This window comes from Nipponia nippon, unplaced genomic scaffold (assembly GCF_047370975.1).
Source record: "Nipponia nippon isolate SJK-2023a ecotype South Korea unplaced genomic scaffold, ASM4737097v1 scaffold_9, whole genome shotgun sequence".
Classification (NCBI taxonomy): domain Eukaryota; kingdom Metazoa; phylum Chordata; class Aves; order Pelecaniformes; family Threskiornithidae; genus Nipponia; species Nipponia nippon.
Window position 1 is genome coordinate 4,054,789 of NW_028262413.1, and position 208,610 is coordinate 4,263,398.

Below are 208,610 nucleotides of genomic sequence, written 5' to 3' on the forward strand. Positions count from 1 at the left end.
TGTGAGTTCTCTTGATGCACTAGAACCATCATCCAGTTTCATGGAAAAGACCACAGAGCTGACAGAAGATTCTGACCTACTTGGTTTCCCAGGAAGAAACCTTGGTGTTCATCCGCTGTAAAGCCCATCCTCCTCCGTCAAAAAAGGGAGCTATAAGACTAAGACTTAATTCATTCTTCTCACGCATCACTCCTTTAAAGTACCAAACCACTGCTGTTCCCAGCTTGTCCTTAGAGCTGATGAAGCCACTTGTCCTGTAACTTGATAGTAAAATTCACCAATACAATGCACACGAGCTCCCAACTGGCTGCCAGATGGCAAGAAAGCCATGTGATTTCTATTATCTTTATTGGATTTGAACCTGGGAGTTGAAGAGCCCCATATCTCACAGCCAGTCCCTAGCTGAGTCCATTGCCTGCTGCTCTCCTTTCTTTGAAGATTCAGATTTCATTCAGACAATGAGACACCTGTCTAGCCAAATACCACCTCCAGTCTAGCTAAACTAAATGCAGCTATCCACATGAACGATGAGCCCAAACTTAACTATGTGAATCTCTGAAATACAGCGTCTGAGCAGACACTTGGAGGTGATCTCTCCTATGACAAGTATAACCAAGCCACCTGCACTGCAATGATATTTAAGCACCAGCACTATCTTCCAGAAAAAGCACTTTAAATATAGTAATGATTTTAGATTCACAGCTAAGTGTAACTGCTCACACCACTTTGCAGATTAAAAGCCCTGAGGCAAAGGTATATTAAGCAACCCAGATCTATGGCAAAGCTTGGAACAAAACCCACTCTCTCTGCTTTATAGTGTTAAGCTGTAACTAGAAACACAATCTTCCTTTATATTAACACCTCCTCTGCCCAGTGTCATTGAGATTAATGAGATAAAAATTGCAGCAACATAACTGGAATGGAAATTAGTTGGTAGTCCTTGATAAGATTGTCTTCATTGCAAGGTGATACTGCTTTGTTAGTTTCCAGCTGACACACACAGAACTGGCAATAGCCTTGTGGTCTTGCATGGAGCCCGAAATGGATGCATTCCCACTCTTTCAGTAGAACATTGAATGTCATGTATTGATTTTCTACTCAGCCCAAAGGTGTCCTTCACGACCTGGGGCCTCAGGCAGTTGGCCTGAGAGCTCACCCTAGAACTGGAGATTTTGACAGGGAAGTTCTGTTAGATGTTACACCATAACTTTGTTTGAAGGGTGTGGAGGAAATGCTGTCCAACCTGTTAACTGAGTAAAAGGTCCTTTGAACTGTAGTTACCTGTTGGCACAGAGTTCAGTTAGGCAATCTTAATTGTTTGCATTTGATTATACCTATAAAGAAAATGTGAAGCTATGTCACTTTGAACTAAGATATTTTCGAAAAGACGTGGATAAACAGCTCAGGAACACACTGCAGGAACACCTAGAGGTCTCTGCCAGGGGAAAAAACAGATGAGAGAGACCTCAGGACAACGCTTTACATTCATTCATCTGGTTGTTCATCCATTCATGCTGTCACCATCCTCCTCTTCAGTCCCAGTGGTTTTTGATAGAGCACAAAGAAGGAAAGTTTGAATGGACAAAACACAAAATCAGAATCCTCATATGGTGGCCAGTCCTCATATTTGGACTAGATTCTCCCACAGCACCTACATTTTGGGAGAGTGAAGGCTCGTATTGCACGCGGACCAGATCTGGACCCACACGCATACATGCAAAGAGTCACAGCAATGGGCAGTTATCAAGGGGCTTTATGGGACTGGTGGTAGCATAAAAACATACACAGGAGAACACAAAGTATTCTGGTTACCCAATATACAGGCATCCCACACTCCCTGTGGCCAGGATCTCAAAGGGTATTTATTACGTATTCTGAGGGTGTTGGTAACGGAGAGACTACCAGAGATATGGAAAGGCAGCTAGCTTGGTTCACAGAGGAAGCACTGTGGCTGTATTGTAGAGGCAAAATATAGTGATGACTAAGGGAGGGAAGACAGAAAAGGAAGAAGATATTTAATGTCAAAGGGCTCCAATGCACATCCTGATTTTTAGTATCAGCCCTTTTGGGTCTACCCACATTGATATGGAACAATTCCTGGGTGCTGAGAGAGAAAATAAATGTAGTTCTCTAGGCTATATGCCAGAATATTCGTGAGAGCTGTAGATGATTTATAACTTACCAAAGACACTGAGATCAGTGCTTGGACCACATTGGCTATTTTTCTATGACAAGGCACAGGTCTATATAACGCAGAGGGATTAGGACGTATCCATCCGTTGGAGTCACTCATGGAACATCAGGTTTCTGATGCCAGGGGAAAAAAGCTCCCATTTGCTGCCTCCTGGCTCTGCCCCATGAGCTGCAATGTGTCATGTACACCACTAGTGTTTCAGGCTCTTTGTTTGCTTACAAAGCAGATGTTTGACAGGCACAGAGATAATTCCTTCAAGATCTCTAACAGCTGTGGCCAGCATTCCGATAAGAGGCCCTATATTTCTACAGCCACCCAGCCAAGGCCTTATGCAACTTGGTTAAATTGCCCTTTGAGACACTGCCTTGCCAGCTCGAGTAAGTGGCAGACACCTCTCTACGGGAGAAGAAAGTCTTTTGTTAGACGTCAATTTGCTTTTCCTTTGGGCTCAAATTTTGAAACACTTTATTTTTCCCTCTGTATTGTTTTTGGGAGGTTTTCATAATGTGGAGTCTTTATGCATCCAAACATGGGCTGCTCCTGCCCCTGCCAGCCTTCAGTGCTTTGGTTTCAACATCACCAGGTGCTGCAGATTTGGCTCTTGCTGGCTTAAATACTTTTTTGCTATAGTCTGTATCTATGGTGTCATCACAACTTCTTGGTTCACTGAAATCCAGGCTTGGTACACCTGGCTCAGAATTTGGACACAGACCCTCTGTACACAAAATGCCAGGCAACCGAAAGTCTACCTGGCACATTTCACATGTGGTTTTGGGATCCTAGAAGTAATAGAATATGTGCAGATGACATGGAAGAGCTGACACCAAAGCAGCCAGAACTAATCCACTGATCTTTAAACTGGCAAGGCTTTGGAAGACATGCAAGTAGAAGGAAAACTTCCATATTCTCAGTGAGAAGCTGAGAATAAAACCGAGCTTCATCAGTCCAAACATGAATTTCCTCAGGGCTGATTCCTCAGGGAGTAGCCATCACAAAGGCAGATCTAGGAAACAGAACAAACATGAGTGAAGTTCAAAACAACAGCGCGTGATCACTCTTTGCAAAACAGGAGTCATAAAAAGTCAAAGGAACTATTAACACTTCACCCTTGTATTGCACCTCCCTTTGGAGGACTTCAATGCGCTTCACCAAAGACACGTGTCAGATCATGATACCTTTACTCATGCACCTTGCTATATACATGACCTCATTTGATTTTATCGTTCAAAGCAGTATCTTAAGTACAAAGGGATCAGACTCTCGCCCTAGCCAATGCAGTGTCAGTCATTTTAGGATTGTTTTTTATTGATGAAAATGTTGAGTCAGAAATTACTGCCACTTTCTCTTGTCATTAGTCTTTACACTCAGAGTCCAGTGTAACATCAGTTACAGAAGTCTGATGAGCAAGATGCTAGTCAAGGAAAAATGGAAAACTACTTGCGGTGTTAAGCACTGCTCTCAGTGGTTGCTACGCTGCATATGCAACATTATTTACTGCATTAAAAGGTATGAAGGGCTTTGGCGTACCCTTACACTTTCTCTTTCAGATTCCGATGGGAGATCATCTTATCTCCTCAAGGTCGCTGCAGACGGGCCCATTGAGGTGTGGGTAAGCTGAATCAGCAGTCTGTTCTGTGCTACATTTTGCCCTTGCTGAAAGAAAGGTCACCCACAATGGCAATTCCACAGTGGGTAAAATTTCATGATTGTCACAGCATATGTGGCATATTCCTATTGTTGTTATAGTGATCCTATTCACAAGGCTTCTCCTTGCTGTAGCTGTCATTAACAAGGATTTCCTCTTGCAACATACGGCAGTTCAGTTAAGTGATAATTCCACTAAGGCACAGTGTCCATATAGCGATGGTATGCATGACATGATCCTGCAGATGGTCATCATCTAAAAGAAGTAAAAATGGCTTAGATGTTTTTGTGGCCATTTCACTGTAGTGAGAAATGAAATTAGATTAGATGGGTTTGGATTAGATTAGATTACTTTTGTTCTGGCCTATATTCTGGGGGACTTCTGGGAGCTTGAAATCACATTGTGAATCCATTCTATCAATTGGAAAGAGCTGGAGCAGAATTTCCTAGAGCTTTTCTGCTGTTTTCCTCAACTGCCAGGTAAAAATTGTGTTGATTCTTCCCCTTTGGCCCCTTCCTCTGAATTTGCTTAAGGGAATGTTTCGGGAGAGTCCTGCTGAGCTCTGCCCAGGCTCACTAAGGCAGGGACTGCCTGCGTGTCCCCTGCCTATACATCGCCTTCACAGCCCAAGACTAGGGCTTCTCTGCTCTGCCATAATCCAACCAACATCACTGAATACTCACTAGACTCTTTCTGACTTTGTGTCATGTTCAGGTGTTGAAGCGACCACTAATACCAGAGATGCTTCAGTAGGTTGCTGTGGGAATCGGACCCAATTAAACACAGTACCTTCACGTTTCAGCCACTAGCCCACACTTTGAGTGGAAGAAAGCAGCTGAAATGCTGAGTGAGGGGAATTGGGTCCTCTCATTTATCTATGGCACAGAGCAGCTAAAACCATAGCTGCCCAAGAAGATGAGGAAGAATGCTTTGAAGCACCAGTGCAGCCCCGGAAGCTGTTTCACAGCAAATATCTTCATTAAAGTGTTGCTCCTTAATCAAGTATTTCCATTTCTGGTGGTTCTCATTGCTTGGTTTTTAGCTTACAGATGTTTTTCAGAATGGTTAAGTTTTTCCCTTCCCCTGTACAATTGCTCAATGTGGTCACAATTTTGAGACAAGCTGTATTAGTCGAGGGCAGAAATTAGACTGCCATGCCAGAATTTTGTATTCGCAACTTTTCTGCAAGCAGATTTCTTTGGTTTAACCCTCAGGTCAGACTCTAGCTGATATATATATAGAAATGACTTTCCATGGACGAATCTGAGTGTCCAGTAAGAGAATTATTGTTTGCGACTGATTGCACTCAGAGTTGCAACACAGGGGAGAGTGGTTTTTTGCTTTTTTGCCCCTTGTCGCCTTTGGAAATTTCACAACATTCAGTTAGCCAGACTCTGAGTCTGAGCTGAGGATCTTGCAACACTGGTTTATCAATGCCACTGAAAAACAAATCTGTACAGCGTCATAACTTTCATTGATCCACCGGGTTGGATCCAAGCTGATAGCAGCACAGATGAGATCTCAGGAAAATAAAAGTCAGACTTGTTGATTCAAACTGACATGGAATTGCACCCTGGCAGCACATAAGCCTTCTGGTTAGCAAACAGACTGCACGGCCCACGACTTCTCTCAGTACAAACTCGGACATGGTACAGCAAAGCAGACACCTTCTGGGGCAAGGCTTTTCTGGTCCAGGACTTCCTTTTCAAAGTCACACCAGAGTCCAGTGGCCGGACAACTGCTTGTTGACAGGAACCAGAGCATACCTCTGCACTGCCTGATTGATACAAGGGACTTGAACCTGGGGAGCAATTGCCTGATGTTGTTGCACGGGCAAGGGAGAACGTGCAGAAATGCTGCATACTGCAGTATACAAGTACATATATTTAAAACAAGCACACAAATATATCTCGCACTGAGCCTCATGGACCCATGAATCTGGTTGCTGCAGGATGTTATGAGTCCAAAGGCATAACTGTTCAAAAAGAGGATCAGCCCATGGCTGATCTCTGGTATTAACCTGAAGACCCACAAGGAACTTCTGGCTTAGAGGATCCCCAAGTTGCTGCTGGCTGCAACTAGAAGGACAGACTAGCCATACCCATTTCTTTTTCTCTTTATGCAAGTAACTACCCCTGGCCACTATCAGCAAGAGCTGCCAAGGCCCTAATCTCAGGCAATCTGGCTAATTCTAAGTTACAGTCTAGAATTTAGCTAGTGAATCAGAATTTCCTGAAATTACTGAGCTTCCACAGCAGGTGCTGTAGGTATTTACTCTGCTGCAGCCACAAGTTTTCTTTTCATAACGTAGCAACGTGCGCCAGATTTTATAGGCACCTGTTTTTTATAGTCAGTGTGCCTCAGGAATGAAGACCGTGCAGACGTTACTGATTTTCCTTATTGCTTCTCCAAATTTTGGATTTGCTCCATAATCCAACATTGATTTGCATTGGAATAGTCAATGGAGCCTAGAGCACCCACTGCTCTCACTTCATAGCAATAGAGCTGCAGCGTGTTCACTGCATATTTGTTGATATTTCCCCCCCCGCAGCTTCACCAATGACCCTTGCAATACTGACACAGCGCAACAGGACTTTGTGCAGGTGGCCGGTATGGATGTGTGAGTGGGTTGCACAAGTGGAGGATGCCTGGGGAATGCTCTAAACCCTCGGCTTGCTGCAGGCCTCCAGACAAACGTATTTTCCAGCAGATTTGTGCAGAAATAGAGTCTCGTTACAGGCTTGGTCCTACCTGGGGCTGAGCGTTTGAGTCTGGATCTAAGAAAGGGCTTAAACATGTGAGTCTTTTTGCAGGATTCTTGCTAAAACTTAAGCATGCTTGTACATGCTCTTGTTGGAGCTAGACCAGAAAACTCAGCACCTCAAAGCACAAAGACGCACAGCTGCAGGGCAAAAATCTAGACAATGGGAATTTTTGCTGTTGACCACAATGTTATCAGAACAAGATTCAATATCAGTCATCACCTAAGGGTTCTCCTGCTGCTGCCAGTAGGATCAGAGGGATGGAACCAGTGGCTGCAGCCTCTAGGAGAGGTTCAGCAGCAGCTCCCCAGGAATAGCCAGAGTCCCTCCCACCACGGCCTTCCCTCATAGCAGCAATAGCCAACATGGCCTTGTAGGGCAGGGCAGCCATCAGACAGCCACTGTAGGAAACTCTCTACCTTGCTCGTACCAAAAGCCAACCCTGTGAGCACTCTCTTCCAGTCTTCCATCGGATAGGTAACTAGAAGTTTCCGTTACGTTTTCTAGCATTTTGTTCCACCACACCCATCATCTTCTTTGCTGAACAAGGCATGTCAGCAGCAGGTTTCAGCCTTGCTCACCCTTCATACTCCATCTCATCCAGGGCCAGGAACACCTTGAAAGTGCCGGGAACCACGACTGCAGCATCTACAAAGGCAAAGTCCTTGAGGACTCCTTCTCTTTCACAAGGCCAAAATGGCCCCATCACAAGGAAAGAGATGCTAGGGGCACAGCCAGAAGAGGCACTGCAGACTTGCTGTAGTGCAGGGTCTTTGAAAGCTATAGCACAGGGCCAGGGACCCAGATGCCACCCATCCAGACAACCCCGTATAATCAAAGTTCATTAGTTCTGCTCTTGCCCAATGAGAAGAGCTTTAGAAATGCTCTTGTTGGTGCTCTTGGCATATGGGACCTGGAGGCTGTTGGTTTTGCTTGTGTTTTCCTCTTTATTTGTTTTCTGTTACTACGTTAATGCAGTCCTCCCTACATGTACTGTTGCCTGGATCTGTCCCATCATCTTGTTAGTGATGTCACAGGCAGGGTTATGACCGCTTGTGACAGCACACGCAAAAATAACCTTTCAGAAGGAAGCCACTGGAAGGACTGACATACCAGGAGGCAGGAATCCTGCTTCTGTGTGAAATGTCCCATGTCAGTAAACCATTAAAGAGGGAGGAAAATATGAGGAGTGTAAGGAACTCCGCATCAAGCATTAGATTTTCCTTTACATTTCATCCCAGAGTCAACAGAGAGACAAAGGATCAGGGACTTCACGTTGGCTTCATCTCCTCCATTCTGTGTTCATGACGGGAGCAAATGCGAACGTGAGGACTGACCTTTCCTAGAACCTCTTCCGCTTTTCCTGGAAATAAGTCTTCAGTCACATGATAGTGTTTTGCTGCTCTTTAGGAATTCCAGATCCTGAATGAGGCAGACTGTAAACAAGGAAACCTGATACCTCAAGGACAGAAGGAGAGAACAAGATGTCCGTAGACACACTGGAGTGTGTTCAAGCACTGCAATGTGTTCTGCGGTTTGTTTATAAATGTGCCTGTCTCTGGGTGTATACACACATATATGTACACTCCTACAGAGTACATACTATCTTTTTTTATCCCACACCACTAAAAGCAGCCCAGAGAGAGTCAGTCATAAAAACAGTGAAGTTCTCCAGGACAGGCACCGCTCTTTCAGCCCAGTGCTGACCACAGCCCTGCCTTTGTGTCTGCAGCTCTGTGGTTTCAAACCCAGTTATTTTCTGGCACAAGGCAGAGATTGCAGGGCCTTGTTTGTGGGTGCAAGCAGGTACATGAGCACCCACAAGCTGCCGCTCAATACCAGCCTCTCTTGGCTGGCTGGTTATTAAAACCCTGTCTGGCTGTAAAGGAACATAGCTGACTGTGGCTGCTGGCCATGAGACACGGGGTGGATGCTGGAGAGCAAAGGGAGGCTTTTTGAGCAAATAAGCAGCATGGTTACAAAAGAGACAGGACAGATTCCTCAAAAGGCACAAGGAGAAAAAAGGAACTTGGAGAATCAGGGGTAGCAGCTGGATTGGTATACCACACCACTGAGACCCTTGCCCAGAGGGAAAAAGATAACCACAGGAGAAGCCCGAACCTTTACACTCGAGCATGCTCCTTCTCCTCCCAGTCAGATGCAGTTTGCAGTCCTACGCCAAACACTCACATTAACTCCAAAGAGCTCCTTAATCCTAAGACATTTTTAGTCTTAATGTTAAACATTTACCTCTTATCAGAAAATTAGCCTTAAACCTAATACAGCTGGAACTCAGCCATAAATAGGGTCAAAAATAGCTTTTTCTCCCTCCATTTGTAATAGAAATCTTTCGGACAGTTGGAGACAAACCTTTGCTATCAAATCCTTCCCAAATGAGTTTATTTGTTGCCATTTGCAAAACGTTGATCAAGGAGCCCTGTTTGCTTAATTCTTTTTTGGAGGCACAACCCTCAGTGGTACTGCGAGAGGAACGTGCACAATCATAGCAACCAGGCCATTAGTTACAGCTTTATAAAACCCCAACTGAAGTTACTGGAAGGATTCCCATCGATCCATTAGATTTTGGGTAAGGCTTGAAATACAGCAATTGCACTGAAAAGTGCATAGAGACCTCTTCCCTCTCTTGGCAGATTTTTTCCTCTTATTGCTATTTTCATTTGTGTCCCCAATGCCAGAGGGATCAATGATCAAAACCTCTGCCAGAAAGAAAAGGTGGTTTGTTTTTTGTGTGGTCCCTGCAGCATTGGTGCTAGAGCTTGGTTCAAGCTGCCGGGTGTTGTCTCCCTGTCTTCCTAGCACTGTGGTATCTCCAAGGTCTCGCAGTACCAACACGGCTGTGACTAACAGTACTGCACAGTGACGTGGGTGTAGCACAATCTCACAGAGTAAGGAGGGAGCCTTACTGCAAATTTTGCCATACCCCAGGGAAATGGGCTGAGCTTTACTGGTCGATGTGGACAGCAACCTCAGGGTATTTAGCTGAACAACTTCTCATAACAAAACTGTTTTCTAATGCTGCACGTGGAGCCACTGTCCAGAGCCATCCACAGAATCTTTCCTCAGTCCTCTCCATTGTCAGACACTGGTTTAGCCCAGAAAGCACCGAGGCCAAAATAGCGGAGTGGCATAAACACTGAAACTACTGGAAAAAAGAAACCTCACTCATCGTGAGGACTATGGCAGTATAGCTTCTTGGTTAGAGAGCTGCTGGGGACTCATTTTATTCTAGCCCTGAGCTAAGCACCTGCCAGATCATTTTTCTGCTGCAGTGTTACTTTCTGTGAAGTGGAACTAATTATTATTATTATATGTCACTAATACGACTTGTACTGAGCCTACAAGGCCTAATAAATACTGGAAAATTCATGAGGAAATACACATAGAGTTGCAACACAATGTTAATACTCATCATATAATAGAAAACTTCAGCTCCCCTGCCAAATCAATGGGGCTATGACGTTCCTGCTGTTCCCTCCCGCCTGAGTAAAGCTACACAAACAACTCGCCGCGACTTTGCCATCCTGCACGGAGCTGCCTGTCTGCAGTTGGATATACCCTTGGATAAATGTCAGTGCGCTTCCTTGGCCATGAAAATATGGGAAGCTGCTTTCTACCCTCTGCAGTGTCGTAGTGGGCAGCTGGGCTGTTACTGGGGAGGAACACGCAAGCCAGAAATCAGCCCCAATTTATCTCGGGCCAACTCGTTCATGCAGCCATAGCCTGGAGCTGCTGCAAGACACTTCTGGGCCCAAGTTTTCATCTCTGGATCCTCTGGAGATAGTTCTAATGGGCTGAAACATCTCAGAGGAAGATTAAAAAAACAGCCAACAGTGATATCTTTTGCCAATCAGCAAATTTTTTTCCTGACAGTCCACCAGCGCGTGGATGCATGATGGTTTATATCCCTTCTGATATTTCCTCTCCTATCACTTATAACTGTGAATTCTCTCATTAGTCATACTGCACCACTTCCAGCACATCATTTAATCTTTCTTCATCAAAACACCATTCAAACAAAGATTAACCTATTTGAAATGTGGCTGCTGTCGTCACTTCCCTCTGCGCTGTATTTATTTGCTGCTCTATTCTTTTTTAAGGTAGTCGTGCCGGGTAGCTTTGGGTGAGTAACATATTGTTCACATGTTGCTGTCACGTAGCCAACAAAGCCCCAAAGACGCCATCAGAAGTAAAAATAAAGCCCATTGCACGATACTGAAATAAGCTTTTCTGCGTGTGTGCCCTACCCCGTCAGACAGCTCTTTTCCATACCGTTCTCTCAGCCCGTCTTTGGAAAACATCCTGCTCACTTGCGCAAAAAGAAAGCACAAATCCCCTAGATTTCACTTGAAGGAAGCATAATGTCTCACTCGGAGTCACTTTATGAATGATTAGAAACCTAATTGCAGATAAAAGTTGTTAGGGATTGTGCAGAATATTCCTGCTGTAGCTACAGCCACTGTAGAGAGGCAAATTGTCCCTATATAGGCTAGTGTGAGTGCATGCCCATTTCTTGGCTAAATAGTCATGCACGCACCACGGATGTTTGAAAGCAGAAGCTAACTTATGCTAACGTTGCAAATGTGTTTGCAAGCGTAAGTACTCGGCTTCAGAAATCTGTTCTGTTGTCTTGCTATGTAGAAGTGGCCAGCAGAATGCACTGTACGTGCAGCACAGATATCGTTTGGATCATTGCTCAATGCCCACAGGGTCAGGATTAATAAAGCAAAAGGGAACAGAGCACCAGAGCACTGTTGATAACTGTATGTGCACCAGAGACCATTTTATTGGCTTTCTGGAGGAGCTTTCTATCATCTAATTGCTCAAAGCAATACTTGATACTGCTTATCCAGAGATCTACAGTTCCAACCAGAAAAATATATAGACTGACAAAAAGGGCAGCGTTGGGAAAGTCACAGCAGGAGTTGCAATGAAAAAGCATCTAGCCAAAGAAAAAATTCAGTGATCAAACGCTATGAGATAAAGGTTGGTCTAGGATCTGTGATAAAACTCAAACTTTGCATAGCAAGGGTGTAATTCTGGAAGGAATTAAGAGGTCCCCACTCTAATTTGAAATGTCCTGCATATTATTCCCATCACAAAGGTAGGAATGAAGGTTAAGGGTCTGCCCAACGCCATAAGGCAGAGGACTAAGCAAATGTGGAGCCTAGTCATTCCTCCATATGATACCATTTCCTACCAGATCTAATCCTCTGTGGTGTTCAGCACCTCCTGTTTATACATCTCTGAGCATTCTCAAGTTCTTTGAGAAGGCTCTTGGAGCTGGTCTGGGATGGCCAGTAGTCATTACCAAACAGATAAGGACACTTTCTCCTTGCTTAGAACAGTAATTCAAACGTAATTTGTGAGGACACCAGCAGAGCAAGAACTTGTGATAAGGGGAAGATTTTAAACAGGAATACAACAAGGAAAAGGAGACCGAATACCTGCTGTGTTTTGCTCACGGAAGAAGTAGAGGGAGCAGCCTAAGAGAAGCATGGAGGTGGGGCTGCAGAACGAGACAAGACTGGAATGAGCAGGGCTGTCAAAACAATATCAACCATCTCTGAAGGGGAGGCCTGGGCGATCCCCACACCCCCTCCTTTACCACACAGGGAGGGATTTGGGGATCTGAACTAGAGGGGACGGGGGAAGGAGGAGGAAAGAGAGACACTTGCAAGCCAGATGTAGGCAGCATGTCCCCCAGAGTCAGGTCCAGCTGGGAGAAGGAGGGAACCTGGCCAGCCTGGGACCCAGCTGTAATTTTAACAACCAGATGGCAGGCTCGATGCCCAGCCCGAGGGCAGGAGCCTGTATGTCTTCCTCCAACAGCTAGGTCATCTTTTCATTTCTCACCCCGCACCGACAAGCTCCACTTCAGCATGATTTGCTGTCATGGAGGCATAGAGAAACCAAGCCAGACACTGCCAGGTCAGAGAGCTTTGGGATGGCCGCACAGTCACGCTCATGTTGATGGGGGAGCAGTTTGAGTTGGTCTTTTACAAAGTGGCCTTAAAATCCACAGGGCAGTGGCTGCTTTCTGAAGTCTCCCACTCTCGCTTCTCTCTAGTAGAAGCTCGCAGAGGGTCTCAGCTGGCCATCCTGGCTGGGCAGGCTTCCCCGAGGGAGGGAGGGGGCAGGACCGGACACAGTTTGTTTCGCACATGTTTTAATCAGCAGAGCAATGCTTCATGAGTACTCTTACACATGCCAGAAACAAGCCTCCTACACAGAGCTGTCAGTGATATTAAACAGAGTGAGAAGGCAAGAAGGCCCAACCTCATATGGGTTGGAGCTGCTATTTTCAGGGTCAGACCGAGAGCCTGAGGGCTGGACTCTGACTTAGGAGAAGGCTTTCCTCTCGATTCAGTTGGACACAGTGAACAGGCTCTGCCCTGGGGCAGAGGAGGGGAGAGGGTGACAGGAACCCCCTGCAGAAGCCATGGCTTTTTATGACAAGCAGTTAAAGGCTGGAGTTTTGCACAATTCCTTGAATGCACAAGTGCACATCTTTCCTCTGATGAGTTTGTAATTGTCCATTTGTCCAGTGCTAGATCTTTGTTCCACTGCAGCCCCATGACTGATGATAATAAGATAATGCTGAGTTTGGACAGCAATTACCTCTTTTTAAAGTCTGTACTGTATATATGAGTGTGCATATATATGTATGTCTATATATATATATGCAGATGAAGCTGTGGCTCGCCTATTGATAACCTGTACATCCTCTTTAACAAACAGGGAGAGGAAAATAATACTTAAAGACACTGAAGAGAGAGACACAGAGTGTAGGGGCTTAACCCTACTCATGTTGCCACCAACAACCAAAGTCCTGTTGCCTTCAGTGGGGTGGTAAGCCTGGTCGTGCTTTGGTACCGTGGTGATCTGTGCCTAAAACAGTCACAGATCGATAGATCCATGTCTGAGTTTGGTTTTTAAACTCTTTTGGGCAAGAAACTCTCTTTTTGGTGTGTCTGTAGTAATATGAAACCCCTCTGAGCATTATAATAAATCCATTACCACTGGTAGCAATTACTGTAATGATCAGTAGCAAACTCCTCTCACGACAAGAAATAGCTGCAGTCTCCCCTGAAATGGTGGCAGGGAATTGCCCAGAGATACACCTAGTCATATTCTCCTGTCATTTACCCCTTTGGAAGCAGGAAGAAATGCCAACAAAGCCAATGAACCACAGTCAAGTTGGTTGTTCCCCAAGACCTGTACCCACCACCAAATCTGACCGAGGTGTGCTGGTGCACAAATGGAGCCTGCCACAAGGAAAAGTCTTACTCCCAGCAGCTTCCCAGGACCTCTGTGGTGAGCGCAAGATTTCTCATCTGCGGGTCTGAGCCTGCCCAACACAAGCAGTTTAAGCACAGACTGCTAAAGATCCCCTCGCCTTGCATGGGCTCCTGATCAAGTTGTAATTGCTCGGCTATTGCATCTGTTTGTGTAATTAAAACCAGCTGTCTCTGCGCTAGCTTCCATCCAAGAAATAGCTGTGCAAATACATTTTTTACTGTTAATGTAAAGAACAATTTTGTGGCCTCTGCCCTAACTGGCCCTTCAAAAGTAGCATTGGTGTTTTAATTCCTTCCAAGTTCACACAAAAATGTAACCCCCCAAAACAGTCGGTTCCTGTCCTTTCCTATTATCCAGCACAAGACCTGAGATGTTTCCCACTTGTGTGGATTTATTGCGTAGTAATTATAGTTCATGAAATCCATTCACAGTGAAGTGTGTCCTGGATACTGCAGCTCTTCCTGGCAAACCAAATGTTTAACATCATGAGGGGTATAAAAATACAAGCAATCGTGTTTGAGTCACTTTTAGTACAACAGATTAGTTTGCAGGGTCTGGCAGTGTTTATAGCATAAATCACACTTTAGAGATGGGAAAATACTCCTAAATTATCTAGTTCAACTGTTTTTTGCAAGTATGTATTCTCTGCTGCCTTCATCCAAACCTAATTTGAGAAATATCTCTATGTATGAGATTTCCACCGCTTCCCTTTGGGATTATTCAACAACTTGACAGAAATCACTGTTAGGAAATATATCCTGACATTTAAACCTACAGTTTCCATTGCTCAGTTTAAGCCTTTTAGTCCTAATGCTCAAACTTGAGTTAGCATCCCATTCCCTTCCCTTCCTTCAGCGTTAACAGCCTCCAGATCTCTGCAGCTGGTTCAAACGTCCTGTCGTCGTTCACTGTTTCTCCCAGCTAACCTGCGTATTGGTACGGGCAAGGACACTTTTCCAGCTCTGCTTCCCTCCAGGTCAGGAATCACCCCGGAGCTCTGGAACATGGTTTTGCCAGCAGCAGAGAAGGGAAGAGAAAGGATTGCTAAGGACAGGTCAGCGGCCAAGGCAAACAGTCACTCTCACACAAGGGAGCCATTTCCAGTATTTTGAATTATTTCACTTTTAATAGGTGTTTTTTCCCCTCTGGTAATGGTTCAGTCACCTTTCCCTTAGCTAAACCACTCCTCCGGCAAGAAAACAGGAGCAACCAACCGAGACATGTTTGGAGCGAAAGGCTGCTGCTATTTACTTGCGTATTTTGCTTTCTCACAAAAGTGCTTGGTACGTTGTGGCCTTGACGCTGAGCAAGGAGAGACCGTGTGTATGGGGCACGTAAAGTACATATTCCCCTCCTTGGCCGGAGTCCCTTGGCAGCAGCAGCTCATGCACAGTTCAGCGCCCTGATCTCCTCCTCCCGACCCCCCTGCTTTATTTCGCGCTTGACACAGGCGAGCGCTCTCCCCTCCGCTCGCTCAGTGCCTTTGTGGGGACGTGAGAGGTGCAGCGGTGGCCCTGGCTGAAGTCAGTTCAAAATTCCCACCAGCTCCTCCGAGGCCAGGATTTCACTTTAAACGACCGTTCTTCACAAGCAGTGAAGGATTAAAACTGTGCCACATGAGTGCACTGGTTAAAATGGAAGACTTGCTAAGCAGTTACAGGGTCCAAAGAGAGTTACAGAGGGTCAAGTTTCCAGTTCAGTGAACCCTGTCAGCTGTCCCAGGGCACTGCCTCGCTCGGGAGAACAGACTCGCCATCCACACACACCAACGAGAATTAAAGGCCGAGATTTCCAAAGCTCGGGGCCTTGGAGGCACAAAATCTGTTTGCTTTTATGCTGATTGGGAATCAGATTCCCACCAGACCTCAGCCTAGGAAGGCACGCGCTCTCCTTCAGGTTCAGGGAAGTGAGGTTATCTGGATTTGGCGATGTCTGGCATTGCCATGACACCCGCAACAAATCCACTTGATGCCACCACCCACGTGGCTCCTAGAAGAAGTGCCAGGGCTGCCAAGAGCCCTGCGCTGCTCCCACCAGAGAGCCACGCCGGCAAGTGCAGTCTCTGCGTTGGTGGCCCATTTCTGCGCTGGGGCATCAGGCGCTGATGTGACGCCAGGCTGCATCGTTCCCTCTGCATCGCTGGGTTTTGGCACTGAGGAAGCTGGCAGTAAGGACATCAGGGAGGGACTGAGATTATTGGAAAGGGAAGCGGTGAAGGAAAGAATCCAAAGCAAAGAGAAAATTTTTCCTCTCCTTTTCAGTCTGTCTGACCTTTTAGGAGTTGAGTACCTACATGCTCATACCACTTGAATATAGAAAAGGCAACTTAGGGTGCACATCAGGTAGTTACCTGTGTTGCTGCAACATACCTATACATATGTAAAGCAAGCACTGAAGTTTGCCAACAATTTAGCCATATTTTACATTAATGCAGAACAAAGCATCTCTAAAAGTGTTTGAAACAAGCACCTAGGCCAAACTAGACAAGCCATGTCCCTCTTTTACTGAGGGCAAAGCTCCTGCACAATCATCTTCCAAGATGCTGTAACCTGCAGCTGGGAGGAGAACAAACCCTTTCTCCTAGAGATGAAGTGTTTATAAAACAGTGACCTGCAGTAATGGTAAGACCAACACATCAGAAAATATCAGGTTCGGCTACTTCTGTGTCCAGTTTCCATGTGGAAACATCACCAACTGGACGAGGCTGGAGCATAGCCAGAGAAGCATCTCAGCCCTTCCTACAAAGCCTTGTTCCTGAGGCAATTCCCTTCTCAGTCCCCAGGACACGTATCTCCAAGGAGGCGAAATGCTGCTTTCCCCACCTTAGTGCCTACGAAAGGGCCCAGGTGAGGCAGGGTGTAAGAAGCAGTACGATCACAGCATGCCACAGGCTCAATGTTCAGCTGAGCTCCTGCATGCACCTCTCCTGCTGACAGCCTGCTGCAGAGCCAGTCCTACCAGCGCAACAGAAGCATGGGCATGTGCCAACACCCCCATTTTGAATAAAGGAGACCTGGCCATACAAAGCTCTGCAGGGGGAAGAGGTCTTCCACGGTGCCAGCGAGCCAAATGCCCTCACGGTACCTCCACTCCTAATGCATGCTTGGCGCACCGATTGTTACTCTGAATGTACACCACAAAATGCCTCTGCAGCAGTGGGATCCCAAATTTATAGGATGGAAAGGTCTTACCATAAAAAATTCTAGGGCTTGACTGAACAACCGTTCTGGATGCAAACCTGAATTCAGTGCAAGCTCAGAGGAGTTTTTCTTGTTCAAAATATCAGATCATGACATAGTTCGTAGCATGAATGTATCGGTCAAAAAGTCTGAAGCTTTCTGGCAGACCCTGGCCCATTGCAATGTGCAGCTCTCTCCTGTGAGAGTGCAGGGTGAAGATCCACGCTGTGTCCTGTCATCTCTGCAAGGTATTTCATCAGTCACCAGGCTGTTCTGCAACGTGCTGAAGCGAAATTGTGAAAGTGAAGGCAAAGAGCAACTTTGGCAATCCCTTCCCAGGACAGTGAAGGTGATGAAGGCTGAGAATGGTCCTGCTGTTCAGTCACGTTACAGGTGTTGATTAGATATTTGCAGAGGGTTTTGCAGGTGTTTGCAGTCCTGAAACAAGGAAGCAAAGGCTCTGAAAAGAGATATACGTGAGCTCTTTTATTGCATCAAGCTGGTTGACTAAATGCAGCAAACAGCGTAAAGTTTCGTGTCTGTGGTTTCTCCCTTTGCTGAAGCTGATACCACAAGATAAAATTGTGGTTTATAATACCTTTATCAAAGAGAAGATAGTCGGCCCTAATCATAATCAATGCTCCTTTGCAAAACAACAGCCGAGGAAGGGAGCTGAGCCTGAGGGAATGGATTTAATCAGCTTCATTGACATTTGGCCTGATTAGTATAACTGGAACTAGTCTCCTATCTTGTTTAACACAAGAAAGTCTTGCCAAATCACCGCCAGTAAACCCCCAGACTGATGAGGAGAACTAGTCTTCACACTAGATGGGGGAGGTGGGGGGAACCAACCACCACCAAACCACATTTGTCTTGCACTTCCACAAAGCTGTCTCCTGTTCTGAGTGATACTGCAAGAGCTGACAGTGGCTTCCTCCTGTCCACAGTATTTCAGCTAAAAAAAATCCTTTGTGCTTCTCACTGAGCTGTCTGGAAATTGATAGATTATGTTAGTTCACACTAGAATGCGAGACAGGGCCATTGCATCCTCGATCTTCCTTTCATTCCCCCATGAAGGGTTTGGTTTTGTTTTTTGGTTTGGGTTTTTTTTTGATTCATGCTGCTCTTCTACTTTGAGGGATACACACCAAAAGCCATAGTTTCCAGGAGCTGAGTCATGCATCCAGACAGGAATTGCTACATGTAAGCAACCTGGGCAAAACATGCATGCTGCCCTGAACGGGAACTTGGGATGCATCTGGATTTTTTTTTCATATGTTAAATGCATGTGAGGATTGTTCCAATGAAAGGTGCTGAAGCAGCGGAGACTGAAGTCCTGTATTGATCTCCCTAACAGGCAACAGCAACGCAACGTGCCCTGGCCCTGACCCGCGTGCCCGGCTGCAGGGGCAGCCCCTCTCTCTCGAGCACTGGGCCTCCCCATTGAGAAAGCCAGCACCGAGGGCAGGTAATGTCACTAGTCTGATGACCAGGCAGAGGACGTTTGTCCACCAGGTATGTGCACTTTTTCCCATCAGGAGATAGTCGTGTTTAACACTGCTAAACATCTCTGAAGTATTTTTTATGGCTCGTAACCTGGCATTACAACCAACAGAGGAAATGCGCAGGGTGGGTGCTCTTTACAGAAGGGTGGTATTAGGGCCTGCCTCTGGCAATCCACACAGCAGCATCTTGCCTGCTCCAGGGATGCTGGAGAGAGCAATACCAGTTTTCTCATCACAGACAACGACGCAACTAGTCCACAGAAAACCTCACCTTCAATAAAGGTTAAAGCAATTAAAAGCTGACTCAAAAGTTCAGTGATGAGATACAAAGTCTTTTTTCCTCTAGATAACTGGTGCTCATTATATAGATTTTATTTTATGATGGTGTTGCAAAGTCATGATAGCTCAGGTAGCTCCCAGGTGAAATGAGCCCAGCTCTCCTCAGACAGGGCTTCAGGCAACGAAAGCCCAGAAGCAGTTGCCCTCAGCCAGGCCTCCGGCTTGTGATCTCAGCTTCAGGGCCAAGGCTTGGCAATGCTGGGACAAAGACTCACTTTCAAAGATGGCTCTTCCCTGTTGAGAAGCAAAGCATGTTTCTGCTATCCTCCCAACAGCACAGTGGTAAAAGGTGTTTTACAGGCAGTCTTGGAGACAAGATCCCCGTGACGATGGCTTGCAGTCAAAATAAAAAGCCAGAGAAATAAGAGAACAAAAAGGGAGGGGAAAAAAAAAAAATAAAGCAACTGAAGTGCAGTGATTAGGGCCCTTTGGGATGCTCTGCTGGAGTTGTCCTGGGGACTGACAGATAATCCAGGGCTTTGCTCTGACAACTTTTGCCAGCAGCATCCTTTGGTTCTAGTAACATAATAATCAAACACCTCAAAAGGGGCTGCCGGAGACATTTGGATTCCCTTGTGGCTAATTATAGATTTTAAAGCTGTGGAGGGAGTGGGTGTTTCCCCCATAAAACAAAAAAGTATAATTGTATAACTCCACACCCCTTGCTTTCTAATGCGACGCACATAGGGAATCTCGTACATCAACTACAAAGTGCGTATTGTTCTATGTCAGCAGATAAATAATTCACCATCTGAAGACTTGGAAGCTTTTCTCTTAGTTCAGGATTATTGTTCCACTTGATGCATGAAGTTGGCAGCTTTACTTTCTTCTTCTTCCCGAGAGAGCTGGATCACTCTGAGACTTGAGTAACTTCCAGGCTAATAGCTCACCAAGATATTTGTGTGTGTGTGCATGCACACACATTCCTATGGAAGAAGTTAGGTGAAGAGGTGATTTCATTTGTCTTTTATTGTCATTCATCCTTAACTATATGCTTTTTTAATATAATAATAAAAAAATAATGATGTTGCAACTGTTGCCTCTTGAATTTCTTCCAGCCATCTTTAAAATCTATGATGCTCTATCAGCCAAAAGTTTCAAGGGAGGAAGAAAGAGCTGTGCTGCTGATTGAGGGTTTGTTTTTGTTTTGCTTTAAAAAAAAAAAAAAAAGTACCAGAGTGAATTTGTATTAACACACATCTGACCAGGGTATGGCTATGTGGTTACAGCTGTCCTTTATGGCCGTCTATCCCTTGCTAGATTATTCCAGCAATCAAAGAAACATATGCTTTCCGGCAGGCATGAACTAGTCTCGTACCCCATTTTTCAAACCAAGGGGAAGTCCAGATCTTCATCCAATAGCCCCATTCCTATTTTTCATTAGTGCAGAAATAACAAAGAGATCAATACGGACCTCCATGAAAAGACCAAATTCCTAATGTGATTATGCTTTTATTCTGGTATTCTTAATAGTAATTAAAATTCTCTTGAAGAGGAATGTTTTTCATGGACTTCAGCAGGCTTTGGATGAGAAACAGTCTGGAGGCTTTTGACAAAATGTTATTTCGTCAGAAAATGCAGACTCACTGATATTGAAACAGTTTCTGGGAACAGCTTTCACAGTGACAGCTCAGTAAAAACGCCGTTCTCAGGTCCACGATGCACTTTTCAGATCCAGAGCAGGAAGAGAAAACATGAAGTAGCAAAGTACTGTGGGCCGGGCCATCCACCCTGGTACAGGAGACTCCGAGGCAGGGTCAGGCTGTGGATTTAAAAATGTCTCAGCTTCTCCAAGAGAATCCAAATTACTGGGGCTTTAGCTAGTTTCAATGGGCTGCTTCTGCAGTTTGGGAGCTGCCAGTCCATCTCAGCACAGAGAAGGACTATTTTTGAACGCGTCAAGTGTTCTTCAGGATAGGAAAAAACATTTCCTGCCAGCTGTACTTTAAATTGGGCCATAAAGCTTCGCGTTTAAAAACAATTGTGAAACATGACTCAAACAAGATGCCCTCAGGGCTGCACACTAAAGACAACAGCAGCTTTGCTGTCGGCTTTGATGAGCACTCAGCTATACGTCTGTAGCCCTCCATGTCATTAAAATATTCATACCTCTATAAGAGAGAGAGGGAGCATTCCAACTAGAAAGAAAAATGTGTCTCATCCTGGACCTCTGCTTGTATCAGAAATGGAGATGCAATTGTCTAGACGTAGAAAGCATTACTGTCCTTGAAAATTGGGGGGGGGGAGAAAACTAACAACAGTGTTAAGATTAACATTCAGAGAAGTGGACAGAACCGAGGAAGTTTCTACTGCTGCAAACACAACTGGCCAAAACTCGCCTGACATTAAATGGCATGCCTGCAGTGAATTCAATGAGGTGATATTGATTTACACCAGCTAAGAAGTCACCCCAGAAAGAGTTTGTAAAATAGGACTAGCATTCAGGGGAAATTTTGAATGCTTTAAGTCTGGGAGAGGTCCAAGAAGAAAGGACCTTCTGGCCAGAAGCTGTATTTGAAAGGGACAGAAAAGCAGCAGCCGAGACCTGGCACAGTGCTGTGCACAAGCACATGCTGGAAGGGGGCACAGATGAACGCTGCCCTTCCAAACGTCAGCTTATATCACACCTCAGAGGCTCCGCTGGTACGCAGCGCATCGGGGGCATGCACATTTATAGGCCAGAATTACATCGTGTACAATGATAACTCAGCAAGAGGAGCAGACGAGGCTGCCTTCTGAAAACACCATCACTGAGTGGCTTAGAGCATGTCAGAGGAGGGCACAAAATTTAAGGTTTGTTGGGGTTTATTTATTTTTTTTCTTTAACAGTGCGCAAAAGCCGATGGATTAGGATGAGGTTGCGCAAGGATTGCATTAAACCCTATGGTACATTTCCAAGCCTTGTTTGCCTGAACAATTGACTCTGAGCACAGACACTTATCAATAGAAGCCTAAGCAAATTTCAGGACACGCTTTTTTTTTTTTTTTTTTAATTTTTTTTTTGCTGACTTGAACATCAAGGTCTTCCAGGGCTGCAGTTGCTGTAGCAACAGGAAGGAGCTCATTAAATGATCAACCTGAAGGCCAAAGCTATCAGAGTTGAAATGACCAAAAGTTAATATTTAACCTAAATCCTCTTATTTGTTTAAAAACATGCAGCTCACTTTGTATTAGCAGTTGCCTTGTGGACCTACTTCAGAAATAGCTGTGGAACCATGAGAGTACTGAAATTTTCCTACACGTCCCAACTAACGTCCCATTCCTCAGCGGCGCAGGCTCCGACAGCTGCCTCCTACCAGAAATCACACAACAACGCACTTCGGTAGAGAGCTATTTCCTCTGATCTTGTGTGTCTGACAAGCACTTAATATGTACATGCCTAAGCATGTTGTTTTTAATGATTTCCACGATCTAGCGGCATTATACATTATTTTGTTTTAAAAGCTAAGGAGAACGAGCATAATCCATTTTTAGCCTCATTAGATTCTGTCCTTTGGACAACTGTTCCAGGGGTGAGCTGTGCCTTGGGCCCAGCGGGCAGAACCAAATAGAAATAGATTGCTGCGGCAAAATTAAGTGACCCATCCCCTACTATTGCTTAAGCATGTCTAGCCTCCCTCACTGCTGTTTCAAATGTCTGGCAGGCCACTCTTTCCGCAGCTTTCAATATTAACTGCTATTTTTCATCAATGAAATAGCATCTGTGGACAGCCAGGAGGGACCTATTAACTAGGGCTACTTTATGCTTGTCCACCAGTAGAATAAGGATACTCTAAGGAAAGACCTCATTTGGTCAGCTCCTACTTTACTAACATAAAGCAACACATCTTCGTCAGCACATGGATGCCAAAGGACCTCGGTAGACCATTGCTTTCAGTCATTTCCCGTGGCGATGATATGGTCAGAGACATGCGGGACCTAGTCTGGCAACACCCAGCCCAACCGAACCCAGCTTTTAATGAAAATACTAGGAGGAAAAACACCTCTCTACTTCCTATACCAGTCCTGACTCAAAGAAGGGTTTTGTCCACCCTGGAAATATTCCTCTGCCTACAGTTTCTTTTTGGGAGATTTCATTGCAGGTAGTAGCTGCTGACACAAAACATTTGGATCCAACCACAAACTACTAAGATAATACTTTGTCAAGTCTGTCCTGTCCTAACACAAAGGCAGCATAAACACGTTAGAGGAGCCAGGCCTAGGTGCAACTGCCTGTCATGGGCTCAGATCATTTTTACTGTGAACCTGACATCTCCTTTGCACCACCACAGCTGGAGGCAGTTAGATGGGAGGCTTTGTCTTAATCCAATGCAAGACTATTTGTTTAATTATAAAGAGGTCTCATCCTTAATTGAACTGTTGGGTCTCTTGCAGAGCTAGAAAACAGTGTAGAAAGACCTGAGACACCCACCCACACAGCCCCAGATTTGGCCACACATCTTAACATGTCCCAGTTAGACAGTACCTTGCTTGGGCTTTTTTTGTTATCCTTTTGCCCCTTGTTCAGCATGTTTCAGCTGACCCTGTGAGGGAGCAGAAATAGTAGCGTGGCTGGGAGAGCTGTACGCCACAGCTCGCAAACAGGAATGGGAAGGCAAGAAAAGGAGCCATCGCAATGGATGCATCCACTTGCAGGTTTTGTTTTTTTTTTTTTTTTTTTTTTTTTAAGTTACCCTCACCTCACAGCACACCAATGACACTTGTCATCAGGACACCCTGATCTTCCCTTCCCAGAGACCCTATGCCAGGCCCTGGGCACACTCTTCCACTCCTGGGCCTTCTTCGTCCTTTACCCCCATATTACAGCTCTGCCAGTGAACGGCCATGAATCCCATCAGGAAAGGTTTGCCTTGCATCACCTCTCCACTGATGCTGTGAAAGGACTGCACTGCAAGTCAGCAGAGATATTTCTGCAGGGGTAAGGATTAGAGCATGTGCTGAGCCATCCCAAGGAAGAAGCCTCCAGGCAGTAAACCCCAGGAAAAAAGACAAAAAAAAAAAAAAAATCCCACACCAAAGCTCAGCTTTGCTGTTGCGCTATCTCCTGGCTGCTTGCTGAAGCCAGACTCCAAGGAGGAAGTGCACTTGGACTTTACACGCGTACGGTCAGCATGGAGAGAGGCTGGGAAGGATGCCTGCATGTCCCTTCTCTCAAATGCTCCCCCCGTATGATCTAACTGCAGATCTGCAGCTGTCAGAGAGCCGGCTCGCTCTGTGCTTGGTAATCTGAAGCTCTGCAAGCGAGCGGTAGCTGCTCGCCTCGCCTGCCTTCCTAAGGCAACACTTGCTCAGCAAACACAAATATGTTTACTGTGGAAACTTTGTACTTGCCTTGCTGCCCTTGCTCTTTGCCAGGTGTTTTTCTTTTTATACCCGCAGGAGACGCAGAGCCATGTGCTAATATAGAAATATAGGTTCATGTGCATGTGTTTATTAATAAACAGGTGGGCAAATCTACTTGCTTACTGCCTCATTTGAGTGATTTATTTAGTTATTTTTAGACCTGTTAGACATACAGACTCAAAGCAGCAACATCAGGGACTGGCTATTGTAATGTAACGACACTACATTCACAGACTGATTTTTCCAGAGAGAATAAAAAGAGGATACATAGCTATCAGGGCCCCCAGCCCCAGTCTGCCCTTCCCCCCCCCCCCCCCCCCCCCCCAGTTTTAAGCCACTGTCATTACTGGCTTACATGATGTTGCCCTGGGGATAAGTCAGCAAGAAATTCAGTGTCCAAGTAGACCAGGACCCCCTCTAAGGGCTGCAGTACAGAATCGTGCCTAAGCATCCCAATAGCAGAAAAATATGCCGCTCTAAGCAATGCCATCTATGGGAATATATACACACATATGTAAGAAATCATGTTTTTATCTTCTAATATCAAAAAATGAGCTCGAGATACTGTTTTCATAGCCCGAGCTTCAGGGGAGATCAGAAACAGACTGCATAGCCCCATGAGTAAGGCAGACAACGCAGAAGGGAACGAGAAGTTGGTGCCAATGTAAGACAAGGGGCTACAGCCCCCAGCACCTCCCCTTCGTCCCCCAGGGGAAACCTGAGAGATGCTGGGCGCGCAGCCCAAACCAACCCTGACCCCACTGAGATCAGGCTGCTTAGGGATTCTCCCAGCCAAAAATCACCTTCAAAACCCACTAATATCATTCAGAAGTGAAAGATGATAAAATGCAAAACCTCCTTTCCTCAGGAGGAAGGTTTTTCGCTTCCTGAGGACGCAGTCCTACCCAGATCCACGAGGACACACCACAAGGAGGGGACCTAACACAGCACAGCCAGATGAGAGGTGGCTCACGAGACGGGCCACAAAGCAAGAGCTCCTGAAGAGTTACGGGTCAGTCAGGGTCTCCCCAAAAGCTTTTGCTCTGACAAGACTGGCCGTGCTGGTTCCCGGGCCCTGTGTCTCCCTCTGAAAAATTGCACAGGGCCTCCCCGAGGGGGATGCCACGGGTTTCATACCCCTCTTGGGATGCAGACACAGCTGAACAGGCACTTTTGCTGTTCCTAGCATCCTCCCGCTACCCTGTTGCAATAAGTAGAGTTGATTGTCAACTTCAGCCAAATAAGCAAGCATAAATGCCAGTAAAAGAAAACATTGCATACATCCCTCATCTGGAAATTATTTTTGTTTGTATTTATGTTCCCACATGTTGTCAGGGTGATGTCTGGGCTCAAGCCCGCATGTGGAAAAATCTGGACTGTGCCCTGTACTAGGAAACTCTCTAGCTCAGAGGCTAAATTGTGTTTGCTCCTCCTTGCCTCCCAAAAAACAGCCTGTATGCTTGCCTTCATGGTTCAGAGCACAGCCTCTTTTATCCAGGGAAGACAAAAATAAAGAATTGACAAGAGGTTTATTTTTACACTAGGACACTGGAGCAGGAGGAAGCCCTCTCTTCTGTGCCAGGAGAAGAAAAAGAACAACAGGTCCAGAAAGGAGCAGATCCCCTGAGTCACGCTTTGTGGCACAGCCTAGGCCCAGCCACCTGTACTGAACCAGGGACCTGTCCTACATCCCCCTGAGCAAGACCAAACACAACCAGGACCCTAAGCTCAGACACCTCAGTGAGGGAGCACCTCAGCTTCCTCCCAGCCAAGCACACTTCATCACCACCTGGGCTTAAATACCAACAAACAGTCTTTAGCCACCAGCCTCAAGCCTCTTTCACCCCTGAATGGACCCTCTTTCCTCAAAAAAAAAAAAAAAAAACCAAAACAAAAACCAAAACCAAAAACCCAAAAGATTCAACCGTGTCAATCACAGCCTCCCCAACACAGTACCTGCTGAAGGTTCATTCCTCAAAGGTTCTCACTACACAGGCCAGCCACTCCTCACTGTAGTCTCCCTCCTTGATCACTCCCCGGAGATGTCTGCACCCAAACCACCCTCCTGGCTAGCCATAAGCACCCCACCACCATCCCATCCACTCACCTGGGCTCCTCCCCTTATGGGAGCCTGGAGATGCCCTCAGCTGAGACCTCTGATGAGCCCCAGACCCAGGTGAGACTCCCAGCTCCCTCCCAGATCAGCCCAGTAAGCAGAGTCGTTAACCCTGAGTAGGAAGACTGCTTGAGTACAAACTGAGAGTGAAGCCATGGCTCTGACAAATTCAGTAAGACTTTAGCCTTCACTGACAGAGCTGAGACTTCACCTGGGCGAGAGCCCTGTTTTTGTCCTGGTCTCTGCACCCAGAGCCTGAACAGGAGAGGCTCCAAATCCACGTGCTGCTTATCAACCTGGCAGCCTCGGGCTCGCAGATTAAACATGAGGCAGGATGTCAAAAGTTGCAAATCATGTTTCCACCTCTGCCAAGGAAGTCCACCTCTGTCCTTGTGCCCGTCCAAAAAATTAGGGGAGCTAATACCTCTGCATTGCCTCACCAGTACCGCTGACCAGAGAAAGCAAAGCATGGTGAAGAATGACTGAGCTTAGGAATGACTGAGAATAGGACCTTGGAGATCTAAACATCTTCTCTGCTAGAGTTTTTCTCTTTTCCCTCATGATGGTTGCTATCACATTGCAACACTAATCAGAAATATCATTCCGTTGTTGCAGCCTCCACTTGAAGGCCCTAAAGACTTTAATTGAGTCTTCTCTTCAGTGTTGTACTTTCCCCAGAGAATGCAAATGGCCTTGAGGTGGTCTTCATGGGTGCAGTCTGTGTGCTCTTGGCCGGCAAGGGGAACAGCAAATGGCTTTTATCATATGGTTGCACTTAGAGGTTGCAGCTGTGGGACTCTGAGGTGGATATTTTCCAAAGACAAGCAGGAACCGATGGACATTGTCCCATGAAAATGTCTACGAACATGAAAGAAATCTGTTCCAGTGAGCTGTTCATGCTTTGGTCATAAAAATCACATTTCTGGGGTTGCTGAAAAGTGAAGGAAAAGTCAACTTCAAAGAGCACTGCTGAGGTTTGAATATGTAATTCTTGAAATTTGCATTTGGGGGGGAAAAAAAGCATAAAAATCTTTTACAAAAACTGAAAAAATCTGAAATTCATTTGACAGAAAAGTTTTGACTGGTGGAAGACCTTGAACTAGAAGGGAGAGGAGGTGCTGACAGCAGAGACAAGTGGGTTACAAAGAGCCCTCCACTGCCTTCGCATCCCGTTGTCCCAGGGCTCCTCTGTTAACATAGGCATAGATGTGGCCTCATGAGGGGTCATCAAGGCCAAACTAAGATTCCACTCCTCGTTCTCTCTGCATAGCTGTGTGACCGCAGCAAGGCCCCAGTCATCACTTGACTTAAACAAACCCCCAGCTGGCTGCGACGTTTTGCACTAGAAACTTAATATTTGTCTTTAACTTTAGCTCATCAATAGAGCCTTTCTGGTAAAATCACAACATCCTCAGTTCACAAGGGGAACCTCCGTGGAAAGAAAACGAGGAAACAGGAGCATCACTTCAAAACACCCAACACTGGCAGGTCCCGGCATCGCATAGCCATGGCGAGGGACCGATCCGGCAGCTCTGGGAACTGAACCAGCACAGCCAGCATCCCCAGTGACTGCCGGCCACCGCATTGGCAATTCTGCTGTCTCCCTTGCTCTCTCACATCTTCTGGTGAACGCTTTCAATTTTTTTCTAATGAAAAGGAATTCTTTTTTTCTGGGCAGCCCCAAATGTGCTTTATTTGTCCTGCGCATCTCTTTAGACTGCCAGCTGACTCAGGCTAGCTCTTGCTCTGCAAATGTACTGCATCCATGACACGGGACTCTATTTGCGAGGTTTCTCTGCGGGTTACATATACCCACTTAGTCACTACAAGGCAGGTAGAAATCTCTCTCTCAACAGCACATTGCTCTAGCTAGTGACTACTTATTTGTAGATCCAATAAACTGCCTTGAAATTAATAATTAGAACTTATCACAACAAAGAGTAGAGTTTATTAAATCCCACACAAATTATCTAGTTGCAGAAGTTGAATAAAAGAAGATCAGAATAAACAGCAGAGATTACATTGGACTAGCTCTTCTGTGCTCACTTTCAAAACGGGCACTCTTATGCAATCTAAAATGTTTGTGTTAATGGATAACAGCTAGTGCATCAGCAGCCGGTCATTTTCTTTAAAACAAATGTGTTTGAGAAGAGTAAGCACAAAGTATCAAAGTTAAGGAAGAAAAGATTGTAGGTAGATGTATAAGAAGGTACTGCAAGGAGCAAGTTGGATTTTAGTGCAAGGAAACCTCTGAGGGTGCTAATCAGCGTCCTGCTGATCACACCATAAGGGTGAAGCCTTAAGCAGCGTGGAAGTGCTTTATGGGGTGATAAAGTCAGGGGGAGAAAAAAAATCAAGTTGAACTTCTTGCTGCTTACTGTGGGAGCCAGCATGGTCCCCACAGAAGATGAAGAACATGAACCCATCTGCAGAGGTCACCGAGGGCCATTGCAAGGACTCAAAAAGTCAGAAGCAGATATAGCCAAGTTGTTCTCCCACTGCTCCCCGGGTCCTGCAGCAGCTGCGAGGGCCACAGCGCACCTGCGCCAACATCACCCATGCTACATCAGCAAAATGAACACATGTCATTCCTTGTGCTCAACCTCGTGCAGGTCGTAAGCCTATCCAGAGGGCTAAAAAGCATCCCCACTTCTCCCCCAGTGTGCTTCAATTAATTGCATCTATACATCAGCGTGTACACGTCCCAAAATCAAATGATTAAGCTGTGGTTAATGCCTGGGTCTGAGAAGGAATTGGCACATTTGAGTTTGCTCTACAGCTCTGCCACAGGCTCCCCAACAACTGTTGGTCAAATCATTTAAATCCTTTTTCTGACCTTGCACAATGAAGGTGACAACTACTCTTCAAGGGGCTTGAAAGACTTAATTCCCCACTGGGAAGCGTGTTCTGCTCCTCAACTGGAAGATGCTAGAGAAGTGCCAAATGTTATTATTAATTTAGCACGGCTAATTTTTTTGACTGAGATTAGCATGAAAATGCAGGAGGAAAGCAAGGAAGGTGGCTCCAGCTCTCCCTGGATTCACGGTCCTCCACCCACCAGGGATCTGCCTCAGGGTATCAGGTAACTCACACGAGGTCATCAGGACCAATTCTAATTTGCTAGTCATTCCTTTAGGCATGACACAGATTGATTCGCATTAAACTTTCGTGGGTGTCGCTGACCTCACGCACAAGCCTGGATTATCTACAAGGCAGTGCCAGGGATAGCGAGTGAGGGGCAAGCGCTCAGGCAACCAGACAGTGCTTGAGAAGGGCTGTTGTGAGCTTCGGTGCCAAAGAAAATCCACGCTTTCTTGAAGGCAAATGTGTTACTAATGTGTGTTTATCTATCAGTTGTTGGAATAGCCTGTGAGGAGACTAAAGGTCCCGGGTGGCAGGTAAATGAACACCCTCCAGTTGTGCCATTAATTTCTAGGGAGCAAGAGGGAGAGTTTACCAGCAAACTTGTCAGCTGTAACTAACTCAATTTTCTGAAGAGAGGACAGGTTGCTCGTCACCCTGCCCTCCCCTTCCAGCCAAAGCTGACCTTCCCCAGGAGCATCTGCCACTTCCAGAAGGGACGAGCCTGTACCAGAGGCCATTTCCGCATCAGCCAAGGCAGAGAGGTCTCATTTCCAGCAAGGGGCTCCCCACGTCAGCCCTGCCCCCGGACGCCCACATCCATGCCTTGGCTCTGCGGTGCCACGGTGTCCTAGTCAGACCCGAGAACTAGCACAGCGGAGCCGAGGTCCAGCACAGGCACTGGTCCATGAGACCACTTGCTACGGTGCCGCCATCAGCGCAGCCCGGGTGTTTTTCCAGCCGCTCTGGCTGCAGGACGCCCATTCTGACATAACAAAATTTCCAAGCCCTTTGCCCTCTCTGATGCATTATCTGCCACTGGGGACACCCGGTCTGAATGAATCTAGCTCCAGCCAACTCTCTAAGGTCCAGGACATGTTGTCCATGGAAAAACAACGCACATCAGAGAAACAAAAAGTGAGAGACTACCTGGCTGCCGTTTATAGACTTCTCAGAAAAAGTCAGCAGTCAACAGCCAAACTCGAACGTTCACGTCACTCCTTCACTTATGGAAGGCAAGTTTACTAAATGCCTGGATGCTTTTCAGCCCAATGGCCCAATCCCTGTATTTGCAACCATAATGTTGGAATAACTTGCAGGGCTTAGGCTGGTGCCCACTGGACTCAATAGGAGAGGCAGATGCCAGAGGCTTTTTTAGATACAGAACAGTAATTCTTTGTACCTTTCTTTCTGTGGGTTGCTGGACTCCACCCTCAGTCACATGCAAAACAATTCCTGGGCAGATGTTTCCACTAAAGATCTCAGAGTGCCTCGTAATTATTGAGGTTCCCAGTATGTGGGTCATATGGGTAAATAATATTTCTGCTTTGGGAAGTGCTAAGACTTACTCAAGGCCACCCCAAGAATCAGGTACAGAGTCAGGAGGAGAAAGGCAGTATCCTTATACAAGGAAGGGGACCTGAGGCACCGACAGCGAGCAATCCCAGCCCCTTCTCTTTATGACTGCCAACTGTCCAAGGCACAACCCTCTGGCTATCATTCGCTCAACCCCCTGCCATAAAGCTGCTGTTGCCCCGGAGCACGGTACACCGGCTGCTCTGGCGCTGGCTGCTAGCTCAGACAACCTTCCCCTTGTGCAACAAGCAGGGCCCTTTCTGCAAAAGAGCCTGTCACTCCATTTGTGCTGGAAAAGACAGGACAGGGCCTGTTATGCCATAATTTGCTTCAGTTTCTGTTTTCCTTCCTTCACTCCCTTCCAGATAACTATAGGCCACATTCACCTCAATTTTCTCTCCCTTCCAGGACGGTTATGAATCCAAGACGAGCAGGGGAAGAGTTACCAGCCGTGCACCAGCACGAGCAAGAGGTGAGCTGGCTTTCCCAACAGTTAATTGTCATTCATGTATTTCACTCCCATTTTACCTAACACCTCGGCTTGCTGCGCTCGGCAGAGATGCAAACACTGCCGTCTGCTCCTGATGGCCAGAGCCTCGTCAGGTGTTGCTCGAAACTGCAGGACGCGTGAAGAGCGAGCCGGTGCTCAGTGAGATGCTGGCCAAGGCATACATGCTCCGTAGGGCTGGATGGGTGAGCTGATGAAAGCTCTCTGCAACAGACTTCTCCAAGGGCTAAGAGGTTCATCCAGCCTTAGCTCTGTAGATCAGGTACTTACATGGGCTTTGAGTGAGCCTAACCACAAAACCATTAGAAAAGTGGTACTCGGGTAGGGAACGCGGCGAGAGAGGAAGGATGTGCTCCAGCTGGAGGAAGACCTGCACTGAGCTGGCAGAGCAGATCGAAGCTCAGACCTGTAAAATGCTGAGCACTGAGGAGCTACAAACCTCACGGTACAGGATCATTTGACCAGAAGAGTCATTAAGTCCTATCCCTCTAGCTGTATAAAAACACACATTAGATGTTAAGGCTAGAAGATTCTTCACAATATCTATTTTGCACACACCACACACCTTCAAACACACACCCCCCCCGAAAGAAAAAAAGCAAGAACAAAACTAAAACCTGTGGGATAAGAGATTAAAAGACACAAAAACCACAGATGTCCCAGAAGAAATGAGCAAGGGAAGCCAAGGACCCGCCAGGATCTGCAGTCCCTGCCTTAGCTGGGAAATTTTTTCCCCGGATAAGCCATGGCGGTCACTGTCCTTGGCTTGCGCCGAAGTCAGTGGGAGCTTAGCACAACTCATTCTTTAACAGCAATGTCTCTGAATAACAAGCAGGCGAAGCATGGCAATCGCTGAACTGAGTGAATAACTGGTTTCATAGGTGCTGTCAAAAGGGGAGAAGGAAAATCCCAGCTGGCTCCAAACAGCTTTCTATGTGTGTTGGCAGGTCCTTGGTATTTCTCCCAGACGGGGAGGGCAGGTCCGAGCCGCGAGCCCGTGGTACAGCACAGCCAGGCTTACATAACCCAAGGGGCCCAGGGTAATCATTAACGCTGGCTTATTGCCACTGGCTCTGTGCTGGAGTCACCTGGTTGTTTGGATTAAATGTATAGTGGCCATTTAGACAAGGAGAAGGCTCCCGGCACAGGGATTTAAGTGGAAACAAGCCCCCAGGGAGGGCAGGAAGCGGGTGACTGTTGCAAACATCGCAGGGTCTAAACCCAAGCACTCCTCCAGGGAGCCAGCTTTGCCACCTTCCGTCACACCACCCTGCTCGATGGGCTGGTTTGCTTCCCGTAGGGGTGCACTTCCCTGAGCTCCCCCCCAGACTGCCAGGGGGAAAAGCCCCCGCATAACACAGGGGAGCAGGACCCTGCTCAGGGAGTTTTACCTCGGTGACTCCCAAGTGCAACGCACCAGCAAGCGAGCTCTCCTTCCCCTCCTTGGCATCCTTTCCAAAAGTAGACATTATCAGTGCAGCCTGACTTTATCTCGTGCCCCGTCTTTACCTTTCTTTCCTTATCTGATGTCTCACTTACGTGTCCTATTACTCTTTGCCTTCCATAACCCGCTGTCTGTTATTGATGTGTGGTCTGTGCCGCTGTCTGGGGCAAAGGAGATTTGGGACTTCTTGGTTCTGTTCCCATCTCCCCTCTGTGTTGCCCCATCACTTCACTGCTCTGTCTTTAGCCGTGGGTCACAGAAGTCAGGTCACCTTACAGAAATATCACTTTACTCTTATTCCTTATGCTTAGTCCTTACCTCGAGTACAACCTTCCCGGTTGATGGCTTCTCACCTCTCATAACACTATTCCTTCACCACTAGCTCTGAGGAAGAGACTATGAACAGCCAGAAATTGCCAGTAAAACCTTTTAGAAACACAGAGAGATCTCACAAGTGTTAGGAAACAGATCATGATCATTATGTGAAGGCTCTAACACTGCACACATGTCCATTCACACCTCAGAAACCAAATTATAGATGTTTTAAGTCAATGAGACTTCGGTATATGTATAACGATGCCATGCTGTGCTTTGCCGTGCAGAGCTGCTGAAGCAGGGACATAATAAACTTATCTACAGCTGTAGGCATCAAAGCACTTAAATATCTATTTATCTTCAGGCAGGTAAAGAGTGATCAGGCTTAAAGCAAGGCCACATTTTTCTTGTGAATCAGCAAGGCCCAGGCAGGCCAGTAATTCCACATAAAACAAGCATCAAAATCTCTTTTGGAAATTTGTACCTTTTTGTGACAAACCTCTGATAACGTCATTAATTTTCATGCAGAACTAACTCTCCTTTCACAGCAAACATGGCCCTACTCTTGTGAGCAAAATGTTGCAGCTTTTACATAAACTTAAATTTCTTTACAGGTATTAACCAGAAAAACCCACACAATTCACACTCAGAAACCATACTTAAAACAGAAAAGAAAAAAAGAAAAAAGGAGAGAGAGAGACTAAGTGTTTCATGGAAAATATTCCAGGCTAAAACATAGCTTAGATCTTAGATTTCTGCACTGCTGTGCTCCAACAGCAGGTATTTTGCATTACTCCACTTCAGCTTTAAGTATTGCCTCTTGCAGAAAAAGAGCAACTTCTGCCCCGAGTGTCTTGCAGGGTGAATTGCCCAACGTTACAGCAATATCAGAACTCCAGATGAGATGGGGAGGAGACTGAGACGCTGGTTAAAATAAAGCAGCTGGTTTAATGCATGATGTCAACAGGGTGAGAACAGAAGGGAATCGGAGATCCTCCTGGTGCAGGCTTGCTAATTAAAATGTGTACGCGACTAGCGCTCTTAAAACAGCTGTCCTTAGGACTCTGGTCTTCAGACCACATCTCAGGAGGTAACAACAACCTGGAGTGCACAGAACTTAGTCTGACTCATCCCTCGGTCCTCTTGCCAGACTCACGGGGGTTCTCTGGGAAAAATAATCAGGGGTCTGGAGAGCCCTGGCTCATCAGCTGGCGTTTGTTGGTGGCTGTTCTTCAGGGAGAGACTTTAATCCCTAAGCGCCCATTAGCGTCAAGAGTGATTCTTGCTGGGAGAAGATCTGGACCCACTGCACCATTGCTCCCATGGAGACTCAGAAGTGACTTTAACACCAGAAACGTTGCTGGTTTCTTCTTCCAGTGGAGGCCGAGCGACCAAAAGCACAGTGCAAGAGATGTCCCGGCTTGCGGAGCATCACGTTCATGCCCCTGCTGTTAGGAATGGGAAGCAATGGTTGTTGCAGAACAGGGCGTCTTCTCCTCAGGCCTGAGGCATGCTTCATACCACAGATCCTTCACATCACTCTTTCAGACGTGGGATTTACAGAAGAGCCAACTGAAGCGCCTTGGCACCAAGACCTCCGCCGTGCCGAGCCTTTCTTTCACAATCTAATCCTGTGACTACTGTCCTTATTGCTTGCTCCTTGCATCCAAGGATCACACAAACGTAAATTAAGTCCAACAGTGTCACTGTGATGCATTATTATCCCCATTTTACAAGAAAGGGAACTGCGGCACATGGCAACTGAGTCCTTTGTCCTGGGTCACACAGTGAGTCACCGTCACAGTCTCAAGCAGCCTCTGAAGCCCTTCCTCCTTCACACTGACCACTGGAGCTTCAATTTCCTCAAAACCTGCTTGCTCTAATTTATTAACCACAGTTTTACTGCAGCTGCAGACCTGTTCCACAGCGGTCAGAAACCACAGAAGGCATTCGGGTCCCAGCGCGGCTGCCGGGCGAGGCGTGAGGGCTCCGGTGAAGGGAGAGCTGGAACATCTCGCGCCTCCCCGAAATTTTCTGAGATGAGGAAAAACTTCTGAAGACAACTTCAGATCTGTTCCGTCAGCTCCCTGTTACCCAGCACCTGAAAAGTTACATCCAGGTGAATCAAAATTTCAAGCGCTATTGTCCTGATTACGGAGCTGGCTACAAAGGAAATTAATGAATAATAATTTCAAGAAGGGATTTAAAATTTCCATTTTCATTTTATTGTCAAAGTAAATATATTTTTATGAAGAACAAAAGAAAATATACAGAATTGTAACTTATGTACACTGGCTTTATAGGTATTTTTGTTTCCAATTTACACAAATTTTGATATGTTATTAAAAGATATTTTATATAGATATGCATCTATGTACAGTTTTATTTACATACATTCATAGGATGTGATATAAACCAGTCAATAGATGATAGTTCATTTATATTAATTTCTAGAGGACAAAAGGAATGCATTTGCTTTAGCGAGACCTGCTGTTTTTGCACAGCGCAGGCTCCTGCTCTGCCTAGCGCTAGAATGGCAGTTTCCTATTTCCCATTTTGCCAACAAAAAGACAAACAGATGCCGTCTGCGAATCGAAATGCAACATCCATTATAAAATCGTTCCTAATTACTGAATTCTATTTTCTTCTAAAGCTTCTTACAATCGCCAGAGTTCAAAAGGAAAAACAAAACAAGAAGAAACACAAACAAAATCACTTGCCTGCTACCATCTGATTATTTGTTTAAATTCCCTTCTTAGCCAGCTACCACACAAATTTGTTTCTTTTGGCTACTGTTCTCACCCATTCACCCACCCCAGCTGCACGGAGCTCTGACATGGCTGTCGGTAAGGAGAGGATTAGCGCTGAAGATCACCCTTGGACAGAAGATCTCGCGGTGCCATCCCACCAGGCCACGATGCCTCCCACCCTCCCCTGGGTACAGGTACATCCTACAAGACCCTGCCGGCCAGCGGACGAACGGAGACTTAGCTCCAACCAGCGAGGCGCTGACTTGCAGTGGATGCTCGGGATGCCCGGTGCTCACCAGGGCCACCGGGCACCTCTGGGGCTGGAGCTCTGGTTTCTCCCCCAAGACCACAGAAGAGGACAGGGGCAGAGACAGGAACAGAGCTCAGCCGTTCTCACAAGAGGCTTCCTGCTGCTCTACGTGCTAGACAACAGCTCTTCTGCTAAAGACAGTGGATGCTGCAAACCAGAGTCAAAGGAAAGCAGCGGTTCCTTCGGCGCATGAGCATCCTTTCACTCCCACGGCAGCACAGGACAGGAGAAGCATGCACACAGGACGTGCTCAGCCACACCAAAAGGCTCCACTCCAAGCCATTTCATCCAGCCTGAGCTTCTGGGTTTGCTTGGGATATGCCTTTGCTTAAATATATATATATATATGTATGTATGAATATATATACATAAATATTTATATATAGCCCTAGCCAAGGAAAAGGTAAATGTGAGCCGGAGAAATCAGAGAGGCGCATTCCAGCGCTCTCCATGCCTTGCCTCCCCCTGTCCCCGACTCCCACTGTTCCTCCTCCTATGGCCAGTCCCTACAAATCCTTGGCTCAGGCGACCCAAAAACAAAGGAGTTGTTTTCATTTCAAAAGGAATTTGCTGTTTCCAAACTGGACAAATAGAGCAGCTTAATAAAAACTCACAATGAATGGCCTGTACATGAGCAAAGCCCTCAGGAATGCCAGGGCTATAATTAACTAGCAGCAAGCAACTCTTACATTTTCCTGTGCAGCAGAAAACAGCTAAAAATAAAACACTGTAATTTCCAAAAGAAGCAGCAGCAAAGGAGGGAAAGATAGAAGGAAAGGAAAATAACATCCTTAAAAAAAAAAACAAAACACAAAACAAAAAGGAAGAAGCACCCCCCTCCCCTGACCCAAAAAGAATTTCATTCTCAAATCATCTTTAAAGGACATGGGACACTCAGACATGGTGGTATCAAGTAACAGCATTGACTGTTCTGTGGAGACAAATAAATTATCACTAGAAATATAGTGAGCAAAGTGCTGTCATCGGCTGTTGTAGGATGGCTGGGCGGGAAGGGGAAAGCGGGACCCATCAGTTCACAGAGCGGACGGAGCGGTTGCTTCGTGGGAACCGATGCACCTTGACATGTTTGGACAAGTGGTCGCTTCGAGCAAACTTCTTCTCGCAGACGGGACACTGATAGGGTTTCACCCCCGAGTGGGAGCGCCTATGCCGGGACAGCTCGTCTGACCTGGAGAACCTGCAAGAGAAGAGAAGCCTTTTCATATAAATGTTTTTTTACATTGCTATGTCTCTCACAGCGGAAAAAAAACATCCCCTCAGGCCACTGGGAGACTGCGCTTGTGGCAAAGCCCAACCATGTGAACTGAAAGGGACACACAACAGGGCCGGCCTGGTCCCAACCGGCAGTCGGCAGCAGTGATGGAGACACACAACTATCAACCTCATCCCATGTCAACTCGGGACTCAGAGCAATGCATGGAGGCAATGTTTGTACCAGTCTTGCCCTAAACCCAGTAACCTGGGTACAGCTCAACAAAACCAGCGCTTGATCCCTCTGCCAGTCCCCTTCAAAGCCTGTCCCACAACCTCCCTCCTGCAAATCCAAGCACGGACCCTCCTCGAGCAGAGCTAACACCCAACGACCTGCAGGTGAGGTCTGCTCCAAGCTCTCACTGACACGAGCCCAACAGACATCCAGTAATTGCACCTACTTTGAAATGGACCCCAAATAACAGCCCAACATAGCTACCCACAAGCTACACAGCTTATCAGATCCAGCTGAAAAATCGGCTTTTGTACGGGCTCCTGCAGACTAAATAGAGTCATTAACATCTCAGTACCAGATATGCTCAACATCCTAACAGCTGAAATCCAGGTGGGCCCCAATGGCCGTTAGCATAGGTACTTCATGGGTAAATTGAAATCAAGATTGAGCCTTTAATCACCAAAACTGTCTCCCAGAGTCATCTCAATTTTAGATATTTCCCACCTTCTATCTCCAAAGAAAAATCCCCAAATAGCCACCGTGAATCCCACAGGCTTTACTGAACTCAAATCAGCTAATCCTTTGGTCTTAACAGCGGGGCTGGCTCTATTTCCAGCTCGGATGTGACTGGGAGCCACAGGGTTAATTAATAATGTCACACTACAACAGCCCTGTCCAGATGGGTACAAAAAATTTGCTGCCTGACAAAGGGCAATTAAGTGTTTTGTTGCCAGAGCAGTAACAAAGAGCGGCACAGAAAGAGAGCTTGCAAGAAATGGTATCAGCTGTTTATTTACAATAAATAAATGAAGTCATGGGCACTAGCTGAATAAATGGGGGAAAGAACATGTAGAAAAATGTGCCCTTCTGGAGCAAAATATCACATCACCAACAGAGTGAATACGCTATTTTTATGAAAGGGGGGAAAATAGGACCACTGGGCTCCAATGAATAAGTCCTTCATGCAAGAAAACTAAGTTTCCACATAAAGATTTTAATTAGCCCTGATCTCCTGCCGCCAGCTGAGGAACAGGACGCAGGCACTGGGAAAGCTGGGAATGGTTTCCTTAGTTCCCGCAGATCTTCAGTCCGGTGATGCTACCCAGAGAACGTTCAGCCAGCACAAAGCAGATGCAGATACTCGCCATGGGTACGGTAAGGTGTGGACACGTCTGTCCCAGGGGCATTTCTGGGGGAGATTCCTTCACCCATTCTCTTGCTCTTCTCCCTTTCCTTGCTTTGGTATCCCCACAGTGAAAGAGTCAAATTCACCATTAAGAGCAACAGGCAGATGCCCTAATGGAGCCATGAACCTGTTCCTTGTCTGGGACGCATCTTCTTCTTCATAAAGGCTACGACAGAGGTTTCTCTTCACCCCTAGTACTTGCACGCTTGCTTCTCTAGCACCCCTGCTCCTTCCAGCCCTGGCTTCCCAAAACCACAGTCCGGACCTGGGAGCAGCAGGGCCCGGCATTTCTCCCGAGTCCTTAGCAGTGAGCTAGTCCCAGTGCCACATCCCTGGAGGGATGCTCTTGTAGAGCTACGAATGAGTGGGACTAAGCATCTTTCTGGAGAGGGCAGGATGTTGCCTGGGCAGGCTGCCTCAGTGGGACTCAGTGCTGGACAAGGAACGGACCTGTTACCAGTGGTGGCAACCACGTCCAGGGAAAAGAGGGAGCAGAGAGGGAAAAGCACCTTTGCAAAGACCTGTCCTCTTATATACAGGCTTATCACCCAAAGGAGTAAAACCAGATGTGGCCGGGTTGCCTTGTTCCATGTTTTTGGCCATTAAGGTCGCCATCTGCAACAGAAGTGCAGTAGCACATGGCTAATCCTGCACAAGAGCCCCACAAGTGCATTTCGATGGGAATTGCATGGATGGTGGGGGAGAAAGAGGCACATGTCAGGAATGAACAGCTCTGCTCATACCCTGGGAGCTCGGATGAGTTCATCCGATAAAAATACACTCTGCCTCATAATGATGTCCTTAGCTGAAGAGGCGGGAATGTTGCAATACTGTTCCCCAGCCGTCATGGAAAGATCAACTTACAGAGCCCACAGAAATAAACCTCGAACTGTCGGTGTGTTTACAAAAAACAACGCAAAGGTTAGGACAAGGAAGCCAGGAGGATCTGGTGGCCTAGCTCTGCAGTGAAATGATATTTGCAGCACGTTCTGGCACTGAGATCACCCCAAGAAAACTGCAAATAATCCCCAGTGGAATGCCAAATTCAAACAAAGAAAAGGTGCCCCCAAAGAACACCTCAGTAACCCAAGTCACTGCCATTTCCAGAAGGATTCCTCCTTCAAAAGAAAGGTGGAGGGATCTGGGCAATTCCACAGCAACTAAAAGAGTTTCCTTCATCCTTCTATCTGGTGGGACCCCAAAGGACCTGTAACTACACCTCCCTTGAAGACAAATCCTAGAGCTCCCTGATGTGTAGGACGTGTCCTGTGTCTCCCAGCCACACGAGGACATTGCGACATGGCTCGCAGGGCAAGAAAGGTCAATAGCTTCAGCCTGGTACTCCACGGTCCCTGCCACGGCCACCAGCCATTGAGGCTGACTCAGGCTGCACCTCTCCTCCGCAGCGGAGGGGAGGCTCTGATTCATCCTGCCCATCCCCAAAGCACCGCTACGGCAAACTGGCGTGTGTCCTACGCACCTGCAAACCCCCTTGCACAGCACCAGCAAAAAAGGCCAATGCGAGACACCTGCCCTGACCTGTCCCACACGTCGTCCTCCCCACGCTCGCCTGGTCCCATCCACGCTCCCAGCCACGCGCATTACAAGCCTTTAAAACCAAACCAGGCAGAGCTTGTGTTGCATGCTGTCACCTGCAGAGCCGGCTGCGGGGAAGCACCTCCAGCCCAGCGATGTGGCAGGGCATTTAAACGCGGTTGCCTAATCCCCAAGGCCTTACAACAACGGCAGCTTTGTACGCCGCTGCGCCAGTGGAGGGAAAGCGAGAGCTTCTCCTACTCCATGCCACAACGCGGCTGCTGGGGACCGGCCCACGCTGCAGCTCAGCTTTTTGGTCAGGGCTGTCTCAGGAGCAGCGCTAACCAGAGGCTGCCGCGTGCCAAAGGTATAAGCTGGCACGACACGGATCAGTGCGCCGACCGGTACAGCGGGGTATCGAACGCAACGGGTCACCGGCCACTTATGAACGCCTCTCCGCAGCCTGCCGAAAACAGCTCTCGCCCCGTGCCGAGGAAGGGCGCAAGCAAGCAGGGTTCAACCTCCTCCAGGGAGGTGCTTGGGGTTGTCGTGCTGTCCTAGGGGTTCGCAAAAGGGGTTGCTGTGTGCACACCCCTACCTTGGTGCATTTAAAGCATGCAACTTCACCATAGCAGGGCTGCCCAGAGAGCTGGGACAGCTTTAACCCCCCTCAGCTCAGCCACTTTGTGCTAGGCAACACTTTGGTTTGTTTTTGAAATTACTATCTTCAGTGAGGTCAGACCTTAAGTGTCTTCGGTGAAAAAATAAATACGCAAGCACAAGAACGCAGGGAAAGGAGGGGGAAAGCAGAGCCCAGCAGTGTTCTAGCGCTTAAATTCATTTGAGATGATATAAAACTGGGAGTAAACAAAGACTCCAGATGCATTTCACTTAAGTCATGTGAGATCACAGCTCTCGCTGAACTTCTGGAAAAGGTAAACATGCTTTATGGATGAAAGGGGACTGAGTAATTCAGTGCTCCATTGGGTCTGGCCTTTGATGCGGGAGCAGCGTGTAGGGGATGTGCAGGAACCTCAGGCCGGTGCTAAGGGCTGCTGGGAGCGCAGGAAGCGGCTCCCCGAGCGCTGCCGCTCCTGCTGGCTCTAAACCTTCCCCCCTTGGAGCAGGGCCCTTCCAAAGTTTGGGGGTGTTGGGGACTGGGGTACCAGCCTGGACTGTGAAACGCAACAAGACAACCAGCAATAGAGTTTGAAAAGCCCTTGCAGCAGCTGCTCGTGGACAAGACACGTGTTCCTTGTAGCTAGGGTGATTAATTTCTCGTCCCTGTTGGGTTCCTCGTCTTTAAAAAGTTGTGGCTGGCTGAAAGTTCAGGGTGCTCCCGGCTGCGGGACCTGCGCTTCTCTTGGCCCACCTCACCCCTGCATCCTCCTTCTGATCCACGCCATTCGCTGTAACGCTGGGAGCAGGCAGGCACCCCAGTGTAAATTCAATCTATCTCCCGCCACTTAATATTTTTCCTAAATGTTCCCCTTTTGGTTTTGCAGCCTGGGAAACACCAGCTCTGTAATAAGACAGAGCTGGAAAAGGTCACCACAGGCAATACTTCAGGCTGCTCATCCTGAGCCACAAAAGTCACTGGGAGCGTTGGTATAAATCTCAGCGTGGCTCAGACAAGCCCTCACGTGCCACGTGCATTTGTCACAAAAATGAGAGTTTTGCTCGCATCCCAGCGCAAGGAAAGCCAAGATGACACCCACGGGCACGTTCACAGGCAGGAGGCACATCTGCTGCCTGCACGCACGGACTCTGGCAACCAAATAAAAAGGAGCCAGTGCCGCTACTGCAGGTCAGGGGCAAACCAGCCTGCGGCTTATGGGACCAATCAGCTAAATAACTAAATGAATTTCAGCGCATCCTGAGCAGCGAGCCACCGAGCCCGGCTCATGAGAAGTGCCACCCGTACAAAAGGAAAGAAAATCACCACCAGTTTGTAAAGCCACCATAAACTGAAACGGGAAGGAAAATCACCCAAATGAATTGCATTGATCTCCTCAGTCCTTCCGAGAGGCAAACTGCAAACTGGTCCAGCTGGGGAGCCAAGGATTCAGCCCCGCTCTGACCTTTTCCCCCAAACCAATCCAGCCATCCCTAACTGCTGCGTGTCTCACATACTTGCATTTTTACACAACCCTCTCCTGTTACTTTTTACCTTGTCTGTTCCCCACGATCACAACCCATTTCCTCATTAGACATTGCTCGCTGAAGCTCTGCAGGATATTCTCTGAAAGAAATCTGTTTAATTTAACAGAAGGGAGTTAAGATTTTGTTTTCTCCCGTCATGATTTGTGGTGCCGTATATTAACACTTGCCAGCAGGCAGGCTAGTAATACAGCTAATTGGACAGAGGGAGGAAGGCTTCCACCATTTCCTTAAAATAAAAAGTTGATTTTTCTAACAGAGTTTTAATTTTTCAACTAGTATTAAAAATAAAAAATTCAAAAAAAAAAAAAATCAAGAGATACCTCTGCGAAACGTTTTGCTCAATCAAACCTGCAATCTTTCATTCAAGCAATGCTTAACTCCACCTCAGCCTTCTGGTTATGTTGTTACATCTGACAGCTTTTTGCAACTCTGAGTGGCACCCACGCATTTTTCTGAATCAACGCAGAGAAGAAAACCCAGTGCATGCCAGCGTGTCGCTGCCAGCGTTTCCAGGAGTGGGATGGAGCGCATTTTCTCTGAAACGGCACAGAACACTGCTCTCCTTCACCGCACTCGCTTGTCACAGCCCTGCAGCGATCCCGTTTACCCCGTGCGGTCGGAGCCGCACGCAGCCACGCGCGGCGATTCTGCCCTAAGCCATCCAGCTCGCTTACAGCCCTCGGCTGGTACCAGCCCAGCATCTGCTGCAGCTGGCGTGCTGCAACCAGACCGACGTGAACGCAAGGTATTGCCTGCGGTAACAAGCTTATCTGACCCTCTTGGAATGAAATACAAATTACGATGGACTACTTCTATTTTTTTTAAGACACTTAAACAGCTGGTGCCAGCAGGTGATGCTCTCCTATTTAATTTATCAAAGCCCCTGGATTACCTAACAGGAAGAAAAAGGTCTTAATTCTCAAACCAACCAAACAAGTTTTGGGAACAGAAACAGTTTATAAATCAGAGTGCGAACCTACTTGCTCGGCAAGTTAGGTCAAGTGAGCAAAAAGGGGAAGGGGGATAGGACAACGCTGCACCCCAATACTAACCTCCATCCGCAACCCGGCCACGTGCATGCAAAAGGCTTTTCTCCCGTATGCCTCCTCAGGTGGGCTTTCAAATGGCTGCTTTTCGTGTACATCTTGGTACACCCAGGAAAAGAACATTTGTGCATTTTAATGAGTTCTGCTGCAGGGTTCTTTTGAAATTTCTGACCCATGATGATTCCCGTCTGACCCTGGATCATGCCTCCTGGCCCAATTGGCTTGGCAGCGATGGGGACGGGAGCAATGCGGACAAATTTAGAGGACAAGTTCAAATTGGACGACTGAACTATCTGAGGCACAAGGGCAAATGTCTGTCCTTGGATGTTGACTAGGAGCTGTGCAATTTTAATGTTCTCTTGTGCTGGTCCTTGGGAACTGGGGCTCGTGTTGGACTCCTGTTTGATCTGTACAGGCTGAATTTGGAGCATAACCGGTATCCCATTCTCCAGGGACATTCCTCCATTTGAAGCTTGGCCACCTTCCGTTGAGCTGCTCAACTGTTCATTTTTACTCTCTTTTAAACTAGCGCTGGGTAACATATGGTCTTTTTGCTGTAGCGAAGCAACAGAAACTTGGCTGCAAGCTCTCAAGTCCTTGGTCTCACATTTAGGTCTTTCTTTGAGCTCCAACTCCATGTTCTCCTCCAGAAATTCCTCAATTTCCTCAAGCGTGGGCTGAAATGGTCCTGAGTCTTCCATATCCACGGCAAATTCAGGCAACCTAAAGTACTCCTCTTTCACTATCGGCTGAAGCCTCCTTTTGTCCCACCATGACGCGGCGGCGTTCCCCAAAGACGCCTGGGACAATAAGTAGTCTAAGATACTGTCCTGACTTTCTGCGCTGGACGTGCTTCCATAGCTGGAGCTGAGAACCTGGGAGTCAGGGCTGGAACAAGAACAAAAGCTGGACGAGTCGCTGTCATCTTCTGACAGGGGAGAGGGCAGCATTTGGTAGGACCTCACCCCGGCTGTCATGTCCCCAAAGTATCCAAGAGAAGATCTTGTAGATGAAAAGGATTCATCAGTAGGCAGCAAGTGATCCACCATTCCTGGGCGATCTCTTATGGCTATCCCAACAGCATATACCAGGCGGCGAAAGTTCAGGTGAGAGCCTGAGTGTAGGAAAACAAAACAGCAACAGTCAGGAGCTGGTTTAATCATTTATCTCCATGAACTAAAGCTTGTAAAGCCCTCCAGCTCGCAGGAAAGTCCAAAGCATCCAGTCTCACTGAGTACACATGCTGCTACACGCTTTGATACGTCTGTACCACCCCCTAAGGACTGTCAGGGCCGGAGCATTCTGCAGGCTTGCACCACGTATTTGCAAAAGAATTCTTTCAGAAATCATTTCCCAACTGTGTGCGCTCTAGATTTACAGCTCCCTTCCAGAATATTACTGGCAAGAGAAAATAAATTATGGGCTTTCACTTAACAGTGAAACCTAGAGCCAAAGAAGGGAATGGGGAGAAAAAATAAAGTGTTGAAATTTTTACCACCCAAAAAAAACAAATAAAAAAAGAAGTTTATTGCTGGTGGCCATAAAACGCAAATCCTTTCCTTATCTTGTAGCTTCCACCAACCTTATTTTTAACTTCCTCGGTTCCACAAATATAGGCTAATCAGCATAATGCAAGGATCAATCTGTCAGGAGCCAAAAATATTTACTGTGCTTCAGCATTTACTAGGCGGATTTTCCCCTCCAGATGTAATGAATCAGTGTGCCAACGTCATCATCACCTGCACTGCCCTTAATAAGGCTGGCACCGCGCTGAGCTAATTACCATGGCCTGGCAAGCCAGCTGGTGGCTGGTTTCACCTCATCACCACTCCATACTCTCCGGCTACGGAGGTCGAGGCGATCTGAACCTCGTGCCAGTGGCTAAACTGGGAGGGCTCGCACGGACCCCCAGCATCTCAATCTGCTGTGACCCACGGCAGGCAGCCGCGCTCCCGCTTTCCCCCCGTGTCGAGGCGGCGAGCGGGCAGCATCCCGCAAGCCCCTACTCCCGTGAGCCATAAACCCGCTGCAACCCCATGGAGGCACAAGGGCAAAATCCATCCTTCCCAGCGCAGCCCACCGCAACGCTCGCCGACGGCGGCGACCGTCCTGCACTTTCCCAGTTAAGCCAAGCAAGCTTCCTAGAAAGGTTTCTGAGGAGGGGAAGGCAGGAGAGGCATCTGCATATTTGGTTTTTTCCACCCCCAGAGGAAAAAAAAAAAAACCAAAATAAATTGCTTACGGATGGAGACTATGCCTCTTAGAGAGCAAACGCAGAGACCTCCAGGCAGAGCAAACACCGGCCTGCAATCGCTCGCTCAAGGTGACTGATTGAAAACAGAGCTGTTATGTGCATAATAAAACAACTCTTTCTGTGGAAGGTATGTGGACTGCAGAGATAGAAGTCATTTGATCAGCCTATGAGGTTTTGTGTGTGTGTGAATTAGGAGGCATGTGACCCAGCGTGAAGGAAATGCCAGTCAATCTTGTTACACGCTGTCATTTTCCACAGGCTCTGCCGCTGCGCTTTGGACGCTTTGCCATGAATAGTCAATAGCTCCCAGTTTTGTACAGGGAAGGGGACGGTTGTTACTGCTATTGCAGAGCGTCCTTGCTGCCTGATCTCCGAAATTTGCCTTGTCTTTGCCTTCCCCGGAGAAAAATGAAAAGGCGTCTATGTGCTCAGTGCCGCAGCAAATGCGGAGCGAGAGATTTTACACAACACCCTTAAAGAGCTCCATCCCATCGGCAGCATCTATTAATATTTCACAGGAAACGGGGGAGAAAAACCCATATTTCTTAAAGACACAGCTTCCTCCTTCATACGCACAGGGAGGAAGCAGGGGCAGGTTGAAAGACGGACTTAAAAGTAAGATCGCACATTTTCCTGGTATGCGTGGCCTGTCAGTCAGCTATGCCTCTGAACCGATAATGAAATACCCACATGTGCCGAACACGAGGAAGTTCAAGCAGAGGTTAGTGGCTCTGTTTTGTGACCTTAGCCTATAATCATTTCTTATAGTAAAAGTGAAGAGTCAGAAGAGCCGAACTACTTCTAACACATAGGACTTTTTTTTTTTTTTTTTAAAAAATCTCTGCATTGATGGCAAGTTCCTCCAGAAGTTCCAGAGCTGAGCTATTCCCAGTTTTGAAACAGAAAATACAATCTGCTTCTGAGAGGTTTTTATTCCAGTAAGAATTCACCCAAGCAGCTTGGCTCTATCTTGCACCAAAAACTGGTGACTGCCCTGTGCAACGTGGGGCAGAGAGGAGGGCTTGCCCTCAGACGTTTCTGATCCTCCCGCCGATGCCTGCGCTGTTCCAGCTCGAACTCCTGAAGAACGGTGCTGTGGCCGAAATCTGGACGGCAACGTGGTTTGGTTTTTTTTTTCCCCCCTAAGAAAAGCCGGCTTGCTCTGTGCGTGCAGGGCAAGAGCCTGCACCAAAAGCAGTTGGAAAAGTTCTTTTAAAAAAAAAGAATAAAAAGTTCAAGTTTTCTTTAAATGCCTGTGAGAACTAGGAAGCCACACATCAAAATATCCTTGTATGTCACCGGGAATAGAACTAGACCCTAATTTGAATGAGGGCTGAAAACAGGGGGAAAAAATCCCCAACAAACTCCTAGCAACTGCTGCCAGCAACGTCCCCAGCAGAAAACAGCCAGCAGGCTCATTTCCCCGGCTCCCCCGACAAGGAGCAATGTCACTTGCTGTAACCAGAGTAGTTTTAAGAAGAGAGGGGACTGTCAGAGGCAGACAGAGCCGGGGCCAGATCTGCTTGCTGTGCACTCTCAAAACTCGCAGAGCAGCCAAGAAGATTTTGGGGAATGCCTGGAATGCAGGATCGGGCCCGGGCTATATTTTATCCTAAAGGCCAGCCTAACAACCGAAAGGCTTTCATCCCTGCTTTGCCTGAAGACACAGCCAAAACCAGAACACAGTAACAGGCAAAAAAAGGCAGGGCTACACAAGCTATGAAAACTAATGGTGCTGTTTACATAAAGCAAGTTCATCTCTAGGAGGCCTGAAAACGCGTTAGAAATGTAAGCCCCTATAGAGGGACCGGGGTGCCTGAGCCATGGAAAAGCAGCCGCTCGGGAGAGAAATACGGCAGCTGCTCACCAGCACACGGCTGCACGGCGGGCTCCAGCTTTTAAGAGTTCCCTGGGTTGTTGTGATGTCCTTTCTGCCAGAAACATGTTGTTCTGTTTAAAACCTGTCCATCTCATCGCCAGCCAAAAAAAAAAAAAAACAACAACCCCCCACGCACAAAAAAAACCCCAGAGAAGGCACATTCTGACTCAGAGTAACATTAAAACCTTAAGTCCTGGGAACTCGCTGAAACACAGGGACACATTCCCCAGCCTGTCATTTCTGGACGGTCAGTCCGGGCTCAGATACGCTGCCAGTCATTTCCCATGTATGCTGCCACAGCTTTTTCTAGTTTAGGACTAATCTCTTTAGGGTTTTCTCTTGTTCCCTAGAAGATTTTAAATCTGTTCAGGCTGACTCCTGCTCCACAGACGGAGCCATAAACCAAGCAGTGAACCGGGCCCAGTGCTTCTAAGAAATTAAAATAGAAATGGGGGGGGGTGTTAAAAAAAAAAAGGGGGAAGAAAAAAGAAAAGAAGCCAAGAGCCAGGAGGAAACCCATTCGCTCTTCTGCAAGGTGGCTGCGCTGCTCCCCGACGGGGGGAATGGGGGGGGGGGGGGGGGATTTAGGGTCTCCCCGTTTGTTTTCCCCCCCCCCCAACCCCACCACCTCTGGGAAACTGCAGAAACGTTCCCGAAGCCTTATTTTCTGGAGACTACCCCCCCTTTCCAGCCCCAAACTTTGGCTTCGAGAAGAGTAAACACTTTCTCCGCAGCGGGCGCTGCCCCGAAACCCGGCCGGGCCGGGCAGGCGGCGGGGGGACGCGGGACGGTTCCCACCCGCACCGGTACAGCGTTCCCGCGGCTGCAAACCATTTGCTTGTTTGTTTGGGGGTTTCTTGTTGTTGTTTGGGAGATTTTTATTATTTTTCGCGTTTTCTTGCTCCCTCCATCCCTTTTCAGGAGGTTTTGCCCCCCCCCGGCGTGGTCCCCTGGCCACGATGACCGGGAGTAGCCCCCCCGCCTGTCACGACACGACACGACTCCAGCCTGCAAACAGCCCCCAGCGCCGGCCGCAGCCCCGCACGGGGGATTTCAGCCTTCCAGCCCCCCGGGACCGGGCAGCAGCGGCACAAACGCCGCCGGCCCCGTGCCCCCCCGGCCCGGCCGCTGCGGCAGCGGGGCGCAGGGGCAGCGCTGGCGGGACGCGCACCCGCGCAAACCTCCGCGCCCCAAGCACGCCCTTACCTGAACTCCTCTGCAAGCCGGGGACGGGGGCAGAAAGTGCCAAGAATGCAACAACAACGAGGAAAATAAATTTAAAAAAAAAAATCACAAAAATAAGAGTAAAAAGCAAAAATAATAATAAAAAATAAAAAAAAGCACAAGACGCAGAAGACCCCACGAGAAGCAGACGGAGCCCCGGCGGCGAGCAGGGGAGCGCGGCGCGGCGGGCGCGGCTCCCGCGGGAGGCGGCAGGGCGGCTGCGGAGCGCGGCCCCGCTCCCGTAGTACTATATCCCCGCTCCGACCGGCGCCCGGCGGCGGCGGGGGAGGCCGGGGAGAGGCTCGACCGCGTCCGTCGCCCCCATTGGCCCCGCCGCGGCGGGGGCCGGGCCGCCACCGGCCTCAATGGGAGCCGCGGCACCGCCCGGCCCGGCCCGGCCCCCGGGGCGGCGCTCGGGAGGGCCCGCAGATGGGCGAGCCCCCCGGGGGCCTGCAGGAGCCTGGCCCGGGCAAACGGCTGGGGGTGTGCAGGGCCCCGGGGGTGTGCAGAGCCTTGGGGGTGTGCAAGGCAAGCCCCTGGGGGTGTGCAGGGCCCCGGGGGTGTGCAGGACCCCTGGGGGTGTGCAAGGCAAGCCCCTGGGGGTGTGCAAGCCCCTGGGGGTGTGCAGAGCCTTGGGGGTGTGCAAGGCAAGCCCCCGGGGGTGTGCAGGCCCCCGGGGGTGTGCAATGCCCCGGGGGTGTGCAAGGCCCTGGGGGTGTGCAAGGCAAACCCCTGGGGGCGTACAGGAGCCCTGGGGGTGTGCAAGCACCTGGGGGTGTGCAAGGCAAGCTCCTGGGGGTGTGCAGAGCCTTGGGGGTGTGCAGGTCCCCTGGGGGTGTGCAGGGCCCCTGGGGGTGTGCAAGGCCCTGGGGGTGTGCAAGGCAAGGCCCTGGGTACGTACAGGCGCCCGGAGGGGTGCAGGTCCGCGGAGATCAGCAGGTCCCCTGGAGGGGTGCGAGTCCCATGCCCTCGCTGTTGCCCCGTGGCCTCACGCCTGCCCCTTTCCTGCCCGCCTGCTGGAGCTCGGCGGGGTGGCTTCCAGCATGCTGGGGAGTACTGGCTTCGGGGGTACCCCCCCAGTGTTGTTACAGTCATTACTATTTTTTTATATAAACACATACCTTATTTTTATATATATATATTTATATATATACACACACACACTATATATATGCACACACACACTATAGTTACCCGATGTCAGCATGCATCAGGATCCGGCTTTAACTCCTGCAGAGGTGAAGCCCAGCCGAGGAAGCATGCGGGGGTCCCAGCTGCAGCAGCAGGGAGTTTTTTCTGCTAAGTCAGTGGGTTTTCAAATTCAGTTTTTCATTTTTCAGATTCTTGGGAAGGTGCAGTCTGGGATAGCAGATGGCAGTCTTGTGACACACAGGTCTGTGCACCTTTTTGAGGGCTACACGGGACAGAGCACCACCCCTGCTCTCCCACTGAGGGACTGTGAGCCTCAGGGCTGTAAATCGCTGTCCTGCAGGAAAAATTAAGTATTATCCTCATTTGATGATTTTATGGGGGGAAACTGAGGCACGGAGGGTCAAACCAAACATCTGTGGCAGAACCAAGGCGCACTATTTTTCCCTTTTCAACTCCAGCCCAGGGCCTTAAACTGGCAAAAATATCCTCCGCCCGTGTTGCTTCAGAATTGCCAGTAACATGTTTCGCCGTCTGGCAAACATAAACCAGTCTCTTCCCGAGCGGGCGTTCAGCCTCGACGCGGCACGGCGGCGCGGGGGTGACCCCGCAGGTGCCGCCTCACCCCGGCGGGCATCGCCAGGGGACCCGGGGTGCTCAGGGCTCCGCTCTCACCCACGGACCTCACTCTTCCTCCCCACCTTATCTCAATGAATAATGCATAAATACACGCTCATCAGGTTCCTCGATACTATATTTATACAAAAGCATCAGGGCCAAATTCTGCATTAGTGTAACTTCACTGATGTAAAAAGCATTACATCGGTAAAAACGCTGGCCTTAAATATTTTTACCCAAAATAGATTTTTGGCAAACCTTGCTTTACTCTTTTCTCTCGATTAAAAACCCTGTTCCCTGAGTAGGTGAAGTTTAGCTTGATGCAATGCAAAGGGCAAGAGATTTAGATACAGCTAAAATCCCAAGCCCTCAAGACTGGGTCTAAATGGAATTTGAATTGATGGCTATACAGATACGAAATTCCATTATGATTTTTATTACCATGAAAGCAACCCAAAATTACAATCTTAATTTTAACATTATTATGACCTACATATGCACTGGGACACACTAGAGGTTTCTCTAAATTTTGTTTTTCCACGTGCAAAAGACAGTTTCTTCATATTTTAGTTACAGTAGTTCCTGACTTTAAATTGCTGGAGAGGCGGTGAAATCCCATAGTTACGTTACACGGAAATAAACCGGTGCATCCCCCAGTTCTGCTTCTCAAGTTTCACCCATTTTACCTGGCCCACAACCTTTCCGCTTCCCTAAAAGTACCGCTCAAGGCTGGGTGCGTTGCCCGCTACCCAGCCACAGGACCGCGCCGTTAGCTGTTGCCGAAGCTCGCGATACAAAGATGTGACGTTTTCAGGGGGCTCAAACAGACCCAAACACGCGCTGCTGCCGGAGGAGATGCCCAGCCACCTTCCCCTGTGCCGGCGCCAGCCCTCGTGTGGCTGCGCACCGTGATGGAGGCGGGATCCGATGCTTCTTCACACCTGAAGAGCGCCACAGAGCACCTTACCCATTCAATATAAGGCCACAGCGATCATTGGGAGGTGAGATGCAATGGAAATAATCAGGCAAGTGTAACTAAGGCTTCTGTATTTCTCCCTGAGATTTCCCTGGAAAAAAAATATTAAAAATGCAGGCAGGCAGCACACAGCGCTGGGGACGTGAGCCCAGAGCATCCCGCCCCTGACCTCAGCCTGTCCACGCGCTATGTGACAAGTTCTGGATGCACCAAACTTTTTGTGTATGTCCCGATCCCCGTTGCCGTACCGTGCCCGTAGGATCAGCTGCGCTGGGGAACTTCGGCAAAGCCCTTGTGCCTGTGTTCAGTGACTGTGCCTTAGGCATTTCTGGGTGTCCAGCACTCTTGTAGAAATTACTGCCCTGACCAGGCTATTGGACATCAGGACACCCTGGACAAATATCCAAAGTCCTCTTATTCTGCCCAGACAAAATTTCTAGACAGAGACAAAGGACACGTTCAAACCAAACAAACGGGATATACCATAGCACAAGTTCTGATATTTCCCTGTAGCGTAAAGAATCTCACTTCTGCACCAACCCGTCATTGTACAACAGAGAATAATGAGAAAACAGGCAAACATCACTGGCGCTTGGAGCTCGGATCTGGGGTCATCCGTGGTGAAACATCTCCACAGGTTCATCCTCTACAGCATCTTTTCGGAGCAGAGATTTTATCTGCGAAATTTTCTTTCCCAGGATGATCACCCATGAGTCTGCTGGGAGGGCCTCCAACCACAGACCTGGTTTTGGGGTCCGCAGGAGCACTTTGGGGCTTAAATCCAAAATTGAGAATTACAACCTAGAGTGGCAGGTGCCAGCCGCTGGGCTGGCTCAGCCACTGCTCCATCCCTCGGGGGTACCTGAATGCACTCCTCAAGCTGCCAGCTGATTTACCGGTTAATTCTTCGGAGCCCCGTGATAGTGAAAGCAAAGCAACACACATCTAAGTTTTGCTCAAGGTTTTGGAAACACTACGAGCCTTTCTCAACAGTGAGAGAAATGCAGATCTAGACAAACGTAATGACTTCTGATCACTTCTGGCTGCCAACTTTTCGTGAGAACCGGGAATGACTGTTGGGCTGGGACAGGCTTTTGGGGATGAGTTTTTGTGCAGTGGTGACCGATGTCTCCCATCAGCATCCTTCAATTGGTGCTGCAGCAAAACTGAGCCCCCGCTCCCTGCTATAAAATACATTTGTCCTTTCCCCTGCCCCATCCTTTTTGTGCATCGCTAAGAGATTTCCTTCCCTCTGTTCATCTTTTCACCAAGTCCCTTTAAAATCTATCATTGCCTCTGTCCCTTGGTCCTGCTCGGGGATTTTCCATTCTCTCTTTTGCCACCTTTTGGGAGAGAATTTCAGTCAAACTGGTTCCTACAGCCCAGCCGAACACTGGGGCTAACGTAAAGTTAAGGTCTTTTTCATTGGCTTTCATCTGATGGCTGTGCGTTAAAGATCCAGTCAGGAAAAGCAAATAAACCTCGGCATTCAAGCCTTTTAAAATTTTCCTCGAGATAATAATAGTGCTGCATTATAAAGTTAAAAAGAAACCGTAGGCTGAAGTTCTTCCCGAGTTGTTATGCCACGTAGCACAGACCCGCTAAAGGTGGGAAAGGCAGCAAAAGGCTCGTCCGCTCCGGGCTCAGCAGCTTACACCTAAGGTTATTTGGCTCTGCCCACACTTTGCCTTTCCATACGTGGCTGTGCAGAGGCCGATTTTTCCTGCCTCAGGTTTTCCCATCGTCTGTACGTTGTTTGCGCTGCTCTCTGTTACAAATGGCTTCTCGGTTTTGAGGGGACTGGAAGGGAAAGCGTTTGAACTTCATGGATGGGCAAAAAGAGGGGTTGTGCTGCACAGGGTAAGCAAGCGCTTTGCTGTCTTTAGAGGTCACCTGTGCTATTTCTGCCCCAGCCCCTGCTATTCCCCATTCACTGCAGCAGCAAACTATTAGTAATCCAACCCACCACTTGGCAAAACAAGGGTTAGTCAGGCTGAATTGATTACTTGCACATTTCCATGCGATTTACGAATCAAGGCTGCTCTTTTCCAATGAGAGTAGCAAAAATAGTCAGGCAAAGAAAAAATTAAAAGGAAGTTCAAATTCTAGTTTGGGATTATTTTTTTTTAATTAGCCTCCTGCAGGCGGATCGCTTCCATGTGTCACAAAGCTGATGGCCGTGGCCGGCCGAGCTCCGCTGGCCTGCAGCTTTCAGCACCAGAACAGTTACATGGACACAGAGGGAATAAAAAAGCCCGTCAGACTCTCCAGTAATGTTATGATCGCTTTAACTCAGCAGTCCTTGACACTTGCAGATAAGGACTGCAAGTTCTCTCAGTACTACAGAAATATTGACACAATGAATATGTTTATCCCTGGCTGTGGTTCTGCAGGACAAGGTGGAAACGGCAACAGCAATCTCAGGACTTAATTTCTTTGGCCTTGCAAGGGCATCTGTGCTGCAGAGCCAACTGTTTATTGATATTTTTTTTCTTTCCTTCACTAGTTTGGAAATTATGTTGTCTTTTCAAGTTGGAGTCATAGGTCTAGGGGGAGATAAAATGGAAGGAACTCATTTTAGGAGTATTTTTTTGTTGTTAATGCCCTTTCGATTATTAAAGACAGCGGGGAGCTGGGGAGAGTTTCTGATTTTCTCCCAAACTTTCTGTTCATTAAGATACTGAGAAAGAAAATGTCAGCTGAGTTTCTGGCTGCTGTTTCTCCAGGCCATCTTTAACCAGGCTGAATTCCAAACTTGATTTTCCATGCACAACCCCCACATTTTAATCTATTGGCAAAAGCACCCACGAGCAGGGCTGCACCTGCTGATATTATGAACATCCGAGGAAATCAGACCACCTTCTGGAGGGATATGGGTGTGCTGAGTGTGTGACAGACTTGTCGTCCCATCACTGCCTCCCCTGGCTTGACGGTGAGGTGAAGCAGAAGAGCTGGGGCTCAGATGTTTAAACCCCATTCTCAAAGATGTACTGGAGCTGATGCCTTCAACGTGACACATGAGGCTCATCTGAGAGGTTCAAGAGCAAGAGGAGCAGCCTGGTCCAAGCTATCCCTCCTGAAGATGACTCAGGGACAGGCTGGTCTGTAAATGTGGCAAAGCCCACTGACTCACTTCGAGGAGATTCAGCACCTACCTCTGCTCATCCAAGTTTAGGAAAGCAAAATAGACTGGAAGACGTACAGGAGGATCAGGGACATGACGAATGTTGGCTCCAGTTCAGGAGTGGACCTGCAATAAACTGTATTCCCCTGCCCTCTCCTGGAAGGAATATGCCAGAGCTGGGTGTATTTGTGCAGGATCCTTGTGCTGAGCACTCCAGGGAAGGGGCTCAAGGTGGTGAGAGGAGATGGCGATTTTGAAGACAACGTTTACAGGAATAAATAACTATGACCATGTTGCGTCCATCGTGTGTTGCCAATACCGAGTCTGCTGGAAACTGGCACACCTCTCAAGAGAATTTGCATGTTTTCAAGGAAGAGCTGCCTGGCCATCTGGCCGTTTGCATTGAATTAGGAAATGGAGATGACGACCCAACTGATGGAATCCAGAGCCTCTCGCTCACCTGAAATGGTAAACACTGAGCCTACATGAAAACATGGGTAACCTTCGCTCAGGTCACAGTGGAACATTGCCAGGTCAGAAATGCAACACCGCGTCACTGACAGACAGTGCTCCTGGGGGTACCGGCGTAGAATGGGCAAGTGGGATCCCATCACTTGGCCAACGGTATGGTGAGAGCCCAGCAGGGAGGCTGACTCAATCTCTTTGCAGGTTATAGAGTAGAGACAGCGCCGAAGTACAAAGTCGTCAAAACTGGGAAGATCTAGGTCTGGGGGTCTGGTCCTGAACCTTCAGCTGTGATGTTACTGTTAACCCTCCAGACACACAGTTCAGTGAATATGACCCATTTACACAGATCCATACCCGAATATATTAGATGTTTTTGTGAAGCTTCCTTCTCCTCCAGAGTCACGCGAATTACATTCTTCTTTTTTCTAAACATCGAACATCCAAAGCAATACCAGTCCTCTTCTACAAAGAGGACTGATTAGCAAATTGCTGCTGTTGAGGTCATGATGGGAGCAATGAATGACAAAAGCTGAGTGTAGAAACTCTACAAGTAAGTCTACAGTTCAATAGTTACAGCATAGGACTATGAATCAGGAGCTCTGGAAGGGCAGGACCAACCACGTGTGCACTGTCTAACCTCAAAAGTGTCCCACATGCTTCGAGTTTTCTTTGCAGTTGTATTTCATCAAGTCTTTGTAAACCCAGCAATGAGGTATGCCAAGATGCTCCGACATGTTGGGTGGGTGAATCACCTCCTTGCAGCTGGGGTGCTGCTCAGCACAGAGGAAAATGGGACCGTGCTTTGTAGCTAGACCATGAGCAAATACTCATGTTGGGGCTGGGGGAAGGGGGACATTGTCTTTTAAACCTTGGCCGATTGCTCTGTCTTCATCATGGGGAATCACTGAAGACTACAACAGACACTACATAGTATCTCGACCAGCTCCGCAAGTGGGTTCTTTCCCTGCTCCACTGAAGCATAAGTCGTGTTTCCTGGCTTTGCAGTATGTTCAGCGCATTTCTTTACCCTCCCCTTCACCCTCTTATCAGAGATGAACTCCAGTAAAGCAGTTCCAGCTGCCTTAAAAAGAGAGAAGGTTCCTGTTTCCTGCTTCAGTACAGGGGTTAAGAACAACGTTTCTGTTCATCACAGAAATAAATGTTAAATGGAAGTTGAGTTATATCCCTCCTGTGACTAATGTTCTAGCTTGTTTTCTAAAGTTAATTCTTCATACACTTTTTTTCCCTCTTGTTCTGTCTTACATTTGTCCAGACTCCCATGTTCCTGAGGGACTAATTACCTACTCAGCAGTTACTCTGAAGTCCAGTTGTAATAGTTGGCAAAACGCTCTTCTTCCATGCAAGCTTTCAAAATAATTCCTCAATTTATTTCAAATAGCACCACTCTCTGGAGCTTCTTCCCAATTTGCGTTGCCCTGGACTGAGATTTATTTCGCTGCTGTTGAGAGATGACTGCTTTGCTTGTCTCAGGGCAGATATTCTCAGCAGAATGATTAAAAACAAATAAACAAACAAAAAACCCCAAACCAAATGGATTGCTCATTTTAAAAATGATCCATTGTGATGTAATCTTCTATTTTCCTCATCTAATGAATCCTTAGTAGCAATGTAAGCAATGAAGAAAACACTGATTCAGACCTGGATTATTCTTCCTCAAAACACAGACGTGATCAGAGCAAGTGTTTTCCTTCACACCAACCTTGGCCTTGTGAAAAAGTTTGGGGGAAATTTAGTCATACATCCTGTGATCTTTCTTATTCTGTAGGTGTTCGGGAGCAAAATGTTCACCCCTACTGGCATCACAAGAAATAATGGAGAGCTAAGGTCAGATTACTGGCATATATTTTTTTCCCATAAACACTACTTGAGAGGAAACCATGTCCTTTCCCAATTCTGCTACTAATTAATTGTCTATACGGCCGTAAGGAATGCACCTCATCTCCTTGCTCTTCAGTTTCTCCACTTGTTCCCCGCAGCTAATAATCTTCACACTGTATAATGCTGAACAAACTGATGTTCATAAAATGCACTTAGATTGGTGAAGAGTATATAGAAAAAAGACGACAACAAAGCCTGTTTTTCAGGATGCCTGAATTGTGCCAGTGGCACAGGGAATGTGGCAGCTCCTATGAGAAGAACCTGTAATCACTGAATGGGAGAGAACATCACATCTTATTTAATGATTTCATTCTTCCATAACCTCTCCTTAATGACATGTTAATTCATTTTTTCCTAGAGAAAAGATAGCTCTAAACCTCTGCACATCACCCAGTATTTGACCACGTGGACCTGGGATCTGTCTGCTGCAGAGGCACGGTGCAACAACCGCCCTTGGCTCTAAAGCCAATTTACCCCAATGCTCGGGCAACGTTTAGATCTAGACTTTTTTTTTTTTTCCCCCCTTAAGCTTGAATTTAATTGTGATCATCCTGTGAGCTAATGCAGGCAGTGGAGCTTCTCTAGATAGCACTACGGCTCCTGTCAATCAACAGGTATCAACTCTCTTACTACAGTTAAGCATTGATCGTGCAAACTTGTCAGGGTTAGCCAAAGTTACTATTGTAATTCTCTTTGGAATTCTTGTCTAAATATCACATCCCCTAACATAAATACTGGCTAATTTCTGCCCTGCAAAGAGCAAAGTATTGTAGTACCAGCTCTTCTTCTCACAACCTCACTGGGGCTACCAGTCAAGAAAAATAATTTTGCTTTTATGCCCAGAAATAAGACAGTTATTGCTATCAGAGAAGACAGAAAGGATGCTGGTTCCGAGATGTCAAATTTTTCACTTTTAGCATGCAAAATCAATTATAATCACAAGCGTAAGTTATTTGCTGGCGGGACCCACAGCAACACCAGTACCAGTCAGGATTTTCACTGGTGCGCTCAGCAGCAGCAAAGAAATCAACTGCGGACTCTGGGTCTTTATCAAAATTGATCCAGTAATTAAATATGTACTTTCAAGACTTGTTTCAGTCCTATTTCCAGCTCAAAATTACAGATTTTTTTTTACAAATACCTTACTTCTGCTCCTACATGTTAAATACCAATCTCTCACACTTTTTTTTTTTTAAACCTAGCAAGTTCTCGTTCTTTTTTTTTAAGACAGTTTTATACATCTTATATTTTTTTCATGTAATGAGCTATCGTAAACACTCCTGCTAACATTTCAGCTCATCTTTTTGCTGCCTGCCCGTTTCACGCTGTTACTGTCCCCCGAGCACTCGCCCCGAGCGGCAGCGCCCAGGGAGCAGCTACCGCCGACCAGCACCGAGCTGCCTGAAGGAGAGGACTCTGTGCACAGCCACAGGCACGCTGGAACTCCTCCTGCTGGATTTACAACTTGGAAAATCCCAGTATTTCCAAAATCAAAACTTGGGAGCTGTTCTTAATCTGTCAGCACCTTTTTAAGAAGAAGAACCTAAGAACTGCCTGGGCATTCGTATAAAAATTGAAACCGTCAAACACTCCTTCCTTCCCCCTGACCTATGTGCAGGGCTGTCAAAATGGACCATAGCTTGGGCCAGCACACAGCCGACCAAATCAGGAACATCATTTCACCCATCTAGGGCTGGAATCAGCCCGCTTCAAACTGTGCCTGGCAGATGTGAAACGTCAGCAGCCGCCTTACCAGAGGGTAGGTCCGGTGAAGGGCCGGCAAGGCGCAGGCAACGCTTGCGACGATGCCAAGAGGTCACAGTGAATCGCGTCCTGCGGAGCAGCACGAGGGCGTTTCACAGCCCTCCTGCCCTGCCGTAGCCTCTGGGGAGTGCAGCGGGCTGGGGTGCCGCGGGGAAGTCAGGCTGTGCTGCCCCAAGGACGGGCCGCTCTCTTCCTTCCCTGCAGCACCGGGAAACCTTCCCTGTTGCAAACCATCAGGTCTAGCAGTGTATCTGCCACCCTTATTTCACCAGGGCTGGTTGGGTGCAAGCTGAGGCTGCTGCTTTCACGGTTGCTGTTGCCTTCAGCAGACCTCTGCAGCAAGCGTTCAAAATAGCTGCCTATAGATAACATACTCCTATTCTCCTAACCCTCTCCCTCCTGCCGCGGAGATGAGCGCCAAACCACAGCCAGTGATTTACTGGCACGCTCTGTCGCGCTGCCTGCTGCAGCTCTGTGATAAATGGCATTTGCTTGTGCCAGCCTGAGTCCCAAGCACGGGAAAGGCTGCGAGTTTGCTGGAGTTTTATCTGCTCATGGGTTCAACACCAGAGGATGCTCCTTTTAAAAGCAGATTCCATTTGCTTTCAGTCAGAGGTTTCTGGAGCAGCAGGAATTTGCAGGGAAGAGCCAGGCACGTAAGCAGATCTCCACCGTGCTGCCATTTGGTAACCTATTAATTGCGCTGCACAGGTCGAACCGGCAGCAGCCACACGGCTTCAAGCGCAGCTGCAGCCGCTGCAGCGGCACATCGCCAGGCCGCGCTCTGCCAGCGCCGGGAAGAGGTACAATATTGCAACCTTTGACGTCATTCCAGCGGGATCAAGCTCAGACGTCTGTCCCGATCACAGATTGCGCACGGCCCCCCCGGAGAAGAGACGTGTTGTGCAATGCCGAAACAGACTTTGCTGAGGAATCGGACATAACCGTGCCTCACAGCAAATTGGCTCAGCACCGCCAGGATCAGGCCTTCAGTGTGTAGAAACGGCAAGAGTTCGGCAATGAAATCGGTGCAAGCCTGCTCAAAAAGCTGTTTAATAACTTGCTTTCAGGCAAAGACATTTTAAAATAGAGAGGACATCACTGCGCAGCAGCAAAATGATGGACAAAAGACCTGTTTGCCCTCACAAGCGGGGCTGTTTGCATGGGGTGGAGGAGGGGGTTGGAATAACCCTTGGATTTTTCCATTTTGTTTGGGCACTGCCTAGTACAAATGGGCTTGGGCACGTGAAATAAAGGCTGCAAATATCCCAGGGACCCATCGGTCAGCATGAGTGCATGGAGATGTTTAGGTCTTCTCTGGGGTAAGAGAATCAAGGAAGGTTCATAGGGAAGCCAGAAGATGGTGATGGTTTTGGGGGTGATGGGAGGGTGAGAAATGAGAGCACATGACGCAAAAAGGCTCTGAGGCAGCCGAAGGAGCTGGACACAGGCAGGAACAGGGAAAGTCCTGAGGGCATTGCAGCAGCTCTGCTGGCTGCTTGGGGCAAATGGTTCAACACTGGACTCAAGCATGGGATGTCACCTCCAGGGAGAACGCTGAGGGCTAGCATTTCTGTCGAGCCAAGAGAAAATGAGCAATGGAGGGGCCACTGGGCTCAAAGACGGACCAAAGAATTGAGAGAGATGGAAGCTTTGTGGAAAGGGAATGAGAGTCTGCAAAAGGTTTCCCAGAAAGGGCTGGGCTGAGCTGCTGGTGGAGCTGCAGTCTGCCGGGGCAGAGCCGGACCGTGTCCAGGCGTCCCAGGCGAGGCTCAGCTTTAGCATGGCTTTTCTGGAAATGAGGATGGGAAGGCAGCCCAGTCATCAGAGCCCAATGGGTGAGACAGGTCCTCATAAAAATATAAGCCAGCAGGAAAGCTTCAGCAACCCAGAACAAGAGATGCAGAATGGAATAAAAATGCTGAAAAATCACCTTGAGCAGAGGTTCCCGAGCCACACTGGAAGGCAGCCTCCGCGTGGGACAGGGCCAGCCCGAGGACTTGGCACTTCTCGACTCTCTTCGCAGCCCACTGGGACCCAGACAGGAGACGAAAAGTTTTGTCAGCTCAATTATTGGAGCCTCCTCCTCCCTCATCCCCACTTTTGAGAGGAAAACATGCCAGGAGCCTTCTTTGGCTGCCTTCAAGTCCACATGCCTGCTAAGGAGGCACACGGGCTGCTTCAAGGGGCAGCCATACATTAATGGAGCTGCAGGATTTACCCTCTGAAAAGAGATCAAGCTGTGACCCAGGATAGGCACAGCACAAAGTCCCGGGTCTAACATGGTGTACGGGGAGTGGAAGGTAAATCGGGCAAACTGCTGGAGGTTTCACTGGGTTTATCCCAAGGCAATGCTGTATATTCAAACAGGGAAACTTAGAACAACTTAAGAGACCTTCAGTTACAAACAGGGCTCTGTTCCATCTGCTGTAACAAAACATAGCTATATTGTAGTGGTAAAACTCCTTGCTTCGCCATTTAACGGTGCCAAAGGCAGAAGACGGTTTACAAGATGCTAGAAAAATTATCAAGAAAATAAATAAGAGTCTTTAACTAGTCCTTGAGAATGGTTTAGCCGTAGGCCAGGCTCAGAAAGCACTGAAAGGTCTGCAGGACACTAAATACAAGGATAACAGAAATCCAAACATTCTTATTTTACAAGACCCTTTCCCAAAGCCACCACCGATCTGACCAGCCTTAACAAGCTCCGTTAGATTTTATTTAGGAAGCTTAAAAAGCAGGAGCTGGCAAAAGGGGCTGGATCTGAAGGACAGGCACCAGATTGCTTTCCCTGCAGGGTACTGTCTAGGGAAACTGGGAGCAGTACATTTTTGTCCATAACACACAACGTGTGGCAGGCCATTGGAGAGGGTACAGCACGGCAAGCGTTTTCAGCCTGTTTCCCATACCCAGATGGTGTCCTGCTGCTATATCAAAAAGGTTCACAGTAAGACAGAGGCAGCCAATCTGAGCTCAAACTAAAGCCATTGCAAAAAGAGGTAATTTACCTTGGACACACTGTTGCTGACAAGGGGAAAAGCCACGAGCAGGCAGCGAGCAGAGTCCCCGCGGAGCCAGCCAGAGCTGTTGGCGCTGGGGCGGCTGCTCCTCTGACACCGGGCTGAGCAGGGGCTTTGCCAATATTGCACAACCCCTGGGGAGATGGGCTGAGAAGGGAAACCGTTGCAGTGGGCACCTGAATGCAACTGAGCCTTTCGGCAGCAGAAATGGCTCTCGTCCCTATGCCTGACTCAGCCTCCTAGTGTTGCGAAATCCCTGCTCGTATCATATGCAGGTGGTAGGGTTTCTAATTTAGAAGCTGCGTTGGAACAAGAACAGAGAAGGCATTCAAGGGTGATGGCTTAACCTGGCACACGTCTGCATTCAGCAGAGTGAGATTGCTGCCATGCCCGAAAGAAACTCCCATCAGAGGCTCCGAGCACCGCTGCCCCCATTTTCAGCAGGGAGAAGTCTGGGGTCGGGACACAACTTACATCTCTGGGCCGTACAAGTCGAGTTAGCAACCACAAAGAACAACTCAAAAAGCAACCATAAAGCCTGCCCCCAGCCCAAATGGAGCAACGCTGGTGCTCTTTCCAGGCAGCTTAGCTGCAAACACCGCTCTCTGCGGACCGCAAGGGAGCGGCTGCCCCAGGGGATTTCCACAGCCAAGACAGGGGTGCTGCCCTGCAGAGGTGGGGATGGGCTGCGGGGATGCAGGCTGCAGAAGTGGCAGTAGGAGTTCGTCTCCTGTTTGAAGCAAATGGGCAGAGTCTGAACCAGAACCTGGCTGAGAGGGAAAACAGGGCAGGTAGCAGACCACCACGGAGACTTGGAGGGCAGCGAAACTGGGGCGGGTGCTGACAAGGGGAGATGCTGGCAGAACACAGGAGGTAAATATTAGGAGACAAATTTCTGTGAACTTCATCTCCTAACCTCTAAATATCTAAAAATCAGATATCAGTGCATGAGCCATTCACCTGTGGCTGCCAGTAGTCGACAAGACACATCCAGAAGGAAGACAGGCACTGAGAGCTCAGTGCAACAAGAACCGAGTCAGAAGGAGCAACTTACCCAAGCCACCGGCCTCAGGAGACACCTGCCTGCAGCTGAGCTGGGGGGACAGAGGGATTTTCCTTCAGGCTGAAGGGACCCATGGGAAACGGGTGTCATTTAGTAATGACAGCATTCACGCCTAGGAAAAGAAAGCAGCCAAAAAAAAGCAAAATTACAATAAGACTAATATTGCTAAGAGAGAAAGCCCAGAGGAGGGAGTTTGTTGGGCAGGGTCCTGGCTGCCCAAAAGGGGCTGGGGACTGCGAGCATTTCAAACATGATGAACTCAGCATCGCAGGAAAGGGACCTTTGCCCTGTCTTGGGAAAGAGGGTCCCCTCTCAGAAATACCCGCCACCGGCTCTCAGGAGCTAATCCCACCTGCGAGCGGTGATGGGGTAAGTGGTCTGCAGGTTGTTTTCAGGTGAGAGGCCTTTGAGTTAACAGCAAGTATAGGCAGCTGCCCGCTGTGTTAAGTGAACTTTATTCCATTTGCAAAACAACATGAACTCCACACGCTGCCCCTCAGCTGTCTGCCAGCCGCATCCGTCAGGTCAGACTGTGTCGGAGGGATCTGACTCACTTCTTGCATCAGATCTGCAAGAAAATGAGTCAGGGATAATCTTAAATATCCCAGTCAGCCCCCTAAGCCTCCATAGATCTCCTGCCTAAATTCATCTCTTTCTGGCAATCTCTTTGGGAGCCAAATTTGAGGCTCATTCAGTGCAAGTAGGGGATGAGAAATGACAATAGTTATCACTCAAGGAGGGCGGCAAAAGAAAAAGGGGTTAAGGGATATGTACCGAGGAAGCGGGGAGGAGTTTGCACCAGGGGTTGCTGTCTTTGCTGCTCTTCGTCCATTGGAAGGCAGGCCTCGTTGCGTTTAGATGGGAGCGCTGGTGCTCAGGAAAGCATTGCAGAACAAATCTCAGCAAGGACTGCCAGGCTCGTGATGGACTTGGTGAGCCCATTGAGGAAACAGGACCTGGCCCTGATGGAGAGGGAGGAAACGGGTGGTGTGTGGGCGAAGCAGTAGGAAAGGACCGGGGCTTGTAGTTGTGCCGAGGGAGCCTCTGCCTGCCACAGGGGACTGCAGCAGGGAGGGCAGGGAACAGTGGAAGAGCCTCATTGCTCAAACAAGGCCTTTGCCTCATCTCTTAGGGAGGAATCGGAGACCAGGACAAGCCTGAGGAACTGCCAAGCTGGAACAGACCAGTGGTGCCTGCAGTCAAGTACCCGGCTTCCAGCAGAGGCCAAATTTGGATGCTTTAGAGGAAAATCTTCGATAGCATCCCAGTTCCAGGAAGAGCGCAATACGTCAAGTGTTTGCTCATGTTGGGATAGCTACAGGACTGTAGCAGGGCAGACAGGCTATTTATAAGCATATCAGATGTCAGCTGAGCTCTTCGCGATTTCTATAGATCATACATCAAGTCTAATGAGAAGGCACACAGGCTGAGGGCAACGAATAAGCACAGGTTAAAGAAGAGGTGTCCTCAATACAATACATATGGGGAAGAAGAGCAGCTGGCCCTGTGCCCAGCACTACATAGAAGGCCTCCGAAAGCTGAGCAAGATCACTTTCCTAGCGACACCGTGAGAAGGAAGGGTTGAGAATACTGGTTGTGATGATGGTCCTGCATTATTAGACAGAGAATTGAAGCAAAAGGATCGAAACCTATTGATAGATGTTTCCTTATGCTCTCTTTCAAGGACACGCTGTGCCTAACAAAATAATAAGCCAGCTAAAGGGTTAACTCTTTCTCTCTCCAAACCTACTGCGAGAGAGCTAGAATACAGATTTAAGCACAGACAAAAGATGATACTTGTTCCAATTAATGTTCCAGCTAGCATCTGCTCTTTTTAATTAGTTGAAGTCTGGTTTTGTCTGGAGACAGAACTGCTGAGCTTCTTTTCTGCTTAGCCGGCTATTCTGATCTCTCTTGGTCTTTGGAAACTTCTTCTCCCTTTCACAGAGGCTGTTGTGCATTGGTACTTGGTACATGCCTACAGGCTGTGTACACGTTTCACTGCAAACAGCTTCAAATCTGTTTCCCGCTGGAAGGAAAACTGACACAGGAAGATATTTTACAGATGTCCTCTCCCCCCTACAGACACGTATCTGTGCAATCCTCCACTTAGCGGCAACTCCGTTTTCTTCTGCAGACAGGCATTATCGCAGAGCAGATGCAGGTGGATTGAGAAGGGTTCCCCAGGACCTGTTAACCTTCCTGTTTTGCTCGAAGCTCACTGATCCTTCACCTCACCCTTTGTAACAAGACCTTGGAGGAGCTGCATGTTTCAATTACACGCAGATGAATAATTTACAAGTCACGGCTGTTGCAATAAACAAGCCCTTCTGCTCTGTCCAAGCACTCGGTGGCTTGTCTTAAATTTCCCTCACTTTGCTAAAACCTCCATGGCTTAAGCAGCATTCAAAAACCATTAAAGGAGAAGCTGATGAGGGAAGAGCAGGGTGGCCTATCGCAGCGGCAAACAGCACTCACAGCAAGTATTCCTCTTATCTCTGAGCAGGGCATTGACCTGTTGTACAAACTCCAGGTAGGAAAGCCACTGGCAAAGCAATCCCAGATGTAATATTTACCTAAGAGGAGACATTTGAGTGGAAAACAAGCTGCAGGGTCTGCTGACATCCTGGTGGGGAGAACAGCGGGCATTCACACAGGTGCAGGCAAAGGAATAGGAATGGCATGTGGAAACTTTCTAGCATTTCCAAGTAATAAAGCTGCTGTTGTGTGAGGAGCATGTTTGTGCTGTCCATGATTCCAGCTAAACAGATACAAGATGTGGATTTGGGGCTTGTCCCACCAGAGAACTACTGCACAGCATCGGCAGAGTCGCTTTGCTTCTCTGTGCCCCAGTACTCCATACTTAAAATAGAGATACAAATAGGCGGATCCTGCAAGAAAACAGCCAGGCTGGCAGCGAACGTTCCTGAGCCCTTGCAGCTGGTACCCAGTGATGCCTCATCCTCTGGCAAGGGGAAGTGGATCCCATGAGCTACCCTGGGAATATGAGCCACAGTTTTGGATCACAGATAATAGTTCCTGTACAAGCTTCTCCGGAGAAGAAGGCAGACAGGACTGAAACAGCTCAGGAGCGAAGTGAATAACGGGGTTGTTTTTATCTTTAATCCATTCCACATGAGCAGAAAGAGTTTGGAGCCATGAAGCGTGTGCTTCCTTTTGCAGCTCTTAGGAATCAGCATGACCCATAACTTTACTTTATGAATCCTTTTTGGTCTGCTCCATACTCCCCTGTTGAAGGAAATTTGTGTGCAGGGCTTGCAGGATCAGCCTTTTACCACCGCAAAGCTGCAGTTTCATTATCTCCCTGAGACGACCAAAGCACAGGCTGTCACTGAAAGGGGCAATCCCACCTTCCCCCAGCCCATGTGTCCTTCTTCCTCAAGCCATCACGGTGATCATCATAAAAAGGATCTTTTCCTCAGGCAGGGTATTTTTCAGCTGGATCAGTTCCCATGCAGTCACAGCAGCTGTAGTTTTGCCACAAAGCAAGGGCCAGGAAAAAGGCTGGAACTGTGCCTTAAGAGCTTAATGCAAAATCATGAAGTTGCAGCCTCAGGTTCCTGGGTCATTTGTCCCTGCAAATAGCCTGGATTTATAGCCCTGGTTAGGAAAGTCTCCTTGGCTGCAGCTTTGTGGCTCTCTTTACAATGGGTCAAATGCAAACTCCTAGGTCCCAAAGTGCTGAGCTCTGAGGGAAGTCTGGAACTAGTTAGTGTTCAGTTTGGGATCAGGTCTAAATGGTTATTCAGAACTGGCCTTGAAATTGCAACCATATAATTTATTTATATCCTTACCAGAGCAAAGCAGCAGGGCCACCCCACTGAGCCCAAGCTCAGCCTCCCAGATTTCACCCTCCATCCTCTGGAGAGTTTGTGAAATTTCCATCCTTAGAGGTTTTCAAAACAGCTGGGCAAAGCCTTGAGCAGCCTGATATGACTTGGAAGTTAGCCCTGCTTTGAGCAGAAGGTTGGACCAGAGACCTCCAGGGGTCCCTCCCGAATGGTATTATTCTGTGATTCTGCCATCTTCTGCTGCATTTGCATCAGGCTCTGCTGCACCACCACCGCTCGACCGATCAGCAAGCAGTCCCCACATTGATCCAGAAGTCAGGGAGCCTGAGTCAACCGACTCTTCATGGCGTTGGCTGCGTTGGCTCAGGAGCCAGAGCAAAGCACAGAGCTTATCTGCGTGCAGTTGTCTGAGGAGAGCACTGCTGACAGTCACGGCAAGACAGACTCCTTGCCACCACAGCACACACTGGAAGAAGCTTTGCATTGCAAAAGAAACTGGCCCAGATCTGGCAAGGGTCCCAAGAATTGCAGAACATTTTCTCTTCTTCTCAGCAGGAAGGAGCCTGCATTCTCAGCAAGAATGAGAGCGAAATACGAACCACTGAGCACTTGCTGCTTTTTGTCCAAGTCATTACGCAGCGCCATGCGTACCCGCAGTAAAAGGACAGATGACAGGGGCTGTCTTGTCATTTCCACGTGGTCCTTCAGAGATTTTAGCAGCTTTCATCCACTAGATTGAAATCAGATCGGTTGAAAGAATACCACAAATTCATTTCGATGAGACAGCCCAGGAACACACTGGGGGCTGGGGATCAGTGGTAGGACACAAAGACCTGAGTGAGTCCTGCTCCATCAGCGAGTTTGCAAAGATGGGAGTTGAGCCCTGAGGTCTTCTTGCAGAGCCCTCCTCTGGGGACACTTCTCCTTCAACCCAGAGGATGGGCCAGGGTTTCTGGGTGTTCGTCAAGCCTGGACACCTCAGCTATAAGGTGAAAGGGGCACGGAGAAGCCCGAGTGGCAACTGTGGGTCACCCAGCCAAATCCCCAGCCCTGGCAATACAAGGTTGCTGCCATCTCGTGGCTGGCTCTGGCCATGCAAAGGTCACGGGACACCTTTTTCCAGCTGGAAAATTTTGCGTTGAGATCTTTCTGCGTTGCGTTGAAGTCTTTCCTGGAAGCAAGCTTCAGCTGGAGGGAGCAGGGGGTAAACAGCAGTGCCAGTGGTTAGACCCCATGGGGCCATGGCACTTGGGATCACAGCTTTGCTGTTCATGGGAGGTCTCCTGCTTACCTTCTGCGCCAGCTGCTCTCCCCTGTTTGGGATGGCTCCCCACAAGCCATAGTAAGCCATAGTTTTCCATCAGGCCATCACTTCCTTGTGCCCTATAACCCAAGGAGACAGGAGGCATCCCTGTTGCTGTCGAAAGGCCCTGGATTTGCTGGGCACATGCAGCGGTTGATGGATGTGGCCATTCAGCCCGGCCTTCACAATGGTTTGGTGCTGGGAGGAGAGAAGATCCGCAGAGAAACAGACATGCTGGGATCAGATGGGATGGATATGCTCTCCAGTACTGTTTCTTTTGGCATCTTTTGTTGAGCTGTGGTGCTGATGCAGGGATTTGTACTCTGAATAAAAGTACAAATGGAGGAGAACCACACGATCACTGTTTCTCCCCCTCTCAGCCTCTCTACAGAGCTCAGCAGCATGCGCAGACCTTGCAAGAAGTGTGTGAGCAGCCATATATTCCCCATGGGGTCTCCATAACCATCGTGAAGCTGCTTCCCTCCAGGCAGGAGAAAGGCAGGAGAACAATGTCCCAGAGAGAGCCACCAGCAGAAAAAATTCTCCTGCCAGCTCACCAGAGACCATACTGAAGCAGAGAGCTGGCTGCACTGCCTTCAGCACAGCTCTCTTAGGCAGCGTCTTAATCACAGAATCATAGAATCGTTAAGGTTGGAAAAGACCCTTAAGATCAACGAGTCCAACCGTTAACCTAGCACTGCCAAGTCGTCCACCTATACCATGTCTTCGAGCATCGTATCTATCCGTTCTTTAAATACCTCCAGGGATGGAGACTCAACCACTTCCCTGGGCAGCCTGTTCCAATGCTTGACCACCCTTTCGGTGAAGAAGTTTTTCCTAATATCCAACCTAAATCTCCCCTGGCGCAGCTTGAGGCTGTTTCCTCTTGTCCTATCACTCGTTACTAGGGAGAAGAGACCGACCCCCCCCAGCTCCAGCCTCCTTTCAGGCAGTTGTAGAGAGCAATAAGGTCTCCCCTCAGCCTCCTCTTCTCCAGACTAAACAACCCCAGCTCCCTCAGCTGCTCCTCATAAGACTTGTGCTCCAGACCCTTCACCAACTTGAGGACACTTGTGTCCTCTTGAGTGTCTTGTCACTTGAGTGTCTTGAGGACACTCGCTTGAGGATCCCTCCTCCTTCCTTGTGTCTAACCCTGGGAATAGGCTCCGACTTCCCCTTCTCCCTCCTGGGATGCTCCGGGTTCTGCAGCCACACAATTCACTGGGAAACACAGGAACAAGAGTTCCAGAGAAAGAAAAAACTGCCAATCCATTTGGTATTTCCATGGTGTTTGCTGGTTACTGCCAGGCTTTTCTCTTTGTGTGGTATGTATTGTGGCTCACGTCGCAGAAACTAAAGTGAAATACTTAAATAAAGGAGTCCCCTTGAGAAGGCTCCAGGCAGTGGGGAGATGACTGCTCAGTGACCTAGTGCAGCATCCTAGGTACACAGGGAGTTTCCCGTAATGATAAGACTACAAAGGAATATTTATTTATCTAGATACTTATTCAGCTTTCATCTCTGGCAGTGTTTCTCAATCAGCCATTTCAAAATGTTTTGCCAACACTAATTAACCCTCGCAGCACCTCTGTGGTAGGGATCAGCATCCCCATGTCACAAACGGGGTGACTGAATGGAGAAGACAAGTAACCCCTTCACATCACAAACTGGGTGACCAAGGAGCAGAGAAGACGAGTAACCCCTTCAAGAAAGAAATGAAGGGAGCAAAGAAATAACGACATCCTGAAATCCCAATCTCACGTCCTAACAAAACTACCCACTACAAGCCCCCGAATCTGCAGACATCCCGTTGGAAATGTAAGCAGCAACCTGCCACTCTTATCATGCAAACTGCCTGTCTTTCTCAGCTGTGCACCAAGGAAACGCTGCCTGGATATTTAATAAGCCCTCAAAACATGGTGCCCTGAAGCAACTTTACACAACCCAGAAATCCCTAATGAGCTGCAGCGCTGGTCAGCTGCACAGCCTATGCCACCAGGCAGATTTCCCCACGCTGTTGCACGTGCTATTTATTCCGTTCATTAACCAAGTTAATGGTGGCTAAGAAGAGACCCCAGATGTCCTTCTGGCCTTAAAAACTTCTTTGCTCTCAAGGAAGTGCAAAGTCTAAGTGGCTTATGGCATGTGTGGGACATGAACAATGAACCAAAGCTATGAAGAGGTTGCACATTTCCAAGAATTCACAAAATAACATCTCTGCGTTTAAATAATCTCTGTTCCAGTTTGGGGAAATAAGTGTTTGGCAAGGTGTCGTGGTTTAACCTGGCAGGCAGCCAAGCCCCACCCAGCCGCTCGCTCACTCCCCTCCGGTGGGATGGGGGAGAGAATCGGAAGAGTAAAAGTGATTAAACTCGTGGGTTGAGATAAAGACAGTTTAACAGGTAAAGCAAAAGCCACGCGCACAAGCAAAGCAAGACAAGGAATTCATTCGCTCCTTCCCATGGGCAGGCAGGCGTTCAGCCATCTCCAGGAAAGCAGGGCTCCATCACGTGCATCGGCCACCTGGGAAGACAAACACCATCACTCCGACCGTCCCCTTCTTCCTCCTCCTTCCCCCAGCTTTATACGCTGGGCACGACGCCGTACGGTGTGGGATATCCCTGTGGCCAGCTGGGGTCAGCTGGCCCAGCCGCGTCCCCTCCCAGCTCCTTGTGCCCCCCCAGCCCCCTCGCCGGTGGGGTGGGGTGAGAGGCAGAAAAGGCCTTGACTCTGTGTAAGCACTGCTCAGCAGTAACGAAAGCATCCCCACACCATCAACACTGCCCCCAGCACAAATCCAAAACACAGCCCCGTACCAGCTACTATGAAGAAAACCAACCCCATCCCAGCCAAAACCAGCACACAAGGATAGCGCAGAACAGAGCACCGGGTATATAAATGTATCATTCATTGATATAGAGATTACGCCAGACAGAGCCAGAGCTGTTCAGATGTCTTAGTTTTCTGTTATCTATTTCTGTGATGTTACCACTGCGGCAAATTCACAATTCTGTAATAAACTGGCACTTCTGAACAAAGACCATTGGATATTATGCCTTTAGAAAAATGCATCTTAAGTACAATTTATTCCTGAATTATTTTTTTGGTAATGGAAATTATCCTATAGTCTCATTTTTTATACACACTCCCCAATACATTCGGGAAATTTCCCAAAACATACTAAAGATAGCACTATGGTTTTCTCCATCACTGCTAAAAATCAAAGCATTCATGTGCAGAATAAAGAGAAATTTCTTTCTGTATAAGCAGTTTCCTTCTGTTGCCTGAATCCAGTCTCTTGATAATCAGCAATTACAGAAAAGAACTATAACAATCAAATAGGAGTTTGCACTTACAGAAAATCGTGCTATTTATTGCACGAGTTATTCAGATGGAGAAAGCTGTTTGGAAACCTATTGGTAAATGAAAGAAACTGCTATTTCAGAAAGCTGAAATTGTATTAATAGAGAGCCTAAAGAGTCTAGAGAAGAACGTGATCTATTTGGAACCAATTTGGTCTTCCCAGAAACAGGAAAGAGTAAATATGGGGATTTAAGGATCTTTTCCTCCATTAAAATGTATTACTTTTTTCAACTGATATTTTATCAAATCATCTTTAGAATTATATGATTTTTTGGAAGGTGATATTTGAGTTTCTGTAGCACTATTGACTTGGGGAACCTCCCGCAAATGACAGTTCATTCACCCATACCGCACATCGTCTCCAAACTGTAACTGTTCAGACTTTACAAAGGGGAAGACCAAGGCAGAGGCTATGAAATGATAAATTACAGTCATTTCCACGATCAGCAGCAGCAGCTCCTCTTTCCTCAACCCACTGCTTTCCTGCAGAGATGGGGTTAAATACTCGATTCCCAGGCCGTGTGGGCTGAAATAACGAATAAAGAACCCAGCAAGGCAGGGGCATCTCTGGCACCACAGAAGTTTTCTTCCTTTTCCATCCCGATGTCTGGTTTGAACTTCAGCGAGCTGCCTGCTCAGGAGACCTACCGACGTGCCCGCGTTGCAGCCAGGCGGATGATTTTGTGAGGCCTCCCGTGGCGGCCGGGCTCCAGGAGGACCCACCTGGCTCAGCCCCGCTCCATCGGGGTAGGGGCACTTGTCCCAACCCTAGGGGACCCAGGCCCAACGCCAGACAGGAGCCATGCATCCCTCCCCTGCCTGTGGTCGGATGCTGCCCGGCAACGGGAGCGCAGGTTTCCATGGCAGTGCAAACACCAGACGGGCGCCCAGAGCTGAGCCGAGCTGCACCGCGGCCACCGCCACGTCCCCATCTGACCACAGCCTCCCCACAGAGAGGAGCCCAGAGGAGCTCTCCTTTGGGTGAGAAACCAAATAATAAAGGGGTGAGGGCAATCAGTGCAATTTCTTTTCTGTTTTCGATATCTGATACAGCATCTCGCTCAGCCGAGCGGAGGTGCTGGCGTGTGTCACCGGGAAATCGCACACACGAACCATCTCCTCCTCCGTGTGTGAGCAGGGGGGGATGTACTGGGAAATGGGACACATCTGTCCCTGGAAGAGCTGCTCTGTAGCTCAAAACTTGGAGTGGTTTGCCAGTATCGTTTAAATCATTGGAGTGTATAAAACATATGCTCACCCAGTGCTCTGGGGACATGGTGGATGGATTGGATTGTATTGTTTTTTAGAACTGTTTGCATGTTTACTTTGGCATATTTTTTTCTGTGCAGCAGCTTGATGCTAGGGAAAAGCACTGAATAAATATTTCGGTAAATTAAAACCATGAATGCCTTATCTATTGATTCACATACTACTGGCCATTGGTATGTAGCTACTGAAACATAAAAATGTCAGAGGCAGTGAAATATTTGCCAAATGATTCTAGCAAAACCGCAATTTTTTATTTGCATTATTGAGCTTAATAATTATAATTAGCACAACTAGCGCTTCTGTAGCTTTTGGCATTATTTCCAAAGTGATGTGCAAACAATCTATTAAAAAAACTCAACAACCTCAAACCATAAATACCTCGATAAAATGAATATTTATAAGTTAATCTTAGAAACAAATTCCTATACTTTGCTAAAATTATATTATAAAGCACTTTTTCTCTCCGAGAGCTTCCCTGACAATTATTTTCCATCCGCCAGTATCCTCTGTCTAGTCCTGCTTTCCAGTCCCATTCCCTGTAGCAGGAATTTAAATCAACCACACAAATGAGAAGATTTTTATGAGAAGGGGTTTCGGTTACCGCAGCCAAGGTGTGCACTAAGAGGGCTGAACATCCAGGTGTTTGCTGCAGCAGCTCTGCGTATCTCACAAAGCGTATTTCAATGAACGCTGCAGACGTTTGCCTCCTTCCTACCCCTGCCCTGATGGGGTTTTCTCCAAAACTCGCATCAGCAGCAGGGGTTATGTTGTTCCAGGACGTAGATGAGGGACCCCTAGAGAAAAATATCCCATGAAGTTATGCAAAGTTCGGAGGGACATGAAGTCTGAGCAACCAGTCAAGGAGGCTTTTGGAAAAGGTACTTTGAGAACTGAAAAGGAGAGAGAAAACATTTGGGATATGTTCAAACAGCCTAAATTCTACCTCAGCCTCTGTCTCTCATCAACAGCGAAAGTCTGCCACCTCCAAAGAATAAGATACTAATTGGGCAGCTGCAGAAACACAGCCAGTAGGAAACACAAAGCACCAAGGACGTACATGGAAATTAGGCCAGATGAGTTTAGCTCAAAATACATAAAAACTGGAGGCTGTTCAGAGCAAAAAATGATGCTCTAAAATAGCCTTAAAACTAGTGCAAGCGGAAGAGGATATTTTCTGCTGTGTCTTATACCAGTCCAGATCAGGAATGGTCCCCAGCAGCAGAATTGCATCAATTGAACTAGTACCTCACCGGGACCCAGCTTGCTGCCTTGTTGATTAGAGGATAACTTTAACAGCGGTCTGTCTGTTCTTTGTAAGCGAGATCATTACAGTTATGCCTTTTCGCCTAGGACCAATAGCAAAGACTACAAAAAGAGACTGGATTCAGAGAAACAAAAACCTAACCTTCAACTGTTTGCCAGCCTAAAATTAAACACGACGGTTCCCTACAGCATGTCTGTGCTGTCCAACAGTCATTCAGCCTCACCGCAAGAAACCCACAGTGCTGAAGCAATTGCTGGTAAGAGCTTTAGGGAGTAAAAATGTTGCTTGTGAACCGGCAATGGGAAGAGGAAAAATTATGGGTGTGGATCAGAACTGGAAATGGGGGTGGAACAAGAGGCAAGGGACTTGAGTTGCTTGCTATCTCCAGATCATTTTGTCTTTGCTTTCCCATCAGCGTGTGTGTAAGGAGGACTGTGTTTTACACAGCTTTCACATAAGCCAGGGATGAACATCTCCTTTTTGGGGTCAGAACACAAATATTTCCCAGTTTACCGAAGCTTGTTGTTAATTCCTGCAGACACAAAAGGCTCAGTGGTTAAGGTCCAGAAAGCCCCTAGGCCCATCACTGCTGTAAAACCCACTGCGGCAGTTACTGGCAGGTCCCAGTTGATTGACTTTTTTATGGTTTTCCCCGGGCCAGGGTCAAGGATGCCATCTCCACATACAGAGTCAACCACTAAAAGTATCTCTTCCAAACCTGGAATGGAAACCCAGCTTGTGCTGTCAGGTAAGGTCACGATGCCCCGGCAGCTTTTTGTTCTTAGGTCAAAGGAGAGGCCTGTACTCAGAGTCCTCTGCCCACCATCAGAGGAGACAGGTGAAATAGCTCCAGACTTACAAAAATCCCTGGCTGAAACTCCTGAGTTGATCAGCAGATATGGTCAAGTGACATAAACCATACAGAGGTCTCAGTTACACCACTGGCTTCTTATAAGCCCTGTCCATCTCCCCGCTCTTGATTCAGCATGGTTCGACATCTGCAGCTGTGAGCACAGCTGCCCACCCTCCAGGCGTGATGCAGGAGAGTCCCTTTGCGCTGGGTCCTGATAGTCTGTCTCGCGCCTTCTACATCCTCATCCGTTTTTTGCAGAAAGCCCAGAAGAGGATGAAGAAAACCCAATGAAAAATCCATTTACAATTCCTCCAGATATTGATATTTTCTCGATAATGGACAAGGAAAGAAAAAAGGCTAAGGCGGTATGTATACATGCTTTAGGCTAATGTATATACAAGCAGTTCACTAGGGCAGGCAACTGACCAATATAATACCAAAATTTAGTGCACGACAGAAATAATAGGTGCCAAATTCGGCTGAGATTCCCCCAGATCAGCTTCAAGTCCACTGAAGTCCATGATGCGAGATTAACTTTACCAAGACCAGATCTGAGCTGGTGGCTAGTGCAAAATCTGGATATTGTCACTTTGCTTACTTCAAGGAAGATTCACTGATCACTCTTGCTCTTGGAGAAGATACCTGCCAGTGCTGGTAGCATTGATTTCTACATAAAGCTTTGGTGCCAGATCTCTTGCTTTCCACTTCAACAGGCTTGGCTTTCTGCTTGGGAAGCTGTATTCCAATGTTTGATGTGACCTTCTTCTGAACTGCCAATGACATGAATGCCTAGGAAGAAGGACGACATAGGTTTCATGCCTTAGGTTTCTCTCCATAAGATAGGGAATTGCAACCCCCCAGACCAGAGAGCTGGGTCTCAGGAATGCCTCTTTCCTCCTTATTTCCGCAGTGAAATAAGTCATGGAGACGTTGTCGTGTCTCTGAGAGGTCTGACTGTTCCACGTGGTTGCAGAAGCCAGGCAGTAGTGTGGAAGCAAGAGGTCTTTGTTTCTAAATCAGAAAGGGAGGGCTCCAAACAAGCTTAAGCCTCCTCACCTCACATTGATGACTGAAAGTCTGGTTTCAGCTTGGGTTGCAGGTCCCTATATAAGCATGGGGCAGGGCTTAGGAAGAAGGGCACTAAGGATGCCTGCCGAGTGACGTCCTCAGCCTAACCCTGCCCAAACTGTGCAAAGAGCAACAAGTTACACTTCAGCCCATGTGAAAGCACTGAGCATGAACAACTTTTTACCCTCCAGAAAGCTCTGGAGTGGGTTTGAATAGATCCTCTCAATCAGAAGTTGAGGGTTTACATGCCTTTGTGAAAGCTGGACTGAGTCAGTATTGAGCATGGGCTGTCCTGTTGTTCCCTTTCACTAGAGGACTTGAAGGATGAATCTCTGAAAATTTCCATTCTCTCCCAGGAATAATCCAGGAAGGAAAAATGAGGACACTGAGTAGGTACTAACTGGCACAGCTGGTGGCTAGATGCAGAATACAAATCAACAAACTAATGAGAACAAATGCTAAGAAATGAAGTGTTTCAGTTGCCTCAAGAGAGAATATCATTGGGATTAGTCAGATAAACCAGGCAAACATGCATCAGCAGGATATCAGTAGCCTGCAAATTTCTGAACTGTGAATAACCACGCACATCTTTAAAAACCACAGCAAACGAAGCACATAATCAAACTGTCCACATAACTGACTTCTTCTCATAGGAACGTGAAAGGATGAAGACCATGAAAATCCATGAGAAAATGACTTACTCCACAAAAATGAAAGCAAAGCAAAAAGGTTTCAGGAAAGCGCTGCAAAAGGAGGAAGAAGAGGAGGGCAGAAAACAGGCAACAAATGAAGAGAGACTGAAAACTCTGCAGGAGAGTCTTTCATGGCAGATAGCCATTACAAAAGGTAGGGAACCGTTACTATCTTTGTAGCGTGGTGCTTCTCAGCTGGGTAACAGCTTAAAGTAAAAATCAAAGAGGGGATGGGAGCAGCAGTTAGCTCTAGCTGACTTTGGTGAGCTCTTGTGGACACAAGTGTTATATGCTGCATCTTGCCAGCCTCTGTGCGGCTGGGCCATCTCCATCTCATGCATTTACATACGGGGCACGTATCACCCCACCGCAGTCGCCTGGATCCCACCATCCCCTATGGCCTCTGCAGTAGCTGTGAGCTCTGGGAATCAGCGAGGAGTCAGCTGAGAGTTTGCAGGACCTTGTGTCATGCAGACCTTTCTACTAAGCTGACCTGAAGTTGGATTTTAGTGGATGTGGGCCTAAATTTTCTGCCTCTGACATAAGGAGTAGCTTTGCCACTAATGTCTAGAGGACATTGACCTTTGTAAGAACCAGATTCCCCACTCCATTCTACCTGGTTTTACTCCACAAAAGCCCATATGAAACTGATCCTAACCAAGGTCAGAACTGTAATAAAATAATCAGTATTGCTGGCTCCAACACCAACCACCGTGTGCTCTTTTGCACTGGACGCAGGAGGTCTTTTGCTCGTGGCAGCCTGCATATTCACTGTGTTTTGCCTTGGCCATATTTCCCCCTCTAGTCTGATCAACTGTATCCTCATTTCAGATTACCCATTAGAAAAGGAGACCTTCCGTGACTACATAAATGACAGAAGAGAGATATTTTTACTTGAGGTACTTGGCTTCAAGAATGTTACTTTCTGTTGGTTTAATTATTCTTCCCTGTGTTGCTTTGTTTTGTTTTTTTCCCCCTGAGATCCACTGCCTAGAGGTCACACCAAGGAGGCACACATCAGACCTCATGAACTGATTGTCCAAGTCCTGTGTTAAAGACACTCATAGTCTATAGCCCAGCAATCCCCAACCAAGAAAGAAAGGAACATAGGTCACTCGCACCATCCAGCAGCAGCCATGCAACTATTTGATTTGTGAGATGCACAGATATATTGACCTTTTGGCTCCTGCTGTCCCATATAAATTATAGCTGGGAGCCATTCTGAACTCAAAATAAGGGAGCCGTGCTGGAATATCCCCATTATTTACCTCTATTATTGTGCTGTGACACAGCTGAATCAATCTTTGTCAGCCAGGAGCTAATGCAGTGCTGGGACTTCTGGATTCCGTCTTTAATTTCACTGCCTATTTGCTATGTTACTTCTGAAATATCTCCTGGCCTCTACGTACCTAGTTCGCACTAAGACACATACCTTGGTTTCAAATCCTTACCCTCTCTGCCAACAGCTATGAGGTAATAAGGTAATCAAGAACAAAGCTAAACCAACATACCTTTAAAGTCAACCAACCGACGTGACTGTGTTGCCTTTTGGGTTCATTTCAGTATGCCATGGCAGTAAAGCGAGATGAGATTCAAAGGATGGAGAACATAGCAAAGAACGAGGAAAGAAAACTGGAAAAGGCTGAATACTACCTGCAGAAGGATGCTGCCATGTTTGATGAGTTCCTGAAGGAGAACCACAAAAACTCTGTTCAAGCCCTGAAAATGTAATGGAAGTTGAGGGAACCACCCATGTGCTTTTTTGCGCTGGACACAGGAGGTTTTTTGCTTGACCTCCCGGCAGGGTTTTGGCTAGCGAATGCTCTATGTCTGATTTTGCCCAGAGTTACAGTCCTGGCGGCACGTTCTCCCCACACGTTCAGTGAAAGAGAGGAAGGAGAGCAATAGCTGGAGAATCCCCTCATTGCAAAAGCCCTTGATTTGGCTGCAGCAAGGAACCTGCTGTTGACCCCACCACTTCCATTCTTCTCACAACACCTTTAGGAGAGGGAGACGCTTCTGCCCAACCCCTCAGAGCAGGAACAGTCCCCTAAGTGAAGACAGTTGAGCACTTTGGCCCATTACAGGTATCACAAGGGCAGAGCAGCAACTGATGCTCAGCAGCAGCCAGATTAGGGAGGCCTTAACCTGGAAGTGTCACTGGGACCCCATACTCTCTTTGCCAAGACAAACAGGGCCTTCAGGCAGGAGCCGAGCATCGCCTGGGATACATCTATGAGAGAGATTTCTAGCGCTCCCCCCACATCTTTTCCTCTGTTTCCTCAATTCACTACCCACTTACTGCTAAATTGTTTTATGGGTTATGTTTATGCATTTATCCCCAGTGCCGAAAAGGAAACCGTGGCAAAGACAAAGAAAATAACGGAGATGCAGGCAATCACTTCCCAAATAGAGACCCTCCAAAGGTAACGGTTGCACACGATTCCTGCCTCGCCTTCAGCAGCCCTTACAGCGCTATACCCTCACAGCCCCCAGGGAAAATGGGAATCAGGGAAAAAGATTTCTAAAAATGTTCAATTTTGAGACTCAAAACATTTCAGCTTTTGTTTTCCAAATGCTGGCTTTGTTCCTAAAACAACTCAAGTAGTTTTTTAATGATATTTTTAAAAAGTATACATATTCCAAACCCAAAATTAAATGCCTAGTCTCAGATTAAAAACCAAACAAAACTAAGTAATGCATTTTAATGGTGACTTGGGGAAAGACAAAAAAAAAAATAATCATAATTCCCATTATGAATTGAGCTGACAAGATTTCTCATTCATTTTCAAGTAAAAATTCCCAAATTAGCAAGCCCAGTGCCATAGCAAGGGTCTGGCCACAGGGATGTGACCAGACAGCTTCCACATCAGACACCATAGAGAGCACCCAGGGCAGGTTCCCGTTTGTCTTTGCATGGACATGAAGACATGTGCCCTCTTGTCCCTTCTCTGGGTGAAGCCGAATATCAAGAGTTAGAAAGAACCTGTTCACATAGGGGCTTTCCTCCCTGCTAACAAACTTTGCCCACATCTCTCAACCCAGTGATATATCCAGATTCAAGAATACTCTGCAGGAGTACAAGATGTACAGGGACTTCCTCTATCAGCTGTCTCCGAAAGAGTGGCAGGAGGAACATGGAAAAAAGCACACAAAGGAAAAGGATTTGGAAACAGCATCCAAAGCTAATGAAGAAAGCGCCTCGCCTCCCACCACCGCAGAGCAGGGTGAGCGCCAGGGAAGAGCTGCCCGCTCCTCACTGGGACAGCCCCATGCTCTAAAGGTACCTCTCTTCTTGTCTCCAGGCCAGGGTCTGACAGCCAGGACAAACGCTGCCAGCCCCTGTAGTACCAGTTACATAGATGAGCCAAGTTCCCTGCTGTCTTCAAAAAGTTTGGATTTCAGGTCATTACATGAGATCAGGCCACAGCTCAAAAACTTCCTGAAGCCTCTATCAACAAGACGACTGTAAGTACAAGACAACGCAAGCAACAGACTTAGGTACTGTAGACAGCACTCAACTGACTGGGAGCCAGTATAGAAGAAACCTGCTCCTCACCTTGGCTGTGAGCACACTGAGATCTGGGTCTTATTGGAACAAATCAAAATACCAGTAGAAAGCCATCAGGTGTGGAAGTCAGTACCTATGTGCCTGCTCCAACAGAGCTCCATCCTCACATCCTCTGCTGGGAGCCTTGCCCAAAGAGTTTGGGCCTTGAGGGAACCCCAGGAGGAATCATAGACCTTGGGCATTTGTCCTGGAGCAAAGCTTCTCTGTGGCCTGTTGGTGCCTGAGCTACTGCTTCCCACTGCTGGGCACAGCCACCATGCAAATAGCTGCCTGTTGTTTTGCCATTAATGAAGGTCCAAGGTCACTGTAGACCCACATTGCATTGACCGCCTACTTTCAGTAAGAGCCTTCAGACAGCGTACGCTGGGACGCAGGCAGAGTAACACGGCTGCAATGCAGGCAGGGCCAGCCCGAGAAGAGGAGGGGCAGGTGGGAGTTTGAGACAAGCATGACCAGCTCCAGCTTCTTGAGGCAAGGAAAGCAATTGCCTGGAAAAGCAGGCAGGAACGATGCGGACACAAGTGGGGCTGGCACTAAGGTGATGCAAATGGAGGTTTTTCACCTCTCTGTGGCACAGGGTGGCAGGTGCCAGGGAAGGCGATGAGCAGGCTCTGCTGCCAGCATCAGTCAGGCACCTCTTGCCTTGCTCTTCCAGCTCTTGCGCTGGCTTGTCCCTGGGGGCTGAGCAGGGAAGAAAGAGGCCAGCACTGCTGGTTAATGGTAGTAAGCTGTGCAGAGGAAAAAGCACTCAACAACCTCACAGTCCTTGGAAGTATTCAAAAAATGTGTGGATGTGGTGCTTAGGGACATGGTTTAGAGGTCCAGGCAGTTAGGTTAACAGCTTGGACTCGATAATCTCAGAGGTCCTTTCCAACCTTAACGATTCTATGATTCTATGAGTCTCCCAGGGCAGGTAAAAACTGCAGACTCCCATGGTGGCTACACGGTGTTGTTTAGGAGCAGTGCCACATCCCACACGGAGCGCAAGACTTCCTCTGCACTTGCTGTGCTGCTGCCTCAGCCTTTTTAATAAGGCTCTTACCCCTGCCTTCTCATTGCCCAAGACTCAAAGCCTCCCATTGAGTTTAAAGGCATTTGGATCAACACCCTCAGCGCAGGCTCATGCGTCGTGTCCCGACCCTGCTGGCCAGCAGAGCCCGGAGCAGCTCAACAGGCAGCTGGCTTGTGGACAGCCGTAGCTCCCACGCTGCGTGTTTGCGTGACCCCTCGCTCCTAATGACCCCCAAAGAGCCCCCAGCCCCAGGGGGCCAAACGCGTGCATGTGCAAAGGACTGTTCAGGAGCAAACAGCACCAGCAAACAACAGTGTTGATAATTCACTAACAAGGTCTCCTTTGAGCTGTCATTTCTCTCAGGCCCTGATACACAAAATGCTTTTTCAGAAGTTCATTGGAGAATGCAGAAAGCGAAACCTGTTCGGACGAAGATGAGGTCAGAAGTCTCGTGTTGAAATATTTACACTTTCTGTTTGTCCTGTGTCATTTCTGGATGTTACTAATTTCCCTCACCTTCTCACCATTCATTATGGTATTGAGGAGTTAGTTACTGTAGCCACTAATTATAAACGTATGTTTATACATTCATAAATGTTCATGTTTTAGCAACACATATTATAAATACCTTAGCTTAACCTTCCTCCTCCTCCTCTTTCCAAAACCCTCAAAGCTTGCCATCTCCCAACACGATATGACATCTTGTAATAGGAGATTTTTAAATCAGCGAAGTTATTGGTTTATGTCTGAAATCGAAGTTTTCCCACTCACAGATGTTTGCACCACTTTTTACTCCCCAAAATGCACCTTGTTTTGGGGGTGAGCTCCTGAGACAGCGTAAAGCCACGCACATGGCAGGGCGGTGGGAGGCACTTGTAGGTGGGCAGTCACGGACCTCTCTACACGGGAGAGTGTTTGAACAGCCCGGGCTGCTGCAGCCCAGCCTCCATGTAGTTCAGTGGAAAAGAAGCTAGAGGAGGACAAAAACTCATCGCATGTGTTTTCCACTCCAGGAGCCTGAGCTGTATTTTACTGATCCTCAACAACTGCTGTCTATTTTCACGGAGATGGAGGAAGAGAACTTGTCCCTCATCCAGAATTCCCAGGAGATCGAGGAGAGTTTGGACAAGGTCCAACACACTTTCATCACCACACATGAAAGCATGTAAGTGTGATCCTGCAAGTGGTGGGAAGGGGTCCCTACGCCCCAGCTTTCAAACATAAGTGACCCCCTCTTCCTCCCGCTGGCACCTCGCCATCGGGCTGCATGCTGCGTGCTGCCGCGCACACCTAACGCTGCTCATACAACAAAGCGTCTCTTTCTCACGCCCTAGAGCCCAGCTGCAGCCCCTCCAACTCACCATCCTGTGAGCTCCTAGGAAAGGGTCCCATCTGTGTAATTTAGGAGATAGGACTTGAGCTTGGGACTAGCTCCTTAGTCCTCGAGGCACAGGCTGGGAAGCTGATGCATTTAGCATCCTGGAATGGACACGAGCCAGGAGTATCGTGTCATTCTCATGAAGAAAGATCAAAGGAAGAAACAAGGCATGTCCTGGAGTGATCCAGACCAGCACCTATTCCGACTCAATGCAGACCCTTCCTAGGAAGCCAGCAGGGAACCCACGTGTGATCGCAATAGGGTATTTCCATGGCAGGTAGACACACACATTCCCATTTAAAGTGTAGCTTATCCCCTAGTGAAAGTTTTTAAAGGTAATCTACTTCCCGCATTGACTTATTAAACAATTTCAGGTTTTTTTACTACTTCTCCCTCCCCCACACCAGCACAGTCACTGCTATTCCAGAAAAATCCCAAGTTCCTTCTGCTCTCAGGGTGCAAGTTCCCCAGAAACGGCACGAAGTGTTACCTCCATCTGCCGGCAGCAGGAGGGACGGTCCCAGGCTGGAAAGCAGCAGAGGAGACGTGTTTCAGAGATGCCCTTTCAAAATACCTCCTTTCTCTTCTGGCCTAGGGAGAAGAAGTTAGCAGAGCTGAAAGAGCAGGTAGTCACCCTCAAATCCTCCATCGCCAAGGAAGAAGAGAGAGTAGCGGATCTGAAGCTCAAAGTTCACCTCTTTTCCTCTGGAGAATACGACGCTGATGACCAGGTACCTCCTGAGATGAAGGCAAGGGGGGTAGCGCGCACATAAAGGGTTCCTCTCCACCAGCCGTATCCATCCTGGGGAAAAAGCGGACCGTGGGTTGCACTGGGGAGGGATCAGCACTGTTTCTCAGCAATGGAGCTATAGCAAGGGCAGGTTTGGGGCATTGCTGAGGCAGCAAACTGGGCCAAACGTGTCTGCTCCATGCAGCTGCTACGAGGTGGGAGTAGGGCTTGCAGAGGCAATGCAACCTGTGCCAGGCCACAGCAGAGCTGGGAAGATGAGACCAACAGAAGAATGGCTCGATACAGCCATCTATCCCAGACACCGGTGCTAAGCAAACCGGGAAACAAGCAATTGAGTCTTGTTGAGGGAATTAAAGCGTACTGATGTCCTCTGCTTTTGGAGGAATGTTGGGGGCAGAACCCAGCCGTGCCTCTCACCGTGCCTCCTCTCATCGCTAGGACAAAATGCTGACAAGCCTGAACAAGAAGGTGCTGGAAGTCTATTGCCACTGCACTGGAGAAAATGAGGCAAACCTGCAGACAGTGCAGATGCTAATGGTGATAGAAAAACAGCTCAGTGATTTACTGGACAACCTGGAGAGAATCCCACCAGCAAAGATAGAACAGGCCGAGAAAGCCAAAAAAAAGGAACGGAGGATAAGGTAAGACAGGACCCTTTTCTGGAAATGGGGCCTCTATTTTTAAATGCTGACAGCCAAAAGCAAAACCACTGAAAGAGCCAAATTTGTCAGATCAGCCCAGGAAACTGTCACAGCAATCTGAAAGCCCACGTGAGCAATCCATCCCGGTTTACTTCTGTATGGGTTTCACACTCATAGTACTTGCATCTCCCGACCAGTGAGCAGCAGCCCACAGCGACATTAGAAAAGACCTGGAAGCTACATTAGAAAAGGGCAAAATCTGGAATAACAAAATAAACAAACAAAAAACCCCCAAACCAAATTCAATAATGAAAATCATCATTTTAAGACGACAATTTGCAGTAACAGTATTTAAACTGATTAAATAGAAAATTACTCCTCTGTGGTTATTTAACACACTCAGAGTCTGACATGCCCTGATATTTTGTCAGGCCTCAATAGGTAGATAAGGGCATTTGTCAGCGATGCCAGCTTTCAAATGTTTCTTCTACAAAACTCTTAAGTTTAACTTGTATTATTAAATTAAATAGTAGCCAATTAACACACTAAACAGCTTCTGAGATGAGACACCTTCCTTTTGGCTCAGTTACACACAGGAAATTTCCCCCATGAAATAGCAAAGATGCAACTGGGCAGCTGGTTGTATCTGGCCATCCTCAGGTGAATCAGATCCAGCAGAGAAAAAAAATAAAATAGCATGAGGATTTCAAGCCAGAACAGTGACAATTCCCTCCTGCTTACTCTCTTTCTCTGCATCTTCCTTCACCTTTGTAGCAGAAAGGGTGTGATGCTTCCTCCTGATGTTCTGTGAACAGTTTTGCACTCTCACCTTGCAAAAGAAATGACGTACATTTATTCTGCTCTGGGGATGGAGGAGAAGAATTGAGGAAGGAATCTGACCCCCGCAAATAAAAAGCAAAACCAACCAAACCAAAAAACCTTCAAAGAGCATTTAAAATTTTCCCCAAGATCACAAGGTGAGGAATTAATTTCCTCTCTGCCGCAGCGTTCCATAGCTTGAGCCCACTTCTGTCCCAGCACTTCATTTCCATAGGGAATCGGAGCCCGTTAACAGTTTCCCATTGAGGCAAATTGTAGCTCCGTGGATGTAAAACGCTCCTACTCGCATCTGGGCGTCACACGCTTGGTTGCACTGGTGAGAGCTGAAGACACAATGAGCATCATTCCCCCACAAAGCTGGTGAGCATCCTGGTCAGCTGTAGAGCGTAAGTCACCTGCTGAAGGTGGTACAGAGCACGGCTGTAACAGAGAACAACCGTCTGACATCTCCATTTGCAAAGCTTGACATGATTTTCCAGAAAGAGCAGGGTCAACTGCAGCATTTCCCTCTTACCACCTTCACAGCAACAAACTCCGGCATCGGCTATGCCCAAACCCCTGTGCTCCGGCGGTCTGACACTGTTGGATGTAAGATGTGATGCAAAATGTAATGTCAGATGTTGATGCTGTGTGTCAAAAGCATATTCGGTGTAGCTGCACACTGCATTTAACCCATCCTTTATTTGCTCCCTTCAAAAGGCTCAGGGAGGAAAAGCTGAGGCAACAGAAGCAGCAGCAGGAGGAAAAATTGCAAAGGGCCTTGGAAAGATCGCAGGCAACTATAAAAAAAAAGGTAAGTGCAGTAATTCACAGGAACACCTCGCCTCAACAGCCCGCTTCGGGGAAGCTGGGGGTACTTGAACATCAAGTGTTTAAGGGAAGAGTGGTACCAGGTCCTCCGTAGCTGGGGGGGACAGCACCCGTACTCACGTGTGGCCCAATTTACACAGCGGATGTAACTTAGGCACTGCTGGGAAGTCAGTTATACTGCGAGTTATTGCAGCTCCGTGTCCTTCCATCGTCCTTCTCCTATTCTGCCTTGGCCACCTCCATCACTTGCCAGTTTTCTCGGTATGCTCATTTCAACTGGTTAACTTGGCAGTATTAAAAAAAGCATGAAAATCTGCAAATGAGGAACTGGGCAGCAGCAAGACACTCCCAACAACAGCAGCAAGGCCCTAGATCAGCTCAGCTGTACCATCAAACAGTACCTTTTTTGGCATGGTCCGCATTAACGCCAAACTGAGCTTGGTCCCCCGGGAGGCACCATGAGAGCTTCAGGCCACAGCTCCTGCGGCACGTTTCACAGGTCAACACGACAGCGAGGGCATCCCAGTCCTCAGCCACACACCGCACCAGTGACAGCATGGGCGATTGAGAACAGGCGCCATGAGTCCCTGCCCCTTTACCCAAGTCAAAATAAGAGGGTTCTGCAGGCTGCCTCAGACATTTCTTCGGACTTCCCTGCCGCTTGAGATAGTACAAAGAAGGCTTTAGTCAGAAACTAGTTGCAGGTGCAATAGTAAGTTGTAGAAGCTGAAGCACGAGCACATGCATGGCCTTCAGGTGCTTCACACTCATTTTCTAATGGAAAAAAAACACACTTAATAGACACACTGAAACCTGCCTCGAAAAAAGCAAGGGGCCACGGCCCCTCGCAGCATGAAGCAGCTTTAGCCGCGCGGTTCGGACACGCTGCTCCAACACAGCACTGATGCCCGCGCCTCTTCTTCCTCCGCAGAGCGGCGGGAGGCTGGTGTTTCCTCCCAACCCACCTGCCAGGAGGGAGAAGAAAAAGCACAGCCAAGAACAAATGGATAAGGAGAAGGAAGAACAATTCTATTATTTCACTTGACAGCACAGCCTTAACCACAGCATGCAGGGCTGATGCTGCTCCAGAAAAAGGTTTTCATAGATCTACATTCTGTTAGTCTTTGCTCAGTTGATGAACTTCACAGTCCCGTGAAATTCCCTTCTTCAACTACCTAAGATCTTCTCCTACCCTAAGATCCCAGGGAAAGTTGCTGTGTCAGCCAACCCCTTCCCCCCCCCCCCATTGATCTTTTGCCTAAGAAAATAAAATTCTTTCATTTTGCTTCTCAGGCTCCTGCTAGCAACGATGCTTTTCTCACTCAGTTTTTGACGCCAACAGCACTATACCTACAAACCTGACTAGTGAGACCTATGGCAGTCCTGGGTCACAATCTTTGTCAAGGCATGACTAAGCCAGGCACCTGCCAGACATTTATTATAATCATTTGTTGAAGGACTACAAAAACTGAAGGCTAATGCTTTGATCGAAAGGATGGGTTTCAGCATAGACTCCACCCCCTACTGTGGAGAAGGCACAAGGGAAGGAAAAACACAAGCTCTGCAGAAATCAAGCTGCCGACAGTTAGCTTTATGTCGGAGGCGTCCATACAAAGAACAATACCCAGTGACAAACTGACCATAAAAAAAAAGCTTTATTAACCCTTTTGCACCAGCAGTTCTTCAGGTATCCATTGCCAGCAATGGACTTCAAGCCAAGTGATCCAATTTTCGGCCCCAAGAGGTTAGCACTTTACATTCACTTACAAAGCAGAGTGAGGTACATTTTCAGAAGTAGAAAGATTTGGTTGCAAGTCCCATAAAAAGATGGAGTTGTTCCTTGGCCATTTTAATAGATTAAGAACTGGTATGGTCCTTGAGAACAGAATAATGCAGGCATTGGGAGCTCGAGGTGTCTCAGCTTCCAGGGAGGGGACGGTGACCGCTAGAGCAAGACCCCGTAGTCCCTTCAGCACGATTCCTCCTCAACCTTTCTACCTCTCAGGAGCGGACTCCGTGCTGCAGGCACAGCCCCCAGGTAGAAGATCTCATCTACCAATTTGTTTGGTTTGGAAACCCAACCCGAGAGGGTTAAGAGATTCCTTGGACGCAAGCTGTCAACTCAGGATGAGAGGAACAGAGAGACCTCAATGCTCAGTTAAGCTGAAGATAGAAAAATAAAACTGGTTCAACCAGAGGATATAATACTGCCTACAAATCAGGATCTGAAGTTGAATGTAACCTGTATGCTTTTTTTCCTCCCCGAGTCTTCAACCAAGAAAAGCATTTATCTGGACACATACATAGTTCAAAGGCACAGGAATAAAAGCATTTCTGAATGACCTCGTGTGAATTCAACATCAGTATAACTGTAAAATAAATAAATATGTGCAAGATTAGAAAGATCACAACGTTCTCCTGCATGACGTATCTTATTTTGTAAAAAAAATACACATACGTGCATACACACACACCTCATTGAGAATAAAAAACAGTACATACACCCTTTTATCAAACTCCTATACATAATTTTATAGGCATTCAGTACATCACCATAAGAAACATTTAAATTACTACCTTAAAATGTAACCAAAGGGTTTGTTTTTTTTTCCCTATACAACCCTATACTTATTTAGGTGTCTGCAATCCAGATAAGTACAGTACATACAACCTCTCCCCCCGCCCCCAAGAGAAACTGCAGTTTTTCAGTGGGGCAAATCCTCCTGGGTGGCAATTCTTTTCCCCTCACAAAATACTCCGACAACTGCATATTCTGTAATCCACCCAGGAGCCCCCCGTGCACGTGACACTCTGGGAGATCGATACAGAACAAGTGTTAACAGTGTTCCATTGAAAAAAACCCAACCAACCCAAAAGAAAAAGGTAGTGGCCAGTTTACAGGTAACTTGGCAGCAGTTTATAGATGAGAGAAAATCAAGGTGCTTAAATTTCCGTGACGGTCAACATTCCTCCCAAAAAAGGGAACACAAAGGTAAAACGAACCTCTCTCAGATGCTGTTGGACTCTTAGCTCATCACTTACAGTGAGTACAGTTCTATTGCAGTTTTCTTTTTCAAGTTTTGCTGGAAGAATTCAGCAAAGTATTTGGGACGCAGGAGCAAGGAAAGGGAGAAACTCAACATGAGCTACAAACTGATTCACAGCTAAGTTAACATTTAGAATCTAGCTTTCTAAAACAAAGATTTTAGAGCATCTCATTTTCATGGCATAGGACATTAATTCTGTTACATGTGACACTTTATTCCCGTTTTCTGCCAAAACACAGGGGCCGAAACAATTATTCTTTTGTGTGTGGAAAACACTTGCAAATTTTAGCTCTTAATTCCTCAATGCCACTGGCTCCGGCAGGAGACCAATAGAAGGGAAGTTTTAACTGTCGTAGCATGATTATAAATTTGTACTTGTTAGCTGTAGAATACTTGCTTTCCTGTGAAAACAGTAAATATTACCTCAGTTTGAAGTTTAATACAGTACTTCTCCCTGAAACAACACTGTACAGCAGTCTGCCTCAGTCCCTCCAACCACCAGGCAGACAGGGTATCTTACACAGGCACATCAAGTGGGATTTACATTTTTTAAGAAAATCTTTCAGCTGCAACTGTCCTTAGCAAATTGTGAAGAGTGCAACCATAATCCAGTACTCCTAGTTTTCATATTTTCCTTGGAAAAAGTCCCCCACAGTTATCTCACTCTGTCAAGACATGATTGCCCAATTTGTTTTCAAGTAACTGTTCTTAATAATGGTCATTCCAGGTCCTGTAAGTTTATTGTGCTTCCAGTGAACTGAGAGTTATCAGAACCTGCATCATCTTCGGTGGAGTTGTGTGGCTCCTGTTGAAGCAAACAGACAGCATGAAGAGTTCAGCGCTTTCACCTCTAGATGCTTTTCACCCGTGTATCAGTAAGATTACTTTGACATTTATCCAAGACCAGAGAAATGCTTTGAATGGTTTAGAGGAAACCCAAAGCTTTCCTACTTTGGGGACCCACTCAAACGGTGCCGCTCCAGCTTTCATTTGCAACACTTCAGGTGAGCATTACTAATGGAGATAAATTTACAATCACTGACTATTTGCTTTTCCTCTATTAACTCTCTACTGTGACCAACAATCCTAGTGCTCTTCTTGTATTTCTAGGTTTATCACAGTGAGGTGCTCCTCTCAAATACAAAAGCTTTATTTTCTACCCAGGAGAAGCACAAGTGGTAAGAATAACTGCACTGCAGGCTTTATCAAAACCGAAGCCCCACATAGTCCAGTAAAAAATGTGGCTTATGTACATGCTAATCATTCATTGCTGCTTGGTTCTCAGCTGCTCCTACTCACTAATATGCAGTTTACCTGATCAGCAGGTAACAAAACGTTTATGCAAGAAGTTATATGAAGCTTTCTGCCTTCAAACGACACTGACACTCAGTAGTTAGCGAGGGCAAGTAGTGCAACAGAAGACTGTAGAAGCGAGCAGGCTTTTTAATCTAACTGCTATTCCCATATAGACACTGCTCTGAAATCTAGGCTCAAGATCTTACTTCCCTCTTCCCACCCTTCCTGTAGCCTGTTACATATCAATGCTGATCCTCCTTCTTGTCCCATTTAATATCTGCAGGATGGGATCAGGAAAGCAAGGATGGGGCACTTCAGTAATAAATGAGTAACATTTAGTTATTCATTACTCGGTAACAGGAAGAAAAACAGCCACCTATGATGTGTCAAAGGTTGGTAACATACACAAGATAAACCTTGCAGTGCAGCTCTCCGCTTACTGCTTCTTGTAAGTGGAATTAAAACTCCCAGTAGAAAACAGGGTATTTTCATTAGGCAGAACACCAGAGTGTTCCCAGCAAACTCTCTTCCCTTTCAAGCTAGGAAATAAAACCCAATGGCTCTGACATGCTGTACCTGAAGGATGTGAACGGGTAAATCCACTGTAAGCTGTGAATGTGACGAGGAGGACTGAGAGCTCAGTTGAAAGGGCAAATCTCCCTCTCCTGGGGAATCATCCTGTGAATGCAGAAACACGATGCAATTACAAGACCCCCAGGCATCTCAGCACAATATGGCAAATTTCACTCAGCCTCACAATCTTAAAAAAATCTGATAAAGCTCCTGCACTGTACTAGTAAGGCCTAGGTCCACAAAGATATGTGGAAAGCTAACTACCACTTAAATCTGAACCTAGCTCAGTGTACAACCTATTATCTTATAGTAACCAACTCGGAAAATCAGCAAGATCTGAAACGGAAGGAACGGTTCATCTTCCAACAAACATAACACTCGGAAATATGTGACAAGTTTCATCATGTTGTGTGAAGCTGATACTTAACATAAAAGTTACAAACGTTTACACCCATCAGAAAAACAGAAAGAGGAAGAACTCTGGCCACAGCTTCCTCCACACCATATGTTGTTAGGAATAAAGCGGAACGAGCTTACACTCTCTCTGGATACTATACAGATACACACCTGGCCAAAAACGTATTACCTGCCATGCTCCACTAATCAGCCCACATGGATTACTAGGTATTTTTAGAAAAAATATTAAGCTTTACTTCAACAGTTTACAGAAATAACAGTTAAGGCTGAAACTTCATTTTGCAGGAATCTTTTCAGGTCAGTCTCATCTACCTTGTAAACGAGAGAGGGGCAGAGTACTGTAAGAATCTGGGGGGGTGTCCACAAAGACTGGAGGAAAAAGTCATACTCCTGTGCACCCCCTAAGGAAATCATGCTAGTAATCCTTTCCTTTTGGAAGAACAAGTACCCCATATTTTGGGACAGGAACGTAGGGCCTATTTTGCTGCTCTCAAAACTGCGTGTCCAAACTGGGAAAATCCTACGCCCTTGAAGGATCACACCTCTCACATGCAAAACAAAAGCTTGCTAAAGCTCTTAGTTCCACCACAGTGTTCCCTACATCAAGTGTATCCAGCCTAGGAAGCTGACCAGGATGTTCCCTACAGTTACAGTGCCCACGTGTTCCAGGCTGGACTGAAGATCAGTACTAAACCAAATAACAACATCTTACCCACGTCCACAATGCACCTGCCTGGGCCCCCAGCAGTTTTATGATTGAACCAGCTCTGTTTTCAGGCATTTCTAGACCTCTCTAAAGCCAGTTTCATACAAACTTCCCAGGAAAGTGCTTCTTGTGGGCAAATGCCCTAATGGACATGGTACATACTGCCGATCTCCAGATCCCATCTAGGGGCAGTAGTACCCGAGCTCACAGATAGTCGGATTCTTCCACAAATGTGTCAGTTTGGGTAATGGAGAAGATGAGCACGTTTTTCCTCCTCAGCTCTTACCTGAAGAAGCTGAATTTGCACATACTGGGCTCCAGTGGCAGGGTCCCTTATGGTCAGCCCTCCGTTTGGCAGAACTATGTTGCCACCCAGTCGACTGCCAGGAGCGGATGATGAAAAGTTGGTAGGGCTTACTTTACCACCCTTGCTTTTCCTCTGACCAGAGCCAGATGCCCCTAAAAGAGAGCAATTTTAATATTTAGATGGTCAGAAGCAATTTGCCGACGTTTCCTGCTAGTATTTTTCAATTTTATGCAGTTATTTACACTACACAGCAAAGGCCTGGAACAGTGCAATATAATTAAGCACCATCTGATAACTGCTAAAAGGCCAGGCAGCAATCAGCTGATGAACTCCAACTGCTGACTGAGCATCTTTTTACATGAATGCCATTAAAACCACATCACAAACTGCTAAGCTTAGGGCTCACCCCTGTGGTAGCACAGAAATATCAGCACGTTTGTGGAGTTATAGAATGGAATTAGGAAGTAGAATTGCATTTTCTATTTTTAATTTTGCAACTCATTTCCTGAGAAGTCATGTACATCATTTTTCCAAACTGTAAAAAGAGGATAGTGAAGCTCATCTCTTTCCAGAAAGATTTCAAGGACTGTTAGGTAGAACAGGCTACAGAAGTACAACTATCACAACCTTAAGCATTTTTCAGTTTATAACCAGACAAACCAGCCGCTTGTATCACAAGCTGAAAACCAAAAACCTAATCAAAATAAATGTAAGGATACAATCCCATCAGCTGTTTCAGGGGTTTCTTTTGAAATCTAGAGTAAATAAAAGGCTTGGATAACTTCTTTTTAAACACCAAACATCCCTCTACAGTGTTTATTCAACCTAGTTAAACCAATTAGAAATACAAGACTCCTCAGAGCACTTTGAGAAGCCCATAGTAGCACTAAGGCAACAGCTGGTGAAAAATGGACTACTGGGAGTCTTGAGTAGGAACAGAAATAGGAATTTTCTGAGGCCATTTTCGGAGACAGGCAGTGCAATCATCTTTTTAAACTAATGCCCAAAAGACACGTTTGATGATACATGCACATGTTTGATGATACAAGCACACTTAGAACTAGCTTCATAAAGCAGTTATCCTTCCGTGTGATGATTCGCTGAACCAGACAGAATTTATGCAGGTACGCCTTTTACAAATACAGAAACGTGACAGTGCTCTGTTCAGAACTAGTCTCTTAACTCACCTTAAAAATTATCGCCTTGATTTTCAGAGGTGGAAGGTATTAAGAGACAGCAAGGAAGAACTAGACTATATATGCGTATGATGTTCCACCCCAGCCCCAAGGGCAGACACAACTCAGCCACCTGAGCTCATGCAAGTCAAGTGAGCCACGGACCACGTTTGATCTGATAAAGTAGCGCTGTGTAATTCACGTCAGACAGCTCTGAGTCAAACTCCAGTTTAAGAGAAAGAGGACACATCTGAAATCACGACCTAAACCTTACCCTGCACAAGAACTCCCTCCACAGCTAAAATCTAAGAGGGAGGTTTGAGTATTTCTAGATAACTAAGAAATAAACTCCTTTAACACTGCATACACACTGTTACTAAGTGAAACACAGAAGCAAAACAAATCCAGCTGATGTTTTCATTGTCTGTACGGAGTAAAAGAGAACCCATTAGGTAAGGCCAAAAGCATAAACAACAGAAAGCAAAGTGACCTTGACTTCTTTTGTTTTAATAAGAAAATAAAAAGCAGATGAAGAGATGGAGGGATAGCTTCTTGTTAACAATCATGAAACATATGGTGCAGATTTCTTTGTAAACTTACTGTGAATTTGATGTTCCACAGAATGTGATTATCCTGAGTAACAGATGGTACACCACATGCATAAATTATTTTAACTAGCAATAAACCGGATGGGATGTTTAAGAATCTACTCAGATACCTGCTCCCATTTCACTGCCAAAAAACCTAAATAATTGTATTTAGTAAATTTAACAAAATTAATGGCTTCTCACCTGTGCTGCTCCCATTCCCTTTTTGCTTTCTTTTCTTGGCTAGCTGAATGGCTCTGTAGTCTGTTCTCGCAGACCCACTGCTCTCCTAGTAAAAAAAAAAAAAAAAAAAGCCAAGAGATGCAAAGTTTTTTGAGTGCAAGAACAAACCAAGACAATGAACACAGCCTGATGAGTTCTCAGTTGCAGTTATCTTTTACACTGCAAACACTGAATTCTAGTTTTCCATGCTCTTCTGATTAGAGTTTCAATAAATTCCCTGCGTGTACTTAGTATCTGGAGTTCAACACAAAAGGAAGTTGGCTCCACATTTGTAAGTGTTCAGGTTTTAACAGGGTAAACACTTACTTTGTAATGTAACTGAACAGTTAAGTCTGCAGTAACGTAGTAAAGCAGAAAGGGGAGAGTACTTAAAATGGGAATGAGGACTGAGATGAGAACTTACTCTCCCAGCCCAAACCTTTCCCTGGGATGAAATGCCCAAGACATACCACGTATTCTTGCGTATTCCTGTAAATTCCATTTCATCCTCAGACAGAGGGCCACTTATTTTTTAATCCCTTATTTTGAAAAGTGCTCCCTTAACTCTCCCCACCAGAATTCCAGTATTCCTTAAGAGAACTTATCACCGCACTGAATCTACTCCTGACAACACACTCTTCAACATAATATTCTACATCCGTCATCAAAAAAAGCCAAAATGCATGATCTGCAAAATCTGAGAAAGGCCTCCCTATAAGGCATAAGTAGCAACAGCTATCCCCAAAGTCAGGGTGTCTCAGTCATCTAGGGGTAAAATGAATACAGTTACTCCATACCAAAAACGAGCTGCCAGTCACTGTGCCAAGATCCATTTCTTTCTGTGCACTGTAGCTCCCTGGAGGGTTGGAGAAGACGAACTGCGTCACTACTTTGCTGCCCTCTTGTTGACCAACAACGTCCGAGCTAGGAAGCAAATTCCGTTCAGCTTTAGTTGGTGTTAGTAACTCAGGCACATTGGTACCGCCGAGGCTACTAGAAGGGGTCAAAGTGGCTGTGTCGATTGTTAAATTATTGCTGGACGTCAAACCGTGCACATCTTGACCGGAATTCCTCACCGACAGAGATGCTAGCGAACCCAAGGCTTCTGCATTGACAGTCTGTACATCATCCAAATTTAAAGTGCTTTGCTGTAGAACTGTTGTGCTGGTTCCCAGCAAGAGAGAACTGTCCAGGCTCTGTGGCATATCGCTGCTGGCCACCAGTATCAAGGGATCAACTGCCTGGCTTAAAGAATTGTTACTGACAGGCAGGTTTCCTCCGAGCGTTGAGCCCACCGAAGCAACATCGATTGTGACAATTCCAGAGTTCACTAGCGCCATGTCTGTTGCAATTCCAGAATTGCTACTGGACACGTTGGAGAACAGGGATACAAGGTCTATGTTGCTGAGATCGCTCTGTCCTGGACTAGTGAGTTCACTGCTGGGTGTGAGGGAGCTGGTTGCTTCAAGCTGAGTTAGGAGATCTGGAAGAGTAGGGTTTGGTTATAAGACAGACCTTTCATCAGACAATGGGGAGGTAAAATACGAGTGACCAAAGGAGGAAGCTTCAAACTCTGGATTCTCAGCCTACTAAAACACTTCCCAACTTCCCTGAAAGCAGATTTAAGGAAAAGAAGTTCACTGAAATAAATTCACTCCTTTACTGAGAATCTTCAGCTACAAAAGCACTTGCCAAAAGATAACAACACTAAGGCAGTCCAGACTAAGTTAGGTTATAGAGGAGAGCAAAAAGAAGCGCTTTTAGTCCTTGCTCATATTTTACAGATGGCATGGAGAAGGACAAGCTCTACTTCACTCAAAAAAGCTGCAATTTCTCACAGTTTCACACAGGTCAAGCTCAAGTCTCACTTTCTGACACTCACAGGTCTCACTGAAAATTTTAGGGGGGGGAAACCAACTCCAGTCTCGGTGAAGATTCTGCCATTTGTATCTATGGAGCTTGGATTTCCACAACAGCAAATACACATTTTCTTAACAAAACATTTAGTTTTTCCATTGCACCCTCCTGTAGTTTGAAACAAGTACTTTACCTGGACTGAAGTTATGCTGTTTGACCATGTGCGTCTTCATACTGTGTTTGGAAGTGAACAATTTATTACAGCTTGATACTGGGCAACGAGTTTTTAATGAGTCCACATCCTGAAGATGTTTTTTGGAGTGAATATACAGACTACTTCGTGCTGAAAATTTTGCACAACAGCCTGCAAGAAGATACAAGTGGCTTTAAAGTTTCATCTCATTTCAATTTGATGTTCGTATTTCGTATCTTAACAAAACAAATCAGAGTAGCTCTGCAGAACTCTATTTGCTAATTTGCAGCGCCTGCGCATACATTCAGAGCAATCAGAAGAACGCCAAATATACATTTCCTCATTTTACATCAAGGACATCTCAGTGGGTGGGAAAGGTCAACAACCCGTTTCTAACAAGAAACTCTTAAGTCATTCAGTGCAACGCACACCCTTTCCCCTCTATGGCACCTTAAATGTAAACTCTTCCTGACAACTGCTGGCAAAACCATTAAAAGGAGAAACAATCACCAAGTAGAGCTGCTTTACTTTATGAAGCAGAATATTCCAGATCAGACCCAAAACCTTTGCTCCTGGAGCCCTACCGAAGTGATGGAGGTAGTACCAAGAAACACACGGAGCGCCAGCGAGGCTCCCATACAACCGAGAGATACCATTCACGTGGCCTCCCACCATCCCAGCAGCAGAGACCACCACAGCGCAACCACTGAACACTCGAGATGACATGTCGCAACAGCAAAACGTGGCCTCAAAGGTGCTGGACAGCACCACTTTTCACTGCTTCTGCTGAATCAAGTGAAAAAGCTGAGCCGCAGAAACTGAACATCAGAAGCAGGCTTTTCCAGAATAAAGCAGTTCTGTTCATCATAAAGAACAAAATCAAGCCAGAGCATGAACCACTGTTTTCTCCACAATCCAAAAAGTTGAGAATGATCACTCATTCAGTTACATGTCTTTTCTTGAGTTTTAGCTCTTCAAACTCTGCTAGAAGACTCGCTCTAAATTGCTCCAATCCTCTAATAAGCTTGTGTTTGGGGAAAAGGCACGCAATCTTTAGGCAATATACACGCCGATGACCAGTTCATACATACAAGAGTGGACCAATACCTTCTACTGGACACTCAAATGGTTTTGTACCAAGGTGAGTTATACTGTGGCCTTTCAAGTGTTCTGCTCTTGTGAAGGACTTCCCACAACCTTCTACTGGGCACATAAATCTCCTGTCATCTTCGTGTTTCCTACAAGGAAAGGAAATTGCCATTGGCATGATTACATCCACTGCTGCTTAAGTACTAGAAGAAAAACAAACAAAGAGCAAGCGACTTAGGACAGTACAATCAGAAAAGGCTACCTTTTATGTCTCAGCAGCTTGGACATACTGGTGAAAGACCAGCCACAGCCTTCAAAGTCGCAGATAAAAGGCCTTTCACCTTAAGCAAAGAAAGGCTACATTAATAATCTAATACGGAAATACACACTGCTAGTAGAAAAATTTCAAGAGCCGCTTGGATTGGATTAGTTTAAAAGAAGGAAGACTCAACCACCCTCTCCTGCAATTCACTGCAGAGTACCGGGATGCCCCTTCCCCATCGTACAACCCGAGCCGCCTTTAACTCAAGGCCATTGCACCTTTCCCTATGCATCAGGGAGCACAGATCATTATCAATCCATCTCATATTAATCTGAGCTACCTTCAAGGTGCTTCAATAACCAATAATAGCATTATTCAAAACAGAAACACAGCCAAAATGGGGTTTTTTTCTGTTTTCATGACCTGTGATTACATGTTGATTCCAATACAGTGAAGCATGTGAAGTTAGTTTCCATCACGTCTATGAACTGCCACTTAGCAAAACTGACGCTTTAAAAAAACCAAACCCCACACTATAAAGCTACGAAACCAGGAAAACAGGGAACAGTAGAGAGCACGCATATTTGTCTTTAAAACACTAAAAGGCTGGATTTCAGCTTAGCAGTGGTCCTTGCAAGTCAGGAGTGCTTGCTTGTGTTGAAATTCATCTTCTTCCCGTTCCAAACCTTGGTACGTACATTTCACATGTTCTGAGAGTGTTTTAGCTGTTTGTTTTGACCAAGATTAGAATTTACACAACGTTTTGAATGTTTACGAACTTGGGAATAGAGCTGGGATAATGTTTCTGAACAGCGTTCACATGCCAAGAGCCACAACTTTGCCTGTCCATGGCTACTGCGCGTTTGGCAAGTTCATTCAGCGGACTCCTACCCCCCAGGAGGCCAAGAATCAAATGTTTTCACTGACCCCAAATAACTCGTGTCACCCTTTCTCCCTTCATGACTTTCAGTTCTTAGAATCATAGTATTGTTAAGGTTGGAAAAGACCCTTCAGATCATCGAGTCCAACCGTTAACCTATCACTGCCAAGCCCGCCACTAAACCACGTCCTCAAGCACCACGTCTACCCTTCTTTTAAATACCTCCAGGGATGGAGACTCAACCACTGCCCTGGGCAGCCTGTGCCAGGGCCTGACTGCCCTTTCGGTGAACAAGTTTTTCCTAATATCCAACCTAAACCTCCCCTGGCGCAGCTTGAGGCCGAGTCCTTCCAGCGAACTGAAGTCCACTCTCCACATATTATCTTCTGTGTCCTTCCCCAGGTACAAGTCACCCTCATAAATACCTGTGTGGCTCCTCATGTGGATTTTCAGCCGGCAGGCTTTGTCATACTGCTTGTTACAGCCAGGGAACGAACAGGAGAACTGCTCTTGCTCTCTGAAGTGGGCTCGATTATGGGAGAATAACGCGCTCACTGTGATAAATGTTCTTTCGCAGCCTGGGGGGAGAAGGGAAAGAGCACGTCAGCTCGGTACAGAACTGAATCAGGGAAACTGCATTCTTTTCTCCCTCCCAAGTTTTAGCGGGGGACCTTCGCGGTCTTCTGTTTTCCAGGATATTATATCCTAGTACATGGGAAAACCAAACGGTTCAATCCTAAACTACGTTACTCCTAGAGGTTACGGTTATTTAGCCGCGGTGGGCAATCAGAACACGTACGGTCCGGCGCAAGGCACGCCACTGACGACTTGCGCTGCGACTTCAGGCGTTTCACCACGCCGGCACAAGCTGACCGGCGAAGGCGCAGCCTCCTCCAGCTCCCAAACCTTCCCTGTCGATAACCGGGGCGGGGCGGCGCGGAGCGGGGGCGATCCGAAGGGGGCAGCGGGGAGGAAAAGCGAGCAGAGCCCCAGCAGAGACTCCGGGCAGGGATCCCATCCTCGGCGGGGCGAGCGACTCGCTGGGAGGGGAGGGAAGGGAACCCGGCCCCGCGGCCCGGCGGCGGCTTACCGGGGAAGTCGCAGCGGTAGGGCCGCTCGGGCTCCAGGTGGCTGCGGCGGCGGTGGGCGGCGAGGCGGGCGGCGCTGGGGAAGCGCTGCCCGCACGCCTCGCACTTGTGCGCCGCCTCCTGCTCGTGGGCGCGGCTGTGGGCCCGCAGGTTGTAGACGGTGGTGAAGCGCTTGGCGCAGCCCGGCGCCGCGCAGGCGAAGGGCCGGAGCTTGTCGTGCGAGTGCAGGTGCCGCCGCAGCTTGTAGGCCGTGGCGAAGGACCAGGCGCAGCCCGGCACCGGGCAGCCGAAGGGCCGCGCCGCCGCCCCCGCCGCCCCCCGGCCGTCCTCCCCGCCGCCGCCGTGCGCCGAGAGGCGGTGCAGCCGCAGCTGCTGCTTGCGGGGGAAGGCCTCGCCGCAGCGCGGCTCCGGGCAGGGGAAGGCCGGCGGCGAGCGGGGCCGCGGCCCGCCCGGCGGCTCGGCGGGGCTGGCGGCGGGCGGAGGCGGCGGCGGGGCGGGCGGCGGCGGCGCGGTGCCCGCGGCCTGCTCGGCGCCGGGCCCCAGCGTCAGGACGCCGTTCTCGATGCGCACCAGCAGGCTCTGGTTGTTGATGGTGATGGTCCCCGAGAAGGAGCCGTCCTCCGCCCCGCCGCCGCCATCGCCATCGCCGCCGGCGGGGGGCAGCGGCGGCGGCGGAGGAGGCGGAGGCGCCGAGCCGGGGGCCTCCTCCGGCGGCTCGGCGGGCGGCGGGCCGGGCTGGGCGCACCCCGCTTCGCCGCCGCCCGGGCCGGCCTCGGCCGCGCCGCGCACCACGTTGAAGACGAGCAAGAGCCCGTCGTTGTCGGGCGCGGGCCCCGCCGGCGGCGCGCAGGGGCCGGGCGCCGGAGCGGCGCCGGGCTCCGGCTTCTCCTCCACCAGCAGCACCGGGAAGCTCACGTAGAGGCCCGACGCGGCGGTGCCGGCGGCGGCGGAGGAGGAGGCGGCGGCGGCCGCCGGGTCCCAGTCGGGCGGCGGCGGCGGGCGGCGCGGCGCTGCGGGGCCGCCATGTTGGGCGCCGGGCCGGGCCCGGGCCGCCTCCGCGGCGGGCAGCCCCTGCGTTTCCATCTTGGGGGTCCCTGTAGCAGCGGCTGAAACCGGAGCCGCGGGGCGGGGCCGGCGCGGGGCCGGCGGGGAAACCCGGAGCGCGGCGCTGCGGAGCGGGAAGCGCGGGAGGCGCCGGGGAAACCCGGAGAGCGGAGTTACGGACGGGGCTCCCGCGGGCGGGCAAGGGCTGCCCCCGGGCCGCTCGCCCCTGCCGGGCTCCCCGCTCCCGGGGGAGGGCTGCCCCGCCTGCACTAGCGAGCTGCGCAGCAGCTTGTGCCTTTGATTCCACTCGGTAGCCAAAGGGGCACAGTCGGGATTATTTCAGCGTCTGGGGATTATTCTGGTATGCCTGTGTCCCTGTTCATAGCAAGGACGAAGCTGTGCCGGAGCAGAGCAATTCTAAGCTCGCAGACACGTTTGGAGGGTTGCAATAGGCAAATACATTAGCAAAACATCCTGTGCACCTTCAGCAGAAATACAAAAATAGCATCATGAGCCAGCCTCCAGCGAGGCAAATCTCCTGCCCCTCCATCGCCCGGGACAGCCAGGCCGGCAGAAGAGGCAGACCTCCGTGAGGGAGGGCGATGAAGAGCACTGCGGTGCTGAACACGCTGCCAAGGAGAGAGGGGAAAAAGGACAAACACTGACAAGGAAGACTGAGGGTAGGAAAGACGCTCTCGGATGACATGGCGATGGTAAAGGCACTTGAACCCAGGCAAAAACCCCCTACAAATTCAGCTAATGCCTTGGGCAATGCTTTCTTTGGGAGAATGTCCAGCTGCCTTCTGGCTCTCCAATACTTAGGGAAAAGCATCCTGTATTTGCCATGGAAATGACAACCAGTCCCCTCCTGCTGTGGGACCCACGAGCAGTCCCAGCAGATGGTGCTGTGATCCTGCTGCTCGAATTATTTCGCCTTTCCACTGAGCAATTTTGCATCAAACCTCCAGCAGCAAGGATGGGAGACTGGTGGCCAGGCACACTCGGCTCTAGGGAAGCTGGTACTTCTTGCCATAGAGCTGTAGGTACACCCAGAGCCCCAGTGTGCACCTTCACAGCCATCTGTGCAGTCTGAAGTCCCTGGGTGCTTGAGCTCAGCCTCCTCCGAAACCCCCCTTACCCCACTGCTGACTGTCACTGCGTGCGGGTCATTCCTGTTCCTGGCTGCCCGTAGCCATCCTGATCTGCCTACAGAGGTCTTTGCTGTACCTCCCTTCATGTTCCTAGGAAAAGAAAGGTCTGCTCAGGAGTTTATTGTTTAACACATAGGTGCATCCCTGGTTGAAGGATGGCAAACCTGAAGGAGAAAAGAAAAAAGAAAAAAAGAATCAAGCCGCAAATCCCTTATGTTTGCCACAGCCTGGAGAGATTCAACAAGACCCTAACTAGAAGAGCTAACAGCTCTGTCATGTCACAAGCTTTATACCTTTAAAAACCACTGTAGTTACAGACATATGAGTGTCTTGCATGAATTATCCTTTGTCACCAAGCTCTTGCCCCTATCTGCAACCAGGCACAAGCTCTTCAGGACAAGTGCCTGCATTTTGAGGAAAGCATTAAGGTATAGGATTCATGGGAAGGATGCTTCAGCCTGTGGCAAGCTTGAGACTTCACTACAGAAATTCTCTATATCCACTGTCTGGATCTGACGCAATGCCTACAGATGCATGGCTTGAAGACTGCTCTCCCTGTATTGGGTTTGGCCAGCAATGAGGTCAGCTACCCAAGAATGACATCAGCATCCCCACAGAACAATAGCCCATTCACAGCACCAGCTTCTCTGCAAACCAAGAAGAGAAGAGATAAAGTGAGGCTCAGCAGAGCTCAAAAGGGAATCTTCACACTGGTCTCGTTTATGGTTTCTGCGTGCTGGAAACCTCCTGCTATTTCATCCCAGGCAGTAACAGGTTACTGTTGCCCTGTCCCCTTCCAGAGGTATCGTAAACCTCAGTTCGCATTTGTTAAGTGCTTGAGATATGCAGTTAAAAGACCAAAGTAGATTTAAATGTATACACGTAACTATATATACTTCATAATTAAAATAAACAACAGTGAGTAGTCATAAATATGACCAACTGCTCATCAGTTCACTGCTTTTCTGTAACCCATTTTGCCTTACTCAAGCTACCTAGTTAATAGACAAAGACTTTATAATCTGATCTTCAACTAATAGCTCTCGAATTGTGCTCATACATTCCGGTTCTATGTCTCCCTGCAAGCAGTCCAGAGTTATAAACTCCCAGGGACTCAAGTGGCATTTAACATGGGTGTATTTGCAAGGTTATGTCCCCAGGACAGTAAAGCTATAAGGATGAAAACAAGGTTCCTTTTTTGTCTGGGATGTGAAGGTGAGCACGCTGGCAGGTACCCCAGTACTAAACAATACAGAGATTAAGAGTTCTTAATAAATATTTCTTCAACATTTTGTCTTTGGTGGATTTTCAACTCAGAATTACAACTCAGAATTAAGATAAATCTATGGAGCAAGTCTACGCTCCTTAGTAGAGAAAAGCTCGTGTATTTTCTGGTTGTTCCTCATGACAAAACAGTTCCCTAGCACTTTTGGGCTATGAAGACTAGAGTGGGTTTGTACAATACCAAGATACTAACTTTGGACCCAGTCCAGTGTGGTTATTAATAATAGGTAATGCATAACATATGTCAAAGCAAAGGCTGTCAAATCTGGCTGACAACTACTCACATCTCAATCGTATAACTTGGCAATGTGGGCGGGTTTTTTTCCATAATGTAAAGCAATTCCCATCAACTGCAGATTGCACTTCACAGAAGGTTCAGTTACAAGCAGATGCCAGGCTCTCACTACTCATCTGGAGACATATGCAGTACGTGAACAGAGTAAAGAACTGATTTGTGATTCAAAATAAACCGTTTCCTTTACTTGGCACCAGAGGCAATGCAGAGTTGCAGAGGGTGCTCACCTGGCAAGTACCACAGTTCTATAGTTCCTTGAGACCCCGCAGTCCTGGAAGGGATTGCTGACGCTCTGTGTGCATGTCTGAATGAGGCCCCTAGGCAAGGGCCATGCTTAGCATGAGACATCATAGCTAAGAATTGGTTTTGTACACACACACACACATAGATGTGTACGTAAAATACGTTTCTGTACGTATATATGTATGTATCTGTCAATATGTATGCATATAGGGGTTCAAAGTAAGCCTCAACTTTGGGTTCCGCATCACAGCTGATTAGAACAAAATACTTCAGTGAGTTATTGTTAACAAATATTATAGTAGGTTAGGTGCAAAACATGAGGTTTCTTTCAGTTGCATCTAGGCACGCTGGGTTGTGTGCCTTCCTAACTCTTCCTAGGAAGGAGACCAAAAAGACCTTTCTATCTCTATTGTACTTTATAATCAACTTCTGTGTGAAGGAGGCCCAAACTGTCTTGTCTTTGGTGCTTTAGTTTGTTTCACATCAGTCATGTTTCATTTCAGAAGGAAAGTCTCCATGATCATTTCGTTATAGTGCTCTATTAATTGCACCACTCACATCCAAATGGGTAAGTAGCCCATGTTTTTTCATTAAAAGGCAGCAGCCATCACTAAGGATCTAGATTTTCTGGAGCTTTCTGTCCATTTAGAAACTGCTCAAGTGCAATGGGCTTCTACAGAAGAACAAACTCATTGTGGCGAGGCAGCAAAGCGCATACATCATCAGATTCAGCAGAACGGCACCATCTCAGACTGATGCAGAATTTGGCTCACACTAATTTATCCTGAGTTATTCCATATTTTCCTGGCCTTGCTGTAAGATGTTTGGAAACGGTCTAGTACTTACTGCCCTCCAGCTTTTCCATCACTTACCTGGCACTGCATTCTGTTCCTGCTTGTGGTGAATATCTTGGGTGAAAATTTCAGGGAAAAATACATGCAGGCTAGCTACGCTTAATCAGTTGCAGTTCATCTGTCGCTTTTTATTGCAATCACCAAACGCTTTTATGGCAATATAGAAAAGCTTGAGTCTAGCACATGTGATATCAAGTACATCCTCCACCAGCTGAAGAATAAGTTTGTTTACACACCCACATGTTTGGCTACTGGATTTCATGGCTCTTTGCTGATAGCAGACTCTGAATTAGAACAAAGCGTTCCAGTTTCCATTCCACATTTGATCTACCAGACCTAAGAGTCTCCTTAATTTGTGAATTATCAGGAATAAGCGGATTTTGTTTTTCCATTTAATTTTCAGGGACAAAATTCCAGTTCCTATCCTTACAATGAATAGTTTCTTATTGCAAACGTTAGTGAAAAGACTGTTCCTGACATCTGTGGACCTGTCACAGGCAGATACTGGTTTGCCACATTAGCAAGTTAAAGGGGAAAAAAAGAACTTGCATGGAAGAGACATTTGCACAGCTTTTATCATTTGGCCAGAGAGCAAAATAGGATATCGAGGAAGGAACTTCATATGTATCTGCAAGGACAACGTTGCACTAGGAATACCGCTAATGTTTCAGGGCTTGCTCCAAGATGTTCTCATCTGCCACCTTGTGAGGAAGGGTCACCTTCAGCATGGCATTTTCTTTCATCGCTTGGCAGATCGTTTCATAAGCATAGGCATTACCCGACCAGCAGCGTCTGGCGACCTGTCAGACCGGAAAATCAATGGGTGTAAAAATCGTACATTTCTCTTGCCACCTCCATCTGACACAATATTTGCACAAACGCTGGCACCCAATTTCATGACAACAAATCTTTCAGCCCTCTGCCGGTTTCTAGTTTCCTTGCTGATTTTGGAAGTAATTTTTGTAATACCTATTTCATTTTTATGAGTAGTATTTGGATAGACTTGGTACATTTTCATGCAGAAACATAACATTGGACAGATAACATTGGTAGAGCCAGGTACCTTATAAACTTTATAAAATTCTCTCACTAAAAATAATTGCGCACTCCATCCCGGCTCTGTAAAACTAGCATTTGCATTAGATAACAGTAACATTTAAACAGTCAATGATTTTGTAGTGGAATAAATATTTAGAAAGGAAAATGTCACTCAATGCATTTTCAAACTATGAAATCAAGGAGCCAAATTCTCTGGCAGCACATAAGGATCAAACTTTACGGACAGCCATGGAACAGGTAAACGCCTCTTCCAACAGCAAAGCTCTGCATTTTGATCTGTGTACAAGCAAGATTCCCCAGATGAAAAAAAGTCAAGATTTGGCACAAAGAAAATAAGTCCTTCCCTCTAATCAATGCCTTACAAATCTCTATGATGAATTGCAAATAAATGTCTGAAATATTCAGACTCAAAAGTGTTCAAGAATGAAAATACTTAGGTTTCAGTTTAGCAAAATATTTAAGCATATGATTAACGTAAGCCTAATAAGTTCCCGGGATCACAGCAATAACAGCTAGAAATGACCTTTCAAGTTAACAACTCAATTTCCCTGCCACTCACCTATGATTGATTATTCCTGGCAGTATATTTTCAAGGATACACTCCAGTTTCTTTCCAGTCTTGTATATAATATGGGTAGCATTCTCAGATTGTCTTTTTTCAACATGTGTGTGGAGGAGTGGGGCTTTTGCTTGCAATAAATCAGAGCAGCAAAAGATTTATTGGGTTTTTAATAGGCTGTCTCTGATAGACAGTGCATGTTAAGGGTTTGTCTCCATTATTCTAATCTACAAATTAATATGATTGTCCTTCTCCTTCTTTCTTAATAGTTTACTAATGTGTTATTTCAGATCTAGGACAGGGAATAGGTGCAAATTGTTCCTCCTCCTCTTCTACCCCCAGTCATGCCAGGTCTTATGGAGAGAAAAAAAAAATGTTGAGGTCTAAGGCAAGAAGGAATTCTGCAATTCTCTTGAGAAATTAAACAGAACAGATCACGTCAGCATTGGCAAGGAGCTCCCTCAATGCATCAGGTCCTTGTGAGGTTTCATGACTGAAACATAACAGGTTTTGTCCTTTAATTGGAATATGCAACCCTGTCCTGCTGATTAGGTTCTCTGCAAGTATTGAATCAAAACCTGTCTGCCACTTCAGAGATGGGATCCTAGTCTTAAACCCAGACAGGATCTACCTGCACACTAATGGAATGCAAAAACTCTAATGGTAGCAAGGGCTGGGCAAGCTGGCATTTAAATGACGAGCCTTTCAAGATACCTAGATCTAGAAGTTAGGAATAGACAAGACTAAAGTTCATATAGTTGTCAATTGTATTATGCAGGCAAACAACAATGCCAACATGTCTAACAAAATTATTGTAAGCATGCTTCCCTTTCTGCTTAAAAAATAACCAAACACCCGCTGAGATATGTGGAAACTATTGGGCTCTGATATGTTGTAAAGTCGGAGGGGGTGGTCCTGACACTTTACAGTAAGTTCCTTACCCAAGAATTATTCAGCCTCTTTCATTGACTTAAAGTCCTTTGAAGTTGGTTTGAGGGAAAAAAAAACAACAACAAAATGATCAAAAGAGAACAACTCGTTGGCTCTAGTGGAATCAGGCTCATAACCACCCGTATTAGAAGCAGTGAATAGAATGAGTCACTTGACCCATTAGGACTATTCCTGGGATACAAAAAGACAGATCCCCAAGACTCCTGCCTGAGTGCTCATACTCCCATTCAGCTAAAAAGAATAGGAGCACTGGAACCCGAGTACCTAAGGAAACACAGCCCCGGCGGCAGGAAGCTGTTGAAGTGAACATATATAATGAGTTTTGCTTACTCCGTTGGAAACATCCCAGCTAAGCATCATCTTAGCCCGTTCTTCAGCCTCTGTGGATCCATCCAAAACCAGGCCAAATCCCCCATTGATCACTTCACCCCTAAAAAATAGAAATGTAAGAGAATTAAATCAAAATAATTCAAACCAATCCCACAAAATTCACAGGAGTTAATTTGTTCAGTTGCACTCCCAGAAGAAGGATAAGAACACAGCAATGGTGCTGAGTAAGAGACGCTATCAGTGACCTTTTATACTTATTAAAAAAAAAAAAGGGGGGAGGAATTTAGCAGGGCAAAGGCCCAGTTTCCTGACCTGCAGCAAACCTATTCCACCTTTCTTGTAACGCCCAGCTAGCGGTCAGTATCCGCTCCAAGCAGGAGTGCCAAAAATTAAGCTTGCACTGCATCTCCTGAGGACTGCCCGCGGTACCGGCTCTAGAAACAAGTAAAGAAAGGTTAGCACTTCTGATGGGCCGGAGAGTTACCTACCTCAGGGTATTTTTAAAGGTTAAGCTGTTCATGTTTGCTACGCTAGAGCCTGCCATATAGGGAGGATCATGAGGAGGACTGTGTACTTATTGAAGCAGACAGATGGATCTATTTATATTCTCTCGGGACAAATGAGCGAGCATAAGCATTTTATTAAAAAAGCGTTAACCACCACTTAATGCACATCTGCCTCGATCATTTCAAAAACAGTCATTCATTTTGTATGAGATACATAGATGTTTAAAGACATCAGTGCCAACTTTTCAGGAAGCAGACTTATTGGCAGAAGAAGAACAGAAATATGTTAAAACTAACAGATTATACTTGGGAGAAACACCAGTCTGGTTTTAAAAGGACAGGGAAAACATGTAGAGCAAAACATCTTGTCTGACTTCAGAGTCTGGCCTGCTCAAGTTCTTGTTTCGTTGCATATGGTGAATAGTGGTGAATGCAGTTGGATCATTATCTGTTGCTGTAAATCCGTGAGAGTTCTGGCGTTATAACTCAGCATCAGCAATACCTGAGGGACGGGGCGTATCATACACCACCAGATGGTATGAGAGACTACTAATGGAAATCCCTGGAGGCAGGACTTTGTCCTCTGTGTTTTATAGTTAATAAAGTGAATAAGTTTACAAAATTTACATAGAATAACATCAGACATATCCATGAATCAGACAGGAGTTGGGTGTCTTCCAGTCCAGGGAAGAATAATTTCTTACTGTGTATTTTCCAGCAGTAACTTGAGCTTCTCAGGAAATGGGGAAATAAGGCTACATTGGAGCCTCGGACACCTGAGATCTTCTTCCTGAAGCTAGATCTCACGTTTTCTCATTTTCAGTGTAATGTTGTTACTTATGTGATGTTAATTCCCTTTTACTAGTGATATACGCTGCCTGCGTGCTAAGTAGGACCCTATCACAGAGCTGAGCAAGAAACTTAGAGCTCCAGATCTTGCCATCACGGTACCATTCTGTGAATTCCCTCCACTTCACCGTTGTCAGAGATATCATTATTACAAATACGTTTTCTGCTGAAAGGCACAGTTTTCTTGAAACTGACAGTTCCCACGACAGAATGTCAGTGAATGAATCAGTTTCTTACCTTTAACAGGAAAATTTGAAACAAAGTAACATTTTAAATTGAAATGTTTGTATATTGTAAGCTCTGACTCTTCAAAATAAAGTGTTTCTTTTAGATTGACACTGTCAGCACTTTTCAGCCTGGAATTTAATTCCCAGGGTCTTTTTACTGTATGAAATCTTTCATTAGTTCTGCTCTTAGTCTCATTTTGGGATGAAAACAAACATCCAAACATCTGCATTTCTCGCAAATTCTACTTTTTGAATAGCTCACGTTGTTACTGTCTTCTCCAAAAGAGGGGACCAGACCGGCTGACAACATTACCATTATAATTATATAAAGACCAGGGCGAGTTACCTCACCATACTCTGCTGCTTCTGTGTACAGAGTCCAAATTAGCACTATTCTTTACTGTCAAAGTACCAGGCTAGAGTACACGCACGAACGGCAATGATGCCATTGCAATGTAATTGGGATCACAGTGTGAGCACACCTCAAGACAAGCTATTGGCAATATCAGACAATAAGAAAATCAGACCTTTGGACCAGCGCTTTATGAAGATATTCCATAGGGGAAGATGATGTTCTTTCAGTGGCAAAGATCCCCTCTGTGCACAGCATCCCAAAGAGCATCCTTTGAAGCTTAGGCATGAACAGTGAGTGTCTGATCTTACTTGCGCTCCATAAATTTAGAGCCTCTCCATTGATTTCCATGGAGTTACTCCAGTGTAAATCGGAATCACTCATCAGAATCTGTCCTACCATCTAAAAATCACTCATAAATTAAATGCCCATGTTTGTTAGCATGGATTTTCTAGCAAAACCTCTCACTTTTAAAGGGGAGCTCTCTGCCTTCATTAGCATTGGGTCACATTTTCAGGTAATTAAAGAAACATGTGGCATTTTGACCTAAGCTACCTCCTATAATTTCCAGATGTCTCCTTCTGAGGTGATCAAAGAAAACAAGGCCTCTCTCACAATCAAGATGTCACACTGTTAACAGTGGAGTTCGACTCTTAAATTGCTTCTGCCTTTTTGTTACTATAGGTTACTCAGGCTCCGTGCTAACATACATTCCCCTGCAAATAAACAGGCAGCAAGAAGTGAATAACATTCATTTGCTGCTGTTATAGTCAAGACTGTGTTAATCTTAAGTCTCTCAAACAGCACATGTGATGCAGATTCCAGCTAAATAAATATTAATCCTGCTTTTTCTGTTTGTCCCACAAGGCTATAGCACAGAAAAATCAAAGTAGGTAAAAGCTCCTATGGAAGACATGGCAGATCTGTCAGCAGTTCCAGGCAAGCCCAGCCTCTGCAGGGAGGACTGGTGGCTGAACACAGTGCAATTCCCATTTCTGAACTCCCTGAACAGAAACAACTTGATTTCTCTCTAATCACATGCATATTTGTTAATAAATATATATAAGCTTCCCCAGTGACAACTTGATTTCTCTCTAATCACATGCATATTTGTTAATAAATATATATAAGCTTCCACCTGCACTTTCACATTTCCAAACCAGCTGATGACAAGATGATTTTATCAGGCACACGGAGATTTCTTTATGGCAAAGTCAGCCATAAAGGAAATTTTTAGCTCTCTAGAGAAAAACAGCGTCCTAAAACCAAAAGGCATCTGTCTCTTCCAGGCAAAGAAAGTAATTTTTTATGGTTGGGGGTTGGTTTTGCTTCTTTTACCACTCTTAAATTATTCCTCTCTTTCTCCTTAGAAGGCAAAGGGGTGCAGCGCTGTAACTAGCCGGGGTGGTGCCGTGGTTAGTTAAGCCAAGCAGAAGCACCTGTCCTGCCAGGGCTTTCGGGGGCTCTCCAGACCACAGCATCTAATGACACGACATTGGTACCACATCCGAGTCTCAGCATGGTGGCTTATTAAGGCTCACGCAGAGACGGGCCTAATTTTCAGGCTCTGCATTCTTCACTGAAGCACAGTAATTTAATCACGGAGGGCTATGACTGCTCCTGAGAACAAGGTGAGCAGATACCGTTCCACAATGACAAGCCACTAAGCAGCCATAGGAAATGTCAAAAAGGATAACCAAACCCTGTTTTTCCACCGATATTTTGATTTCGGTGAATAGCCACATGCTAATTTTCTGATGCATTACATAAGTGACAGCACCTCTGCTCTGCCTGGGGGAAGAGCTTCTTTTTAATGATGCAACTCCACTTAAGAAACAACTAAAGCAACCTAACTGAAATTGCAGGGTGGCCAGTGCCAGTTTTCCAGAAGTAAGGGCCATTCAGCCAATCTCTCTTTGAATTGCTCAGAGGCCTAGAAACATGCGGGAGGGATTGGCCTCACAGAGGCCAGAGAGACAAGGAATACGATCATTTGTACCCTTTGAATTAAGCATCATTGATGCACAGAACATTCGTGGCATAAGCAATTATTTTAGCAATTCTAATAATTATAATTATCAATTATCATAAAAATATTCTAAATATTTTCAACATGTAGTGGAAAGTTATTTTCTTTGCTTGTATTTCATAAGCAGATATCTTAAAAGGTTAAACTTAGCCACGGCCATTCAGACAGATCTAGTCTGCTGCTACCTCTAGAGTCCGAGACTGAGATGACCAGAGCAAGCAGATATTCTGGTATGCGTTTTCCATTCAGAATTATGGAAGTTGTGAATACAATCCTGGCCACAGCGGGTGTTATCGCTGAAATCAGTAAAGCCAGATTTTCACTCCATGTGTCTAAGCCCTCAGAAAGCCGCCTTTATCCCACTGTTCAATTTTGCTCCCGCGTACCTTCTATTCAGTAGTTACTTCACTGAAATCAAAGGAGTTAAAGTGCAGGAGAGGGAATTCTCCATCTGACTTGAAGGGATATTTTCTAGATTCAGATCATCTGGATGAGTAATAATAAATCATCATCAAATGCCTCTGAGGATAACATCTGCTACCAGTTCTTTGGCTTGCTGTTGTTGGCATATTCCAGAGCTGGATGGAACGGGGAAGTGGGAGGGTTCACTACAGCATTTAATAGAGGGTTGCCCCCCTTTTGGCTGGCAACACCACAAAATGAAGACATGACTGTAAGTGGGAGAGGCTTCGCTGGACTATGCTGGAAAGAACAAACCAGAACTAAGGACTCTGCAGTGTGGCCAGGCTCTCCTTTTCCCTAAGCCTCTGCCAACCCAGAGTAAGCTTTTAGTGGTGCACGAAGGAGCTTAATTTCCCTCTCCATACATAATATTTCTCTCATTCTGCATCTCAGTTTAGATGTTTCTCTTAGTTCTGCATCTTATGTGAAGGAGGTGTTTACTTACTTGGCTGTGGTCTTCTATCCTGCCAGGCATGAGCAAGGGGAGAAAGACGACTGGGGGGTTTGCTGGCACCTGAGCTGTTTTGTATCAATAACCCCTCGTTGCACTTTAGCACACGGGCATTTATATTGGGGTCCTAAGGTCACAGATTTAAATACAGCTTAAGGGGAAACCTAAACCTAATCCATCCACTAACACTCCAGCTGTGCATGTGCGAAGACAACTTTGGAAGTAGGATCTGTTCAAAAAGACCATGGCACACTGTCCTTGTTTGGCAAATTAAGTTCTCCAAACTGTGTTGTGGCCAATGTCCAAAACACTTTTTCTAGACATATGGGTATTAATTAAAAAAGCCTCATACAACACCACACTTTACCATATGATACATCCTTGTCTCCAAACCCATCCTTCCCATCCTGATGACACTGTACTACTCCAGTAATACACACATCTTTTCTACAATTCCCCGCCTGTCTCTCCTCCCCACACACATACACAGCAGTGGTAATGGGATTCAGAGTCCAGCTTTAGAAACATAAATAAGTTCTTACCAGCCAACTCCCCCGCCGTTGTGCAAAGCGACCCAGGTTGCTCCTCTGAACGCATCTCCTACAAAATTTTGTACTGCCATGTCTAGGAGGAGAGGAAAGGTGTTACGGCTCTGACATGCTGCATTCATTTTTTTGTTGTGGTGCTTCCACTAACGCCTTGATTTTGGCTGTCTGAACGCAGGGTTTAATCACAGTTTCTCTCACAGACCTACACTGAACATCTCATTCTTGGAAAGAACAGGCAAGGGAGATTTTCCTCCCACTCTTTGTCCCTACACTGGAGGAGGCAAATGCCAGTTTCACACAGTGGTTTGTGAGGACCCTGGTGCTTTCTGCATTTGTGATCCAATTCAAGCAGCTGAAGAACCTACCACTCCTCAGCTGGGAGATACCTCCTCAGGGTGGAGAGAAATGCAATCCTCTCCTTTGGGATGGCCTCAGTCATGGAACAGGCTGGACACATCCACGTGGAGGGTTTCAAAATGGGGGGACACACCTGGAAAACTGCACACCTTGCAGTTCTCAGAAGCCTGAAGTCTTTTCAGATCAGACCGCAGAGTTAATTCAGCCCTGTGCAGAAAGCCAGGCTAAAGCTAAGGAGTCGCATTTTGGGAACAGAGTTGGGATGAAAGTGATATTGGCCCCTATTCGACATGGGGGAATTTTACCCTGAACGTGAACTGTTGAAATCACACAGGATGTTTCTTTTGTTTTTGTTTTTTTTTAAAAAATGAAGAAAAATAATTTAGCAGACAAATGTCACTTAACTAATGTCAAATGTATGATTTCCACTGAAATGTTCACTAGAATTTTATATGTTCACTACAATTTGTGCTAAAGGATATACCCAGAGAGGCGGAAAGAGGTACGCAGAGGATAACAGGGTAAAATTTACTGAAAACATTTGTCCAGATTTAATAGATCATTTACTATGCTTTTAACAGCAAAAAATAAGAGACAAACAGCAATATCCCCACCAGTCACATATGCAGACCCACAGTTGTTACACATCTGATGGAAAAATGAGTTTACTTGAGCACTAATCTATGTTAAACCCTGTCAAAAGCCCCATTACGGCATCTTTTATCTGGCATTATGTCACTTTAATAACCCAATTATCATAATTACAGTGCTGTCAAGAGGGAATGGGAGAGATCAAAATCCCTGTATTCTAAAAATGTAGATTTCTTCCTCAGCCACTAGCATGATAAGAGTGGAGGTTGGACAAGGAGCACGGCGAGTGGGCTAAAGATATAATAATGTGCTGCTCTTTGGCTTCAATAAAAGTCACTAACTGCGCAAACGTCTGTGCTGAACTACGCTTTGCCGAGCAGCGATGACCCATGTTTGCCAAGGATCAGGCTGAGGTACTTGCTGCAAAACAAAACAAGACAGGCAAACACTGTGGAAAATTCCTGTGTGCCAGAGAGCAGCCAATTTCAACCGAACCAGCTCAAACGTGGTGTTAAAACAATGGGAAAGAAGACGACCCAAGATGTCTTTTATTACCTCTAGAGGCTCATCTGGTAAAACAGAGTTAGGCCTGGTTTCAAAGACCAGTGAAATCAGCTGTCAACAGGCTTTAGGTAAGCCCATGGAGAAGGCAAATAGTTCATGTAAATCACAAAATGCAGAGAAAAACACATAACACGATGAGCAATGGGGTTTCGCAAGCCTTGTTTCTTTTGCCCTCTTCTGAGGGCATTGCCTGAGGTTTACTTATGTTGTTAAGCCCTTTGGTGGAGTCATTACTTTGGATTGCTGTTCTCTGTGCAGCTGCACCATTTTCTCACAGCTTGCCAGAACCAAACGTCATTCGACGCATCTATCTGGCCCATTAAAACTAGCCAACCTACTCAGAAAGTGTTGAAGTGGGACTGATAGACACAGCTAAAAGCCTCATTTCATCAGGAAATCCAGTTAAGATAGCAGGGAACTTTTCTCCTTAAAATTGAGCCATAATTTAGTCCTATTATGAATTCCCATAATGGAAGTAATTCAATATGCTCAGCTACCTCTATCATAATTTCTCCTTCTACAGCAGCTTGGATCCTCCAATCTCAAGCCACTTTGTGATTGTCAGTTCATGACATGCGGAAACACTAGTGGGCTAAAGCTATTATCATAATTTCCACTTTATGGATGGAAAATTGAGGAAGATTTAGGTTAAAAATTGCTTAGCGCTTCACTCTTTTTTTTTCAGGTCTCCAATCTGATATTTCTTGGGTTCATTTTTCTAAAGCACCATTTCACAAACTTAAAAGCAGAGTCTGGTTAGCTCAGGTCAGGTGCGCAGAATTAAAGGCTCCTTTTGTATAGCAAACCTACATGATTTGCCCACAGTCACACTGTAAGTGAGCAACAAGCCTTGGAGTCTAATCCAGAACACCTGACTTCCATTCTTATGCTTTTACTATCAAAGTATGTTCTCTTATGACCAGAAAAGTTCCTTTCAGAAACTCCAGACTGTTTTCCTGAGTCCTCAGGCAATGAAATGAGGGCAGCTGTGAATCTTTTTGCTTTAAGCAAAATACTATTATAGACTTGATTTTGATCTTGTGGGTCCCAAGGAAATACAGCTGTATTCTGCTCAGATCTCCTCTTTGAAACAGTGAGGTGCAAAATTAAAATCAAACAGAAGATACGGTCCTCTGAGACAGACTGCTCTCCATTTACATTGAAGTAAATCTGATGCATCTTCATTGAATTTTCAGCATTGTTCTGGACCTCGCCTACTTAACTAGCTCCACATTCATCTCTGTATCACTATTAAATCCCACAAAGCTTCTCAGGAAATCTGATTAATTGGGATTAAAGGGTTAAACAAAAACATTTTAACAATGTTGCATTAAAAAAAAACAATTGCTTTTTTAAAGCAATTTCCTTGTTTGCCCGGACAGAGAAGCCTCAGCTGCTCTGCTGACCTGCGCAAAAGGCTGATCCATCATAAATGTTTGACGTTTCTCTGTAAGGACTGTCGGTCCCACTCACATCATGGTGATCTCGGCTGAGGACTACTGGAGCCTGCAAAAAAGCCAAGGACGAGAAAATGGAATCCTTCATGGACTGTCAATGCTACCGAGGAGCATCATTTGCTGAATTCACTTCTGCCTTAAGTCATTTCAAACCTCAGCTTTGTCCCCTTTCCTAAACCCCCTGAAACACCTTCTCTGCCTGCTATTATTTATTATTAAACAGTTGCTCACATACTGTTCATGAAAGCCACTGTCCTTTCATAACTAAGAACAAGAGCTTGTTTTTATGCCAATGGCATCCTCAAAGGAGGGCAGGGAGACGAGGTGAAGCAGTATGGTTATTTCATCTGAGCATTTCTTTGCTGAAATTTCAAAGACATTTCAGTATGCCAAAATTTTCATTCAAAAATAGTTCTTGTTTGCTGTTGAAAATGAAAAATAATAGTAAGAATTCTTACACTTTTTCATTCTTTTGGAAGACTTTAAGACTAAAAATAGGTTAGCAATGAAAATGAATGATTTCATACAGCTCAAACAAGTCCACTCTTGATCTGGAATTTAATTGACAGTATGAATCTAGATCAGCTTGCAGGTCTTCATTATCATTTGCCATGCATGGGGTTTATACAAGAATAATTCACTCTTGGCACAGTGTGGTCTGGAAGTAGCTGTCTCTGTTTTATGCTGGCAGTGAATTAGAAATCATTGAAAATAGACATGAGCGCCTAGCTTGCAAGGTGGGGAATGGAGATTTGCAGAAACGAAAATAGGACGCAACAAAATTTGAAGGGCCTGGGCGTCTGACTGTATCAGTCGTAGCTCCAAGGGAGTGCTCTGTCTGGTCAGGTTTATTTTTTAAGATTAGCTTGCAACGATGTTGATTTTGAATCCTGAGAAGGTCAACAGCATTTGAAATATTTTAAGAAACATTTTCTGAGCAATAAAAACCAGACGTTTCCTAGCTAGAACCCATTCTATGTTTTATTTGAGTTTGCCCCTTTAAAAAGGGTAATTATAATTCAGCTATAAAAGAAATGGAGATGAATGAGTGAACACACTTTGGTCTGATGCTGTGGTACACGCAGCAAGTAATGGGTGTAATTACTGAGTGGTGCCTTCAGGATTTTGGTCCCGCAGGATGTCACGTCGTACAGCTATCTACAATACTCATGAAGAACTTAGGAAACCCCTATACAGTCTTGCCCATAGTATGTACTTTTACCACCACCACATATCGTCAGTGGGATTTTACTCAGATGAGTAAGATACTACTCATTATGCACTAGAGTGGCAGTGTCAAGCCTAATGATTTGCTTCATTCACATATGCAATGCAAATGAAAATTGACTGCAGAGCTGGCTGTAGCCATAACATGGCTGAAAGTGAGGGACAGAGGGTAAGAAGCACTGGGCAGTAGCACGGTCTCTTGTTACTTCTAATGTTTGGGGCACTGCTAAGGAGTTACAGTCCCTGCCTTGTGTTTTCAGCAAATTACAGCATGCTATGTTGTGCTTGTAGACGCCAAAATAGAAAATAAGGCGGATTCCCACCATAAAATCAAAGGTAGCATATTTCAGACAGTTTCTAAACCCGTCTCTCTATTACATTGCACAATACTGGTGACAGGCAGAGATGAGGACTGAGCTCTAATACGTGCTAACAGAATACTGGTCCCATGTAGATGGCAGGCACTTCCATTCTCACTGGTTGAAGCTTTCTCCTTTCCCACCTGCCACCCCAGTCTCAGATATTAAACACAATTACCAGACCATATCAAGACAAAAAAGACAAACCTTAATCCTTCCTTCGGAAATCGCTCGATTAATAGCCACAGCTATAGACACACGACCCCTCTGATCAGAGTATAAGATTCTAGCTTGAGAGCCAACAACCTGGAAAATAAAAATGCCAGAGCGATAAGGTTCTCTGTGCAACTGGCTTATCTTCAGGCCCCAGATAAATGGAGTCACAGGACTGACCCCTTCTGTAGGAGAAAGCACAGATTATTTCTTCATCAACATCCAGCTTCCAGAAAAAAGAAATTAAAATCTGTCTTTGAACTGAGTTTTATCTCCACTCACACAATCAGTGAGATGTATTTCTGTATTCAGCTGCTACTGTCCAATAAATCCCACTTTTTAAATCAACCTGATTGCTAGGCTATAATCCCCCTATCAACAAATCCCTTATCAACAGCTGAGAAGCAGAGGTTTGGAACTAGTGATGATGGGCTGGAAGGGAAGAGAAATATGGAGACAAAGAATGGCAAAGAACATCTGTCCTGCACAGCTATGCTCCTCTCCAGCTTTTACCCCACAGACCAATCTGGCTTCCAGATGAGAAGAGCACATATGAGCCCTACAGTGTTACCAGTTAGCTTCACAGTGGGAGCCTGCCCTAAGAGAAAAACAAAGGATGCTTCGCTGGCATCCTGCTTCCCACAGTGCAAAACCATGGCAGTTCTTTGGCCCCATCACCTGTTTTGAAAAAGGTACTGGGAACCGCAGGCACGAAGAGGTTGGGCCAAAGCAGTGCCAAGAAGGACATTTTGAATAGTGCTCTGAAAGAAAGGTAGTTACAAATGAGGTGAATCATTGATGTGTTTCACTCCAGACATAAGACTAGATATTGCTGGATTATTCGAACATTTCCAGATGAGTAAGTGAAGGGAAAGAACTGCTTCAGCTCACTCTAAAACGCTGCTGTGGAGAGAGGTTTAAGTTACCAGCCCTGGGAGTTACAGCCAGTGTTTTCACTCATGCCCATTCCTGCTTTTCAGTCCAGCATTCAAAAACTGCATTCTGGACCAGGAGCGGTCCAATGTGCTGGAGGAGCTTGCGCACTTACCAGGTTGTGCCTGCCAGCTTCCCGAATCCAGCGGATGTTGTCATGGTACTGCTGCTTCACAGATGTGCTCACTTGCAAGAGAAAGCAAGAAAGAAAAGAGGATTTGAAAATGAATGCAATATGCTCTAAATCTAATTTAATTCATCTGACAGCACTAGGAAGTCAAATTCTACTCTCAGATACAAGCACGCATATAGGAAATGCTATATAGAATCATCTGTGCAGCTGATGCAGTAACTGGTACCATATATTTAGAGGAAGGTATGAGGTGTCACCTAGGAGGCAGCTAGAATAATTCCCATTCAGATCTTCAGCAAACTAAGTTAAACCTTGAAATACAGGTTACAGGTACTGTTCATTTTTGGCCACCTGGCTTGCTGCCTACGAAATGCCCAATCCCTTTCTAAGACTTTGCTAAATTAGTAGCTTTAGCAAACTCCATGACATTGGGTACTACAGTCCAGTCGTGCATCAGGTAGTAAATAACTCCCTTTGAGTCAGCCAGCAGAAATTCTCAGACGCAGCTGACAATACATACTTGAGGATGAATTACACCAGTGCTGGGATATAGATTTATAGCACAGCAGTTACTCTGTACTAAATGGCCCACATGAATGTTTTTATCCCAAGATAAAACTGAGGTCTCTCATCCTACAAACGGAGGCAGATTGCCTTGCATTACTATGGAGCACAAACTGCACAGAAAAACTTACTATGGAGTAGCTACTTTATGTGTAAATCCACCCTACACCTTGGTTAGATATGTTATTTATGAAGCAAATTATGTCTAACAGTTTTATATTCTCCATCTTCTCCTCTCATTTGTATCTGTCTCGTTCCACCTCAATCAGCCAAACCAAAGAGGAGTAAGAATAAAGATATTTGAAGTGAAAGACAGTGAAATATGGCACATATCAGTCAGATACATGGCGACCGCAGTACAATCAGCTGCCTCCACAGGCATGGCATGAGTAAAAAAGGGAGAGAGAGTATGGAATGCGACAGAAACATTGTCTTACTATCTTAATTTTGGGGGCTTTTACAGTTATGCCTTTCCTGGCAGGCCAAGCGTGAGCTCGGATGATGTGACAATGGCTGAAGAAGTTACTGCCTGTAGGCTCTTTCTCTATGGGCTAAGCTACATCACATTACCTTGTCCTGAGAGATGTGGTCAGCTACCAGGGCTCAGCTGGCATGTGGGAACATGCTAAGCCACAGTGACTTGCTCATGCATTAGAGCTTCAAGTTATAATCATTTCTGCAGATGCAAAGATAGCATGGTCCTCATCGCTTTTCAGCTCTCACCCATTTTCAAGTCAAATTATAACACACATATGACTTCACAGAATCCTAGAATAGCAGGTTGGAAGGGACCTCAAGGATCACCTGGTCCTTTGTGGGCAAAAGCACGGTCTAGACAAGATAGCCCAGCACCCTGTCCAGCTGAATCTTAAAGTGAATCTTAAATCTGAAACTTATGTTTGAAAGTCAGTCAAACTGGAGAAACTGCACACTGCTAACTTGAAATTGTCCCTGGTAACTCAGAAGAGTGTCTAAGACTACTGTCTTTCCACTAGGCAATATGTCAGCAGATATGCATAGTAAAACTAGAAAGAGGAAAAGGCAAGATACTCATCTCTAATCCAGGTTAAACACATTGTTAAAGGGAAATGTAAAATATGCTCATTCCTGCAGAGGCAGGCCTTCCATGCAGAGAGTTTTAATGATCCTAAAAAGACCTGTCAGTGCTTTAGGTGTTGGCTCCAAGTGATAGCTTCTGAAGTCTGCAATGAGGATTAACATGTCAGCTCTTAGCTTCACAGGGAGTGAAAGATGAAACATCTGCTAGTGCTGTCCTAGGAGGATTGTGCTGCCATTCATAAGCTTTAAGGAAACATCTTCTAGAAGGTAATGGATAGTATTCACTTAGGTTATAGATATTTAATGAGACTTTACAGGAGTTACTCTAGAAAACCGAATAGAGAATGAGTTTCTATCACTGTTATACACTATCTGATAATATTTACCATATTTTATACTTCACAGTGCACAGACTTCTAGAAAAGATCTTACTGTCTGTTAATTCTATAGAACATATCCAGAAGAGAAGCCAGATGAGAATACTGGCTACAAGGACATATCTCAACACAGCACATCTCTCCCTCCCAGCCAGCTCCAATAAACAGTCATATTCTCTGTCCTAAACTGTGGTGCGTCCAAAGTTGGATTTCATCAGTTATTCCTGGGGAAGCGAAGAATCCTCCCTTTTAATTAGCATTATGTCCTGCAACTGAAAAATCTTACAGCTCTTTCTCAAAAGACCTTATCTTTAGATTAGCTCCACATGTGTCTCATTTGCTAAACTGGTGCCCTCATTTCCCCACCCCAACAGGAATACATTTTTAAGTCAGGCAAGCTACTGTGTTGCTTCTGGTATTTCATAGGCCTTTGCACTTATTTAGGGTTTAAAAGGTACTAGAAAGCATTGTGTGCTCAGAGGAACCATCCTCATCACTGCAGACATTGGCTCCCTTTGCTCTTGGGTGATTTGTATTTTTGTTATGCAGCAGCTCAGCCTTCAAACTACCACAGAGGTCCTAAATCCAAGTTACACTCCAAACATCAGTGCTGCATCTCTTGTGCAGAGGCTAAATTAAAAGCTCGGGTACCTTAAGAGTGGAAGCAGATAATAAAACTACATACGACTTTTTACACAGTTTGTGAGGTTTAAGTGCAAACATTCAACTCTACAAACAGAGAAGAATGTTGAACATTGGACTCAAGGCCAGCTCAAAAGTTTAGACTTGGAATGAAACAGACTTCAGCTCTGTGGAGTTTTCACTCAGCCATCATAACAGATTCTTTTATAAAATTCAAAGGTAGGTTCAGATTTTAGATGTATATGTGTGTGAGGATATCCAGACCCTGGAATTTGGTCCAAGCCCAGGTCCCACAGGGCATGGAATACTCAAGAGCATGAATCCATGAATGGCTGTTTATTTTCTGGCCAAATTCTGTTTTCATTTCTCTTTGAAATCCTATTCCCATTGTCCTGCCAAATTCAACAGCAAATCCAAAAATAGCCTTGCTCTTAAGCCTGTTTTCACCTGTTGGGATTTTTTAAATGTCATTTTTCATTTAAGAATATCATGCAAGAGTTCAATGCTTTTTGTCTGTGGAAGAGGCTTCTCTCCCCAGCTTTACATTACCATCTATATAAACACACCCACATACTATTGTACACACAGTAACTGATTCATCTCTAGTCTTGCAATGCAAACTACCCTAAGGTCATTCAGTCTTGAGAGAAGATGACTGGAGATTGCAGTACATGGCAGAAAAACTACTCCAAATTTTTGAAGACAGATCCAGCACTGTACCATTGGATTTCACCCTCCCTTCAATTAAGTCGAGGGACCAGGTTTAAAAACATGAAAGTTTCAATATCTATGGAACAGAGGAGGCACTTCTGGGCCATTGCATTAAAAACACCTCATGCTCCAGCGCTGTTTCTTTAAGATGACTCCTAAGGAAAGTTTCAGAGAATAGACACAGCTCAGGACCCTGCAGGGTCAGACCTACTCGATCAATAATTCACCTCTTGGGAGAAAGAGGAAGCTGGACACAAGCCTTACATAATAAGAAGACAACAGTAGTCTTGTCTCAAATGAGACATATCTGAATGTCAGAAATACCACCCTCAATCCTCACAATGCAAACTGTTCCAGAAGAAATGGGGGAGCATTCAAAATCTTCACACTTTATTCATGCTTCAATGATGTCTTTCATGAAAAAAGCAACAAATATTTCAACATTACTAGATAAAAATATTATGCTCTCCTCCCCATAAAATAGGCTTTGGATTTTTGATCCATTTCTGATTCTGAGAAGCACAAAGCTCCAATCTCGAAACAGAAGAGCTGAGGACTTCAGTGCTAGGGGACAATGACACTTAAGTCTGAGTCTGCTGTCCAGCTACTGAAAAAGCAAAGAAAGGGTAAGTAGTAGGGTTTTCCATTGCAACCTGGGAAATTAGGATTCATGTTTGCTGAGACAAAACTAGCTTTGTCTCAGGTTCCCATTCATAAGCAGGGGATAACAGTAATAGCCCACTTTCAGGGATATGGAAGAGTGAAAGACAGTGTAATTCCTAGATACTAGAGTAGCATACAGAGCCATGCAGATATTCCAGATTGGTTCCACCAGTGAGTAGAAACAGCTGCCCATTTATTAAGAAATGTCAAAAAAGAAAGACCTCAAAATTGTAATCACAAATAAATGACACTGGATGGAGCACCACACCCATGAAACCTGGGTTTCCTACCACTGATCTGCTTGCTAGCCTCTTAAAAACCTGCCTAGATTCCCATGCCTCATTCACCTGTGAGACAGGGGCAAAGCAATTGGAGTCCTTTAAAAGACCCTTGGAGACCTATTGATGAAAGATATTTTACCTACTGGTTACACTCCTTATAGGAGTTTGGAGAACAGTGAGATTCCTTGCCCCCATGGAACAGGCAAAGGAGTGCTTTCTACTGTTTCAGCCAAAAGCTATCACACATTGTACAACCCTCAGTTTCCTTTCCTCCCCAAAAGCACCCCCAGTGATGGGGACATGGGATGGTGTCTTACCTCCCTGACGTATAGAGTCTTCCAGCACAGACATGGCAATTGAGTCAGTGGTAGCAAGATCCTGTGGGTCACCCGAGGTACAAACCCAGCGGAATGGCCCAAATCCCAGGGAAAAAATGTCCCTGAGAAGAGAACATGTTTCATTAGGAGATAGTTGAAATTCTTTCCTTATTTATCCTGGCTGCTAGCAGTGCTTTTCTTTCATTAGCTGGAGACAGAAGAATTTGAAACACTTTCAATGAACTAATCTAAACAGAAGCATCAGGGACCATTAATTGAGAAGTTAAACAGGGCCGTTTCACACAGCCATTGACTGGTGTATAAAAATACAGTCAGGCCAGAATTTTGATAGGAATGTTGGGCAGTTCAAACAAGTGCATCATCAGATAAATTGCAATTTTTCTTTTGTTTCGTCAAATATACTCTCCCTGCTGCCTGGTCTTTTCATCCTTAACCCAGGCTAACACTGACTGCAACCATGCTATCAGACAAGTGTAGGTTCTAAACAAGTGCCTGAGTCCAGGCTCATTTGCTGTCCCCATTGTTTACACACAAGAGTAAGACATGCTTCAGCTGAGTTCCAGAAGAAGAGATCTAATCTGGTTGGCGCCTTACTCTATGTTCAAGCTCTTATTCACATGATATAGGCAAGCTAAGCATTAAGTCAGAGACAAAAGGTGTTATAAACCCAGTCCCTCAACAGATCTCCCAAGCTCAGCTTTTTCTACAAGCAGTATGCACAGCTTGGGTAAAAGGTACAGTCGGCCATATAGGTAGAAGAGTGTCCTATTTCAGACGTGCTTTTAACTTCAGTGTAGACATAAGCTTTGATGACTTGGAATTGAGCTCTACTGCACTGAAGAGACAAGCTCTTCATTTTTAGCACCTAGAGCTGAGTTTGCATATAGTTACAGTCTGAGGCTGTGACTTGGCTATTCTTTTGAGTAGAACCACTTAAGGAAAATTGATGCGACAAAAGAGAAAATGCAGCTATTCATGTAAAGGAGTGAAGAGTTGTGATTTGGCAATGCTTTAGCTTACTGTTCACACATCTGGTGTCTGCTTTCATAAAAGCTTTTAATTCTAAAAAAGATAAAGCTTTACACCAAATTATCAAGACATGCCATGCCTTTCAGGGTAAAATGTTAGTAAAACCCCTGCTGTCAGAGTTTACTTATGTTAATCATATACATGTCCCTCCAGGTCTGGCTCTTCTTTTCCCCTGCACACAGGAAAATGCAAGGAGTAACTCTAAGGAAGCCAATAGAAAACATGAGTATGATGCTTACAGCCAACAGGGCATCTTCCTAAACCACACTTGGCATTTCTCCAGAGTGGAGAAAAATAAGACTAACTCTGGCATAACACCTGTGAGATCAATTTTCCTACTGCTACGGTTGACTCCCTTTCACCAAGTGCAAGATTTGCACTAAGTGAAATCTCTGTAGTACTCTCCCCCTAAACAGAAGGGGTCACAAGGGACTAGAGTGCTTTATTCCAAACTCTCCCCAACGTACCCCATGATGTGCTGAACGTAGGAAGGATATCGAAATTCTGTTTTATTGGCTCCTCTTTTCTCAACATCAGCACCTACAAAATAATTTTAATAGTCAGTGACTTGATGAAGAAAAACTATAAAATGTAGAACCGGACTGCACTTGGGTTCCCATGAAGGCTCTGTCTCAGCCACAGAGAAGGTCAGGGGTCTCAGAGAATGAGAGACTAAAGAGTTAGCATAACACAGTGGCCAACCCCATCCTACCAAAATATACAGCTGGGAAGATGCATGCAAGATTGTCCTTGTTTCCACCTAACAACTCCAGGATGTACTCACCAGCCCTCTGAGCTTCCAAGAGAAAAGCATTGCCATAATCCCAAAAAAACATGCCCTTATCAGCTAGTCTGTTAATAGCAGCCACATGTCTCTTCAGGCTGAAATAAAAAAGGAAACAGTTATTCTTGAGATTGATAAAGTATCAAGAAGAATAATATCATGAACTCACTAAAGGCATGGGAGTACGGGGAAACAGATGGAACTGAAAGACCCCAGAGAAATTCAGATATAGACCCATTAGATACCAATTGAGATGCTTTCAATCTCTGTAGCACCTGTTATCCCCAAATCTTGAAGTGATTTGCAGTCATTAAGGGAACTTCATTAATTAGCAGAGAAGGGTCACATCTTTCAGCAAAGAAATGCAGCCAGCTCTGAGGATGGGAGGTAATAACAAAAAACAGCCTATACAAAACTGCAGAAGAGTTTAAGAAGTTCACAGAGGAAGTGATCAGGGACAGAAACACTGAAAATGGCTGAACATCACTGTTCTGGCCTCTCCCTTGGCCAAAACAGCCCAATTTTTGCTTTGTTTCCAATAGCGGACCATACCCCAGCACTGCTCTCTGTGATACCATTTCCACTTAGTATTATCCAGTTCTAATCTCAATGCATAGTTGCACATGGAGTTGTACATGCATAGGTGTAACCTCTTGGAACTCTAGAGAGGTAAATCAATGCCTAACAAATGAAACTGGATTTTTTTAGGTCATATCTAGCTTGTTAGAAATTAGTCCCTCCCAGAAATTTACCTTTCTGTTACCTTTGTCTTAGAGTAGTATGATGCAGAATTGGGAAACTGGAGAGGTCCTTGTAGGTCTCTCATCCAAAGTCAAATAGATTATCTGCCCATTTTCTACCTTCTACTGGAAAAAGGTCTCCATCAGGAATGTTCAAGGCGAACAAAACCAGAGAAGCAGCCACAAAGTCTCAAAAGTTCCAGTTGAACAACAGTACAGCTTGTTGACTCTATTCCACAGTTTTTTATTTATATATAAAATTATGCCAAATCGCTCCCTTTATAACACCCAATTTCACTTGCAAACTTGTAAATCATGAGTAGCTCCCCAAAATAAAGATGCTAAACAGAACTTAGTTACAGTTGCAGGAAGCTGGGAGAAGTGATTGGGGGAGTTCGTCCCCTCCTTATATCCTTCCCTAAAAAGCATTACTGGTCACAGCTGGAAGCATGGTAGGCTAGATGGACTTTCTGGCTTACCCATTGGGTTTTTATGCTATATTCAGCAAACCTAAACCAACTGGTAGACTATGTGGGATTGTACTTATTGTCCCAGATTTTTAAAACCTAATGCAACTTCGGAATTTATCAAAGTGAAATAAAACATTAGTGTTCAGACCTCTGATCTTATATACTAGAGACCACTCCTAAAATGGTGGGTAAGTGATGCCTGCCAGATTCTGAGTAATAGCTGTATAAGTATAAAGTTGGGAGTTATTAGTACTGCAGCTCTACCCCAGATTTCTACTGAAATACCAAAGAACAGAAACTTCTTGTGAGAAAGACAAAGATCTGATCACTTGCAGAGCAACTAAACTTAAGGGTTAAAAACACATGTCGCCAAAACATTTACCTCTCTTGTACCAGGGTCCGGAACTTCCCTGGGTTGGTGGAAAGGAGCTGCTTTGCTTCCTCAAAGCCAAGCTGTACCGGATAGTATCCCCCACTGAATGGGTTATGACACGAAGTTTGGTCAGACCCCAGATCAACTAGCAGCTCTCCTGTTGTGTCCAGCTCATATACTAGCCTCTCCCTGGGGAAGAAAATGAATGGAGTGCTTGAACAGAAGCTGTCATTTCACATTCTAGCTCCTCTTTCAGGTGAGCTTCTTCCATCCTAAGAGGTTGTTTATAAAGGTATGCCTTTGGCAGGCTAAGTCTTTGTTATAGTAGTCAGGAGGTGGGAAATGATGGTAACAAAGATTTAAGTGCAACTTTTATACTTCACATTTACCTGTGCAGGAATGCTGATAGATGAATCCGATACCAGTATGACATACCAGTCTTATTGGTCAGTCTCAACCCTTGGTATGTGGTGTGACGGCAAGATTTACCATTGGATAAAGCCTCAAGAGCGCCAGAATTTGTCCATCGCCCGATTATTTTTATTCAATCACTACCTCAATTCTTCACTGAAGTCAAAGACATCTTCTTGCTATCCAATTAGCAAAAGGTTAGAAGGGAAGGGATAAATTCTTTCTTTATCCAAGGAAGAATCTCAGGGATTTCTTTCCCTAAGGAGTTCATTGTTCCATAAGGAAAGGAGAAGGTGTATGGGAAGCAAATGGGAACTGGAACACAAGGATGGAGACCCCTATTTGACAATACAGTTTTTCATGAGCATCTAGAGTAATGAACTCAGCACTAAGTTTAATGCCTCTTCCAAGTTTGGGAACTCATTCCAGGTTGACTATCAAAGCAAGAGCATTAATATATCTATTATCCATATATACTACTTACCATAGATCTACCACATTCCCATGGTAACCCAAACTAAGGGCAATTTTATTCTTTCTTGCATCTCTAGAACAGATTAAAAAGATTGGTTAAAGAAAATGCACCTCATGTAATTCCACCTTGCAATGTACAAATCATATACAGAGTCAAACCCAGCAAAAAAGCCTATATGGGGTTTACAACACTCATCTAGGCAATGGATCTTTCAACTTTTATGTAATTGTTAATCACTGATTCCAGAAAGCTTGAGTGATGCTTCAGGTGTAACATTATTTTAATTGTTCTATGCATATTCAGGAAATTGAATGAAGACATATTTAACATCTATAAATGATATGAATCATTGGTAGTCACTAATAATGACTGCTGCTGTTTGAAGGATGGATTCACATTCAAAAGCAGACCTGGAATAAGGTGTCCCTCAACCCCTTCTATACGCGTACTAAAATGGCACAATGCAGAAAGATGTAAAGCGAGGATTAGGAAGCAGAGAAACTCACTGAATTATGTTACAAGTCATACCTAAGGCGAGCAATGCAATGGTCCAGGTTGTTAGAGATTTCCATCAGCCATCCCTGCTTGTGACGCTTCAAAAGTGCTGCTTCATCAACCTGACAGAAATAGCAGAGATCTTAAAACTCCTCTTTCCCCTATCCAGTCACTTTTACCTTTAGCTTTTCAATTAGTCTGCAAGAAAGAGTAGCAAATAGGTAAAGGGAATAGCCCTGCCTTGGCCTTAAGAATATGGAGTGATTGTTCAAATACTTATTTTTCACTTCGATTTTTGTTGGGTTGTTTTTTTGGTTTTTTTTTTTTTTTTTTTTTTTTTTTTTTTTTTTTTACACTTTCTGTTCTCTTTTACTCCAGGCTCAAAGCAAGAAAAAAAGACTTTGATACATCGCTTCCCAAAATATTTTACAAGCCAAAAATTATTAAAATTGTACAAGAGGTAATATTTTTCTGCCAATTTTAGTTATTGTTTCTTTTCATAATTATATTGAAAAAATGAAAGCCAAAATGTTTCGAATTTATTTTTCAAATCTGGCTATTTTCTGTGAAAATAAAATTTCTGTTTAATGAGGGAAATATTTCCTTTGATCAGCTCAGAGATAGACATTTCTGCCAGACCGCCCAGGATGAAGCAATAGTTTGCTGAATAAAATTGACCCTCACTTTTGTTCTGCTGGTTGAAAATCTCAACCAAATATGGAAAAGAAAAGAGGAAAGCATTTTCTTATCCCAGCTGGCTAATGCCTCTGAAAAATGGAATGGATCAAAACAAAACTATGTCTTTAATTCCCTCTTGTTTGAACTTTGAAGCTCCAAACAAACTCAATCCCCAATCTGTACTCTCTTCTGGGCTCAGCTTCCGTGTGTGTCAGTGTGCATATGCATAAGAGACAGCTGGATAAAAATATAAATGGAGAGAGAAACCGTGGAGACTTTGGCACAGATTCTATATTAATGGTTCAATGTACAAACTTGCACATCATTAAGACTTTTATAATGAGCTATCAGTGGCATAAGGCAAGTGGCAAAATTAATTCAAGCCAATTTTCTGTGGTAGTGACAGATTTAAACACCCGCAGTGGTGTGTGTGCATAAGAACACATAACCTGAGTATCTTCTAGTACTTCATTAAAGCATTTTTACTTCTCTATAACCCACTCCCATCATTTTCATTCTATTATTCTCATTAACAAAGTATTTATATGTAAATTAAATAAGATCCATATTCAGGAGTCACTTGAACACCAGGAAACCTTTTCTTTCCTACTTATTCTTAGTATGAAAAACCTTCCATCATTTCCCACATCAGTAATAAAGACTATCCTTCCAAAGCCCCAGATTATGATAATATCAGTGTCGCTGCCAATGGAATTATTCAATAAAGTCAGGTGCCGCAGGAGACAGCTTCTTTGGGAGTTATTTAAATCAGCACAGGAGGAAAGATATTAAATGGTCCATATGAATTAGAGGAATTGAGTTCATTTAAAGCTCAGCATAACACAGCTCAGATCTATTTAAATCTGTTACCACATCCTACATATTTTACTTCAGACCTCTCTGACAGTCTTAGCCTTTCACAGACTTGCTAGCATACTCAAGAAAACTAGCTTCCTTTGCACCACACTTTCAAAAATGTGTTCATTTTTTGACCAGCATCTTACGAGTTTAAAAAATTGCACAAACATGATGGCTAATGTCACCCCCAGTGTAACCCTGGAGAGCTTAGTGCAGCTCAGAGGCGATAGGCTGGCCCTCCACACAATTATTTCATAAAATTACTGTCTGCTTTGTGTCAAACAGAAGAGGTAAAAGACTTGCACCATTAATCCCTTCTGTCTGAGCTTCGGAAGCCCTGGCTGACAAAATGACATCTCTTACACAATTCAGTGTCATTTGCATAAATAGTTCCTTAAATAAATAATATGTGCATATATATAGCTATCCACATGTGCTGCTGAGACTCATTTCCGACAAGGATCATCTCACAGGAGATAAAAACCAGGCGATATTCAGTCTCCTGAACAAAATCATCTGCAGCCGTAGAGATGAAAAGGACAAAGGACTGCTGTGAATAGCTTTCACTGGAATCTTTCCTTTGTATTCTAGCATTTGAAAGATCATGATGACAGAGTAGAAGTCTGAATAAAGATAATTTATTCAATAATAAATTGAATAAATTTATTTCATCTGCAGGGAATACCTGATAAGATCTCAAATACATGCGAAACTCATGTACTGACAAAAACACTTCTGCGCCATCATTGTAAAACAGATGAAACCCTAACCTTCCGTGAACAAGACGCAAGCTAGCCAGAGCAGGTCAGATTTACTGCATGCCACATGGGCAGTCTGATCTATTATGTTTTGAAGTTTAATTATAATTACCATGGGTCAGATTGCAATATTCTTACCCTTTTCTTTGCAGCAAGTGACATGCCTACAGCAGAGGTCTGCCAGCTAATTCTCTCTGTAAACAACTTTGGCTGAGAAGGCTAAACTCCCACTGGAGTTTAGTTCTCAAAATCTTTCTTCCTCTGGAAGAGTAACAAGAGCTCATCACCTACAGATAGTCAAAAAAGCTCAAAGCATTTTGGTCAGTCCTATATCTGCTCCACCAAGAATGTTTCCCCGGTGTATTGAACTCAAAGGTACTCATGAGGGAAGAAATGCATGGAAGTGTTTATTGTTTCTCAATAGTCAATATCATTAAAGATATTTTTTCTGTTGAAAAATTTTTGCAGTGTTTTTGTAGTCCAGCCTTCCATCTGATGTTTTAGAACAGAACCCTATGATAAGCATAATAACTGCATAATGCAGGCATTAGGATAACCTAATGTTACTCTTTTATATGAAAATGTATTTCATTCAAAACGATACATACTTACCAGGATTATGAGGTTGGTGTTCTGCATTATATACGATACTTAAGGACATCTGTGGATCCAGTGGATCCTATCATACACTATTCCGATTGCTTGGACATTAGCAGTCTTTGAATCACAGATCATTATTAGATCCTCTTTGTTTATGGGAGGAAATAGCTGGGCTATTTTAACATATTTGGAACAGAGAAACATTACATCAGGATGAAAGACTCTACAAAGAATATATGCTGTGGCTGAGCTTCAGGGAACAGGGAAAATGGTACTACAGAACTTCTCCCTCATCAGCATTTTCCCTTAGCAGAACTTACCTTCATTGTCTACAAACTGGGATTCTCATAAGTGCTTGTAATTAGCCTCACCATCTTCATACCGAAGCCAACTTTAAAATTTCCAGTCTTAAAGTCCCATTGACTTCCAAGAATCACAACACCAAGCAACTTGGTTAGTCCCAACCTTGATGAGTGAATCATACCAACATTTTTAACAGGTACTTTCCACTGCACCTGATAAGGGTGCCAGTGGCATTAAAGATCAATTGTAATGTAACTAACACCTTCTCAACACAGATTTTTTTTTTTTTGCGTAAGAGGGTGCGGTTACCCTGGGAATTGCCTGTGGAAGTTAACACCCTTTCGCACACGAAATGAGGGTAGCTCAAGCACTGAGAATGGCTCATCTGACAGCATCAATCTGCATTATTTGTGAAGCAAACATAAGAAGTTACAGTCCATATCCTTACGGTCTGATCCAGTGAGTGAACAAATAGGGAGTGGAATAGCAGTGAAAAATGCTCAGCAATGCAAAGGACAGACAGATATTAGAAAAAGAGTATTTTTTTTTTTTTGAGTTTGGCTTGTCAGGGTTACTTGAGGAACATGTCAGATCAGGAGAATGAGGGAGATCAGGAGATTCAGCATGTGAAAGAGACTAGAGAATGAAAGAAGCACTGCTCTCACCTCTGCAATGATCCCCACACACCCAGCAATGACTGCAGCCTTTGCTTGAGCCCCACTCATCCCTCCAAGACCAGAAGTAACAAACACCTTTCCGGACAGGTCTTCTGCCTTCAAATAGCGACGGCCTGCATTGAGCACTGTGAGCTGCACACAACACAATATAGCAATTATCAGGAGCTATTTTTCCTAGAGTCCCTGAAATTTAAAGATCTGTCCCTTTTGCAGAGTTTGAAACTCAGGGGTCCTTGGGACTGTGAAACTGTTTTAATCTTTTAAGAAGGAAACATGTTATGAAGTGATGTTATGAAACCATCTGTCCTGATTATGTTTATTTCTCTCACTATGAAATAGCATAGAATAATCAGTGGTTCCCAACATGCTGCTCTTGGGGTATAGAGACTTATTCAGGGTGGCTGCAAAAGACAGCTAAGGAAAACAGCTAAGAAAACAAGCTAAGAAAATGTTTTTATCTAACATTTCATCCATTCATACTTCACTTATTGTAGCTAGATATGAGCTCAGATTGAGACCTTGATTGTAGATTCCTTCAGGTCTGTGTTCTGGATAAAATGCCATGGACTATCTGAGTGGAAGGACACTATTTTTTTAAGGAGCAGGCAATGAGAATTCCTTTGTTAGCCAGAACATCCTCTCACAGCAATCCAATCCACTCCAGTCACCACCCACTGCAGGAGATACCCTCCTCCAAAAGGTATCGACAAATAGACCTTTCCCCAGTTTCTTACCACAGTCCCATGGACTATTCCCTGAGGCCCAATGTAGCAGTAGCTCCCTGCAGTCATCTGACCATACCTAGCAATAGCAACGAACACAGTGATACCACGTCACTCAGGCTGGGATGAATTCTGTACATGTCTACGTATGTTTCCAGTATAACAAAAAAATCTCTGTGCTTCGATTTGTTGTTAAAGATCTGCTATTATCAAATTCACAACTTAATTTCTTCATTAGCAATGCAGCAACATGTTTTCGGAGGAGCATTTAGCTTGTTAAATTGAGTTCAAAAACGCATGGATCAAAAAACTGGGTGTAAACTTCTCTTGGCATTTAGCACAGTGACTAGGACACAAGGACACTCCTTTTCACCTTGTTGGCATCTTTGTGCCCTTGGTTTTCAGTGGCACTCACACTTCCAAGTCACATAGTTGCTTTTGAAGTTGTTACCCCAAAATGGTTGTCCACATTCCTATGAAATTCCCAAGAAAGTGGTAATGGATATTCTCTATTCATGCCCTTTCATTTCTTCCAGCTTTCTTATCTGTACACACCCAGCTCTCCAGTGGTTTTATTTTATTTTTTCCATGGTTGTGACAGAATAATAATCCTGTGCTCATCAACTAGACCAGCAGTAAAAAAAAAAGTAGGTAAATAATCATTCAAAAAAATTAAAGTTAAAAATGATAACTTCCTATTTCAAAGCTTTCTCTTAGTATGAGGGAATGTTTCATAACTTGTGTTTTCTGTAGACTGCAAAACAAGCACTGCAAAGTGGAACTAGCCAGTGCTATAAGTAGGTTACGATTAAGGCTTCAGGCTGTAATTCAGCCAAGTCCCACACATAAACCTAATACTAATTCCTAGCAGACCTCAATTGCATCCTTATATATGTGGCTGAACATAACTCAAACTCCTGTGATTCCACTTGAGTGTGCATTAAAGCTTTGCAGCATCAGGACTTTATGCAGCGCAGTTGAAATCCATCTGCATTAGAAATTTTAACCAGCCATTGCTTGATGTCTGAGTTACATTTAAGTATTTGATATATTTTAATAGCAAGGTATCTTCTTACATTGTTACTCCCAAAGCAAACATCTTCTCGTATTCATCTCTGGTGGAATAGTTGGGAATAACCTAAGAAAACAATCAAAAGAAAACCCACATAAGCAAATTAGAGATTTCAGCAGATCTTTTTAGCAGCTTACATTTCTCTAACTATGGTCACACACATAGAAAAACAGGAGTAATTCAGGTGTTTTATTCCATGCATTCTAGTATTAGAAAAAAAGATGTCTGATCTTTCTGGCAGAGTGACTGTCATGCAAGTTTTAAGGAAAGCAGTCCTCTAGCCATAAAAGTAGCCTGCAGGGGGACAGATATTGAATGGCTCAAAAGACTGGCAATGAACCAGTACGTTCACTTGTCCAGCTTGCCTTCCAAGCAACACAGTCCACGTATCTGAGCATCTGATTAATAATCATCTGTTTGCCTATTGAGGGCTTTTAAATCTTCCAAACTGAGCCTAGATGAAATGTTTTGGTCAAGAACATGTACAGCTCAGGCTCAGTCAGAACAGAAGTCGTCTAATAAGGAGAGGATTGTTCCCTCCATCACTGCAGATCAGCACGCTTGAGGTGAGAGCAATTGTATGGAATAAATGCTGCAGAATTTGGACTCCAGATTCTCCTGTGTGCTGTTGTAAATTTAGGTAGTATAAATAACATTTTAATTCAGCAAACACTTAAAGACTAAACAGAAGAGGAGGAAAAAAGACGACAAGATGCTAATACCTACCATGCCATTAGTAATGATTAATCGAGGAGCATACTGATGGCTGGGAAAGAGTCCCAGAGGATGTCCACTGTACATTACTAGTGTTTGCTCTTCAGTCATCTCTGACAAATAGTGCATTACCAACCAGAACTGAAATGAAAAGCAAGGAAAGTGAAGGAATCTGTTTGCATCTTATGTTTATGTTTCTTTGTGAAGCTGCTAAACTTTGAATATGAAGGCAGCTATAGAGATAATGAGGTGTATTCACAGATGGAATAACAGCCAGAGCTCTCAACACATTCTTGCTTTTAATAAAGTCCATTAAGAGATATCACTCAGCAGGAAACATAAATCACCAACTAGCAAAAGTCTGAATAAGTTCCAGAGTAATTTCTCCAGTACAAACCCCAGAAACCCTTCATTTTAAAGCCATTCTAATTTTATCTTGAGATTAACCATTTGGATCTGGCACTTTTCTGGCAATCTTTCCAAAGCCAGACTGCAAAATTTTCCCTATAAAAGTGATTAAAATACCCGTGCATATTGTTGATCCTAACCTGAAATGGATAATTCAGCATCTTCTAGTGTTTGTCACCTTTTCAACAAATGGATATTACAATGTGCACTTAAAAATGAAATATTTTTTCTTCTTTCTCAAAGAAAAAAAAATCGGTTTTCATTATGGGCAGTGAAGAAAGTCTTTGAGGCACCTAGGAGTATACAAATAAACACATCTCAACTTTGCATAACTCAATAGTTACTCTTGATGTATGCCAAAAAAGTAGGCTTTGGCCATCTAAGCTGCGTATAGATCTGACTCACATCCATCACTGTCTATCACAAAGCCCATTATACTCCACGGGACTTTTAGTATGTGACAACTAGGCCTGAGAGGAGCTTTCCTCTGCAATATTGGAATTCAACAATAGCTTGAAACCAGAGACACAGTTTTGAGAAAAAAATGGAACTGCTGATCAAAGAGACAGCAGTATCAGTGACAAATAAACAAAACCAGTTGTTGTGGGCACTTAACCTCTGTGGTTGTGTCTTTGATCTGAATTAAAAATGGTACAGATTTGAAGCCAGTCCCTTCTAACCCAGCTAATTTCCCAAGCTGCAAATTAAGTTGAACAGGAAAGAGTTACTGGAGCTACTGTCTTGCCTTTTACATTTTGTTTTTGTTTCATGAAAATGTTGAATAATGAAATTCTGGTCCTATGAGAGAACAGGTAACTAGCTGAACTCTCAACTCTTTAGCAGGCTGGGAAAACACTGTAATAAAACTAGCTGCTATAAGATAGATCTTCTTGCGCTGAAAGGCACAACTAGTAAGGAGGAAGCAAAAGCCTTTCCTAGCTGAAAGAACAGGTCTGTTGTCTGCAGGCTTGTAAAGTTAGCTCTGGACGTGGCTTTCTTTTAAAATTATTCAGAAGAAAGCACAGGTCTGCGTGGGTGATATAAACCAAACTGAACCTTTTCACTAGGAATTTTGCAATGATAGATTTCCAAAAACGCATGTTGTTTTCAAAGCCACAAACAGAACAAAATGTTCTGTCATAACTGAATCATCCACGTGATTGCTACTCTAAGTAAGCAAAAACAAAAAGGTTTTGTTTTTCTGCTGTGAAACAACTGCAGGTCATAGCACTGGCTTGGATGAGAACAAGAGAAAAGAGAGTATTTCTGACTTTGGCACCACTTCTACTTCACCTTGCAGCCCAGCATCTGCCTAAGGGATGTCAGTCCAATAAAGGCTACTATATAGGCTGTGGGCACTGCTCACATCAGAAATGCTGTAAAACTCATGTAGTTACCAGGCATTAGTTAACTGGCATTTACTAATTGAGACACAGAATAAGGAAATGGTGTGCATTGCCATGGTACCTTTCTTTTAAAAGGTCAGAACAGTTTTGCCTCAAAAGCTGCCTAAGACTTCCATTTAACTCCCATTAACCAGATTAGGAAACTGAAGCATAAGTTTTCTTTTAGCCACAAATGAAAAAAAATCACAGTCAAACTGGAAAGAAAACCCAGGTCACTCAGTCCCATGCTACAGTGAGGAATCCATTCCCCTCCCCTAACTAGGAACTTCATTTACAGGTTAGTTTTGCTAGGATTTTTTAGTAAGCAAGAGGCCGGATTCAGATAAAGCCAGTGAGATGCATATGTGATCCTTTATGACAGAAGCTGGCTCCTTAAGTCAGCTTTTGCTTAGGTAAGTTACAGAATCAAAAATCAAGATCTTCCCAGCCTGTGGGAGTGATGCTGCCCTTCAGGGGGATGTAGCTTTCTACCTGCGCCGGTTCTGTTCCGCGCTGCAAAACCCAGTGCCACTTCTCCACCTGTCCCCACTCTGTGGCCTTGGGGCATACCCGAGGCTGCAGGGAAGATGTGGTTTTGGCATTCACAATAACCACATTTGTGCCTATCAACAGACACTCAGCACGGTTGTTCATTAAATGTTCCTCCTGCCACCACACACCTGTAGAGCATTCAGACCCACAGCATTTTTTTTTTCTTGAGAGAATAAATTGAGCTCCTACAAAACCTAAGTCTAAATACATTGCTGATGCCAAAGATCTCCTGAAAATGTTTCCCACATGCATTTTGCAATACTTGGATTAAAGCAAGTGTATTTATTGCCATTTTTGGCTAGAGAAGGAGAACAGAGATTATACAACCACACCTTAGACATCCCAGCTCCCATGTTAGACAGGCTTTTACCCACTTGCCATTATTCTCAGAAGATCAGGGATAATGTTGCTAGGCCTGACAGTAAAGTGCACTGTGATCTGGCCAGCTAGCATGTAAATATTTACAGCTAATCTGATTTGCTTGGAAAAAGACTCAGGATTGCACTTTCTTAAATCGAAGCCTTTTTTTTCCCACCACGTGTGAAAAATGTTGCAAAAGTACCGGAAACAAGCAAGCAAACGATACACTTTTTTGTTTCCTAGAATTCATTTTGGCTCGAAAATTATCCGTGCAAAATATACAAGCACATACAAATGCATCAGAGAAAGGCAAAGAACTGGTCCTTACATCATCACACACAGCTTGGTATGTTTATGGTATTATATTTAGTATTTCTGTTGGGCTGTCTGTGCTCCTCTTACTAAATAAAGCTCTCCCCATCTATGTAGTTCATACTGAGCATTCCTCTCTCCAGACAGGATGTTTTGGAGCATTTTGAGACAACGACTGCCAAGAATGATCACAAACTGCCTAAGCAGAATGTGCGTGGGGGAGGGTGAAACGGGTTTCGTGCAACAAGCTGCAAAAGCAGCGATGTCCTACCTGCGCCCAGTTGCTGAAGACCTGCCCATTTCCTCCATAAGTGACAAGCTCCTGAGGAAACTGAAAAAGACAATTTAACAATAAGGCAAGCACTTTTCTGAAACATTTCACTGTACCTCCACGCTATTTTTTTTAATCTCAGTAATAAATCTTTTCTATAGCTTATTGCATCAACACTCTAGATTCTTGAAATCAGAAAATACCATTATAAAAGTGATAATTTAAGAAAAAAATTTAAATTCTTTCTCAAAGTGAGATGTTTGTTATTGTTACAATGGTATTTTGGATGCAGACTGCTGCAAAGTGATTCCTGGATTGCAGTTTCTGTAACAGACATCCCACTAAACTCCCTTAAACAGGGACTGAGTGAGCTCCCAGTTGGGTTGCTACTGGCATTTACAGCTGGAAGAGTCTACAACCAGCAGGGCATAGCTGCATGGCTTCTCTACTGCCATTTGCAAAAAGATGCCTTACACTGGGTAGTGTTTGTGAGGATGGACTTTGGTCCTGTAATCATCTAGTAAGTCAGTCCTTGAGGCAGGAGTTTTCAAAGATACAGAAAGCATCAGCACTAATTTTTCAACATATGTTATAGAAGCAACGTACTAACAGCTGAGCTCTGCCTCTCTCACAGACAGCGACCAAGCTCCTGCATATAGTGGGAGCTGGAGCAAGCCTTGTTGGTGTTGCAGGAGGCCTCAGAGGTCTGAGTTAGGACCAGGACCCACTGTGCAGGATTAACAACTGCCCACAGCAGCGAACTACAGAGCTTAACACAAAAGACTCCAAACCCCAGGAATCAAAACATAACCACAAGTATAGCATCGCCTTTAGTCCCTTGCAGGCTTAACCTCACAGAAACGGACATTCTAGCACAGCACTCCATAAGGAGGCTGCCTTGGTGCTACTGAAATTGCCCTGCTTAGCCGACACACAGCAGCCAGCTCTACAGGTACAGGGACTGGCATTACCTTGGAGCACAGAACCACCAAAAGGCCTATGAACAACTAAAATCCTATTCAATCCATGAAGGGAGGATCATCTGCACAAAGATTCATTTCACCTATATACCTAAATTCTTCAGTTTTTATGTGAGAGCATATACAGGAAGGAACGTGCACATTTGCTGCTGCCCCATGAATCCAGCTTCTTTATTTTCACTGTACCTTACCTGAGCCACTGAGGGGTCCAGATTATTCATGATCATCAACATAATGGCAGCAGCTGATTTGGTCTTGCAAGGGTAGTCTCCTATGGGATATGCTCTGAAACGGTAGTCACAGAAATTTTGGAGAGACACTGACTCACAAGGGCAACCACAACAGCTTACCCCACAGAAACATCCCTGCATGCCAACACATTTGTTTGAGTTGCAGGCTTTTGTTCAGGAGGGAAGGAAAAAAAAAAAAAGGAGAAAGTGCAGGTCTGAAATGACATATATACTTTAAGAGGCAAATCAGGTTTTAACTGTTATCAGAACTAAGCGAAGAAAAAAATTGTATTCAGCTTATTTGCTGAATCAGTTAATCACAACTGGTTATAAATACGGTGGCCAAGAGCTCTCATTGCTTTTTAACTGGATTATTTTTGGGTTGCTGGAACTGGCCTCTGAAACGCAGTTGCCAGGCCAAGCAGCTACGTCTTGCAAAACCAAGGAAAACAGCATCAGTGGAAGCTGCCTTCAGGCTCATCAGCCCTTGTTATTTAAGATCCTATCTAAGAAAAAACACCCAGCTTGAATTTCAGTCCCAAAGCAGCTCTCAAAAACTGAACTAATTTGGAGAAATATGGGCTTTTTTACTGAATAAGATGCTTTTCATCCAGAAAGTTGAGAGGTGAGGTATGGGAAACCCTTACAAAGGTGTTCTGAGTCAAGTTTCCTAGCACTAATGTGCTTCAATGCCAACTGCTGCCATCATCTAACTTTTCTCCTCCACCAGCTGTCTGTTACATCAAATTGCTCTAAAACTTCTAGTCCTAGATTTATACTGTAGCTCTTCAGGGCAGGGACAGTTCCTTTGCTGTGTTTGCACAGGTCTGAGTACAATTGTGCTGAGGCCTCTAAGGTATGATACCAAATGGAAGTACAACCATTGATCAAGAGTTTCACTCTTTCCCTTTCTGTAAGCAACGCCACCATTACAGATGCTGGATGTTCCTGAAGGTAGATAGGATCATTTGACATGGTTGCTAAATGATCTTCCTTTGACTGGACCATAGATCTTCAGTGGCTGAACACTTGCCTTGTACAGGGAAGATGGCTACACTGAAAAGGTTAGGCTAAAGAGTGCCAACTACAAAAAAAATTGGACATCCGCTGATCAGCTCATGAGCTAAGATCTGGAATGTATATTCTACAGATTTAGCGACTGAGCTCCTCCCATGATCATATGCACTTTATCCTCGCTTTTTACATCAGGATTCTAAAACAAATGCCTTCTTGTCATTGCCAAACCAGGAGGGAAAGCATTTGAGTTTTTTCACAATACTTTTTTTATTAGTCTTTTCCACTTTTCTAAGCTTGATGAGATAAAATAACAGGATTTCTGTGGAATAATACCAATTCACCAAGAGGAGTTATTTCCACATAATATTGCTCAGAACATAAGAAACCCAAAGTTCAGGTATCAGCTGAGTGTGCTGGTATGGGAACATGGCTGTTAAATGGAACAAAACCAAGTTAGAGCGTGCTCCCTGGGACATACAGAACAAAAATCAAACACTACCAGACTACAGAGAACAAAAGGCATTTTCTTAATCTGAGACTGTAACAATCTATTAGAATGATTGATCAGTGAAAGGGTCACAAAGAAAAAATATTCTAAGCTATTAAAGAGTCACTGATGCCAGTGACAGAGAGAAGCTGGTGGACCATCTCATCCAAGCCTACTTGGAAGGTGCCCTCATCTGTAGTTCAGGACTGGGGTCCTCTGAAGACCAGCTATGCAATATGGTTCAGACAGTCTTCCAGTTGTCCTCCACTTAGCTGAATTCTGCAAAGGCTGACCCCAGACTATTATGGACAGCACAGAAATATGGATGCCTGTGGAAATCAGAGTGCTTTCTAGTTGCTTGCTTTATTCAGATTTCTGTATAGACATTAACCAGGCCCCTGCTGGATGCAAAAAGGAATCAATCAGTCTAAAAAAAGCAGCTAGCCCCTGGCAGCCCTCTCTAAAACTGTTCTGCTTCACAAACATTAGCCCCATCAGCCCTAGAATGAAGTGATGCTCCGAGATCAACAGGCACAGCATATTACAAACCAGGGTCAGATACAGGTTCCAATGATGGAAAAATATCCCATCTTTCTTTTAAGCCCAGAAAGCCTTCTCTGTGAGACTGGGAAACAACCAGCCACCCACAGCAGGTCTCAAGCCACCCACTCATCTTATCTTACCTCTTGGTTCAGTTGAGACTTGACTTGCAGCAGCTCAGGACTATTAGTTAGTCAGGACTATAGTTTTCTGTCCAGGTTGCAATCAGAGGTCTCTGAGTAATGACTGGCCTCTAGAAACTAAGACTTGTCATGGGGCAGAGCATTTGGGATCGCTGTGTATGGTAAAGCTGGCATTACCAAGCACACAACCTCGCACAATCCTTTCCCTGTGTTGAGTGGTGCTGAGCTTTCCAGCAGCGAGACTGTCCTGGCCCTGCCACAGCCTATCCAGAGGGTGCACAGTCTCCCATGGGACTCTCATGAGGACAGAGAACAGGATGAAAACTGGAGGATGAAGGATCACTGTTACACAGCTTTACAGAAGAGCATCCCAAAGCATGCAGTATCCCTCACTGGAAATGAAACCACTGCTATCGAAATGATATACAGAACATCCAATTTTTTCAGATGATGCACTTTGTTAATATGTTATGACATGACTTCTACAAGAGGTCAATTAGGACACAGCAATGCCACTATTTAAAGGTCAGTTTCACAGGTGAAAGCTGGTAAGCAAATGGCAGCCAAACACAACATGAACCATCCAGTCCTTACCTCATCTCAATATCTGGAAAGAATCTGTACATATAGATATGGCCGTACAGCCTGAGTTCTTCAGCAAATTCCAACGCCAGCTTCTTTTGTATGTCAGGTGGGAAATAACGCAAGGCATTGCGCAAAGCCAGCTGCCAAAAAAAAACCCAAGAGAGACAAAAATCGAGGTAAGAGACATGGAGGTAAATGAGTGGACCTGAACTTTAATCAGACTCAGCTGGAAGCCTGCCTAAGCTATCACAAGGATGATATAATTGAAAAGGCCAAGCTCACACCAGGGGAGCTCCATTCCTGCTTTCCTATTGAAGTGTTTCCACCTGCATCTTTCCTTGTAGATTCAATGTACACACGTAACCCTTCCCACCCTCCCCCAAACCTGCCTGGAGAGACCTCGGAGATTTGTTAAGTAGTGCTCAATCCTATCAATATCAGACATGGACGAATTCCCTCTCACAATGCTAGGGGGCACTGAACTACCAAGAAAAGATTGTTCAGAAATTCTTAGACTGAGACCCTGAACTCCTAGAAACACTGAAGACCCTACTGTACTTTCCATTCAAAAAAGGGATCTTGGCCCCGAGTTGTGACATACTCCCAGATGAAGATGTTCTTGGGCTAAGTTTTATTAAAGATTCACTACATTTAGCATCCTAATGTATTGCAGAGAGTAGTGGTTTACATTATTTTATTGATGCTACATGTACCACTTCCAAATTAGCTAAAGTGATTATTAAGCACTCAATTAAATTCTACAGTGATACTACGTGGCTTATTCTCCCTATTGCCTTCAAAGACATTACCCATGGTTTGCAAAGTACAGTATGTCCTTTTGGATGAAAGAAACCATAAATAAATCACTATCTTTAGTAACAGTCTGTTAAGTCACGTCTCTCTATTCCATGTTCCATTTGATTAAAACCATAATGAGAATACAGATTCTGTGATCTTTAAAAAGCCAATTTCATGCAAAGATGCTAAAAGATCTTGTAAGTTCCCTGACAAATGGTGACACTACCCAAATGACTTTTAGTTGAAGAGATTCACAAATCATATGGAATTTCACATCTTCTTTAGGCTGATTTTTAATGGCTGTGGAAAGGATAGAAAGGGATCAAGTTTGCTTCCAAGCCTGATAACAGTCTACAAAACAAGCAGGGAAGCCCAGTTTTGGAGAGGGCTGAGTATAGCAGGGATACTCCATGTTTGTGACACCTGCAGTTGGCAGTTCAAAGAGTTATGGAAGCAAGGATTTTCTGGAGGAAGCGAAGGGGTAGGCTGTAGGACAGGAAACAGGTATCTAGAACAAAGGCACCTAGAGCCATCCAGTCTAGGTATCATCACCATCCATCCTGGTAAGAAGTCCTGAAAAGGTCTATAAAGCCCTTAGCTCAGTAATAAACCTCCTCATTCAACATGATTATGGTCTGGCTCTTACAGCTAGAGCTCTCCAGCCCCTTCATTTGAGCATGCTGGTCTCACATCCCTTAGAGCAGACAGAAAGAACTACATCTCTAAATCTAAAAATGCCCCATACTAAGAGAGGGTTTTGTTGGCATACTGGCTACTGAACAGGCATATGGGTGAGGCCCTTTCAGATCAGTGAAGCTATACTGATTCACACCAGCTGAGAATCAGACCAATAAAACCCTACAAATTAGATTTGCCATTCCACACAGAGAACAAGGAGAAAAACCTATGTACCAGATGAGCAAATGCAACTTCCATCTTCAAATATCACCTTATTCTTCTCCAGTTAGATAAGCAGCCATTTTCAAGGGCATATTATTAATAAACACAAAAATCCCAGCTATATCCACACCGTGACAAAATATGCAGGGATTTTCAAAGTCAATCCCAGCATCAAGCAGCCATCCCAGTGGGTTCTAGATCTAAGAAATTTCTAAAGTGAGAATAAAATCACCTGCACCCCTTGCAACAACAAAATCAAGAGGAAAACTTTGCCACATTTGGCATTTTGTCTGCCTGTGAGAACTACAGAGTAGTAGTGTTTTGCTTCCAGTCTGGCAAGGATCACCCAGTCTTTGATCAATATATTATTTGTTTTATAATGAAATTGATGGGCAAATATTTTTATTTGCCCTAAAAATACAAGCAAGAAAAATCTGGTTGGATTTTCAAATAAATTCACTTAGACTGAGCCTCTATCCCATTGATGTTACACATTAGCAGAAGCCTGAATTTTGATGATGCAAACATTAATGAAACATGAACTTGGATGTTATAGGAAGGGTTGGAAGGGCGCCTTGGTTGCACAGACAATAGAGAGCTGATCTTACGGAAGAGGACTAAGACTGGGGCTTGTTTAGCTTAACTGAACAAAGGTGACATCTGATTGCTGTCTCACTGCAGGATAAATGTCAAAGCAGGAAGGAGCTTCGAGGAAATGCTGGAAGAGGAATAAATAGCTGTGAATTAGCCATAAAAATGTAGTCCTGAAATTAGAAGACTTTAAATATAAGAGATTCTGAAACGATCTCTCAATAGGAGAGCTAGGGCGCTCAAAATTGCTTAGATAGAGCCTGACTGTTTTATGAAAGGGCAATTGCCATGTGCATCAGGAAGAATTTTGCATATTCATTACTGAGTCGTAAACTGAATAACCTGAGAAAGGCACTCAAGGAGCAAATTCAAATAGGCTGTTCATCATGCTTTTGTGGAAAGGCAATACAAGGTCATTATTCCTTACATTTCATTAAATCACCATATAAAACATTATTCTGACCTTTAAGTAGGCTTGATTTTACCTATAACTGACACATTGCATTCTGAATATTAGACATTGTGCGTTTGTATTTAGTGTTCGTCCTGGTCGTAACTTCCACTTAAGCTTAAGCTGCACGTGCTCAGCACCTCTGAAAAACCAGGTCCAGAGTTCACTGGTGTCTTAAAAAAAAATAATCCATTGCACTTATAGTCCTAAGCCTGACAGGTTGTTTTAAAAAACCTGCTCTGAATTTGCTGAGTTACTGATTCAGTTCAGCGCAGTGCAATATAAGTATCAGATGCAGAGTCTTCCTTTTAGATCTGCCAGCTGGATCTAACATTTCATTCTTGCGTTTAAGCTCTAGTCACTAGCAGGGTCTCTTTTTTTGGTATTCACTAGCATTTATATAGCAAAATGTGATCCTGCTGTCACTTAATCAAGATTCAGACCTCTCAATGTCAAGAAAATGTAGTCAAAAGAACCCATAAAATCCTGCTCCAATCAAGCAGTCGTAAATATCTTTGTTGCACGATTCTCTTGAGACCTCAAGAATACTAGCCTCTTGGTTAATTGGTGTTTGTTGAAACATCAGTGCCTCTTCAGAAGGAATGGCATTCATTCCCCCTTTCTAACACCATCATCAGGACTTCCAATTTAAGGATCTTGAGACACTCAAGCACTAAGATTCGCAGTCTCCCTGTTTCCTGAGGGGAAGGGAAGCATGAGGAGAGGAAGGGACTAGCTAAACTACAACAGTCTCATTCTTAGTTCTGCCCTTTCCCAGTGGAGATGTTGCTTGCCTCCCACTTGTTCTCTTCTCCCTGATGATATCCAGGCCCAGAACCTTTGCTGGCACTATTCTCTAAACAGCAACTGTAAAAGCAAGATAGTTGTTTCATGTATTATTCTTCCTGATAGGTCCCAGTTTAGATCAGCTCAGTGGGAAGTAAGCAGGGTGATTTCTGACTGGCCATTGCTGTAAATGCCCCATGGGTTGTGAAAGTTTAACCAAGTTCTTTATCATCCAGACATTCCAGAACAGAAGCCAACAGGTTGGCTTTCCCAATCCACATATAAACTTTTATGAGTGGCCTCATTTCTGGACTCATAAAGCAACCATTAAGGTCAAATGTCCTGCTTCTTCTCCAGAAAGTTCAACAAGAACTTCAGGTGCTATGCAACTTCACAGGCTCTGGTTTTCAGCTCTTTGTACTAGGATGTCATGAAGCAGCAAGGCCTAGCTGCTCCCTAAGGGATACGGAGTCAGAGTAACACAGCCAGCAGGACAGACACCTCACCAGCCAGGGTCTGGCCTCATAGTACCTGAGAGAGGCAAGCAGGGCAGCCAGGTTCCACCAGGAGTCCAGGTCATCAGGCAAAATCACAGTGATGTGCAGGTCTGGGGCCAAGCTAGGAGTGCAAGTCAGGATCAGGTCCAGTGGTGGTTACCACAGAGAGACAGGGCCCAGAAATCACCAGGAAGGCTCATAACAACAAGTCAGCCCACAGGTTGAAGACCAGATCAATGAGGTGCATGGCTGGGCACTGGGACACCCTGTGACAGCACTAGAGGCAGACACATCTCCAACATAACCAAGATTGAAGTCCCAGGCCAGAGCTTAAATGGACCCCCTAAGCCTGTGGGCAGAGGGCATAGGTGGAGATCTCAGGTGAAGCTTGTAAAGGTCATCAAAGCCCATTACTGACCTCAGGGCCCTCTGACAGGCACAAGTGATGCTGCAATCAGGTAACAGATGATCCTGCTGGGGTGGCAGGAAGATTGTAACATGATTTGGCTCTAAGACATGTAAAGGAACTGCTGCATAGATGAAGACATACCATTTTTTTCTGATTCTGAGCAACACTGAGAAGCGCATGTTCTTCCCAAGTTGCTCCAGCTTTACTGGCATGTCAATGAGTATTGAGCATGCAACATCCTTGTCCTGCAAAGGACACGCCACGCCTAAGATTTTAGGGGTAGCTTCTTTGTAGCATATTTACATTAAGATACAGATGCTGAGAAACACAAAGCTAGGGTTTCCTGAGCTGCGGAGGGAAAGACAGAGGATGTGGCTGTTTCAGGCCTCAGGCAATGAATGCCAAAGGAAGAGAACTCAGGAAACATATAAACAGAATCAGTTCTGAGAAATGGCTTGATTTATCCAAGAAGATTAAAGTTGGTATGATAGGAAGAATTATATACCTCTTATAATTATATACCTCTAAGCCCCAAAACACACAGAACTTTATAAGTCTCACTTACAGGATTTCTATTATAACCACAAAAGGAGGCCCAAGAAAATAAAACATTGGCAGTGCTAAGATTTATTATTGTAGAAAGGGCTAAAACTGGAATGAAGGCATATGAAGAGAGGGACAGATCCTGAGGAAATTAGCAGAGCATTATTAACTTCACTTCTGTCAAAGCTTCCCCTGAGTACTTCAATTGGAAAATGAACACAGTGCCATACATAAAGAAAAGCCTTGCAATATGCTCAGCATTATACACTGCCAACAAAATCTGGAAGCTTGTCTCAAGACTTAAAAACCACCTTGTAGACAGACAAACTTTTCTATAGTTGTCTGTCTACATGCTTTTCTAAGCGTGGAACACCTCTTAAAAAAAAGAGATTTGACCTTTCAGATATAAAATAAATATCAGCTGAGCCTCTAACTCTGTTAAGAGTTTAAGGTGGAAGATTAAGAGTAAAATAAATCAGAAAGGAAGCTTTTAAAACTTTAACAGTCTAATAAAAAACCCAACTAGCATGACCTCTTATCACATATGGTAGATAAGAAGGAGAGATTAGGGTAGGATGTTAGAGAGTAGACTGGTACCAGAAAATCAGTCTATTGCCGTCTCCCTGCAACACGTAAAGGAGGCAGGAGATGATCCCAATTTCTATATAGGCAGTGAGGACTTTTTGTCATTACCTTTCTCTCCCCAGGTAGAGAGTAAGGTTTGGCATCCTTTTGAGGGATACCATCTTCTCTCCTGCAAGGTGGACTCCTTCATGCTATAGCAGACTTCTCATGGGGAAAAGTGATTTAGCAAAGGCAAGGGATAAAATGGAGATGGTTGATAGGCAATGTTCTGACATGCAGCAAAACTCACTCCCTGCTCCTTTATCTTCACAGCCATCACCGCACACCACAGCCCCCTTCTGCACACTTAGTAGCCACACTTCCACATGTCTGAGCTGTCCCAGGCACAGGCAGGATGCCTCAGCCATGAATGCTCCTGACATTGAAGTATATCTTCTTTGGATAGCTCACAGCTGTTCCTCTTTCTACCCTTCGACTAGGCTCTCCTCTGCTTGTGGAATTGGACTTCGAAAGAATTTGGCTGCTGATGCCAGTGGGGAACTCCCACAAAGGCAAGGAAGTTGCAAGCAACTTGTTAGTGGGGAAGGAACTTCTGTGTTCTGACCAGAATGTCACATTATAAGTGATGTTACATGTGATGAAGCACAGACTTTCAAAATAAGGAACCCACCTTATCCTCTCCCACACAAATTCCTAAGGATGTCCACCCATTGACCATTATTTTCTGCTGATGATTTTTTTTAAATCTCTAACATGAAATAATGCAATGATTACTTTAGTGTGTACGTAGATTATTCAAACAAAAAGAGACAGGAAAAGAATTACACAGCTAAAGACAAATAATTAACTCCCTACAAACTTGCCTAAATCCCAGGACGCTTCAGACTACTGGTTAAAATAAATTATCTTTGGATCTTTTAGGCAAATATACACAGATGTGTAGCTTGTACCATGATGTTGATTCGCCACATTTGATGTTTATTGTATTTGAGAGGTTAGCTTTCACTCCCATACATATGCAGTGTTTTTGGAACAGCATTCATAATTTCATCTCTGAGGAACAATGCTGGATTGACAGCATTGAAGTCTAATGCCTCTTATTTAGCCATTTAAAGTCACAGAAGCTGCTGTGCAGCAAATCTCCCTCCTATCAACCTGCTTATCTCTGGGGGAGGAAGAAAGAAAGCAAGTAAAAGAGTTTCCAGTACTTTGTTCCATTACCCACTGAAATTATAACACCAAGGAAACACATTTGCCACAAAGTTAGGTGCACACTCAGAAAAGCATTTGAGGTCATCAATCAGGTCTGCTGCCTCGAGCTGCATTTATCTGAAAGAAAGAGAAGTGAGGCCCTGTGAAAGCCCACGTTACCTTTTTCTCCTGAGCAGTGAGATTAGGGGTTCTCACGGGTGCATGGGGTATTCCTTTCCTCCGACCTCTGTTTTCAGGCAAAGGGTATAGAGGAAGGCCACGACAGATTTCCTTCAGGCTGGTCATAGCCGATGAGGAAATACAAGGAGGAAAGGCAAGGCAAACTGGAGAGGTACAAGGAACGGGGAACGACGGGTGCAGGCAAGCAAGATGCTAAGCGATTCAGATGTACCACCACTCCGGGGTGATCTCAAAGAGGACAGCCTGTCCTCTGGCTTTTGCAAACAGGTCTGTCAAGCAGAGAGGGCAGGTGGCACAGGTGACACACCTCCCCCCTCTGTGCCCTGCCATTGGCTCTTCCCTCCTCCCCCCAAATGAATGATTCACAGTTTTGCTGTTTATTCTCTGGGTGCTTTGTCAGCTGGTGCTGTGCTAAGCCCCTAGAGCAAACTCAGTCACTTTCCAAATCATCCAATTCCCCCAATGTCCTGGTGAGAGTCAGGGTCTGGACCATGAACCTTGCCTGAGATCTCAAGGATTGTGCATTTACACTTGTATAGTTTAGGAACTAACTAAAGTTAATAATTATTATTCACGTCACTGTTCATACACGCTGTTCAGCGAAGATGGGCATTCTCTGTTTGACACCTCTGGGTATGGGCTGTTCCTCAAATCTCATCAATTTGTCTTCCAGACAACGGCGGTTGTCAATGATAACAGCAAAATTTCCCCCTTAGGTGTTAGCTCCTCTTAGCTCACAGGCATGAGTGGATTTTAGTAGTGCTAAACTGGAAATGTACTCATTAGTACTGGTAGTGGCTTTCTCAAGACAGGCAATGATTGGAAGGGAGAATAAAGGCTTTCAGTTCTAAGTCAGTTTTATACTCAGTCAACAACTAGAAAGTCTTATGGTACTGCCATCCAGACATCACAAGTAAATTACTATACTTAACTTTGATTTTCCACTTACAGTGCAACATGAACTTTGGTCTCCATTTTGAGTTATTTAAATTACACGGGAGCTTCTTGACCTTTATTACATTCATGGAACTACAGCTCTTGGCCAGGGCATTTTCTCAAGTGCCACAGTTCAAGCCTGGTGAAATTAAGTGGGAGCAACATTTCAGTTAGGAATGAGCCTAAAACCTGGGAATAAAAAAAACCTGCATTTTCCCACAAAGGCAGCAATCAACAGGCGATGACAACAAAGCACAATTATCAAATGACGGCATCTCATTAATGTCACACTGGCTTTAGCTCTAGGACACACTGCACATCCCCAGCTCCCACTGAAGATGCTGGAGTTGAAAGGACTCAGAGCATCCCAGGGGAGCTGAGCGCACAGCAGACTCAAACCCTCTGAAGGATACTAACTGTCATTTATGGCAGGAGAATTTTGTTTTCTAATTATACAGTGTTTTAGCTGTTTTCAAACAAAGACAAAAAGGAGAGGGAAAAGCTTCCTTCACACTTTAAAATTTTCTATTGGGTTTTCTTATTAAAAACATACAAAAAAGGAAGATAAGGGTAAAGTCAGAAAATTCTACCCCAAAACCTAGCTAAATAACCCTGCTTTACATGCACATTCCGATCCCAAAGGGAAATAAATCTTTCCTTATTCTTCTTTGTATGACCCACATTCTCCAAATCCCTCTAAGGTCTGATCCTGCGCACACATGGGCACAAGAATAACCTCGTCTACATTTGGACTCCCATCGGACCTGCTTCCCGCTATGACATCAAGCAGCAGTTAATGGCGTTACACCGCCGTGAAAGCTGAAGAAAGAGAGAATGAAGCTGGGGGGGGGAACTCACTCCCTGAATTAAAATTATTTCTTGGGCTGAGCACTTTCCCCCCCCGATCGCTACATGCTGGAGCCTGGCTGGGTCCCTGGGAGCTTTGTGTTGGAGATACCTGAGCAAACCCGGCTTCAGGGGCATGCCCGGTGCTGCCTGGGGCAGGCATGTGTCTGCGGTGCCAGAGCAGACACCCCAGCTTCTCTGGGAAGTCACAAGTCCCCTCGCTGCCCGGCTTGTCCCAGCTCACGTCTGTGACTATGGAAAGACCCCCGATGCCTGTGCCCGGTGGTACACCGTGTCGGCCGTACGGAAAGCAAACCCCAAAGCCACCCCGCTCTCCCCAGGCCCTGGGGCTGCCCTGTGGGTGCCCGGGAGGGGGCTGTGGCCCCGGGGTGCCGGGCAGGGCCCCGCCGCGGGGCAGCTGTCATGTGCCGGGCGGGCTGGCAGAGGGTGCTGCAGGGACAGCAGGCACCGGCCGGGCGCCCCCGCCCTGCACACACACGCACACGCACACACACACGCACACACATAAACCCGCACGGACACGGACACGGACACGCACGCACCGGCTCCTGGAGGAGAAGATGCGGCTGGAAAACAACGCCGCATCTGAGCGCAACAAGGACCAGCCGCGCCGCCGAGGAGGTGCGGAGCCGACCCATCCTCCTCCTCCTCCTCCTCCTCCTCCCTAAAAAAAAAAAAAAAAAAAAAAAAAAAAGCACATATAAAGAACAGGAAGAAGATCACATGTTATAATAATCCCCTTTGCAGCCAGACAGGACCAGAGAGGAGAGCTGCCCAGTTAGGACCGAGGGATGTGCTAGAGGCTGAAAGGAGGCAGAGACAAAACTTGCAGATAACTAAGCGGCCCTCGGGAGGGAAGGAGACCCCCAGCCCTAAGCCTCGCTGTAGCAGGAGGGAGGAAGGATCCTCCAGCCCCCTCCTTCTCCCTTTTCCCCCTCTCGCCTGGGCGCTGGGCATTGCACCTCCAGCCCAGGAGAGCGGCCGCTGCCCGGGCCTGCCCTCCCGCCCCTCCCCGGGCAGCGCAGCCCCCGGCCGCGGCCAGAAGCGCGGTGCGGCAGCGGGGGCGGCGGGGATCTCCCGGGCGCCGGCACCGGCGGGCGGGCCTTGCGCTTGTTTTTTGCGCTTATCCCCCCGGCGCTCGCTGTGTGAAGCAAATCCCTCGGAGGTGGGGGAGAAGTGGCTTCCGTGACAGCGGAGGGAGGAGGGAAATAACGTAAAATAAACCAAACCCAAATAAAAAGAGAGAAGAGCCAGGGAAGCACTTGCTTCTCATCATCTCTCAGGGAGAAACGCCAACTCTGTTCTTCTTATGACCCTCTGCTGCAGGGAGCAAAGGGAAGGAAGGTACTGGGGCAGACCTGCTAACAAAGCAGGGTTCAGGCTGCCCGGACCCCACCGCCGCCCCGGTGAGCCGCCGGCTGCGGGAGGTGCGAGGGGGGTCGGGAAGGTTGGCAGGGGGGGCCCAGGCAAAGCCAAAACGAAGCTCCACCAAAAGCAAGGAGCAGAAATGAAAGTTTCGAAATAGCATCCGAACAACCGCCAAGGACCGGACCGAAGAGAGCCCTCCGCGTCGCCTCAGCCCTCGATGGTGCATTCAAGGGGCGGCAGCAGGGATGTGAACGTCCCTGGCCTGCTGCATGGAGAGGGGTAAAGACACAGAAAATCCTTGTTATTTATTTATTTATTGGAAGCAATGTACGGGTGACACCCAGAAGGCATCTGAGCCCTGAGGAAAAAAAAAAAACCACCACCTCTGGACCGAAAGGAGAACAAGAAGAATGAGACAGCAGCCTTGACCCCTACACTGAGACGAAGGTGAGCTGAAAGAAAGAAAGAAAATACGGAAAAGCCATGCAAGCACCAAACCTGTAGATTACTGCAGCTCTTTTTTGCTTCACTGAGGACAGATATTTTACTGACAGCCATGCAGCGTAAAGGCATCATGCTGATTGTGTTCTTGGAATATTTTATTTCTGGCCATGGGGAAGCAGGTAAGCAAAATAAATCAATATTGCCATTCTGAAACAATTTATCCTCCGTTTAGCAAGGGGAATGGGAATAGAAATCAGATCTGTTTGTTAAAAAAATTTATATCAACATTTTTATTTTAGATCGGATTTTTACAAGGAATCTGGGTTAGTCAATATATACAAATGCTTCTTGTTCCCTGCAATACACAGCTTTATAGCTCAGTCTCCTCCCAAAGACTTATAATAGGATGTGCAGTTTCATACATCCTGAAAAAAGTGTATTATTTTTGCGAACAACAGAAAAGTAAGAGAGAAAGAAAGAGGTAGATGGACTGAGATATGCTGGATATTTGTTTTGAGGATGAAACACTGCCTTCCTAGGCAGGACAAGAGTGAAACGACAACATCCTTGAGCAGCATCACCGTAGGAATCTGAATTATTCTCTGTTAACTTCATTTTGCATCATTAAAAGTCAGAGACACTGCTTAGGAATTACTATTTATCCAAGACAGTCCATTCCTTCAGCGCATTCCCTGACTTAACGGTTAACATGCAGTGGACAAGATTAAATTAGCATGAGAGAGAAAATGGATTAGGACAGAAAGAGAAGTCGATTAGTTGTGTGTGTATATGTGGGTGTACAAATAAGCGTATATAGGAATGATACAGCTGTCATGGTATTTACACAGGGTCCTAAAAATACCTGGATTATGATGGAGAAAAATTCCTTAAAGGAAAGGAAGCAAACCATTAGATTGTTTTCTTCCTGTTGTGGTGTAATACATCTTCAAGGTTAAAAGGAATGCAGATCAGGTCAGAAAAATAAAAATAAGTATTGATAAAACACCAATACATCCTTGGTGACTTTTCCTTTGAGATACTGGCTTGGGATCTCTCCTTCTGTACAGGAAAGCGTACCAGTGGCTTAAATTTCACCTGTGTGCCCAGAGTATTAGGACAGGAACAACACTCTGCATGCAGTGATTTGGATGCGACTGAAGTGTTCAGCTCCAGTAAAGTCAAAGGCAGATCAGGTGGCTTCAGCTCAGATTATTCTATTATTATTCTAATTCTAATAATTATTCTATTATTATAGAACCTTTTTGATAACATAGACATCAGATTTCCATAACTGCAAGAGATGTTTTCTTAGAAACTGAAAGCAGCTCATGGATTACAATCCTGTCATATTATCCAGAGACTCATTTGGGAAAAAGGCTGGCTATCACACCATTACCGGGAACGAGTGGAGGGAGGACGTGGTACCTTGGTCCTCTTAGTGCCTTATCTTGGGCATTCCCTGGTTTCCCAGGCTAGGACTCTCCCTATAGGATACATATGTTGATACATAGCACAGAAAGGTTACAGAGATGTCTTGTAAAGCTGCCGATACTGTTGCAGAAAGCAGCCCGTTATAAACTAGCCTACATTTGCTCTGCATCCAGTTCACAAAGTGAAAATGAATCTTCAAGGAAATGCAGCCCACAGCTGACTGCTTGGAAAGTGAATGTGAGGGGAGGGAGTGTGTTCTGTATGGAGCTAAACACGCTCAGAATAATGGTGTAGGACACAGTGAATAACAGCAACTAATTGGATATTGAAGATGATGACGCTAAGGATTCAGTCTCACTTTAAATAAATATACGCTGCTTGGTCAAAAGGTTGCACAAACCATCAGCCTGTGAAAGCACAAGGGTTACCTCTTCATTTTTAATTCCCTTTTTTTTTTTTTTTTTTTTTTTTTTTGAAGGAATATTAAAATCTTGAATTAACTTTGAATCTTTATAGGTCCTGTTACAGGCAAGGTCAGTACTGCTCAGACTAAGGTTAATTCAGACAGTGTTTAGCCAATCTGTGTAAAATGATGTGGAAGTCTCAGCCTTCTCCTGAGCAGAGGTGTACAGGGAAGCATGTTTTTGACATACTTTATTAGCCTATACAGTAAACTCCCTTTTCAGCCCTACAGTTGGTCCCTCCTGGTCAGAAATGAAACAAATTGCTGGGGCAGTTGTGTGGGGAGTACATGAAGTACAGCATTTGTGGGGAGTACAATATCTGCCTTCTGGAAGACAGTCTGGGTTGTCAAGCTTGGCTCCTTAGATCTTTAAATATAAAGCCAAGGGAAAAAAAAAAACCAAACAACACCTTAGTGGTTAGGCTGGAGGAGTCCTGTAGGTTTTGTATTGTGAGATGTGACACCTGGGTGATCCTTCCCCGAGGCTTATGCAGGTGGAGGGCGTTATTCCCCTCAGATAAACCCTGCAGTGGTCTGAAAGCTCTTGCGTATCGGGACAGTTAACGGGGCTGACAACAGCTTGGGCTCTTGCTTCAGCGCCGGCCTCCCCAGGGGAGCGGCAGCCCGGGAGCGGTGCCCGGGCCAGCGCTCCTCCCGATGGCAGCCCTCCAAGAGGGGGCGTGGTGTGGCCAAAAATGGCCACTGCTAGCACCGAGCTTAACGTCAGCCGCGGGACCCGATTATCAGCAGGGTTTGGTTGCCTCTGGTCTGGGGTTATTCGGCTCATCCGCAAATGAAGCTGTGGGTGTTGGAGCCCACCCGTGTTCCAGGAGGGATGCGGGCAGGCAGACTGCAGCTGGCCACGACGGAAGAGAGACCCAGACCTGGGATCTTATTCTTCTGTCCATGCCTCAGGTCATGGAGGCAGCTTGGTTTCGTAGCATGTTCAGAACTTCACCTCTTGGGTATTTATGAAGGCTGGCTCATTAGCTCCAGTTATCAGGGCTATTTTACTGCAGAAATACATCAGACTATTCATAAATGGATGAAGACTTGCCAAACTTACTGCATGTTGGCCCCAGACAAACCAAAGGGTTGTATAGCACTTCTGTTGTAACCAGCATTAAGGGGTAAAGTTCTGGATCTGATTAATAAAACTTAAGCCACTCATGTCCCCAGGATGGTTAGCTTTAAAAGAACATTTAAAAGTTTTTGGTTATTAAGAAAAAAGTTAAACAGATATAGAACAAGTGAAATCCAGGTTGGACATACATGCTGAAACTGCTCCATCAAAAACGTAGCAGAAGATGCCCAAAGGTTTTAGTGTTTACATGTTGCTCAGAACTGTGAAATTCGCTCTCCTGTCTCACTGTAGGAGACTTGAACACACAAAATCATAAATTTGCATATGGAAAAGAAATAAAAATTCCAATTCAAATTGCTCAGAAAATATTAGGCATCTTTCCAGTCCCATCAGCAGGCTTTGACTGAGTTGCCATATGACCTTTCTTCTGTCAGGTATCCATCCAATGGAGGGTGAAACAAACCTTAAAAAACATTGAACCTGGTTTTAGTTAATATCTACAAGTTCTGTGGCATGACAAGACTCTGAAGTAAGAGATCTCTGTTTGAAATGGTGTCCCAGGAATATCAATAGTATGACCTCCCTTGAACTGTATGATTCCCTAATCATCGGATAACACCACTGTTATCACACGTGCTGGGCATGTGCCATTGACCTGCCACTTTGTGGCACAGCTCCGAGGGACCAGAATACAAACAAATAAATTAATCATACCATTTATGGAGCCCAGCCACCCTCCATGGAGTAAAAGCTAATCAACCTCATAATAACATGCAGTGCCCATGTGCAATCAAACTGTTTAGTTCTTTATGAATTATTCAATGAGTCCTCCTGGCAGTTGGGGTAAGTTGTTTGTGTGCCTGGCTGCTGTTTCTCTTCTGCAGCGGTCCCCCTGCGCTGTCCAGATTCAACATTTCGCCTTGTTTCCACAGAATCAGTGAGTGATGGACAAGCTGTGCTGTCCTCGTGGCCAAGCAATGTTCTGCCAATTGATTTCTTTAAATGCAAAGCTTTTAATCGACTGCAGATTTTGTTTTCCAATCTCTCTCCTTCTCTCAGACTCCCTTCTGCTAATTTGCACTTTGTTTTTCTCCCATTTTCCTAATGACACAGCAGTTCAGACAGGACCTGTTTATTGATGTTGCTGTATTAGTGGGCAGAGCAGATAAACCTTCTTGTGACTTGTTCAGGACAACAACTATTTTTTTCTTCCTTTTCCAGGTTCAGATAAAAGCAGCTGAAAAACTCAATACAAGACTAATAGCCCATTTACGGGAAATATAAAAAGCAGCCATTCCCTTTAAAAAACGTTTCCTTTTTTACTTTCTCACATTCTCGTCTGCAAAGCTTCCCCTATATAACTCCTTAAATTTAGAACTCCGGCATCCCGTTTCCTCTACGAAAGCTTCAGTGGTATGATCCATCAATAGAGATGGACTTTCTTTTAATTACATGGTATATTTATCCATAATCCAATAGCATTTGTAACATGGACCCATTCTTAATCAAAACTAAGTAACCTGACTCTTAGTCAGAGCTAATGCTTGTTCAAAGCTCAGTTCTAAGACCAGTCCCACTTAAATTCTCTGGAGGCAAAGATGACGCCTTTCTGCAGCACTGAGCAAAATCAGTTAATATCCAATCTGCTTTAAACACAGAAAATGCTGTGCTTTCCTTATTTCCAGTAATTTTTACCAAACAGCTTGGACATGAACATGAACCTAAATGCCACTTGCGAAGACATTCTTGAGGCATGCAGTTGTAGCTCATCATATTCTTGCTGACCTGCAAGGATAGACTTATCTTTATTTCAAGAATTCTGCATGACTCAGTGATATTCACCCTCCAGAGCAGACAAAAATCTGGAATTTCGGATGCTCTGCAAAAAGGAGGAAACTCTAAACAACATTTGTGGAAATCCGAGTCCTTTCTCAGGACAAAAAGACTCAGAGAAATTGCAAGGAACCTCCCAGATAAAATCTCTGAAGCTCCTAGTGTTCCCCTGTAACTGTACTAGGCTCAGGTGGAATGAGAAGTTCATAATCAGAAAGAAAATACATTGAAATGGTCATCAAGCAGTTAGGATGGTGTGAGGACTCGGTGGAGGATCGCCAGTAGTGCTAAGAATCACATGCTCAGTTGAAGTTGGGGAGCAAGGAACAGAACTGACAGAGCCAAACATCCCCACCTTCTCTCCTTTCCCCTCCAGCTGGCTTCTGCAACTCCTCCTCTCTCATGAAAATTCATCTCTGTGCTGGCACAGGGAGTGGTGGTGGGACTGAGGAGGGGCAGCTTTCATTCCTTTGATTCGAGGACTACTAGGTGCACATGTAATTCAGGCACTGCTGCCCTCTAAGCTCTGCCAGTCTCCTAGGACTTCCCTGGGATACTATAAAAAGGCTTGGCCAGCCCATTCCAGCCACTGGTGGAAAACAGCCTCCACCAGGAGGGAACCTAGTGTGTCTCCAGACACCTCCTCTTTCCTTGAGGCTGCTGCTTACAATGCCTGTAAGGCAAAGACACATTAAGTCCAAGTTCCTTTGAAGGTGGCTTCAAAGAACCTGTTTCTAAGGGTAGACAAGAGCATTTTTGGATGATCTACTTCCTTGCTATCTGAAGTTTAAGACTACCTTATGCTGTATGTAAGCTAAAATGGCACATACCACTGGTCAATGGGATTCAGTTGACACACAGCAACTTTGTTTTGTGTCCTAATCCTGGGAAGCGAAATGCATGAGTTCTTTTCCAAAACAATGTCCATCTCTGACCTTTCTCTTCTGGTCTGTGCAGAAATGTCACTAAGGAACTAAGGACAGAAGCAACTCAGGCAAAACCGTGGACGCTGGATGCATTTTTTCACGTTAAACATTCCTTTTGGAAAGAGGGACATCAGTTTCATCCAACTACATTTACGATTTGAGTTTTATAAGGCTGAATTAGAGAGTCTTTTCTTTGACCTAACTTGATTTTAAAACTAATTTTGCCTGAGGAAAGGCTGAATATAAATGAGTTGGGATTTTAAAATTTGACCTAGAATGTTGAACTAACAGCTGACCTTTGACTGCTCCTAGATTACCCAGGGTTTACGGTCATCCTATGTTTCACTGGAAGGGTCATTTCCTGTAGGACTTACATCCAGTCATCTGACTTGTGACCCCTTGGATTAGATTTATGACCTTGCAAGGTCAGTCTTTAACTCCTTCTAGACTATTAAGGTGCAAAGGGGACATTGTATGTCATTAGAAAAGCAGTTTTCTCCAGTATGGTAATAAGGTTTTGGAATGAACTTTAATTTCAGTGTCACAAGACACTACTGATTTTGAAACAAAATATTAAGACCTTGTAGTTATCCTTACCTGTTCTTAATTTAGAAGTAAGTAGATATATACATTGAAGATACCAAAAATTTGCCAGTATTTGCAAACATGGCAAACAGAATATAGTCACCTACCTCCATGTCAAGGTATTTAAACAAACGAGAGTTTTGATTTTCAGCTCTGCTAAGTATTAACAACTCCAGCTGATCTCAATAGGAGCAGCAGAAACTCAACACCTCTCAAAATTATACCAGTAGTGCACAACTATAGAAATACATGCTTTCTTTATGTGTTTGTATGTGTAATTAGTGTCTGTAATTTGTTGGGCAGGAATCATCTCTTTTCTTAATGTATCTGCAGTGTATAGTACAGGTTGACTTTGCTTTCTGATAACAATCAAAATAAAAGCATTGAATAGATTCAGTCCTCAGATACAGAGCTTTACTAGAGTGAAAGTAAGACAACACAAGATTTCTGTGGTTAAACATAAAATTCAATATACCAACGCAACTGCATTTTCAACAGCAATCAAAGATAAGCGCTGTAAGCATGAGTTTTCTAAAGACCTCAGTTTCTGAGTTAGGCACCAAAACCAAGGACTAGATTTATTGAGAAACTCCCTCCAAACTTAGTGTGAAAAGATGAAGTAGCTCTCCTTAGAAGGAGTCCTCTTGGATGTCAGTCCCCAGATGAGGACTCCAAACATTTGCATGGTCACCCGTGTTACAGCCTGAGAACTATTGGAGAAAATCTACTTAGTTGTGTTTCTTTTGCCTGTCTTTTAGATCCCATGAGGCTACGAGTCTTCCGCTGTAATGGCCGTTCTTGCAACCCTCCAGTGGGAAACCTTGCAACAGGGAGGACACCAGTCACTCTCACGACGTGTGGCCAGAACAGTACAGAACTGTACTGCTTCTACCCAGACCAAAATCTCCTCCATCAGGTCTCCCATGGCTGTGGGCAGCCTCGCTGCACCAAATGCAATGCCAACCAGCCTGATAACTCCCATCTCCCTGCTGACATGACAGACGATTTCTTTGCAAACCCCATCTCCTGGTGGCAGTCTGCCCAGGGGGTACACAGGGAAGAAATCAGACTGGACTTTGAAACAGAATTCTACCTGACCCATGTCATTGCTGTGTTCAAGTCACCTCGCCCAGCTGCGATGGTGTTGGAAAGATCCCAGGACTACGGGCAGACTTGGAGGCCCTACAAGTATTTCTCTGTCAACTGTACAGCGACTTTTGGGCTCCAGGATGATCTCATTGAGGAGGGCTCCATGTGCACTTCCAGGTATTCCGATGCAGTGCCCTGCACCAGGGGAGAGGTAAGCAGTAACTGAGGTTTGGACAAAATTTAATGTCTAACAGCTGAAGACTGGTTGAAAATCAGAGAGCATGTGCTCAAATAGGTACTGTGCATATAAATTAAGAAAGGTAGCCCATCCCCAAAGGCTTTGTGTTAAGAAAATACAGGGGAAGAAGAAGAGAAATTATATATCAATGAAAATAAATGGAAATGCTTTAACAAATTTCTTTTATGAGAGTTGCACAGGATAGGACTAACATTGGCTAATTTTACATTGCAGATGCCAACAACTGAACTAGAATTCCAACAAAATAGATGAAGGGAAATACACATGTAGAGTCTGATCTATCCAAACTGTTCTCCTACTTTAGGATGACATGAACTGCATGGTCTTTCTTTTTCTTCTCCATGTAAAAAGTCCTAGATGATTGGATGACTTTTAAATACATCCTTCTCCTAAGTTTAATGTAACTTTTCCTGCTGGGGGTGATGGCTCTGCCTGTATCAAGCCATCAGCTCCAGAAATGAAACCATTTAGAAACAGGAGGTGGAAGCGAGCAGCCAGGTTTCACTATGCAGCAGTGGGAAAAGGCCCTCCCTTGGTATGAATATTCTGATGTGCTACTAAACATATGCAGAAGGCTTTCTTTTAAAATAAATGTACAATTACTTTGATAAATTCCTCTGACAAGAACTTTAACGACTGCTTAGTAATCAGATACTTAGTTTAGTTATAACACTTTTGATTCATCAACCTTGAAATAGTTTAGATGGGAAAGACGGTAAATATCATTGGTATCATTTTATAGAGGAGACATAAAGGCACAAAGGGAGATTATAAGACATAGCTGTAGTCACAACAGTGGCTGGAGTCCTTTCACTTCCTTCTCTCTTCCTTAGAGAAGTCACCATCCTCTTGGCTTCCCTGTCTGGAATCAGGGAAACCATCATGCAGGTTTGGCAGTAATACTTTGCTGCAAATTAAGCTTAGCTGTGAGGTGAATGGTCCAGATAGGCTTCAAAAAACACAGTGGCTTCAGTAGTGCACTTCAAAATGCACTTGAGAAGAAAGAAACAAGTGTACTACACCTGAGACAGGGAAACAGCAGTAGAGACTGGGTTCATCTTTGTGCAACAGGCTGGGAAACATCCCTGCATGTTAGAAATCTGGAGCAGATCATCTGACTACTAAACTGTCTTGTTCCTGGTGTAGTAATTCTGCTGTCAGTTATCACGATACATTTAAGTCAAATACATCCAAATGTCTTCTGTAGAGAGATTACAATTTGCCATGTCAATACAGAATCTAGGCAACTAATATAATTTTCCACTCTTGTGTGCCTTCCAATCAGAAACCTGGAAGTACTTTGCAAGATCCATTTAATGATCTTCAGCACACATATAAGGGTCCTGTTGCCATTTCACAGACGGGGATAGAGCAGCACAGAAAGGTGAAGTGTTTCATGGTAAAACAGGACAATTCTGGTTGAGTAAGGAACAGAATACAGGGTCTGAGGCAAATGCCTTGGCCTTAAATGCAAAACTCTTCCTTCTCTAGTACAGTATCCCCTGTTGCCCTGCACTATGTTGGCTTTTGTGCTTACTTAACCTTAGGGAATATCATTAAGACCATGTGTTGCTGCTACAACAAATCTGAGAAGTGGATGGCAGAAAATCAAATAATAAAACATTCATCCAACACAAGCCTTTGTGATTACAAGTGCCAAAATGATTCTGTCAACTTGGGCAGCAACTACACTGAAACGAATATGTGTGTGCTTAATCAATCTATCTACGCTGTGGTAGTAGATGTTAGAAAACAATAGTAATAGTAAGAACAGTCATATATTTACAGGTCATACCCTTGCAGATCCCAAATACTTTAATGAACTGTTACATGAATTGAATACATACAGTGCTCCCTTCCTCCAAGGGACAGAGAGCTGAAGCTTTAAAGCAGCTCACAGGAATCTGTATGGCAACTTAACAGGGAACAAGACAAATACTGTTTCACAGCACATTAACCCAAAAGGATTCTGAAGTTCTGGACAGACTTTACAGAAACCTCTTAATCAATCCATGAAATGCCACTACGGCAAGGGTGCAAAAGCATCAGGCTTTTCAGGTCAGCAATATGACACAGCAGATTCTTTTGTGAATGAAAATAAAGGAAGGCAGAGTGTAGTTATTTAAAGTGATACCTGATCAGATTTGCCTGAGTGACACTGCTACTCTTACTACAACTCTCACAGGAGCTTCGCCCACACATCTCAGAACTGCAATTTTACCTTATTTTAAAGATGTCACAAGTGTCACCAGGGCATTCCCTCAAGCACTGACTCACAACTGACTTGGAAGGAAGCTGATTGAATCCCCACCACTACGTTCTGCAGTGTTTTCTGCTTCTTTTTCACCTCCACTCTGACCTATCCAATTACTGATTCTTGCTAAGCCTTGGATTGCTGAGGAGCTCGCATCACAAGCTGACAACATTCCTGAAATGATCAAAACCGTTCCAACTTAAATGCTAATTAATGCTCTGAGATAAATGCCAGTTTTCTCTGCTGAGGGGGTTGAAGTGATTTCCCCTGCATGACACTCAGGTTTTTCTTGGGCGTTGTCCTATTCATTCAGAGAAGAGACACAAATTCCTTTTTAAGAGGGCACAAAAGGACTCAAAAAAAGAGATAGCTTACTAAGAACACTTAGGTTTAAAACCCATGTGGGACGCATAAAGAAACAAGATTTCAGGTCAACTGGCTTCCAGCACTGAGAATGTAGGTGTGAAAGGAGAAGGTGGTAGAGCTGCAGTAACTTATATGCATCTATGAAACGAGATGCATCTCCCTGACTCAGCACACTCCGATGGGCCTCCAAGGCACTGAAAGAGGCTTTTCCTGGGAGCACGATGGGAAACTTGGCAGAAGAGAAACTTCTAGGAGACTAGAATGGAAGCAGAAGACATTTGGGTGAGTGATGTGACAATGTCACAACAGAATATAACGTATCGCTAAGTTAAGGTGTATCCCTTGTCTCTTGTAGATTATCCCTTATCTTTCACCCCTGACAGGGTGACACATCCCCATTCCATCTCAGATAAGGTACAGCTGAGACAGAAGGTGTCATGCATTGGGGAACAAGTCCTGTAGAAATGCAAGGAGATGACTTCCTAATGTCTCTTTTGCAGTTTTCTTTTACTTCAGCATTTACTAAATTCCTTACTCCTGTTCAGATCCAGAGTACTTCTGCAGCTAGAATCTATCTATCTGAGATCCTAGGTCCCCTCGTCTTAATTCCTCTGCCAATAAACGTGGTCTATTGATGATTTCTGGTCTAGGAGGCAGAGCAATTTAGTCACTGCCAATTGCCTACACATCATTTGCTTCATATGAAGCACCACAAAATCATCACCTAACCTATGCTTATAAACACTTCTCAGTGAAAAGCCTCCACTAGCATGTCTTATAGTCCTGACTGGCCTGTTAAGTACCCTAAGTACTGCCTGCTGACTTCTATCACTATAAGAAATTATATATTAAATGGGAAAAAAGTGCTTCTAATCTTTATCCTATTCTCAAGGGAGAACATTCTTAGCTACTATGCTCATCAGCTTCAGTACGCCAACCTCCACCATAACATCATGAACTAAAACCAACCCCACCTTTTTAAGGTCTGTTCATCTATTGTAAGTCCATCTGCAGGCAATGCTTGCATGGAGTCTTATGCATCAACTGAGACCTTTTTTACCTACTTGTCCATCCATCTGTTTTATCTAATTCAAAAACGCTGTACTATATAGTCATGGAACCTAAAATGAGCCTTCAGGTCAGCTAATGTAAATCAAAACTCTGGCCCAAACAAAAGGAGAAATTGCCATGACGTTGCATCAGACATTAGTGTGACTTACAGTTCAAACATCACATGGGGGAAACAGGGACCAAAATGTTTCAACCTGCATCCTGACAGCACGTGCACTCAAGGATCTGAGAGATTAAGAGCGCGTTTTTAATAAACTGGCATATCGGGAAATGAAAACAAATGTTCTCCTCCATCGAAGATGATGTTTGCATGAAAGGAAGGCATTAGCATGCAAAGCGGGGTAGAACACTGACCTGCTTATAACCACCAGACCCAAAAGGAGACCCTTCCCTTGTTGGGTCTAGCGAGTGGAAGGGAGTTTTGAATCAAAGGCTGGTTCATTTATGTGAGTGTCTGTGTGACAGATGACACCAATGAAGTGTGATATAATAAACCCATTACTGGAATTCACTGGGGGCTGGAAGAATTGTGTATGCCTGAATTAAGTAACTGGTTTCTATGGCAACATGTTAAGTGTGCCTTGCACAGAAGACCTGTTCATTCTCCGTTTTGTATCCTGTGGTGACCTCTTTAGGGACAGAAGTCCCCAGCAGTGCCTTTTGTCAAAGATGAGTGGACTCGCTTTGTAGCTAAAAGACTTTTAATCACTCTTCTAAACACACTCTGTGAATGCCAGATCAAGACATGTTGTGATGGGATGCAGCTCTGTCTGCTTCAAAAGCCACCAGGTTGTTCAGACAGCAGCCACAGTCAACCCTAGGAAGGCCTTTTCCTCTGCACTGACACTGAAGACCTCTGCTGCCTTTCTCCATCTACAGGGACTCCCTGAGCAACAGTTATGGCAGAGGGGGACCACTTGCACACAGAGACCAAACCAGGCCAGGGGCAGGGCTCTGTGTGGAATGTATGTGATCCTGCTCCAAGGACCTACATTTTTTGCTGTCTTTTCTCAGGCTTTTCTTTTACTATATTCATGCCAAACCTTTTGATAAACAAAGGAGGATCCCCTGCACACACACACATACCTCATTAAGTGGCAACATCAATAATTCAAGAGGTCACCACTGAGGCTTCAGTGGCTTCTTAAAGGTCTGAGCTCATATGGCAGTTGGGTCACTGAAAAGAAACATGCTCAGCACATCACAAGGATGAATTCCTAGTAGCTAAGATGCAAGGGCAGGGTCTTGCACCGCAGTGAATTGTCCAACAGTCATCAGGACTGGCCTCTCAAAGTTGCATGATGCTCAGGTTATTCCGACTTCCAGCCAGAAAGGTTTCCAGGAGGGATTAGTCACTAGTGAAGGTAAGTGCCCAAATGTTATGACTAGGGCTGTCTGTTCAGTGTTTCACTTAACTCGAACTGTAGAGGAGACAGAACGCAGAGGCAGGTTGAGAGGAAGCAGTTAACACCAGCAGTGTAAACAAGCAGATAGCACTGCCAGGCCCTGCTTCCCTGGAGGAAGAATTAAGAGGCTCAAGGATTTGTCTCTGAAGGGAATTTGAACTGACGAGACCAGTCCAGCATTCCCATCCCTGGGAAGTGAACTTCAGGAGGGCACCAAGTGTCCTACTCTGACCTGGTTTGTCATGAGCCATTTCAGAGACATTTGGCACCTTATAAACCAGCCAGAAAGACACAGTAGGGGTTTTTCGAGCATTGCTTCTGCATTTCCTGAACATGACTTTTTTTCAAGTCTCAACTGTGACAAAACTCTTGTCTAAAATGCTATGAGTCTTAGAGATTCATTGTAATTTTCAAACTCCAGGCAAAAGAACACTTAACTGTTTGCTCTACGCATCACTGTCATGGTGACACCATACACTTAGCTAAGTCTGTTCATGTGTAAGATTTCAGCCAAGACCTAGAGATATAAGTGGCTGCACTTATAAGAAATGGATGCTTTCTCAGGAGAATACAGCTTGGTTGACACTGACAGTGATGGGTTGTTTTAACTTTCACTGACAATTCAGCAGACAGAGTGAAATGAGTCTCCTAGTTCTCAACCCAGTTCCCAGTCGGGCTGTCTGCGTGACAGAACTCCTCGTGCCACCCTTTGCCATTTCAGAGCAACTATCATCCCTCATAACGAAAAAGGACACTGCACTTTGTGGGAGCACGGAAAGGTTCTCACATCCCCACGTGAGGTGGTGCTACGTAGAATGGAAGGAATTTTGTCCATTCCCTCTATACAGACTGCAAGGTGAAGGTTTTCGTGTCCAATAGTCTAGATTTTGTACTCCAACTACAATTCCTGGCTTGATAGAAGATACTGCTTCTCCCTACAAACCTTGCCTTTCTACACAGATGTAGAGATTTACATCTGCAGGTAACCTGAACCTACAGAATACATTTTGTTTGAGGAAGAGAAAAAGTCTGCATGGCTCTTCAGATTTGTCTGCCTCTAACTTCAATTGTGCAGTCTTTCCCCATCATCATCGTAGCAGCAATGCCTAAATATTAATATTAATGCCACACTGACTGGATTACGGGAATAACCTCAAAGCAAATGCAAATTGAAGGGACATTGACCCTTTCTGTTTTGGAAAACACGGAATGAATTCAAAATGCCACTGTCTTGGTAGTAAGTAGCTGAGTTTACCCAGATCAGAGAAATTTTAAAAATCAAATGTACAATTATTACTTTAACAAACTATCATATTCTGTACTGGCTTCTAAGTTTTATTCTCCGGAAGGACAGAAAAGCAGTGGATCTTGACTAAAAAACACTATTCCATGAATCATCAGAATGGGCCTTCCAATAGCTAAGAGACTAGCTAGACTTTCTTTGTGCTCTGAACGGTATTTAAAAACACGAAAAAGACTACTTCTTAGTAAAGACTACTGTACCACAAGATGGAAGAATTCATTTTAGTCAAGGGGCTCCATCAAATAAACCAGAGGACATTTGCCACTGGGTAGGAAAAATTCTGAGACAATTGTTTACTATTCCTTTAAGAACAAAATCAACTCACACGAAAATCTCTTAATGAAAAGGATTTAGGACTGATGAGAGTTTTTATTGCAGCTTCCTTCTGATGGGCCTAGTATAAGCACACAGACATTTCTGGTCTCATTAACCTGATTGTGTGCAACATGATCAACATAGCTTAAGGATGACTTGTAATATCAAATTCTTGCTCTACATAAGGATCTTCTTTTGTAGGAGGCCACGCATTGGCACTGCCCTCCATTTATGACTCATATTGCTTGACCTTAGGCTATGAGCTTGCAAGGGGGAACCTTTGTTGTGTCCACATCTTTTCTGACTAATACTGGCTGGAAGATCAGGTTAAGAAAACAGAATTATCTGCATCAAGAATGGAGAAGCAAAACATATGGCAAGAAATCAAAAATCTGAGACGCTGTCTCCGGAATGAAGATGATCTCTTGATTGGCAATAAAACATCACCCCCTCTGAAGCTGTGCCAACTTGTGTACAGCAAAACCAGTCCTCTAAGAGTGGCTGCCTTTTTTAGCTTTGCACAGTTACACCATTCTCCAAACTTTCTTGCTCTTACAAAGGTCAGGAGAGGACAGGGTAGTGACCATCTTTTTGAGGCGCAGCTGATTGACTTTTGAAAATGAGAATGACAAATATGCGCTTGATAGCAGATATGCAGATAAGCATGAATGTCCTACTCAGCATTCAGCTCCAGTGTCAGCTACTGATTATAAGGGAAACTCAGGATCTAGGATGTATTTCCACAAAGGGTTGAGACTATAGAGGTGCTGAATACCCTCAACTTCCACCCAATTCAATGGAAGCGGAAAGATTTCTAGGGTGTCCCTTAGCAGACTTCATCACCATCAGATTTTCTCCTGCAGCTGTGCATATGCTACTTTTATGAAAGCTGCACACTGATGCTCAGAGAAACGACTGGGAGATTTCAGAGCAGTCTGTTACAGCAAAAAAAGAACAGAGCTTCCACAGAGCATGATACCAGATAGAGATTTAATTAGATGAGAAATAGCTTTATAGTGAACATCACAGGAAGCTCTTTTAAGAGCTTGCATCTTAATTATAAGAACAAACTTCTTTTTCATTACACTCTCTTCATGTCTTTTACATGAATATAATGGAAAACCGAAAATTTGCATGGTATCTCTGGGAAATGAAAAAAATAATCATATTTCTGCCTTTCTGCAAAAGGCAGAAGTCAAACGTCTATCTGTAGAGAAGGAATCTGCTTCATAGGCTTCAGAAACACAAACCTTGTGAACTAAAAAAAAAGGAACAAAGAACACGGTGAAAGACAGAGTGTCTCTTCCCACAGCTCATGACTCTAGGAGTTCACTAATACTTATATCCATTTCTAATCTAATCTTTAAAACATTTATGCAGAAATGGTTGAGACGGCCAAACTCTTATCTTTTACCTATTAGTATTAAAATTGCATGTATTGAACATCCATCTGTAGGGATTCTCAGAGAATTTTACAGATATAAATTTATCAATCTTCCTCCCATTCCATGAAGTACCTGAATACCTGTACCCTACTTTTTAAAAAAGTAAGCAGGACATACAACAGACGACTTCTATTCCTACTGACTTCACTGGCAGGCCAGAACAGCATAAGGCTTAAGTTACTTGCCAAACGTTATCCTGAACAACAGGGCTGGGGCTTTGAACAAACAGTCGCATTCCCCACTCTGTATTTTGGTCACAGCGACATCTCTTCCTTTTTTACAGAAATAAAATTGTTCCCTGTACCATATGAAATTATCAACCCATATATACAACCACCACCAATTGGTCTCCTAATTTAGGATTCATTTTTTCTTAGGCAACCATAAACCCAAATACATTCATTTAAAATATAATCATTAATTTTAGTATGGAAAAAAATTTAGTGGTTTGGGTTTGGTTTTTCTTTAGGTAAATTATGCATTTGTGGAAAAATAATTCAGGGCATGTAAGGCGAGACACCAGATCTGTTTTAAAAATTCATCCCACTCTACAATTATTTGAATCAATACACATAGTAGACTAATAAGTATAACTTATGGATTGTAACACATTGCTCTTGACAGTAGGGCAAAACATATGTTAAGGAATATCTAATGACTGGCACTTTAATGTGAGAAGAAACATCCAATCAAATAATAAAAATGAGCCAAGAGACAGCGATTACATTATACTCTTCCTTGCACTCAGGGGTTTTAACCACCAATATTTCAAGGAGAATGTGTCCTCCAGAAGGCAAGAGAGAGGAAAATTCCATTTTCCAGTTCTATGCATATATGAAATAATGCTGCTAAACTGATTTAAATACGAAATAAAACTGTGCTACCTCTGTGCAAAATGCAGCTCAACTAAACCTACTTACATTGGCACAACATATCTGCTTTGACTCTGCTGATACAAAATATCTTTGTTTAAGTAAGTCCTCAATATCTTTGATTTCTAGAAAGTTAAGGAAGGCTAATGCCTTAGTGGTTGTTGAATCCAAGAAGAACATATGAACGCCACTCCCAAAAGACTTCACTAGTGTTATGTCACCCAAATCAGATCTTTAACACTTAACAAGTCTTGCCTTGGGAGACATAAGGACAAACAAATCCAGTCTCACCACTGAGCTTATTCCAGACAGAAATGTGTCATGAATTAATCATACAAGCAAACTCTTGTACCTCAACTGGAATGGAATACTGTTTTTTCATAAAAGGATGCCACAATCCCTATGGGACATCCAAGCTATCAACATCTCCACTCACAAATAATGTTCAGAGTTCTAAAGGGATATGGAAAATGCCAGCGCAACTCCCCTCAAGAGATGCAAGGCCAGAAATGAAAATATTTGCAAAACAGTAAACCCACAGGGAACCCAACCTTCTTCCAAGCTGTCAAGTGAAGAAACAAAAAACAATACAGCTTTGTGAAAGCAAATGGCCCTATGCTGAGAGAAGAGCACCCAACAGCTGTTCTTTTGCCTAAAGAAATCAGTGCTATCTGGAGGCCAATTAAGACATGGGGAGGATGGATAATTGACTGGAGATCCCAAAACATGAATCCATCTCTTTAAACTTATCATACTGTATACAATATAGGTTTCGAGTAGTGCAATACAATACACGAGATTTCCTTCACAGTTAACGCAGCACAATGCAAGACTATTGTCAGCAAGCAGAAGTATAATGCCAGAGACATAGACTAAAAAGAAACACTTTGTCCATTATCTAGTCATTTCTTTCAGAAAGACCCAGTAGAAACTCTTGTTCTTCACCTCATTCACCCTTCCTCTCTGTCTCCTGTGAGGAGATCCATAGCTGTTCACAACTGAGATCTCTGGGGCACAGAGACTTTAAGCCTCTTGCCCAGCCTTGTATAAGGAGGTCACTGGCAGGACCAGTGCAGATCTTGCAGAAGCTAACGACATAATGATTACCTTTTTTCAGATGTCTTGTCCTGGAGCAAAGTACCTCTAGCATTTATGTTCTCAAGCCAGTGATCTGTTAGGTATCCTCTGGAGAGCTATCCTGAAAGGAGATACCATTTTTACTAAGCATATATATTAGAGAAGCCATAGACAAGAAAGCTAAGTGTGGGAACAGAGCTTATAAAAATCAGTAACTGAACAGACTGCTTTACCCTTTGTTCCTCTGTTTTATGCCAATTTAAAACAGTTTCACAAAGACTTTTAACCATTAATATCCCAGTAGTTAGTTTTTAACCCTGCTTTGAGATCTCTGAGCTTAGCAGGCTCAGCAGAACAATTCCATCCAGTTCACTGCCTTGGTCTTAGATTAACTGACCATGTGGGAGGAAGATGTGTGTGTCTGTACACGACCAGGTGCTCAGGACTCTGAGAAACCACTCCACCTCTGTGTGGTCCACAGGGGACTGGGAAGAAGGAAAGAGGGTTCATAAAACTGGTTTCCACTAAAAAGATCAGACCATCCCGGATTAGGGGAACTGGACAGAGGAGATTTGGTTTTTGTCCTGTGAATCCATCAATAACGGGAATGCTGGGCACCTGGACAAAACAGAATGGGCCATTTGCTTATGGTTCCGTTGACCGGGGGAATGTAGACATTGGGGTGGAAAGGCCTGGGCCATTTTGTCATGGCTTCATTGGTCAGGGGAATGTAGGCACCTGCATTGCACCGCCTGGGCAATCTGCCCATAGCTCTATCACACAAGGAAACACGGGCACCTCTGATCTCACCAAACAGGGCTGTTTGCAGCTTTGTAAGTAGCTGACAGTATAAGAGAAGGGAATTAAAAGAAAAAAGAACAGAGCTAACCAAACAGAAAATGCTGTGGACAGGTGGGAAATGTACCGCTGCCTTTGCTGTGGTACTGCCAGGTGTAGCTCTGTGCAAAGCCTGGCAGCCGATTCGGTTAAAGGGGGTTTATCTCCCCATGTGCCATCAATATGCAACAGAATTATCTTCCAGGCATGTACCACAAGCTCCTGCAAGCAAAAAGGAGCAAAAGTATTTTACATGCTGCAAGTATTTAAATTGGTCGGTTCACTAGAAAGAAAGAAAAAGAAAAACACAGAGAGAGAGAGAAAGAGGGAATCCCTATGGAAACAAAGTTAGTCAGACAGACACTGTCACCACTTACAAAGCAGGGCCAAAGAACCCCGAGGGCAAGTCCCTCTGCTATGATGGAAAAACTCAACCAGGGGAGAAAACAGCTTTCAAGTTGGAGTTAGCATATCCATAGAGGCCATCTAAGCCCCAGAACGAATGCAACCAGCTCTCTAGTTCACTGGCATGGACTGCAGTGCAGCCCTCTGTTAACCTCTCCCCAAAAGCAACAGAAACAAACACACCCTGGGAGATACAGAAGGGTAGAGTGGTGCATGAGCTAAAACACATGTCCCTGCAGTCACTGTTGAACACCGAATTAGAACTGTGATACTTAAAACCAAACTGTTACTGCTCTGGAGAACTATCAAACAGCATAAAACCTGTGGCAAAAGCATAACAGCCCGCAGACAGCCAGTAGGCACAAAGCGCCTTTGGTCCTGCGAGCTCACTGCAGCGTAGCTACTTCTCTTCTAATGGATAAACCGGCTGGCTGTGTTTGAAGACAGGGTTCTCTCAATGCTTACTCACCCTAAGCCAAGCTGTGTTTTCTAGCAGATAGTTCAAGTGACCAAGCCAAAAGCCTGATCACAGTTTCCACTTCTTTCACAGATGCGCTTAGTGCCTTAGTTTACCTGACTCTAGAACTCATGCTAAAGCCATGTTCCTAAAATGCTTTGAGAAATTTGGATGGCAATAATACCACATTTATGCCAATAAACCCTGGATTTCCCTGAGTGACACTGTTGTCACCTGGCTCAGAAACATAAGGAAGTAACCAGCGCTTGACAAGTTACCACATATTGGCTGAACTGCTAGAAGTGACTGGGCCCAGTAACCCCAGGGAGAGCTGTTTAAACTAAGGCATTGCCTATCTGACATCTGGGACGGGATGACAGCAGGTACGCAGTCACTCGCTGTGGCTTGGCCAGCTGGTGGTAACTCAGCTGTGATGTTCTGGGATCAGTCACAGCCCCACAACTCCTTATGCCGAGTCTTCTAAATAGGAACTGTTACTTTTTCCTGAACATCACCTTGGGATGTTTGCTATATCTGGATGTGTATCTTCTATCTTTCAGGTGATTTATCGTGCCTTAAGTCCGGCTAACAAGATCGAAGACCCCTATAGTCCTGAGGCTCAAGATCTCCTGAAACTCACCAACCTCCGCCTCCTTTTGTTAAAAAGACAGGAATGTCCATGCCATGGTTTGGGATTGGTAGAGAAACCTCAGAGATTTGCCCACTATGCTATTTATGACCTGATCATCCGGGGAAGTTGCTTTTGCAATGGGCATGCAGAAGAATGCGAGCTTGCCAACAGGACGGGAGTCATGGAGAATGTGGTGAGTTCTAGAAGTTCGCTAACTTACTAGACTTGTTACCTGCCTGCGCTTTCTCAGCCTAACTGGACATTTTGTGTATGATCCTCTCCAAGCCTCCCTAAGCCTATCTAAAACAGGGCAGCACTGTCAATCCACACTAGTGAAACCTAAACCACTCTGGGAAAAGATTTCCTATAACCCTCGCTGCAGCTCCATGGGTATTAATGGCATTGCTAGAGATGGGTCTTTCTAAAAACTCTGAACCTCAAAATACCTATAAATTGTGAAGAGGCTTTGTAATTGCAACAGAGATCCAACCCCAAATACAGTGAATGAAATCTCCTACCTATATGCCTGCAGAGAACTGAACTACTCTCTTTGATGTGAAGACTGCCCTGGCCAGAATTTCAGCATCAGATCTCGAATCTCAGATTTTCTGAGTTTGTGAGACATGAGCAGTTCGTCATACTTAGGGTTTCAGTCTTTACTTTTAGGTTTTCAACCTTCTGTGGTTTTGTTACTTTCATTACATAGACAGCAGTGTTCAGGATGTGCAAATAATTTCCACTCCCCGCCTCTTTTATCCATTCCGCTTAAAACAAGTTAGAGTATTTTTTTTTTAAAAGCCAAACCTTGTAGGAAGATTATTCTATTCTCTCCCTGTTCAGTTTTTTATCTGCGTTTCACCCTGGATGCGCAGAAGATGAGTTGTGTTTGTATGCACCCTCAGAAGCTGCGATTCAGGGGGGGTGGCTGCTGTCTCCTTTTTGATGTAGCTGCAAGGATTACACAGAAGAACTGTAATAACTGTCACAGGGAAATGATGCTAACCAAATATTCAGGTACAGCCAAACACACACATCACAGACAGAATTCAAGCCACTTTAAACTAGTCAGTGGCTCCACTGGTCCCAAAAGGCTGTCTGTCTCTGTAATGGGTTTTGAAAACCAAAATAACCCTTAGAACTTTAGTCCCTGGTGCACTCTGACATAACAGACCCAAGAAATACATCCTCAGCTAATTTCTGTCCCTTTAGATATATGGCACACTTGACAGTTTGGTTTATTTTTTTCTGGAATGTGTATTCATTTTCTTCCTTTCAACTTTTCTAGGTTCAGAGGTAGATATTGTAAAATAATTAGGACTGTATGAGTTTCACAATATTTGCAAAATCATTTCTGAATCAGTTCCATCTGTGGTATAAAGCTAAGATTCAGCTACAGTATTCTAGCATTAGGTGATATTATCAGATTCAGTTACCTACAAACAGAGACTCACTTAATACATAGCTGTGTGGAGAAAAGCTGTTTAGAGAGTGCATCCTCCCTACTGCAAACCGTTAAATATACACACAGTGAAACCAAATAGATTAATAACATGCTAAATGGTAGAACAATAAGCACTCTGCCCATCAGAAAAGGAAAACACAACATTGTTTATATTACTGGCATAACTGCTGTAAACTATGACTGGATATTTTTTTCCCACTAGTCACAAGGGAATAGAATCTTTTTGTGCCATCAATGACTTCATGGGGCAGAAGGTGAAAGAGTTTTGATGAAATGCGCTTCACGAGTGACTCATGTCCCAGGAGACAAGAGGGTGGATGCATCACATCATTCGCACAGGCACAGATATTAGCAAGTCTTTGCCTAAGCAGGGATTCAAATGCAGCGGTGAGAAAAGTGAGAAAAGCCTTCCTTTAAAAAAAAAGGAAGCTTCCTAGAAAAGCTTTAACTACCTCTAGAATTCTAGATGAGGGCTGGAAAAGACCATAAGTGAGCTGGTCTGAGTCCTTGCATAAAGGTATGATCAAGCATACCTAAGCCATTCACCACTGACTGCTTGTTGAACTAGTTTTTTAAAATCTCTGATGAAGAAGATTCAATAGCAACCCTCAGTAGTTGTTCCCATTTTCAACATTTTTGAAAGCTCTTCTTTAGTGCCTGCCTAAATAATCTCTGCTGCAAATCAAGGTGATTCCTTCTTGTCCCCTCTCCCCCAGTGATCATGGACAGCAGTTGATGCTCATTCTGCAGATATGATTGGAAGGTTCCTACCGTATCCTTCCTTAGTTTTTGGGTTTTTGTACTAACCCGAGAAGTGTGAAACCTTAGGTGGTCAAAATTTAAAATTCTACTCCCAGGTCATACAAGTCTGGAGTAAAGATGATAATGCTATTTTGCTCCTGTTTTCTGTGCTTTAGTCATTGCACCCTAGCTCCTTCTCAAATACGCAATGAAAATGCACTCCTGGAAGAGCCAAGTTCCTGGATCCTTCTACATTTTATCTAATACTTACCAATGATGATATCGTAGTGGTGAAGGGAGAGTTCACACAGGTACAGATCTCAGGATTTGCTTTACATAGTTAGCATGAGGGAGTTTGTGTAAGTGTATAACTTTGCATCTTACAATATGGTAATCTCCTTGCCTACGTGCAGAAGAAAAAGGCCTTTGTTGATGAGTAGTGAACACCGAGGATACATTTCATATCAGCCAAACTACATTGCAACAAAAATCTTTGTCATCTTGCAATTTCTTGGCAGAGACAGGGAAGGTGCTCTACTTTCAGTCACATGGTGACTAAAATAGGACGGGGAAAAGAGATGTTAGAAACAAACACTACGTGTCCAGAAATAATCTGATTTATTCCACTGGCCGCATCTAATATTTAACGAACACATGGGCAGAGCAAGTCTCAAGACACACAGTTTTTAATGTGGCTAGCGTGGGTGATACCACAGCATGAAGGCAGAGCAGCTTCATGTTTCCTGGGCTGCTGTCAAGTAATTAAATAAAATGCTGGAAAAATACAGACCTCCACAGAAAGGCTTAAGTAACAGAAGTTGCAGTTTCTTAAGAGTTCAGAGTCCTCCTACAACGTATTTATTTTCTGTAGTTGACAATAACAAAAGCAAGTCCATGTAGAAAACAACTGTAATTGTTTGCCATGGGATAGGCCCCAAAACTGAGATCATTCTGCACTTAGGTCTTGGAAGAGACATAATTGTGCTAACTTGTAAGTCTGCTCTTTTTACTCTTGAAAGAAATCTGTTCCATTTGTAATGCCTCTAACACTGCTAGACTGATACTATATGAAGGCTAAATAATGGAGAAAACTAAAGCAAATTTCTTGATACTTTTGAACCAACACTTTTCAACATCATTTTGGAGGGACTAGATGATCTATGACTACTGGATGATCTGTCAATGATCAGTTTATCTGTGGATCTGTCAGCTCAGTCATGACAACCCATTCAGCTTCTGGCTTCTCCACTGAGGCTGCCAACAAGAAATGAACTGCTATGAGAAGTAATGTCACAGGCACCACAGTGCTGTAGAAACGAATGGATACAAGAAAACTGCAAATGGTAAAACTGATCTCCAAATGGTACATTGTTCTTCATAGCTTGAAATCCTAGATAGTTTCATGCATTTGGTCGTAAGTAATTTGTGAAAATACCGAGTACAGCAAGGTTCAAAGTAGACTTCCATAGGATCCAATGGAAATGTCCTTTGACTTCTTATTTTGGCAGCAAATCAGTAGTAATTACTCTTTCAATGTGTGGTTTTTTTTTTTTTTTAACAAGCCATGCACCCACCTCAACACAAATTATCTAGATCACACTTCCCTTATTAACTACTGAAAATATCATGTCTGACAGGAGAAAAACTTTGAGAAATGAAGATGTGAGCTGTAAACAATAGGCAAGAAACTTCTGGACAAACATATGTTGAATTTGGGGGTTGTTGCTACTGACAGTGATGTTTTCTTGTTTTCTATTTCCTTTCCTCAGACCAAAAAAAAGAGACACAGAGACGTCATACCCAACTTAAATAGCTTCTTATAATAGCTAAGGACAAAATTCTCCTTTCTGAATTTCACGGCCTGTATTATTCCAACTCTTACAAGTAGCTCCTCTGTCAGTGAGGGAAATTATTGAGATTGCACTTTGCCGCAGAAAGTACAGAGAAGCATTTTCTTTTAAATGGAGGGCCGTTATAAGGGAAACAACTGCCAGGGCCTGGTCTCCTGAATACATCTAGTCTTCTTCTACCATTGCATGCAATGGAACGTAATCCTGTCCCAGGTATTGTTGCTGCAGCATGTACAAAGTTATGTGTTGCTCCACAGTAAATTATTTCTTTATTAAGCTCCACCAAAGTTAGCAAGAGCTGTCAGGTTTAGGATCTGCTTTGATGACACATTTTAGCTGAGTCCAGGCGTGCTTCCAGAACAAAGTTTACAAAGCAGAAAGCGCACATGGACAGAACACAGAACCTAGACCAAAGTCCTTTCTGTTTGCCAAACATTTCACAGTTGTCTTTCTAGCCCATGAGAAGCAAGCATGGACAGAGGGAAGCAAATGTGATTAAAATGTTTTTATATAAAGCATTAGGATTTTTTTACTTGTTAATTATTGGTACCTACACTGTGAGGAAATTCTTACAAGTTGCCTTGGATGTTTCTTTTGCTTCTTTATCCTGTTTACAGAGACAACCTAGATTCCCTCTGGGTCTGATCCTCCACAATGAAGCAAATGGAAAGTTTTCCATTTACTGCAAAGGGAGCAGGATCTGGTCCTAAGTGTTGTGGTTTAACGCCATTCGGCAGCTAAGCGCCACACAGCTGCTTGCTCACCCTCCCCAGAGGGATGGGGGAGAGAATAGGAAAAGTAAAACCCGTGGGTTGAGATAAAGACAGTTTAATAGGACAGCAGAGGAAGAGGAAATAATAATAATAACAACAACAACAACAACAACAATAATAATAATAATGATAATGATAAAAGAATACAGAAAAAAAGTGATGCACAATGCAATTGCTCACCACCCGCCAACTGATGCCCAGCCTGTCCCTGAGCAGCAATCACACTGCCCCCCAGCCAACTCCCCCAGTTTCTATACTGGGCAGGACATCATATGGTACGGAATAGCCCTGTGGCCAGTCTGGGCCAGCTGTCCTGTGCCCCCTCCCAGCTTCTTGTGCACCTGGCAGAGCATGGGAAGCTGGAAAGTCCTTGACCAGTGTAAGCACTGCTCAGCAACAACTAAACTATCAGTGTGTTATCAACATTATTCTCATACTAAATCCAAACCACAGCACTATACCAGAGACTAGGAAGAAAATTAACTCTATCCCAGCCAAAACCAGGACACTGAGTAAGAGTCCTTGTTTAGCATAATGGAGGTTACAGAAGGTAAAACTTGTTTTTCTACAGCAATTTTCTAGGTGACTTGGCTGTCATATCCCTTGCAAATATTACCTCCTCTTCAAATATCTTGTGCAGTTCTACTGATAATCCCCAGCTAAGTTTTCACATTATCTGATGCAAGCTGTGCCAGTCTGTATGATGTCCAGCACTCAGAGATGTGGGAGGTGCTCTCTGTTGTAGCTGGCAACTCGAAGAGCAGGTTTTGTTTAAGAAAAAGTTACCCTGTGTACATCAACTATGTGAGTAGTGTCAAGAACGTTAAAAAAAAAGAAAAGATTACAAGAGCTTCTAGATCACATCAGAATAAATTCTAGAAACAGATCCCTGTGCTGATTTTTTTCCAAAAATTTAAACTGAACATGGACTTCAAGCTCTGCCCGTAATGACCTGAACACATAGAAGAAGATCACATAAACTATGGAGCAAAAAGTAGTCATGAATTACATGAACTACATGAAAAGAAAGTGGTGCTGCTGACACCTTTGCTACCCACAGTGGACCAAAGCATTTCACAGGAATCCTTGTGGGCTCATGCAGGTGGATGAGAAAGTTACAGATATTTGTGTTCAGAGATGACAAAGAAGCTGACAGGGGAGCATCATGGAAAGGTTCTCTTTAATTTTAGTGGATAGTTTTAGTAAGTTCCTACTTTCCGAGGGGAAGATGTGCTTCAAAACTGTGACTCTAAATGACAGTTAAGTTCTCAAATGATTAGTTAGATTAAAGCTGGAAAAGGATATTCAGACTTGTCTTGCAGGTCACATCTGGAAGATCCTATTTTATCACAATCTCACAAAAGTCACCAGAAACCTTAACTGAAGAATACCTAAATAAATCTAAACCAGAGCTTTCCTATATATCCCATGGTTCTGCTGTTTCAGAGCGACTGTGAGGAAGACTAGCACATTAAAGCAATGCCTCCATTACTGCCAGGAGTTGGTTCTTGGCCAACCCAAAAATCAACATCCCTGTCCTTCTGAGTTGTTAAAAATTTGAATCCAAGTGAAAATATGGTACATATTCCCCCTTTATTTTAGATATATTGTATCCTCCAAATTCAAGCACACCTCTAGGTTGGTGTCTGGGGTGTTTCCTTTCAAAAAATGTATTCATTCTGGTTAGGTTTCTTATAGTTTCAACTCAGATGCTACATCAGGTGTCTCCTAGAATTGCACAAAACCTGCAGTAGTAGTCCTGATGAAAAGATCTAAAAGGTTTCAGAGTCCTGTTCAGTACAGATCTGTAATCTGGGTTCCTCTCCATAGTTTTTGTGAACATTTCTGGTATTGCTGGTTCTTTGACACTAGGCTCAAACTTTAGTAAGATTGTCCTCCCCTCCCAACAGAATCAGCACTACTTTGCACTACAGCCATGTCAGCTGGAATAGCAGGGACATATGCAAGCAGTAGTTCACCCAGTTCTGAACTGACATTCAAGTAAGGTTCAGGTAATGTTAGGTCTAAAACGGTTCCAGGTGCCATTCCTAGGTGGCTTAGCAGAAGGCTCTGCCCACCCCCTGCCCTTCCACTTAGCACTGCCCACTGAAGTGCAGGCAAGAGCAGGAGAACTTTTGTGCTGCTCTGCAGCCTCATCCACCTGCACTGGCCGACACGCTCCCTTTTAGAGGGGACGTACCCTGCCTTCTGTTGAGCTCTGAAATTAAATTAGTCTGTGAGTGCTATTTCATCTTACGAAAGATGGCTAACCTGGATACTTCGGTGTATCCTGACAATATATAAGAAAGAGGCATACCGCATCTTTTGCTTGTTGCGCATAGGGTGTGTGGGCTGTGCTTCTACCCTCTTCTGATTATAATCAGTGTGTTTAACTTGATATCCATGCAGGTTCTCCATGAGCACTACTGAGAACCTGTGGTTTGCAGCCAGAGCATCTGGCATTCATACCATCAACATGATGTTTTGAGTATCTATGGTTTATACAATAACCACAATTTTGACGGTATGATCCATACAGTTGTTCAGTCAGCAGGAATTCTGCAATTATAAAGTCAACAAGTTTTTCCTACATTTTATTATTGTTGTGGAAATGTCTTTTACTACTACTGAAGTCCAAATCAGAAAAACATGCCTATTCAGGAATGGTGTTTAAACACATGCCTAAATGCTTTCCTGAATCAGGGCTCAGTGTAGATCCACCCATGCAGACACTCATCTTACTTGTAGGAAACCCCCTCTTATTTTGTGGGATGAGGTAGCAAACAATTTCCTATCTGACATTATCAGTCTTTAGACATAGCTTTTCTTAAAAGCAATGGCTACGGGTGAGCTACTTAAAAGTATTTTAAATTCATTGCTTAATTGCTGTCATTAATAGTGGGGTTTGTTGTTTTCATCACTTAAGCAATGTTCTCTGCTACTTTCATCTCTGTGAAATAACCCTGACAGTAGAAACATTTGATTGGAAACACTTGTAAATATATATTTAGGGCTGGTAAAATACGCCTTATAGTTCTTTTAAGGATTGCATTTCACATTAAAGCTACAAAAGTCTCTGTATGCGTGTGTCTAAGAGAGAGAAATAATTTCTTTGTCTCACAGCTATCAGCTACCACGTGCCACCATTACCTCTCTGATGTCCCATAGTACAGCATATTTCTGAGGTTCTTTCATTTAAGCTCCATGCAATATATACTGGTCTGTCTAAGTTGAATTTGACACAGCCACCAATGCTAGGAAGTTGCTGCGATGTGACAATCATAGGAGCTGCTGTGTTTGGCCTCACGTTAAGTCCTTGTGTTTTTAAGCTCCCTTGGGACTGAATAGTCTGCTATGTTGTTTCTGTCCTCGGCTCACCTAGCTGTTACTAGAACAAAAGTTTTCAATGTTTTAGCAAGGCTTTTCAAGGCCTTTCAGCCAGTTCACTCATCCCCAATAAATGTCCCAGTAATTTAAGCAATCTTTCTAGAGTTGCACCTTGTGGGTGCATGGAGTTTGCATTTTCACGCTTTGGCAGCAGGTGCACACAAAATACAGAGACATTTTGCACAGGATTATAAACAAATTCCATATCACTCGGCGCAAAAGTTATCAAATCCTACATATATTTCCTCGCCTTGGTTCACTCACTGTGCTGGAAGGGTCCTGGGGATTAGCTTTGCACCCTTTAGGCGTTCAGAATCCTTTCCTTGCTGTGCACAAGTTTTCTGCTAAATCATGGACTTCCTCACCCTTTTTCTCCCTTCCCAGATTCCTTATAAATTTGGCTGGTCCTGTGCCTCTTTCAGCCCTGCCCTTCCCCCACTCTCCAAGCTGCAGCCATCTGCAGAGAAGTTGCAGAAAACTATTTTTCTTTTGGCTTCATCCATTCCATTACTCAACATAATTTCACTTGAATGGGAGCTATGCATTCTGCCAAGTTCACTCAATACAGAGGTAAAAATTCAGAGAAGAGCTCACAGGCCCACGTTGGGAGTGGATTTTCAATCACGCACCCCTAGAGTCACTGTGGATTAATCAGTAGAAACCCAGCTAAGTTGAGGCAGTTGCTGGAATTAGCCAGACTTATTACAAAATAAATTACAATTATTTTGCATCTTGAATGAACAGGTCATGTCCAAACTTCTCGGAACTGTCCACAGTGTGCTAGCCCATTATGCCTGACCTGTAAATCCACAAATCCGTGTCCATATATCAGAATCTAGAGCTTCTCCCATCTCCTCCTCCCCTGAAAACTAATTCTGGGTCCTTCTACAGCAAAGGTGGGCAGTCAGGCCAGACTGTTCAGTGGCATCAGGAACAAAGCCTTGAACAAGACCAAACTCAATTGTGCCATTCACTGTCAGGAGATTTGAATGGTGTATTTATTCATTAGGCTGTGACTCAGGCATTCACCTACGAAAATACTGAGCCTTGCTCCCCTTTCTGCTTCCTCCGTGCTTAAGACACTCAGCAAGAGCTGGTGACCTGCTGTAACTCAGGGGCCGCATTTCAGCGTGACAGCTGTTACCTGTGTGCAGTTTGTTACAGGCTGATAACGGAGTTGGCACTGTAAGTAAAAATAAGAGGACAGCTTAGCCCCAAAATGAATAAAAATCAAGCTAGCATTCAGAAAAGAAAACAATAAGAAAGCAGAGTGAAATGTGGGCTAAGGCACAGCCAGGCGTGTGTGTAAAGACTGATGGAGGTGAATTCAGGCAGAGGATGGAGTTGTGTCTTGAAACTGTCACAGGCTGAGTTATGTTCCCTCACATGAAGCATCAATATTGTACCTCTTCTGGTCTATTTATCCTGTTCTTTTGTTACTGTTCAAAAAGGTCTTAGTGATGCCAGTCTTAATATTCAACTAAACACTATCACTGATTTTTCCTCACCATGACCTGTTCAGTGAATTTGGAACCAGCGGCAGCTCATTCACTCACTGCTGTGGAGACCAAAACCTGTATGGGCTCAGGTGGCCTTGCCACAAATGTCCCAGCTCTACTCATCCCTGCCAAGTTCCCTCAGACTTAATTTACCAAAGTGACCAAGTACGAGCCAGAAATTCAGTTCCCTCAGCAAACGCCCATATGTGTACTAGTTTTTAGACACACACACTTATTAGACCTTTTCCCAGAAACCTGCAAGTGACATAGGAAGATAATGGCTTTTTTCATTCCTGACTAGAGCAGGAATTTGAACTGTCAATCTACCCATAGCAGGCACTGTAATCTGGGACTTACTCCCAAGCCACCTCTTCTTTTAGGTCTTTGTGAATTTGAAAAAGTTGAAGGAAATTTTTAATTTGGCCTCTCAGAAGTCATATGTGCTCTCCTCAGGACTTGATATCGAAGGATTTATTATAAATCTGCATGGATACATCTCTTCACTTGGAGAGACAACAGAGCCCATTTGAACTGTAAGAGAAACAAAGCAGAATAGCAGACACTGTATTGTATTTAACTACTCAAAATGACCCAGAAAGAGTTGTTTTACTAAAAGCAGGTAAGGGACTAGCCTCTGATGTCATTGCAAACTGCTGTATCCAAAATTTCTCTGGCGACATTACAAAGTGAATAGAGAGCCCAAAGACAAACATTTTCTCTGAATCAGCAACAGTTGCTCTGTTCTGGAAGGCTTCCAAATGTAACCTTCATTCATTAGGAAAAAAGCCCCAAAATAGACTGAGAATAGCCCAGGAGAAAGAGCAACAACCACAACTTTTACTGAAAGGACAAAAGGTAAAAGAAACTAAATGGGCAGAGAGAAAGCAAAAGGCTTCAGGTATTATACCAAGCTGAACAGAGTTTAAAAAATCAAAAAATTGCAGGACAAACAGATGGAAAATTTCCACTCGCTCTCTCAGCTGCAGATCAGAACTCAGGTGAAGCGACTTTGTGCAGTCAAGGGTGAATAAGTATCATGTAATTTCTTGGAACCGTTGTATGAAAGCAGGGTATGGCTCTACACTATTTGCTATAAATCAACCAGAAGTTCCTGAGCTCCATGGAAGAACTACTGGATGAAATTCATGGCTTAGTATAGCAGGTCAAGCTAAATGATTGGAACTGATCATCCTGGCATTAAAATCCATGAAGCTATAACCTCCTCTATGTCCTGATTCAAAGCTGCTCAGGTGGTAGATGTACAAATCAAAGCCTTTGGCAGCAATACCAGACTTGTAACAGCACGACTGTACTGTGAGGCAGATGAGGGAATTAACCCAGATTAAAAATACTAGTGCCAAGGGAAAAAAAAGCGGTTTTAACTGTTTTTTTAACATGGTTTAGTTTCACAGCCCAATTTACACATGACTCGGGGCATGATGCAGAGGGTGATATCATAGAAAGAAGTGGTAAGGAAAGCAGAACTGTCTCAAATCAAGATTGCCCCCAAAGACTTTACATCATGAAACCACAGCCTGAGAACGTAGCTGCTATGGCAAAACACAAAAGCAGAGCTTGCTTTCAAGCGGCCATTAAAGCCAATATGATGGTGATTGAGAGTACAGCATAACATTTTTGTTCCTTTCCGGACTAATAATATCCTCCAACTGCAAATATATCAGCCTATAAACTTCTACCCTTTGCAAAAGCCGATTAGAAAATTGGAAGCTTGATGCAGCCAGAATATCAGTATTTAAAGCAACAGTTTTCATCTTTCAAAGCTCATAGCATGCATTAGTGACACAATTAACCCTGGCTGAATGGACTTGGAACGCAGGACTGGAAGAATACAAACTATTACAGGTTATGCATGTACAGTACTTCAGACTGGTTTTATGAAATGTGGAGGTTTATATCATCACACAGTCTGCCTGCCTGCCAGTGCATCTATTTCTCTGATCCATTCCCCACAATAACTTGGGAAGGCACCATCCACTTTCAAAAAAATTTGTCAGAGCAAGTGAACTCTCAATACAACGATGCTCCAATGAATGGGAAAGATCTTTGGAGACTACTAGCATTATCACAGTAATGAGGAGAAGAAGATGAAGGGAGGTGTCATAAAAATAAATTCCATAGTATTTCTGAAGTAATGAGCACTGTGGAAAAGCCCATACAGGCCTAAATACTTTTGTATCTAAGGATCAATATATGTCGAGTGACGCAGTGTCACATGCTGAACATTGAGGATAAAATGAAATATGAGAGATGTGAGACAGAAACCTCCTAGATTTCAATCTTTCTCCTGCTGTACCAATACATATGTAGTCATATAAATCTGTGTCATAAACTAATCAGGCTTTAGCTAAAAAACAGCTAGACTTCCTCATTGATTACATGAATCTCATGTAAGCCCCTGTTTGTCACACCTTGCTTTCAAGCTCACTCCACCTGGATTGCCAGCTCCGTGAACAGCCCTGCCCAGCCCCACCTGGGACTCCTCCCCACACTCTCTGTCCATTGGCCTGGGGGCTCCATTTAAGCTCAGCCCTGGGCTGTCAGTCCCTCCTTGAGCTATGCTGTAGGTGTGTCTGTCTGCATCCCTGCCTCCTGGATGGATGTTGGGCCTATGCTGCAGGTAGCTTCCCTCCTGGTGGACCTCTCCACCTGTGTTGTAGCTTGTCTCTCATTCTGCTTCCTAGATGGACTTTGAACCCATGTTATGACCTTGTTTCTGGGCCTGTCTCTTGCTGCTCCTGAATTGCCCCTGGTCCATCCCCTTGCTGTGTCTGGGGCTGTCAATGGACTGTGGTATCAGCTCCCTGCTCTGCCCACTGTGCTCAGGATGGTGCCCCCTCAGCAATGGCCCAGTCTCTGCTGTGATAACCCTTGGCTTCTAGCTCTTCAGCCCTAAAAGAGCAACTGGTCCTTGCTGCTCCCTGACAATCATCTCCTTAATCATTATTATCTCACCACTCTGACCCTGCTTTCTAGGGCATAGAAAAATATCAGTGTAGTTCCCCTGAATCTGTACTTTTCTGATGGCATGATCACCTTTGTGTTCCAGTGTGACACAGTGCATCCTGAGGTCTTACATTTGGTAGAGAGCATATTCTTCTAGTTTTTTGGACCCACTTTTGTGAGAGAGATGTGGACTTGCTTCAGCAGTGAATAACAAGTCAGGGACATGCCTGCTTTCTTTGTGTTGGTGTTGAGTGTGACTCTCACATTCTCCCTTCCCTAAGCAGATATCCTATTTCCTATTTTATCTGACAGCTTCCTGTATTTCATTCTTGTTCCTTCCTGGACTTTGGTCTCTGGCTGCCTCTCCTATCTCTTCCTCTCTAACAGAACAAATTGTTTGTCTCATTACTTGCAGCCACCTCGCCTACCCTTATTTCACCTCACACTTAAGTGTAACAGGTCTCTTCCCCAGCTCATTTTCTCCTGCATTAACCAGTCTTTCTGCAATGGCTGCTTACATCCATGAATCACCTTTCTCGTGTGTGTTCTACTTAAGCTGTTTGTCTCTGCTCTCTTCTCCTATCCAACTCCCTTCTGTACTTCTTTGTCACCTCATGTTGCACATTCCCCCTTAGCTGTTTTCACCTATGAATGCTGTCTGAGATTACGCTCCACTGAAAAAAATCTTCCATGAGATACCCATCTACGGATAACACACGGCAGACTTGCTTTCTCTTCCATTATCCATTACCTTTGCCCCAATACCCATCAATTCTTTTTTCCTTGTTCTTAAACCTATACAAAAAAGGTTAGTCCTCAGACCTAACACTTTCTAAAAAAACTTCCATGCCAGCTCCACTGTTTACTTATGACTGCTCAGTGGCTCCCCTGTCTGCTGGCTGCTTGGCTTTTCAACCCTTTTGTCTAAGCCAGTCATCCTTCCACATATATTTGGTAAACTGTTCAATAGCAGGGATCACAGGCAGGAAGCTTCCTTTATGCCTCTGTCCTACTCACAACATGCCATTCCTAGACAGCTTCCACAAACTACAGTTTGCAACAAACCAGTGGGCAATGAGCAAACTAACGCATCTACTTACCTCCAAAGAACAACTGGACTCCTTCACTGAATTTTCCGTTTAATTTCTGAATAATTGTTCATGAGTGTTCGCACCATCTGTGCTGTGCACTGTAAGCACAGGGTCCTGTGGAATAATGAATATTTGATCATGTTATTTGAGGCTAAAACAAGATTGCATGGCTTAATTCTACCATTTCCCAACTGTACAATCTCAGCATTTCTTTAATGTAATTTTTTTATATAGTGAATGCACAGTTTGTGTATATATGTCTACAAAACCCAATGGGCCAACTTACAAATTTTGCATTGAAATACACTAGCATTTTCCTAAGAAGTGACTGGATCCAAGATTTTAGTTCTGATCCATTTTGGACTGAGCTGTAAAGTTCAGATAGTCTGAAGTCTGAGGACATTAACATCTATGGTTCGGGGTCAGGCTCATTTTATCTTTTCTCACTCCTGGTCCTGTTCTCTGTTCTACGGCTTCTGAAAAGCAGTCACTGGGTCCACAGGGGGAAACTTATAAGCCTGAAGAGCCAAACGCAAATAGGGAAAAGCCCGACACTGTTGCTTATTAGTATTTTTGTCTTTGTAATTTGTCACCCTGTTTAGTGTTTTGAACACAGATTACTTTCTTGTACAAAGGTCTGGAGAGGCATCACGTAATGTGCTACATGCTGTATCCTCCTGAGGTTTACTGGTGCTGAGCTCTGACAGAAATGCATACCCTGAAGTCTGTGCTCAGTCTTCCGTGAGGAGGCAGCCAACCGCTCTGTGCAGCAGCAAATCTGCCAGCTGGCCATAGAGGGGCGATGGCATCAGCTGCAGCCTGTCCCCTTTGCTAGCTACATGACATATCTGGTCTGGGAGGATTAGAAACCAGGGGAGCGGAGAGCAAATTGCTGCAGGGAGATGAGTTTGGGGGCAGGGAAGCGCATTTGCGCTACTGCTCTTTTGAACGTTTCTCTTGATCCCAAGCTACCTGCTATGCGAGATGGGGGAAGTGGGGAGTCAGACTTTCAGGAAAGACTATGGAGAAACATAACTCACATTAGTGGTGAGATTAAAGGATTAGATTCAACTCACACCCCAGTCAAAATGAAATTTCAGCCTCTGCTTTTTGTGTAACATACAGTGGGCCAGAGCTGTAACGATGGTTACAGAGCTTTGCATACTCAACAGCGCACGGAGGGAGAGGGGTCTAGTCCCTGATTTCTCTGCGTTTCCCACTCCAGTACCAGTGTTTCCTTGCATGCGAAATACCACTAATGAGCAGCTTCTCTTGTGATGAGTGTAGAACACGACCTATGGTACCACCTTTCCCCTTCTCCCACTCCCTATGCTGCATATTTCCTCAAATAACTTCTCCAGGAAATCCTTTCTCTGAGGCATTGCAAACAGATATTGGAATCCTATTTCTTAATTAAAAAAAAAACCCAAACAAAACCAAAAGCCACAACATAAAAACCTTCCTGTAAAGCACTTCTTGGATGTGGCTTGATACTACAGAATCTTGTGCACCAAATCACAGTCTGTAGTGGAAGTGGCTATTATATTCCTAGTGTGTGAAATGACTTGAGAACAGAACCAGTTTCAACAGTAACTTTCCATTTGAAGGCTGGACTAGTTCAGTTTCCAAGATCAGGTTTCTGGTGTGAATACCTGATTCCAAAACTGACACATATCAGAATATTTCCATGATTAAAAATCATTATTGTGTTCTAATGAAGGCAGATAAGTACAGAGGAAGCAAGTTTTTTATTTTCAAGTAATTTTTCAAGCACATAGTCACAGAGAGAACTCTACTATTCAGCCAGTTTTAGTCAAGACTTTTTGCACTTCTTTGTTTCCCCCCCTCAAATATTTTCTGAGCTGTTGTTTCCTAGCTTAGGTGGGTTTATATGCTTAGTGCTTGGAGATCAGCCCCATTCTTCAGCCATGCCAGCTTTTGCTCGGTTTTGGTGAACATCTTCTAATTTCTCATTTATCTGGTAATAAGGTGTTCGAAACTGAACACAGCGTTGCAGGCACAATTTCCTATCTACTTGGAGTTACAGCGCTCTTAGTTACACAGCCCAAAAGTTTACTGGGCCTTTTCTGCTAACCTATTTTTTATATATATATATACACACACGCGCACACACACACACATATATATGTAAGTTGGTAGGTTGGTGCCTACTGTACCTAAGTCTCTTCAAACATCAGCACTTTCCTCTCACAGAAAGTGTGGTTTGGATTGTTTTTCTGTGGGTATACTGGTTGGTATTTTTCTAGGTTTAATATTTTTGCTACAATTTTTAACTGTGCAGGTCTAGAATGACTTGCTCATCCTTCTAACAATTTATAATTTAGTAATTCACGGTCATTTCATTGCCTTATATTTAGTCTCTCTTCCAGACCACTGTTAATGTCCAGTAAGACAGGGTCGAGCATCCTCTGCTAGACTGTGCTCTCCTGTGATTCAGCTCTGCTAGCCAAGAGTATTTGACACTGCCTGTAGGTGACTGCCTGCTCAGGCTCTTTGCATGCTCTTGTGCTGAACTTGTAAATCAAAATAAGCTGTGTTAGCTTATTTAAATTTAAGTAGTCTAGAGGCTGTTCATCAATGGAGTAGTAAAACATCCAACTGGAGAGTTAAAAAGAAATTGTTGCCACATGCATTTAAACTGGAAGATAGAGGAAAAATCTACATCATTAGTGACTGGGTGAAGAGAGAAAGCTACACATTTAAGCTCCAGGCTCTGTGGGGTTCCTAAGAGAGCCAGGCAGCTGTGTGGGAGCTATGCAGGAGAAGTCCCACCTCCTCGTGAGGCTGTTGGGCCCTCCACCATGGTCTTGCTTGTAGCTATTTGAACGTATTCTCTCTCCCCTGACAGGTCCATGGGAAGTGTGTGTGTAGACACAACACAGCAGGGGACCACTGTGAGAAATGTGCACCGCTATACAATGATCAGCCTTGGAAGCCAGGAGATGGAAAAACAGGGGCGCCAAATGAATGCAGAAGTAAGTGGGAGGGAGTTTACTCATCCAGGCTTTCAGGATGAGCACTCACCATGCCAGCAGGCAAAGTTCCCTAACAAAGACTTCTGTCAGTTTGCACTAATGGTACCATTACAGAACTGGGGATAAGTTGCTGGTCATTGATGGAAAACTTCAGTATGCACCTTGTTTTACTGCAGCTGACCCATTTGGGCTATTGGGAAGTGGAATTTACAAGGCAGAAATCTGTTCTTCATGCAGCTATGTCCCCTCATGTGTTTTAGTGTTCCAGGGTTTTGCACAGGGCTTATGATACCATTGGATTGGTTTGCCTTACTGTGGTAAGAATACCTCACAACCACCCAAGCTTCTCGGACCCTGCTGGGACTCTGTGTTGCAATTTCTAGTTTTTATGAAAACCAAGGATTGCGGGGGATGAAATGTGTTACATTCAGACATTTCCTCCATGATTCACGGTAGGGAAATGATACCATTTGAATAGTATTGCTGTGTCTATGATATAAGCCTGAAATATATTCTCCTGTTTCCCACCAGAGTGTCGCTGTCACAACCATGCTGATAGCTGCCATTTTGATCTGAGTGTTTGGCTGGCATCAGGAAAGCGCAGTGGTGGAGTCTGTGACAACTGCAAGCATAACACAGAGGGACACCGGTGTCAAAGGTGCAAACCGGGCTATTATCGAGATAGAGGGAAACCCATGTCTTCTACAGACGTCTGCAAACGTAAGTGACTATTGCTATGTGCAGAAGACGAATGGTGGAAGAATCATTAAAAGAATGATTAAAAGAAAGAAATCAATAACTCCTATAGAATCAGTAACTCCTATAGAAGTAACTCTTGAGTATTACTATCCTTTCTTCGTATCCTGTTCCTAAACTACAGTTTTCTGATCAAAGGTCATCTTCCTGATTTTCTGTGTCCATTTCTCCCCCTGCTATCACACATGGGTTTTTTGTGATAACTGCTACAGTTGCCCAAATGCATTGCATTCTGGGGAAAGGTACATTCTTGTGCTTGCCTTTAAAATAATATGGTTCCTTTTTTCTTGAGGCATATTTTATTTAGCTCGTTTTTTTCTGCATCTCTCAAGACTGTGTGTGCCTCTGTGTAAGCTATTGTTAAATTCTATTTGATTGTACAACATCTGTGCATGTAAATATATATAATAATGGCTGCAGGAGGTGTAGGAAGCATCAGACCATGCATATCCACTTAGTAACAAATAGATCAGAGCTCACTCAGACTTCTCTCTGGATTCTACAGCTGTATTATGGGGTGCTCTGCCCAAATTAATTGCCTCATTAACACTTCAGCAGGACGTGTTAGGAAGTAACTTGGGCATAGAGGCACTGATGGTTGTACACAGAGGGTGTACAACCTCTGGATCAAGGTAGCTTGCACCCAGCCAGTCTGGAACATAGCCCACATCTCCCTTACTTAGTGTAAACATTTCCTGAGTATCCTGCCAGGTGTCACACATCTGATTCCATCTGGCACCTATTTGGGATGTTGCTGTTTCCAACAATATACATCACTTCATTTCTCCCTTTGGACAGTTTTCCTTCCCCATAGCTCAGACATCGGTTGCCAGCACAGAGAACTTCATCCTCTGTCATCTCTGCTCATGCCCACTGACATCATGTGCTTTTGAAGCTTCCCTGACCCTTTGATGTTCTTCATCAAGACTCCTCTTAAGCACTCGGGTTACAAACACTCCTCTCCCTAGGACTGTACGGCCTGTGATATCGCTTAAACTTTCTGTGCACAACACATCCTACATTTCTGCCCTTTTGTATTCTTTCCACTGGATCTTAGTGCCAGCACAGACTGCTTCCACAGGACCTCTTCTTTTCAATTTTGCAATGTTTATCACAGAACACTGATCAGCAGACAGGGCTGGGGGTGAGCTCATCTAACTGACCCTGTATCCCATAGTGTTCTATGGTAGTCCTATTTCTACTCTGAACAGATTTGCTACAGGGAAATATTGTAATGAGAATAAATTGTTGTGCCAGAAGATTAGTTTTCAGTCTCATAGTACCTGAAAGAATCTGTCTGAACTCTTACTACACCATAGTAGGTAAGTTATCTAATATTACACATGATGTTGGTTACTACACCCTGTAACTCAGGGTGATGGTGTAGTAACCAACATCATGTGTAATATTAGATAACTGCTAAAGTCAAGGAGCACTGGAGAGCAGCAAAGAGGAATAAACATTGTTTGAAAATACAGCCTATCTGTGTGGAAACCCTAGAACAGTCTGCCTGGATGAAATCAGACCTTGACTCTACCTCTGCCTCTTTTGTCGGGTCTGGTTACAGGCCTCTCAGTACCTCCTGCCAATACTCTGCATAGCAAAAGAAAAACTGTTCAGAAATTTACCTTGTTGAAAGAGCTTTATTCCTGTCGTGCCAGTCAAGCACAATAATGTTCTTTTCACCTGGGAACATGCTGCTGCCAGCAGAAGGCCCCAAATGCAATTGTTTCCACGCTGACTTGCACACTTAGGCCTAGATAGCTGCCATCCCGCTTTAGCCACCTGAAAGTTAGATGTCTTTTCTAGGCTCCCTGTACGGTCAGTGGAGAAACAGGGGGACCTCTAGGGAATGATTTATTGCAGTCTAATGTAGATGCCTGAGATAGATGAGCTGAATTGCCCTCTAGAGGATATCTGCTTCTCTTCCTTGACTTAAGAAGTATTCTGGATCCCTAGGCTGCACTAGAGTTTCTGTTGGTTGAGATGAATCTAATGGGTTTGAGTCAGCATTATGGCAAATAGGTCAGCATAACCCTATCTGTGCATGATTCAAGTCAATGGGACCGTTCACAGGTGTGTAAAGGCATGCATGAATGCTCGCCATATCAAGGTATAAGGAAAGGGTATTGCAGTTCACTCCAGAGAGCCTCAGCTTTTGCAGCAGACTGGTGTGTGCACGATGCTTGTATCTGTGTGGGAACAGAAGGGACGTTGCAGATATAACTACAGAGTTAAGAGAAACCTGGGAAAGGGGGGTGGTTGGTCTGTGCCTTTTCTCTTGCATTTAAGGCGAGGAGAATCCCCCCAATGACATTTCACAAATTACCTTAACAGGGTAGTGTTTTGTATGATGAAAGAACTGATCCCCAAACGCTTCCCCATGTGGTGTGCAGGCAGTGCATAAGTGTGCGCTTCATGTTATGCTCTATTTCTGCAGAGAATTTCCAGGGAACGTCTCACTACTTTGGTTATTATCAGTGACAGCAAAACCAGTGCAGACAGGCAGAGTTCTTTTGGTTAGAACAGACTCAGTCTGATAGAGGGAAGATTTCACCTCCAGGACCATCATCAGCTCCTCATGCCTAGAGCTGGTATTAAACTGAAAGGGCTCACACAGGGTGTAGGATAGAGGCCCTCTTCTCCACCCTTTAGGTTGCAAAACTTGCATTGCTATTAAACTTAATCTGGTGTGGTCTGAGTAAATTGCTCAGGTTGTATGACCCTAAAACCAACTCCGGTTACTCAGTAAACAACAGTTACTGTTTTGAGCATTGCTAGTACGTAAGAAATGAGACAGTTATACCACCAGGTACGTTTCTCTACCTCAGCCTGCTGATCATAAATTGAAGAGCTGCCACTTCTGGATTAGCATGTTTGTGAGGATTTAAAGGTACCAGTTCCAAGGCATCACCTCACTTTGAGAAAACCATGCAAACAGTGCTAGACTAACAACACTAAATGAAAAACCCACTCACTGGGCAAGTGCTGAAAAGCAGTAATCAACTGCAAACAGCAGACTGAATGGATGATTTTGGTGAGAGCAACCTGGTCCTTCGCTTCCCATTTTGAACTCAGAGGAAGAAAAAAAACCTCAATGGGAGATCAAAACTTGACCCTTGTGTACAGTAGATACTGAGCTGGGAAAGGAAATCTGATGAAAAAGCTGAATGAAATGCTGTGCTAATCCCTTTGAGAAAGCACGCTTGAAGAGTGCTCTGCCATCCAGAGCAAAGTCTAGGTTCAGCTGTGACATCCCCCTCAGGCTCCCAGAAAGTTAACAGGACACTGCCCAGGCCCAGAAAGAGTCTTTAAGCATTAGTCATAATAATGAACAGCATTCTCTCTTAATCACTGCTAGGAAAAAAACAGTTGTATAACAATTGGATGTCCTGGCACTATCCAAACCACCCTTTGCTGACCCTCCAATGTGAGACTGCAAAGACATTCCCTTGGAAAAAAAAAAAAAAATTCTGTTAAAATTTGACATGTAAGTGTGAATCTGCTATTCCTTTTTGTCTGCAGAGGTAGCCTGCCTCTGATCCCTTTGCTTCTCCTGTTCCTAGCAGCTGGGGATGAATGAGAGCCAGGTCGTGTGCAGAGCCTTGTTTTGACACTGCTTAGATCTATATTAAAAAAAAAAAAAGGAAGGCATGAAAAGAGCCCGAGAGCAAGGCACACACCTGCCTGTTATTGGGGGTGACAACACAGGATTAAGTAGTTTGGATATAGACTTGTATGGGAGCTTTGACTCGGAAGCCTAATCGTTTCCTAACCAATGGTTAGAAAAGCTGCTGTATCCTTGGCTCTTTCCTGTGGCTTATTTGGAGGCTTAAGGGATCCTTCTGAAATGGCACCATCTTTTGTACTCACCCTTTGCTTAGCTTAAAAAAATAATGCATGCATGTAGATCCATTAAAAAGGGTCTCCAGGAAAACAGGCTTATTTTACTCTAAGCACAAGGGTTGAAAATTAAAATGTGCCCAGATGCACATGCACACACAGATGCTCTGAAAAGCTCTGCTTCTCATCCTTTTACTTCTGAGCAGAGGGAGTGAACTTTTAATTGTAATATCACAAAGGCCTGATCACATCTTGGTTCAAAGTCTGTCTTAATCAGCCCTGACCACACACACAGCTGTCTATCTTATTTCCTTCATTTAAGAAACATCATTGGCTGAGTCAATCCCCACATCTGACATGCTTTAAAAATTGTCCCGATTTGGTCAGATGCTCCGAAGATGTACACGTATATATTTCAGATTCAAAAGGCTTTGTTTGGTTTTTCATCAAATAGCCAGTCTGCTCATAGCTGTATCTTATGCAGTATTATTAGACAGAAGTTTAAGGCAAGATGGCTCAAAGTTCACTGAATTACTTGGAGCACTTGCTATTTTCCTACAGGTTGGGCCCATATTGTTACAACCAATAGTATATTTACAACCAATATTATATTTTACATCTGTGTCTAATTACATGGGATAGACAGCTGTGCTGAGGGCAGACAGATTTATTGAGGACTTGAGTGGAGACTGCTGGATGAATTATTCATTTTTCATTAATCCTTGTCTCCTCCTTTTTACAGTAGTTTCTGACAAAACAAACTTGGTATAGGAGTGAGACTACAAGGCAAGGGGACGCTTTGTGACACTTTGTGACCGACAGCAAATTCTAAAGTACAATGATGAAATTTTTCATTACACTGCTGTCAAGGGGAGAACCCAAATAAACCAGCCATCTCTGAGCCAGAACTGTCTGCACACCGTCCCTAACATAATTGATGATGCCTTTGACAAACAAGGCCATTGTCATGTCGGCTGGTGTTTTGTTAGACAGGGAGGCGGATGGAGAGAAAACTAGGGTTTGCCAAGAGAAAAGAAGCAAAAATCAGCAGGGAAAGATGCTGTGTTGTCAAATATTGGGAAATGTAAAAGGGTGAGGTTTTGGAAACTTGCTTTTATGTTTCTTTAATTGTGAGGTTTATCTGCAAATCTGTGGTACTATTAAATGGATAAAACCCAGTCATCAACAGCTGCCCCTTCAGCATGTGACATGTGGGCTCTTATTTTGGGAGTTACCTTAGATGCACAACTGGGATTTTGGCCATAATACTCTGGAAGCCAGACAATGTACACACCCAAGCTGAAATGCTAAATAAACACAGACTGAGTAAAGCATTTGCAAGCCACTTGTATAACTCATCTGAAAGTGTTGTACATTTATTGATTCAGCTTGCTTTCTGATCCACCAGAAGATGTCCCAGTTTCTAATGGGGGAATATGCCCCACAGTTCATTTGGGAATATTAGTTTTCCTGAACCGTAGCTCCAAAATGGAGAGGAAAAAACAAAAGGCATTTTTTTCCTACCTTCTCATCAGCTTCTGCCAATGCTGTCAGTCACTGTCCTGTAACACTTTCCCTTAGGGATAGGATGGGAGAAGGTCTCATCTTCCTGAATCGGGATCTAGTCTTAGTTGGTGATAGGCAGTCTAATGATGCTAATGATTTGCCCATCTGTTACGTGACCTTAAGCGATGAAACCTGAAAACCAGAAATAAGATGGGAATAAAGACAGACCCAGAAGTTGCAGAAATATAAGAAATTTAAGGTGAAAACTCCACAGGTAGAGCCTACATGCAGAGATATTGCACTGAAATCAGAAACCTGGATTCACACCAACCCAGATGTTGGCAACCTCTTACTTCTTGTGACTCAGACCTGTCTGCAGTAAAGGAAGCACGTGTTTCCCCTCCTTATCCCCAAATCTGTGACATCGACTTTTTTCAGTGACAGACGGAACTAAGTGTCTCCTCTTTTAGGCTAATGTAGTCAGCCCTGCAAAAATCTGGGCAAAAATCATTCAAGTTGAGCAGCAACAAATCAGAACTTGCCTTTGAAACTGTCAGTGCTAATGAGCACTTCATTGTTACACCTGCTCTCCAGAACTGACAGCAAAATCCCTGGGTTTGCTCCCAAAGTCAAGACTGCTTTGTGGCAAACAGGCGAGCCTGCTGCCATCCGCCAACCAGCTCATTGTGTTGAGTACATTGCCCATGACAGCACGCTTATTTTCTGTCCTTAGGCTATTGTGCTAGTGTCCCTTGAAAACAACGGACCGAGATCCGTCTACAGCAGAGTGTAATAATATTATTAAAAATATTGGCATAAAGAACACAGGGCATGGTGAAAAAAATAACTATGCAGTAAGCAGATCATAAGAGAAATGCCCTTTAAACGAAACTGCTCACCCTTTTTCTTTATCTTTTCAAAAGATATTTTCTTTTCTTGAGCATCAAATATGAGGTTGCAGATGAAAGTGAATCTGCCCCTGCTACACTTAACACTTTATAGTGATAAACTTGCCTCTTCCCCTTGGAAAGTGATGTGTGGAATGAGAGTGTTCATTTGGTCTCTTATCTGTGAGCTCATGAAGAAAAGTAGTTTTATTAGAAGCAATGATGGGCAAACTTCAAAAGCTCTGGAGATCATGTTTGGTTCAGATAAGCATCCAAAAGGCTGGCCCCTGATCCAAGCTATCTAAACACCTTGGGTGTCCAACATTTAACTGAAAATCTCTGTTAAAGCGGGTCTTAGCCACAAGATTTTCATTTCTGCCCTCTTCCAGATGGATGGATGGAGTGACGCATTTCCTTTTCAGTCTCTGCTACAAGCAAAAGCCAGGGCGCGCTGCTTTGTTAATACAAAAAAGAGCTGAAATATGAAGGCCTGGAGTTCAGCTCAGTTCTCGTTTTAAGCAAACTTGTTTGAATATCAGAAATGAGTGGGTATGTTTATTGCTTGTATTTCACCTCTGCAGAGCTGTTGGCACAAGGCTTGACCATCTCAGCTAGCCTCTGCCCTGACGGAGAGGAGTCAAGCGTGTTGGCTGTGCACCACTATCTGTATATTACTTTCCACCTCGCTCCCTGATGCTGTCACATTGGGAATGTACTGGTGGTGTAGGATTATGACAATTTATTGTCTGTGAAGTAGAGTTGCCCACAGGAGCTGTTTTACTGCCAAGCTGCCTTGAGTTGCCAGGCTGGTGGCAGGTTGGCCATAGCATCAGAAAGATCTGGGTTTTTTTCCTCCTATTTGCTCATCTCCAGCTACATGTAAAATATGTCTAGTGCGTTTAGAGATCTTCTCTCATTCTGTCTGCCTTCCTTATAACAAATCTTCTCTCATTCTGTCTGCCTTCCTTATAACAAATCTGCTCATGTATTTGCACAAAAAATTTAATCAGCTTCCTTACACACGTACAGTACTGCATGGTGAGATGTGTCCCTTAGAACTCACACTGAAGGAAATTTGTGGACTCTGGAGGCAGAAATCAAAAAAATGTTTCAGGTCATCTGAACCAGCTGCATAAGCTGCATTTAGCCCCAAAGGAAACAGTAGTTTTGTGATCTCCGTGTTCACAGGAAAGACAACGTAGGCAATAGCTATCATTTTTTACCTCATCCATGCTAGTGAATCTTTTTGCAAAACACTTTAAAAGTGAATCACCTGCAAGCCCTTTTAGAAATAAACACACAGTGGAGGCTTCGTGCCACTGCTTCAAAACCCTCTATGGTCAAGATTCACGTAGGAGGGAAGAACTGACTTTCACACATAGATGGGTCCCAGTTGTACTTGTTTTGATGTGCTTAATGAGTTAAAAAGAAACAAAAATTATATTGCAAATGTAGGCTGATGATGCAGTGTTTACCAGTTCTGACTTAGAACTACTGAGCGTAAGGAAGAGGACATGAGTTTATCAGCCTTGCAAAAAAATGTCACTTAACCAGATGACCCCTGGGCACATAATCTCAGTCACCTCTTACCGTATCTCCATAGCTTGCGCCTGCCAGCCAATGGGTTCAGCCAACGCAACTTTCAGCAGAAGCTGGCGATGCCACCCCAAGACGGGATTCTGCTACTGCAAGCCAGGTGTGGCGGGCCCCAACTGCGATAGATGTCTCATGGGCTACTGGGGCTTTGGAGAAAATGGCTGTCGCCCTTGTGACTGTGCCAGAGACTGCGACCAGCATACTGGAAACTGTTTCAATGGGTAAAGAAGCCCTCCTTTGGGTTCACTTTGAGATGGGATTCTGTGAAATGAAAGAAAGATTAACTGAAATACTGCAGCAATGACAGTAATTGGAGGATGCTGTAGGGTGCACAATCATTTGAAAAGGTGGCTGTAAATCATAAAAGGTTTCTTAGATTCCATTTGGTGGCTGGCACACTTTTAAGTCCACTGTATTATCCAAGGCAATCTTGAGATGATGACTTTTTGCAGTAATAACAGGCAACTCCACAACCCCGTGGAAATACGTACAGCATCTTCAAATACACCCATTTGCCTTGGGAACAGATGGAAGAGTCTGGAGAGCTTGTGTCTCATCTGTGCCCAGGGTAAAATGAATTACAAGGTCTCCCTCTTGTTTCTAGAGGGCAGGCATCTGTACCCCAAACATGCATTAATCAGTACAGAAGTCCTATGATTTGCTGAGTGACTGCAGTTTTATGGGTCCTGCAGGTGTCCTCAGCTCCTAGTGACATCAGCAAGCGGTCACTAACTTTGAGTTACTTAATTCAGTAAAAACAAACAAACAAAAGCAAAAAAGGCCAAATACATAATTACTTTTAAAAATGCTAAGTCAGCAGTGGTAAGGCCTAAATAAAAGCCTAGATCTTGGGATCTCTCTATATGGCATGAAGTCTTGCTCTTATTTGCACTCCCAACCTGAAGAAAGCAAGCTCATCTGTCTGGATACAGCCACATGCTACAAACACCTGCTCCCCACCGACCTCCTCTCCTAACCAAGTCTTACGTTTTATGTGTCCCCCCAGCCATGGCAATGAGCCATTCTTTAACATCCCCATCGGGGGACGAATCCCTGACCTTCTGCAAACGCCAACCAACAAGAGCGAAGAGGAGTGGAAATGGAACGACCACGAGCAGGGATTCTCTGCACTGAGGCACCCAGGTACAGCCCAGAGTCTGGGAGCACTTAGTAACTTCTTAAATTCTCGCACTCATCTCTAGCTTGTCTGTCCTCCATCTGCTGGCAACATCTGCTAATCTGAACTATATAGGTTATCACTACACTTACACTGTTATTTTCCAAACCAACTGTACTATCCAACTTTGGTTTTGGAAAGTGGTAAGTCGTGAACAAGATTGTGTGGAAAAAATACTCTCCTTTTGTTGTCGTAATTATAGTCATAATGCTTATGATTTTACACAGCTCCTTCTCAAGCATTCAGTTGCTGTTCAGAACTTCAAATGCTATTTGTAAAAAGATCATGTCAGCCATCACAGAAATGCACCACCCGTGGGGTGGAATGCAAGTGATTTTAAGAGTAAGGTATTCCTCATGGCACAGAAGCTCAGGAGAGAAAGTACAGTATACTGTATCCAGCTACGGTTACAAAGCAAGTAGGCTTATAGAATGAGGTGGAGTCTTTAATACTTAAATAGTTCTCAGTTTTGCTTGTCATGTATGAAGGTCAGCACCCACCAGCATCAATAGCTTTGTAAGACCCAGAGGTAATAATGCCACCTATTGCGTATCTTGACTTTTCCGAGAGGGGTATTACTTTAATACCAGCAAGGATCAGCATTTCTTGGCTTATGGGATCGAACAAGGGTATTATTATTTACATGATTTACACCTGGATCTGATTCTTACAAATCTCTTTATTAGTATCAGTTTATTAACTGTACAATAGACCCCACGAGGGCTGCATTTTACTTGACAGTACCGATCAGATTTCAGAATAATTATTGTATCATCTAACACGAAACAGATTTGCAAATAACTGAGCTCACTCTCAAACTTACTCTGAAGGTCCATCCAGATTATGGGAGCTATACGTCTATAACTTTATAACTGAGTATCATTTGCTTTTCTTTTCTCTCTCACGTCCTGGCTCTTCTCCAACCCTTTTTGTTCTGCGGTTCCCCTGCTAGAAAAGTGTGTGTGCAAAGAAAAGGTGCTTGGAAGCGTCGCTGACTTCTGCCAAATGAAATACGCTTATGGTAAGTGGGTGACATGCCCTCCAGGTATGATAATTTCACAATGTTCTCTCTATGCATGTTATTAGCTGATAGCTATGAAAAATGACAGGTCTGGCTCAGCCATGAAACAAGAGGTAGGATTTCTTCTGCCTTTTTTGGCTGGTGACACATCCAACTTCTGATCAGAACTGAATAGCATTTTTCATGCAAGGCTCTGTGGTGTCTCCTTTCCACCCAGTTAGCTGCCCTCTTTACAGCAGCAGGAGTGCTAGAATTGGAACTCAGTGGAATGGTTGGCCTCTACATCAAGAATAAATGATAAAAACCTTGCCTCTAAACTGCCATTGTTTTTGCACTCATTATGCAGGTTCAAATGGCCGTGCCTGTTTACCAAGAATGTATCTAAAACTGGTTTATGAACACCTGGTTCATGCCACCACATGAAGCAAGAAAGGAAAGCTCTGAGATCCGAAGGTTTGATGTGCTTGTGGCACGACACAACAAAGCCTGCCTGTGGGGCCGATCTAGATAAGAATACCCTGCCAAAAAGTTATGGGATCCTATTAAATCAAAGGAACAGAAATTTATCATGGCAACCAGATGTTGGGCCACAAAACAAAAATGCTTTTTCTGGTTTGTTACGCACTCATGGAATTCCAGCCATGTGACATGCCTGCAGTCTGATGGGAAACGTCCTGACGTCCTCCCAGGGAGCAGACGGTCCCTTCCCACAGGACAACATTTCGGAGGGGCCAGTGTTTAAGCTCAACACAAGTCTTCAAACTGCAATATGTAAAGCCTAGGAACAGTGCACTTAAAATCACACTGTTAGCTGCCGATCTGTTTTTTCCTATGTATACATACAAGTGCTTTCCTATCATTTCCAAGCGTGTGACATCAGCCCATTAAAAAGTAGTTGCTAAATAACACGGTGAAAGGATCAGTTAACTACTTCAATAGAAAAATCTAGTTTTTCTTCTCCAACTTTATTTAGAAGAACCATGACTGAAGCAGACAAGCATTGGAATACACTTTCTGTACAACCGCAGTGTTTTTTCACGTCTTCTTTCAAGGTGTTAAAATTCTACCTTTTAGCAGCATAAACCAAAATTCATTTAGAAATTCATTGTTGGTCTCTATCTTGATATGTTTTCTGGCAGTGATAAAAGCAAGAATCCTATCAGCTCATGACAAAGGGACCCATGCAGAAGTTGTTGTGAAAGTGAAGAAGGTCCTGAAATCAGGCAAAGTGAAAATTGCTCGGAGCAACAGAAGCATTTACCCAGAATCCTGGACCAACAGGGGATGTACATGTCCCATTCTCAATCCTGGTAAGGACAAAATGCTTACCAGGTATTTTCCTTCCCCTGTAAACAGTGGTGACAATTCATTACAAACATCAGCTATGGCTACTCAACACTTCCCATCAGTCTTACTGAGGCAGAGTCCCTTTATTCATCCACACCAAAGAGGGAGTCAATAAACAGCTGCAGTAAAAAGCATTTTCTTATCAGAGAACAAAGTTTTACCAAAAAGCCCAAACCTCACTGGAAATGTTTTACTTTCAGGGACTTTATTTGATCTTCCAGAATATTTGTGACAAGAAGAATGTTTGTGAGGAAAAAAGAAATCCCTGTACTTTAATGTCCAAAGAGTTTTCTTCCTCACTCTGTATTCTCACATGATACTTCACTTCTTTTTGGAAAAACTAGAAATTATTATGAAAATTTTGGAAAGTGGAGGGAATCTAACTTCTTCTATGCCTTTGTAATGGTTTCAAATAATGAAAAGTAAGTCTTCCTTCTTTCTTCTGTAAATTCTAGTGTATTCAATGGTTTGTTCCATCAAAGCCAAAAGCTGATAACCTGAAGCATACTGGAAACCAATCTTGGGTGGAGAGCATAAAATCAAATGAATTTAATTTCAAACTGAATAAGACAGGAAAACCTTTAATAATTAGAAAAAACATCTTTTAAGTAAATAAAGCCCCTCTCTTTATGACTAGTTTAGGACAGGTCTCTAGGTTTGCTCCCTAACCACATTCTAACAGAATGATTCATGTTTGTTCACTTTTAATTTTGGGAAACTCCCTGCAGCAGTGGAGTGGAGCAGCAGGGTGGTGGAAAGCAGTAACCTCCCCAGCTCTGCTGCAGGCAGAAACACCAGGCTATAGACTGCAAAGCTCCATACTAGTGCTGAGTAATGTTACCAGTGGCTGAGCAGATACATTCCTCAATCAACCTTCTCTATTGCTGCCTTTCCTGCAATACAACTTAGTAGACCACCGAGAGAAATGTGTTTGCTTGAACAACAGCTGAAATCTCTGGGTAAACCTTGGAATCCTACAAATTGGAGCCCGGACTCTATTTTTTTCAAGTAGAATCATAGAATCATTTAGGTTAGAAAAGACCTTTAAGATCGAGTCCAACCATAAACCTAACACTGCCAAGTCCACCACTAAACCATGTCCCTAAGTGCCTAAGAGACACTAGGTGTCTGACAGATTTTGATTACTCACAGCTTTCCTTCATATCACTGGAAGTTCCAAGTCTTTGGGACCACGTCCTGGGATCAAATCCCAATAAGACAAAGACTCTGGGGGTCATTAGGGTTACTGGTGATGTATTCTAGGGATCACGTTTCATTATTCAGCCTTATGCCAGAGGAAATGGTGACTTGCCATCATTCTAAAAGCAGGACCTGAGAGAAAAATTACCCCATTTTTTTTCCTCTGCATAGATTAAAAACATATCCACTGAGTGAAAGGAATTCCTTGTGCTTCACTTAAAATGTAAGGTTTAATCTGACCTTTAAGACAAGGTCTCAGCTGAAATTAGCCACCTACAAGAATCAGCTCTTTTAGGAAAGGCTGTGTCAAATCCAACTCTGCATGAATTTTTCCTGTTATGGCAAAATGCACTGTACTGTCTCAGAAACAAATTTTGTCATCCATTATCTGTACAAAGTGAAAGACTGCATCTGGATTTGCACTGAAGTGTAATTCGGACCCCGGGCTCTCTTTTTGAGGGTAGTTCTTGAATTTGCGCATAAAATTTTCGGCTTAATGTAGTCCAAATGAATAAGGTGTTTTCCTTTACTTAAACTCCAGTGGCACAGTTGGGCATAATTAAGTGTTTACCAGTGCTCCCTGTGAAACTGTGGGAGCCCTGAATCAGACATGAATAAAACATATTGCTTCAGGATGATGAGAGTACGTCTGATACCATACAAATATCTGAAAAGGCAAAATATCACGGGATGTTTTTTTCCTTTGTACCTCTCTAGCTTTACTTTGCACCTCTTTAGAAACACAAGGCTGAAGACATACAGCTCATAAATTTAGATGCTAGAGATCCAGGTGTTATGCCATTGCCTCTTGATATAAATTAAAGCTATGGACAGGTCCCCATCACTGCAGTTCTGCAGATTTCAACATATTGTTTGACTGGAGCCCTGCCCCAAGATCACTGTATGCCCTGGCTCATGGTGGAAACCTTACTTTTTCTCTCTTCTTGGGGCTTTTACACCCTCTTTTCTATGCAAGCATCAGCAGATGCTTCCCAACACACAGCTTTCAAGGAGGAGGGCAGGAGGGGACAAAGGCAGAAGTAGCAGCCACCAGATCCCTGCAGATCTGTGTGCAGAACCTCCCACAACCTGACATGGGTATGCCTCTGTTTCTCTAAATTCTGATCAATGAGGGAATTCTACTTACTACAGCTAATACAACACAAAAAGAGTGCTTATACATCTACTAAGGCAGTGATATGATTATTAGTAGTACTTGTTTCTTGTCTCCATGTGTAGTTACCCACTTTTTTGTTCACAGACCTCTTTTTTTGAAGCTCTGCTACCTATATCTTAAGGTTATAATCTAGGAAGTCTGGCTTACTATTTTCATATATAATACCAGCTTCCACATCAGTTCAGATCGAATTCTGCTACTCACCGTACCTATACCCGCCAGCAGTAACGCTACTGAAGCACATGGAGTTACAATGGCTTAAAACAAAGGCCAGACACATCAGCCTCAAACCTGGTCATCTGCAGATGGAGGTGTTGAATTTGCCACTGGAACTAAATCAATTCGTAGTTGTAATTCCTGAGTATAATCATATGACAATATTGAGCCTGTGTGCCCAGGAGTCAGCAGTGACAATGTGCACGTGAAAGTATGTTTACACATAAGATTGCAAACGCATAAACTGGATGAAGCCGGCTAAGATGCTACATGCCAGATGCTTATGAAATAGAGAAATTCTGCCTTTAGAAGAAAACAGAACTCTTTATTGACTGAAGTTTTTCCTTTTTTTTTTTTTTTTAACTAGGTACTGACTATCTTATAGCAGGCCAAGAGGACTCCAGGACCAGCAGACTCCTTGTGAACATGAACAGCCTGGTGAAACCCTGGAAAGCATATTTGGGAAAACAAGTATCAGATATTCTTCGAACTGGGTGCAAGTAATTTCTGCTTCAGAAGTTACAGTGCCGAACTTTGCCTTTTAGTAACGCTGCAGTGAAAGGTGTAGTTAGTTCATGCGTTCCCATTCAACATGCTCCTAGCTGAAGTGACGAAAGCAGACTTACCATCCTTTCTTCTTTCACATGCTTAGACAGGAAACTTGGGGCATGACTACTTTTTTCAAAAAACGCATAGCCTTATCATACAAAATTAACTAGTGCATCATCATAGGTTACAAGTCGGTTCTTAACTTGAGCCTGATTCCACGCAGCCAGAGAATCATTTTACAAGGCAAAACTAAAGATATGGATTAGTGTTTCCATACTTCAAGTCAGAGCCTGATATTAATATGTATAAGCTGCTTACATAATGCATTCATTACTTGGGTGTAGTTGTCTTTATAAGTGACCACTAACAGGCAGCAATTTCTTTCAGCTTTACAAGTGGCCTAATACTAAACAAGCATGTCAAATAATACTTATTTAAAAGAGCTCAGATTGATTTAACATCAGGCTGCAATTATGCCAATATAATGGGTTGTTTTCTAGAAGGCAATATTATCCCATTGCTGAACAGGACAACTAACATGCGACTTATCGTGGGACAAGGTCCTTTATAGGTGCACATTGCTATCAGCAATGCTTCGTGCTGAGGTCTGCTGCAGAAAGCACCTTGGCTCGAACTTGATTCCAAATCCAACCCTTTAGTCTGTAACACTACAAAGGTTTCACGGCGATTACCACTAAAAAGCCTTATGCTAGGAAGGAGCCAAAACCTGTGAGGAACTAGTAGCTGCTCTAATGTTGAGACTGTAACACTACAAAAGCTACAAGGCAGAAACAGGAGGAGGTAAATGGATTGGCTGGGCTGTGTATTAAATGAGGTAGCTATAGTTACTGCGAGAGCAACCTGGCTATTCAAACTGTGCACAAGACCACTGGCATTTGATTGCACTTAACGCTTTCATTCTGCTTTATTTCTCTTGGTCACGCTTCAGGTTAAGATACTGAAGCCAGGCTTCCTTCCCATTGTGCCTGAGGATTGTTCTTCCCTCCACAGAAGTATAGGAGTGGTAATATCTGCACTCTAGGTAAAAATAGTTCTGTAAAAACATGCTTTCTAAAGCAATTTTACCCTACCCTATAGTAATTAAGAGGTAGCTACTTAAATCATTCCCAAACACAATATTTTGAGGAACTTGTTTAAGGCCTGTGTCCCCTGTTTAAGGACTCGTGATCAAATGAAGCTGGTTGGAGCACATTCCCTCATCAAGCAAAGCAGAAATTATAATGAGTCGGTCTATTGTTTCAGGGGGTTACAGAGAAAAAGCATGCACACATGCTACTTTTGCATATTTCTATTCCATGTCTATAATTTTTAATGCTCTCAGGAAAGAGGAGATATCTTCATTTAGCACTGTCTGACTGGCACATGGAGTATCTAGAAAAATCTAATACTAATGCAGAAGGATGGAAGTCCCAGTCTACAGCTCAGGCCATCAGTTTGTTCTCTTTATCGCTGGGAACCTGGAAAACCAGCTTCTTTCATTCCATTTGTTGCTGTTTTCCTTTTAACTTCATATTGGTTGAACAGCAGAAAAATCCTCAGCTCATTTGGAAATGGATGACAGGCAGATATTTACAAAATAAAAGCCCTACTTTTCCCCAACATCGCATAAACAGTGTTTCCTCCTCCCCCCCTTTTCAGAAAGTCTCCCCTCTCCATTGCCATCGCTCTCCCTCTTTCCCGTCAATATTCATTTGTTGTTACCTAAAGCGGTATCCAACAATGTGGCATCTCCAACAAGCCATTTAATTAATGCAATAAAACACTTTTTAACCAAGGAATTTGGCTTAATTTGAAATGTCAGCTTTCAGAAATTAAGAGCATAGCAACTGCTTTCTTTACTGTCTCCAAAAATAGTCTCACAACAAACCAACTGACTAGTTCTCTTTCAAATATCAATAAAAATAAAGATGTGCACATGAATTTACAGTCTGTTCTCAAAGGGCCCCTCAGAATAAATGAAAATCAAGTGGAGGTTTAGAACTAAGCTAAAGAACATGCTTTGCAGCACAGGCCATTTTACCTGCAGGGGATCTTATTCAATGATGATCATATTCCATTTTGGTTTATAGTCAGTACCGTATTAAAGCCAACTCCCATATTACACTTCTTGTGCCAGATTGGTGATTTTGTGGGGAGGGTAAACATCTGCGTAGTTCCCTTCTGTGGATGGAAGGTTTTTTTTTTAACATGGTCATTTACAAGCATTTCTAGCTACTGCTAGTAGAAATACTATTTGGAACAAGAATATTGATACCCTGGTGTGTTCTCTTGGGGCCTACTATAATACAGTGATTAATGACTACCACATGCAAACACCGTTGTAGGAAAACAAGATAATCATCTCTATATGACACATTTCAGATACCTCAAAAGTAGGTGATACATACACACACTTCAGAGAAAAGTGTAAAGCAAGTGGGGGAATCGAAAAATATTCAGCTAATTTCTTCTCCTCCTTCTAATTTCCCATTCTTTTTGAATCTCTAATTTACTTACAGGTAGCTGTATAGCTAAGTCTACTTCAATCCCTCCATTAGTTAGAAACATTGCACATTTTGTTCCAACTACTAGCTCTTGTTTAATGGTTTTGCTCTATAGAGTAGCAGGTATTCCATAAGCACGGAATTTAATTTGAAAGTGAAAAATGAAAACACATCAGGGTGAGTCAACACTGCAAGTTGACTTTTTATTGGTATCGCTACTTCTGCTAATCAGGTACCTCTGAGTTCACAGAGAAGAAAAACAAAAGAATAAAGTTCCAACTTACACAGAGCTACCATGTGCAATCTCTTTGTCCTGCAGCATTACAATCCAGGTAGCCTGTCTGAAAATAAGTATCTACATAGAAATGAACTGCATAGATCACGTTAGAATAGCTACTGATTAAAGAAGAGATGAGAAAGTTTAAATTGATCACCATGAGACTTCAGAAAGGAAAAAAGTTATTTTCTTGTGCACTGGTACCTGAAATGAAGATGAGCGTGAGACAGTGCAAGATGACAACTGTCTTCCTAGTAGAAGCTGTTACATATTTCTCAAGCAAACAAGGTCATACATAGTAAATTAAAAGAACTACCATAGAAGGTATGGTATTCCTGTATCAAAAAAGAATTGTTTTGTAGGCCTGTGTACAATATCATATACCTTGTGATCCTCTCTGTGACTGTGGGTCTTCGGTGGCACAGTAATACAAAGAATACCAACATGGAAAAAAAGGATGCATTTGCCCAATACAGAAGTGGCTGGACAGCTTCTTTCAGTACATCTGAAATGGGACCTGTCTTTGAAACGGCCACATGAACAACCTTATAGCACCCAAACAGACAAGGTGTCTCACAAGCAGTAGCAACCACATACCAAACAGTAGCATTGATCTATCACTTGGAAATCCTGCGTAAGGATGAAATAAAAGTCTTCACCCACAAGAAAAGAAGTCTGGAAAGCTGGGGAAAATTTGTAATAGGGCAGGTGATAGTTTGAAGCAGAAGCACATGTAACTTTTCACAGATAGCAGCAAACTCAGGATTGCTGGAGGTCAAAGTAGCTCTCTCTAACAGCTGTGCAGCACGTGTATCCATGAATACGCAATGATTCTGGCAACGTGGACCCTTAAAGCATCAAAGTAGTTCATTAAATGGCCACTGTGACTGCTGAGCCCTAACTCCAATGTACTGACATATTGCTACTAATGCTTCTCTAGCTTCTGCTCTTGGCAAGCAGCTAAGAAGGAAAATGTACCCATGCACAACCTTTGTGCACTGCTCTTCTGAGAGCGACTCACTGCTATAAAGAATAAGTTTTCTCTGTAGCATTTACCATGTCTCATAATTTTTCCATGCTGCTTGATGTAAACTTTCTTTGAATTGGTATAATTCACATGATGTGCTCCCTCAAGTTCCCCAGACCTGGAAAAGTTAGTGTTCTTCTTTGTTACATGTTGTAGCACCTTTTTTTTTTTGTACTTCGATTAAACTTAGATTAAAAATACTCAGAAACTTCTACTGATGTGAGGTTTGGGATCTACTTTTAAAATTTTAAAACATGCAATCCTCAAACCACATGGACATTAATTCTTTTTAAGTTAATAAACCACAAACGCTCTCAACATCAGGTTCTTGCTTTGATAGTGTTAGCACAGAGTCAGGCAAATGGAGAAAAGCATTTAGCTAACAAGGCAACCATGATACACGTTATTTTTCTACTGAGCAACTTACCGAAAGAAAAGTACATTTGATATGAGAACATGTACAGATCAGAAACACAAAACAGGTACAGTTAATTTATATAAATGACATGTTCATTCAATAACTGATCAAAACCCAATCCTGCAAAATCTTACATGTAGGTACCTGCAGGTGCTTAATTCCCATAAGAAATATACACATGAAGTTTTACTGGTTTGAGATCTTACGAGGTCCAAAAAATACTTAACAGGTCCTAAAACCGCTCCTTTACACAGACTTGATTTGTGGGA

At 44.6% G+C, this 208,610-nt stretch overlaps 5 protein-coding genes across 15 annotated transcripts; 2 read left to right on the top strand and 3 right to left on the bottom strand.

The window, feature by feature from the left end:
- Positions 1–35,309: 35,309 nt before the first annotated feature.
- On the bottom strand, positions 35,310–49,174 carry KLF15 (KLF transcription factor 15). 3 transcript variants are annotated; one of them, XM_087744328.1, is made up of 3 exons: positions 48,885–49,174; positions 43,552–44,659; positions 35,310–37,365 (listed from the first exon to the last, which is right to left on the bottom strand). In XM_087744328.1, the coding sequence occupies exons 2-3, from the start codon at positions 44,592–44,594 to the stop codon at positions 37,197–37,199; spliced, it is 1,212 nt and encodes a 403-aa protein (XP_087600454.1). In that variant the 5' UTR covers positions 44,595–44,659; positions 48,885–49,174; the 3' UTR covers positions 35,310–37,196. The 3 variants fall into 3 exon arrangements, with proteins under 3 accessions (XP_087600454.1, XP_087600455.1, XP_087600456.1); XM_087744329.1 differs by lacking the exon at positions 48,885–49,174 and adding an exon at positions 45,788–45,936; XM_087744330.1 differs by lacking the exon at positions 48,885–49,174 and adding an exon at positions 45,128–45,663.
- Positions 49,175–74,183: 25,009 nt separating this feature from the next.
- CFAP100 (cilia and flagella associated protein 100) lies at positions 74,184–86,673 on the top strand. Its single transcript, XM_009469825.2, has 15 exons — positions 74,184–74,250; positions 74,656–74,742; positions 75,106–75,212; positions 76,569–76,761; positions 77,439–77,506; positions 78,171–78,334; positions 78,953–79,033; positions 79,653–79,834; positions 79,913–80,075; positions 81,581–81,629; positions 82,204–82,355; positions 83,164–83,299; positions 83,758–83,960; positions 85,500–85,593; positions 86,542–86,673. The coding sequence occupies exons 1-15, from the start codon at positions 74,184–74,186 to the stop codon at positions 86,653–86,655; spliced, it is 1,860 nt and encodes a 619-aa protein (XP_009468100.2). The 3' UTR covers positions 86,656–86,673.
- Positions 86,674–87,246: 573 nt separating this feature from the next.
- On the bottom strand, positions 87,247–101,475 carry ZXDC (ZXD family zinc finger C). Of its 4 annotated transcripts, XR_015701230.1 has the most exons (11): positions 99,312–101,471; positions 98,647–98,799; positions 97,342–97,420; positions 97,098–97,228; positions 95,991–96,161; positions 94,738–95,423; positions 93,923–94,007; positions 91,936–92,108; positions 90,530–90,631; positions 88,614–89,462; positions 87,247–87,979 (listed from the first exon to the last, which is right to left on the bottom strand). XR_015701230.1 is itself a non-coding variant. In XM_087743207.1 (10 exons), exons 1-10 carry the CDS (start codon positions 100,390–100,392, stop codon positions 89,376–89,378), a joined length of 2,748 nt encoding a protein of 915 aa, XP_087599333.1. In that variant the 5' UTR covers positions 100,393–101,471; the 3' UTR covers positions 87,247–89,375. The 4 variants fall into 4 exon arrangements, 3 of the variants coding, with proteins under 3 accessions (XP_087599333.1, XP_087599334.1, XP_087599335.1); XM_087743207.1 differs by having other exon boundaries at positions 87,247–89,462; XM_087743208.1 differs by lacking the exon at positions 90,530–90,631 and having other exon boundaries at positions 87,247–89,462; positions 99,312–101,475.
- Positions 101,476–104,737: 3,262 nt separating this feature from the next.
- UROC1 (urocanate hydratase 1) lies at positions 104,738–169,950 on the bottom strand. 6 transcript variants are annotated; one of them, XM_087743211.1, is made up of 21 exons: positions 169,778–169,950; positions 150,699–150,820; positions 141,411–141,541; positions 138,591–138,684; positions 137,420–137,479; positions 134,144–134,272; positions 133,422–133,483; positions 132,358–132,424; positions 131,612–131,755; positions 127,783–127,871; positions 127,264–127,326; positions 126,378–126,557; positions 124,786–124,883; positions 124,469–124,541; positions 122,952–123,073; positions 118,320–118,390; positions 117,266–117,364; positions 115,422–115,521; positions 112,498–112,579; positions 107,080–107,179; positions 104,738–104,980 (listed from the first exon to the last, which is right to left on the bottom strand). In XM_087743211.1, the coding sequence occupies exons 1-21, from the start codon at positions 169,818–169,820 to the stop codon at positions 104,840–104,842; spliced, it is 2,070 nt and encodes a 689-aa protein (XP_087599337.1). In that variant the 5' UTR covers positions 169,821–169,950; the 3' UTR covers positions 104,738–104,839. The 6 variants fall into 6 exon arrangements, 5 of the variants coding, with proteins under 5 accessions (XP_087599337.1, XP_087599338.1, XP_087599340.1 ...); XR_015701231.1 differs by lacking the exon at positions 104,738–104,980 and adding an exon at positions 107,392–107,513 and having other exon boundaries at positions 107,094–107,179; XM_087743212.1 differs by lacking the exon at positions 150,699–150,820 and having other exon boundaries at positions 169,778–169,912.
- LOC104016881 (netrin-4) lies at positions 150,913–206,062 on the top strand. The gene is made up of 10 exons (XM_009469826.2): positions 150,913–152,147; positions 159,049–159,590; positions 172,007–172,270; positions 188,714–188,840; positions 189,372–189,560; positions 197,436–197,649; positions 198,435–198,571; positions 199,558–199,626; positions 200,766–200,936; positions 203,934–206,062. The coding sequence occupies exons 1-10, from the start codon at positions 152,081–152,083 to the stop codon at positions 204,068–204,070; spliced, it is 1,917 nt and encodes a 638-aa protein (XP_009468101.1). The 5' UTR covers positions 150,913–152,080; the 3' UTR covers positions 204,071–206,062.
- The last annotated feature ends 2,548 nt before the right edge of the window (positions 206,063–208,610 follow it).

Excerpts from the sequence above, each read along its gene's own strand:
- KLF15 (XM_087744328.1), bottom strand. The coding sequence starts at position 44,594 with ATGGTGGATCACTTGCTGCCTACTGATGAATCCTTTTCATCTACAAGA. Across the intron at positions 37,366-43,551 it reads TGGCCGGGTTGCGGATGGAG|GTTCTCCAGGTCAGACGAGC; the intron begins GTTAGTATTGGG and ends CTTCTCTTGCAG.
- CFAP100 (XM_009469825.2), top strand. The coding sequence starts at position 74,184 with ATGTCTGTGCTGTCCAACAGTCATTCAGCCTCACCGCAAGAAACCCAC. Across the intron at positions 79,835-79,912 it reads TCCCACCACCGCAGAGCAGG|GCCAGGGTCTGACAGCCAGG; the intron begins GTGAGCGCCAGG and ends TCTTGTCTCCAG. Across the intron at positions 83,300-83,757 it reads AATACGACGCTGATGACCAG|GACAAAATGCTGACAAGCCT; the intron begins GTACCTCCTGAG and ends TCTCATCGCTAG.
- ZXDC (XM_087743207.1), bottom strand. The coding sequence starts at position 100,392 with ATGGAAACGCAGGGGCTGCCCGCCGCGGAGGCGGCCCGGGCCCGGCCC. Across the intron at positions 97,421-98,646 it reads CCACATGAGGAGCCACACAG|GTGAAAGGCCTTTTATCTGC; the intron begins GTATTTATGAGG and ends TCTTTGCTTAAG. Across the intron at positions 92,109-93,922 it reads AGGGAATGGGAGCAGCACAG|GGGCATCTGGCTCTGGTCAG; the intron begins GTGAGAAGCCAT and ends GCTCTCTTTTAG.
- LOC104016881 (XM_009469826.2), top strand. The coding sequence starts at position 152,081 with ATGCAGCGTAAAGGCATCATGCTGATTGTGTTCTTGGAATATTTTATT. Across the intron at positions 189,561-197,435 it reads TTCTACAGACGTCTGCAAAC|CTTGCGCCTGCCAGCCAATG; the intron begins GTAAGTGACTAT and ends GTATCTCCATAG. Across the intron at positions 198,572-199,557 it reads CTCTGCACTGAGGCACCCAG|AAAAGTGTGTGTGCAAAGAA; the intron begins GTACAGCCCAGA and ends TTCCCCTGCTAG.
- UROC1 (XM_087743211.1), bottom strand. The coding sequence starts at position 169,820 with ATGCTAGAGGTACTTTGCTCCAGGACAAGACATCTGAAAAAAG. Across the intron at positions 132,425-133,421 it reads TTTGCTTTGGGAGTAACAAT|GTATGGTCAGATGACTGCAG; the intron begins GTAAGAAGATAC and ends TGCTATTGCTAG. Across the intron at positions 104,981-107,079 it reads GCTGGGATGTTTCCAACGGA|GTCGCCAGACGCTGCTGGTC; the intron begins GTAAGCAAAACT and ends CCGGTCTGACAG.